Source organism: Trichoderma gamsii, assembly GCF_001481775.2.
Source record: "Trichoderma gamsii strain T6085 chromosome Unknown Scaffold_8.2, whole genome shotgun sequence".
NCBI lineage: Eukaryota > Fungi > Ascomycota > Sordariomycetes > Hypocreales > Hypocreaceae > Trichoderma > Trichoderma gamsii.
In genome coordinates, this window is record NW_020171345.1 from 297,917 (window position 1) to 522,824 (window position 224,908).

Here is a 224,908-nt window from a genome sequence, read left to right on the forward strand (position 1 = left end):
CGTCGCTCCTTATCCCTTGGTTCTAGACTCTGCCAGACTTCAGCCTGTGCATCTCGGGCATACTCTCAGCATCTAGCACGGAGCAGAACCATCCATTTTCGTACGTCTGCCACATGGCCTGAGCCATCTATCCCCTTCCCCGATGCTCAGCTCGTCCAGCCCGGGCAGGGAACGCGGATATGTATCAGGGGTCAGCGTGGGTGATAACGCGCCTTGAAAGCCTTGTAGCCAGCATCTCGGCTGTTCGTATGCATCTCATATCACGCCGTGAGACATTTTCTTCTAGATAGAGCAGCTCCCTGGCATATAATGCCTACCCGAGCCTCAGGGATTGATTGGTGTTGTACGGAGTAATACCTGCTTGCAGTTCCCATGGCTGGGGTTTGTTTCCCAGCATTCCATGCTCATGCTCATGCTGCGCGTGCGTGGTGCTTCCCTAAATCGATTGCCTAAATCTCCTTCGGTACATGTGCGTCGTACCGACTGACATGGGTCAAGCCTCATTCGTCGGCCCTTTCATTGTCCATTACTTTAACGCTATCGCCCGTAATTGTCACTGCCGTTGTACTGTAGTAACGGTCTCACCGACCGTATCAGACATTTCCAACGTGGTAACCCCCCCTACGTCTTTAGCTCAAAAATATTAATTGCTACCTCCTTGGTATGCAAGTTTGAAGCGGTGAGCACACTTTCACTATTGGCAGCGGAGATTGCTTTCTCCACAGAATTAACGGAATTGATAAACTCAGCGATAATCTCATCTCATCATACATCATGATAATGCATCTTGGGTAGCGTAGAAGCATGGCAGCATACTGTCTGATTGGAGGCAGCTGCACACGAGTCTGTTTCCTGGCTTTCTGTTGGACGCCCTTAATCGTCGCCTCATGGATAAATCATGTATATTCGTTGTACTTTTATTGAAAAGGAGGTCACCCATCAGGAGAGGGGTTGGCAATGCTCGAGTCTGGTATCTCGTAATTCCGAATTATTTTCTTGGAATATATTCATGTAGATGTCCACAATTAGATTACCTGGCCGAACAATGCCGAAGAGGGATACGCCATGTCAGGACGCTGATGAGACAACCGCTGATCTAATTTTGGCCTTTTGTCTTGTTGCTATTCTCGGACGCTTCTCTGACTCTGGACACGAGATCGGCTAATTTATTGCCTGGACGTAAAGGTAAAGGGTCTAGAAGTCGTTTGGAATTCTCCAAGGCAGCCTTGAAGGGAGGCAGTGAGACCGAAGCTTCGTCGACCATGTTCTCCAGCTTTTTGAAGTACTCTTTCTCTTTGATATGTTTCGTCAAGTACATGACAGGGTTGCTTGACTGATTCTGTTTCATTCGCTCCTTTACGGCCTCTTCATAGGCCCGGTCGTATACGTTGAAGTCGACTGCCGTAGGAGAGTCGGACACAACATCGGGTGTCTTCTCATCGGTAGTGAAGGCATCTCTCGCTCCAGTGCCGATGCCTAGGAATAGCGGCTCTTGGTCGCTAATATCGTGAGCGTGGCCCTTTGTCTTTTCTTCTTCGGGCTCTGGCGCAAGTAAGATTGTCTTTTGGTGTGCGATGAGTGACGCTATATCTTCTACTGATGCGCTGGCATCTAATAATTTGGGTGACTCGTTTTCTTGTGTGGCTTCTTGTGATTGACTCGCAGCTTTTTTGCGGCTGCGAGCCAATGAGCACCGAAATCGATGGATTGCCTTCATCACACAAAGAAGGTGGTTCATCTTCCTCGTAAAAGCTCGGCTGAGCTCTAGCTCATTCGGTGGTTCTATGGGGTCTGAACAGTTTTCTTCTGCCGATAGTAAGGGGTCAGTTCCTTCTTTGGTTACCCAAGGATGTTCCTGTAGTATTACATTAGCATGCTGAACGTATTTGTCTTGGTCAAAGTTGGCCGATACATACACGAAGCTCAGCCATGGTGATTCGGGTTTCCGGGTTCTTGTCTAGCAATCTGCTCATCAAATGAATAAATGTCGGATTCTCATCTTTCGCATACTCTGGCTCCTCCGTCTTGATAGCCTCATAAATCTCAAGTATGGCCTCCTTGTTAAATGGTATCTTTCCGTATTTAAGGCAGTACAGGGTGATGCCCATCGACCAGATGTCTGCAGCCGTTCCAGAAACTTCGTTATGCTTGCTGCACAGTTCGGGGGGTAGAAAGGCCGGAGAACCAGCGGATTTGGACGTCCTCATATTGTTCCCCTTTGAAAACATTTCTGAGACGCCAAAGTCTACAACTTTTAAAACATCATCTTCGGATAATAGGAGGTTGTCTGGCTTGATATCGCGATGAATGACTCCTTGAGCATGTACTACCATCATGTTAGAGAGAGCTACGCGGTCACTATGCAATCTCTTTTTGACTTACAGTATTCAATTCCCAAGATCAAATCTCGGAACCAGAACCTGCACTCCTCTTCAGGATAGGGATCTGCTTGCTCGCCCAGGCCGACTTTCATGATGACCCCTTTTTTGCACATCTCCATTACTATGTACAGGGAATCTTCATCTGGATCATCGAGCACCTCGATAAGTTGAGCCAAGTTGGGGTGATTGAGTTTCTTCATGATGGCAATCTCTTCTCGGATGTAGAATAAAGCATCGCTCCTCTCACGGTCTCGCAGCCCATTAAGATGAGGAGACATGGCGCCTCCTCTACCAGGCATACGTCTTTGCGGCCCCCCAGGACCTTGGCGCATGGCGATGGACTGTGCGCGCCTTCGTAGGCGAACCTTGGAGAATTCTTTGACAGCCTGTAGATCTCGCCGTAAGTGAATGCTCTGAGAAAGAGGGCAAAGGCAGACACCTTGATGAAGGTAGCATACAAACTCATTGCCGAATTGATCTGTCGCGAGATGGACAGCGCCGTAGGACCCGCGACCGATTTCATCTTGAATCACAAACTGGTTTATTCTGTGGTGAGTTCGACCATCCGTCTCATCATTGGAGAACTCGACGTGGGCGTCCAAAGTTTCCTGCTGCGAGTTAGCTCATACTTAGTCTGGGTGTAGGCTTAAGGCTGAGAAAAGCTGACCTTGATTTCGCGATGAGCGCTTGGAGTCCGTTTATGCTGTCTGATCGGGCTTGCGAAGCCTGTCAGACGAGCAGGCTCAGAGCTGAATTACAAAAAGATTGATCAGCGCCTGGTTTGACAAACGAGGCTGGGTCTCATCTTTCTCTTCTGTTCTTCAAAGAGCAGATTCCAGCACTATTACTTACACAGCAGACGCCAAGGATGGCCGAATATCGTCGGTGATATCGTCGCGACCGTTGACAGTGAGCCTAGGTGATTGGAGGCCAGGGAGAGGATCTGTTTTCGCGCCTCTAGGTGATTGGGGAGGCGTCTCCATGATGGCAGAAGACACAGCTCTCGGCGAAAGCTCGAGAAGAAGAGCAGCGATGAGAATCTGTGTCGCGTGCTGGGACGAGATATCTATACGATACTTTCAGAGGGTACCAGGCGAAATTGAACTTCAGGCAAGGTGGATGAAGGAGCTGACAGCGTGTCTAGCTTTCCAAGTCGAAGCTGCACAAGCAGAAATTCGCCAGGGCTGCGAAATGAGACGTGAGGCTGAAATCAGGACGAGCGCTCTGGGCCAACCAATGGAGGGGTTATAAGCGATAGCTGCATTGGCATCTTGCGATAAAGCGGGGCACTGGAGCTGGACGACGGCGTTTCTGACAGGCGGGCGTCTAAACGCCTGCACTTTAACTGGCACATGCTGATTGATGCATGCCTCGACCGCTATGGCCATGGCCATAAATAGTACCATATTCGCTATAGAATGCCAAAGATTCAGAGTCTGGTCTTATTGATCAAGGTAGTGGTTACTATTTACAGATTCTGCATGCTCCTTTTACGCCGGGCTATAAATGCATTTACTGGATATACCTACTAGTAGGTATCAATTCTTTAGGTCCGGTGTCAGCGTATCCTGAGCTCCGTCAAAGGACCCAGCTGTGGTGTTTTGTAACTTACTACAACCGCCTACGATTCTATTACAAAGTATGAACGCATCCCATCATTTGTTCATCACTACATACTCAAACCGTTTCAGCCGTTTCTGGTGAAGGACCACGTGCAAGCACAAGCAGACAGAAGGCTAGGTACAGTAATATGAATGAAGGCTGAAGCTCCTCTGCCCACTATTGGCAGCACTTTATAGTGGGCTCCTACAGGCCTTTATGCCCCGCCAACCCGCGGCGGGGGCGCCTGCTAGCTCCAGGTCAGCCTGTGGCTGGATTAGATAACCGAGGCGCCCCTTGATCGACAAAAACACATCTCGCAACTAACTGTATGTACCTGACGGAGCTTGCCTGTTTTGCGACGACGACAGCATCTTCTTTGCAAGCCACCCCTCATTGATCTTGTCGCGTGCAGCGTTTTGAAACCATCACTCATACCAACCAGAACCCGTGCCTGCCCGCGCGCGCAATCCATTCACAATGGCCGTCTACACGTTCTACATCTTCGACCGCCACAGTAGGTCACTCCCCTTCACAAGCTAGCTTACATCTCCTCTCCTCTCCTCTCCTCTCCGTGGTATATTCAAATTGCCCAATCTGATCTGCTTCCCTCTCAGCCGAGTGTGTCTACGTCAAATCATGGGCACCGCCCGACCAAGAAGCCCCCGCGCCCGCCATCTCCACCAGCTCAGACGACGCCAAGCTCGTCTTCGGAACCGTCTTCTCCCTCCGCAACATGGCCCGCAAGCTCGGCGGCGACGACGACGCCTTCATCAGCTACCGGACGGGCCAGTACAAGCTGCACTTTTACGAGACGCCCGCGAACCTGCGCTTTGTCATGATTACGGATACCGCGTCGGCGAGCATGCGGAATGTGCTGCATCAGATCTATATCAACCTATGGGTGGAATATGGTATATGACTTCCAGAAGAGTTGAAGCTGGGTACTTACGGAGTGGCTAATATGATGAGTGAGTAGTCGTCAAAAATCCGCTTGCACCAGTCGAACACAAGGGAGGCGCCGGTATCAGAAACGAACTCTTCGAGCGGGGTTTGGACCAGTTCATACGGGGCATGATGTGAACTTACTAAAAGCACTTTCATGATTTCACGAGTTCGAAATGAGATATATATTAAGGGCGGATGGAAACAAGGTATTACCGGCACCAACAGCAACGACGTCTGCCTGACGCTCATGAACGCTTTCACAACCCCAATTTATCACACAGCCGTCTCTCGGTCAAGGAGTCTACGGATTCTGGCTACTTGGAGTGTAACAGAGCTGCACGAAACAAGCCAAGCAAGACGACGAGGCAGTTGCGGGGATGAGCCACCCAGAAACCCCCGCTGGCAGCTCGGATATTGGCCATACGAGTTGTGAATGTGATTAAAAGATCTGTATTGTGGCCATGGGGATCTTTGAGACAAGTTTACATAAGAGGCATCGTTTAGAGAAGATCAAGCGCTGAAATGAACCTCTGAGCGCCGAGGAGAGTATAGGATATATCGTTATAAGCTGTCTGCTGTCTGCTGTCTGCTAGTCCGCCAACATCATAGTAGTATCCCAAATAGAGGGAAATAAAGAAAAAAAAAAAAAAGAAAAGAAAAGAAAAGCCATTAAATCTTTATACCAGTCCGTCCTGCCCTTCCAAAAGTGAAACAAACCTGTAGAATGCACCAGATCTTTACTCTTTACTATACATATATGCATATTGAGGATACATGCTTCTTCCGCTTCAAGACTTCTTCTCTCCCACCGTCGCCCTCTCCCATGCGCCCTCCAAGCTAGTAGTAGCTTGGGGCTCAACAATGATGACACTGCTATCAACCTGAGTTGACTGAGACTGGGTGTCTTCAGACTTGACGTAGACGGCACTCTCCATGAGTCCCTCGTCCTTCATTTCATTCTCCCAGTTGCTAGAGTATACGACGGCAGAGAAAGCCTCGAGATCGCGTACTGTCTCCATCTCCTGGAGGTACTCATTGGGCGTATTGCCGTTACCGATGACATGAGCCTGTCGTGTTAGGACAGACAAAATCTTGGGCAATAGGATAGCTCTGGTGCGCTTGAGGCTGGTTGTCGTTGCCACCGTAGTAGGAGCTTCGTCCAGGGAGAACTCGAAAGCCTCAGTGGCCAGCTTCTTGTCCACCAGCAGTGAGAAGCCCGAGTTGAGAACTAGTGTCAAGACGTGCGAAAAGGCTGGCGATTCGATTAAATCAGCAGTCTCGTCGAGCAAGCGTCTCAGAGCAGCAGGAGATGGCTGGGCACCATCCTCAGGAGATAGGCCTGCATCATCCAAGACGCCAGACTGGCGGAGAACCTCATCCTCTTTGTCTTTGGGAGGCAGGAGGAAAGACAGCCAATCTGAGCCCTTATTGTTGTTTGAGCTGGACCCTTCAATCAGCTTTCTGACCTCTGCGGTCAGCTGGGAAACCCGATCAAAGGTAACCAGATCTCGAGGGCTGAGACTGCCAAATACGGTCCGCACAGAGCTCTCTACGCGGTGCATGACGTCTACCCAACCCTTGTTCAGCAACCACCAGCTGAAGGTCAGGTACTTGCGATTTGTGTCGAAATCGCTGCCATGCGGATTGGGGCTGTCGTCGTCATTGTTCTCAAGGCTGATGGTGGCCTGCTGGCTGCCAGTGGCGAGAGCAACAACGCTAGATAAGTAACTGCGTCGGCCGAGAAGGTTCAGTTGAACTCTTGTCAGCATGGTGAGGAGGGCGAGTGTGTAGATGAGGGTGAATGATCTCGTAATGGCTGCATTTCCAAAACACTGTTAGTTTCCTCTTTCATCCTTTACTCACATATGGATGGATCATAGATTAAGGAGGCAGCGTACCGCTAATGGTCAAGTCATCCCAGAGTTGCCTCTTGGTCTTTCGCGGCCTAGGGGGGGCCAGCTCTTGCGAGGTGCCATCTGAAGTAAAGGGCATTCCGACATCTACCGGCACGCTGATGGTGCTTTTGCTATCATCCTCAGTGAGAGTAGTATCGGCAATGCTGGGCGGGCTTGTTGTCTGGATGCCCTTGAGGCTCCTGGCCGAGCTCTTGATCTGCTGGATCTCGTACGTAATCTGCTCCGTATTCAAGGCCGAAATCACATTGCCCGTGGCGGTGGGCAGGAGAGCCAGGACGGTATAAGTACAGTCTTCCTGGTTCTGCTCGAATCGACGGCGAAGGCTAGAGATTTGATAATGCCGCGTTAGCCACGCAGAGCCAGGCAATTTGTCCTGCTGCACCAGCAAGGCCGACTTACTTTTCCTTGGCGATGCGATCGCTGCTCATCCGCTCGCGCGCATCGTTGATCTTGGCCATCACGTACTGCGTCACGGCATAGCCAGCGCCAAGGACACCAACGCCGATGGCAATTGGTGTCCGGTTGCGACGCACCCAGCGCTGAGCTGAAGAGAGCATGTTGGGCAGCGCTGCACAGGTCGGGTCGTGTTAGGAGGTCATGGATTGGCAGTGCAAGCACATGTGTTCAGTCGAAGGCCGGGCAGAGAGAGAGGAGAGGGCAGAAGCCAGGCTCTTGGAGGCGGGCACGGCAGGGAATGGCACGTCGCACGAGGCTCGCAGGCACGTAGGACGGTAGAATCGGTGGTCGTCGCGATGGTGGATGTTTCGAGATGGAAACTTGGGAGCTCAGCGATTCCCGGGATGCCTCGGTAGCAGGAGCAGGGCCGCTAATTGGCCATTGTTCGGCTGCGATGTACGTCCGGGAGGGAGTACGCGGCGAGTACGGCTGCGCACGCTGCAACAGGCGCAAGGTTCAGTGTATTGGGCGAGTACTGGTTAATAAGCCTACGACTGCTAGCACCCTTTTCCGGGGGACCGCCGGTGGCCTGTACCGGATGCACGCACTAGACCGTTAATGCTGCTGCCAAAATTTCATACCCACCGTAGCGCGCTGTGGCACATGCTTGGGCGCTGTGATCTCTAATAATTCGAAGGCATCGATTTCCATCAGTAGCATATACAGTATTGACGTGTTACTTTGTACGCATATGCTGTAGACGGACAGTTGATGTCGTATGATCAGACGGACTGTGGCCAATGCTAAGAGGATTGAAAATCTATATAAAATCAATAATAGCTGCCCTTAGGTCAGAGCCTCATATATCATTACTGAGGGGAGCATCATCCTCAAAACGACCAAAAGCTACATGTACATGTATACAGGTCTGTATAGGGGAGTTAACGTGCTGACCTTCACTGCTAAAGGGAACCAACAGTTGAGACGCCCTTATCGCTTATCGTTGCCGCAACCAGCCCAGTAAATAAGCATCCCCAAGCCCCCAAGGCCGGTGACGTTACTGGTCGATCCAGCCTGTATTTTTTTGCCCCTCCCCAGCCATCCCCCACCTCGCTTCAATTCGCTTCCAGCATCCAAGCCTGCATATCTGCGGCACAATTTCATCTTCAACTCCTGTTGCATCTGACAACTATTCGCCTCCTCCCTTTTCGCACCACTCCCTGCACCAGCTGCGCACACCGAGAAGACTCTCCTTGCCTATCCGCTTCTAGGCGTTACCGTCCCCCATCAGGATCTCCAACAGAAAGAGAAAAAAAAGAAGCACCGCCTCCTTGTCGCTAAAGCCCTCGAGATCTGGTCTGGTGACTCTCGCTCCTGCTGACGACTCTGGTAACCTTGTTTTTTTGACTCAACAAAAAGAGACCCCGAGACCGTGGCTTAAAACATCAGCGATGCGCCTCTTCGCAGAACAGACTAGATAACGCTGGCCAATCCATTTCTTCTTCACCGACGCTTTCCTCTGGTGGTGACATATAATTGAACATTTCGAAATTTGAGCGAAATCGAGATCGAGGGCAGAAAAAATTTGCTATCTACTTTCCCATTTCGGCCTCGCTTTTTTTTTTATCTCGAACCAGCGACAACGTAACCCAGCAAACGGCTGCCTTTGCCTTCCTCTGGGAAAAAAGAAGAAATGGATTCACAAAAGCCCCCGGAATTCATACTGGACGTCTTTACGGATCCGCGATCTGTCCGCGACGTTGTCAAAGGTAAGCTAATTGATCACTACAAGGCGTCGCAAACAGCATCATCTCCCGGGGCTAACAAGAAGTTGCGCAAAAATAACAGGCATACTACATACAATCTTCTTCAACCGCTTCTTCCCCTCTCTCACCCCGCAAACGCACGAAGTCCTGGATGTCACTCTCCCTTACGTCAACGACGATGAGCTCCAGACCATGATTGAGCAGCGCGTCTCCGCACTCGATCGCCAGCTCGACGCAGAACGACTGTCCAACTCGGGCGCGCCAACAAACCGAGACAGAATAAACGGCGCCGGTAGCGGAGGAAGAGGCCAAATCACCGTCCAGTTCTTCGACCAGAAACGACGCAAGCCGTGGCCGTCACTCGGAGTGGAGGAGGTCTGCTGGGAGACTTGGACGATCAAAGTGACTGTTGCCGAGCCAAGGACTGAAAATGGTATGAATGCGACCTTTCTAACTTGGACTACTCAAATCTTTATATATCGGTTATTACTAACCCTTTTGAAATCGCTAGAACGAGCAAAGGTTCGCAGAGCCATGGAGCAGACCCTCTTCACAACCGCCATGAAAATCGTCACCTTCGTCAACACCCACAGAGACCACATCCCGCCCATCACCACCCAAGGCGGCAACCCGTTTCCCTATAAAATCAACGTCGAATCCAAGGAAACCGGCTGGCTATCGCGTATACGAATGTACCACTGAAAGTCTTGGCTTTTTTTTTTCTTTCTACAACAACTTCGAACTGGAGTTCACCCCACCCACTGTCCTCCTCGCTTTTCATCTTTTCATCCATAAAACGCAAAACGCCACGACATTTACGACTCTCAATTTATCACCACTACTTTATTGCAATATCTCAAATCTAAAATACAACATACTACGATGACAAATGACAGATAAAGGTTCAACCCAATAGACTTGGAGGAAGGGGGAAACCCGACGTATGCGCCCGATTGGGTAAACTGTACATAGGCGTTCTGCATGGGCGTTTTTTTGGAGCCACCTGGATGGGAGGTGAAATGGATTTTTGAATTTATTAATTTAATGCATGGACAAGGTAATAGATACCCCCTAATCACACGCGCTCGCACACACAGCACATACGGATACAGACACGTCCATGGGATTGAAAGTAAGCAGAGCAAGCTTTCAAAGGCCACCTTGCTTTCGATTAGAGGCGTTTGGCAACCTGGAACAGGTGATCCTTACCTGCACCTAAGTAGTTACCAAGGTAGCTCTACAAATCACATCACAAGACCACTAAATTCTTAAAACGATCAAACTTGAAGCAAACAGCAGAATTGAAATTGCTATCAAAAGACTATCCCCTTCTTTTATCAAAAGGGGGAAAACAAGTTCAAAGTAATTGTCAAGGCATGCCAAAGAGTAAAAAGAGTAAACGACACAGCCCATCATGTAAAGGCAGAAGAAATCCCATAAAGCTAATCATCCGATCCTGATCCTGGTCCTTAAGAAAATAAGTAAATAAGATGGACAAGCTAAAAGCGCACCACAAAAAAAAGATACAAACATGAGCTAGTCAAGGTCTCTCACAAAAAGCCTCCCTTTAATACCAAGTTTCCCTCAGGTTACATACGCGCGTACGCGACATGTTTTGTGAAATCCAGACTCCATGCTTCCAACCCATAGTCCAGTAAAAGCAAAGGAAGGAAAAAGACGCAGAAAAAGAAGAGGCGATCAAAAGAATAGAAGAAGAAAAAGAAGAAAAACAAGACCTAACCCGTGTACAATAAGCCAAGTCCCAAGTCCAAGCCATTCCAGTTAAGCCAAGCAATTCCATTCCCTGGAACCAGCCGTAATCGTATTCCAATGCCGCAAAAAGTAAGGGGGGTCAACAAGAAAAGAAAAGAAAAAGAGGTATACTATGTACTCAGAATCATCGTCACCCGTAACAAGCAAGCCGTGAAGCCCAAAGGAGAGGGGCGGGTTTTTGTACGCAGAACTGCGAACCCCATCGTATTCTAAAATTCAGCCTCGCTCTGCATCAAACCACCAGTAATCATCGTTTCAGTCGCGTGAAGGGAGCTGTGCTCATGATAAAAAGAAGCTTGACGTGTAAGAAAGAGAAGAAATGTTAGTTCGTTCTTGTTTGTGTCGCTTCTTCTTCTTCGGTCCTCATTATGTCATTATGTAAAAAAGGTATCGTAATCATTCTCTCCTGTGTAAGCGCCATTTTTTGTTGTAAGCTCTCCTTTCCTTAGAATGCTGTTGAATAGCTTCGACCGAGTGCAGGCTTTCCACTCCTGTTCACACCTTTTGATGAATGTTGTGAGCCTGAGCCAATTCGCTCGAATCCTTGAAGAATATCGAGACCAGTAAAATCTGAGCCATCACAACCAGCGCCGGTAGCAAAGTCATTGGCATCTATGTGGAGAGACGGCCAGTCGCCATCGCCTGGAAGCTCCAGTAAAGAAGCAAACTTGCTTGGTGAAGGACCCTTGATGGGTGATTGTTGAAAGAGCTTGGAGGGGGAGCTTAGGCCCTCAAAGACCTTGCTGGGTGTTTCCAGAAATTGAGATGGCGTATCAGGAGCTTTGAGCAGAGGTGCTGGTCCGAGAAGCTTCTTGGAGCCTGACAGCTCTCCAATGGCCGACGAGGAAATAGACCGATCAAGGCGAACGCGCTTGACAGAGCGTTTGACCGGTGAGCCGGTCTCTGCGGGGAGAAGGCTGTCAAATACATTCTCATCATCCACCGGCAAATCTTGGAAGATGTCAAAGTCGGGCAGATTGCTAGCATTGGGCGTATCGAAACTAAAGATATTGTCGTCCAAGCGGAAGGCGGGACTCCAGGGCAAACTATCGTCGTTGGTGAGGTTGGCGACTCTTCGCAGAGGGGACTGCAGCATGTGGCGAACTTTGGCGCGGTGAATGCGTAGGTTTGTATTGGGAGAAACTGAGGGCGGTGGTTGAATCATAGCCTTGACCTTTTTCACGACAGGGGTCAGAGGAGGGGGCATCTGATTATCGCTAGACGACGGTCGGAAAGGTGACGATGAGTTGAGTCCATAGCTGGAGAATGGCCGGCTCTTTGACGGGCTGAAAGGTGATGATCCTCTTAGTCGTGCAATCTCTTCTTCAGCGCGGCCACGCTTGATGCGGCGTCGATCAGGTTCAGACGTAAAGAAGGCTGACCTGGCCGCATTCGGTCGCATGGCGGAGGATTCTAGGGAGGAGATGTAGCCGCTGTCATCCATGGAAGCAAACTTGCGCTTATGAGTCCGAGTAGCTGATGAGGCGGGATTGCGGTTCATGGGAGGCGGTGTGCCATTCCGTCGCTCAGCCCGGGGCATGGGTGGGGTGGAATGCAAAGCAGCAGGTAGGGGTGAGAAGAAGGATGATTCCAGTAGTAGTTCGTTGTCGGGACCCTTGTCGGCCAGGTCATCAGCAGGCGCATTGTCCGATACGAGAATGGTGGCATCTGATGACGGCTCCAGAGGCATTGACAGGGTTGCCTGAGACGTCGGGAGAGGAGGAAGGCTGTTGGCGTGCTGGTGATGATGCTGGTGATGCATTGGGGCCGGCGGTGGAAGCGAAGGCTCGGGCATTAGTGCTGGCGTTGGTCGAGATGGTTCGAGGCGGGTGGACATGACAGGGAGGTTCTCTCCAGTCGGGACAGATTTCCGAGTCGGCTTTTCCTTGAGGAACTGGAATTCGGTGCCGGGTTCAATGCCCCAGTAGTTTCCCTTGCCAGGGTCGTCCTTTGGTCGTTCGATCTTGATAAAGTTCTTGTGGAGGCTCAGGTTATGTCGAATGCTATTCTGCCATCCAGCGTCATTGGGGTTGTAAAATGAGTAGTTGTCGCTGATCCACTTGTAGATCTGAGCAAGCGTGAGGCGACGTTTTGAAGATCGGAGAATGGCCATTCCAATGAGCTGAGCGTAGCTATGAGGTGGCTTCGTGCCATCGTCGGTGATGGGCGGGAATGAGTCGTGGGGTGGAAGCGACTGCTCGTCAGCCTTGGGCTTCTTGCTGACTCGAGATTCCTTGATGAGGGCGGCCTCCATGAGTCCCTTCTTCACCGGAGGGTTCTGGAAGTACTGCCCTACAGAGAGGTCGATTGTAGACGGTCCCGGGAAGCTCTGAGGATGGACGTTTTCCTTCTCGAAGAATGCATCGGGATCGATGAATTGGGGCTTCTGTAAGCCCGTCTTGAAGTTGGACAGCTGTGGTTTCTTCTGTAGTGAATCGGTCACTGGCGTCTTGTCTGAAGGAGGAGCCATGGATATGCCGTTGAACTTGTTGAGGCCGTGGGACGGCTTCAACGGCGCCCTTGGAGTCTTGGCCTTGTTGGGTGAAAATTTGGAGCTGTGAGAGACTGCTGGCTCAAGAAGGACGTTGGGAGTTGAGGTGCCCAAGGGACGACGCATGGGCTTGGAGGGATTTGGCATGGGTGCGTGGCTAGTCATGGGAGCTTCGTTTTCGAAATATGCATCGTCATTGAAAATGTCCAGTGGCCTGGGAGAGGCGTAAAAACGCGTCGGCTGGGCCATTGCGGCCGGTGCAAGTGCCTCGACGTGAGGCTCTTTAGCTGTGGAGTAAGTTGTGCGTGAATCGCGATGAAGCGTCTAGGCGCGCTAGTCAGCCGAGGCTACAAGGGAAAAAGGACGCGACGCCGTTTGCGGGAAGGGCATGACAGCATCGCAAAGCCCCGAGAGAGCTGAAGGGTAAGGTAATTAAAGAAGCCCAAGAAGGAAATGGGAAGAGGAGAGATTCAACCATGGGAGATTTTTGTGCTCACCTCGCTGAGGTCACCGTCACTCGCAGGCGCGGTGGGGCGGCAGATACAAGGCAGGCTTGGGGAGTCACGGCCCTGACGGGGGCTTTTACTGGTGCCTTTTTCGTGCTTTTTCGGCTGTCAATGGGATGCTTGACGGGAGAGCCGATTCGGACCCGCAGGCGAAATTTATGAAAATTCTAGAGATTTTCGATTCTTCAGATCGGAAGAAGCGGCGGATGAGTTGCAAAGAGTAAGAGCGAGCAGTCCGGATGGGAGTCGCGCTGGATCGGGTTCGAGTGTTTATTCTGGTGGCGCGCGGGGAACGGCTTTAGTGGTAACAAGAGCGAGCAGCTGTCACAGAGAGGCGCAATTAGAGGTGGGATGGAAGAGATGGAAAGGAAGGACGATCAGGATGAGGATGAGGGGAGACGGGCGCTGTAATAGGGAATGCATGCACTCACCAGTATCGCCGGAAGGGAGAACAGAGAGACAAGCACAAGCCCAAGGGCAGCCAGCACAGCACAAACTCTGGGAGCCTTGGAACAGCGAGTGGATCGGCGACCAGGGGGGATCCCTGGCAGCGCGTCAGGGATGTGCCGCGCAGCGGATTGGCTGCAGCGCCGTCTGGGCTGACACGAGCGACCGGGGCAGGGGGTTTGCAGTGCAGAAATCTTGCTTCTCCAGCCCGGAACTAGAGCGCGCACCAAGCCCAAAGTGGCCAGCGGCAGCCTGTACCCGGGGCGTCTGGCGCTGGGATTGGAGGTCGGTGATGGAGGTGAAGTTGAGGATGATGAGAGAGGACCTGAAGATGTCGATGAAGGTCTGCAGCTGTGTGGTGCGATGAGCTGCAGTAGGAGGTGCCTTGGGTAGTCAGCGGTACCTCGCAGTAGCGATCAATTGATAAGAATTGCAGGGAGGCGCAGGTCTCGCAGCGGGAGACACTGAGCAATGCTGCAAGGGCAGGTACAGTACAAGACAGGTACCGGCAGGTCTAAAGCACAAACGTGAGGGTGGCAGTGGTCGCTGTCTTAGTGGTTGAAGAGTCAAGAGCCCCCTCCTTCACACGGAACGGGCTGGACTCTGGAGGGGAGGGCGTGTGGCGCGTCTCGGCAAAAGGCCAAGGGAAAGCTTTTCTTGCCTTCTGTCGCAAAAGGGATTCTCCGATTGTGCGAAAAGGCGAGCCAAAAGGGGGGCGTGTCTTGGAGAATGCAATGCAGAAATGCAACGGACGGCGCTTTTCGATGCCTGGTCCAAGGTAAAATGTCAAGTCTTTTTCTACGTGCAGCAGTGCCTTTCTGCGCTCGACGATCGATCGATGGGCGCTGTCTCGAATCGACTAGGGCTGTGCCAGAGCGGAGCAGGGAGCCTGTAAGTGCGGACTGCATTACATGCGCCAGAAGCATGTAAGTAAAGTGCCGGTAGATTCGGGTGATGCAAGCCAGCATCGTCTGGCCGGGTAGGATGCCAGGCATACAGAGCAAGGCCGCAGCGGTAGTAACAGGTGGCAGCAGCAGCAGCAGCAGTGATACGTACATGGATGGGCTAGTTTGGTTTGTGCTATGTATTGATGCTAAAAGAGATCGCGTATGTATGGTATATGTGCGGGTGGGTGAGTGAGTGAGTGAGTGGATGGTTGGATGGCCAGGCAAGGTTCAATGTGAGATATGCGAGTGTGAGGGTGTGAGCAGCTTGCGTCTCGTCTCATCTAGTGCAGGTAGTAGGTATAGTGACACTGCGTGTGTATTGAGACGCTTGGAAAGGGGACTTGAGAGATGGGATGGGATGGGATGGGATGCAAGAGAGACAAGTCCCTTTTGAATGCATCCACGCCTCCAGAACTTCTTATTATTCGTCATGGCCGTCGCCATCGCCATCACGACAACACCATTACGGTTGCCATGCGACCTGCTCAGGCCCATCATCGCATCACGAATCCCACCTGCATCGATAAACAAGAGACGGAGCTCTTCTACTGGGCATTGGCCTGCATGATGCATGCAAGCATGCGCGGGCGATGAGCGCAGCAATTGGCGAGCGTCGAGCTGTCTGGTCCAGTTTTACGGAGCACTACTGCATTGATTTCCCACCCGCGGCCGAGGATGCATCCGCATGGACGTGTTGAGTGAGGCAGCAGTATGGAGTAGACATAAATACCGAGTCCATCAGAAAATGGCATATGGAGTTTACGATAATCCCACCACACACCGATCGCCAGTTCGGAGCTGGAACAAATATAGCGAGAGTTGGTGCTACTCCAAGTGTCAATGGAAATGAGTATCAGAGTGGCGTATTAGAGTGGCGTATTAGACTATCCAAACACTTACCAGAATAGTACTAATTGACTGCTCCAATAAATTCAATAACCAATACCGACCACTACCGCATGGCGATCGAGTCACACAAGACGAACTACCTCTGTGCTACTATAATACTACCTAGGTAGTAATTAGTTCATGGAGGAACGTCTATGCTCTCTCAACGCCAGGCCCGGAAGAACGAGGAGCGGACATCCCGAAGATGCTAATCATAGTTCATCCGTCGTTCCTCTTCTTTCTTCTGCTAAATACTTAGCCTCTTGCTAACTGTCAACCATCCGTCATCACCTATAGCCATGGCTAAAACATCAGCCCAGATGATCCATTTACGTACAACGCTCGAGACAGAGTTTTCTTCATCATGCCTCTAGTGCTATTGTCAATGGAATCCGTCAGATGTCTCAAAATTGCCCAAGCCACAGCGGCGAGCTTAAAGAGAGTTTGCCGAGAAGCAGGTACCGCCGGCCGTTGTCGATTCTGCAGCGTTTCAAACGCAAACTCTATCCTGCCCTGGCGCAGTTTCTCTTCATGTTTCTGCTGCCCTTTTGACTCTTGTTCCCTCTTGTTCCCTCTCTTCTCCCCCTCCAATATTGACCCCTCCATAACTCTTAGTTCTATCACCCTCTCCCCCCCCTATATCCCTTGCTCCCCCTCCATGACTATCTTCACGAAAGGTCTCCCCCACGCATGGCTCACACTCTCTCCATTTTTTATCTCGTCTTCAACCTGGCTGTTTCTATAAACAGCGTCAACCCATGTCACGTCAATGCTTTTTCTGCTGCTTCTTGTCCGTGTTATACGGATATACAGAAACTCAGATGACCACCATCTGACAGCCTACGCGACTGGAATTATGGAGTACAACAACGCGTAGCCCTCTCAGCTGATTGCCGCTCTCAAGGGCAATTGGCTCTCGAGTCCATCCACAGCACCCGCTCAGGCAGCCCGGGCGGCCCAGCACGGAGGCCGCAAATGGGGCCCGGTGATACGCAGCGATAGGCTCTCCGCGAATTCGGTCGCAACCCTGTCCCTGATTCGCCTACTTGGGACCACCCCGGCCAGCAAAGGCATGTGAAGGGCATTGTCTGAGCACAAAACGGCCCTGGAGAGGGATGCAGACGAGGGTGAGCCGGCACAGGCGCGACGCTGATTGGCCGCGGCAGGGAATCGTCAAGACATGGCGGTTCCACTGCAGCCCAACGAGAATGTATGACATCTTGGGCCGCTGCCCTCAACTCGCTGCTCTCACGCTGCCTTCTCTCACTCACTTGTTCTTAGCTGTGGTGAGTCTTACTCGGGCTTATAAGTCCAAGTGAAGTGGGATGGTCGCTAAAAAAACGCGTCATACCGAACTCAAGACGCGTCTTGCCCCCATGTTTACTCTTGTCGCGCGTCTGCCCAATCACAGCGCTCCAATTGACCACTAGTGGCGCCCGCTGCTCTTTAGCCTCCGAGAGCTCGCATCCAGAGCTTCTCTATCGCGATAGCACTGGAGAGGATTAGGACCGAAGCGGCAGCTAGAAGGCTGAAGCTGAAGAGGAAGCGCTGAAGGAGGCCACCCGCTTGGGGCAGTGGTCGACGGCGATCTGGTTTTGCATGACGCAGGCCAGGCGTCACAGCTAATTTCCCCTAGTTTACTGATATTGACACTAGCCGCTCAAGCGTTCCTTCAAGCCCAGAGACCCGTCCCGATGCCTCCAGCTTCTCGATCTCTCGTCTGTTCCCGAGTTTCGCCTTTGCGCAACCACCAAGATCGTACCACAATGCGGCTCCTAGTGTCGTGCTGAGCTGGCAGCAATCTACTTCAAACACGCTAGGCGAAGCATGATGGGCTATCGCCAGCTATTGCCTACTACTGGCTCTGCTATTTGCGTCTAGCCGTCGACTAATCCTCCGTAGCAGCCTGTCGCATTGACGCTTGGCGTTGGACGGAGCAAACTCTTAGACTCTTTACGCAATCGATAAAGACTGACGCTGGAAACGAAGAGAGAAGTGGAAGTGGAAGAGAATTTCAAGTCTCTAATCAACCACTCAACCACTCTACGCGTCAGCTGCTGGTCTGAGCGCGAATCCCGGCCCTGGTCTTTTAGTCTTTTAGCGGCCCCTCCATTCCACGGACCAGCTCTCTCTGACTTCGTATGCACTCTCTGGTCCCTTTTTAGACTCCCATGATTGTCTGAGCAGAGACGCTGTGCCACAGCTGGCACCCTTCCGACGATCCCGATCCCGTCCCTCGAAAAGAAGCACAGGAGAGAGGAATGGTGTTTCTACTAGTCTCGTTGCTCGGATTTGAAACATCAGATCAGTTGTTTGTCCCTGAAGACCGTCTCAGGCCGAGCCTCTCTCTGTCTCTCCCTATCTGTCTCCTGACGCCATTGAAGCGGCGATTTTCTAGGCTCTCTCATTCCAATGTGCTCGTGATTCTGGTCAGAAGGAGAGACAGACAGGGGAAAGGGGAGAAACCAGAGTGTCTGCCGGCAGTGCCCCTTGTCAGAGCACGAACCCATGCAGGGCATTCATTGTCATCCTTGCTTGCCACTCGCTGTAAGAAGATGGGTAGCACTTGTATGCAACTTACACGTGTACCTATCGACCAACCAACCATCAAGTTATAAAGTGCTATTACTGCATTCTCAGCAAGCCTCGACACCACCACCAGCAGTATCTAGCAGCGGTATCTAGCAGCATTTTCCACTTCCAGTAAAAGGTATTAGACTACATACACGTAGGATTGGGCTTGCTTGTGTAGTTTCACAAATACCCAAAAGATCAAAGTGCTAGTCTAGTATATTACTGTCAGCCTGCTTCTCATTCCCTTTCTTCCTGCATGAGGCTTTGAAAGTTATGTAAGAATAAGGTTAGTTCTCCGAACCCGCGCATCCTCCTCCTCGGTTCTCCGAATATCTTTAATTTCAATCCTCGTGCTTTTTCACCAATCCCTGCGTCTTCATACGGAGTACATGCAACATACATACCTAGTAGTTTATCAAAGTCCCCAACGCGTTTTCTTACCCCAGGACCCTTGTTTCTATTTCTGTAGAAAGAAGGAAATGGAAGGAATAGAAGGGTAGGTAGTAATACATACATACCAACAACAGGGATATTTTTTTTCTCTGTTTATTTCGGGCAATTGGCCCATGTACTGAGCAAACAAGCCTTATTATCTCCTGTGCACGCACGTTTAACCAATTCTCATCATCACAATCCCTGTGCGCACGTTCATCCCTTCTCTCTGTTCCTGCGACTTCCTTTGTACCTATTTGTACTATATGTCGCAGTAGCTGTCATCGGTTCTTCCCCTTGCAGCGGCCCCACGATGAGTTCATCAACCCCCAGCATATCATGATAGCACCTATTCTGGAATACTGCTCGCCTCAGCAAAAGTAACAAAATTGGCTAATCTTGCATATCTCCTTTCGCTCTCTCCGTATTATCATACACTGATTACTTACTACTTATAAGGAGAATAAGGAAAGGAGATAGTGCATGGTCCCACTCCATCACCACAAAAAAAAGGGCTGAGTTTGTCTTAGACGATCAAGACTTTCAACCGTGCGCATGGAGCTCAGACCCCAAAGTTCACTTCAGAACATGTCACTGCTGCCCAACCTTGCAATCTTTTTATGACTCCGTGCTGTATCAGGTGTTACGCTGCCCGGTCCCATCACACAGCTATCACTGAATGTAAGTGATATTGGGGGCACACTGTAGTGCAGCCATCATCCACCGTATATGCAACTGCCGTGGCTTGTGCAATGGGGTCATGAAACTCTGAAACATCTCACCACGATCCTTTAGGTTTGTCAAAATGCCCACCCTGCAATCAACTGAGGTATCGGAGGAGAAATGACAAACCAATGGCCCAAATATGGAAAGTTTGTGCCAACCAGAGAAAAGATATAGGCGTTGTAAGTCTTATAGTGAATGCCAAAGATAGGGGGTTCATTGTTCTATCTCGCGCGGAGTCTCGCACTTCTGAAAGAAAATGACAACAAATGTAAATGGAAAAGAGAAGAGAAGAGAGAGGACAAAAGGAAGACAAAAGTATTAGACAGGAAAGAGAAAGAAGGAGATAGTAAGAGGGAAAGGGGGAAAGAAAGGGAAAGATAGAGAGAGAAAGAGGCAAACAGAGAGTAGCATAACCAAACGACGGTGATGATATTAATCATGATATGTTATCAGCTTTTATTAAACAACAGTAAAAGGAATACAATTGACTAAAAAATCCCATGCGAATCAAATACATATCACAGAGCAAAGTGTTCATTTTCGTGCTAAACGTACACGCTGTCCCAACCTTCTCTCTCTCCCCTCGTCTCTCCCACACCCTTTTCTTCTGCTGTGAAATCTAACATCAAATTTCCATATAAACAGAAATAACTGGATTTTAACTCTTCCCTCCCCTCAATCCCCAGCTATCAATCTCATTCCAAAACCCGACCAGCAACGGTAGATGCGCTCTTGTCCTTGGTCGTCGTCTTCTTGAGGGCTCTTCCAGCCTGAATCTCTCCCAAAAAGCCAGCAGGGCGACCGCCAGCTGCCGGCAGTGATGGAGCATCACCAGGAGGAGGAGGGGGAGGCGGGGGAGGGATGCCACCAGGCAAAGCCGGAGGAGGAGGAGGACCTCCGATGGGAGCCATTGGCGGTGGAGGCGGCGGTGATCCAGCATCGGGCATCGGGGGTGGCGGAGGAGGAGGAGCACCAACAGGAGTTCCGTTCGGCAGAGGCGGAGCAGAGGCTACCGCATCGTTGGCCGGAGCAGGCGTGGATGGAGACGAGTCTCTGCCAGCAGCAGACAGCGGCCTGGGTGGTGCCATGGTGCCAAACAGGATAGACGCCAGTTGGGCAGCATTGCCGGCGCCAGGCCGGTCATCGTCAGAATCTTCGTCGTCAGACGACCTGCTGTCTGAGCCCCAGTCATCAGAATCAGCTCGCTTGCGAGACCAAGGCTGAGTGGGTGCAGCAGTTGGCACAGGGGCTGCCTTGATATCTTGTGTCATGCGGTGGAAAGGATTGGTGGAAACATCGGCTGCTGGCGTAGTGGCCTCCTTTGGCACGGCTGGAGAAGAAGCTTCTGATGACTGCGACATCATCTTGAAATAGGGGTTCTTGCTCTCAGGCTCGGCTGGAGGAGAGGTTACCACCGTGGGAACGGGTGGAGGAGAGGCTGCCGAAGCTGGGGCTGCGACTGGTGCAGCAGCAACCGGCGGCGAGCTTACTCTCTCAGGCTCTGGGTTGCTGACCTGGCTACCTCCAAGCGTAGGTGTCGACGCCGGCGGTGTGGCTTGCTCGCGGCTCTCCTCTTCATCGGAAGACGAGCTGTCGTCATCGATAGCTTCGAGTTGGCGCTGTAATTCAAGTTCACGCTGCTTGGCAGCCTCCATCTCTGCGCGGCGAGCAGCTAGCTTGGCCTCTTTTTCCTTGGCTTCCGCCAAAGCCGCCTTCTTCTTCTTCTTCTCTTCTTCCTTTCGTAGCTTACCCTGTCGAACCTGTTCCTCCAGAGCCTTAAGTCGTTCATCAGCCGCACGCTGCTCTGCTGCGAACTCGTCCTCTTCCTCATGGACTTGTTGCCTACAAGAGCAACTATTAGCATTCCCTATCGCCAAAACGTACATACAAAGAAAAAAAGGTTAGAGAATTAGAAACTTACTGCAGCTGTTCGTTTTCCCGCTGTTGCTGCTCGTGCTCACGGGCGAGGCGTTGCTCCTCAGCGGCCTTGGCAGCATCTTCCTCCGCCTTCTTCGCCGCAGCTGCCTCGCCACCATCACCCTTTCCTCCTTTCCTGGTAGGAGGTGGTGGTGGCTTCTTAGCAGCTGACTGTGGCTCTTCCACGGCGGGAGGGGGGATACCCTGTTCCTCGTTCAGTCGAGCCTGTCGCTCGGCCTCTCTGCGAGCGTCATCTTCCTCGGCTTGGCGCAACTTGGCAGCTCGTTCAGATCTTTCACGTTCTATGCGCTGAGCAGCGCTTTCTCCAGGCTTAGTCGGTGCCTTGATGCCCAGTGCCGCAAGGCGCTCAGCCATGCGCTGTTCAGCTTGCTGCTTGATAAAGGCAGCACGCTCTTCTGGCGTCTTGTACGAAGAGTATGAGCCACCACCAGCTGTGGAAGAAGGAGTGGCGGTGCGCGAGGTGGGAGCAGGGCTCTCCGCTGGCTGAGGGGACAGAGCAGCTCGTTCTCGTTCTCGTTCTCGAGGAGCCTCGTCCGCTGCTGAAGGTCGTGCATTGCGCTTATCCTGAGCTCGGACGCGAGCAGCGCGGCTCTCGCGCTGGAGATCAAAGATGAAGTCTCGAACCTCGTCTTCGACACCGAGGGCATCCTCCCAGCGACGTCTCTCATGCTCGCTGCTATTGTCCTTTCCAGTATCGTTGAGGCTGTCCTCAATGCTGCGCGAAAAGTCACGGACGCTGTCCTCGACATCATGGACCATGCGCTCATTGCTCTCCTTCTCATTTCTGACCTTGATGCTTTCTTCCTCAAGCCTCTTGGGGGCGTCCAGGTCTTCGGAAGCAGTCTCAATCTTCTTACCTGTCAAGGCAGCAGTTCTCTGTTGCATCATGGCCTTTGCACGAGCCTTGAGTCGGTCTGACTCAGTCACTGAGCCACCAGGACCAGTTCCCACGATGGACAACGCACTGCCAGGGTGAGCCTTAGCATCCTTGAGACGGAAGAGCTCGAGTCTGGCGTCCATGATAGCTTTCTCCGCCTTTCGCACCTGCGAAGCAAGCTCAGGGACTCTGTCTGTGAGCTTCTGGAGCTGGCGCTTCAGAGCCCTTGTCTCAGCGTCGGAGTTACCAACAGCCAGTGCGGCATCTGGATGCGAGTCAATATCGTCCTGAATGCGTCGAATGCGGCGGTAGAGTTCCTCCGCCTCACGCCGATCGCGTCGGTCCAAAATGTCGTCCTCTTCATGGTTCTTCTCATCGGCAAAATCCATAGCGTCGAGCAAGATTTGCTTCTCCTTGACCTTCTTCCTCAACTCATCGAGAGTCAGATCATCGTTGGATCCAACAGAAGACGTGCCTGGAGATTCAGGTCTGGGTGAATTAGCCCCCCCAAGCCTCCGGCGAGCACTAGACCTGTAGCCAAAGTCCTCGTCGTCGTTCCTAAACACTGTGGCATCCTTACGTCCGCCTGCAGCAGGGGCAGGGCTGCCTCTGAATGAGCGGTTCTTCATATAACTGACACCAGTCTTTTGCGGTAGCAGCGCAGCACCAGAGTTCTTACGATGGTCTGATTCTTCGTGCAGCAGGGACTTCAGAGTACCAATGGACTGGCTAAAGTTGCGAGTAGAAGGAGGTACAAGTTCCGCGGGCAAAACGTTGGGCATGGGGTATCCATTCAGCTTTCTGTAGATCAAATGCATGGCAACGGCGAATTCATCCAGGTTCAGTCGGCCTTTGTTGCCGTGGTCAGCCAGTGTCCAGACTCTCTCCAAATCAGGCTTCTCAAGACCACTCTGGCCAAAGATCTCAATGGCTTGGTCACCGCCGATATAGCCCTTGTTGAGTCCGTCCCATGCCTTGAACAAAGCATCATATCTAGTCTTCTCCTCTTTAGTAATAGCCCATGGAATAACAGCATTGCCTTGAAGACCAGCGGTGGTGTAAGAGCCGGCTTCGCGGCCGGCCTGAGGCATCATACGAGCATGCAGTGCGTCAATGTTGGGCAGTCCAGTCGCAGGAGCATTAACTAGACCCCACTGGCCGGGCCGTCCCGTGGGTTGAGCATTCAATGGTGCTGCCATGCCCCCAGGTCCACCGAATCCAGTGGGCATAGGAGGCAACGGAGGAAGAGGGCCGCCGTATCCTGTCGGTTGAGGGTTCTGTAAGTTGGCGAAACCCGTCGGCTGTGGCTGAAGGCCTTGCGATTGGCCTCCGAAGCCTTGCTGCTGCTGCGCTCCAGGAAAGCCTGTCATCTGCGCTTGCAGAATCTGGGAGTTTGACGGTGGAGGCGGCTGCGGCGTCGGCTGCTCGATGGTGGGCACGTTTGCGTGGCTCGTCACGGGGCCTTCGTCCGGAACAGCAAAGCTAATGATATCAACCATGCTGGAAACCTCGTTTTTGACGTGCTCAGGCAGAGTAGGTGGCAATGTCTTGCCTGTAAGCTTCAGATTGCAAAGATACATGGCGAGGGCGAATTCAGGAAAGTAGAGTTGTCCCGCTCGCGTGGTATCAGCCAGCGTCCTAAAATGGCCCCTTGTTAGTCGTTTGCTAGCATTGATGGTAGATTTCATGTATCTCTTACCAAATATGCGACAGCGCGTCGCCATCCAGCTTAGACCGCAGCAAAAGGTCTCTAGCCTTGTCTCCAGACATTGTCGCCGAGCCATCTCCCACAGCAGACTTGAACAGTGTCTCGAACTTTGCTTGGTCGGCGGCCGTGATGAAAGACAGTCTAATGTTGGGAATCTTGGTCTTTGACTTATCGGCTCTTCGTCCCTGGGGCTTGGCCGTGCCCCCAGTCTGGAAAGACGCAGCCACTTCCGCAAATCCAGTTGGCTGCGGCTTAATCGGAGGGGGAGAGATGGTCGAGCTCGTTGGCTGGGGCTGCTGCTGGGGCGGCTGCTGCTGCTGCTGTTGCTGCGGAGCCGGAAACCCAGTCGGCTGAGGCACCTGCTGCTGTAGTTGAGGCTGTTGTAGCTGTTGCTGCTGCTGGTACTGCTGCTGGAACTGAGGAGGCATCGACGGCATCGGCGGGGCGCTCGCCGTCTGGAACTGCTGCTGCGGCTGGCCCTGCCCCGGGAAGCCGGTATACTGCTGCTGCAGCGGCTGCGGCGACTGCTGGTAGCCCGTCGGCTGGGTTTGCAACGGATAGCCAGTGTATTGCTGCTGCAATGGCTGCTGTCCGAAGCCCGTGGGTTGCGGCGCAAAGGGGCTTGGCTGCTGCTGGCCCGGCTGCTGGCCAGGCGCGAGATTGCCAAAGGAGCCGCCATACTGCTGCTGCTGCGGCTGCGTCCCCGGGCGAGGACTGTTGCCGCTGTTCAGGAAGGCATTCGAGTTGGAATACATCGTGAGGGTGCTGCTGGAGGACGTCTCGAGCCGGTCGCTCGGATGTCGGGGCTTGTTGTCCTCAGGAGGTTCAAACGAAGTAAAGGAGGAGCGCGAGAGCTCCGCAGCTCGACGAGACGCAGACAAAGGAGAGAGCAGAGCGAGAGAACGAACGGAATGAGCTCCAAGGCAAGAAATCAGGCGTTCAACAAGGACGGGAAAAAAGAGGAATGGCTAAAAGACTCAAAGAGTGGTGATGACGAAGCTCGCGCCAACTCCCGCAGTGATGCTAACGTTGCTAGTGGTACGTGATTGTCGAGGTACAGCGAGCGAGCTGCAGAGAGACGAGACCGCTGGAAGGCCGGGGCTGGGGCTGAGGCTGGGGCTGGAGAAATTGCGTGGCTAGGCCGAAGAAATTGCCCCTCACGCCAGTACGTACCCAATTTCATATTGGCCGTATAAGCCGGGCACGAAGCTCCTTGTAAGTGTGCAAGTATAAAAATAGATGCTTCAGCAAAATATAATCTTGATTACTACAAAAAGGAAAAAAACGACGAGATTCCAATGTAATTATCAATATCATCGTAGCAGTCTCTTGGAGTATTACTATGAGCCAATCTATGTAATGCATTAACCATGGTCAAGAATATTCCGCGCTCTCTTCCCGGCCCCATTCCTCCAAGTCTGCATGGGATTAAAAATGACAAAATGCAAGGGGTATCAATCAATCAACCAGTCAATCAACCAATCCATCCGGCGATGCAAAGCGAGCAAGCCAGCTAGCAATCCAAGTAACATCCCAAAAAAACGCCGGGTTTGAGCACGCTGCTGTCTACCTGCCTCCACATCTCTTTTCACCCTGGCCATGTCCCCCCCCCTGTACCATCTCAATAAGCTGTATATCTTATAATTTATACTAATGCTGGGGTGGCCCCTTTTCATTTCATTTCTTTCCTTTCCCTTCTCTCCCCCTCTTATTACCTTGCCTCCTCTTCAATGGGATCTGTCGGATCGCCAAGGAGACTTTGATATCTCCCCATCAGTAAGCTTATCTCAGCATCATAACCCTCGGAAGGCAAAGAGCTATCCTCGGGTGCCGCGTTGCTGGCCACTCCCGCAACCGGAGTGCTGGTCCATCCCAGCTCTTTATCCGGGGGACTTTCCATCTCTGAAGGTGTTGGCATACCCGTTTCACTATTGGAGCTCGCCTGTGAGGTTGGACTACTAGCCCCGTCGCTTGAGACAATGGAATAGGGCCTGATGATTGCGTCACTGACATCTTCGCCCGAATAAGGCGCTGATACGATGACTTTCAACGTTTCCGAGCCGTGGTTCGTTGTAGAGGGTCCACGTCGAAGGGAGGAGCCCGCACCATGATGGGCCTCCAATTCTTTATTGGCAAGGCCACCAAAGTCAACTGAAAATGTGCCTTCTTCTATCTCGCAATTTTCAATTCCCTCGTCGGCCATCTTCGCAGGGCTCTGCTCGTCATGGTAGATCTTTTGATTTCTCTCGATAACGCGATTGAGCGCGCTGATCGCGGCATCCCACTCGTCACTTAGTCGTTGAACAAGTGGCTTCTCTACAATGACGGGAGGTTTTTCATGCTTCAGCTTGTTGAATATGCCCGAGGAGCGGCGTGGAGCAACGACGGGCACGTCGACTTCGGCAGATTTCTGTATTGTCCTAGAAAGTTCAGCTTCTGAGAAGGCGGAGAAGTGCCGGATCGTCGTATTGCCCTCAATACGCTTTACCAGATGCCAGAAATTGGAGAGATTGAAATCGTTGCCCTCACAATCCAGAGTGTGCAGCGTTTGATTCCTCGAAATGGCTTCTGCGAGGTCTCCGATGTTGATGTTCAGCATCTGGCTTCTGACTCGAAGGTGCTCAATTCGCTTATTGAACTTCATGCCGCTTAATGATCTCGAGAATTCTCTGCCCAGTCGGCCTTCATCAAGCTTAGAGTCGTATCCAGATATATCCAAGAAGCGGATGGTGTCGTTCTTGGCGAAGAGGTCTGAGGCTGCTTGGCAGGCCACGCTGCTGACAGCATCCGGTGTAGCGCAGCCAGCCAAGCTCAGGCACTCGATCGTCTTGTTGATAGTCAATGCCCGCATTAGCTTGACAAAGCTGTCCTCGTAGCTGAATTCAATCATCTGCATGAACAGACTCCAAGGCCCGTAGCCGGAAGAAAGTGCATCGCAGAGACTTCCAATACCATCATCTAGGCGGTTTGCATTAATATGAACCGTCATATGCCGAGCCTTGCCCATGCTGAAAAACAGCTGGGCAACTTGGCTTCCAGTGAGGCCGCAATTGTTGAGGCGCAACACTTGTAGCTCTTGTGACAATGGCGACTCCACATATCTCGCAAGAGAAACCACGGTAGTATCGTTGAGCTACAGGTGTCGATTAGCCATGAGAAATGGAAAACACGTTAATTCCGGTCCACTTACCACAATACCGGAAAGATCCAGTTCCTGGAGAGCCCAGCTTTGTAGCGCACCCTCAGCGAAGAGGGGTTCTTCTGAGACGAGCCTAGTATTGCCCGATATGTTGAGCTTCTTGATGTTGCGGAGTTGCCGAAGCGTATAAGTGAGGGTATCAAAGCCCACAGTCCCGCTGTTGCCTGATGTATCGATGTATTCGATAGTCTCAGCTTGGCCTGCAAGACCAGACCAAAGTTTGTTGAGATCAATGTCACCAAGCCCACAGTTTGATAAGTCGACTTTTCTTAGATGCACATCATCCAATCCAAAGACATTGGCTGAGCCAAAAAGAAAAAAAAAAAAATTAGCGGCTGTGCAGCCAAAAGAAGAAATATATCTCATTTCTCCTTCTCGTTTGGAGTCACATACCTAGTTCAGCTACGTCGCTTGAGCCGATGGGATTGCCAGACATGGAAATGCTGTGACAGTGGCTCAACTGCGTTTTAAGCAGCATCGACAAAGGTCGAATGATCTCGGAGCTCATTTTGCGCATGGTAGTTTGGTCGACCGATCCCCTGCCTGTCTGTGGTCTTAGCGGGCGTTTCAAGCCGGCAGTATTCGTAAAATCAATGTGTCGTATGGATTCAGATGAAAACAACAGGGCATGAATCTCTTGTTCCAATACTGTGGCCTGACTGAGAAGTTGGTAGTAATCTTCTGGTAGTTTCACGCCTAGATAGTGTGCCATCAGTACATTTGCCGGCGGATGATTAAGATTAGGAGTTTGTAAATACCGCTCAAAGATGTGTATACCACAGTGTCTCCATATTGTGAATAGTCACTTTTGTTAGCAAGCGATGTAAGTGACACATCACGAAAAGAGAGGGCTTTGAAGAAGCTATTGTATCTCAGGGCCCGGAAAACCGCAAGTAGTTGAAGGGGCGTGTATTCCCACTCGTCAGAGGCGAGCAGTCGGAAGGTTGGCTCTGACGGGGTCAGCCACTCAATCGTCCAGGCGGGGATTTGCACATTAAACGCGACGCAATATGCCTGGAGGCTCATCTCAAGGCCACCCAAATCATTGCCCGATGTTAGCTGGAGAGGTGATGGAAGACCCTTGATGTCGAAAATAGCGTGTTGGAGGTTCTGGGGCCACATGGGTTTCAAAACACGATCAATCTTTGTCAAAGCTTCGATGATCCGGCGATAATACGTGCTGGCTAGTTCAAGGCGAGATTCACGTTCGAATGGTTTGCTGTAAACGCACAATCGTTTCGTTAGACGAATCAAGTCAAGAGGATGAAATGAAGTTGTGACAAGGCTACTTACCGAAAACTCATCAAGAATCTTTGCTCATGAGATGCTACTGATGCTTGGAAACGAGTCAAGGACACCGTCCCCCAATCTGTAGTTTTCATGAGCAAGTCGCCCGGCAGAGTCGAATGGTCCGCCTTGAGGATCTCAATCAGATAACACACGTAGGGGCCAATTGCAAGATAGTAGGTCGCAGCATCTATGATGTCTTGAGACTCATCTGCGGCTGCCCCTTTCTGAGCTGCTGGCGCAAAACGCTTGGCCACTGGAAAGATCAAGCTCTGGGGGGTGCTATCGTCGGATGTCTCTGCGGGCTGCATAACATGATTGATACGAATCTTGACATTCTCTGGAACAGTCACATGGATCGGGTTTTTCCTCATCCTGGCCTTGTATGCCTGCTGAATGTCCGCCAACCAGTCGTCTCTTTCCTTTGGTAGAGCAAAATGGAAATGCGCCTTGCAAGACGCAATCTTGGGCGATCTCGAGGACCACCACACCTCGATACCACATCGAGAGCTTGAGGTTTCTTCAGTGTAGACTGCAATGATGGAACGAAGGGGAATATCGTATCGAATCTCCGCAAATGTAGACTTGCTGGTCAAAGAATGCAGATAATGGGACTGGGCGCTTTTCCCTTGGCTTCCAGTCTGAGTTAACTGCGGGAAGACACTCCTAGCGGCTTCCGCACTTCCAAATTTCACCAACGAATGATCTGTCAGGACGAGATATTCAGAGCGAGCTTTGAGTAGAGAAGAATCTGTCTTGAGCCACCCATATCGAATCATTTCCATCGCCGTATAGCTGGGTTCCAAGGGACCACCTGGAATTTCCGAAGGCGCCGTGCTGATAGAAGAATCTCTGGAAACCCTCCTCTGAAATCTTTCAATCATCGATCCTGAGCCCGATGGCGTCTTGTGCAGCTTTCGTGCCGAAGATCCAGACCTAGATGGACCACTAGACATCGAGTCCAGGGAGGAGCTACTCATGGAACGAAATGCCTTGGACAGCGAACGAGATTTTTTGCTTTCAACAACAGGCTCCGAGGATTCAGTGGCATATTGGTATGGAGATAGAGATCCCGCCGTGCTGGCAGTGGACGACCTCCATTTCCACTTCTCAGTGTTTTTTGTAGACTTCATTATGCCGGCAGGACTGATGTCCTCAACAGAAAGCTGATGAGCTGATTATCACGAGGTCTCAGCCACTCATGCCGACCGCGGAGAAAACAATGGGGCAGATGGGATCAGACGCTGATATTTATGAAGATCTGGAATACTGTGCCGTGGGCCTTGGCGGAATCGATGGCCTAGATAACGGTGTGCTGCAACTGTCCAACAGTGGACCAATGTCTCAGCCCGCTTGTGATGGTAGCTGGCAAAACGAATGGGTGAACGGGTAAGACAAATGACATGGGCCTTTTTGGATTCTTTTGTCACTCCAGGAACGCGTTCAAGCAGATGAAAGCCGAGAAAGGCTCTTTTTTGTGAATGGACCCAAATTCAAAGCGGGCTTGTGTCACAAAGCAGCGCTCAGTGTCTTTCAGAGGACAGCGCGGGATGCACTTCACCTCTTCAAAGGGACAAGGCACGAACAAAGCGGTGGGAATGCGCTATGGAGACGCGAGTCGTAATATCTCTGGGCTATGGCGGAGGGAAAGCCTGCCTGGGGCACAAGGGGGGGAGATGTCGTCGGGGGTGGTTTTCTCAAAGGAAGAGGTACCGGGCGTTGGCGACTATGTTCGAGTGTTGTCGAGTAGATGCAATGAGGTTCGAGGACGTTGCGCGCCGGAAAAGCAGCTGGTGCAGGGGATACTCGGGGTTGACAGGCCTTTAAGTTACGGGAGCATCTGGGTAGGTGAGATCGACATGAGTACCGAAATCCGCAAGCGTTTATTTTTTTTTCCGCAGCGCTTCACCTGCCAGCTCAAATCCGGCAGCTCGCCACGTAGCGCGCGCAATGGGAAAATCGCAGACGAATAATCGGCAAGCAGGTTTATATGCAGATGCAGAAGAGTCAGTCGTCAGAAGCTGAATGATTTGATTGTCGTCGTTCGCCGCGTCCGGCCCGGTGCGAGCAGATGGCGAAGCGAATCGCTCTGCTTACTGGCGTGGCCACTGTCCCGTCCAGCGGTCTAACCCGCTGTTTAAGGAGGAAGAGAGAAGAGAAGGAAGAAAAATACGGTATGCAGAAGAACAACAACCAGATGAAAGAAGGCAGAAGGGCCGTACAAAAGCTAAAAGAGGAAAATGGTAAAAGGAAAAAAAAAAAAACAGAGAAGAGGGAGAAGAGAATACGAAGGTGTGCCGCACAGGGAGACGGAACGTGTGATATTTGTCGAGCTCCTCGCATTCACTGGCGGGTTTGGGCACGGCGTTCAGGATGAGACGAGACGGGACGAGACCCAATTCAAAAAGGAAAAGGACAGCCAAGCATCCGCCTCACGGGGCCTGGAAAAGAGGAACAAAAAGGCCCCTCTGAGCTTGAAACCGCGTATTTGGGGCCATCCGGGATGCTGGACGGGGCATCCGTCAGTCCGCAACAGGCATGTTTTGGGGATTCACCATGCAGCGTCATTGCTGTGGACATCTCGATCTCGGCGCGCAAAGTCAATTCAAGTCCGGCCTCTGCAGCGCTCGTCGTTGGCAATAGAGGTGCATCCCCTGTCGCCCCGACCAATCGTGAGATGGCGCGGCGTGCGGATTTAGATTCGCGCTGCGGCTAGAACTGCAGGACCCCGTATTCCGCCTGAGCTTCGTCATGCCATGCCATTTTAGCATCACGTTTCGCTGCATTGCGACTCGAGGCCTTGCTCGAAGCAGCAGTCGCCGTTTTGCATGTGGTGGCACGTCCTGCTTGTCCGGAGAGGCATCTCAATCGCAATCTCTCTCTCTTGATTTTTCTCGCCTCTGATGACATACTTGCAGTGGTTCTCTATTGATCGCCCTCCCACCTCTGATCAGTGCCCGATCTAGCCTACACTCATGCAGGAGCTGTCTATCTCTCTGGGAGCTCTTTCATCACTGTTACACCTACCCTATCTCATTGCAGACAGCATGCGTATTGTATGCATCCACGGCGGAGCCGTAGCGCCTCGTCGACCAGGGGGGTGGCAAGCTGGGCCAGGGGCTTCGACGTTTGCCTGTCCACGCAGTGATCACCGCCGTCCCTCCAATTTCTGAAATTCCTAGCGCCCAGCGCCAGGTCAGCAATATGTGGTTAATCCAGTCAAGTGTCAATCTTCCATGCTCCTGGCTGGCTGCGAGGGCAATCTGCAACTCCAGCCGCAGATTTCAACCATCTGGAAATCGTTGAGCCCATCTCCAGCTGGGAGCGGCGCATGGGCCGGAGGATGGCAGGCTTTTTCTGGTCATTAGGGCCGTCGAATACGATTACGGGATCTCTCTAGCACAGCACTGTAGTGTTCAATTCCATGTCGGTGCTGTCTGTTGCGCCGTGCATCTCGTATGGCCGGACGTCAGCTGCCGAATGGGTGCCTCTTCGCGGCGCATAACCTCCCTGATTAGGGAGAGTCTGCGCTTCGTATAGCAACACAACTTATGCAGCAGCAATATACGAGCCTTAGTGCAAGCACAGCGACGGATAGAGCCTTTGTGATTTTTTTGTAAGCGCGCAATGCTCTGTCACGCTGTGCCTGGTGGTGGCATGACGTATCCATCAGCGACCTTCTGCCGTCGCAGCTCGTCATCCGCATCTCCTCATCCATCCAGAAGCACCATCTGCGATCGCTCTGCCGGGAGAAGGTCTGTTAAACCAGTCTTGGTATGGAGCTTCCACAAGTGCAGCAGAGTAACCTGCTACTAGAACGATAACGATGGCTGCGCGAATGAGCGCTCCGGATCATTCGTTCTACCGACGCCTATGTGGCCAATAGCCACTGCCTGGCCGCCTTTTCGTTGAGGGTGGGCCCAGCTCAACGGCAGAACCCTCGCCCTGCAATCGTCACCGCCAAAATTTCCTAATCCAGCGTGGTCTTTTCAGCGTCCAGGGAAGACGGCGACAAAACTCGCGAGAAGCGTCGGAGCATTTTTCTTCTCCAATTCGGCGCCAGCCTCATCGTCGCGTCTCCTGTCAAGGCACTCGCTGCTGTAGGCCGTCTTCAATTGCCGACCAGACTAGCCTTTTGAGCCCGCGAAGCCCGAGCTTGCGGCGCCCCTCTGTGGCTAACTTGTCCCGCTTTGTCCCACCTCCGAGTAGGTTCGATAAATATCGGAACAACAACGAGAACCTGCGTCGCGACTTGCTCTGGAAGGAAAGATCTCGCTGCTCTTCTCGACATCGTCGCCATGGCCGCAAAGATTGATCAGGACGCGTTTGAGCGTCGGTTCAGAGACTACATCTACATCCCGGCCGGTCTCCTCGTTGTCGGCACCATGATTGTCAAGATTGACTGGACGCCGTATGCTGCTCTGCTGGCCGTTGTGCTCGGCACTTGGAATTACTTCAGCTTCCGTGAGTGGCCTTTGCGCTTTACACGCTGTATCGAGACTAATTGCCCCTTTCTGCAGAGATCAAGAAGGTGCTGAAGCCAGACGTCTTCCAGGAGTTCCCTCTTCAGGAGAAGACTGTCATTTCTCACAATGTGGCCATGTAAGTGCACAGCCAGTTTTTCTCCCCCACAAACTGTAAAGCTGCGCCAGATTTAACAATAGAAACCTCTAGCTACCGATTCAAGCTCCCCTCGCAACAGCACATCCTTGGTCTTCCCATCGGCCAGCACATCTCCATTGGCGCTCACCTTCCTCAGCCTGATGGAACCGTCAAGGAAATCGTTCGATCGTATACCCCTATTTCCGGCGACCACCAGCCTGGATTCGTCGACCTCTTGATCAAGTCTTATCCTCAGGGCAACATCTCCAAGCACATGGCCTCTCTCCTGGTCGGCCAGACAATTCGCATTCGTGGCCCCAAGGGCGCTTTCGTCTACACCCCCAACATGGTCCGCCACTTTGGTATGATTGCCGGAGGCACTGGCATCACTCCTATGCTCCAGGTCATTCGCGCCATCATTCGTGGACGTGCTACCGGCGACAAGACCGAGGTGGATCTGATCTTTGCCAACGTCACTGCCCAGGATATTCTTCTCAAGGAGGACCTCGACGCCCTGGCCAAGGAGGACAGCGGCTTCCGCGTTCACTACGTGCTGGACAAGCCTCCGGAAGGCTGGACCGGTGGCGTTGGCTTTGTCACTGCCGATATGATTACTGTACGTCTTCTTCCTCGTTTAACAACATGTCAGCTGATGCTAACCCGTGTACTAGCAATACCTCCCCAAGCCCGCCAGCGATGTCAAGATTCTCCTCTGTGGTCCCCCTCCTATGATTAACGGCCTGAAGAAGGCTACCGAGGGTCTCGGCTTCTCCAAGGCTCGTCCCGTCAGTAAGCTCGAGGACCAGGTTTTCGCTTTCTAAGAATAGAGAAAAAGGGATATCCATGTGCGGCGCCGGTATATCAGTTGGCAGCAAATGCATTTTTTGCCCCAAGGCGGTGTGGCGACTTTTTTTTTTCTTTTAAACCAAAATAGGAGAGTGGCTTCATAGACTGCTTTGCTCTCAAAAGTTGTAATAGGTTCATTAACTTGAGAGTGATATCCCGGGAGCAATATCACGGATTGGCCAGTGAGGGTAGAGAAAAACAAAACACCGGATATAGGATAACTTGGATAGAATAATCTATAATGTCAATTATGCTAATGTCTCTTTAACAAAACCTCCCATCTCCACCCAAAACAAATTCGCTGCTTTTCCTTAATTTTTTTCAGTGTTGCCCCTATTATTAAAGAGGAAGCTAATATACATTGTGCAAGCTCTGGACTATGAAATCCTGTTCCCTTAAACAGAAACCAAACATGCATGATTAAAAAGAGATACTAGCAATTATTATTCTTCCTCCTCATCTGCCGCTGCAGCGCCGCTAGGCTCCGCATCTTCGTCCTCTTCGTCACTCTCTGCGATTGCTCGGCCTCTACGCGTCCTCTTGGCTTGGGAACGAGGTGCACCAACGTCTTCATCCTCGTCATCCTCGTCGTTTCTTCCATCCCGGCCTTCCTTTTCATCCACGTCCATCCGGCCAGCATCTTCGTCGGCCTCGGAGAGAGGTGTCTCCTCTCTCTCCAAGTTTCTGTCGGCACGGTCCAAAACATCGTCGTCTTCGTCGTTGGCTTCTTCATCGGAGTCGACAACAATCTCGGCAGACTTGAATTTGGAAGACTCCCTCTTGGTGAGACGTCTTCTCTTCTTGGTGTGGTTCTCTTCTTCAGAGCCTTCGTCGTCATCCGCATCGGCCTTCTTCTTCTTCGATGACCTCTTGGGCTTGCCCTCGCCGGCGCCGGCGGTGCGTGGTGCTGGCTTGCGCTTTCTTTTGACCTTTTCTCCCGTTTCTTCATCAGTAGTCATCTCTGCCTCCTGACGCGTGCGCTCCTCCTCAGCTCGTTGCTCTGCTTGTGCCCTATCGCGGGCGGCAATGGCCTCACGTTCTTTCCGAATCTTCTCCTGTCGTTCTCGTTCCTTATCTAGAACGGCCTGTCGCTCTTCTTCGCGCTTCTTGATCTCGGCTTCTCGTTGTTCTCTAGCAGCCACAATCTTCTCCTTATTCTTCTCCTCCCACTCCTTCTGCTTTCCTAGAGCTCTCTCAAGCTGTTTGCGAAGTGTATTGCGAGCCATGTTAGCACGCTGCTCAACGTCATGCTTGGGATAAGGCGTTTGGGGATGGGCAGCGATCGCATCCAGCGATTCAATCGCGGCTTCGAGACCCTCTGACGCCTCTTCCAGCTGCTCAGCTGTCCGTCTGCTTTCTGGCAGGGTTTGGATCGTCGTCACAAGCTGAATTTGAACAAAGGCAACATTGAACTTGTAGTGTATTTGATCTGGAGCCACCTCAAGCGCCTGCAAAACATGGTTAGTAAACGACATTGTACCTGGCATATCAACCATATTAACGCTTACCTTTTTAGCACACTCGAGGGCCTTGTTGTATGAGTCTACATCCCGATCTGTCCTGCCTCTGTTCAACCACGTCCGGCCAAGGCATGAGAGAATGACTGGATCATTTGATTTGCCGTCTTTCGCCAGAGCCATCTCATAGTGTTCGATGGCCTTGGTGAACTGCTTCAGTTCAGCATAAATGTGGCCCAAGTTCACATAGAGATGAGAATCTTTGACTGTATCTCGAACTTTGTTGAAAACGGTGAGAGCCGTCTTGAGATCTTTCCTGTCTTCCACTAGAGCGATGGCGATGCCTTGAGCAGCATACGCGTTCTTCGGGTCTAGTGACAAAGCTTTCTCAAAGAATTCAACAGCCTTGCAATAAATCGCGCTTCGCTTCTGCTTCTCTGCTTCTGTCTCACGACGCATTTCTCTTGCCTGCAGGAGGTACAGATTGCCCATTCCGACCAGGGCATACCTATCATGCTTATCGTAGTTTTGTAGCGTGTGCTTGTAGTGGCGGAACTCGTGGTCTTCTTGAATGTTTGCTGGGCGCTTTCTGGAGTGGACTTTTCCAAGATACCATCCATAGAGTGCTCGAACCTCCAAGTCGGCGGTGTTCTCTTGGTAGAGCTTTGCCACAGCATCAGGACCCTCCTTGTTGGGATTTTTTCTTAGTTTGATGTATGCAAGCCGTGTGCGGGCGTCGGTATAATCGTCGTGACGGTTTAGGAGGCCCTCATATACTTCCACCGCCTTGTCTGTCAGTCCTCGGGCCTCATAGCTTCGGCCGAGGTTGAAGCTAATGGTAGTCACCAAGGCGTCGGTGTCCATCGTGGGGTCCTTCTCGCCAGCTCTCATGCAAGCACTTAGCGCAGCCTCAAATAGTTCACTGGCAAGATCATGTTTCTCCGCCTGAGAATGGAAGCAGCCAATGTTGTTCAGAAGCTGAGGCGAGAGGAACTTGCGAAGAGCTGCCTGAAGTTCGGAAGCGGGAACGTCTGTTGGGTGCTCCGATTCTGGAATCTGTTCGATCTCAAGCTGCTCAACTTGTTGTAAACACTGAAGTGCTTTATCAGGGCTATCTGTTTCATATAGCCGGGCCAGGTTTAGGAGGACAGAAGGGTCCGGAGACAGGGCCTTCTTGGAATCTTTCCAAGAATTTCTGACCCCCTCTAGCAGAGCAATTGCCTTCTTCATCTCCGCAGATCTATCCTCCTTGATATCGCTGCTCTGGTTGGTAAAGATTTCCTCGGCATAGATGGTTCCCAAAAGAATCATGGCCTCATGGTTCTTAGATTGCTGGATAATCTTCTCTAGCCTCAGCTTCGCCTCTCCAAGATCGTTCTTCATAACAGACAGCTGCGCAACACCAAATTTGGCAGGAAGATAGCCGGTCTCAGTACCTCCACGAGCATCGTCAGCGCGACGATAGTAGTCACTGGCACGCTCTAAATCGCCGTTGTAGTGAGCCTTTCTCGCTAGCAGATACCATCCGTCACTCGCAACGGCGTTGACATCGGTATATTGAATGGCTTTGTGAGCCAGCTTGTCAGCTTTATCCCACATTTTCCGAGACAAGAAGTAGCTCGCAAAGGTGGAGCAGGTGATGGGAACGTCTTTATCAATTTTAAATGAGTCCTGAATGTAGTCGATCATGGCCCTCTTGTAAAGCTGGGGAAATTCTGGGCTGTTAACCGGAACATGACCGCTAGCATCAAGATAGTACAGGCCAAGAAGACTCTTGGGAACTTTGGAATCGGGGTTGATTTCCAAACATCTCTCCCACGCTACCTTGGCATCGTCTTTGAATCCAAGCTGCCAGAAGCAGCAGCCTATTCCAATGCGAGGGTCGGGGTCAACTAGATCGGGTCTTTTCTGCAGCACATCTTGATATGCAGCCAGAGCTTCGGGATACTTGTGCATGGAGAACAGAGTGCGAGCTTTGCCCATTAAAGCCAGCACGTTTTTGCCTTGAGAGACTCGTAGTGCATCATCAAAGGCCTTGGCGGCGTTCTTCAGGAGCTCGCCCTTTTCTGTCCCTAGGCTTCCCGCGGTCTTCGATGGTCCTTGTAGTGAAGCCCTGAGCAATAGCAAAACTCCACGGGCAAGAAAGATGGGCGAGAAGGACGGGTTAAGACGTGCGGCATCGTTCAGGGATGATGTTGCAAGCTGCAGATAGTACTCTTTTGTTTTGGCTTCCGACGCATTGGCACCGTCAGGCGCGACACGAGGGGCCTCTCGACTCTTCCACAAATACATCCAACAGAGGCAGCATATCATGCTGACCTTATCGCGTGGGTTGCCGCCGCTCTGTATGGCGTTGCCGCCTCGAATCAACATTTCGATAGCATGGTCAATTTTCCGCTGCTTGGCATACGCTAGCGCGACCGTCATCCAGTAAGTTTTGGCCGCATGCTCGTTTTCGAACAGGGTACACAATTCTGTCGGATCGTCAACAAGGACTTCGAGATCGATTTCGACCGCTTCGTCTTCTTGGTCGCCCTGGACGGGGATATCGATGGCAGAGGGAATGTCGGAAAATCGGGCACTCTTAGGGGCTTTTGTGGCATCTCCATTTGCCGCACCGTTCGCGGCGCCGTTCTGAAGAGCCGCCATGCCTGAGGATCTGGCTCAATGGCTGTGAGGAAATCGGGGGGTTCGTAAAGTCGGGCGAAATCGCAAGAACGCGTCAAGCCAATGTAGCGCCTCGAAGGTGACAGCCAATGGTGTTCATCAGTTTTTTGCTAGATCATGGCAAATGCCGCCAGCCAACCGCGAATGAAATTGTTGCCGTGAGCTGAGAATTGGCTGCCGAGAGGGTTGATATCGCAAGTCTTGGGAACACTCGAAGAGACGAGCCAGAAATTCCATGATGGTAGCTCAGCGAAGTGCAGGTGGCCCGTGCGCTCCGCGACTGCCTTAGCGGCTGCGGATCCAAGGAGCCTCACTTGATACTGACAGAGAACAGCAATGCCATGGCCCCTTTGAGCCAGAACTCTTGTGATATACATTTTCATTTGGCATCATTCTTATTTTAATACTTCTGATAATCCATTTTCTCTGGCTTTTTCTTCTTCCTGGAGCGATAATGCAGAATAGTTCTAATGCCCCTGAGCCAGACCAAGGCTGCTCTCTCCCAACATATGCTCCAAACTCCAATCGCAAATAGTTGATATAATTATAGGAGATACTAGTACTTTACAATACCTAAGTAGTGTTTCTAAGATTTCTGTGAAACTCTGTATATCACTCAAAGCCTTGTTAGCGATGTAGTAAAAATGCAAGCCCCCCGCAGGCTTACCTAGCTGGGATCTCCCTTTCTACAATAAACGCGTATAGTAGCTTGCAAATACAATGTTTGCAAATTATTACTTGAAATAATGGTCTTTTTCTAAACCCTTTTACACTATTATTATGGATGTTGAGGGAGATGCTTGAAAATGGTGTCCATGTCAGTTGCGCACTGAGTCACTGGCAGCTTGTTCTAGAAGAGTGTCTTATGCGCTCTGCCAACTGTCAGACAGATGGAGGCGCTCACCATCGCCTCGGCATCTATCTTGTTGAACATACTCTTCTTTTCTTACGCCAACAGGGATATTTGATTGTTTATTTTAACACTCGTACTCAGCCTCCTCGTGGATTACCCATGATCAGAAACACACGCTGTTAGCGATATCCACGATACGACTGAACGTTATCAAATCTGTCTTTGATCGCCTCAATTCTGTTCGTCGGGTTTGGTTATCGCCATGTCAAGCTTCGATGTCCAAGAAGAAACCCACCATCTTCGTCGATCCGACACTTGCCTTGGGTGGCACTGTCTCAACTCAGCTACACGGTTTGGCATCATATTCTCCCTTGTTGTTGCATTCATCATCCTGTCAATTGTCTGGATGTATTGTGCGGGCCGGGAGAGAATCTTCCGCATTAGAACCAAAACGAATCTTGCGTCTGGAGTTCAAAAAGAACGGCGTTACCAATTCACACGGAAGAGCGCAGCAACGTCAACACCACATTCAGTGCCGCAAAACTTCGTCTCCGAGAACGGAATGCCTCCACACTTCCCTGTTTATTTCTTGCCAGTGCCCTGGGTGTTGCCAGTGCAGTCATTTGGCGTCATGAATGCTCACACTGCTCAAATCCACACGATGGCTTCAACAGGTCTGCCACAGGGAACACTGTATCCTACATATCCCGGTGTAACAGCTCCTGAGCTGCCAAAACCAGAAGACCCTCGCAAAGAGTCAAGCCGAGCTTCAGATGAATGTCCATCGGGTCATCCTACATGGTGGCAACGCTTCTATAGGGCTTTTAATCTACCTGCTGGAGCGGCATCTACCATTGCGAGTTCGCCTTCCCTTTCCCCAGAGCCTGAGCAGAGAGCAATCATCAGGATCGATCATTCAGCTATTAATAGGCGCCTTGAAAACGCCACACCGCGATTCGATGGTCATATCAATAAATGCACTTTTGAAACAACAGCCACAGAGCAGGATGATGTTTCGTCGATGCTATGCAATCTTGACGCTTCCAATGATTCCAAGGAGTCGATTCGGAGTGATGCTGCCACGGTCCACAGCGACGATTTTGAAGTGAATCCTCGGTACCGATGAGCATTTGTGATGCTGGTTACATGTATATAGTGAGATGGGCGAAATGCCATGTCCTGATGTACGCAGATAACTGATCCATACGGCCGACAGGGCTACCAATAACGGGGAATTTTACAACTGCAATAATTTCTTCGGCGTAGTAGGTATGGACGCTGGATCTCGGACATGTATAATGGGATATAATAATGGAATGTATAGAGAAGAATAGCTTGGTCCAGTGTATTACATCGAGGGGTTTATGAGCTTGGAGGCACTGGTCAAGACGATGAGTTATACTAAAAATACAAAGTAAAAGAGAAAACGCAAATATTGCGGCAGTTACCTACCTACCTAAGTATGTAAGAAACGAACGCGGACCGATTTGAAGCCTGCAAGATGATGTACAGGCACAGCCTAAAGAGAGTAAAAGCGTCATTGACCCTGGGTTTTAGGTGGTAACCACCTGTACCTAAAAGGGTTGTTGACTTTTGCCCGTTAAAGTCCAAGTACCTGCGGCGAGCCTGCGTCCCAGCCATTCCTGGCGCAGTGTTTTTGGCAGGCCAAGGTACATGCACGTAAATGCAGGTGGTCCGTGCGCGCGCTGTATCGTCATCAGACCGTTAGCAGGTTCTTGTTTCGCCCTGCGCCAGAACCGCCCGAAGCTTCGCAAGCCGCCAACTCGCTCTCCGCTTCTGCCTACCATCGTCGTCTAGAGTCTCGAATTTCTCTCACCTGGCCGCAGCATCTCGTCCTTGCGTTTGCTGGATAATGGCGACAGCGCTCACAACGACTTGCATACCCTGATCTTGACCCCACGTCCGAGCGGCTTAAACGACTCCGCCCCGCCGCAGTTGCCCCAGAGCTCTTCGTCGTCTAGTCACAGCTAGAGCACATTCAGGCGATCTCGAGACACCAAAGCCACGACCACCAGCCGCGCTTCGCCTCCAGAGCCATATCCGCACATAGATAGAGCCGTACAAAAGAGCTGCCATCATGTGGAACGACGAAGACAACAACCCTTACGGAACCAGCTTCGATCGCCGGGATTCACAGACCTCGTCGTCCGCAATTCCGAGCTCGCCGACATCAAGAGACTGTAAGTCCATTGCACCTCGTCCCCCGGAGCGCCTCTGAGTCTCTTGCTCCAGAATGGGTCGCTGGTATATCTTGATGAGGATCATGTCAAAACTAACGGCAGTTGGACACTTTAGATGGCGTTTTTGAGGCTTCTCATACCCCTTCAACCGGGAGCGACGTTGGCCAGTCACCACGTCAGCCATTCAGCCATGGCATTGGCCAAGTTGACGATGATGATGTCCTGAGGGAGGACACCCCTCCGCGACGGAGACCAGGCGGATTCAACAGCCGTATCGAGCAAATCCTCTATGAGAATCCGAACATGCCAATTATGATTACGGATGCGGGTAAAAGCGTAGAAAGCGGAGGGAGATTTATCGTGTACACCATTAAAACAGGAGTGAGTCGCACTCAGTTGTCCTTCTGTATTCTTGTCTTCTGACTTCCAGAATCAGGATTTAGAGGTCCGTCGTCGTTACTCTGAGTTCGCCTCGCTCAGAGATGCTTTGACCCGTCTTCACCCGACTCTCGTTATTCCTCCTATTCCGGAAAAGCATACTATGGCCGACTACGCTGCGAATCCCACAAGTGCGAAACAAGACCAGCAAATTATTGACTTACGAAAGCGCATGTTAATGGTCTTTTTGAACCGCTGTCGCCGAATGGACGCCGTAAGAGAGGACGGAGTTTGGTGGAGATTTCTTGATCCAAACTCAAGCTGGGTAATGAGCTTTTTTCTCCTCTTTTGATGTTTTTGATTTTGCTAATATACTGCTAGAGCGAGGTTTTGCACGCTCATCCGGTTGCTTCTATACCCAAGGTCATCCTGAAAGCACCGCCATTGGACACTGCCAACCCCTCACTTGCTCACAGCTTTCTTCCGGTTCCTTCGAGCTCATCGAAGCTGAAGACTTCAGCAGGTACGGGCGCTGACTTGAATGCTTCTGTCATCCAAGGCGCAGCGCATGCGATCGAACGCTTCCCAGCAGATGCATCCAATCTCAGCGAGCAGGAGCTTGACCCGTATTTCATCTCTTATGAGGCGTCGATCAAGGAGCTGGAACAGCTTTTGACAGGCCCTATGGAGAAGGTCAATCGCCGGACGCTCAGTCATCTATCATCTTTAGCGGCAGATCTTTGCGAACTGGGATCAAGATACAACGCCTTTGCTCTCTCAGAGCAAGCCCCGTCCCTAGGACCAGCCATTGAACGAATAGGTCAAGCCGCTGATGCGTCGTATATTGCGACTGAGGAACTTTCTGGCACTTTGGGCGCCAGTTTTGCAGAACCAATGAGAGAGAATGCCCAATTTGCAGGTGTCGTCAGAAGCGTCTTGCGGTATAGAGTCCTCAAGCGTGTGCAGCAAGATATGACAACTGAGGAGCTCAACAAGAAGAGAGCCCTGTTGGACCAGCTTGAGCGCAGTGAAGCAGAAGCGAGGCGCATTGAGCAGTACCTCTCGAGCAGCCAGCAAATATCTCCCCCTCCTAAGCGGTCGGCGAGTCTTAGAGAGCCGCCGACACAGCATCGACGCGATGGAAGCCAAGAGGATACTGAATCCATAGACTCCGACTTCCCACCGACTCATGGCGATTTCCCGTCGAATCCACCGTCTGTAAACCAAGGCGTCCCTGAGAGAAGTGCGTCGACCATAACACACCGAAAGATGCCTAGTACAAACTCTATAACAAACAAGATATTTGGTCCAATCCGCCACGCAGTGCAGGGGGTCGTGGACGTGGACCCTGAGCGAACCCGCCGAGATACTATCGGAAAGACGCGTGAGTCAATAGGGCAGCTAGAACAGGCGCAAGTAGCTTCTGAAAGAGATGTCAAGGATGCCAGCGCCAGTGTGCTTAGCGACTTGAAGCGGTTCCAGAAAGACAAGGAAGATGATTTGAGGCGATACATGGTAAGTCTACAGCAGCCGAAAAGTCACCACCCAATTTTCTTCAAGCTTTATTTGCTAATAGTCTCGGCAGTTGGCATACGCGAGAAGTCAAGTCGAGTGGGCACGCAAGAGCAAGCAGCAGTGGGAAGAGGCTAGGGCAGAGGTCGACAAAATAGACGACAATTAGCGAGCTATCACTGGAACAAATTCGCATGATGATGAATTTCTAATACAAGAGGAAAGGCCAAGAAGATGGATTTCCCATCTAGAATGGTCGTCTCGTTATACCTAATTTTTATCAAGCTGCTCTTGGCGCCGTTTCAGGAGCAATCTGCTTCTTATCTGAATACCAAATAGGTGATATCATCATGCGATACTCTCTAATTAGACGGCAATTAATCTTCATTCAATCTCTGTCGATTTGCCTTGGAGTGGTATCTTTGTATCTCTGTGTACTCGGGGTTCAACTTTGCCTAGCGATGGTGTTGGTAAATTTATACTTTCTTCTTACTTTGACTGAGGTCTGTTTACCTAGTACGTTTGCAAACTTACCTAGTTTTACAGAAAGTAATAAGGTGTACTATAAGAGAAAATAATGAGATATGGCATTTTCTTTCCCTTTTTTTCTCTCTCTCTTTTTTCTCCCAGCATGCTTTGTATATGAATATGACGGCTAGCAAATGGTTCACTGCGTGGTTCTTTTAAAGATTCCCGAGCTGATTTGCCTTATATTTGCTACAGCGGTTGCGCCTTATCGATAAGCGCAAGGCAACAGCTGGTAGCCTTGATCGCAGCTCTTTCGGCCTTCGAGTTAATCCTACTACGCTACACTCCACGCTCACGAGGTGTCTTGCCTCGAGCGCGCTTGCTGCTCAATTAGGTAGCACCAAATCGTCTACAGACATCGTTCTGTTGAAGACTAGGATTCAGCTCGCTCTGTGCTTCTCTCGGCGATCTCGATCCTGCAGCGCCGCCGAGCTGCGACGCGCCGACTTGGCCAAGGCCAGCACGACGCACAATGGAGCCCAACAAAACAGACGGCCCCATTGGGTCGATTGATGAACCCGGCATCAAAGCGGAGGGCCAGCTCCTGCATACCATGCGGCGAGAGGTGGCAGAGCTGCTGGGCAGACCACAGACTAGTTTTCCGGGCGCGCAGCCCGTCAGCTTTGCCAGACAACATCTGGACGAATTGACGAAACAAGAGTAAGGCAGCCATCGACGAACATATAGTTCTCCTGGGCTATCATGGCTAACCATTTACCAGCTACTATGTATGCGAGAAATCTGACGGAATTCGCTACCTTCTCTACTTGACCGAGGACGAGAACCAGGGAGAGGCGCACTACTTGATTGATCGCAAGAATGACTATTGGTACATCACCAACAAGAGCCTGCATTTCCCACGCGAGACGGACGTCAGTGCTTTCCACACAGCAACGCTTGTTGACGGCGAACTGGTGTGGGACAAGCGACCCGATGGAGGAACGGAACCTCGATTCCTTGTTTTCGACTGTCTTGTGATGGATGGCAATAAACTCATGGATCGATCGCTTGATAAGCGGCTGGCTTACTTCAGAGAGCGGCTGTATACGCCGTATAAAAAAATGTTCAAGGATTACCCGGACGAGCTACAATATCAGCCCTTCTACATGGAAATGAAGCCGTTTCAACTCGGTTACGGCATCGAGATGATGTTTAAACAGATTCTTCCAGAACTAAAGCATGGAAATGATGGTCTTATTTTCACATGCCGGAATACACCCTACAAGCACGGCACCGACCCTCACATTCTCAAGTGGAAACCACCCGAAGAAAATACCATTGACCTACGGATGAGACTTACGTTCCCGCTTGTTGAGCCAGATGAATGGGAGCGCAAAGAAGGTATTACAGAGCCCTTTACTGATTATGATAGCGTACCAAAAGCAGAGCTATTCGTTTTCAAAGGCGATGGACCCGAAAAATATGCTCGTTTTGATGATCTTTACATTACGGAAGAGGAGTGGGAGACGCTGAAAAGCTTAAACGACCCATTGAACGACCGCATCGTGGAGTGTAACCAGGATGACCAGAGGAGATGGCGCATTCTTCGCTTCAGAGATGATAAACACGAGGCAAACCACACGAGTACAGTTTCAAGCGTCCTGGAGAGTATCAAAGACCGCGTTTCAGTGAATGACCTCTACGGCGCTGCTGGTCGGATCAGAGACAGCTGGAAGGCCAGACAAGCACGAGAAAATGCGCGTGGGCAACGATAGCGGAACATTGCTCATTTCAGTGGTTTCAAGCAGGAGGCGTTCTCTTATTTTTTGTTTTGGGGGACGGAATCACCATTTTGCTCCGACCTTATCTGAATTGAACGAAGGCGAAAGGGAAGAAACTCTAGTTTTGGAACGATGGGCATATATACCTGAGTCGTTGTTATTACTAATTGGGTATGCTGGTATTTGTAGTCCTAGGGGCAGCCTCTTGGGACAAGATGGAGGCGTTTGGACAAGAACTTTCTCTCTTCCATCAATCTTCTAATGATGGGTAAGGCGTTTATTCTTCGATGGCTTCAAGTTCAAGATATCCTATAGTTTACTGGATTTTGAATTATTTTTCTTACTAGACCCTAAATGTCCTGAAGACCAGAAACCTTGCGATTATATTATAACCTGTGATTCCCAACTGCATAAAATTGTTTTGAAATATTAAACATCATCGTCCCTTATATGATGGCCAGTCCACCGACCCTAGTTCATCCGATTCCCCGTAATTGCCCTCAATCCGAAAAGAAAGAAAATTGAAAAGTAAATCAGGTCCGAACTAGTTCCTTACATACAGTAAATTATCTGTCCAGCGAAAGAGAACCCAACTAAAAGGATACTCTTAGAGCATAGACATGACGGCCGCAGCCGCCATGATGAGGCAGAAAGCATTGCTAAGCGGCTCCATGCCCTTGCTGCTGCCAGAGACAATAACTGGAACGGAGGGCATTACCATACTCGTTGCGGTACCGGATGGATACCCACTCGCGGTGCCATTGGTGCCAGAGAATACTGATGGTATGAGGACAGCAGTAGTGGTCGTGGCAGGCTCGCCATTGGTAGCAGTGATGGTCTGGGTGAAGGCGCTCGGGCGGAACGTCTGAGCGCCGGCTTTAGAGCTGTCAGAGGAAGCCGTCGAGGTGCTCATCGCAGGCACGGAGTAAGCACTTGTGATGGTGATAATGATGGGAGATGGAGCGGCGTTGATGGTGGTGACAGTTGTCCTGATAGTAGATATGGCGGTGACTGTCACCAGATCGGGGACGGAAGAACTAGCTGAAGGACCCCAGAGGTCAGAGATGACCACCGTGACGAACGAAGTGACGGGTTCTGGATTGAGAGAGAAGCTGGTCTGGATTGCGGTGATAGTCGACGGATTGCCAGAGACAGTTGCATCTGGAAGACCACTAGTGAGAGATACATCGGTGAGGACGTTGGTTATTGTGGATGGGTTTCCAGAGATGGTCACGTCTGGCAAGCCAGTGACGGAAACGTCAACATTAGTGACAGTAGATGGATTTCCTGAGATGGTGGCATCCGGAAGTTCACTGGTATAAGAGACGTCCGTGTTGACATTGGTCATGGTTGATGCGCCAGCAGTCACGGTAACGTCGCCTAGGACAGAGCTGGAGGCCCAGGGGCTAGGCACGACGGTCACGGTGACAGTAACCGTAGTGCTAAAGGCTGAGCACACGGATGTCTCTGGAGGGGGGAGGACTGAAGTCGTCATGGTCTTGGTCTTGGTCACGATAGCTGGCCGGGATGGGGTGATGATGCTGTAGATGGTCGACGTAGCCGTTTGGGTACTGTGTCAAGGCGTGAGCAGAAGGATTTCCATTGAAGATGGACATTGTACTTACGAGATCGGGATGCTGGTGACAGAAACCACGGCTTTGGCTTCAAGAGTTTGAGTTGCGGCAGCGATAGAACCATTGTCAAGAACCAGTGTAACAACCTCATCAGCAGAGTTAGACATGATCAAGTCGGTTTCATCGCAGTCAACACCACGGCGACCAAGCTTGTGATTAGCCATTGGGAGAGCCTGCTGGCTCGCAAGAGCAAATCCCCTCTGAGCTGCAAGTAGCTTCTCAAGGCCAGCTGTATTAGGTCAGAAATCATGCCATCTTCTGTATCAGCAGAGGGGACATCATACCGCAGTGAGCTGCCAGGAGGCTAATCACCAGAATTGCAGTGAGCAGGGAGACCCCAACGGCCGCGCCCATGAGGAATCTGGCCTCGAGGAGATGCTTCTTGGCGTTTCGGAGCGTGCCCATTTTGCGCTGAGGCACGGCACCAGACTCGGAGTCTTTCATGCTCGCCACTGTGGAAGAGGTTAATCTTTTTTACTTGGGTAGAGACGGGGAGGAGAGGTGGCATACTTGGAATGGACTTTCAGAGTGCTTAAGTAGAGTGATAAGACTAGAAGAATTACGATATTAGCGAGAAATCTGCTCTGCAACGGGCTGACGATGGGAGTTACGGGAAGAGTTTGTTCGGGAAGAGCAGCTCGAGGTGATACAGGCGTGACGATGACACAACAGAAGGGAGAAAGCAGGACAAGTTTCATACCTGGTTTTAAGAAAGCTTCAGAAGATGAAGAGAAGAGAGACGTTTGAACCTAAACGAGAGAGAGAGAGAGAGAGTCGAAATGCTGTTGCAGTTGATAATGAACGAGTGTGTTGAATGCAGGTGAGGGAACAAAGGTGGGAGGGGGCAAAGGAAAAAGAGAGCTGATGAAAATGTGCGAGCTTTTTTCCTTCTTGCTCTTTTTTTCTATTGGCTCAATCTTCTGAATCACGCAGAAAAAAAAAGAGGCACGCGTCACAATTAATTCGTTTGTTTATATAGGCACGGTTGGTGAATGGATGTTGAGATGGTGCCTTGCCGGACCGGCAAACTGACGACTTGGCACTTGCAGCTGTTTGCTTTTTCAACGCCTACAAGTGTGGTGGTTTTCTTCCGGTTAGATCGTCAGCTGGAAAAATCGAAATGGGCAGTCTCCTGTACGAGTTGTGGTGAGAGAGATGTGAGGTTTGGAGTGATAAGAGCAAGCTTTCTCTGCTGATGTATTGGAGGAGGCAGTGAGGAAACAATGACTGCCCTATGTAAATGATCATATACGTTCAATAATAGAAACTAGAAGACAATCCCTCAGATCCATGAATAGCATTATAGCACAGCCATTGTAAATATTGCGACTGCTGCTATCCATCATTATGCCAGTCGACATTGTATGGAACTGTGCCTCCAGAATGTGGTAGTTGGTGGTGACACCCAGGGCTCTTTGCACAACAATCACTGCCAGAACTCGCGAGTACAGTCATGGAACTCTGGCTCTGAGTAGATACCCGAGCTGTGAAACAGTTGCGGTTGGTGATCCGTCTAGGCTTGCTTGCGGTGCGGGATCAGATGCGTATACAGCTTCGATTTGAAAGTTGCATGTCAAGACGGACTACCGCATTCTGCTAACGAATATGACCCATAGACTACAAGTTCGATGCCTCAAGTTGCTCGACGCTGTGCGTATACTTTATATTATCATCCATCTCAAAGACAAAGTTGACGTTGGCAATTGGAAAACGTAGAGGTGTAGTAAGATGCCAACTCCATTTGGGCATCGCCAGCATCGCTCACCAGCGTGCATGTTTGCTCAAGCTGTCGGGTACTATGTGCGTTGACCAGGTATATGAACACATTCCATGCTAAATGACGGACGTAGAACAAGATCTAAATTGGTACAACGTGGACTCATGTCGCACAGGACTCGTGATGCCACATCAGGTAATATTGACAACAAGTTATTCACGGTGGGAGCGGCGGTGAAAAAATAGGGGGGCTCTCAGCATCATGACACTTTCACATTGATTCTCGATATTCCCGACCAATTTCGGTGCTACAAGAAAACAGAAAAATAATGTCGACAGCAGTCAAAGACTAGAGTAGAGCCGATATCATTTGGTGACAACAAAGATAGCCCGAATGCATTGCCCGAATGCATTGCCCGAATAATGGCCTAGCGACGACGAAGAAATTATGGTGCAACGAGCGTTTGGGCGTGCATTGACAGGCTAATATAGTGTCTGCTACCAGAGTAAACAATCAATGCCTGGTGTCTGTCGTTCGCCTTCGGGCTTACCGTCTCGCAGTGGCAATTCTTAGCAGCAGCAGTGCCTGGCTAGCAATAAGCGCGGGGCCACTCCGGAACATCTCCCATCGCGTCGCGTAACTCAGCGCTGGAGCTCCCCTCTAAACTTCTGGTTCATGTGCCCTCCCGCAAACCGTTATCCTTGTGCATCATTCTCTTACGCCCAACGCCGGAGCGAGGAAAAAAACAAGCAATACCCAAGAGAGAGAAAAATTGCCGAGACCCGTCGTCGCGTCCTCGAGCTAGGCAGCTGCTCCTCTCTCTGTCAACAAACGACGTCTGACTGTGCGATGCTGTGACCCGCGCGCCGCAGCAGACGAACGACTTCGCGACCAGCCAATTAAGCGGACCTCGGGACAGCTTGTTCGCCGCCTTTCGACAACAGCACGTCGCCATCTTTGTACCCGCGCAAACATGCGCTCTCGCCAATCCGCAAGGAGACGGTCGGCGCCGGCGCCAGTGGAGGAGGAGTCTCCCGCGCCGGAGCTCCACGACTCGAACCCGGAATCTGGTGAAGGTGAAGCCGAGTCAGAAGCAGAGCCCGAGGCGGAACCGCGAGCTGCTGAAGGCGATTATGAGGGAGAGGGAGAGCATCAGAGTCTCAAATTCAACGAGGAGCTGTCGTGGCGGCCTGCAAAGCCAATCCCCAGCGGCACTCTTCTGACTCGCCTGGAGAAGTTGTCAAAAGAGCTGGCCGACTTTGAACAAGGCGAGGTCGATCTGAGCTCGCTCAAGGATGTCTCCGCCCAGCTGGCGCATCGCAACCTGCTGCAGCACAAGGACAGAGGCGTCAAGGCATACACCGCCTGTTGTTTGGTTGATATTCTGCGCCTGTTCGTCCCAGATGCCCCGTTTACGGATGATCAGCTCAAGGTAGGCTCGCCAAGCCTCGGAACCGTCTTTGGCCTTTCTTGCTAATCTCATACTGCGTAGATGATGTTCGGCCTATTCGTAAAGGATATTCTACCGAGCCTCCAAGACCCTACGAACCCATATAATAGCCAGCATAAATACGTTCTCATGTCACTAACTGATGTCAAGAGTATTCTGCTCATCTCGGAAATTCATGGAGCCGACGACCTCTTGTTGCGCCTGTTCAATTCGACTTTTGATGGAGTGTCTGCAAACGCCAAGGCACCAGCCGAAGAGCAAGTTGCAAAGGATGTTGAAATTCACCTAACAGAAATGCTGATCCAGCTGATTGACGAGTCCCCCGGCAGTGTCCCAGCCAGCGTTATTGATGCCATCATCAGCCAGTTCTTGCGAGCAGCACCCCCTGGCGGTGGCCGAAGCAAGGAGCAAAACGGTAAACAATCGACGCTCCTCCACAAGATGGAACCAGCGGCCTATGTCATGGCCAAAGCCATTTGTAATGGATGCGCAGACAAGATGGCACGTTACGTGAGCCAGTATTTCAGCGATGTGATTCTCAATGCCTCTGGATTTGCAACTGCAGGGAATGGCAACCGCCATGGAGACGACTCAGATGAGGAAGATAGCCACGCAGGGCCTTCCGAGGCTGATCTGAAGAGTCTTCGCCAGGCTCATCTCCTTATCCGAGAGTTGTGGCGAGCAGCACCTGCCGTCCTCCAAAACGTTATTCCTCAGCTAGATGCTGAGCTGTCAGCGGACAACGTTCACCTGCGTCTCATCGCTACAGAGACATTTGGTGACATGATATCCGGCATTGGAGCTGCAGGCCCGCCGCAGCCCCCCGTACTCGACCCGGCCGCATATCCTCCGATCAGACTGATGGATGACACTCCAACAATTGTAGCCGAGGCCAATGTTCTCACCAAACCATACTCTCCTCAATCATTCGCTCAGACGCATCACGCGACTTATCGCAACTTTGTAGGCCGGAAAAACGACAAGACGGGAACGATACGCACCGCCTGGGTAACCGCCGTTGGCTACATTCTTTCTACTTCTGCCGGAGGAATTGGACTTAGCAGCCAAGAGGAAAGTGAACTAGTAAGAGCCCTGGTCGACAAACTAAACGATAGCGAAGAAAAAGTGCGCTTGGCGGCTGTCAAGGCAATTGAGCTCTTCGAATTCCGAGACATTGTCCTAAAACTGGGCATCATTGGCGGCGTAGAGAAAGAGGGCTCAGTCTTTGCAAGTCTTGCAGACCGATGCCGAGACAGAAAGCCGGCTGTGCGCGTCGAGGCCATGATTCTACTTGGCAAACTCTGGGCAGTCGGTTCCGGGGAGATTGCAGACGGACAGGAAGCAGTTGCTGCCTGCCTCTCGGGTGTTCCATCGCGCATTATCAATGCCTTTTACGCCAACGATCCTGATCTCAATGTGCTTCTCGACCGCGTCATGTTCGAATACCTGATACCCTTGAAGTATCCCCTCATAAAGGGCAAGGGGGCTAAAACCGCAGCTGCATCCTCACAAGGGAAAGCCGCGGCTGGCCAGGCCGACCAGGATAAGATACGAGCCGAGAGAATCTTGCTGATGCTCAAGTCTCTCGATACTCCAGCTCAAAAGGCATTCTTTGCCATGCAGGCGCGCCAACCGCAGTTTGCCAAGGGCGTTGAGATCTTCATCCAGCAGTGCGAGGCATACAACGGCGGCATCATTGAAGCTAACGAAGATAAAGTCAAAGCTGGCCTCGCCAAAACCATGCAATGGTTTGGCGCCTACTTTCCCGATCCGCTAAAGGTTCGTAGCGATCTTCAAAAGTTTGTAAAGCTCAACGAACGGCGTAGCTACCAGCTCGTCAAGTACGCGATTGAGTCCGAAAGCGATTTTAAGACCGTGAGACGCGCAATCGCTGAGCTGATTACGAAAATTTCGGCAAGCTCTGGTGCTAGTTCTCTGGACACGTTGATTCCTTTGTTATATCGGTCAAGCTGTCTCATGTTCAACCGAAGCCATTTGGCCACAATCATGGACTATTCAAAGAGCGATAAGAACGGCTTCGCTGCCGTGGCGCATCAGGTGCTTAACGACATTTCTCAGCGAAACCCCGACATCTTCAAAGCTCATGCCGAAGAGCTGCGGAAAGAACTTATCCAGAAAGCTCCAACCGAAACTACCTACAAGTCTCAGGATGCCTCTGTTAGCGACATTCTCAAGGCCTACTCATCATATGCCAAGAGGTATCCCGAGGACGTCAAATATGACAAGACCTTTACCCAGACACTCATGAACTACGCTCTCTACGGCGTTCCTATCAAGACACCCAAATACGCTATCAACGTTCTCTTGGCGAAGAATGATGATAAGAGCAAAGTGACTGCCACAACTCTTTTGCGCAAGGTGATGGCGAACTTGAAATATGGCGCGCCTCATTTTCTCAATAAGCTGGCTACTATTAGCCAGCTAGAACGTTTGGCCCCGACTGTTACCGTAGACTCGGACGATGCAATCAACGATATAACCATCAAGAAGGTTTTGCACGAAGTCCGAACCGAGGCCGGGGACAAAGATCCGTCTTGGGTCGATGATGCCGACATGGACGAGGAGCTCCAAGCAAAGAGTCTTTCCATAAGAATTCTAGTAAATCGAGCTCTTGCTACGTCGACAGATGCTGATGCAGAGACGCGAATCAAGCCCATCTTCAAGCTCCTTAAAACCTATGTTGCTGCGGAGGGCGAGCTGTCCAAAGTAAAGGATACCCCCAAACACCACAAAAAGCGGCTTAGGCTTCTGGCAGGTCTCATGATTTTGAAGCTCTGCACTGTAAAAAAATACGATGATCAATTTGACCATGCAGGCTTCAATAAGCTTGCGGAGCTCGTTCAAGATTCCGAGCTTCAGGTACGCCGTCGTTTTATGGACAAGCTACAAAACTATCTTACTCGAGGGAAACTGCGCGCGCGTTTCCATACCATCCTCTTCCTAACCGCATTCGAACCTTTTCCAGAATTAAAAAATCGTGTTGAAACCTGGCTCCGCTCGCGAGCTCGATACTACGCCCAGAATGAACAGCAGATCATGGAAGCCCTTATGGGAAGATTTATCCCATTATTAGCTCACCATCCAGACTACAGCCCAGATGAGGCCGATTTGGTTGATTTTGCAAGCTATTTCCTTTTCTATTTGGGTGCTGTTGCTACCGAGGGAAACATTTCTTTAATTTACAAGTATGCCGAAAGGGTGAAGCAAACGCGTGACGGCGTTGACCCGGAGAAGAGCGAAAATCTTTACGTGTTGAGCGATCTGGCCCAGACATTGGTTCGTAAATACCAGGAGAGGAAGAATTGGAGCTTCCAGGCTTGGCCAGGCAAAGTTGGTCTGCCTACGGGGTTGTATACAGCTCTTCCGTCCAGCGAAGTTGCTCAACATATTGCGCAGAAGCAGTTTATTCCGGAGGAACTGGACGAAAAGTTGGATGACTTGATTCGGGTGATGGACCGAAAGAAGGTATTGCCATGACGCGGAATCTTGATTTATTAAGGGCTAAATAATGCTAACACGATTCTCTAGAAACGCAAGTCAATACATGAATCAGCGGACCATCCAGCAAAGAAACCCAAGACGCAGATGAAGACTGTTATCAGAGGAAAGCCAGGCTCAAAGCCCAAGTCGGCTAAGACCCCTGGCAAGAAGCTCACAAGGCCCAAAGCGGTTCCTAAGATCAAGAAAGCAGATTCCAATGTCCCTGAGAGTGAACGACGGCGCAGTGGCCGCTCTCACAACATCTCGACTTACGCAGAGCGTGGTGACGAAGAGGACGAAGAAGAAATGCTGGAGGGCGTTGCGGAATGGGACTATGGCAAAGAGGACGATGATAGCGTAGGCGCATCTGAGCAGGAGGAAGAAGGCAGCGACAAGGACGATTCTGATGCTTCTGAACCAAAAAATGACGAAGCGGAAGATGCCGCTGAAGAAGAAGATGAGAACCAGGCATCTGAGCCGGAGCCGGAGCCGGAGCCGGAGCCGGAGCAGCCAAAGAGCAACGGAAGGAAACTCGCCGCTCCTAGAGGAAGCAGAGGAAAGGGAGCACCGGCCGTCAAGGCCAGCGCCTTGGCATCAGCTAGGGCAAGCACGCGCTCTACTCGCGGACGAGCGACTAGGGGGGCATCGGATATGGATGTGGATGATGATGATGACGAGTGAAAAATTACGTGTATGTTAGGAATTTGAATTTTGTTATTTTCCTGCTTGGAGACGAGAATGATTTCTTTTTTCTGGGATTTTGTTTCTTTTGAGATGGAGATTGTATTCTTTTTTTAAGAAGACAAAAATTGTTTATATTGGCCTCTGGTTTGATCGTTTCTTGTTTTGTGCTCGACGTTATAGTTTTCGCCCTTTTGTTTCCATTTGTTGTTATCCTCTCTATAGTCTGAGGGTCTGATTTAAGCACTGGGGGCGGAGGAGTTTTTCCTTTTACTGCTAGTGTTACTACCTCCTGTTACTCTCTACGATTTGTATTTCAAGCCGATTTACTGTCTTGTATGATGAATAATGAGGGAAAGGGCAAAAGAGAATGATGCTTGATGAGATGGGGAGGATAAGTACTTGACGTAAGCCCGTTTGCAAAGCTATATATCCCATTATTTTCTCCGTCTTGTACGCATAGACAATACATATTGTGAAAGCTCTTTCTTTTCTGGCAACATCCAAATTTTAATTACACAATGCACAACGAGTTTGCCAAACGGCACTATCGGCCTTTGAAAAGTCATACTGTCTGCTCCGCCGTCTTAATTCCTAATTTAACAAAAAGTCTTTCCAAAAAAAAAAAAAAAGAAGAATAGTAAGAAGCCGTTTCTCTACACTAAAACAAGACTTGTAATAAATAGCATACTGTTTTTTTACTTCTCCTTTCCTCCGCCCCTCATATATCTACCAACACCAAAAAAAAGTCGTCATAGGTTTGCTCCTGGGCACTCGTGTAGCGCGTTATTCAAGATCCACGCCCCATTCTAATACGCTCATCTAATTAATACTTGTCTTCAGCCTCCAACGGGCTCTCGCTCTCATCAAGTTTGGTTATGACGCCGATGAGGATCCCCCGGCATTGCCCTGGGCTGCTAGTCTGGCCCTGACCCTTTCACGATGCCCAGAGAATTTGAGATGGGCCTCAAACTTTTGCGCTGTCATGTCTGGGCCAGGGGTATAAAGCTTTGTTGTGCAGTCCAGACAGCGGATGCGCGGAAGCCAGGCGTATTTAACGCCTTCCGGCATTGGCTGTGTTTGAATGGGCAGCTCCGTGACCGGGTCAAGGTGTGAGTATTTCATTATGGCTTCGAACCTATCACCGTTAGGATAGTGACTTTCGAGCTCTCTTAATGACTGTACAAGCCATTCCGGTGGGGGAGGCTGTTGAGAAAGCGCGATGTGAGTTAATGGCTATTTTCTATCAAGAGAATTCGAGTTATTTGATGAGACTTACTGCTGGGGGAGGAGATTGGCCGGGAATGTGTGGCGGCGCGGGCAGGCGACCTATCTGGCCGGGAGGAACGGCCCCTGAAGCGCCTGTTGACTGGGGTGCAGGGGCTGAAGAAGATGAAGTAGGAGCTGGAACAGGTGTGTTTGCACTGGGCCTTGGCGGAGCTGTGAAGGTCGGTGTTCTCGTGTTGGATGTTGAGCCAGGGGTATCGGGCGGGACTGAGGGGGTCGCCAAGTCGCGATAATCGCCACTCGTGACTCTCCTCAGCTTCTCCCTGTTGATTCTCAGCGTCACCCATAAACTCATGCGCTCTTCTGTTTCGTCGCGGACACGACGCGACGTCCTAGTCTCATGATGGTGACTAGATATATCTGGAGTTTCTGACCGACCCAAGTTGGCCATTCTCTGCTGGGCGGCAGTTGCAGCGCCGCGCATATTCCTCGTACGCGCCGTACCAGCAGCCATATTTGAGGGCGCAGGAGACTCGGGTGCTGAATCCTCGCTTTCGTCGGACTCTGATATCTCACCATCACGGGCGGGTCGCTTCCTAGGAGGGCCCGCCACCTTCTTGTACAGCCTGCTCTCTTCAATGTTTAAAGCTGCACCAGGGAGCACAGATGAGACGACGAGCGTCCGGATGGTGCGTTGCCTATCTTTGAGGTCAGGAAGCTGCGGTCCACCTCTTCGGTTAATCGATCGCTTCTGACGACGCTGATCACGAGAAAAGACGGTTTCGTTCCTCTCCAAATCGGCTTCGCTCATTTCGTACAGGTACGGGGCGTATTCCTTGGCTTGTTGTTGCGGGCGGAAAACAGTTGGTAAGGGCGTCTGGAGGAAGGCAGCCACCAGATCCGAATCTTCGACCGGCCTGCCATCGAATGGGTGGCCAATGCTGTAGAGACTCTTTGTGAAGAGCTGCGACTGCTCGCGGATACAGTGGGCAATCGCCGTCGTAAATTCTCCAGAGAGGGAAAGATCTCGAGTCATGCTGGCAGCAAATTCTTCCGGCGAGTTATGCGGATTGTTGATTTCCCATTCGAACTGATCGACCAGGGTGTGCTGTCCGATGGTGATGTTTAGCTTAACCAGGATGCGCATCTCATCGTTCTTGTATGCGGAATACGGAAGCTCTGGGTCTAGCGAGTCTTCTTCGTAATAAGCAAACGGGTAGAAGTCATTGAGCTGCTCTCGCATCTGCTGCACGACTTGCTCATAGACAGGCTGTGAGGCAGGAGGTTTCAGGCCCATGTCTTCGACTAGCTGCGCAGCGAACAGTTCGACAGCCAAGAGACGCTCGTGTAGATTCCATGTGAAGGTATCGCGCAGCTTGACTCGATCCCACTCCACATCCAGCCGCAGCGGCACCAAATCTTCATGCTGCTCTGCCTGCTTGAGCATATCCTTGCGGCTATATTTCAGGGGCGGGGTTGTTCGGTGGCCGGGGCGAGGCTTCTGTGACGGATACACGACTCGGGAGGGGCCGTGGCTCTCTGTATATCCATTGGCATACCCGTTGTAGCCTTCGCCGTATAATCTGCTGGGAGGGAACCATTGCTGGTATCCGTTGCGCACGTTTCGGTACTCGGTGATCATCTCACGCATTTCATGGGACGACTTCATGGTCTGGTTGAGTTGCTGGCTAAGGGCCGACGCGGCGATGGAGTCGCGCATCGTGTAGCGCTCAACCATCAACCGGTCGAAGGACTCCTTGGTGCGCACGGGGATCTCAGCTGCCCCCGGCTTGGACACGGCATCTTTTGTATCGTCAGACGCAGCGACCGACGTCGCGGTCGACGCCGAGCCTATCGCGGGCGCCGGCATTGATGGCTGAACCGCGGCCATGGTGGAGTGGTCCTGATGTCGTCGCGAGCGCTGGCGCTGCCGAGTCGCCGCAGCGGTGCGGCAGATGGATCGACGCTCGTGCGTTGGGCCGGAGATTGGTGTCTACCCGAATGCGTCGTGGCAGCAGTGGCGGCGGTGGTTGTGTGAGAATTGCGCTATAAGTCGACGAGACCTGGAGTTTGGGTGGTTTGAGGACAAGATTCTAATCGCTGCAGCGCGAATGAGTGCAGTTCCTGATAATTAATGCTAGTGGGAAGAACTACCTATCTGGTACTAGATGTCTGGGCGCTAGTAGAGACTAAAGCGCTGCTCTCGAGATATACGCAAATTCCTTACTAACTCAGTTGACCAATCCCATGCGGCCGGATCGATTATTAAGAGCAAAAGGGCATCTGCTGCTGCTCCAAGATTATCAGAGCGAGCCAAAAAGACGAAGCGCATTTCCCGAAGATCAACCGATGGCATCAACGCTCCATGCTTTCACATGATAATGTTACAAGTAGGGATACGATGTGTAGTATTTCCAGAAGGAATTCAAGTGTTAAAATAACATTCATTTCTGACTTATCAAGGGAGAAACTAATAGCAGTACACACGCTGTGGATGAAACACGAAGATTCAGCAGCTGTATAGGCTCTATATCATTCATCCATTTGTAGCTGATGGTGGGCATACCCTGCAATCACCTCGACAGGCGGCCAATGGAGACGCAATGATCAATTATACGCAAAATTCAAAGCCTGCGGAGTAGATGCCGAATGCTGTCCATAGTACGGATACGTACATATCAATTTATTTATCATAGGTTTTAAAAGTACCACGACAAAGATCAGTGCCTTTTATCATTTTGGGTGGTCATTGTCTTCAGGGCGCTATGAGGACCTGGTGACGTGCGTCTTATGCCCTAACATGGGCTGTCAAGTGATGCAACGCACTTTCACACCTCAGCTCCGCCCATTCGACATTGCTGTATACAAGCAAAGATTTCAAGCTACAAGTGCCTAACCATAGGAATCCCGGCTTTGACGTAGAAGAGGCGAAGTACAGGATTAGATGAGAAGCTGCTGTCTGCTTGCGGTCATGTTTGGTTGGTTGCTGGCGCATAAAATATGTACGTCAGAACCACCCCAAAGCCAAAACAAACTTGGACCGATTGAACCCACTCCCGGCACACGGCTCGCCCAATCGTCGAGCTCGGCAGCAGCAAAGTACAAAATAGCGCCCTGGCAGCCCGGACAATCGCCCTGGCCCTTCGTATTGGCGCCTTGAATAACAGCTGGAGCTGAATTCAGAGCACAGCTAGTAGTCCGTATGACTGCACTGGCATGCAAAGCCCCGTAGTGGCCCCGTCAACAGCCGGATAAACCCCTCCAAAAGCCCCAGTCGGCAGGTCCCAATTTTGCGCACACCACAGCTTTCGCTTGCTCTCTTTCTCTGCTATTTTTTGCGACGGAGCGAGTCTCAAGCTTGTTCTGACATCTGCACCAGCCAAAAACACACCAAGAATCGCTTTCGAGCTCCATCAATTGCCCACCATGTCGGAGACAAAGGAAGTCGGTATGTACTCTGCTACTCATTGTGCGCACTGTATTTATGTGCTGTGCCTTGCAATTAAGCTCCCCGCCCTCTACTTGGGTACCCCGCCAAGCCGAGCAGCAAGCTCTCACTCGCCTCATATGCTATCATCATAGCTGTCGCACACGACTACAGCCTCCAAGCCCTATCGCGGCCTGCACGGGGAACCGAGACTGACGATGTGGCATAGACTACTCCCTCAACAACCCGGATACTCTCACCAAGTACAAGACCGCGGCTCAGATCTCCGAAAAGGTCCTGGCCGCTGTGTCTGAGCTCTGCGTGCCCGGCGCAAAAATTGTCGATATCTGCCAGCAGGGTGACAAGCTGCTCGAAGAGGAGCTTGCCAAGGTCTACCGTGGAAAGAAGATCGTCAAGGGTGAGTATCATGCGTATTCTCAGCTTAGCCTCTGTTCTGCGGCACGATGGCTGATGACGTATAAAAGGTTTCTCTCACCCGACCACTGTTTCCCCTTCGTCTTACGTGACCCCCTACACTCCCCTCACCACTGATGAGAGCGAGGCCTCAATCGAGATCAAGGAGGGAGAGGCCATCAAGATCCAGCTTGGAGCTCAGATTGACGGATTTGGTTCCATTGTCTGCAACACTGTCCTCGCCACCTCCAAGGACAAGGCCGCCGAGCCTGTTACCGGACGCGACGCTGACCTGATCCTCGCCACCCACTATGCTAATGAGCTCCTCCTCCGCTTGATGATCCCTCCTGGTCTTCTCGCCCAGGGTACCGACGAAGAGAAGGCCAAGGCCGCCTCCCAGAAGGCCCCCACCCAGTCCAAGATCACCAGCCTGTTGGAGAAGGTGTGCGAAGCCTACGACACCAAGCTGGTCGAGAGCACTACTTCTTGGCTGTTTGCTCGCAACGAGATTGAAGGAGCAAAGAAGATTGTTGTTGCCCCCGCCGAAGGAACCAAGGGCGAGGGTGTCCCCGAAGTGGGCGAGGTCTGGGGCGTCGAGACCGGTGTGAGCTTGGGCTCTGGAAAAGTCAAGACCTTGGACCACCGTGCAACTCTCCACCGCCGAACCACCCAGACTTACCAGCTGAAGCGTCCCACCTCCCGAAAGATTCTTTCCGAAGTTGTCAAGAAGTTTGGCACCTTCCCCTTCAGCTTGAGACAGCTGGAAGACGAGCGTGATGCCAAGTCTGGCGTTGTCGAGTGTGTGCGAAACAACGTTTTCCGCCAGTACGAGATGGTTGGTGACAAGGACAACTCCCCCGTCGCCAGACTCCTTACAACCTTTGGTAAGTTTTGTTGTCGCTGTGGAAAAACACATGTATCTCCAGATGCAGATGAGCTAACCTGTGAGCACGCCAGCCATCACCAAGAACGGCATCACCAAGCTGGGTGGCCCCCCTGAGCTCGATCTGAGCAAGTACCAGACTGACAAGAAGATCACCGATGAGGAGATTCTGAAAATCCTCGAGCAACCCTTGGCCAGGAATACCGGAAAGAAGAAGCCCAAGAACAAGAAGAAGAAGGCTGATGGAACTGCCGAGGAGGCTGACGCCGAGTAAAGTGTCGGAAACAAAGATTCATGTAAAGAGCCGCCCGGAAGTGGGTTACAGCCTAGTTGATATTTAGGCAGTAAATCCACTCGACAAGAAAAACAAAGAAGAAGAAAAACAAATTTGCTGGCTTCGCGATTTGTGAAAGCCAAGGCGCCAATTTCTTGCAAGTGCAACCTGTCTAGTGATGAGATATGCTGTGATGGAGAGAGCTTACGAATCTAGTGAAGCGAGGCAGTATAACCCACAACTGACAAACTCATTTCGAGGCAAACTTTTGCTGCTACTGGTTTGCTACGTGTATTTCAACTTGGTCACAGATAAATGCGAGAGGACGACGATGGCGATTGTTAAGAGGCGAAGGCAGTGTAACAGGAAGTGACGTTATCTTCCCCAGAAGATAAGAAAGGAATGACGAGGGAGAAAAGAAAAGATATAGGAAGCATGCAAAGGGGCAACATGAGGATCAATCATGAAGGCAGCGCAGAGTATGGTTTCCCCATAGGCTCGCCTTGGTACGAAGCGATATGATTGGGCATGATTGCTGCTCATCATTGTTCGAGAGCCGAGCGGGGACAAAGGCCATGGCAGGACTCAACACCAGGGAAGCCAGGCAGGCTGTCATACAGAGGCAACAGGCAAGGCTGGCGGCAGTGGGTGCCTACCTAGTAAGCAGGGGGAAAATATCGCAATAAAGGCTCACACGTAGCAGATGCCCTCATGTAACTAATGCAGGTATGCCCAGGCTCGGACCTGGACCCGTGACTCGAGATGGTGTATTTGAGTGGTCCAGGGAGCCTCAACAGGGGAAAAAGGAACAGAGGGCGAAATGGAGAGGACAAGCATGGGGCGGAAAAAATAGATGGCAAATGGATGTAGACGAGAGAGCCGTAGAAGATACGAGAATAGGTAGGATAGAATGACGAGATCAAAGAGGCGTTGCTGGGAGTATCAGCCGAGCGTGAGTCTACCTGGACAAACTGAAAGGAGGCAGTTACAAGCATCAAAAGCCATTCGATGTGCCGAGGCAGCCCAGACCGCCTCTGCCTCATTGCAAATCCATCCATTGCGTGCAAGCATCCCAACTGCGAAGCGATAAAATTTTTTTACTCGAGTTTGCCTGCTGGCCTTACGGCGGAACTCTGAATCCGTGGTGGAGGGAAAGTGTTGAACCTTGGACGTGCCACTGGGTCGCCCCCCTTGTCCAACAGCCTGGCCGCCTCCTCCGAAACTCATCCAGAACCTGCACCCACAGCCAGCCCTTGCCTCATCCCAAGCCACGCGCGTCCAGCCGGCGGAAAAGAGAGAAAAAGCGAGCATCGAGCCTGGATAGTTGATGCCGCTGTTGCTGCAGTGAGAAGTACAATTTTGATTCCCGCGTGCTTTTCGTCGCCCACAGTTTGCCAGATCCCGCGGCTGACCCGTTCCTTTTCCCCTAGACTTCTCGAGAGGAGCGTTGCCCGTCCCGCGGCCAGGGCTGGGGGCAACCAGCAACTCGACCCGCCAGGCCCAACATCATGATTTCCTCCAACACGAGGGCGTCGCGGTCGCGCTTCTCCAGCCCGTCGCGGTCGCTGGAGGCCAAGAGCTCTGCCGCCAATGAGGGATCCAAAACGTTCATGCAGCGATGGCTGGAGCCGTCCGTCCAGAGCAAGGCAAGCTTCGAGGAGGCGGGATTGATGAGATACGGCGTCCTCGAGACCATGGCGCCGCTGGGGACGCTGCCCAAGCCCAAGAAGACGGGCGGCGAGGCTGGGCCGGGACATCAGCCAGTTCGCAAAATCATCCTCAGGCCATCCGGATCGTCGCATGCCGCAAACCACCAGGACGACCAAGCGGCGCATAGGGCCAAACCGAGGGCGTCGTCTCCCCCCGCTCCCTCCACGCCGCCGCCTCCCGCGTCAGCGCCATCGCACAGGAGGGGACAGGCCGCCAAGGATGCTGAAGATGAGGAATACGACCCCAAGGGAGCTGCGCGTCGGCGGCCATCGCGGCGCGTGTCGCTACCTGCCAAGCAGGCACGGCAAAACGCCAGCGCCAGCGCCAGCGAGGCCAAGAATGTTACGACTGTTGTGATTTCTCCGCCAAAGCCCAAGCCAGTGGCGACTACTCCGAAGCGCGTGCACCGGCGGGAGCCTGACGACGCAGAGTTTGCGGACAAGGTCGTCGAGGCGGCCGTTGATGAAGCGCTCATGCACTACCGTTATCCTACGGCTTGGGCTCTACGATCACTCTACGATGAACGAAGTGGCGACTCTGAGTTTGTGGCCATGATTGAGGATGTGTTCAAGCAAAGGGCTGATGCCGAGACGATGGATGAATTCGCTCGGCTAATTGAGGTCAAGAAGCGCGAAGGGAAAAAGGACGATCAAGGCTGTTACTACTTCGTGCCCCCTTCTACGAACAGCAGATTCACTCCGCACAAGCCCAAGGCTGCTCCGTATGCCCGGCTCCTGCTTCATCACGCCGACGACGACAGCGGTGAGGTGCGAGCGGCCAAGAGAAGCAAGACTTCTCATGCCAACGACACTCCGCGCAGCAAGAAGATGGCCAACGGGAGCAAGGCGCACGGCGACAGCGTGCGAACGCCGTCGCGTAGGCGTAATCGACGGGACTCGGGCTCTAGCGAGTCATCCCTGTCCTCAGCCATGAGCCTCTCGTCGCCAGAAGCAAGCGTCCACAGCCTCAGCCCCAGCCTCCAGCTCACTGCTGCAAAGGCAGCCAAATCAAACAAATCTGCGCACGATCAGTCTGCCAGTGGTGGCCGAGGCAGCGGTGGTGGTGCCACGGTCGCTGACACTGTGATTGCTGCTGCGTCGACTACGGGGGACCGGTCCCAGTCGTCCCATGATGCGCCAAAATCTCGGCCAATCACCAGCGCCCGCCGCAAATCTCTCGCCTCCGACAAGCAGCCCGTGTCCAACTCTTCGGAGCCAACTTCTCCCACACATCCGAGCCGCACCCACGCATCCGCGACCGATGCCAGTATGCCTGGCAGGGTCTCCGGTTCAGAGTTGTTGCTCAGCAAATCCACAGGCAACAACAGCAAGTCGGCTTGTCTCAAGGACGGCGGCCTCGCTGCCAAGGCTCAAATGCCTGCAGATGACGACGACTTGTTTTGGACTCGGCGTCGCGATGCTCAAAAGGCCACCAACGCCTACACTGCACGGGAAAGTTCAATACGGAATGGCGATGATGAGGAGCGCGAGGTGACTCCTGCGAGGAAGACGAGAAGATCGCGGCAGTCTTTGGTGGCTCCCGTTAGCACGCGAGCCACGCGATCAGCCAGCAAGAGGCCAAGCAGCAACAATGTCGGTGACGACGTCGATATCGCCGTTTCATCACCTTTGGCTTTTTCATTTAATGAAGGCAGTTCAACTGTTGGATCGCGTGCTGTTACGCCAACTGCGCTGCGGCCGACAAAGAAGCCGAGAACGGGTCTTCGCATCAAGTTATCGTGAGTTCAATCCTTGTTTCTCACACGTCACTTTCTCTTTTGTTTTTTTTGTTCTTTTCAATCTTTGCTTCAAGATCCCTAATACCACACTCTTTGTCTCTTATTCTGTGAGAAAATACGAAAAGAAGGCCGGATGCATTGAGTAATGCTGTCTGTTGTGAAGCCATACATACGCGTCATTCATGTTATGAGAGCTTTTTCAGCCTGCATGAATGGTAAATCACTTCTCACTTTTCACTTCTTCAACTATCATGATTCATTATGAAGTATAACTCTTCATCGCTCTCCTCATCATTTTCTCATCTTTGAGATCCTCTCTTAAACTCACTACTACCAAACCGCCTTTACTAAAAAAATTTCATCACAGGCCAATGAAGAAGAAGGGCGGTACTGCTGCCGGCGTTCCTCGCTCAACCGGCGAGACACCGTCAGCAACAACCAGCAATGGTGCACCAAGGGATCAGGTATGTGATTTTTTTTTTTTTTCCAACCTTTGTGTTTTTTTGTGGACGGGAAGAGCCCTGTTAGGTGATGCAAATCTACGCTTTTGTGCTCAACCTTGGCCGTGAGAATCAAACAGCCTCGAGAGAGGCAAGGGTTTTCATCTACTTCCGTCTGCAGCACGCATCCTTTTTTTTTTCTCGCACTGTCATTCCTTCCCTTGTTTCGGATCAAAAGCCGCTGTATGGTTATCTTGACCTGGGTGCCACAACAAGGAGGGGGGCAAGGATCTCCAACCACGCAGATTTTAGTGGCTGCGGTTTTGGCCTGCGCACGCTGTCTAGATTTGGGGGATGATGCAACGTGTAATACGACAATGGGGGGAAACTGTGCTGACAAGTGTGGGCATCCTAGGGCTCCGACAACGATGAATACTGCTCTGCATGTGGTAACACCGGCGATGTCGTCTGCTGTGATGGCTGCCCGCGCTCGTTCCACTTTGAGTGCGTGGACATGGTGCAGTCTGACCATCTTCCAGACGAATGGTACTGCAATGAATGCAGCTTCCGGCGCTATCCCTCTCGCGTGCCCGTCTATAAAGGCGTCTTCGCGAGCGCTCTCATTGCCTTGGAGAAGAGTATTCCCCGGGCCTTTAGCCTCCCCAAAAAGACACAGACTCGTTTCGAGGGTGTCAAGGCTGGGGCTGATGGTGACTACGAAGAAGTGACGACTAACAGAACAAAGTAAGTCTTTTCGCTCTGGCTCGCTGCCTAGTCTCAACTTGACTTCGGTTCTGGGCTGGGTGGCGCGACTTGAAGCCGCAGCCTCTCTTCCCTTTACCCGTATGGACGACTGACATAACCTCTCCTCTTAGGAAGCGTGCTGGCTACGATGAGCTGCCAGACTTCTTTAAACAAAGGGAGGATGGCGAGGCGGTAATCTGCCACGCGTGCCAGAAGCCAGCCACTGAGATTCGAGCAATCATCCCTTGCAACACCTGCCCCTTTCATTGGCACATTGACTGTCTCGATCCACCATTGGCTATGCCGCCCGTCTTGAAGACTTGGCGATGCCCAGCACACGTTGATGATGTGTTGGGAGACGTGCCTCCTCTGGCGCCAGCGCATCGCTTCCGCAAACTCAAAGGCGGTCAAGCCATTTCGCCTGTCTTCAGCCGCGGCAACAACAACAACGGTCACATCGAACTTGATTGGGGTGATGAGCCCGAGGAACCTGAAAAATCAGGCTGGCGCGACCCCGATTCCTTTGGCAAGACGTACAGGCTACAGGCTAAGGGGGTCGTCCTTGATTTCATCGAGCAGTACGTACAGGCTCGCTTTTCAGACTACGTAACGTATTTTTGCCTTGCTAACACCGTCTTCCTTCAAGATTAAGACACCGCGGTGCCGGATATGGCCCTCGCCACTATGAGACGCGATGGATGCCATATGCAAGCCTACCTGCGAGCGACTCAGGCGGTGTGCTTGCTGGCTCTGCTTATGACCGCAAAGTAAATGAGATGCAAGCGTCTCTGAATCTCTTGGGCCTCAAGCAGAGTCGGTCCGAGAACATCGATCAGCTTACGGCTGCACTTCTAGTAAGGAGCTACCTCCACAGAGCCCTGCCGCACAGACCTGCACTTTTGTCTGCCTATCCTGAGTACATGTCACTAACTCTGTGCAGTTCACTGCTGATGATAATGTCCTGGCCCTCATGGCGAAGGCCAATGCGGACAACATAGCATCTGGTCATCTTCTTCAGGAAGATAAGATGGGTCTTCGTGCTATGCTGGCACAAATGAACGCCATGGGCGATCGGATTCGCCATTTATTAGGCGATGAAGCCCCGCCGCCCACCTCAGTCACCTACAAGACCAACGACAGAGGTTCACCTGTCACCGACACTTCCGACGTGGACACATTTCCAGAAAAGGCGGAGCCATTGGCCCCCGTTACCGAACCCACTCCACCCTCCACCGTGGACCACGGAGAGGTTACCATGGAGCTCGATTGATTTTCGAAAGAAACAATGGCGATGCTTCCTTTCCCTTTATCCATGCAGATTTTGCTTTCAGAGAGGGTAGCCGAATTGCGGCATCGATAGACTGTTACGACTGCTTGACTACGACACAACCCCACCGCCCTTTTTATCTCCTTTTGCCATAGAAGAATTGGAATCTCCAAATTGCAGACAGCCCCAATGGGTCGGTGTTCACGGCCCCAATTGGAGGGAGCTCTTTTCACACAGTGTTTTTATATCACAATTTTCTCTTAGTTTATTTCTCTCTGTTTCTGAGGAGAAGCAAGATGAATTCAGGAGTTGGGAGGCTATAATTGATTTTTTTTTTCTTATTTGCAAAATATATCATTTTTGCTTCGTCCGATCACCTTGAGCAAATCTGGTTTTGACACTGGTATGATTCTGGCACTTGTCTTTTTTTTCCTTCTTTTTTCTCTTTTCTTTTTTCTTCTCTACGCGCGACGTTGTCTACTCTTTTGGCATTTTATGCGAGAGCTGGAAGGAAAACAAATGGAATCCGAGACTGCAATTTTATATATCCATGGCGAGCTGGCAAGGTGAATCTTTTCATCCCTAATTATTTTCTTCCTCTTCTCGGTATTTATTTATACTGTGTGACTTGGAGAGAGAGAGAGAGAGAGCAAAAACAAAGCGGATAGCATGCAATTTGTGTGCGTCTCCAGTGAGGGTTATTCGATCTGGGGGATGGATGGGCTGAGACTGAAGATCAGAGGAGAGGTGGAGACTAAAAAATACGATGGGGCTTTTGTGAGAGGAGAGCGAGAGGAACAATGAAGAAATGAGAAATAGTTGCAGACTTCTAGTAGTAATGGTATTCGAAGCTGTATCGTATATATATATCGAAGCCGTGACTGCGTTTCTATCTAGTGACATGAGTTGTTTGACGAAGAAACTGTACGGCAATCTCCTAGTTTGCCAATATTGTGCAAGATTGGGGACACTGTTAGCGATCTTGTACACCTATCAATCGCGTCATATGAAAGTGAAACCAATTCCGTTGAAAATTTCCCAGTCAGCATCAGATCGTTATCACTTCAATGTCAATATATGGATTTATTCTATAGGTGAGGGAAAAAAAAACTTTTTTATTGTTTCATAATATACAACTACTCTTCATTTCAGCCGTCAAGCAAAATTTTTTCTCATCTTTTAGCCACCGCAACCGCTGATGAGATGCAGAAAGAAAAGAAAACAAAGAAGCTACTCATATCGCAATCTTCTTTTGACAAAAACATTCAATCCCCTTTCCAAATCACATACAGTGAGTGAATGGATGGTTTTGATTCAGAAATATCCTTCTTGCTATCTCAATCTATCGCCACTTTTTTGCTCTTCGCTCTCTTCATCCAACCTTGTTCGAACAAGACATTATAAACAAGTCCTATCAAGCTAGAAAAAAAAAGGAAATAAAGCATAAAAAGTCTGAAGGTGAACAACAACCGCCAGCTTTTTGTCTTAAAAGGGGGGGTAAAGAGAAAAGAGAAAGGTTATTCGTTGAATCTCGTCACAAGTTAAAAAGACATAACCGTCGCGTGATTGCTACACCGAAAGAAACGACATGAGAAAAAAAGAGGGGGGGGGGACGAAAGAGGAGATAGGGTGAAAAAAGGCAAAGAAACGAAAAACAAAATCACATTAGACATCAGGAGAAAATCGAATAATTTGACAGCGCTTTCCGCAAATTTTGATTCCGATTTTTTCTTTTCCAGCGTAAAAAAAGTCGATTCATAACCGTGACCGTCCAAACATGATTGTTAAAAGAAAGAACACAATAATGTATATGCCTCTGTCTGTCTCTTTATACGCGGCGGCTTGAATGTGGGATACCAGCCCAGCACACGCTGCTATTAGGTCTGAACAGAGGAATGATTCATAGTGGCTGTAATGAGAAATCCTCGACGTAGAAACATTAGCCCCTGCATCCTCGGGAAACAGGTATCCTTGGCCAGTATTTTTGCCTAGACCAGAGCCCGCTGGAGGCGAGCACTATTTGCCTTGGGGCCTCTATATCAAATTTCACATTTTTACCAAACTCCGCGCGCGGCAGATGAAAAAGGAATTCTTGCCTCAGCTGACCGGCCAGCTGCAATACAAAGGCATACGCACATTGGTTGAAGACTTATAGTCATACAACGCCGCCATGAGTTTGTCAGTCAAAGAAAGTTTACTTTCTCTGGGAAGTGAGGCATGTTAGTAATTATTACGGCCTTGTCGGCTGTTGGAAGATGAGGGACGTACGCGACCGCGTCTACCGTTGGCTTGCTCTTGCGGCATATAGCCCATATTGTTGGGCACTCCTCCCATGTTTCCGCTATAGCCATATCCTCCACCAGCCATACCAAAGCCGGGGGGCGGGGCGTAGGGCTGATGGCCACCAGCTGGAGGCTGCATCGGGTTGCCATTGGGCATATTCTGCTGGCGATACTGATCCATCGGCTGACCAGCGTTGCCGTAGCCGCCAAATCCAGGTTGCATCGGAGGGTATGGGTAGTTCATCTGCGGATTTCCTCGATTCATCATGCCCTGCTGATACTGTAGCTGTGGCATATTCATTGCGGGAGGCATAGGGCCGTTTTGTCCGTTGTACATCATGCCTGTGTTGAAGGCAGGGAAAGGAGGAGCTCCAGCATCGGCATTATCACCCCTCTGCTGATTTTCAAAGTTGGGAGCCCCAGAGTTGGCGTTGTAGAAAGCCTTGTTAGACTGGCCGCCTTGCTGACCATGCTGGCCATTGGTCTGCCGCGAGGCCGGTCTCTGTCGTTGTTCTGCGTGAGTGCTAGTCTCACGATTTGGTCCAGCAGTCCGGGTTGCGAGGCCGACCTCATCCATGAGGCGCTTATAACCCTGGTTTGCTTGTGCCTTGATCCTGACGAGGACGTTTTTAACATTTTCCGTGACCTCGGTTCGCATACCTTCCTCGAAAAATGGCGTCGTAAGAACCTTGAAGATGAAAGTAGCTCCACAAGCTTGGTCGCTAAGAATAGCCTCGAGAACCTGATCGTTTGGAGAGATGAAGAGACGCTTCAAAATATTGTCGCGAGCCTCGACCTCATTCTTCTGGTTGATCACTTTAAGCACTGTGAGGTAGGCCACCTTGTGGGTGCATAGGGGCACCAGGTAGGGAATCAGTCGCGGCGAAAGAACGTGCCGGCGATTGGGGAAAGTGCAGGTATCCAACAGCCAGGTCAACAGCAACGCTCCGTTTGCATTGGTGGCAAGCTGAACGCTGTGCAGGGCAATGGCGGCAGCCAGCATCCGCTGTTGATCCTTTGTCGAATGGTGGCTCTCCAGGCAGGCCCTCATGGCTCGAGCACCATAGCGGCCTTGTGCAATCTCCCACATTTGGCTAAGCATCGTCTCAAAGATGAAGTCGTTGTAAGGTGCGCCAAACTTGAGGCATCCTTGCAAGACGTAGTTGCCATACTGATCCAGGAAGAGTGGGACAGTGTAGGGCCGAAGGTGCTCTACAATCAGGGACAATTGACTGGGTGTCTTACACACATCAATGATCTTCTGGGCGGCCCAGGTTCCGTTCTTGTGAATACCAATCTCAGCTAGATGTGGCGCAATCTCAGCAAGCATGGCATCTCTCAGCTGATCGGAGCAGTGGTCGAATAGCTTTTGGACGACGGTGTTACCAAGATAGTCAGACGCAAGCTCGGCAATCTCAGGGAGCATGTCCACAGCAATGTTTTCAATCTCCGCCTGAGAAAGCATCTGGTTGTCGATGCGCTTGCGGATGTCTCTCAGCTTGGGAGCATCGTGAACCCTTGTGTGAGTGGGTTCGCGAACTGGGGGGATATCTTCCAAGAAGGCGCTGAACTGGACTGCGGACTGCACGCTGGTGGAGATTCGAGCCTTGTCTTCGTCACTTGCGCCGAACTCTCCCACGATGTCGAGAATATCTGAAGTCATTTCGCGCAAAGGTGGCAACGTTGGCGTGGCGCTGTTGAGGGCTCCAGCAGCAACCGACGAGCTTTCGCCAGGTCTAGCGGATGAAGCTCCCTTGTTTGCCTCTTGAGCTTTGCCAAAGGGATCAGGGCTGGGAGATGGGAATGCTCCATCGTGGCCCGGAGTGTTGGAGGCAGAGGGAGGCTTGGCAAAGTTGATTCGGATAGGTCCAGCGCCAGGGAAGATTTCCTTACCATTCATGCTAGCCTTGGCAGAAACTGCACTCTCCACCCTCTCAAAATTGACAAATCCACAGTTCTTATGTGTGAGGACGCGAGCTGAGAGAATCGGTCCATGAGACTTGAACATTTCGACGAGGGTAGAGGTAGTGGTGGAGGTAGGAATGCCGCCAAGCCAAAGAGCACTGGTTGGGCCATCAAGATTTTGTTCTTCGGGGTTGAGATGGCCGGCATTGGTGCTGTTGGACCGTCCCAGATTCATGCCAGCAACTGCCTGGGAGATGTCATCATACTCTTTCTCTTCCTGCAGGCGAATCTCAGCTTGGGGGATAGAGCCAGTGGCATTGCTGTTGCCGTAAGACCCCACTAAGCGGCTTCCCGGCGTGTCCAGCACACCCGCGGTACGAGCACGCGGTCTCGTGGTCTGATTTGCGTAGGCGCGGACTGCCATGTTGTGGTTGTGGATAGCCGCCTGAGTGGCAGCGAGTTGATCCTGCAGCGCTGCATACTGACTGTCCATTGGGAGATCGGCGTCATAGTCGTCATCCTCGTCAGCGTACTTGTCCTTGTTGTTGACAGAGTAGGAACGGAAGCGACTGGCGTGCCGAGTCATGTCGAAGCTGGATATGTAGGTGGGAGTAGCAAGTTGAGCTCTTTGGGGTTGAGGAGTTTCAGCGAGTCCAAGGTAGTCCAGAGTTCTCATATGGACATCAGACTCTCCGCCCCCTTCTCTGGAAAATTGAGACTGAGCCGGTGAACTGGGACCGTTGGAGCCGACGCTTGCGATGCTGGCCAGAGTAGTAGCTCGTTCGCGGCCCATACCCGACGGGTTCCAGCTGCTGAAGATTGAGGGACCAAAAGGCGAGGCAGAAGTTGGCAGGTTAGCGTAAGGGCTACGCTGTGGCATAGACCCGGCACGAAGCCTGGACAGGAGGGTTGAGGTACCGTTGTTGGTACCGTTGTTGGTGTTGTCTGGGTGTTCAATGCTGGGAGATGGCGATTTGTTGAACGGACTCTGGGATGGCGTAACGCGAGCAGATTTGTTGGCAGGAACTCCAGGTATAGCCAGCAGACCGTTACCAATGCCACCAGGAAATCGCGAGGGCACAGTGCCAGCTCGAGCACGCCTGGTGGGAGGCAAGGTCTCAGGCGTGGGCAGCTGAGCAAAGTTTGGAAAGCCGTCGGTGGGCGACTCGGGGATATTTTCTCGGAGAGGAGTCGAATTCCCACTTGTCGGTGGCCCGCCCCATGGATTGAGAGGCAAGCCAGGAACGCCTTCTTGAGCCTGGATCTCGCGAGCCCTGAACATTAATGATTGTTAGCAGAAGACCGATGGAGAGTTGCAGTGGAAGTTTGTCTTGAGGGTTTAAATAGAGAAACCCTCTTGTGTTGCTTCTCGTGGCGTGTTTTGGGAGTGGAGGAGAGGCGGAGCTATCGTTGTGCCACGAACCTTTTCGAAAACAGCCGGCTGGAGCCCGCCATTTCGTGCGACGGAGAGCCAGTTCCGGATCGCGTGTTGCTGGATATAATGCTACTCGAATTCATACTGCCGGGGAGGCCAAAGACCGACCTTGCGGTGGTCGACAAGGGATCGATTGGAGAGTTTGTGGCGGAGGGAGAGTTGGAGCGGTTTTGGCTGGCAGAGTGCGAGGAATAGCCGAGTGCCAAATGGTCGGATCTGGAAGCTGACATTATCGATTATCCAGGTGGCCGCATGGGAATACGGCGCTACAAATTAATTTTTTTGCTGTACTTTGTTTTTTTCGCTTTTGATTCCGTCCGCTTTTCTAGAATGCACTAGGAAATATTATTTTCTCGGGGAGCAAAACGCCTCTCGTCTAGTATGGATGCGATGAACGGGGAGCAGGTGGATGCTCGTCGAAGCTTGGTCTCTAGAAAAAAAGCCAATCGGTCAAGGGAAAAAAAGAGGCCAGGATGACGTGGTGGTTCCGCTGAGCAATAGAGCCGAGGGCAATGACGATGCAGAAAGCAGAGAGAAAATGGACGAAGAAGGAGAAGAAAGAAAAAGGGAGTGCAGGCCGGGCAAATGGCAAGAGAAGAAGAGGAAAAAGAAGATCCAGTAGCCTGTATTACAAGATGATGTTGCGAGAAAAACCGGACTAACACCTCTGCTGAGCGTCGAGAAACGGGGAGTGGAGGCACACGCACACAGGCCCAGAGGATTTGGACATGGACTCCGCTGGCTGGTGTGCGGAAAGTCGGCGCCCCAGGATGACGACTTCAGCGAGGAATTGCCGCCGCAGCTGCGTTGCCCGGATGGAGCTGAGGAACAGGCTCGAACGAGAGGACTGTGAAGACGAAGTCGCGATCAATATACAGGCCTTGCACTGGCATTGGGGGTGGAAGAGGGAAAAGACGCTGAGCCAAGGGGCCTGGCAGCAAGAAGCTCAACTGCCAAAAGTCGACGTTGGCGGTTGCGCTGTCGTCGAGAGGTCCGGCGGTACCTGCTGGCCTCGTCACTGCCTGTGCCGCACAGCTGCCCGGCGATGTGGCCAGGTACTTTGCGGGGTGGTACTGAGACGACTGGGGCGCCGTCAGATACTGTACGTGAATATTTGGCGAGTTGGTGCGGCACTACCCGCTAACCAGGGTGCGGATACCGGCAACAGTCACATCAGCTAAGGTATACACCGCCTGAGCAGATTTGCCTATGCGAGCAGGTTTGATGGGAAAAAGAACCTTGGAGAAAATAGAGACCACCTTGCAAGTTTAGCTGCGGCTTGTTTTGCTTTGTGGCGTATATCAGCTGTGATTGTTCTGCACCAGCTACAACAGCCACCGTTGCCTACTACCGCTACAATAGGGATCAAGTTGCTTCGCACACACCAGTCCTCAATACTAACACATCTCCAAGCAGCTGCCCTCACTTGTGTGCGCGTGCCGTGCCCCTGAGATGTTGCCGCTTCAAGTCTAGTCCGCGGCGGCAGCGCTGCAAAGGCAAAAAAGGGCTGCTGCTGCTCTGGCTGCGACAAGAGATCGGCCCAAAGGCCGCCACTCCCAACGCCATCTTGAAACGCGGGAGCCAGCGCTGGAGCAGCCGCTGCTAATGGGCACAGCACACAACGCTGGGCTTGGGTAGGCATAGCCCTCCATGCACCATGCACGTAGGGAGCAGATGATGGCATTCCAAACAGACCAATGGCTGTGCTTTCCCCCTTTTTACCCAGCTTTTCTTTTCATTCTTGTCTTCACGGTCAATCGTCTGTCTTCCTGTCTTCTATATTTGTCCATGGACTTCGAACCTCCTCCCGGTACTTCCAGGCTAGCCTGCTTTAGCACCACTGCCTCCAGGCCTAGGGGGGGCCCAGGTCTCTCGCATCTCGGATTTCGTGGCTCGCTCGCTTCACTCCGCACTGATCAGCGTCTGACAGGCCTTCCCCGGCCTTATGTTGTTTTAAGCTCAATCCTTCGAGCACAGAGCGCTTGGATGTTTTACATACAGACGACTTTGATGAGGGTTACCTAAGCCCTAGAAATGATATCTATGGATGCCCCTTCGGTTGTTTTTGACGCTGGCTGCGCCAAATACCTCTGAAATACCAGTACGCCAACGCCTAGACTGTTGCGAGTAATGAGAGTCGCCTCCAGTCCCGTCCCTACGCCTGTGATGCGATCCGCACTTCCCGTCCCAGCAGCCATAAGTCTAGGGCAGCTTCTTTTCCTATTTTATTCCCTCTTGTTGGACTCCATATATACCGACGTGCCGTCTAAACTCACCTGCCGCTGCCCGCCGAGGGGCCACAAGTTGATCATTGGAATCGGAATCCGATAGAAAATAATACCTCAAGAAGCTGGAACTTATTAGTAAGCCACATTGGCTGATACTAAATCACCGCCAGGCGGGCAGTTGCAGTTCAGCTACTCCGTACAGCTGCCTACGAGACCCCCAATGTCTTCCGCCCTGCAGTGGCGTCCAGTAGTTTACATGTAGTTGTACGCAATCGCCAACTGTAAGGGATATACGCCACCAGAGCGCCGACTAACACGAGAGTAGTCTATAAATACCCAAGGTACCTATATGCTCTCATATCTAGAAATATCCCTATCAGGAGAGCGTAACTTTCCAAAAAGCCAACGCCACAAGTTCGTAACAAAATGCATCCTTTTCCTTCCCTCAGATAGTGTCCTGCTAAGAAATAGAAAAAATGGAAACCCTGAAAGCTACTAGTAGATAGGCTATTTTTGCCAACCATTCGGGCCATACATGCCCGGATCCCGATCAAGCCGTAAAAGTGTCCCGAACTGTTGCTTTGTATCGTAAGTTCATCGCAACCCTCCATAGCCTCATCATTGTGTTTAGAAACTTGTGCCTACAGTATATATGATGGATGGTATTGGTCGTTTTAACTCGCTCTTGCCAGAAAAAATATCAAAAAAAGGGGGTACAAAGGTGCTTCTCCATGGCTCCATTAATGGCCAATACTCTTGACTCTCTCCCTTGGTTTCCACATCTCCTGTTTCTCCATGTAACCCCATCTCTCAATTTGTCCACACTCTGCCGCCCATCTCGCCAATCAAAAATTTCTATGTGGTCACCAAGGGGTAGTCTATAAGATTGTTGAACAGAAGCACCTCTGAAGCAAGCACACTGGGATTGGTCTTCTTTCTTCGTACTAGCTGCAGCTAATAATATGCGCTTCATAGAGTACGACTATAGGTCGTTACTTGGCCATATGCTAAAGCAATTGATGTGTAAAGTACAGTCAAACCTGAATCTCATTACAACAACGGTTTATTCGTTCTATATCGTATAAATCTACATCTAAAAAGCGTGGAGCCGTGATAGCCACCCCCATCATGTAAACTCGTTCAGGAAGTAACTATTCCTCGAGACTCGTCTTTCTATCCAAGTCCCAAGAAACCCCGTAGGTCTCGTCTCTTGATTAAATCATGCAGATATCTTTGAAAAAAGGGGGAGCTGTGCTAACTCGCGCGCACGCAGGCAAGCACAAAGCAAGAAAATTGTAGAGTAAATGTCAACCAAGGAAAAACGCCAAAGCACCAGAAAAATGATTCAAAGGTCATGTGGAGTCGGCCACTGCTCTGCCAGAATGGCGCTGCAAGGGGGATAAAACAGAGGCCACCAACATATAGACTCGGACAACACTAATCTCTCTTCCTTTTTTTTTGTGTGTGTTCTCCAAGCTCGCTCAATAGACATTATCACTTTTATTTCGCATTCCTCTTGAATGCCAATAGATCTGCCAAGCTTGACAGGGGAGAGCCGTGCTGCAAGAAATCATGAGCTAGCAGCTCATCTGCGGAGGCCCTGCTCTTGACGTCGACACACAAGCAGACCGAAAGGAAGGCCTTGAGTTCTTTGCTGAGCTTCTCAGGCTTCTTGAGACGCGGCGTTCCGTTGGTGGCGATGAGATACAGAGCCTTCAGCGGCTCCTCGTTCAGGTACGGCGGCTCAGACTCAATCATCTCAATCGCCATGATACCCAGTGACCAGATATCAACCTTGGGGCCATACTCCTTCTGCTTGACAACTTCTGGTGCCATCCAGTAGGGCGTTCCCACCATGGTCGCTCTCTTGGACTTGGCCTCGGTCAACTTGGCACAGAAACCGAAATCGGCTGCGCAATTGTTAGCCAGACAATTCCTCCCTATATAGCAAAAAGCTTCAAAAAGGTGACTTACTAATCTTGACATTTCCTCGGGCATCCAACAAAACATTGTCGCTCTTAATGTCTCGGTGGATAATGCTCTGGGCGTGAAGGTGTTGCAAGCCTTGGCAGGTCTAAATCTATGGTCAATATCATCGCCGATTGCCAAAAAGCTAAAGAAAGAAAAACTTACCTCGTGGCAGATGGTGGAAATCTGTTCCTCTGTTATTGAGGGGTTGTTATCAATAACGTCAGTCAGGGCACCGCCTTCCATAAACTCCATAACCACCCAAAGCTCAGCATTGTTGTTTCGAAGGAAAGCATCGAGGAAGTTGACAATGTTCTTGTGACGGTTATCCTTCATGACCATGATCTCGTTCACAATCAGCTCCTTTCTGGGCTGGTGAGCGAGGTCCATCTGCTTAATGGCAACTTGTGCCCTGGGTCCTTGTTGGCGGAGGAAGTCGCGAGCGATTCCCACAGCAGTGTCTTTGATCTTGGCAACATATACCGAGCCAGAGGCACCCTGTCCGATCTTCTTCTGTTTCGAGTAGGAGAGGTTGGGGTCCTCCTTTGAGACAGCTTCCTTCAACTTGGCCATGACTTCATTCTCTGTCATGGTTGACATGCGTACATCTTGCTTGCGCTCAGCAGGAGTCTGCTTGGGCGGTGCTGGCTCGGCCGGCTTGGGCTCGCTCGGTGCCTGGTTCTGGTTGACCTTGGAAACGTTGAGCGGCTTGACAGGGGCAGGCATGCGAGCGGCCTGGGGCTGCTGAGCTTGAGGCTGTCTCTGCTGGGTTGCCGCGGCGGGAGCTCGCGAGTTGGGGCTCTCGTTGCGCTGCGGTGCCGGTCCTCTGGGCAGAGGAGCTGAGCCAGATTGCGGAACAACAGGAGGTCGTCCGGCACCTGCAGTCGGTGGTGAAGGTGCCGGCCGTTGGGCCTTCAGAGCACTAATCTGCTGAGGAGGCTTGGGTGCTGGCGGAGCTGCTCTGGACGGGTTGAATCGATCGGCACCGCCATAACCACCACCACCACCACCAATCTCTTGCTGGGCCATGGGAACCTTGGTCTTGGGAAGAGACGCGTTGTATTCCTCCATCTCTCGCCGCTCTCGCTCCTCCTGCTCGCGCTGCCGCCTTCTCTGCTCGTCTCTTGCGGCATCGGATGCTGACGTGTAGGTTGGCGATGAGTTTTGCATTTGCTGGCCGGGGCCGGGGCGCCTCTGGCCATTGGGGCTGTACTGGGAGTTGCTGCTGCCGGGAGGAGGCGGGCGAGGAGGTGCAACGCCATTGCCGCCGCCGCCCATGCCCATGGGCTTGTTCTGCATGGCTCCGGGGGGCGCATTTGCAAACGGATCATCAGACTTCTTGGCAAGGTCAGTAGTATAAAAGTCCAAGACTTCGAAAACGGCCTGAGGATTACGTTCATAGTCTTCCTTGGTGATAGCCGAAGAATTGAGCAGCTTGGACCATTCCGGCGGTAAGCCAACAAACTCTCCAGTCTGCGGGTCAAATCCGACGTGGACGGCGTGCGCGAAGTTGGTCGGGTTGCTCACGCCGCCCATGCCAGGGCAAGCGCCGTATATGAAGTCGATCCATTCGTACAAGTCGTCTTCAGACTTGACCTTGATGTGAAGCGCCTTGTTGTTCTGGCCATCATCGTCACCAGGGCTGTTGGATGATCCGTCTGCCCTCCGCTTAATCTCAAAGATGGTGCCTGCCGCCTCGACTCTGCCCACGTTGACGACGTCTTTCAGGTGCAGGCTATACGCCACCTTGCCGCCCTCTGTCTTGTGAAAGTCGATGGCCTCCTTGCGGAGAATCAAGTACTTGTTTTTCCAAGGCTGGAATAGGTTCTTATTTTCCTTGATCGACGCCCATCCCTCCTTTCGGACGGCGACGCCACCCATACCGTCTGTCATATTGGTCTGCTGGCGAGCAATGGGCAGAGATATCGTAGAGCCGGTGTATGTAGAGGTCGCGGTGCTGCGAATTGGGGAGATTGCCATGTTCGCCATGCTGCCTGGGAGATTCGGGTTAGGAGTCAGGTTGAGACGCGGTCTGTTGTCGGGAGGCTGGGGTGCAGGGCCAGGATTCATAAACTGGTTGGCCGAGTAAACACTAAGCGCATGTATGGATCAGCATAAAGTCCGTGGTCGACGAGAGGCAATGACATTGAGTGGTGGTGGCAGCACCACTGGAGGTTGACGAGGAGAGCGGATAGGGTCAATGGGAAAAGGGTCAAATTGTATAGTATTATACTTATGAAGGGGGGTGTTTTAACTTGAGTGACAGGGCCCTCCAGGGTGATACCGCCACTCAAGAAGCATACCCATACATAAGCACTTGGCGGTATGGACAATCTGCCGCCAATCCCAGTAATTGGGTCGTCCCAGAGGGGGTGGATGCCTTTTTGCCAACTCCCATCTCGTTGGCCAGCCCCAGGCTGTCCCAGCGCGCTTATGGAGACGTCTCGCCCATGACGATACGGAAGTGATAGGTATGCTTAGTTGACAACGTACCTATGCTGAGCCATGCTGAATTATGAAAGGAGAAGGGGGGACTCGGCTGCGGGGATGGCCTGGGTATCGTGTTTTAAGGTGTCCTCTAGTATCTTTCTGTGTAGTATCCTTCTGTGCCTCAAAACAAAGCAGTACGTAAAGTATTAAGATATGAATACGGAACAAGCCTCTACCCTGGCGAGAGAGCAGAGAAAATGATCGAAGATTGGCGAGGACTTAGGCCGCCTCTCTTTCTCGACAACGAAGGCGAACCAACTAAGCACCGCGAATGGCGAGACGGAAAAGCGCGAGAAGAGAGAGTGATGGAACCAGACGACAGACAGAGCGACAGTCGATCCAGCACAGGAGAAACGCCCAATGCGCCAACGTTGGTCAAATCCAAGCAGGTCGGTGGGCAGAGGTGGGGATTCTCACGCGCGTGCAGATGCAGCTGAAGGCTTGTCTCGTCGGCCAGGGCGTGGTCCAGCTCAGAGCACCCGGAAGGAATGCGGAGGTGCAGGCGAGGCAATTGGCGGTCCTGGGACGAGGAGCGGCGCGAATAGCCCAGCTAACGCAGACGAGGAATGATCTGAGACGCCGCGAGGCTACTTCAAAAAAAAAAAGAAAACGATAATGAAAAGGAAAAATAAAAAAAGAAGCGAGGCCGCACGGCGAGAGAAGCGAGGATGGGTGGCAGGAAGGAGATTTGAGGCGACACGAACAGCTGGGGCCGCGCCGTGACTGGCACAGCGCCCAGCCCGACCACTCAGGAACGAGGCCGCTGGTGCAGGTAACTGCCGCCGCTGCTACGCTCCAGCGCTCTGCCTGCACAAGCTCCCATCCGCTAGCTCTCAACTGGCTCTAGGTGATGCCGCGGGCGGCTGCGGCTGCTGTGCTAACGTTACGGCAGCTGCTGGAGCCTCTGCATGAAGCAAAGGGGGTCGATGCGCTGGGTCGGCGGTACCTGGCAGTACCTCTGTAGCGACGACGGGGTACGCGCTGGACCGCCCACCGTACTATGACCGGTGAGGTAGCGCGTCCTCGCTGCAGACGCCTCGCCGCCGTACCTCGCAGTCGCGGGCCATGGAGAAACAGCTGTGTGGGGAAGACCGCGACGAGGCCCAGCGCGGAAGGCCACACCCGCTACTGGCCAGCAGAGGTCGAGCCCAAAAGGTGGGCGAGGTGGGGGGCCCAGCAGCGCTGCAGGTGGATTTGCCGCCGCCAGGCGAACCCCTGAGGATGCTACCCATTAGGGGATTTCGAGGAGGCTCCAGGGGCTGCTAGTGGTGGCTGCAAGCACTAGGCCCTAACATGGCTCTGTCGTCCGGTGCTCACCTGAAATCAGTGTTACAGACAGACAGCCGGAGCGGGACACAAGGACCAGCAATTTATCGTTGATGAATCCATCGCGGCAGCTGGGCGTCGATATGCGTGCAGACTGTCGGCAGCAATCTCGCCATGCGCATTGATAGGATGCTGCGTGTAGCCCGCCGTCCATTCAAGCATTGCGCTGGCCGCGCTGCTTGCTCATTCGCTCCCCCTCTTGAGATACAAGTTGTCGAGTGGAGGGGCAGCAAATGGAGCAGATTTTCTTGATCTTCAGGAGCGTCGCAGATGGAAACACTGCAGACACTTCACACAGATAAACGCCCCTCGTCTCCTCGGATGGCTTGTGCTTGGGCATCTCAAATCACGACGTGTTTCACAGTCACGAGCCCCAAAGGGAGACAAATCCGCAACCAACGCGGGGGAGAGAGACCACCAGAAACGATTTCAGTGCTGCGTACAGATCCCGAACCCCGTGTCATACAAGAGCAAACTCCTTTTGGGAAATTTTGTTTCCTTCGGAACACGGAGATAGCACACCTCAGGCTAACAACACGGACGGATGGAGTGTAGTTCAAGCAGCAACAAAATCACCTGCAAGCCGCGGCAAACCTCATCCTCATCCCCAGATGTTTCATGCGTCCCGCAAACCTCCTTGAAGCCGGATAAATAAGCTTTTTGACAAATACACGTGTAATATTGTCATGAGCAAGGCTGGATCGGTAGCTTAGGCAAATAGCGGGAGCTTGCTGTCGTGACGCGAGGAGCGCAAAACCTCCTTCATCTTCATTCTCCCCCCCACTTGTAGCTCAGGTACTTTTCCGTGCTATGACCGCCGACGATCACATCAAAAGTTGTCACTGCTCAACCCAAGGGCGAGGGAAAAAGGGGCGGAGGAAAAAACGACACAGCGAGTCAGCCTGTTGAAATGATATTGGATCCAACCCTTTTTCCAACCAAGGCGGCCGATAAAACGCAAGGCTAATCCGCTAGGGGCAGTCCTTTTCCACGCCGTTTGATGACATTCGACTCCACGCGATAGGCTATTGGTTCGACAAGAGCTGCAATCCTGGCTTGCTACAAATAGGCAACATGAAAAGAAGGCTCATTGGGCTGCCAAGAAAAGTAAAAATAAACATAAAAACAGATCTGCAGTACGAATGTTGCATCACTTCCCAATATGCGTGAAGAGCACAATAGCACGCGCGCGAAAACGGGCCCTCCTAAGTGTGAAGGATCTACATGTATTTCAAGTTGCTTGTATGCATGTCAAGCCAATTCTGCGCCTGCAGGGTTCATCGGCTTGACGAAATGGAGCGACAAGGATTCGACGTCAAGCTATGCGGCTCTAGTGCCTACTGCTTGAACACAACTTGTCTGTGTCTCTATACAGCTTTGGCTTTGCCATTTCGTAACTGTCTTGTACCACTTCGTACAAGGTGGTAGGCGCATTGGAATGAATTGTTTACATTGCCATAGCATATCGTAAACAATTGATATTGCTAGATTCTTGACTTTCTTTTTTTCTTTGACTCTTTTTCACCTTGGACGGTTATAACAGGCCATCCATATATACATCTATGTATAACCCTACTCTTGACTTGATGTTTTCCACGACTTGCCTTCAAATGGCCACCCAATGCTTATACTCTTTGTCTCTTCTTTCTAAAACATAGGTTCTAGGTTCAAGGTATCTTCTACCATCTATCGAACGGGAACATCAACCTCCTGTCCCTGGAATTTGGGAAGCTCAGACTCAATCTGCGCCCACTGCTTGCTGCCATTGACCAGCGACTGGATGGCCTCCAGGATCTTGTCCTCCTCAGCTCGGACCTGCGTGGTCGAATCGCGATCTCTCAGCGTAATGGTGCCGTCCTGGAGGGTCTGGAAGTCAACAGTGATGCCGAGCGGCGTTCCGAGCTCGTCGTTTCGGCTGTATCGCTTTCCGATACTGGCAGACGAGTCGTCTACGCGGCTGGAGACGCCGAGGCTGCGCAGCTTCTGGGACAGCTTCTTAACGGTAGGCTTGAACTGCGGGTTGGAGGACAGAGGAACCAGGAGAACCTTTGTCGGGGCCACAGTGGGAGGGAAAGATAGGACCTGCCAAAGTGAAATCATGTTAGTTAGCATTTTGCGCCATCAATATTTCACGTAAACGCAGTAAGAAGAAAAAGACTTACACCACGAGCCTCATCACCACCATCGCTGCCACGGGTCCAGAAGTTGTGCTCAATGAGAGAGTAGAGAATACGGCCGATACCGAAAGATGGCTCGATGACATTGGGAGTGTATTCACGGGTGTTCTCCACTCTCTTGCGGAACTCGATGGCGACAGAGTCCTTGTCGATGGTAGCCTTGCCACCGGCAATGCCCTCAACGTCCAGGACAATCTTGCCAGTCTCAGTAAGCTCCTTGGCCAGCTTTTCGCGCTGCTCTTGTGAAGTAGCCTCCAGGGCAGTCTCCACAGTCTTGGCATCCTTCTTGAACAGAGGTCCAAACTTCTTCTTCTGGATATCGACCTGCCACTCCTCAATGACCTTGGGCTCATCAAGTCGCTCACGGACGACCAGAGGAGCGCCAGTCTTCTTGGCATGGACTGACAAATCGTATGCGCTACGATCCGCACAGCCAACGCACTCTACCCAGCCAGTTGAGGTCAACAGCTCGGCGTCCCAGCAGTCAGTGGCATAGTGGGCCATTTCGTTGGCCATGTGCTGTCGGAAACGCATCTTTGACAGATCAACGCCAATCTTCTCCAGGAAGAGGTGGATACGGGCAAGGAAGTATCCAAGAGTCTCGTTGTCGACAACACCGTCCTTGACGGCCTGGCCAATGGTCATCTTCTGGGTCTGAGTCTTTCCAGAAAGCTGGACGTGGCGATCCAGCAGAACCATCTCGACGTTCTCAACGTCGTGGAAGCGGCTGTGCTTCTTGCCACCCTCGGGGTCGACAAAGTGCTCAATCTCAGCCATCAGGAACTCTCGCACACGCAAGAGACCGGCGCGGGGCGAAATCTCGTTTCGGTATGACTTGCCGATAGAGGCCGAGGCAAACGGCATCTGGGACTGATTGAATTCGAGGAGCTTGGCAAAGTTGAGGAACTGTCCCTGGGCGGTCTCGGGGCGGAGGTAGCCAGCAAGGTTGCTGCTGGGTCCGATGGATGTCTGGAACATCAGGTTGAAGGCCACGGGGTCTGATGGAAGGACGCCAGTCTCGGGGTTCTTGAGGTCGTACTTCTTGATGAGCTCGCCGAGTTCAGGGCCACCATAGTTGTCGATCTTGGCAAGCACCTCCTCGTACTCTTGGACCACGGCGTCGTCAAGCTTGATAGCAGCAGCAGTCTTGGCCTTCTTCTTCTTCTTGGGGTCGACCTCCTTCTCCTCAATCTTTTGGCCGCGGGCCTCCTTGTCGCCCTTGAGACGAGCCTCGAGGATGGCCTCGACAAAGTGATCGGCTCGCAGAATCTCGCCGTTCTTGGGGTCCTTGCACATCCAGTCGGCAAACTTGTCGACGTGGCCACTGGTCTTGAGGACGTCGTGGGGAGTCAGCGCAGTGCAGTCGACCTCGAGCATGTCCTCCTCCAGGACAAAGTGTTTCCGCCACAAATCGATAATGTTGGCCTGGAGAGCGCAGCCTGGCGGGCCGTAGTCGTAGAGACCACCAACACCTCCGTAGATCTCGAAGGAGGGGGTGTAGAACATGCGCCGTCGCAGCATGGCGTCGAGCACCACCTTGTCGAGGGGCTGGCCCTTGAGGGTCGTCGCGGATGAAGACATGGCGCCGGTCTTGGGAGGGTTCTGCGGCTTGAGAGGCTGGAATGCGCAAAGCTTTCGCGAAACAGACAGGTTGCGACGACTGAAGGCGGCAGCAAACCGGGTCACACGCGGGGCAAATGTGAGGCGGGCAAGAGTTGCTGGAGAGGGGAGCGGCAGACGAATTGGCTTCATCCACCAGGGTTTTTAACTTGGTCGAGGATGAGGGCGCGAGTCGAGTCACAAAAACTCAGGCCGCACTGGTTTCCTCTGGCTATGGTGGGGTTGGGCAGAAAAGAACTTGGAGAATCATCTAGACAAAGTTGTGTGCGCCGCCTGTGACTCCAGCCGGCCAACCCCACCAGGGATCTGTAGTGGCCGATTGACTCTACAGCGCCCGGCTTCGGCCGCCCCTCAGGGCCCTGCACGACAGCCTATAGCGGCCGAGGCCCTGTGCTGCGGCGGGGCAAGCCGTTGACTGTGCAGCCTTGCGTGTAATCCGATGCATGTAATCATTGTAATGTACATATGTCGATTTGCATATGGAATCATTTGGGAGGCAAATATCAGTTCAAACAAACATGTATGGGGTTTGAAAGGCCAAGTTTTTTGTACAGTCTGCTAATATTGGTAAGTGCAAAGAAAAACAATTTGAATGAAAATTATCAATATCAAGAAAATAAGACATGTAATCTCATGTATCTCAAAACCACATTTGACCATGCCCCTCGTTGAGTTTAAGGGCCTGTATATCGCAGGTTGAAACATCAAATGCTATGCATCCACAAGCCTGTCCCTGGTTTCCAACGATTGAAGCCACTATCTAAACACTGTTTTATATCATTTATCAAACCCATATTTTCAGTCTTTGATACCTCTCATCGTAATCATTTTTGTCAACTCTACTCAGCGCAGCTCTCTCGTTGGAGTCGCAGATCTGCTCTCTGCTCTGAAAATGCTAATATGCGAACGATGAGCCACATACTCACTATCCGCATAGCCCAAAATGCCTCGAATCTCCGTGCTCTGATGGCCCAAGATTCTTGAGATTTCGGGAGCGGCATAGTTGACGAGCGCTCGCCCAATCTCCTGCCTTACGCCCTCCCAACGCTTCCCATCCGGGCCCGGATTGGATTTTCGGGTGACAACGACAAGCCTGACGACTTCTTGCTGGGCAAAGTTGCCCTCGACATCAACCACACCAACGGGCAGTAAGCCGGCCTTGGTAAGAAGAGCCTTGTGAGCACCTTCGTCGATGTACAGCGTGCCGTGGGGATTCGGAGTGTGGAGGAGCCAGAAGTGGCGGTCCCGAATTGGATCGGTAGAAGCCAAAAATCTCGTGTGCAATGGCGGAGCTGGCTTGCTCTCTTTATTCTCCGATGTAGCCAATTGACTCAACGACAAGGATGAAGCCGATCTCGATGGCTGGAGGTAACGGACAATGTTCAAGACATTGCCAGGATTCGATGACCTGGTGATGATGGTTGTCACACCCGCCGACGTTCCGAGTCGTGCGGCGATGATCTTTGTACTCATACCACCCGTGCCTAGTGCTGATCCAGCGCTCGAGACTGTATTTGTTTAGCATGTGGTGAGATACGTTTTGCGAATCATGAAAGCGCAACATACCATCTGCCTCGAGAGCTGAGATATCTTCCACGATTTCAATGGGCTTGGCATCGGGATGGCTTCTCGGGTTCTTATCGTACAAACAATCAACATCCGTCATGAGAAATAAGAGGTCTGCGTGTATCATGGCCGCTGTAATCGCTGAAAGGGTATCATTATCGCCAAATTTGATTTCGGAAACTGCCAGGGTGTCGTTTTCGTTTACAATAGGGATGACTCCCATGTCTAATAATTCGTTAAATGTGCTCTGAGCATTGAGATATCGTGTTCGCTAAGCCGGAGAAGAGCATTGGCCATGATTAGTTTGACAATACCACTCTGGTTTAGAATATCATGTAACATACATCAGCAATATCATTTCTTGTGAGTAGAATTTGGGCCACAGGTTGCGATAGATGAGCAAACAGGCTGTCCCAGAGACTAATCAACCGGCACTGACCGATTGCCGCCAATGCCTGTTGACAGTATCATTGTCAGAATGCCTAAGCTTAAGTCAAGTGTAGATTGAAGTGGTCTTGCCTGTAACTGTGCCAAATGCTTGGGACGCTTAGCTACGTCCATTCGTCGAAGACCTACGCCAATAGCTCCTGAAGAGACAATGACCACTCTATGGCCATCTTTTCGTAGCTTGACGGCCGTGTCCACAATCAGGGTCAGGATTGGCAGCAGAGGCTCGTGGGTTGTTTCGTCGACAATTGAGCTTGTGCCTTTTATTCGTGAGGATGTTAGAGAGAAATACCCTTTTCTCCGTTTTCTTTACAATGACCAGGGTACAGATTCATAATTCGCACTCACCCAGCTTAATAACCACAGTCAGTGGCTTTGACTTCCTCATAGCCAGCAGGTTCTCGTCTTTTGAGATGAAAGGCAGCATACGTTAGCCAATTAAAGCTTCACAAAAAACCGAGCATTAAAAAGTGGAAGGAAGCTGATCAAAAAGATGATTCTGCAGAGAGATCGTAAAGAAAGGGGGGCAAGCAAGCATCTTGAAATGTAAATACAAAACGCGCCCGGGTGTCTTAGACACCCACCGCTATCAAATCAATGAGATGCAAAATTCGTCATTTGGCTTACTCGGAGTAATATCGCCAGACATCTTTGCCAGCTCCCCTGTCACGATTTATGCGATAGTAGCTCTATTCGACGAAGCTGATTGGCCGCAGCAAGGTTCCCAGTCAGTTTATTGAATTGCGAATTGGCGCAATCGGTGAGATGAAAGTCGCATATGTAGGACGGATCGTCGATGAATTACAGAGGCGCACTCTTCTTAGTACATGTAGTTGTTCTAATCCAAATAGTCCTCTTGCAAGTCATGCTCCGTCCCGCTTTTCGGAGCAGCCCAAGATCCAAATTTGGAGTTTTCCCTCTTACAGCTTACGATAAGATAAGCTAGACCATCAACGGAGCAGAATAGCTTTCTTAGTGAGAAAAATCGCTCTCACCGCCCTGCATATTGTCGATTCGATGCGGCAGAATTATGTACTAGCAGCACTACAATTGACGAGAGCTTCATCTTCTCATTCAACATCCCTCATTTTCATCCAATCCGTTCGGCTACGTATTACCATTTCAATCTCAAAGAAAACGCAATTTCAAGACATCACCGCATAGACACTTCACAGCCATGGCACCAGGCGCAGCGCCAACCCCCTCAGCTCCGGCTACTGCTTCCGCACCACCGAACCCCCCCAAAGAAGTCGTCAACGACCCAGCCCGAACCGGCTTCGACCCGCAGATGAAATGGTGGATGAACTACTTCCGAATCCTCTCCGGCCAAATGACTCCCGAGGGCCTGTTCCACTACCGCGAATGGCGATACAAAGTCCACGAGGAGCGAGACTGCAAGCGGTGCGACGAATATCGCGACTGGCTATTCACATACTCGCCCGTCGTCCGCTTCCTGTCCGGCAAGATTAAAGATTTGAACGGCAACCTGGATGCCTCAAACGTGCTGTGTCGCCGGTGCCCTGCGCGGCTGGAGGAGGATGGACAGGTGCATCGACAGTCTGGAGGGTTCAGCCCGAACCACGGCATCCTGATCTGCGCAAATGAGATTCGCGATCGCAAACACCTGGAAGATACGCTGGCGCACGAAATGGTGCATGCGTGGGACCATTTGCGGTGGAAAGTAGACTGGATGGGAGACAAAGATTTAAAGCATGCTGCGTGCACAGAGGTCAGTACTATTGAACGCAAAAGATATGACTCGGGGATTGAGACTTGTAATCGACCAATTGGCCTGTGGCTAACAATAGCCAAAAAAACACAGATTCGTGCATCCATGCTCAGCGGAGAATGTCGTTGGACAAGAGAGGCCTTGACCCGAGGCAACTGGTCTTTGACCCAACAATTTCAAAACTGCGTTCGCGCAAGAGCCATCAGATCCGTCATGGCTCGGCCGAGGTGTAAAGACGACGTGCAAGCGACCAAAGTGGTCAATGAAGTCTGGGACTCATGTTTCTCAGACACCAGGCCTTTCGATGAGGTATATAGGTAAAATTCGAATGCCTTGTAAATATAGACTTTATGATGTACGATACCGTCTAGCTCTAGCGCAGTTCCGCTCATGACACTCAACTTTAACTCTCAATACTAGTAAACGATACCCCCAAAACAAAACTTCTGGCTGAGTCGCTAAACTGTTCCCGTGTGACCGTCCAAAGAAGAAATGAAAATGACAAGTATGAAAACGCCCTAGACTCCTCTTTATGCAAGACAACATACCAGTTCAAAAATTACAAAGTAGACTCCAAGGACAATAAGGTCGTCGAAAAAAAAGGCCACAAAAAAATTGCATACGTCGTATCCCCTGGAAGATCAAGAGCTCCTCTCACGATTGGCGGCTCTTTCACCCTTTACGCAGTGCTTAATGATCCAAGGGTGGTTTTGTACCTCATCAAGAGGGATTCTCTTCTCAGGGTCGAGAACCAAGAGCTATGGTTTGCTTGTTAGTTGATTCATTACTCCTCCCTTATATGGGGAACGGATCACTTACTCTCTTGATAAGGTCGGCAGCTTCGGCGCTGACGAATTTGGGAATTTGCATATCCGCACGAGCAATCCTTCGCTGCGTCATGACAGGAGTGTCCTCAAAAGGAGCCTCGCCGACAAGGAATTCGTATGTCAACACACCCAAACTCCACAAGTCGACCTTTTCATTATAGTAGTTATCCGAAGACCCAGGCTTGATCATCTCCGGGGGAAGATAGTCGAGCGTACCACACAGGGTTTTGCGTCTATTGTTAGGAGCATGCACACTCCAGCCAAAGTCCGAAATCTTGATTTCTCCATGGATACCGACAAGGATGTTCTCGGGCTTAATATCGCGGTGGATAACGTGCTTTCTGTGAAGATATTGCAGTGCAGAGGCCATCTGGGCGACGTACTGAGCCGCTTTCCATTCGGGAAATTTGGTCTCTTTCCGCAAGTGCTTGTACAACTCTCCCTTACCAGCAAACTCCAAAATTAAAAAGACTCGTTTGCTGTCGTGGAAATGGCCGTAGAGCTGCAAGATATTCGGATGTCGCAGATTGCTCTGGATCTCGATTTCTCGCCTAACTTGCTTCTCGACACCGCCGCCAGCCTGCAGCTCACTTTTGTGCAGCACTTTTAACGCGCAAATAAATCCAGTAGTCCGCTCTCTGGCGAGGTATACTCGACCAAATTTGCCCTTGCCCAGTGGTTTTCCAATCTCAAACATGCCCAAGTGGAATTGCTTGGGCATGCTCGGCTGCTCAGTAAGAGCGACTTTGGTTTCGTCGATCTCCTTCTCGGTAACGGTGACGGTGACCTTTGCCTTTGCTTTTTCCTTTTCACCTTCTCTCTCCCTTTCCCTTTCTCTCTCCCTCTCCCTCTCCCTCTCTCTATCCTCCTTCATTCGTGAAGGCAGAGGCTTTCTGACTGGGGGTGGTGAAGCGGGATTCATAGGCTTTCTCGGGACCGCTTGTGAAGGGAGGGCGGATGCAACAGCATTGTTGCTTTGCGACTGAAGCGCCACTTTGTAAAGGTTTGTTCGGTTTGTGCTTGAGGCCGTTGCAATCTAGATTCATGTTAGCCTCATTGAAATCCAAGCAGTGAGCATGATGGTCATCGTACCTTGGTCTTTGTATAGAGCCTTGAACTTTCACCGACATCGTTCTCGTCTTGAACGGTCATGTGCTCGAACCGTGACTCAAGCACGCGAGTAGACATTTTGTTCGCCATGTCGAGGTGAATCGGCTCTGTGGTAACAGTCAAGCAGACGACCGTGTTCGACGTTGGGTTATTCCTGATGTCAGAGATGAGAGTTTGTTGGATGGGGGCTGTGGCAGCAACGGGGCACTTCAGCTGCCGTTGTTGCGGTCTAATGTTGTCACGGCAACCGCACGTGCATACAATTTCGCCTGACTTAGTAAGCTCCAATATGTCTGACAGGGAGGCATGTGTGAAGATGCATGCACTAATTGTTTCTCCAGTTTTGCATTTCGGGAGAGAAAAAGGAGAGATTGGACCAGAAATTTCATAATACATTTCAAAGCAAAATGCAGCTGTTGCTTTTTATGATTTAGTCAAGCATCTTGAAGTGCAAACAATATTGACCGCCCCCGTAACATGGCCCAAGTTAGCAGCGCTATGGCTCACAAGCTTAGGTAGCTGATGATCCTAGTTGGGCCTTCAATGCAAGTCTTGAGCTGTGATCCTGGGTGATATGCAACATCGAATTAGCATGTGCTATTTAATCGTTCTCTTATACGCAGCACTGATGTAGTACAATCATTTTATATTCACGCGATATGACTAGAAATCTCATCTTGTTTATGGCATTCCCAGCATTGCACAACGTTAGTTGGCACTTACACTTGAGCTTCGCTGATTTTTATTGGGCAGAATACAGCAGAACACTTATAGGGCCATTACCTATTTACGATTTCATATTATAGCTTCCCGTTACAGTTTTGCACAAGGCTTCGTACTAAGCCACTTTTATTCTAAAATATTGTTCTTTAAACACTTCACTCTTAAAAGCCACCCCAAAAAGTACCAATGTGAAAGTACAGCGGTCTAGGCGTGAATGGCTTATTGGCTTGGTTCTCAACCACCCCGCTACCTCAGTCCACGTCCACGTCCACCCCACCATAGATATTCTAAGTAGTAGATAGCTCTCTCTCTCGCACATCTTCAACTTGCACACCATTTCTCCCTTCTCAGCTGCCCGCCAGCTTCCACTCCAAAAATGACAAATCACATCACCGCCCTCGACGAACCCTTCCCCAGCCCCGACTCCCTCGCCGCCGCCACAACCTCCCACACGCAGAACCGCTTCCGCATCTCGACCCGCAAGCTCCCCATCTCCAAATCCGCCGCCATCGATGCCCTCGAGAAGAAGCTCGGCATCCCCGTGCCGGAGATGATATTCGGCGACAACCTCGTCTCCATCACGCACATCCCCTCCAACTGGACGCTCGAGTTCAACACCGCCGATGCGCTCGACGCCGTCGACAAGACCGACAAGAAGATGCTCCGCGTGGCCTATGCGCGCGACTGGGAGAGCACGCGCGAGGGCACCACGCAGAGCATTAAAGAGGTCGTCAAGCCGTACGACTGGAGCTACTCGACGACGTACTGCGGCACGACGAGGAATGCTGAAGACGATGAGCTAAAGAGCTTTAAGCCGACGACGGAGAAGCAGATTCCCATTGAGCTGCTGAAGCGGCGCGATCCGATGCTCTTCTTCGATGAGGTCGTGCTGTATGAGAGCGAGCTGGACGATAATGGCATTTCCTTGTGCAGCGCAAAGTTGAGGGTCCATGAGAAGCGCATGTTGTTGCTGGTGAGGCTGTTTATGCGGCTGGATAATGTTCTGGTGCGGCTGAGAGACACGAGAGTCTATGTGGACTTTGAGACGGACGAGGTGATACGCGAATACACGGCGAAGGAGTCCAAATTTGATGATGTCAAAAATGTAAGCGAAACATCGGAGAATGGGCAAATATACCACACCTTGAAGAGACTTGGCTAATGCGTACAAATTATAGGCTCTACGGAGAACAGGAAGGTTGCCCGATGATGTCACAATCGCTTTGCGAGATCCTACGGCCTTGGATCCCTTGCTGGAAGTCGTCGAGCATCGGGTAGAAACTGTGTCACCAGCAGCTCCAACCCAATAATTGGGAAAGAGTGGAAGAGGAAGAAGAATACATCTAAAAATCTCAGGTATATAGAAGGACATGTGAGCAGCATCGTAATCATGAAAAGGCGTTTATGGGATTGGTAATAAAGCTTAGGGATCTTTTTGTTACAACAGTGTATTTTGAAGCATAAACCCAGAGCATTCACAAAGCTCTGTAGAGAAAATTTCTCTCATCAAGGGAAAAGGGAGGAAGCTACATGATACAGAACCATGGATATCAACAATGAAACTACAAATCCAACCAAACCTATCCAGACCAGCGCCTCTTCTTTTGATATTCCTTCATTAGACACCTAAAACGTTTGGAAGCAAAAACAACCCTAAGACGATTTCAACCAGACTCCAATCGACTTAAAACACGAGATATCCAGGCTGTATCGCAAATGTTACGAGAAAAACATCATCTTCCGTCTTGTGGTGAAGACGGCTCGGCCACTTCCTCAAAATCTAGCTCCCACCTGTCTACCTCTTTAAACTTTTTGCTCGCCTCTTTCAGTTCTGCAGCGTTTGTAAGAGCAGCGTCTGCCTCCTCTACGGCACCGTCGAATGTATTGTCCGCCAGAGGAATAAATCGGCTCACTTGTTCCTCTCCTTGCTCATCTTCATCCTCATCCTCATCACCGCCTCTGCTCCCATCTCCTGCATTTTCCTTGTCGGAGGAATGACGGCGTGATGCAGACCTAGCTTGTTTCGACGAACCACCTGCCCTACCGCCTCGAGAGGCAGAGCGGGAGCCAGCAGCTCTAGTAGGTGGCCGACCTCTTTTTCGCCTGCGGGCAGTTTCAGTGTCCAGATAAGACAATTCATCATCTCCGTTGCCCAACCCCGAGGTATCGAGCTCTTCATCACTTTCTAGACCGAGGGCGTCGCGCTGCTTCTTGTAACGCCGCTTGGGGAGCAGGCTTGTAAGATCAGCCGTAGTCATCTTAGGCGAAGTTTGCTGGCTCCGCGGTGGCCGACCACGTGTCTTGCCAGTCTTGGCTGCATCGTAGTTTGGCGAATGTGTTAAAGAAGGAGGTGAAGATATATCAGAGAGATTGTCGAGGCGTGTAGGGGTGGTAACGGCGGAAGGTCTACGGCGTTTCTTTGCCAGCGATCGAATATCCGGCCACACATCAGATGCCTCTGATCCGCTACTCGCGGGCGGCGCTGCGATTTCCGCTTGATTGACTGGTGTAACTGGACGTGGAGGGAGCCTGGAGGGAGGTCCCCGAGGTGAAGACACGTCTGATATTTCTGATTCGCTCGTCTCGTCTATCTGATCCTGCTCAAGGAATGGAGGGGCATCTGGCAGTTCTGATGAATGCCTCTCTCGACGCTGTCTAGATGAACCGGGCTCCGTACGCGACACTTTCTCTGGGCGTGTGTTGTTTTGCTGCGTTTCCAAACTCTTTCGTTTTCTTGGATTCGAGGACTCGGCCTCCTCCGGCGACTCTGGTTCTATAATCTCATCGTTTCCTTGTGTTCGGCGGCGGTTTTTCAAAGGGGTGGATTCAGCCTCAGGCTCAAAATCGTCCTCACTGTCAACACCAGAATCCTGGCCGGCAGTCGGAGGTTCTTCAAGAGGCTCCCGGCTAGTTCCCAAAATACTAGGCTCCCGTGCGCGCCGCTTGAAGAGGCCAATGTTGAATGAGGATCCGACTCTAGGGGTAGTACCACTCCGGCTGCTTGGTCGAATCGGGGGGTCGTTTCTTCCTATGAAACTAGACCTACGTGACTGAGTCCGGAGAGCGCTATATGACATATTTGAAATGTCTGCCGAGCGCGCTGACCCAGGGCCGTCCGCAAAGCTGTCATCCAAATCGCCAAAGACACTGTCGCCAAGATCCAATCCGCTGTTATCCCGTTCATTAAAATTAGGTGTCGACGCCGTGAATCGGCCAAGCTCTACTGAGCTTCTTGAGCTTGCACGGGTTGCTCTCCTTTCGCTTGTTGTAGTCGCATCGTCGTTGACGAGTCCGTTGAGCGCTGTGTCACGACTCTGGTTTGCCGTGTCGATGGAATCGTCATCGTCAATGTTGAGTTGCGCGACAGATCGTATCTTCCTAGGGCGGCCTCGAGGGCGGCGAGTTGTTTCTGTCTTGTTTTCGAGAACGACACTGGAGCTGCTGGCTGGCTCTGCGGTCGAGGGTATCACGACAGCATCGTTGCCCGCGCGAGGTCCGGGAGGTCGTCCTCTCTTGGGCCGCGGCATTGCAGCGAGCAGTGAAATGCAGATGAGGATTAATGAGCAGTGTTGAAGCAGGTGGAAGAAAAAGATATGCGCGCTTCTCGTGAATCCAGCTCAAAGTACAAACAAAAAATCCTGGGTCGTCGTTACTGTAGCAGTACCATGAAGTGGGCTGAGCAACAAAATGATCGCGAGGGTTAATTTAGCTTGAATTGTTGACGCGTTCCGACGCGAGTGGGAGTGGAGGGATCGCGAGGCTGTCACTTTTTGGCGGGGCCACTTAAGAAAAATAGAGCTTACTGCCTAAAAAGGTGGTACCTTAAGTGGCGGCATACCAGCCTTGTGACAGGCATGGATCAGCTCATAACGATAAAGTTTGATACCTACTGAAGGCTGTCTGTCTAGGTTTGATGAAACAAATAGAGTGGCCATTAGTAGATGCATCTCAGTTCTCCTGCTTTTTTCTATCCTCTCACTATATATTGGAGATGATCTATACACATCAAATCTTACACGCCAAAAACTTTCCAAGCTCACCCATCTCTGATTTCGCCGATATACGTAGTTCTAATTGTACAGGGTCTTTCCAGCCAAAAATGTTTATTTTCCTCCGTTGTCGTAGTGAAATGCTAAACCGTATACCAAAAGAGATTGATCATATGTAATTCGTCATTAGTGCTTAGATGAGCGCCTGGCCCATGAACATGCTGTTCTTCACTTCCGCAACGACATCCCTCCTGTCATCGTTTCCTACGAGGACAATGCCTCTTCCACGTCTTCCCATCCTACCAGCTCGGCCTAAGCGGTGGATAAAATCAATCGTGGTATGAGGCACATCATATAAGATGACGTGTCGAACTGCAAGCGTGTCAATACCTCTAGAGGCCAGATCAGTCACAACCAAAGCCTTGACGTTTGTCAACGCTCGATGGCGTGATGGAGAGGGAGAAACAACGGTTCGTAGCGGTTCAGATGTTGTAAAGGTCTCTAGTATTTCTCCGTGTCGCTTCTCAGGAGTGTCTCTGTGCAGTGCTTCGGCGTCAATGCCCTTTGAACGCAGATATTTGGCGACTTCGTCGGTTTTCTCTCGCTCGTTAACAAAGACCATGACTCGGCGAACGTCAATCTCATCTTTTTGCAGGTTCTCATGCTGCGAAGCCTCTCTTCCAATTGTATAGATGACATCAGCGCACGCAAGATCCTTGTTATTGCGGTACGGCTCTTTGGAAACGTCGATGACACCAAGCTGAACACGTCGAGGGATGGCGTGCAGGTTGGGTGTGGTCAATCGAATCATCTTGGGATAATTGGTCGCTAAATAGTTGTTCAGCTTCCTGGGAATTGTTGCTGAACAGCATACAAGCTGCTTCATAGAAGGGGATGAGCGCTCGACGATGCTAGATGTGACGGAGGAGAAGCTTCTATCAAAAAGTGAATCCGCTTCGTCGATGATCAAGTGCGATACTCGTGAGAGGATGTTGGGATCAGACTCTGCAATCGAGGCCAGGAGGTGCGGCGTCGAGATTACAACATCGAGGCCCTTTGGCCCGTATAGGTTCCGCTGAATCTGCTGAGGCTTCAGGTTGGACGACAGCACTTCTGTCTTGAACTTGACAGCGTGCGACAACTTTTTGGCAACGAGACCGACTTGGTGAGCAAGCTCAGCTGTAGGAACCAAAATAACGACCTTTGGCCTCGCCATGGTGGGGTGAGGCTCTTCAAACGCCTTTCCCTTGAAGTCTGAAGTCATTTGGCGCTGCTTCTCTATTTCTGCTCGCTCTTTATACGCTTGGATCTCTGTGTCCTCCGCCTCCGCAATCTTCAGCGCATCGATGGCCGGCAGCAGATACGCAAGGGTTTTGCCCGATCCAGTCTCTGCCGCCAAAAGAAACGAGGACTGCTCTTTGAATTGACTCTTTTGCTCTCCCGGCTCTCTCTGTCCCAGCAAAGCAGGAATAGCCAATCGTTGCACTGGCGTCGGCCGAATGTCAACCATGCCGGCAAATACTTCGTCGGCAACAGCTGTCTTTAGCGCGGAAGAAAGATCAAACTGATCGAATGACTCGTATCTCTGCAGCCGCTCCTTGACCGACATTCGTTTGTTATATGACACCGACGTCAAGGCACGCTGCATCTTGAGCGCCTTTCTATCATCCTGCGATCGTCGTCTGTCATCGCCAGGAGCCGATTTCCGATCGCTAGGCTGCGCAGAACGAGCTCGTGGTGGCGAACGGCTGAGATCGATGTTGGCTACTCTCCGGTTCATGCCAGTAAAGGGGCCTGCAACCCTCTCGCGGTTGGGTTTGCGGTCATCTCGAGACAGGCGTGGTGCTCGGTGGACTTGCTCAGCTAGAACCATGCGCGAGGGCCTCGGCTTGGCTCGCTGCGATAAGAAGCGCTGACTGAGACATGACTGCTGTATGGAGGATTGTATGAGCGGACGGCTGCCGATTGTGCGGGTGCAGCTCTGGCAAACTGAGCTTGCAGCAGCGCGGCGCATTATGAAATTCCTTTTATAGTGGGTTGGTGGGATGAAGATGCGATACTAGAGGTTTCGTAACTTTTTTTTCCTTATCTTGGTGTACGGAGCATATGCGCCGTTGCTAGTGCTAGCTCCGGCTCTGGGGTGGGCTCCCGGCCCCCATTTTTTATTGCCGGCGTCAACCATGATGTAACGAGATCAATTGAAACGCATCCATTCTCTTTGTCTGCATAGATCGTTCTAGAAGTCCCAACACGAAGTCCATTGTCCAAATGTCCCACCAGCTTATAGAGATGATTTCTTTCAGTCAGGGCAGCAGTTATGCTGCAACATTCACTAACAGCGGATGGGAGCAGTTCACTAGACACCCACCAACTTCACATGTATATGAGAGCCGTGCAAAGGCAACATCAACCTGATATTTGAGTCATAAGAAAGAGAAAATAGCAGAATTTGACGTCTGGGAAAGTAGCTGCCATAAAAAAAAACACAAAGAAAGAAAGCCACACTTTTGTGAAACCTTGGCAGAGCTATACATAAAGATTGACGTCATGCTATGCCGTGCACCTATGCCGCTTGTATCGACGCGACCCCCGATCAATAACCAGAAATTTCATCGCGTTTCATTAATGCACAGATCGTCTCATCATAAGGTGTTCACCTTGTTCGATTGTGGGGCCTTTGGCATGATTGAGTTGTGTATCTTTCTTCGAGAAGCCGGCTGTAGACAGTGGATGAGACGGTTTGGTTGGACCTGGGGTTTTTGGCTCTTCGGCGATGGAGCCAAGTGATACCAGCGATCTATTGCGGCCACTGCTTGTCGACATACGATTCTCCCGTTTTCTAGCTGTGACTGGGCTCAGAGATCCGGCCGATAAGAGACTATCATCCGAGTCCACGCTGGTTCTTCTTCCGTCAAGACGAGGTGAGTGTTGTGAATCATCAAGACTAACTTGATCTTCACCCAAGCTGGATTGGATTTTGCGCAGTGTGCTGAATATCTCTAACTTATCGCAAGGAAATTGTTCAATCGTTGGATCGTTAATGTCTGCATCCTCTATCGCATATTCATCAAGCTTCGGCTTCGAAGCACGCCTCAGCTTGGCATCATCAAGAGCTTCATGGTCCAAAGCATCGTCGACAAACTCGTAGGCACCAAAGCACTCATGAGCAAACAAGGGAGTTTTGAGGTCTTCGTCAATCTCGCTCTCGCCGCCAGACCCGCTGATTTGAGGCGACGACGAGTCATTCTAATTAGCCTGTTAGAGTGTTACCGCGTTGAAAGGACGCCAAAAAGTCGCGACACCTAGTCTTACCTCGTCAAGCTTTGCGGCTACATCCGCGACTTCGGCGGCGACAGAAGCAACTTGTCCAACGGGGGTTGAAGTCCTTCTTCCCTCGTCTTTGGTCTTGGATATGTAGCTCTTGGGAACTTTCAAGATGTTGTTGCGGTTGCCTGCCTCGTCCGTGGCTAGATGAGGCATTCGTTAGTCAGGAATACGATCCAAGAGAACAATAATAGAGAAGATGTTGATATGCCGATAGGACATTGGTTAAAAGTAACTCACCGATAGTCTTTTCTTCATCCAAGATCCAGGGGCCATCTTGTCCAGCTTTGAACTTGAACTGGTATTCTCTGCCAGGCTCGACGAAGACGCGAGACTCAAAGACATATTCGCCACTCTCATCGCGAGAGCAGCCCATCTCCTGGAGGCCCCACTGTACGGTTGTAAAAGTTCCGGCCAGGAACAGAGGAGGTTCTCTCTCCGGACGGCGATATGTCACGGTATAGGGAACGGTGGACGCCATGATGGATGTTGAAGCAAACTGCAGAGCGACTCACAGTGGGATCTGCAGAGATGTTGCTTCGGAGTCCAGTCGACGGTGAACAGGGGGTGCGAGATGATAAATAAGGAACGGCGCCGCCAGAGTCAATGAACGCCTGTGCATATGGGCAAAACAAGCGCTGGTGGGCTGATCCCCAACGGCCAAGCAGACGGGGGCGTCCTCCTGCGGGGCTCTGCACGAGTTGCAACTAAGCTCTGAGATGGGCCAAGATCCGGGCCGTGATGATACTGGCTGGTGGAAAGGCTAATTCCCTGCTAGATGCGACGGTGCTGGAGGGTGGCTTTTGATTCCGAAGGGCTCATTGAGTCGTCATGGCTGGCGAGTGGCCCCTCGAGGTGACGTGGGAGTCGCGTAAGGCCCAAAGCACGAGCTATCAATGCCTCGACGACGGGAAAGGGGGAGATTCCTGGGCAAAAGGAGCAGCATTGGGGAGGCATTTACTGATGTGGTCATGATTAGCCGGCCAACGAAGCAGCGCCGCAGATGCTGCTTTTCTGTGAGGTAACAAGCTCGGCTAGGCCAGGCGAAGAATGGACGTCGATGCAACGTCTGCAAGGTCTCCGGTACTGCAGCAACACCCGCTTGTCTGCCGCGACGCAGGCAATTGAGCCACGGCCAAAGGTTACAGGGACCTCCCGCAACGATGCAGCAGACAGGTACTGCCCAGTAGAGCCTAGGTCGTGATATCATGAACTTGGGGATTTGGAGGCCCCAGGCCAATCACATTACATCTTCAACGGCTGCGTAGTGCAAGTTGCAGTGCGGAGAAACTGGTACCAGGGCTAGTCTCCATGGTCGAGGGTACCGCCCGCAATGGGGCCTCCGCTACGGCGTCCAGCCGGCGCCTCGCCGTACATGTACTTGGGCTTGGCCGCGAAATACTCCGTAGCGCATTGCTCTACTCGGTTTACGCGGTACTTTCTGCGAATGCTCAAGTTTCAGGATTCTCGGGATTCACAAGGCTAAATGCTTGTATACTCGAATGTCAGGTGTCAAGAACAGACACAATCCTCTAGCCAGGGGGCCCGGCCTCTGTGCAACGGGATGCGACGTCATTTGTCATGCAGCGCTCACGGGTACCTACGCTTGTCTGGGGCCCTGCGCCTATTAGCTCGTATCTGTACTTGATGCTAGTCGCTGCGAGATGGCAGCCTCCGAAAAAACACCCTAAACTTTTTTTCCTCGTCGCAGCAAGTTTATTTGATTGCATTCGCTTCACCCAGCCAGCGTCCAGCTTCTTCTTCCGGCTTACGATAACTCAGCCGGCGCCCATCCATCTCGAGAAGCACGTGGTCTGGTCATTCCTCCGCCATGTCGATCCCGCCGCAGCTTATCCGGGTCAAGCGCAAACGGGACGATGATGCCCCCGTCACTTATCTTCGTTAGTCTGCTCGTTGGTGATATGTCACGGCATCAACCCTTTTCTAACACGGCGCAGAGCTCGATGAAGGGGCCAAGCGGCACCGCAGCGAGGCAAACTATGTGTATCAGCGGCGGGAATCCAAGGCCACGGCAACAGGCCCTGTGGTTAGCCGCAGTGATGGCGAGCCGGTGATTCATGTCTCGCGGCCAGAGGATGTCACCTCGCTGGCCAGAACACGCAGCGATGAACAAAGACCTGCGAAGTGGCATGCCGATGGAAAACCTACAGAGCAGCGCAAATTCCATGTATCGCGAGCGATGCTGGCGCAAGCTTCTGCCACTCCTGGCCCGACCAGCACTGGATACTCGAAGCAAGTGCGGTTCGGGCCAACCATCTTTGTCGAGCGTACTGGGCGCAAGAAAATCATACCAAAGTCTTCGCGCCAGAGTCTTGTCATAAAAGACGCTCAGTCTATCATCACACAAGACCCCGAACAGGATACTTTGATGAGCCACGACCAGCCCATCGAACGGAGACATCTGAAGAAACCTGGTGTTGCGAGGCGGCGTGACCCTTCACAAGAGCCCCCGGCTCGTGTCCCTCTTCCGCAGTCCCTAACTCATCGTCATACCGAAGATATGGATAAAATAACTGCCGATATGAATCAGTGGGTGCTCAACGAGATTGGCGCAAACTTGCACGCCATGGATGTGGAAAAGAAACAAGCTGAGAAGCCAAAGTTCAGGCCTAAAGCCCCTGAAAAGAGATACCAAGAGCGCCACCCTGAAACTGCGGCACCACGGCCAACCCTTACCGAGGATACAGTAGATACCCCCATGGCAGATGCAAGCGAGGAAGAAGGAGACGACGAAGAATGGGTTATCGAAGAGTATGTTCGCGTCCCAGCTCATTCTATGGGCCTCGACGTACTTCCGTCCGATGTCGGCATCTTGGTCTTGAACGGAGAACAAGAGAGCCAGCTGTTCTATGGATCCTTGGAAGATGAAGACGAGGAAAATGACGAGGACGATGAAGATGAGAATGGTAAGCCACCTTCATGCAAGACATTGATTCACGTGAAACAAAGCCTTACCTTATTTTTTTCTTGTACGCAGCGGAAAACTATTACACGGCAGACTATCCAGAGGACGAAGTCGATACCGAGGACGAATACGATCGTCACGCTTACATGTACCGCAATGCCAATGCCTCGGATGAGGAAGAGTTTGATGACAACGAATATGACAGCGATGAGCTTGTCATGGAGGGCCAAGACAACGATGACGATGACGCAAGAATGGACCGCATCCGAGAATTCATGAAACGCAACGCCGGCTTTCGATAGGTTCGACAAAGAAGATCGTCTGGCTCTCTGTGTGTTTGGCAAATTACAGGGAGCTTTCACGCATACTTCCCTTCCCCTCTCATTCCATCCATTTCACCCACCGCCATTCGAACAAGAGACTAATATGGCATCTGCCTGATATCGCCTATTTCATCTGCAGTTTGCTACCTCCGACAATGGCCCCTCTTGTCTGAGATTCACACAAACCCGGCCGTGCAACAATGGACCTGTCTGGCCCAGACTCTCCCATCTCCCCACGTGGCGGCTATTTTTACAGCCCATTTTCATGTCTTCTCGTCCTTCACAGGCATTTCATGCGACACAACACGCATATACGCATACACGCACACACCAAAACTGACATTGTTGTTGTACACGTACACCTACTACTATACAGGTACGTATCAACACATGTACGTATATATGTATGTATGTATGTGTTGGGCGACGCATTCCTTCCACCCCCCCTCACCCCCTGGACAACTTCGACAAGGCCGATGCCTCACCGCTTTCCCCTCAAGCCACACAAGATACCAGAGTACTTGGAGTTTGTGTTGGAAGATGCAGGCGCTAGGCCCTCGCTTTGGCCCTCTTTTTTCAACGATGGATAATAATAAACCAGCGTTTATGCCTTTTCCCTATCTTGGCCAATTGCCACATCTCACCCACTGAGCTGGCCTTTGCCACTTGGCAGAGAGGGTCACTTGACTACAGCAAAGCAAACATTTGAGCTGTCCCGTCTACAGATCTTACTGCTCGTGCCGCAGATGGGGCAGCGGGAGTGGCTTGTCGAGTGAGCGGGAGAGGAAAGAAACTGGCGGGGAGAAGTCACATGCTACTCTCTATTCCAAGGACTGTGGCATTGTTGTATTACATGTTCAATGCTCATGCGTTCAAGAGAGGGAAAACTGGGAACGTGAAATCAACGGGCGCCGAAGGCCCAAGATGCCGTGAGACGCAAAGGGATGGGCTCGAAGACGCCTACTTCTAGGGGTACCACGACACACTACCAATGCAGGGCGACCCGAAACGCCCAGATGGTGGGTAGGGAGGAAGAGCCCTGAAGAGAAGGGAGGAGGAAGAGGAACAGAGGAAGAGCGAGAAGGAGGAGAGGAGAAGAGCAGGAATAATGAAGCCAATGCCAATGATGATAGTTATATGATAATCATAGAGACTGTATTGCCCAATTCTTTTGTAGACACTGTTTCCCGTCCCGTTGCCAAGCGATTTATTACCTTTTAGCCATATCTGTCCAACCGTAACCATCAAGTCCTCCTTATTAAAGCCCTAATATATGCAAGAGAAGGCGAGAGGCTCGTCGCCTCTGGCCACCAAAAAAAAAACTGGAAGAAAGCAATCCAAAAAAAATCCAACCGCGTCAGCAAAGCGTACTAGTACATGAGATATCTTGTGAACATAAAAGAAATGAAACAAAGAAAAATAGCTGTGCAAAGTGTCCAAAATCGCTCCTCCCCCTAATGCTTCGCTTGACGCTTGATCCTGTTATCTCATTTGATTCCATGTACATCTTTTGACCTCGAGGGCTATGCTTTTGGTATCGTAAAATATGTTCTGGCCCAACCCAAATGAAAAAAAGAGATTATGCATAGTAGCAGTCGTCCACTTAAAGAAAGTGGAATGTATTAGTAGTACATAGCTCGTACCATGCTCAAGAGAGTTTTCGGAGGGCAGTATGAACATGGATATCATAACTGCTCTCTCCCCATCTGTTGAACGTAATTTCTTTTTTTTTTTTTTTTGTAAAGTTTTTGTTTTGTTGATTGTGGTGTTGTATTCTGGTCGCAAGGAGCGGTCGATTTACATCTTTAGGCGCCTCTGCTCCTTTCTCTTCCGTCGCTCTCTGCGTTCACGGAATTGTAGAGCGCGTTTGGCAGCTACAAAAGAAGGGAGAATAGTTAGCGCCTCGGACAATTTTCATAGTAAAGGATGTATCAATTGTGAATCAGACTCACCCCAGTCTCGACACTTGCGTTTTGTTTCGGGATCAACCCAAGAATAGTGCATGGCTCGCTCAGGGTAGCGTTGGGCAAGCCCCAAGGGCTCCATTGGCCGATCCTGCGTGTCTCTCTCTCGACACTTGATGCTAATGTGTTTCGGCTCCATGTCTTCGTCATTGTCAAAGATCAGCCATCCATCCTCGTCCCAGAGGGGGATACGCTGGTTCATGCGGTAGTACCACGCCTGAAGACCTTGGACAGTCCGTTCAGGTGTGCGGCCAAACATGCTCGCAAAATCTTGCTTGATACGCTGCCACTTGAGTTTCCTGTCGTGCCAAGCGTAGATGATGAAATCCCCCTCTTCTGTAGTGTATTTTTGATTAATGTGCCTCCCTTCATTGTCAGGTGGCGGGCTTGGGTAACCATCCATCCTTGAAGGGCAGAACTCGCTGCTGATGGCGTAGTTTGGATAAGCGGGCTCGTGGATGGAAAAGGCTAGCATTGAAGGCAGAGGTTGAGGCAGAATAGAGCCACGTCGGAGTGTGGGGAGAGGAGAAGGAGGGGTCCAAGATCGCGTTGATCCATAGGATCGTGCGATGGCTTCTACACCTTGATCGAACTCCTCGAGGCTAGGCAATTTGACGGAAGGATTGGTGTATGAGTTGAGGCGAGTCAAACGAGGGATCGGAGAGCACTCTCGAGACACAGTACTTGAAGCAGATGAGAAGGATCCTACCAGACGTGTTAGCCGCCTCGAGGACTTGTTTTTGCCTAGTTTTCACGGGAATTCGTAGCTGAGAAAGATACATACCTTCAAGTTTGACAACTGGACTGCCTGAGGTTGAGTCAGGAGGGGTTTGTGGGTGGAGTAGAGATCGTGGGATTGAAGATAGGAATTCAGCAGACGCCTTCCTAGGGAGGAAAGTTTCTCTGCTCATGACGGCGCCGACGCCCAGCATGTTGGGCTTGGACGGAGGAGAGCCACGGACTTCGTGAGCCTCTTGTGCAGAGAACATGATCCAGAGCGATTTGGGTTGGCTTTTGGCAAAAATGTATATATAGTACAGAACACACAATGATGAGCTCTTGAACAATCGAGGCTCCGAGGTTGAGAACAATGGCTGAATCGATAGAGACTGCAATTAAGACACACTGGCCCAGGCCCGAGGAGAGGGAGAAGTACGCTGGCAGACGGCGGTAGTAACGAGGGATATAGGCTGTGACAAAAGGGTCGACGAACAAGAGACTTGCGTTTGAAGGGAAAGAGAGTGGATAGGTTTGAGGATTAAATCTGGGTGAGTGAGAGTCAACACGAGGGGCACGGTCTTCTTGTACTTGTCGCTCTCCGGCGTGGAGTGTCCATCGAGACCCTGCGGGCTTGGGCTTGGGCAATGGCCTGCTCGTGCTAACGCACAACTCTGCTTCTGCCATGGCCAATAGCCAGATCCGCCATGATAGGCTCGACAGAGGGCGGTGCCAGCTACCACAGCTGTCTCGATTCTGGGAGGGGAGGGTCTGTGTGCCCGCCCTCGCTCGAGCAACCCTGCACCGCAAGACAAGACCCAACAGACAGATACATATGGGACGCCCATGAGAGTGCCCCCGGGGTGTCTGGTGGATCACCGCAGAATCGGTAGAAACGGTACCTGCGGCTGTCTGGGAGGGCAGGGATGAAATTGGCACCACCGGGGGTCCCCATCAGATACTGTTTAGTCCCCGCCTGTGCCCTGCAGGGCGAGCCGCTTTTTGCAAGGCCACATGAGACTCGGGTAGTATTCACTGGTTAAGACAGACCCGGCGTGGCAACATGAACCAATGCATCTTGGAGGCAGAGCTAGTGCCAAAGGGCTGAACTGGGGACGGCAGCCGGAGCAGTGGTGACAATGGGCTGCAGAAGAACAGACAGACGGCGTATAACAGCAAGATTGCGAGACAGCAATTAACCAATTTGAGCGTCTAAAATAGAACAGTTATGCAGGCCAACAGTCTGGAAGAGGTGCAAGAATCTGATCGTCGACAGGCATGTATCATCAGCTGAGGCGTGTAAGCCGCCCAATTTCGATGAAGACGACGCGGGTGTTTTCTTCCTCCTTGTCCTCATCAGACCAGGACTAACTGGCAGATGGTGGATATTGCTGGGGGTCGGCAAGGAACCCGGTAGCATTGAAGAGATCTCCTAAATGGCAACGCTGCGTTGGTTAGGTGGACATTTGCGTGTTAGCAGCCATCATCACACTTAGGTCCGAGACGGACCCTTGCCACGAGGCGCCACCCGCGAAATGCGTGTGCCAGGATTGAGCACAACAATACAATACTGTAGGTAGCAGGACGACGGGGAGGCATCGTAGGAGGCAATACTCGTAGACCTGGGACTTGTACACGAGGCCCTGCGCGCCGTACCAGTACCTCGACTTGTACAGGCGGCTGACATCTCTTCCGGAGAGGCTGCATCCAGATACCGGGGGGCCTGCTACCAAACCGGGGGACTCGCATCATTGACAGCAGTTGTCTTCTGCGTTGGACTCTTTAGTCATGCCCACATGTTCACACAGTGCCGGGAAGCTGAAGTGTCCACGGCTTACATGCTTCACTTGACTTGATGCGTCACTTGATGCAGCGGCATGCACAAAATGTGTCGAGCTCAGTCTCCAAGAACTGATCCCGGGAAGTTGGAGATGCCATGTAGTGTGTAGCCGCAAAGGGCATTTCATCGACGGCGATGAGGCCACTTCCATCCACAGGCACACTAAGCTGCGTTCTGTGATGGTACATTGCATGCGCGGATGTAGCTACCTGCATGAGGATTGCGGTCCAGAGACCAGTCTAGACGGTAGCGGCCAGCTCACGAAGGAAATAAGCAGATTCGAGGCCCTTATGTGAGCAAATCTCATTGGGCCAAGGCCGACCGAGTCTCGCGAGAGGCGACTTGCGGCTGCCGAGAGTTGGGCTTGCATAAGTGCTTGGGTGATGGGTGCGAGAGCAATGGGAATAGCTTGGATTATACGTGGCTCGCATGAGGCCGGCAGAGAAGGGACCAAGATCTGAGTAACCGCTGCCTACTGAGCTGCCGGCTTGTCGAGCCGGGTCAATGGTATAGTAGATTGGCAGCTGAGCCAATCTGCGCACTTATCTTGCCCAGCCCGGGGGTGCTAGGTTGTTTTGCCCGTCCAGATTAGCGTACAGAGGCGTCTGGTGTCGTTTCTTTTTGCTGCAGGACGATGCGACGGTCGGCTCCTGTGTGTCTGAGAGCACTGAAGCAGTCATAGGGCAAATCCCAGACATCAAAGAGCAGAGAGACCTCCTTGCCTCGCGGCTGAGCCCGCCGTGCAGTGCCGGATGGACTCCGCGAAGCACTTGGCCCAAGCTCTCATCCAAGGCGTGCCCTCGAGATGGCGTCCAGCCCTCGCCATGCCGGTGAGATTCGCCAATGCTAGTGCTAACCAGAACTATCAGTTTTCACTCTTATCCCATCCTCATCAGAATCATCAGAATCATCATCGGCTACGTTGGGCCGAGACGTGGCAGCAGCGTTAGTGCCAGTTGCTGTGGACAAAAAGTGGTGACATTGTCAGGCCGCCGTCACTTCCACAGGCCATGATGGGCACTGTGCTCCCCTCTTTCGCAGGCGCTAAATACAACCGCGGAACAGAGGATAATGAAAAGAAAGGAAAGCTAGCGTTAGCATCAGTAAAGGAAAAAAAAAAAAAAAAAAAGATTGATAGTGGCGCGGCTCCTAATCGCCGCGAGACCTTTTGATGGCGCAGAAAACGTTTCTTTTTTTCGGACGCCGTCGCAGCTTGTTGACGAGAGGAGGAGGTTGCGTTAGAGCCGGTTAGCGCAAGGGAGGAAAAGCAGCCAATCAGATCAGCTGTGGGCGCTAGGCTGGATGCGGCATCGAGCCTCGCTAAGATCTGATTGGGTGGGCTGCAGCAACCCGGCAGATTGATGCGAAAATGAAGGCCAGCAGATCCGCTACGGTGCCGCGTGGGGAGCCCTCGGAGGGCTGGGGGCCTGCTGAAAATCATCGCGCGGGTGCTGGAGAGGTAGTAGTGGTAGAAGTGCGTACTGTATACCTCTTGCGGCATGGGTAGCACCTATAATCCTACGGGTCCCAAAACCTGTTAATGACCAGGTACCAAGCGCCAGTCCGCTAACATCGTGCATCCAAGTATCTCACTCTAATCGTCATCTTTCGTTTCTTTTTCTCTTTACTTTTTCTCAGCTCTCACTCCTTGGCCCGCATCCGCGGGCGCATGATGCACAGAAACCGATGCCAAACAACCTGCTCGAACCCAGCATCCAGGTAGCAGTATTGGCAGCATCGGCAGCATTAGCAGCATTAGCAGCATTAGCAGCAGCAGCAGCAGCGACAGCTGGCTGGTCCGGTCCATCTCATCCCGTGCAAGCCCTCATTACTCCATGCGAGAGTGCCTTGACAACTCTTGGCCACCCGGTCTCTGTCCCGGATTGCCGCCAATGTCTCAGCACACTGCGTCGACCGGTGAACATGCAATCGCCCTCTTCAGGCCTATCGGGGCCGCGCTGCATGGGAGATGGGCTCCGCTTGTGCTGCAGCAGGGTTTGAGCTGCTGCTGAGGCGTTCCTCGTACATTGCGCTAATGCAATCCGTCCAAGGCCTCCTCGTCTTGCTGGTAGCACCTATTACATACAAGTACTAGAACTCGTATGCGACGAGTCACAGTCCCGAGCAAAGGGGCCTGATCATTAGCCGGAGCAGGCTTATCCTCCAGATGGTTATCCACTTCTTGTCTCCCTTCTGCTTGTTGTCTCTTTAAATTCGCACCTATACGGCATCCTTCCCCGAGATGCTAGAAGAGATTTAGGTACTTACCCGACCCAGAAAATCCCCGGGGTGTCGGTTTATCAGTTCAGTCTTTACTTAGTAGTAAGATACCGGCGGCAGCAGGTATACCCAAGATAGGTTGTGCTGCCACTTACATGCCACTTCAGAACTCGGTAGTACTAATACCAGCTTCTCCTCCTGCGAAGCACTAGTAGGTACCGTAGGTAAGCAAGTCAACGGGTATCTAATAGTTCATATCCAGCATGTCGTGCAACCGCAGGACCAGGCACCTTGTCGTTGCGAGGCACATGCCAATCGATTCGCCAAGAATGGCGCAAACAACCTGACGAACTGCCTCTTCTGCGTCGTCGGCGTCGTCGTCGTGTCATGGACGCATAGACGTCTTCTTTTGGTATGCATGATGCATGTGTTGGTTGCCCACCGGAGCCGAGACACTGCATGATTGGAACAGCTACCAAATCCCAAGTTTGTTTGTCTGTTTCTTGGGGAACCCGGATCACACTATGGCTGGATTGATGTGCCTTGCTCGTGCTTGTTCGCAGCATGCGCTGTCCTTGGCAGAGCTATGGCTGCCCTTCTGCCAATAGTGATATGTGAGTTGGCGGCGTGGCGTCTTTCTCCCTGACTAGGAGTCAATAAAAGATTTTGCAGAGGGAGAAACCAGATGAAGAAAAGAAAAGAAAAATATGACAGGTTCCTTTTGGGCGCAGTAGGGAGCGATATTGGATGGAGCAGAAGAAAAATAAAAAGAAATGAGCAACCGGTGGCAAAGCTACGGATGACTAGCGGAGACAGATCTCAGCCATAGCTCTGCGCGCTGACAGGGACCAGCCGAGTGTCTGTAAAGCTCAGCTCGTGACTTGGTGCACCCTACATGAAGATGTCTCCTTGCCAAGGGAGCTGTTATCAAATCTGATTAAATCCTTTTCTTTCCCTTCTTCCTGTAAATGAAGATTTTCTCAATTTCCACAGTGATGTGCTTCAGCGGAATACAAGACCGCCGCTTCTTGCGGAGGCTCGTGTAGCCGTGCAATTTGCTACCCTGTCAATGCTCTCTCCTTACGCAGCTATGTACGGTGAAGGCGCGTGCTGCCTTGGCATCAGTACTTGGGATACATCATCCTCCACACAATAGATACCGGTTGTAACACGCAATCAGCGCATTAGTCAATCCACGATGAAGCTCTTCCTCCTGGCGCGCTTATCGGTGCTGGATCTCTGGTAACGGGAGCGCGGGTAAAGTGGCCATTGCACGGGTTGGCAAACCTGTAAAAATACCAGAGACATCACTTTATTTTCTTTTTCTGGGCCGTTGTTGCCGTAGACCTTTAATCAAAGGTCCTAAAACAGCTGCTAGCAGCGCTATTAGTGCTTTGGACGCAAGGGAGAACGTTCCGGTTCCCAAGAGTGGTGTCTCGCCATAGCTGCCCTTACATGCGGAACTTGATGCCCCGCGATGAGTGTCAGGCACATCGGTGTAAGTGGCCATTGTCTTGACTGGCCTATCCAAGGTACGAAGAAGACCAAAGAACAATGATTACATCTGGATTAGACTAGTTTGAATCATAGAAGTAAGTGAAATAGAAGCTTAATTGTCAGAAAATTTATCCATTTCTACCTGAGCTGATGCCTATTGATCTTGTTAATGCCACGCAAAGTCCATGATCAGATATCATTTCGTGGCGCCGCCGCTTTGCACCTCCCTACTCCAACTCGCGGCGGACATGGAAGATATTGGCCACCAAAAGCAAAAAGATGGCTTTTCCAATGAACTTTTCCAAACCTAGGTACCATAGCAAGACACATACTAGGTAATTTGAAACAACTTGAATAAGAATGGCCAATTAAGCAAATGTCTGCCCACAGACTCGTGACTGTAAATATACCTCCCATGAATTACTAGTAGTAGGTAGGTACCTTACCGGCATACATTGAAATAGAGGCATCTGCGTTGTCAAACCGCCGCGCAAGGACCCGTAGAAGGTCCTTCTTGTTGTACTTGGACCACCAGCAAGACGTCTACCCGACTCGGCTGCGGTCCGAGGGGGAGGGGCGCTTGGCCGGACGAACGCTGTGTGAATTGGGGAAAAAGCTGTTTGCCCAGACGTCCAAAAGCAGATCAAGTCCAACACCAGTTTGGCCCAACAAGGCAATCGAGAAAGGGAAGTCGCGGGTGACACCAAGCACGGTCAGGTTGATGATCATGCTGTCACGCTGCTTGTCTTCGGAGCAGTTTGCCACGCGAGTTCCTGATGACGAAATCTAATTATACTTTGTCGACAGCTACACTCCGCCGTTGGTCTACTCTGTCTTGTGTATTGGTCTATTCGTAGTACTCTACCTGGTAGTATACATGGTGTTGCTTGCCTCGCAAATGAAATGCAATTACATCATCTTCCATCTACCCTGCTGGTAGGTTTAGGCGCCCCGAAGACGTCGTGCCATCTATAGCTTGGGCTCAGATGCATCATTGGACATGGAGCCCGTGTCTGGAAACTCCTCGTCTCCCACAAACTTCCTAATGCCGGGGATTGCATTGTCAGTGCTGGTCTCAAACGGTCTTTGCTTTGCTTGGGGGATTGCACATACCAGCCTCGTTCTTCGCCACCTGACAGGAAGCTGCAGTCGCTGTTGGCCTCGCATGTCCAACTTCCAACAACAGCATCAGGGCCAGGCTTCTTCTCAGTCGAATTCCTCGTTGCTTGCGGCCCATGGCCATCCTGATTGACAAGTTTCCGGCGGTAGACACTCACTCCGCACGTAAAGGCACGGAAGTCGTCCGTGTCGACTGTTTCAGGGAAGCATCCAGTGAGGATACGGCCCAACATGATGACCACGGCGGCGTGAGTACACAGAACAACGGCTCGCCTATCTTCAGCGTCGCAGCGATCAATGATACTCTGCATCGTGGCCGTAAGCCGGGCCTGCAGCTGAGCCAGCGTCTCGCCCCTCTTTGGAGGATGCTGGGCCGACACGTAGCTCTCGTCAAAGGCAGGGAACAAGGATTTCAAGACCGCGGGTGAGGCTGGGCCGGGATGCTCGAAAGGAGCCGACCCGAACCACTCGCAGAGTCCGTGCTCAGGACGTATTATCGCGGTGGCAGAGGTGGCAGAGGTGGCAGAGGGGACATGACTGCCCAGAGCGTCGCCATTGGCCTGTTTCTGCTGCTCAAGCTCAACAAACGGGGTAATGGTCTGAAGGCACCGATAGTACGGGCTTGAATATACAGCCTCTACAGGAGGATCCAGCGTCGTGAGGTGACGCCCAAGCTCTCTTGACTGATCGACTCCGTGAGCGGTGAGGGCCGGGTCCACAGCAATTCCTGTTGGTGATGGGATGGAAGCTGAGTACACTCCCGTGGTGTGGTCGACAGACCAACTAGACCGGAACTGGCGTTGACAATAACAAAGGTCAATACAAGAGCATTCAGCCTCGTGACGCCACTACGTGCGGTGCAAGGGGGGTGAGGGGATCAAGGACAAACTTTACCCCATGGCGAACGACGTATATTGTCTCGAGAGGCATGACTCTGGCTTCTGGAGAAGTCAGTCCGGACTGGAGGGGGGGAGAGAAGACGAAGCAGCAAGCCAAAGAGACCGGGGAGCAAGGACGCTCGAACCAGAAATGCGCTGTGATGCAACCCAAGGCGGAATCTAATCTCGGATCCGGGGTTGCTCAAGCCAGACAGGACTATTAGCTTCTATATGTAAGCATGTATGGTGAGGTATGGAACAGGTTCTGATCAGAGCACAAGCACACGGCCCTTTCCTCTCTCTGTATCTTTGCTTCCTGCGCACAGAGCCAACCCCTGCCGTACCTCGGGATATTCACCTACGGCCAGACAGAGATCCGTGGGGCTGGGGCTACCGTGGCTGGTGGGATAGCCGGAATTGAACCTGTGCTTCTTTGAAAGGCCTCAACTGATGTTAGCGTCTTTCTGCAGGCCCGCTAGAAAGGGAAATCTTGCCAGCAAAAGAGGAGGTGCTGTCGTGCCAGGTGCCAAATTTGCGTTACCAACAAGACCAGATTGGACGACGGATTAAAAAGCCGGCCAGTCTTGGTTAGGCACCGGGTAGGTACTGTGTGTGCTGTCACGACTGTGTAAATACGCAAGCACTAACACAATCCATGACCATTACAAGCAAACTCTTAGCGTGCGCCAGGTATTTCAACTACACTCGACGTACTGGGCGATTAGTCTCCCACGCAGCTCGTTCCCTGTGAAACAAAGTGCACCCCCTCTGTTCAGAACCGACGGAGAGAACAGAGAACAAGAACATGCTCCAAACTCCTCCGCGGAAGCACGGGAGAACTAAGAGCGCCTGGCCTTCTCACCAACACAGCGAGGCTGGCCACTATAGACGGAGCAGCGCTAAGCAGCATATCTTCAGCTGCGGGTCAGAAATTTCCGCTTCTGGCAGAGTTAGCCGACTGGAGCCAAAAAGCAACAAGCGCAGCAGCTGTTCTCCGCCATCGTCTCAGGTATAAGGCAGGACTTGTCATGATGCCCGAGCTGGACACAACACCAGACGTCTTGGGAACTGTAGGGTTTGCTTTTGCAGCGACTTCTTGAGGCTGGAGTTGCTCAGTGCCAACTGTGGGTGAAATACAGGGGCCCTGTGCCCAATGACTAGTGGCCAGTGTCCGTGACTCTGTGCGTGCTCCATGCGTTGCTCCACGGCGTGGTTCCCCCACAGGCCCAGGTGGGAAATGGTAGCATTTGGCTGATGCCTCAACACGAAAATCCAAGGACCAAAGAGATGAATCAAAATCGAAAAGCCGGTAGGATGAACCCATGGCCAGAAACGAGCAAACAATGGCTCGCTTACTTCACCGGTCGCAGGGATTGCACGCCACATATGCACGGCGACCTGCAATGCGAGGCGCGCCGCCGAGATAATCTTCGGCGCCCATCGAATCATCTACCCGGAAGAGCTGTCAATGACATACAAAGAAATACGAACCAGAAGCAATCTGCATCTGCATCTGCATTCTTTCGTCGCACACACGTGCCTAGCCTCGAGCCATTGCACCGTCATTGGCGTGCCATAACAAGGTCCATCCATGCCTGCGTCTGCGCTGCGTACTTGGTACATACATCAAGCTACCGCATGCATACAATGCGAGCCTGGGGGTCTCCACGCCGGTGAGAGGCCAAGTTTTTGCTCTCGCCGCAGCTGCGAGTACCGATACATGCCCGCTTGACCTGCTGCTTGACCTGCTGCTTGATTGACTTGTGACCTGCTTGCCAGTCGCTGCACACGATGCTGATCCTGGGCAGGGACAGCAAAGCAATGCAGCCAATATACCTGCATCTCTATGCTCGAGGGAGGGCCTTCCAAGGTGCTTAAGCGAAGTGCGTTTCGACTTGCAAAGCCTGAGAGACATGGAAGGCCGCCCAACAAGACGCCGACTCCTCATCAATTGCTAGCACAGTCTCCGATGACATTCAACTCGTGGCGTATGTATGTTTTCCGACCCAACCCAACAACGCCATATCACTCTTGTTTCGTGATTGCTCCACACATACCCATCCTTTGTAGATAGAGATTCGTTGTACAGTGCGACCTCTTCTCCTCCATGTATCTTTTTGGTCGAGATTCTGTACCCAAAACCACTATGGCAGCTAACTATCCGTACTTACAAACTAACCAACAAGGTACTGTAGGTATGAATGATCAAACAAAGCCTTCTTGACAAACTGAATGTGATCGGCCCAACATCAAAGATACTATAGAAGTTTAGTTTGCCCCTCCTTTTGAATTCGACAGCGCAAGCCTCCTTCAGCGGCAAGTCTCACTAAATCAGAACCGGTCATTGAACTAGACACTTCTTTCCACGTGGATCTAGGTCTACTAGTGATTATTCAACGCGCTGGAGAGGCCGAATAGCTAGTTTGTTATTCAACTGATAATCCATAATCTAGCAAGTACGCCGTTGCTCTTAACAGTACTCACCCACACACCAATGGCCTCACTGCAGGGATGGAGGCAGTACCACGACACCACCTACACCAAACTAGTACCTCTTACGCAGAGGGAATAAAGTCTTCTCGAACGAAGCACATGTATCGAAAGGATTTGCCTTGTACCATTGACACATGGTAGTACGCAAGCAGAAGAGTTGCGGTCAAGCTGCGTAAAAACCAAGATACGACACCGGCATGTATGTATCCCCCTTTCCTCCTCAAGACATGCAAGTACACCAGAAACAACGCCCCATCGCTTGCTGAGAGAAGCAGGCCACACCGAGTTTTCATCTTCTGCCGGGCCTGCATAATCCAGGCCTCGCTTTCATGCTTCTCTAGACGAAGGACCCCTTCTCTCCATACCCCCTCTTCCTGTTTTCTCTCCCCCTGCATCCCCTTATCCTGTAAATAGTACGGGTAGCTGCCCACCAGGAGGGCCTGCATAGACGTCCAGAGGCGAAGTGACACATGGCAAGATATCAAGAGGACAAGTAGGCATGCATGAGAGGAAATCATTCTATTTGCATCAAACTAGAGAGTAAGCTTGCAGCACGGCAGTCACAGACTGGGCGCTAAGCAGTTCCAGAATTCAACCGTCTTTGAGACAAAAATAACCACACTCGGAGCAAAATCATTGCTGCGTCCCTCAGTAAGTTAGGCAAATAGTAAAACGTTTGGTCAGCCCAAAATGCCCAGCATCTTTGCTTCCAAGGGCGCCTGATCTTTGATCTTTGCCGGCAGTCAAGTGAGGTGTTAGAGAAAAAAGAAGAGTAAAGGATAAGAGACGAAGGCCAGATCAACTCCCTCCCTGTTCTACTACCGTGCCATATGGCTTTCAGAAAACGCCTTTGCCATATGCAGTCAACCAAAATTGTGTAATCCAGTTCGAAAAAAAAAAAAAGCCAAAAAAAAATGAGAGCCCTAATCCACCTTTTTCTTTCTCTTCGCTCACATAACTGAGCGGAATGTGGTGATTGTGTGCATCCGTGCCATGGGGGGAAACAATGAGAAACCCTAACATGTCCCCCCTTCTTGTGGCCTACACCGCTGAGGGCGGGTGTGTCGCAGTTCACATTACAGAGCAGGAACCCAATGTCCTTGCTCTGCGCCGACCGACCACGCCGCCGTCCTCTTCATCCGCGTGGAGGGCTTGCGCATGTCTCGCCCGACGTCGGCGCCTTCGGTATCCCGCCCCCCCTGCGCCGGCCTCTTCATTCGCCTGCATGTAGTCTGCCCACTTCCTTTCCAGCCGTCCGGCAGAGACGAGATCGCCCCGGAGGACTCTCTTCTGGTGCTCGTCAACGGTCATCTGGAAGCCGTAGAAGCATTTCAGGCCGATGCTCTCGGTTGGATACGTGATCCCCATCGGCTGCCCTACCACGTGCCTGATTTGGGCGTTTCTGAACAGGACTTCTCGGATACCGGTCCAAGTTACATTTTGGCAGTCGTATACTGCCAGTCGCAGTGTTACCTTGGGCCGAGTGTTGGCTTCGAAGGATGGTTTGGAACGCTTGATGACCATTGAAGCGGCTTCTGCAAGCACCAAGTCGCTTATTCTCGTATTATCAAGCTCGGCACTCTTCAGCCGCACACACTTTTGCATAACGGGAAGCATCCCAAGATCACCAACATTTTCACAGTAGCTCAGAGCGAGGTGCTCCAAGATGCTGATGCACGGCGCCTTGGCAAGATGCTCAGAGAGAAGAGTGTTGGTAATCTCCTCGAGATCTTCCAACTCGAGATGTGTGAGCCTCGGTGTTGATGCCAGGATAGGCTCGAGTGCTGCGTCGGTCAAAGACTTGCACCCTGAGAGCTGCAACCCTTCCAGTTCCGGGACCAAATGGCCAATCGCTTTCACGCCTGTGCTGGTAAGTCTTATACAGCGGCTCAGGTCGAGATGGCGAAGCCGCCGGGGTGGAACTTCAGGGATGCCCGTCAGAATGTCGATTTCAGGATCTACCCCGTGCATCATAATCTTCAACGCTTCATCATTTAGCTCGGAGCATCCGCTGAGAACCAGCCTCTCCAGATTATTAGTGTGGAAAATAGACTCGGCAGTTGCAACATTGTCAAATCCCTTGACTTCGCCGGCGCGGAGATCTTTTAGCCTTGCGCACGCCTCGATGATTATTTTAATCCCGCGAGCGTCAACTTTTTGACACCAAGAGACGTTAAAGCTCTCTAGTTGAGGACATGATTCGGCAATTATACTGCATGATGTGTTTGTCACTGCCGAAAGCCCCGTCAAATTCAAATTGACTAGCTTCTCGTTACTCCTTAGGAGACTATGGAGCGTGTTCTTCTGAAAGTTCCGGCAGCCTTCGAGTGTCGCGTTCATGAGATTCTTGCAGGACTTGACTATTATTTCAGTCCGTTTGTAATGCTCAACCTGAACGCATCCTCTTAGGTTCAGGTCCTTGATAAAAGGACCAGCAGCAGCGATGATGCGCGCCAAGGATGCTGCAGGAATATCTTGATAAAACTCGGATGCGTCGATTGACGTCCATAGTTGGCCGTCAAAGCAAAAGCCGTAGAAAGATTTGCTTACTCTGGATAATCGAACCAGCTCCTTGGGCCGGAAGAAGGAAAAGATGTGGATTCGGACTTCATGAGGCATGTTATCCCAAAAGTAGAAATCCTTCTTTTCTACGGGTTTAGTTCGCCCCTTGAGTTCAGACGGCAAGGATGATGTGGCGGACGAGGTGTGGGAAGAGCCATGCTGGATTTTTCGGATGGCCAAACACTCCTCCGTGTCATCAAGTTCCGTTACTTCGAGCGTCGCCTCTCTTTTGCCAGTTGGAGAATCTAGGCCTGCGACGCTCTTCAAATTCAGATGTGATAGTTGCGGAGTGGCGGATCTAGCGCTGGACGATGTCTGTGAGGGTCCAGCGGTGGACAGACTGACGCAGGATATAGAGCCACGACGGATACTATAGGGGTTGCTGACAGCTCTGGGCCGTCCAAGGCCAGGAAGGGACGGTGATGAGGAAATGCGCTGTAGGCCACGCAGAAGCCGCTGGCGATTTCTGCCTTTGAAAGGCACGTCAGGCGGGGTCGGGACAATGCCCGTATCAGGGGACGCCGGAGCTTCTACCGTGAGATCGAGTAGTTCGGCCATCGTTGCGAGTCGGGTTCGGTTCGGATGCTTCCGTAGGGGGTGGTTCGTGGGCGCTACCGGTTTTCTCTCTTTCCAGATACCCACAGATCAGATCAGTCGTCTTGGGTCAGGAGACTCCAGTGTTTGCAAGAGAAAAGAGTCAAATCTTTCGCAAGTCTATTCGAATGGAATTTAAGCTTCGATGATGGAAAAGAGAATGGCGACGTTGCGGGGCCTGGGTCCGCCGAGGAGAGAGTTTAAAGGCCGTTGAGATGCCTATCAACGCATCACAATCAGGCTCTCGCAGCGTATAAACAGCTCTTTCGTCTCTTCGTAGAGGGCCGCGTTTTCAGACGAGTCGATTCGGTAGTTGTAGGCTAGGCTCGCGGCCCAAATAAAAGCTTGTTCGATGCTGTCGACAAGGGCACGAGGCGATGTCGACAAGAGGTCAGCCGGCTACTAAAAGTGGCCGCGGGGTGGTCAGCGTGACCGCACCACGCTTTGGCAGTCAAGATAACGGACAGCGGCTGAGGACAATTTGGACGGCTGCAGGGCCCATGACACCCAGGCACGGCGGGCTGATGATCACAGGAGCCACGATGCGAGGTCGAGAAGAATTCCGGCGGCGGCGAGGAGAAGGAAAAGCTTAAATCTGGTCGGTGGCGTGTTGGAGGACGCTTCCACAAACAAGAGGCCCAGCCCGGGCTGGTTCGTTTTCGGTCGAGGGTCCCCCCACCTCGGTCGCCAGCCACTGGCCAAGCAGGGCCCGTCACCAGCCAGCCAATCCAGCGCCATGGCTCTGCACCGCTCGACTCGTGCGAACGCCGTTTGCTGCCGTGCGCATTCTACATTACTCGCGGTGCGGGCTGCCTGAAGCAGAGTGCCTTGCAGCGCGTGCTTGCTGACGCCTGGGCCTGGGTAGCCAAACCGGGCGATCGAACAGGCCTGTTTAGCGCTTCTACAGGCCGACAAACTGGGGTATATCGATAAGATACGGAGCATCCGCGCCAGCGCTAGCACTAAGCGGTGCCTAGCGCTGCAGGAGGACCCTGCGGCAGCGCGCAACCCCGCCAAAAACCGTCTAGTCAGGTTATTGCCAGAGTACCGCTCCCGCGCGGCGAGAATCTGAGGATACTTGGGCTCTACCATGCCGTGATACTGGGTTGGCGCTGCCGGCATGCACCGCTTGCTGTGCCATCTAGATGCCTCAAGCTGCTAGTCCTGCCATGTGACGATCGTTGTTGCATTCGGAGATCCCTTGTGCAATTCATATATCGCTCATCTTTTGTCATGGCATTTTGGGAGTGAGGGGTCCTCATACGGAATGACTTGTTAGGGCGAATGCAGAGTGTTGAGTGGCAAAATAAGGGGCGCTGGGGCCAGATAGTTTTTCGGGCCGTAGAAAAAACCACTCTAGCATGGAAGGGATACGCCTGCAGTTGATTCATGCTTGGGAAGTATTATATAAGACAGATAAGCCGTGAGCATCGCTCTGTATACGCGAGGTACGAGAGATTTCCCTGTACACGCCGTATTTGAGGCAGCGATTAACGCCAACCCAAAAGCATAGGTACCTATGGCTCTTAAATATCGCATGCCCCCGCCAACGCCAAGTACAGGTAGGTAACCACCAAGCAGCATGGCTAATGGGGAGACATTCGGGCACCATCTATGGCGCGACTTGCGAGGCAAAATATTGGGCATGAACAATATCGACTGCGTTCGGGATAAATCCATGTCATGCCGTGGTGTTGGGCTCGTTGGGCTCATTCCGGGGCAGCACTATTCTCCATGTTACCTACCTACCTCTGGAGTAGGGCAGACAAGCGCCAGTCTATAAGTTAGATCGTAGAATTAAGAAACTAGAATGACGGGAGATCACAGGGTAAGAAGCAGTTTGAGAGCAATTCCCTTTCCTTTTTGGCCCTAACACGCTGCTCCATACACGTATCTCAGATGTTCCAGATAGCTCAAGATCGGCAAGCCATTTAGCCATGCGTGTAGTATGTCCATATGTCGGCTGACCAAGAGCCATGTCTCGGGCCACTGCAATGAATGGGCATCTTAAAAATAATGGACAACCGTTGGAAATTGCCCGCCTACAGTGTCTCTGCTTAGCAGCTGATCACTGAAACACATCTCATCATTCGAACCAGGGCCTTCTTTCTTGATTTTACCAATGTCAGTTCATACCAGCTGAAAGTATAATGAACGTGGAACGTTCACGCTTTTTTAACGGCTCACTCTACGCAAAAGGCAGCGGCGGCATCTCGCTAGAACGGGAATAGCGGTCGAATCTAGCACATCATTCTTCAGCGTCTGGGAACGCACATATGCTCTTACTCTAGCTGTAGATACGGATTTGCCCGCAGATGGAGACGTGTGGCTGTTTTACCACTTCATAGTAGTAGCAGATTAGCTGGGGACTAGCAGCTATAGCAGCATTCACATGTCGACTCAATTGGCGCCTCCATTGCGACTCTAAAAGACCGCGAGATTCGGATGTGGCTTCGGTGCTCTTCCGCTCGAGCTGGCCCCAGCCAGCCCCAGCAATTATTACGTTTTGCCGGTAGGGCAAGGGTCTCGATCCAATTGCTTTCTGCGTCTGACGTATGCCTACAAGTGCGGTGCTCTCCTTGCAGAATAAACCGCTTACTGTCGATGCGGAGCTCGACACAAGGTTAGCGCTACGTTCTGCTAAGAGCTCGATGGTGTATGAGAGAACCGGCACCGCAATTTGTAATGTCTCGTATTATCAAACAAGTACAGGGTCGATAATCAAGAGGCAGGAATTAGCCTGCGTGCTGGATCGCAGAAATGCCCGTGTTATAAAGCAGCTGAGAGGAAGAGAATTCTTCGTAGGGCCCTTAGTTCGTACCTAACCTTATTTGTTGTAGCCATCAATGACAGTGGTAATTGCCGTCACGCTGCCGATGCGCTACCTGTAAAAGAAAAAAAAAAGGAGCCCGGAGAGCTTGACGTGCAGACTCATATAGCCAGCACGGAAAATCCGCTCCCAGTAAAAGCAACAGTGCCTGAGATACCGGCACGAGAGGTCGCACTTTCGGGTCTGCATGCATGCGATTGGCATATTCATGCTTTCTTTGCAGATATTTTGATTTGTGGGCAGCAGTGGCTCCTCCAGCGCCTTCACCCCTCTCGCGCCTCTGGAACCCCTCGCCCCAAACAAGGCGCCCAACCACAGATCTGCCAACTCTCCAAGCCGACCTCATTCTCTCCCTGGATCCCAGACCCGAGCAAGTCCTCTGCTCCAGCCCAGAACGCCCGGACTTTGTCCTCTGAGCTGCCTCCGACTGCCCGCCACAGCCGCCCGTGAATATCCTGCGCTTCCCACGCCATCCGCGCTCCCGCACCGAAGACAGCGATTCTCCGCAAGGGTCCCCCCAGCTCTATAGAATAGCCTGTTGCTTGTTGCTCCGTCAATCAGCCTGCAGACGACCTCAACGTCGGCAAGCCAGGCTGAGCCGGTCAATCCTTTGTGAGAGCAAGGCTCAACTCGCGTCGCCTCGCCGCTCCCCCCATCCTTGGGCCCTGCTTGCGTTGTACACCACTCCACTAGAGAGGCGCGCGAACAGAGGTCTACAAGTATGCTTCAGACACATGGCGGCCCCCAAGACAACCGTATGTTTGGAGTGTGATGCCAATCTGCAGACGCCATGACTGATGCCCGTCCGATTTTCCAGGCACCGATAGTAGCTCGCGAGACGATGATAGAGGACATGACAGAGCCATGCCCACTCTGTCGTTGCCCAAGAACCGCAGCACGGGAAACCTGCATCTGTCGGCTGACCCGCCAGACCGCAGTCGATACCGAATGTCCTTTGAGGCTTCGCCGGCCGGCATCATGGACCACGACCCAATCACCAGGTTCGTCCCTCACCGGCAGCGTGTTTTGCCCCAAGACTTGTGCCACAGTAGCTCGCTTTTGTTTGCTGACCGCGCGCTCTGATCAGACCATCTCCTATCAGCGACCACGAGCACGGCCTGGGGCTCTCTGGCCTGCGCCGCATACGACAGCAGCACCCTCCGTCTCGAGCGCCGACCCTGCCCAGCTCAAATGCCTCTTCACGCAGCCCTTCAGTCGTTACGCTTACCCGGTCTACCTCCATGACCGCCATGTTGAGCAGCTACGGTACTACGGCGTTTGCGGGACCGCCCACGTCTCCCAGCTTTTCCGAAGACTTGTCGCGGTTTCCCTCCGAGTCTTTGCACTCCTTCTCCTTCGCCCATCAGTCGGAAGACTTTTTACACAACCGCCAGAATGTCCTGAAACGGTCCCTGGAGTTTATGAAAGACCGCATGGGTCTGTCCATGACCTCGACGCAAGCCGGCCTCGCTAGCGCCCAGGCCAGAGTTTCGGGCGACGTTGATGCGCAGCATATGCTGGAACTGCTCGCGCGAGCCCAAGTCATAGGCGCTGGAAACCTGCCAAATCCCAATCCTTCAGCCATCGCTGCTCCGCCACTGACTGGCCCGGCCGACCTACCTGCTGAGAATGTGTTTGAGAAGCAATTTAGCCCGAGAGCGTCTATATCGGAATCGGTAGCATCTGATCTCGGACCTGCAAGTTTACAAAGAGTGCCTACTCGCGACGACGAGTTGGTATCCGCCGACAAGAGTGCAGCTATTGAAGCAAGACTGAAATTAGAACATTCAAATAGAACTCACCCTGATGACAGCGGACTCACTTTGAAGACGTCATCGTCTACGACAAGGCCTACAAGCTTAAAACGAACAATGACCGATACTCTAGGCATGGCTTTACAAGATAAGCTGATGGATACAATGTCTCAACCTTTTCTTCCTGGCGAGCCGCTTTACGAAGAGCCTCTTTCTTCCCCGGTATCGACCCAGCCGGCCATGCCACTCAAAATGAGCTTCCCTGCCGCCGTCGGCCCGGCAGTGCACGGCCATACAAACAGATGGGTGCCGGCCGCGCAAGCCATTTTCACAACAGAGGCTAAGCCACCATGGACCATCTTGGCGGCCAATGATCTGGCTTGTCTGGTATTTGGAGTCACAAAAGCAGAAGTACGAAAGATGGGCATTCTGGAGGTGGTACAAGAAGAGAGAAGGGCGTGGCTCGAGAAGAGGCTTTTGCAGTTAAACGACGCAGAAATGGATGAGGACAGCGAGAGCGGCCACAAAGCCACCCCGGCTGCTTCAGCTGCGTCTGCGTTGCTGGGTGGCAGATCGGGAATCACTGCCCAGCTCCTTAGCAAGCCCAGCTCGAGGTCACAACCGCCGCAATCCCAGAGACGCGCCCAGACAGTTCACAGCGGAGACCCAAACCCTCCTGCTACGCGTACCAGCGGTCACCATCGCAACAACCTCTCACGTGGTGTCTTACTGTGCGGTGACGTGGTTCCGATTCAGAAACGCAATGGCGCCACTGGATCGGCGAGTCTATGGGTCAAGGAAAAACGCGTGGGGCTGATCTGGGTACTTGAGGAAATTCACGAGGACGTGGCTAATATTGTGTTGGATGAAGAGGGTATCGTGCAATCCGTTACGGGAGCAACCGAGCCAATTTGGGGCTCCAAGTCAATAAAACCGGGCTTTGATGTCGCGAAGCTTATTCCGCGTATCCCACGACAAGGCATTGACCCGAACGAGGGCGAAATTGACTTTGCTCAGACCTCTCGAAGACGCTACTTTACGTGCCCAAATTCACACAAGTCGAATGTCCCATGCGCCATTGAGCAAATTCGCGGCAAGCTAGAGTTGCGCGTCTCAACTTTCCCTCACATGGCCGGTATAGTTGTGGTGGAACCAGAAACACTAAAGATTCGAAGCTCAAACTCTGTCTTCTCTGGCGCACTGTTTGGTTACGAAAAGCCCGACGGAATGCCTATATATTTCCTCATCCCCGACTTCGACAAGATTCTTGCCACATTAACTGAGGAAGACGGTCTACAACTCATGGACGGCATGGTAGTACCTGAGCACAGATTCCGCAGAGCAGCAGCCTTTTTCGCACTGAAAGAACAACGCCCCAACGCCGCCGCAGCATTTCTTCAACCCGACGGTATACCAGCAAGACACCGAGACGGCTCAGAACTGAAAATTGATGTGCAGATGCGCGTTGTTGAAAGCGAAAAACATACCGACACCATCGAAGAAAGCATCGAAGAAGGCGAATCAGAGACGGCAGAAACAAGCGATCGAGTGGGCTCTGTGTCACAAACAGAGATGGTCTTCGCCCTTTGGATTACATACTCACGACATATCCACACTTCGCCTATGAATTTGAATTTGGAATCCGCCGACCATCCAGTCGTTTTGACCCCTCCTCATCAGCCCTCACCAGGCCAGACTCCTGCACATACTCCGATGGAGATATTTTCCGACTCTGACTCACCCAAAACCGAGGCTGCCCAACAGCCAATATTATCGATGGCCTCTGCAATCCCAAAACAGCTCAAGGAAGCCGCCCTTGATGCGGCTGCGAAGTTGACTGGTGGACTCGCCAAGCCAGAGCCACCCAAGGCAGCCGAAAAGCCAGAACCTGCCAAGGCAGATGAGCCTGACCGCAAAACCACCATAGACGATTACACCATCCTTGAAGATATGGGCCAGGGAGCCTACGGCCAAGTGAAACTTGCTCGGCACAAGACGACAGGCAATAAAGTTGTCTTGAAATATGTGACTAAGCGTCGTATTCTCGTCGATACCTGGACTCGAGACAGGAAGCTCGGAACAGTCCCTTTGGAAATCCACGTCTTGAACTACCTGCGAAATCCTGAATTTCGACACCCTAACATTGTGGAAATGGAGGGGTTCTTTGAGGATGATATCAACTACTACATTGAGATGGCTCCGCATGGTCTTCCTGGCATGGACCTATTCGATTACATTGAGCTCCGCGCCAACATGGACGAGGCTGAATGCCGAAGCATTTTCGTCCAAGTTGCAAATGCCGTCCACTTCTTGCACACCAAAGCCTTGGTTGTCCATCGAGACATCAAGGACGAAAACGTCATTCTCGATGGCGAGGGAAACATTAAACTCATTGATTTCGGCAGTGCGGCATATATCAAGAGCGGGCCCTTTGATGTGTTTGTGGGCACAATTGGTAAGTCTTTTTCCATCCGCATTGATAATCCCAATGAGATGCTAATCAAGTTTCTAGACTATGCTGCTCCCGAAGTCTTAGCCGGAAAACCTTATGGCGGAAAAGAGCAAGATGTTTGGGCTCTAGGCATTCTATTATACACCATTGTCTACAAAGAAAACCCCTTCTACAGCATTGATGAGATTATGGATCGAGACCTTCGCATCCCGTTTATACTTAGCGAGGACAGCATCGACTTGATCCGCTGTATGTTGAACCGAGATGTCAGCCAGCGATACACAATAGAACAGGTGCTGGAACACCCGTGGTGCAAGGCACACCAACCGAAATAGAAATGGCAATGGACGAGGAAGAGGAGCAGAGAGACTTGTGTCTGGGTAGGGAAGACGGAATGAGAAAGGTGAATGCATATAGACCGTGGAAGGTCACGATAAGCACGGCGGCAATTTTTTTTTTGGCCATGATACCCATGAAAGTGAAATTACACATATATACTACATACGAGAACTGAGAGACGGGACAGGAAGGAAGAGTTGGCCATTGGGGCCGAAAGAGAATTCGAAGACGAATAAATACATAACATGTTTCCACATTGGAATGGTTATATACGACAAAAAGACTACAAACACTTCTGATCACAATCGACACATACTGGAAGTTGGCGAGAGAGACTCACGTCTCTGGCTGGAATATGGAGGGGCCACGGCTACACGATGGGGGAGTTGGAATTCTTAAAGCGATCTATGAAGCGTGGAGAGGACTGGGGGTTACTCCCCCGTTATTCTCTTCCCCTGTTCTTCTTCTTCTGTCATACTCTTGTCCTATCTTTTCCATCTTCATTTTTTGTTAAGAAAAAGTGGCCAGTTTCAAGTTCTATGGCATTACAAACTAGCGCGAATTCTTTTTTAGCATTGAGACTCATAAACCAAATAAACAAACAAATAAACAAATACTGAACTATACAACCTTGAAAGCACAACACAAAACGCCATCCCATTACGAATATCCCCCTATCTTGATCCCCTCATACTTTACTAAGGGGTTCTCCTCTTTACAAAGTTTACTTGATTAGCCTTTAATGATAGTTCAGCTCTGGGTTTGCCCGAAAATTGCACCGGCAGCGACACTCCGGTACAGGACACTCGACGTGCCTCGCAAACCACTCCCTCGCGTGATCCAAATGCAGTACGTGCTCGCACCGGAGACAAAACGTAGGGAACCGGCTCGCCATGCGAGTCTCCTCCTTTTCTTCGGGCCGATCCGAGCGCGGCACGCCAACGACTTCGTAGCAGAGAATACACCGAGGGAGGTGTCTTCCGCAGTTGGGACAGCTCACGCCGGAGTTGATGCTCGTTGCGAGCATGGGGTTGCGCGTCTCCATGGTAGATGAGGGCACCATGGGAGCCGCACCATGGTGGTTGGCGAGAGACGTGCTGGCATCGCAGTAGACGCAGCGGAGAGCGACCTGGCGAGACGGGGGCTTCAGCGCGGGGATTCCATCGCGCTTAGAGCGCTTCGTGGACTCGACCTCGAACTTTGTTCGCTGGAAGAAGAAGCGGTGGCGTTGGAGATAGGCGCGGTAAGCGTTGCGCCATGCTCGGCAGCGAATATCATCAATGTATCGCGGAGCGCAGATGGACATGACCAGCGTGGCAGTCTGGAAGTCGTTGAACTTTTCGACGTAGCGTGCAAAGATGTCAACCATGGTATCTGTGATGCCAGTAAGGCAGATGGCCTCGATATCTCCCTCTTTCACAGCGCGGGAGACTTGTTCGCGGAGCCATGTGGTGAGTTGGTCGTCTGTGAAGTTGCGGAACGCAACGTAGGCTCTGTCTGCGAGAGGTAGGGACGCCTGATTAGCGATAATGGTCCAATCCCCCGTAGCTATCAGGGATGATATCGCCCGGAGGTACGGGTCTGTCTTTGATGCAACTGCTTCATCGATATCTAGCTTCTCTTTGGGAACTTGATTGCCTTCTCGGCTTATGAGCTGCAAAGCTAATGAAACGAAGAGCAGCTCTGGATGCAACGGGCTGGCATCTTTCAATATGTCAACGGCTAGCTGTGTGTCGCCTCTAAATAGAGCCCGGGATGCTGCCATTGTATGATTGCCAGCTGGGTACTCCGGGTCTGCCTCTCGATCTAAGCCGCCAGGCTCATGATTCTGGGAATCTCCCCAGCTGCATATTTCAAGGCATAGCTGGCGGTGGTGAGGCTTCTTTGTCACAACACCATCGAACCTAGGTAGCTGGTTCTTCTTACAGTACGAGCCAATGTAACGTTCCCACTGATTCGCATCGGGAACAGGGGCGCCAGCAGACAGGCGAGTGCTTGGAGTTCGGCCTATTGAGATAAAAAGCATTAGATTCGTCGCTTGTTCAAAGCCAAATAGACGTGCTCACCCAAGTTGTTAGTCCATATTGCATGCACGCCCAAGTAGCTTAGATCCATGTGAGAGAACACCATGCCGCCATCATCCGCAGCTCGCTCCGCGTCTGGAACCTAGTTAGCAATCATAGAGAGAGAAATCATGCGATTGTTTCGCAAGGCTCACCACCAATCCAATCCCAAACAAACCGTTTCCAGGGGTCATCAGATGTCACATTTCTGTTGGTGACGGCGTCGAACAAGTATTTCTCTTTAGCACGCAATAATTTGACATGGTCGACTACACATTGTGCCTCTCTTGGAAGCCCCGATGAGGACGCGAGAGTACCAAGAAGTGCCTCGTGAATTTCACTACAAGAACCAATTCCATTGGAACTGATATTGGCGGAGCCGGGTTTGCTATTCATTAGCCGCTTCACGTCTTTGGCATGCGGTCTGCCTTCGTCAGGCGAGCCAGGAATGGCGGTTTCCTCGCGCACATAGTTGCGTAAAATGCGAAGCTTCTCTGCAATCGTCTCAGCTTTATGGAAAGACTCCGGCAAAGGCGAAGTGATCTCATCAATGACTTCAACGGTAACCGATATCGGCGTTTTCGGATCGAGAGCTTTGTCAATGCTTGCCTCGATACTCACTTTATCCGACCCAAAGACCGAAACATCAGATAAGCTGTCTTCAATGATAATTGGAGCAAGCATTTTTGGAGCCTGCGCAGTCTCGAAATGCATTAGATCTTGATATGGAGTGTTTTCTGGTCAAGTGTTAGTGCATCAGCAGTCCAAGCTTACAGAACCCAGTGAATAATTACCTTCGAGGCCACGATGAGGAGATTGCCAAGGCACAAGTTTGAAGATGTGATCTGCTGTATTAGACGGCTGTTCTAGGATATCAAATCCGCCGTTTGCGCGTAGCACCAAAAGTCTAGGTCGCAGAGCAGTTGAGCCCAACGTCACCCAGTCGAATGAGACAATCCGATCATTCTTTCTAGAGTTGTCGCGGTAAGAGACATCCATCTCGTGCGATTTCTGTACCTTGAGAAGTTCAGGGCCCTCATGTGATACAGTATCTGACGATGGAAGTTCCTTGTTCGTTTCAAGGATCTTGAGCTGTCCGTTACGGGATAACACGGCCAATAAGCCACGACGGTCTCGGCAGTAACGCAGAGAGCGGATGAGTGAGTGCTTCTCTTCAGCCGCTGAGTCCGAGTCTGTATCAACAACTGTATCAAGGCGCAACGCTCCGCCCCAAGGTAATTCATCCTCCTCAACAGCCTGCGCATATACATGAGAAGCGACAGGCCGAGAGGTTGCCCTTCGATCCCATATCATGACTCCGGGATGATCAAGAGCTGATGATGCAAAATAATTTTGATCGGCATAATCAATTGCTAAATTGTTATTGCATTTTGTGTGAAAAGTGAGAGTGGCATTTGGATCTTGATGGTTAAAGTAAGAATTTGGCTCATACGATAGTGTATAGGTTGATCTCTAGGTGAGAGAAATAGTAGCTGCACTTACCACGAAGGTCATGTATCCTGACACCTTGACCCTTAATACCAACTACCAGCACATTGGGGCTATCCTCAAAGAACTTGATGCTGGAAACAGATACGCTAGGCTCAGCTCTCTTGGGGTCTGAAAGGCTGCCCCAATTACTAGGAAATCCCTTGCTGCCAGGAGATACCACAGATGATAGGCGATTGACATCCCACACTTGTAAACTCTGGTCCATCCGAACGCGATCCAAGCCTACTGCCAGCAGCCCAGTCGTGTTGAATGAGACAGCTTGGCAAGTACGTGACATTTTAAGACCGAGCTCGATGTAGGCATTGGAGCTGTCGTCGATTCTCAAGAGATTTATTATACCAGCTTGCGTACCAACAGCTAGCAGACTGGGATTCTCCGGAGACCAGTCATACGTCGTGAGGGGAGGGAAATCATCGTGCCTGCTGACCTTGGCATAATCAAACCTTCCCGCGCGCGCGTGGCCAGTGGGTTCGTAGAGCTGGACAACCCGATGCTGCAGATTAATGTGCACGAAGCTGTCTACAGAGGCCTTGGGAGACCACTTGACAAGCCCCGGCTCAGGGCGATCCATCTTGGATAGGGCGTCGATAGGGATACTATGTCATCAAAAGTCGAAATGGCCGATGCTGCTGTCCTCATGAAGCGGCTGTGGAACATGAAAGACCAGAACCCTTTCGGGCAAGGGCAGAAATGCTGAATAGGCGATGGCTATCAACGTAGAAATAACTCAAGCCGCCAAAGAAGTCCTAATACGGTGATGTGTTGTGGCGCTGCGGATTGACCTAATCGCATATCAGAGACGAGGTTCCGCTGCTAGCCATAGCAAGAGACGAGCTCAAGCTTGCCTGAGAGTTGGATGCCACGACGCAGCAGTTTTGAGATGGCGTTTTCGAGAATTCAAATATTATCAAAATGTCATAGAAAAGATAAGGCGATAAAGAGAAGCGGCCGTGTTGATTTATGAGCTCCGGTAGATTCGTCTTCTAAGAAGCTGGCGACGAGACAGAGAGCAATAGGCGTCATCTGATTGGCCGCAGCTAGCGCTATGACGCTAAGCCAAATTAGACTTTCGCACCGATAAGATAAGCAAAAGTATTCCATGCGGATGCTTTCATTTGATTTTCCTCTACTTCTTGCGCAAACCAGGCGTAAAAAGCTGGTTGTGACCGCAAGCATCCAAACTCGAGACGAACAGCATCATCTTGGCATTCAGCGAGCCAATTAACTACGAAGTTACTCGATTTGAAGGAATTTTACACATAATCTGCCCCAGCAATACCGACAAAATCGATCCACGATGGGAACCAAGCGCGAGTACGACGAAGTCGAGTCGCAAGGCGCAGATGGCAGCCATGGAGCGTCTGAAAAGAGGCACAAGTCTTACATCGGACGAAAACGCCAGGCAAAGGAAGACTCCGGGGCTAAGAAGCGAATTCGAGCGATCGAAAGAAGTCTAAGGCGAAACCAAGACATGCCAGTCAATGTGCGAATTGATTTGGAGCGCGAACTGGCGTCGCAGAAGCAACTTGTTGCAGATCAGGAATACAAGAGGAAGCGAAGCACAATGATATCCAAATACCATATGGTGCGATTTTTCGGTGCGTCGTGTCCCTGACCTTGATCTCATACTGCCGACTTTATGGCCCTACCACATCTACTAACGTCTTGGTAGAACGAAAGAAGGCTTCAAGATTAGTGAAGCAATTGAAACGAAAGCTTGAGCAGGAATCGGACTCAGGCGAGGCGGATAAGATACGGCACGACCTTCATATAGCTGAAGTTGACGAAGCATATACTCTTTACTTTCCCCATCTCGAAACATATGTCGGCCTATATAGCTCTCACGCCAAGAAAACGGCCGAAGAGGAGACCGAGGAGGGGAAAGCTGCGGCTGCGAAGGCGGCTCTGGAGGCAGAGAGACCGCCAATGTGGTCAGTAATTGAGAAGGCCTTGGCCGACGGGATTCCTGCGTTAGAAAGCCTGCGGGACCGCCGGTCGCCAGATGATAACGGGGAGGTTGATGATACACAGCCGCCCATCAGGCCGCGGGCCACTCCCAAGGCGCCTTCGAACACCCCCGCATCACGAAACAACAATGCCTCCCGGGCCAAGAACGGCGCCTCTGGAAAGAACCAAGAACAGCCGCAGCGATCGGGTAAGGCCCCGGAGCCAGCATCCAGCCATGGCGACAAGGAACAACACCCGGAACTCAACCGCAGAGAGAGGAGAAAGCTAATGCGGGAGGCCCTCGCGGCGGCCACCAATGACGAGGAGGACGAGAATGGAGACGGCGGCTTTTTCGAGGGCCTCTAAGGCATGCAGCTGCAGGAGTCTCTCCATGCACACCTGGGCTACCAAGTACTTGTAGATAGATGAATACCCCCTCATATTGGGCCTGGGCAGTAGTGACCATTTCGCATACGAAATTGGCACGGCGCAGTATCGCGCTTCGATAGATACAAGCATTTAGCGTTGCTCTTGTTTTACATTGGCTCGCCTCGCCTCCCTGCGGAGGGAATCCTGCATTTTGACTTGTTTGTAGAGATGACAATGTATGCACCGCTGCCTATTGACATAGTATTTAGGCCGCCCAAGACGGCCCCCCACCAGCTCGCAGGCGCCCAAACGGCGCATCGGGCCAATCAAGTGGTGCTGCGCCCAGAATTTAAGCCCAGCCAACTAACAACACTTACGCAAGGCTTCATTGCTTGAGAGTAGCCTAGGCCGAGAGGTTCATTCATCCCGTCTTGCATAAACACGGCTGCTTCTGATTGCTGTGTTGCTGGGCATGTGCTGGCAGCCCTGCTCTCTTATATATATTGCTGTTCGTCCGTTTGCGTCTACATCAGGCCTCCACCCGTTTGGATACTGCGGCAACATCTACAGAGCTCCAAGTTCCAGCCACATACGCGCCCACTTACATAATTGCTTTTTACTTCCAGCTACATCTCATCGTCCTCTCTTGCTATCCCAATTTTCATCTTGCTCGCATCTCGCTTCATCTTCCTTCACCCAGCAGTCCGCAAACGATACGGACCCCGCCATGGACAACCACGATGGTGTCATGCCAGTACCGTGGGGTCGGCTCAAAGCCTGGATCGAGGCTCAAGAACAGGCAGAAAAGAGCGGCTTCAACCCCAATCCGCCAACAAAGCTGCAGATCGCGGCGCTCTCTCAGGTTGTCGACTTCTTGGACGGGCCGGAGCCGACTGCCGAGACTATCGGCAAGCTCGACTATGTGAGCGAGCTAATGCGTGAGTAATATCCACCTTTTCATTTCAGCTGAAGCCAGCAAAAAAAGAAGAAAGGGAAAAAAAATATCATGAACCAGGGGAGCAAACCAAAATAAATAAGGAACATGAAATTCATTAGCTAATCCATCTTTTTGTGAGAAAATTGCAGAGTTCGCCCAGATAAAACAGCTTGCTCCTCCAAGGTTTGAAGACTTGGCACCCATAGAAGTTCCCTTGAATGGCGTTCTCTCGCAACGATGGAGAACAGTCTGCTACCTCCCCTTTGTTAATAACAAGCAATTTCCTTGTTTGGGCCACGGACTCTACGAAGGCAAACAACCTCCGCTGTGGAAGTCGAAAAAGGTAGGCCATAGTTCCCCCTTGTATATGTCCTATATAATTGAGTAAAAAACAATAAAAATTAACGACAGTTGTTTTTCACAGCTATCCAAACAGTACGCGGCCAAATACGCATATCTGTATATTAAAGCTCATGCTCGAGCTTCTACTTCCAGCAATGGTGGTGTCCGTCTAGTAAGTAACAGCGATGGCTATAACAATGCCAGTGTCGCTTCCAGTTCGTCTGCAAAAGCTCAGGCGCCCTCTGGCGGCGCCGCCCCTATTACATCGCCGTCCTCAATGCTGCCATCGCCATCATCAAGCGCCGGCGACCTCACGACTGTCGAAGACACAGACTTCTACGACAGTAAAATACTTCCCTCTCTTCTGGACCAAGTCAAAAGAGAGACCGCATATTTGAAAATCGGCTATCCCAACTTTGAGATTTGGGCTGACGAGGAGAACCCGGGAATGTTTGCTGGGAGGCCAGTTTTTAAGAATATCGGCCGCATACCGCCGGACATGGGCCATATCAAAGGTATTCTCACAAGGGCCCTGGCGAAGGAGCTCATGGCTGAAGAGGTACTCAGTTATTGTAAAACTGAGCGGAAGCGAAGGGAGGGTGTTTTCAATACTTTCAATGATCCAATGGGAGAGTAGGGCTCTGTGTTTTCGGCGGTTTGGATAGAGATGCTGCGTTGCTCCTTTGGGTAGTTGGACTCGAGCATTAGTCTTGATATTATGCGATTGAATAGCATAGGAAATTGATAATAGAAATTGCTTCTTCATAATCGCAGTGCATTCTTCGTTATATCTTGTGATCTTGAAACGTATTATTTCTTTCGTCATCCACTATCGCCCTCTTCCCCTACCTCCCCTTCCCCTTCCACCCCCTCTAGGTCCCTTTCCAGGAGGAACTCTTCCCTTAATTCCTTCAGGAAGACCTGCAAGTCTCTCACCCTCCTCCCAAAGTACCCCAACGTCGATATTCCTCCCAGTAACCTTTTTGAAGTATGCAGTGCTCAACACTCCATCCTCTCCACCCTCCGTCAGCAAAACTCCATTATCACTCCTCCACCACTGAATGCCGTCCTGCAGACTCTTCTCCACGTCAATCTCAATCACAAGCTCCGCATCCTTTCTCATACCACTCATGACACCCTCCTCCGGCGTCCCCGTCGAGCAATGAATGTGATTCCGCCCCATGACTTTCAAACCTCCAGACTCTTCAATAGCCGGCCAAAAGGCAAAGTACGTCCCGTGGATGACTCTAGGCGGCACATTGGCTGCCTCGAGAGTGATGGCTTCGAGGAGGGCCGCTGATTCGATCTTCACAGAGTGTCCCTGGTTGGCGCGGATGACGTAGTGAGCAGGCGTGGATGCCTCTTCCGAGGGCTCGGCGACAACGGTCGTTTTCAGCTTCATTGTGAAGCGCTGTTTTTCGTTGGAGGCAACGACTTCTTGTATCTCAGCCAACGTGACTTTCAGAGACCGGATTGGACCCCAGTTCAGCTGTATATATATATCCACCAGTTAAAAAAGCGTCCCTCTCTCTCAAATGGATATATCATCATAAACAAAAACTCACCACCTCGTCAAGAGCCGCATATCCCTCCGCATCAAGCTTGATGCCAGCATTCTCAGCCTGGTGCCTCAACAGCCTCGAAAGCGCCTTTGACACAAGCACTTCTCTATTCTGGCCACCACCTCCTCTGCCTCCACGGCCACCGCCGCCGCCGCTTCGTGACTTCTTGCCGCCAGAGTATTTCTCTTCCAGTGCGAGAGGAGCAGTGGTGCTCGACCCGTCTTCTTCCAAAGCACTCATTTCGCTCGTAAACTGGAAAAGCTTGCTCTCTGTTGCTGCTTGATGAGACGTCCTGAAACTGATTTGACGGTGCTGGTTTGCCGTAAAATCCTGCCGCCTTGGATGATGGTGCTTGGCGATCAGATTACGGAAAGAGAGTTTAGGTTGCTTCTGTATAAAATAGTAGCCGCTGGCCAGCTCTATTGATGAATATCTGGAGAAGATGATCATTCGTTTTTTAAGTTCAAATCCAGGTACAAGAAGCTGCCTTAGTCTGTGCCTGCCTCACAGGTCCTAGTAGCTATTGCTCATAAAATCGGCGTGACTCAGCAGGCTCACTGGCTGCGCCTCTACTTAAAAGCCAACCACAATAAATCCATACGCCACATTTCCTGACATTATCAGCACAAATCGAAGAAAACATCATCCATCCACCCACTCAAAGTCAAGAAAAAAAGGTAATTGTTATTATAAAACTTTACACACGCGCATCGATGCTATCTTTCGTTTCGCTCCTTAGAAAACAAGAAACACCAATCACAAAAAATCCGCAAGAAAAAAGAAAAAAAAGAGGTATCGTATCTCTACGCCCCTGTCCCCCGTCCCAATATGACTTCACGGCCTGCCCTTTCAACCAAAATCCACTCCCTTGAAAAAGAAAAAGAAAACGAAGTTAAACTCTTCTAAAATAATAAAAAAACAATCAAAACTCCTCTCTTCGCCCCCTAAAGAAACAAAACATAGAAAGGTGTGGTCTAGGCCACAACGCACCAACCATCTCCAGAAAAAGATAAATGCTTTTTAATGCTCGCAAGCAAAACCAGATAATACACGCTTTATGAATGATAAAAAAAAAATCAAAATGAACAAGAATGAAATGAAGAACAAAGAGAAGTTGGCTCCGTGAAGGAAGTCGAAGCAGGCCGTCTGTCGTTAGGTCATCAAGCCAGTGGTTCTCAGAATGAAAATAGGCGGCATGTGATGTTTGATAATTGAACAAAGGAAAATAATGAGAGACAATATGAGAGAGTGATAGTGAGACAGTGTCAAAATATGACAGCAGTATTAGACTTAGACATAGTGAAAAGGTTAATGAGAGATCAAAGAAATGATTAGAAAAAGAAAACGCTCGCAGATGGATTATGTATGGTACAGATCATGAAATCTAAACATGTTGTTTTATTGTCGTTGACGGTCATCTCAAGCCGTTGGAGGCGGTTGTCGAGGAGGCCGGGATAGCCAGGTTGTCCCGATTCGTCCGACGGATTTGCAGGCTGCTGGTTCGATTCTGCAAGGATTGATAGGTGGAGGGATGGTTAGAGGAACCATGTTGAACTGATAGATGTCTTGAGAGACGATTTTCACTAGGCCTCTCAGAGCCACTCTCGACGCCTTCAGGCAGGGATCTCTCCAAGAACCTCCTGGAAGTAGGCGTGGTAGCACTAGACGGAACAGTCAAGCGAGAAGGCTGCAGGCCTGAAGTCAATAATCGTCGTCGGCTGAGGGCTGATGGGGCCTGTGGAGTGTTGACCTCGGGCAGCGGAGTTTGGGCTTCGGAAACATAGGGATATTCCCTGGTGCTTCCTCGAGTCCCAGTCACCTCGGTGATGGCGCGGGAAGGAGCTCTGAATCTAGCCCCTTCATCTTCCTCACCAACAGTACCCCGGCGGTTACGGACGAGAAATGAGGTTCGTCGACCGCCCTCATCGGATTCATCACCCGCAAGTCGTCGGCTCCGCAAGAGAGCAGTTGATTTCCTGCCGTCTTCCGCCTCCTCTGTCACCGCTCGACGGGCGCGCGATATAACAAGGGAGGCTCTACGAGCAGCCGACAATGAATCGTTAGGAGTCGCAGGAGTAGACGCAGAGGCCCGAGGACTAGTCAGAGGATTGCCGTTCAACATCATGCTTCGTCGCTCTTCATATTTAGATGTAGCTCTAGGGCTGCTGATGATTTGCGTAGCTTGTTCAGGCACAACGCTGGAGCGACGAGAAACCGAATAAGTCTTGCTGTTCATCATGGTTGGAGTCTTTGGTGGCTCTGGGTGCGAACTAGGGCTTCGGGTTGAGTTCAGCTGTGTAGTTACTACCTGCGGAACAGTCACTGCAGGCCGTGCCGAATCCTCGCCGAGGGCGATGCAAAGTTCCGTCAAGCTACGACAGACACTGTCCGTCCTGCGGCGAAGCTGACGATCTGTAACTGCAGGTCCGCCGCCGCCGCTGACTACGCTGGCAGAGCCTGATATGGGGCCAGGCTGGCCAGGCGTACCCATCATGGAGGATAAGGCGAGAGCATCGTTGGCAGCTGTTTCAAGCGCGCGGTACACGTCTGGACTAAGAATTGTCTTGATTTTGCCGAGTGCTGAATGCAAATTCGAGTGCGGCTCTCGTCCATGCGACGAAGTAGAGCTGCCAGCATCTGTCTGGTGGCCAGCTACCGATTTTCTGGGAGAGACCGACATGGTAGTGACCGTCGTTGTAGCTGTTGGGGGCCTGTCTTCTGAAGATTTGATCAGCGCGGCTGCAGAGGTAGGTGGCAGCTTTCCAGTCAGTTCGAGACGATGGATTCGCGATTTCAGATCGTCCAGCTCGTCCCAGACTGTAGACGGTGCGTTAGTTGACGTGGTTGACTCGGTTCCGTCAGCAAAATTACCAGCATCGGGCTCATCATCCTCATCCTGCATCTCAAAAGACCGGTTCAAAGGTGATGGGTTATAGGCCTTGGCGTGGCTTTGAACAAGCACGGTGGCTTTATGTGTCGGTGAGCGTGCCGAGCTGGAGGAAGCAGAATCAACAACAGAAGACTTCCTTCTGTTATATAAAGAGTTCTCCGCAGCCTGATCTTGATAACCTGCAGACCGGGGCGTCATGAGCGAGGGACGTAGGCCCGAACTGCTGGCTCTGGAGGAGCTGTCTTCGGAGGGACGAGAGGATGTGGCCTTATCTCTCAGCTGGCTGCTGCGATAAGCGCTGCTCCGTGCCACTTCGCTTGTCAATTCATCTTCGTATCTGACAGATCGACGACGTTCCCGGTCCTGTTGATCAGAGAGCCTGCGGCTCACTGTCACTGAAGGCGGGGAAATGGGGTAGTAAGAGGTGGCGGCATGTGAAAGTGGGCGCTGACTTGGTGTGCGGCTAATTTTGTACTGTAGAAAGCATTCCGTTAGAATCTGAGCCGTGTATAAAAAATAGATGGTGCAGATGTTGCATATTTCATGTTGTGATAGCGGGTAACAGTGGGCTTATATCCTGAGTTCTAACAACCACGGTCATATCAAAGAAAATAACATAGATGAGATAACAGCAAGAAAAGGCGATGCGTCACTAAATCAAACACATTTACACTAAGGTATCGTAGGATAACAAAAAAAAAAAAAAGAGAGTTGGTTTTCTTTTGCTTTTGCTTTTGCTCTTTTCCTTTTACTTACCGTAATAGGTCTGTCGCTGGCGTAGTTGGGTTCTGAATTTCGGGCTGCCTCTTCAGAAGCAATTTTAAGAAAGACATCGCCCGTATCATCGCCGCCGTTGGCACCGTGCCTAGAACCGGGAGGGCTCCTTTGTTCAAAGAAATCCCCGTCCGAGGCGCGAAGGGTGTGGTCGTCGGTTGAGTCGATGTATCGGTCTTCCGCATCGTAGCCGCGAGAGTTGTAGCTCATGTCGTCGTCGGTGGAGCTCTTGCGAGAGCCCGACGATCGGATGCCCCGAGTGGGCGGTAACCGAGAAGCGATCGAAGGCGTTGGCTGTCCGGCGGTGGCGTTGTTTACCAGGGGCTTATAAGAAACAGGTGGGCGCTGCTGCGACTGGTCTTGGTTTTCATCTGAAAGACCCGCGGAGGGCAGCGGTTTGGAGGCTGGCAGATCCCGCTGTGTTTGCGTTCGCTCCCTGGCGGTCGGCTTGGGATCCGATGGTCGCGTGGTGGGAGAGATGGCCTCGTCGATGGTTGGGTAGCGTGCGCTGAGTGAAGTGCGCGGGCCCTCGGGCGTCACTGCGCGGTTGGCGTTGGAGCTGCGAGATGATGCTGGCAGCCGGCGAGTGGTCTGCCGCAGGGAAGACGAGCGCGCGACGCTGGTGGTTGTTTTCGCAGACTGCGCAGCCTCGTTGGCCAGGGAATCGGGATACGACAAGGGGCGCCTGACTCTGCGGATCTGTTCGACGGCCGCGGGCTTGATGGTGGTTTGGTACGATGCTCGAGGGCGCAGGTTTGGACGCGGCGGCGATGCCAGCTTTTCGGACGCGGGCGGCGCCTGGCGATTGCGCGCAGCTGCGGACGAGGCCAAGATCTTTGTCGAAACCGGATCCGATCGCGTCTTCAGCCGGTCTCGGGGGGCGACGTCTGACTGCGAGGCGGCTGAGACGTTGGAGGCCACAGGGGGCGCGAGCTGTCGAGAGGAGAGGCCCAGCGACGATTTCGCGACGGGCGGCAGGGGCTGCGAATGCGACGAGGCGGCCGATCCGTTCTTGATGTCGGCAAAGCGGAAGGACGGCAGCTTGGAGGAATTGTGGCTCTGGCGATGCGAGTGCAGGTTCGACGAGGGGCCGGTGATGCTCGCTGCGGATGAAGCTGCGAGTGATTTGCCTGGGAGGCTGGCGGCAGTGGAAGCCGCCTGGCCGTAGCGAGCCGTAGTGAAACTAGCAGTCTCTGTCATGTTTGCGCCGGGCAGCTGTACGGCGTACCGGTACTGGGCGGTGCAGCGACGGGTGGTCCTAGCAGCGTGTACTCGTACAAGCGACAGCGGGAGATCGCGTCTCTCTCATCAGCCACAGCGCAAGCCTAAACACAAAAAAAAACAAGTAAAAAGCAAGAAAAGAAGGCCGAGGCAAGGGCAAAGTCCCTCTGCGCCAGATAGATTTCGAAAGTTTCAAGTTTCGAGCGTGGAATCTGCAACGATCTATCGGACACGCTTCGACTTCTCTTCCAGCGCCTGGCCGCGGGAATTGCTCGAAAATTGGGGATCTCTTTTGGGGGGGCCCTGCTTGGGTGTCCCACGGTGCCGAGGACGGTTCGAATTTGCACACTTGGAATACCTAGACGCCCCTTGCTTTCATAGCATGGCAGCTGGGCAGGGGTCCGTCTCAATAGCGAGACAGGAAAAAAGAGCAAAAAAGAGAAGCGAGCTGAGCAAGCGCCCTGTAGGCGAAGCAGAGCGTAAGAGTGGCTGTTCGGAAGGGTTATACGGCAAACTCGTTCCGCCAACAGCGCAAAAGCCCCAGCTGGGTGTTCGAAGGAGGGTATGAAGGAGGTTATGAAAGGTATGAAGTAAGGAGGGAGACAAGCTGGGAGTCGAGCTTTTTCTTGGCTGGGCGAAATGCAAGCAGGAGACTGGAGTTGGAATCACGGTGAGCAGCGCGCAACGCCTGAAGGGAGGGGAACGCGAGGGGGGCAGCGGCCCTGGACGTTGAACAGCATGCAGCATAAACCAGGCTAGACAAGCATCGGCGGTCCCCTGCGCTGGACATTGGAGGAGGGCGAATGGCCTGTTGTGCGGATGCAGGGCGAGCGAGATACAAACAACACGAAGTCAGATATCACTGCTGTAATGTAGTCAGTCTATGGGCTGCGAGCGAGACGCTGGCCCCAGGCAAACGGCCGTTGGAGGATCCGGATCTAACCAACGGCTCTGGGCCCGGGCAAACGCGACATGATGCAATGGAAGCCCTTTGCGGTGGAGGCGATTTCCCGTCGCCCTTCTCCATCCTGTACAGTACTTGCAGTGCCTACGGAGCTTGCCATGCATGTCGAGGGAGCTGAATGATTCGGCTGCGTCGTTAGGGCCGTGGGGCAGGTCTTGCTGTGCTGGCTTCGATGAGCATCCCAACCTCTTAGACGACGTCGAGAAGGCCGGCAATATGCACGCGGATGGGGTCTGCCGACGCAGCAAATCTGGTTCCACGGCGGTGATCATGGGAACATGCCACTGAGTGAGATTTGCATCCCCATCCACCCACCCTCTGGGCCTACAGTAGGCGCCTGCAGCTGCTTAAACGCTCGCCAGACGCAAGGCAGGCAAAGAGCTTGCATTCGGGATGACGGGCGGTTCGCGAATCAATCGCCGGCCGGGATCATATTGGATGGGATGGATGGCCCAAGTTAGCGCTCCGTCGTGCCGCGTTGGCCCTAGGGAGGCAGATCAGCCTATGTGCATACTGTAGGCCTACATACAGCACGCAAATCGTATCTACTTGACTACTAACCAACCTGCCAACATTGAAGGCTTGGTACCTAACAAGGCTCAAACTCGCTTACTTCTGTTAGTTATATTAGATGTGAGGCACGGCTGCCTCATACATGGCGCTTGGGAGGGCTAATCTTGCGCAGGTTCGCCCAAATGCTTCTCCTCACGAGGCAGCGATGCTTTAGTCCGTCCCGTGTCTTATACGGCGTCTCTGTGTTAGCTTTCCCTTCTGTGTGCTTCTCTAAACTTCCGTCCATCTATGCCTGCGATTTTCAAAGCTCAGCCATCTCACTCGTCATTCATGTCTATTGCCATTTGGACTACAATAATTTGGCGGCCGCTCAAATCTCGCAGCAAACCTGCATGGGGTTGTTTTATTGCTGTGGACTGTTGTTCCCAAGTGAGAGGAGCGCTAGCCCCTCTTTGGGATATTGAAATTCCAACGTCGAAGCTAGTAGCTCCAAGCTCCATGCGTTGGTAAATAGCCTCATCTTATCGGCAACGTCAAAAGCAGAGATACGGGCTTGCGGATATGACTTTTCTCCATTGGGTATATTGCGCTGGGTTTCAGTTCCGGAAAAGCAAGTATACTACCTCTTACAAAGCAGTCTTGTTATGAGATTGACAGCTTGACCCTGGATGCCTCGCATATGAAGAGCTAGACCAGCCGTTTCTGAATCAGGCGTTGCGAGGGTCCTCAGTCAGGCTAAACCACTCTCGTCGACTTTTCATTTACATTCACGGGGAAACATTCTATCTAGAAGGCCTAGAAGTGATGTTATATCGGCGATGCTGCTACTAATTGCAATGCGCCGAGATAACCGTACGTATATTCCAGATTGGGAGGAGCGGTTGTAGACGAGATTATCGAATCTGAGAACCCATCAAAGGGTTTTCTAGCTTGTCTATTGCTCGCCGCAACAGGCTAAAATGGAATTTTCTTTGCAGGGAAAGGCCAGGTTGCAGCACAGAGTTGCTTCTTTTCGATGCGAGCCTGGACCGATCCGATCGCCTGTGCGCTCTCTACCTTATCTGTGACGCGAACGGAGTAACCTTCTAGCTGGAATCGCGGATGTGCCATCCAGTTTGACTTCTCAGCTTTTTTGATATGGGCCAGCAAGATTGTAGGTCAGCCATGGATATTCTTAGCCTACAAGGGGATCGTTATTAGGGCCTGTCTACTCCATGGTGAAGCTTGTTTTCGTTGGAGGCTTCTATAGATGTAGTAGAAGCAATTTTCCCATCTGGATGGTATACACTTCGTACTGCCACTCGAAGAGCCCTCAGACCATTCTAGTACAGGTGTGCTTTATCCAATCGCAGTACACTATGGCACGGGGCGACAATGGAGACAAATCGGGTCCTGACTAGGTAGAGTTCTTAGCCATTTCAGGTTGCCTTCAGGGGTAAGGTTCTTATAAAACACGATATTGGGGCCCTTTGCGGAGACTTTAACCGAACGCACATGGCGGGACGCTTTAGTTAATAACTGCCATGGCCGATTGCTTTCGTGTTTTGTGTTTTTGCTGAGAATCATCTTGACAGACTTGACAAGTAGCGCGATGGGACCGGAGAGCGTAAGGAAGGTAGCAATTGGAGATGCTCGGTGAGGGATGAAAAATTTTCATGATAGCCTCGGAAATATAGAGTATGGCTCCGTTTCATGGCATTGCGTACTAGCTAAAAGATGCTTGACAGCGTTTTAGCGCCTTTGTGCATTATATTGGAGTTTTCGTGCCTGTATGATGGACAGACGTCAGTACGTTATGCGTCCCCTTGAGCTGTCAACTGCTATTTCGATCAAAGAGCTCTACACACCATCACCACCTCGCTCTTTTTTTTTTTTCTGTTTTCCTTTATCACCCAAGCTGTTGTTGTCCATACCCTGATATGGAACTTCCCCGGAAAAAAGTTTTTTACCATCGGTTACAGCAAGACGGCAGCCCCTCCAACCCCTTCTCGTTTCAAATGCTTCATGGCGAGTGTCAGGTTTGGCCCGCTTTGGGGCATGTCCTTTGTTACACTCCTCAAACATCGCAACTCCTTTGGATTCCTCGTACGATCGGCGTCTTTGTGTTGAAAACCATGTGTTTCTGCCCTTTACTCGCTTTGAAACCAAGACTCTGGGAGCTAGCCACGCGGACCTTTTTCGTTCTGGACACTCATTGACTGTCGAGGCTTGGTTTCACGTCGTCGCCCATTCGCCTGGGGAATGTTTCTCCCCTTCATATTGGGTAATTAAAGAGTTCCCGCGACTACCAGTAGCTCTCGGTAGCTTAATTGCACCCTTGAAATGGCCGCATTCTACTCCGTGTATGCGTCTCAGGGTTCCCTTTCCCACGTGTACATTAGATTCCCATCGGAAATGAAATTGGGATGGCTGTAAGGGTATCGAGACGGTACCTGCGGGAACTTGCATCGATAGTATCGATTGCACCACATGGTCCTCAAAACTTGGGACAATACCACAGTATCAGTCGATGGCAGCACTGTATGAGCAGGTTCCTGTACAAGTAACTTCAATCTGCAAATTGCCATAAACACTAATTTGGCGTGTAGAGATCGACACGGTGAAATTACGATGAGCCCTTTTGTGCGCGCCAGTCCTTGACCAGCCCTGCTCCGGTACTCTCCATGTATCACAATGAACAGGCTGCTTATTATTGTAAATAAATACCCCGTACAAGTAAATGTCCAGAGTAGTATTAGAGGGCAGCAGCATTTCTTCAGTAGTTTAGGGTTGATGACTAGATGCTATATTTACTTGAACAAGGTAGGTGCCTGTATTGTTGGTAAAAGCACGGATATAGGATCAAATTCTCTCTGTACACGAGCACACAAGACCCTGCTAGCATGTGCATTCTCCACAGTTTGCTGATACTACAGCAAGGTACATCCGAATTCGCTGCCTATTGGAGGCAGGATTGCGATGTAGACAGTCTCCAGCAGGCGATGGATTTCTCCTGTGGCGCTGAGCCACCGATCATGTGAGATCCAATCAATGTCTGATATGTAATGGACACTGACTCAAACCCGATGAAGGCAGCTGGCGACATGCCGCTGGATACCAATGATGAATCTATTTATAGGCTGTATAGTCCCGTCAGCGCGGGCTGCTAGTCTTGGACTGGCTTCGTCTGGATGCTGAGTGAGAAAACAAACGAGAAGAAGGAAAGAAGAAGTAAAAAAAGAAGTGTACCATTCATCATGACACAGAGCAACGACTAATCTGTGCCACGGAATACGGAGTGATACAGACTGGAGGGCCGTATTAAACTCCGCTTTCGTGAGGGGAGCAAGATCTCACACCTGCCAAGGCGAGACATATTCTGGCCTTGGATGCATGCCACAGTACCTAATCTGAGCAATATTTGTATACTTTACCTTGTATACTTGCAGCTGGCTTATCACAGCCGGATACTGCACTCAGATGCCGCCACCCTTGATCCATGTGCATGTCTCGACGGTCAGAGTTTCGAGTTTGTCGATAGCGACGACATGAGGTCATGATCCGTACAGACGGTCGGGACTCATGACATGATGCTCTTGCCACCTTGGTAGCACTTGCTGAAACTATTGGTGCTCCGTGCCCGCAGCCGTTTGCCATACGGAGTCACCGTGTCAGCGGTACCGCCATCGAAGCAGCTGCCTGGATCATGGTGTACTTATACATGAGACGGAAGAAACGAAGCTTGTACTGTAGTTGTCACAAAAGCAGGACAGACCGATGGACAGAGACTGCAGAGAAAGATATCGAAAGAAAAAGAAGAGGCTGCAAATGCTAATAGCTGCAGGAGCTGCTGCAGCATGCACCAACAACAAGAACTGAGCGCAAACAAGACACTGTGCAGCAGGCATGGCGCCTCTAATAGGTCCTACCACAGGCTACCAGTAATCTCTCGAAATTTTCTGGCTGCGGACGGACACGACGGGACCCACCGAGGGCTAAATTTAAGCAGTCGTCCTGCACGACAATCTGGACCGCGGCGCGTGATTGGCTGGGGCTTGGCGCCTGGCCGGCTGGGCAGGGCTATATTTAGCCTAGACGCTGTTTCGCACGCATCGATTGAATCCCTGTTCTCCGCTCAACCACTTCGAAACGAGGAGGTGGGGGGCTCTTTTTTTTTTCTTGCCCTGCCGCCCCTGCTCGCCGGGCCTGCTTGCGGCTCTGTGACTGGCTGGAGCCACACGGCAGCGCGCTGCTGGCATGCGCTCGAGCGCTCTGTCGCTCTGCTGGGACCGCGAAATTTCTCGCCGGAGGGGGAGACGGGCGGCTGCTGCGTGGGGATTTGCGCAATTGCGGATGGCGGAGAACAAGAGCAGCAGCCAGGCGCTGGCAGCGTGGTGTGGCGCGCATTTCTACTTTTAGCACTGGCCTGCGGGTGAGAACTGGAAAGTACTTGTAGACGCCAGAGAACAAACCAGCAGGTCATCGCCAATCGGTAATTAATCAGGACCCTGCGAGCAGGAATAGGTGCTTCAATGCTACAGGCTCGCTGTAATCGCATCGGATGCCAAGTAGCCTCTACTTAGGTCTCACCTCGTTGCCGTGGTGGCTGAGCTGCCCGGGAACCCTGCCCTGGACGCCGGACAAGGTCACCGTGACCTGGGGCCGTCTAGCGTCCATCGCAGGCGCACTTAGCACTTGGTAGCGCTGCTTCGCCTGCAGCTGGCCCCCCTTCCAGGTAGCCCGTCCTTGCCCCCAGCCGCCGTTTGTCGCTGTCGAGCCTCTCAAACACCGTCACGCCAGCTCCATCCAATTCTTGCTCTGTCCTGTATCTGCTTTTTCTTTTCCTTTGCAACATCCAGCACCAAGCAGCCAAGCCCTCCCTTTTTCGTTCGCCCTCGCGCAGGATCCGGCATCTGCACCCTCGGCGCTGCCTTGTTCCTCGTTTTCTCGCTTCTTCCTCTTTCTTCGTCCTGCTCCAGCGGCTATCCTGCATGTGGCCGTCCGCTTAATTAGGCGCCGTTCTTGTTTCACCTCCATTTTTTGGTACCATTCCTTCCATCTCCCTTCCCGGATCACGCTTCATTGTCCTGCGTCGACGATCCGCGGCAGCTTCTTCTTCGCCTCTTTTCTCTTCTTCTCTCTTTTTCCCCGTTTTGTGTTTTGTCTGTTCTGGCCCGCACAAGCAGCGCTGCAACCGCCTCTCGCCTCGTCAGCTGTTTGCGCAATCCTTGATACGAACGCCACCTGGGCCAATACGCCGACCACTTGGTCGTGTTTTGTACCCGCGAACTGCCCACCCACCGGATTCAGCTGTGCTGTCCATTGATTCCCTTCTTGCCTTTAATTACAGTTCGCCAATTCGTTCTTTCGAAGCCCCTGTTCAACATTCATTCTCTTGTCCACTCTTTGTTCTGTTCTAGTTCATTTCCTCTTCAACTCATAATTTGAGCGAATCGCATCGTTTCTTTAATAATCCAACTCTCGCATTCGTCGATATAAGCAAGCAGCAGCGCACGCACTTTACCAGAAAGAAAGGCAGCGATTTGTTTTACGAGAAACATCCCCAAGCCTCGGAAATACCACTGTACAGTTTGTTCGAAATCATGCCCTCAGCTGCGGCGCGCCAGGTGTACGAAGACCAGATACCGACGTTCATGTCCGTTTTCGATCTTGAAGCCGAGGCAATGGCGGACCAGGAAACCTTCACAGTAGTTGGTTCCAAGTTTCTGGACGTGGCGCCCAAAACCTCTACTCGGCAAACCAGTCTTCAAGCCTGTCTTGCCCCAGACCAGAGCCACAAGCACCGCGACAGCACTTCGACTCACACTTCGGAGTCCGACGATTCGTCTCCCACCACTACGCTATCCACCACAGACTCCTCACCTCTTTCAGATCCATCGCCATCATCGTCACCAGACTCCCCGCTTAACCTGATTCCTCTCGGCAACTTTCACTCGGCAAGCTTCAGTGGCCCATCAAATCCGGTTTCACTGCTCAGCATTTCCGAGGCGAGCTCGTTGGAGCGCCCCATGACATCTCCAGCGCCAAGGAAGCCAAGGAATATGAAGGGTCTATCCATTCAGCCACCGACCGTAGTAAACGCTACATCCAAAATGGTTTCGGAACCTTGTTCTCCCTCTTTTATCAAACCGGCAATCCCTGCCATGAAGAGGAAGCCTAGCCTCCTCAGCCTCAAGACCAATGCAACCGATTTAATCAACAAGACGTCGCTGGAAGTGCCAGCGTCGCCCGGCATGCCGCCAATCCTTCAGCGCCGTGCCCTCAAGCACTCAACGTCGTCGCCCTCTATCCAATCGTCCTCCTTGAAAACATCCACATTTGGGCCACCCGGTGGAATGACTTTCCCCAAGGTCCTTGAGCGCAACGAGTCGGGGCTGTCAGAGTTCTTGCGACCCATGAAGTCCAGCATGAATCTGACTTTCGATGCTGCCATCATGGAAGAAGACACCCCGATCAAGACACAACTTGCGTCTCGAAACGAGTTTGATGACCCTAACCGCGAGATCGAGAACAATGAAGACCAGAAGACGCCAGGATACCCCGATGGGCCAATCGCCATTTACGGCGACAACGTCTTCTTATATCTAGAACCCACAGCCGAAGAAGCTTCCCGGTTTGATGTGGTCATCAATGTCGCACACGAGGTTCGGAATCCTTTCGAGGCTAGACAAGCCCAGGCCAAGCCTTCTTTGCACGGTCCCTCTTCTCGAGGCAAAGGATTGTCGTCCAATCTAAGCCCTATCCCAGACACAGCTGGGTCAAACACCAGCTTCTCCACCGCTTGGGAATTCCAAGTTTCCGAGGACAGCTCAATGGACACGCCAACGACACCCAAGGCAAGCGCTCTCAACGTCCCAGAGTATATCCATATGCCGTGGGATCACAACACCGATATCGCGCCTGATCTCATGCATCTCTGTGAGACGATTGAAAAACGCACAAGGGAAGGAAAGAAGGTGCTTATCCATTGTCAACAAGGGGCTAGTCGATCGGCTAGTCTTATTATCGCCTATGGCATGTACCAGAACCCCAAGTATAATGTCAACGATGCGTATCACGCTGCGCAAGCCAAGAGCCGTTGGATCAGCCCGAACATGAAGCTCATGTATTCACTACAAGACTTCCAAAAGGATCTCTCCATGAGGCGCACTTCACCAGGCTCTGGTCCCTATCGACCTCGAAACGGACGAAGCCCATCAAAACATAGATTGACTCTTTCCGCAGACGCAATCGAAATCACCCCCAAAGAGCCGCACACTGCACCTCTACCGGCCGAGAACGGCGGAAACAGGCAGGGAAGTGATCATAAAGCTCGCCCAAGCCTCCTCCCCGGACACTCGGATGAGCTTCAGACTGTTTCGCCCGGGCCTGCTTCGGCACCACTCACATTTTCGTGGAGGGACAGCTACAGCTTTGAGCGGTCCGACACCGAGCAGATGGGGCCGGAACAGAAAAAGGCTAAGCAGATGGAACCTACAATTATGGAACCGGAGCCCAGTCCTCGACAGTCAAGGCTAGATCTTATGCCACCGCCGTCTCCTTCCCCTTTCAAGCTTCAGGCTCCTCCTCTGCGACCAAAGTCAGCCCAGGGAAGAATGAAGTCAAGCTTGGGCTTACCCAGACTGAAGCCAGCCGCATCTTACTCAACTCTGGGCGTTCGTGGCTATTCATCTTCTCTTCCGCTTCAGACTTCTAGCGAAAAAGCCGTTCACTTTTCGGCCATTTTTCCAGACGAGGATGTCGTAATGTCGTCTCCTAGAGATGAAGAAATGACTAGCAATCCTGTACGAGACTTGACATCTATCGCTGGAATGAGATTCATCGAGCGATCAGAGTTCACTGAAAACCTATTTTCTCCAAGGCGGACAACCTTTAACCGAGACTCACTTTTCGCATTCGGCAGGCCGACCCAGATGGCAGACCCGCGGAGCCCAGCCACAAAAGGCGAAGCACCCATTATCCGCTCCATTGATGACATCTTGTGATGGGCCGGCGCCACCTCTCTCGCTGTCGAGATATTCTCCCCATAGCATTTACAGGCGTTCAATCGTGTACAACAGAACTATTGATTACTCTCATACGAGAACAGAAGCATTGATGAGCATTCTCGCTGGTGTGCGCTTCAAGGCCAAGCTGATTCCTTGTCAATGTGTGGATCTCTTTACTCTCACCTTCCTTTGCCGATAACAGAATTAAAGCTCAAAGGGGGTTACAATTTGAGAGATCCGCTTCCTGGCGTTTCTGGCTGGTATTCAAAAAACCACCGAGGACAGGAAAGGAAAGCCAAAAAATCATTTATCACCTTGCACATATAACCATACATGGCTTTTGCCTTTCTCTTTTCCTTCCGTGTACTTATCAAGTTTGTTTTTCCTTGTGTTTATATGCTCGCTCGTTTTGCGCATCTTTTTTTTTTTTATTAAAGGCTTGGTTGTTTGGATAACATCAAAAACCTGGGTAACTGTGGAGGAAATTAATTTCTTTGCTCTTTTGTTTGGAATTGCTTACAGCTCTCGGGATCTATTTTTCTTCGGTATACAAATAGGGAAAGTTTAAGGAGGAGGGACAAACTCCAGAAGGCGGGTTGGGCTGTCGGAAGCAGGTCTTCAGCGAGACAAATGGGATGGGTCATAAGAGCCACAACCCCGAATGAAGAGATGAGAAGGGAAAGAAAGATACCACGGTTGAGAGGCAACGGGGGGAAGGGAAGCATGGGTAGAAATAACAGAAGAAAAAATGCAAACGCAAATTTAAATCAACATATTTATATACCCTTAATACTCTAATCCTCTTTTTTATGTCTTTTGGTCCATGTATTTTCTGTATCAAATAGCAGCTTACAGGACTGAAGCTGCTCTATTTTAACTCCAATAGAACGCCGTACAACTTTAAAAAACAACATAATCCAAATGTGATGAGCTACCTATATGTGTATGTACTTGGTCCCTGCCACTGAACGGCCTCTTTCCTGCGTGTATGTATATATGTACTTTTATAAAGCGTCAAAAATCTGGTTCTGTCATCACCCCTTTATGAAGTTTTCTTAGCCTTGGCAGCTTCCTTGGCAATCTTCTCCTTCCTAGCAATAGCAGCCTCAACACCGATGCCGCCAAAGACGAGGCCGACTCCGAGCAACTGCATCTGCGTAAGGCGGTGGCCAAAGGCAACAACCGAGAGAATCATGGTGAACATCTTGCGGGTCACGGTCACGGTGACTAGCAGGACGGATGAGAATGTAGAAAGGGTATAGACTGCAAAAAAAAGTTTTTCGTTAGCTCCATTCGTTGATGAGAAGAAGAAGAAACTTACAGATAAAGACTTGGCCCAGGGCACCGCAAGCTGCGAATCCCAACACATCTTTCCACACAGCAGGGTACTTTGTCATGAAGTCAATGGCGGCGTTCATCTCGCCAGCGCTGCCGGCGACGTCCATGCCGAGCCACTCGCCAATTCCAAGGGAGACGAGCGCAGGGCTAGCAACGAGATACAAGGACGTCACAGCAGTGCTCATGATGTTGTTGGCGCACATCATCTGCGGGCCACTAAACGGGCGGAAAGTCTGAAAGATGTAATCCTGGGTGCTGTTGGTGAGGCCATCGAACAGGAGGTTGATGCTCAGCAGCAGCAGTCCCCAGGGCAGATTCGCCTCCTCCGACAGCTTCGACTTCTTGTGTTTTTTATCAGAGTGGAGCGTAAAGACGGCCACGCCAGCAGTGACGGCGGCCACGACGGTGTACTTGTAAATCGGATAACGCTTCCGGAAGATGGTGATGTGGAGGAACATGACGGGCAGAAGCTTGCAGCTCTTGGCCAGCAGGAATGTGATGTAGTCGATGTGCGCGAGACTGGCGTAGCCAAAGGGGCTGGCCAGGCTGTTTGTGATGGCGACGAGCATGAGGGGCCCGAGGATGCGGCGCGAGGGGAAAATCGACGGCACGGGGGCGCCTTTGGGGGTCGAGAGTAAGAGGTAGACGAAGCCAACGGCCGCGGCGAAGAGCGACTGAATGGTGTTGAGGAAGACGGGGAAGCGCCAGACTTCTGGTGCGCTGGCCGGGCCGTAAGTCTTTGTTGTCAACTTTTCTTGGAGATATGCCCAAGTCAAGCTTATCCATCAAAAGCAATTAGTCAAAGACGATCAGAGAGAGTAAAAAAGAAGATGTCATAAATCAAGCTGGAAAGACAGATCAAATAGAAAAAAACCTACAACGAAGCGTAGATGCCAGAAACAGCAATCACAAGCTGAACGATACCCGCCTCGCCCTTTGCAGCCTCTTCCGCCGCCGCCTTTGCAGCCGCGGCGTGCCCAGTCGTGGCCTTGACCTCTTTGCCATTGCTATCTTCCCATGTCGCCGACTGCCTGTTGAAGAATTCCGACGACGATTCGCGTTTAACGGCCGTTTGCTTTGTGCGCGCCATTGGGTGACAAAGAGAGTCAAGCGCGTCGTCAATATGCGCTGTCGCAAAGAGAAACCCTATTTGCGGGCTTGAGGGTTGGAACTAATGTTTGTAATGGCGTATAATAGAGCAAAGGAGGATAAAAAAAAAGAATGGAATAGAGGAAGAAATGAAGTGTCAAAGGTAAAAGGAGCGAATGGTCAGGCCGTGCCTAATATATGCGCGTGTTCCACGAAAGCGAGAGTTTCGATGGAATTTGAAAGTGACAAGTTGGCATCATCTCAACCTTGCCGCGCTGTGACGTCTGGGGAAGGACCCTGAGACTGGTGGGGTGCGCCTGCCGCTTACCGGGCAAGAACTTTCCGATTTGGGCAAAGCCGCCGTACGAGGCGCATCACTAAATCTCGATGACTTGAAATAGAGTCAATGGGTACTTTTACAGCGTTATTGATTTTAAGAAATCCCTGTTTCGCACAATATGTTTAGCACGCACACAGTCAGGGCAGAGCGCACCAAGTCACAGTTCAAAACCAGTTTGCGTCCAAATATATTTCAGTCTCTTGCACAACGACTGACTAGATGCACTATTATCTAGACATCCCCAATCCCAGATTCCGTTTCATGCGCATAGCATGCACAAAAGGTGCATACTAGAGGGTATTGCCTGATTCCTACTCGGGGAAAAAAAAAGAGAAAGGAGAAAAGAGAGTCATCATCCACCGCCAGAGACACCAGTAACGAGGAGGAGGCATTGGTGGGAGGTGATATGTGGGGGTTAAGTCGTGTTTACATTTCCGTTGTCGTGCATCGATTGTTAAAGTAAGAGGATTGGTGTAATTTTGTGAGTGTAATAGTCTTCTTTTCGCGGAGTAAAGATGGTAAAAGGGATCGCGGGACAAGAGTTGAGAAGTGAGTGATCATGACAAAGCGGCCGCCGAGAAGTAAAGTTGAGATTATTATGACACAATGCATGCAAGCAGCACTCGCCATATACAATCTGCAACTTCAACTCGGGTGTGTCCTTGTCGTTATTCCATTAGTCCCAGGAGGAAGAGTGGGATCAGAGTTGATGTCAAGTGATTTAGGCCAAGGGCGGCCACGATTTCATGTCCGATAAAGGGGAGCAAAACGGTTGGCGAGTCGAGTGATAGAAATAATAACAAAATCCGATGAAACTGTATCGTGTCGTATTGCAGACATCATATGAGCCCTGCTCATGTAGTTATCATCTTCGGGGGAAGCTGAACCACTGTAGCAAAAGCGTGGTGGCATCATTATCGGCGCGAGAATCAACCCACGCAATAGGGATAAAATCGTTCTGAAGGTGAGGTAGTCGGGGTACAAACAACACGTGAGAAAGCATAACTTGAGGTAAAGAAGGAGAAAAAAAAATGATAAAGAGGAAATTGAAACGGAAACGAAGAGGGGAAGAAAAATCGAAATAAAAACAGGACGATGGCTGCGTTGAATGCTTTTGGTGATGAACCACAATCATCAAAAATCCTGTCCCAGTTCCAGCGGGGGAAAGAGGAGCCTTGCGGCAAACCAGATCTGGACGCCCTAAATCCGCCAAATCCGGCTTAAATACAGCTCATTCACAAGTGGTACGAGAAACATGAAGCAACAGCCAGTGTGCTTGTCATTAGAGAGTCTTTGTTTTTACTCTTGATCCTGCATCTGACTGCGACGCATCTTCTCAGCCTCTAGGTTCTCGTAGAGCAAGAAGAGCGCAGACTCGTTGGCCTTGGCGGTGCCCATGATGGTAAACATGCGTTCGCCGGTTTCGTCGTGGGGGGCCTATCGAGCGGTTGGTTAGACAGGTCCAGAACAGTATCAAGACTGACGTCGTTGGGTGAGGCTTACCTTTGCAATGGAGATGCGAGCTCCGGAAGTCTTGCGAATGTCGCTAATCTTGCTGCCGCCACGGCCAATGATGCACCCAACCATGTCGGCGGGGATGCTAATGTTTTGAGTCTGGATTTCCTCTCCATTCTCGTCGTGGGTAGGAGGGCCGCGAGTGGCAGCGTCGGAATCCGAGCGACGGCTAAACGGTCTTGAGCCTCCGTTGCTAAAATCAGCTCCATTTCCGGTGCGCATCACGCGAGGGCTTCCGTAGTCGCCTCGGCTACCGCCGTTTCCATAGCCGGTGCTGCTCATACTTCCAGAGCCGGAGGTCTGAGTTCGGACGACAGGGTTGTAGAGCACGGTGCCGGTGCCCCGCTGCCAATCGTCGACCAAGCACTTGGAAATCTCCCAAATGGCTCGCTGGATACCTTCGGGGGTGCCCTGCACTTCGACAACACGCTCGGTTGATTGTGGCAGCATTTCCTTTTGCGCAACCATGCGGACGCCAGAAACATCTTGGATATGCTTGATCTTGAGACCCTGTCGACCGATAATAGTGCCCATTTGGTTGTGGGAGATGAGAAGCTTGATGGCTGTATTTCGTTTTCATTTTTGTTAGTTGGGCCCTCTTTCACATACTACAGAGACGAAGAAAGGCAAAGGAAAACCACGTACGATGAGTGCCGTTGCCCTGGACGATACCACCCATTCCGACGGCGGGCGCACCTTCAAGGAGAGCTCGAGCAACGATGGCATAAGCGCGAGAGATGGCATCACAGCCACCAGTGATGGTGAGAACTCGATCATGAACGCCTTGAACGACCTTGCTGACGCCGGCTTTCACACCAGTCTCGTCACGCAGGTCAGCAACGTTCTTGCCACCCTTTCCAATAATGACACCCGCTTCCTTGGAAGAAACAATGGCGCGCAAGGTCAGTTGAGCCTGAGCATATTCCTCGTCCGTCTTAGGGGCAAGCTCTCCGTCGGGGCCAAGTCGTTCGTCCATTTTCAGCTGATCCAGAGAGTCGACGATATCGCCGCCATTGGGCGAAAGAAGATCTTGAGAAGACATGATTGTTTGTTAAGTGGTAGCGTGAGAGGTGAGGGGTGAAGAAGAGATTGTGGAGAGATGAGGTGGATGCGACGGAAGGTTTGGTATCAAGGTAGGAAAATCAGAAGCCGTCCTGAGCTATCTATTAAATACGTCAGTTTCAGTCCCTCTTGTAAGACAGCTTCCAGATGGAGAGACAGCTGTTCGTGTCTCAACACAGGTCGCGCATCAGACCGCGCGCACGGTAGAGACGGCTAGTGACGAAACGAAGCCGCTGTCTGACGCCGTCGTCTGTTCTGATGAAAAGTAGTACGCCAGCCTGTGTCCACGCCGGATTTGAAATGCGACCATGGTCCAACATGAAACAGGGCTATCAGGCTATCAGAAAAGTAGTGGGCTTACCGTGTATTATTCGAGAAGCTGGAAGCTACGCGAATGTTGACAAGACTATGAGGACGAGAGCCGATGGTGGGAGGTAGGAAGGTCGAATGCGTCGCCAGACTCTTTTTTTTGTGTGTGGTGCTGGCAGGGATTTGGCGGGGTCGAGAGGCGAGTGGGCAGACGTAGCAGCGAAAAGCGTGTCAGCGACCGAACTCGAGGGGCAGGTGGTGCGCAAGGAGATCCGGAAGTTGGAGGTCGAGAGAGAGAAAAGCTTGGGGAGAGGCGAAGAGTGTGAGAGAAAAGGTAGAGGCGGGAAGAGGTGAAGAGAGGAGACGAAGAAAGCGGGTTTGTGAGAGAAGAGAGAAGAAGAAGCTCTGGGGAGGGGGGGGGGGAAACTGAGCACTTGGGCAGGCAGAGCGCTGGAGCTGCAGCTGTCACTGCTGTGGCCACCCGAATGTCCAGCGCGCTGCAGCGGTTGGACCTGCTAAAGCTCAAAGCAGCAAAGGGTCGATGGGAAGAGCGAAAAAGGCGAAAAAATCGGAGACTGCAGGGCGGCGACAGGCCAGGAACGGCCACGCTCTCCGGTGGCAACCATGTACCGACGCAAGCGTTTGCGCAGACGAGGTACTTGTGTGAGCTCCCCTCTCGCCTGCTCTGTACCACATAAACTTGGACGCGCGCCACCTGCGGGCTTCAGCTTCAATCTACAGCGCGGTGGAGCTATGCCTACCTTACAGTGTCTGTAAGAGGAAGTACCTGGCACTACTTGCTCGGTACCTGGGAATCTGCCGGCCTGCATGCCGCTGGGAGGTACGTCAGGGTGCTTTTTCGGTATCGCAACCACCCGATCCAATTTTTCTCAGCGAGCTGCTCCAGCTATGCTTGCCTAAAGCGGAAATGCGAGAGATCCTGGCATATGTCTAGAAGAGCTTTCTATAGAAATTCTCATGTCTTACTTCCTTTCAAGACGGTATCTAATCGTTAGCATAGTAGTGTTAACTAATGGCTTTATGGTTTTCGAGTGCATTGAAGGGGTAACACAGACCATAACTAACATGTAGCTACTCCGAGAAATGACTTACGATTGCTTAAGGTAGCTGGGGCAAAAACAAACCACATGTGTTCAAATGTCATATTCATCAACATAGGCGGCACGACATGCTTTAGATTCAAGAGTAATTTATCGATAGTATCGACGTGCCTGTGGAATCACTGATACCCATGTCAATGAGAGTGGAGGAATTCCATCATACCATATGTGGGCTTCAGAAGCGAAAAGATGCCATCGTCAGCCCATCGATGAGGTTTGGGAACAAACAGCCATTTAACAAAATTCCTTGCCTTATAGGATCAAGTTCATGCAGCTTACTGCGGAGTTGCTCAAACCAGCGCTCTCTCCTTTTCTTTGTGCAGCCATTTGGGTCAATCAGCATCGAGATCCATCCAGCTACTGCACCTTTGAGCCGGTTGAATAGTGGAAGCTCTGTGAGCAACCAGTAACATCTGCAGAAGCTACACCAAACGATTCGTTGGAGACCACCCGCTGTATCACCATAACGCCTACTATCGGGAAAGAACGTGAACATAAGTGACGATGACCTTGCCCAGAGCCCTAGTGCAGCCACGAGTGTGGTGGAAGTTGGGGTAGCTGATCCCTTCAATGGATACTGTCTATATGAGGATGTCATATTACTTGTTGAATATACTTGTTGAATACATGTCTCGACTGGTGTGGTTGACTAGGCATCTCTCTGATTCCAAATAGGCAGCGCTATGTTGCACTGCATTTGATTTTTTAGCTTCCGTTCCCCTCACATCTATCACCATGTGACAAAGGCCGATAGATGCAGTGAATCTGTAGTCCCAAAGCTTGGCTTGATGTAAAGCCATCTAGAGAATGGATGGTTCATATAGTAGACACCATATACGTATTAAATCTCAAACTCGGCATATTCCTAGTCGCGAGTAATCGCTACATTCCTCGGGTGCATCGATGTCGTTCTCCTTATTATCCTTTCCTACCTAGTATACGTTTTCGTTACAGCGATGGTGGATAGCAAGTTTGGTCTTTATCGCTAACAGCTGCATATCATGCGAGACACGTGGATCGATGGCTCGAATCTTCTTCGGTATCATCTACGCACTATATGGGTGGAATATGAATTTGAATATTGTACTAGCAATATCTTCTAGCCCAACGGAGGCTGTGCTTTAGTGAGCACGAGTTATGGATCTACTACATGTATATAAACTACGCATCCAAAATATAGATTGCTGCTCTACTCGCTCGTATCAGCGCTGCCGCAATGTCTGCTCATGTTCTACCCAAAAGTTCTTGCAGGCCCTGTGGCCCCAGTGCTCGACCCACCATTCACCAAAACTGTCTTCAATGTCATAGTCAACCTTGGCCACTCTCTCTTCCCTTTTCAAGCCGCATATGATACATGGCTTGGGCCCTGTTGGCACCATCTTGGCTGTCTGAACCTGCATGTTCTCGTTGAGCTCAGGGACCTTGAGGTTTAGCTTGCCCTCCGTATTAGCAGCTGCAACGGCAGATCGCAGGCGTCCTACAAGTTCACGCCATACAGCAACCACGTCCGCTGCCTCTCTGTCTTCTCGTGCTGACTGAGTCTTGTCTATGCCCGCGAGCTTCATGCCCTTGCTACCAGCAGCCGATATGGACATGCTTTTGGCCAAGATCTTGTCTCGGTGCCACCTGTGTTTGCGGCCGGCGATTACTCGGGCAGCAGTGGTAGCCAGAAGGATATATGCCTGAAGGAAGTGTATTGCTTTGGGATTTGATAGGACTTGCTGCTTTATGGAGGCACTGTGGCCAGAGATTGGTTTGAAGAAGACGCTCGCTGAACTAAGAAGATTGGGAAAAGCGGACAGGATGACCGATGGGGGCGGCACATTGGTCGGCGGAGGGTCATCGTCACTCCCTTTCATAGCAGAAGATTCCGCGCCATCACCAGCGTCCCAATCCCAGTTCTCTGCCTGGTTAGACTTGGCATTTTTATCTTTTTCTATGTTCGTGTTGCTGGGGGTGTCGTCCCAGGCATCCCAGTCGTCGTCAAAATTCTTAGCGATTGATGGCTTTTTCCCATGGCTAGCCGGCGGCCAAGCAGTAACTGGCGTTGCTGATTTGGGCGCCTCGCTTTTCTTCTTTGCCGCGGCAGCAGCTGACACGTTTGTCTTGACTTCAAGATCTGGGAAAGGATTTCGCTCTTGGAATGATGGCGATTTTGGTGGATTTGGAACTGTTGACGGGACAGTCCCAAAGCTCAGTGCCCCTAGGAGCTGGGGAGGTGGCTGCTTCTTAGTTACCTGCGCAATCGGCTGTTGCTCTGGGGGATCATCGAGAGAGAGCAGATCTAGCAACGCTGAAGGATTGGAAGAAGATACTGGTGGGGAAGCAACAGCATTGTGTTTGGGCTGCATTTGTTGTGGCGGTGGTGGCACCGTTTCGAAGTCTCCAAAGTCATCTTCGTCTTCCTCTGGCACCTGAAGCTCAAAATCGTCCACGTCGAAGAGCACGTTGGGGTCTTTTGGGGCGGAATTCATAGAGAATCTTGAAGTGCCTTGCGTCTCATTCCACGAAGAATAGTCTTCGCTGGGCTTTGACTTGGGAGGCTCAGGCTTCGCTTGGAAGTCAACCAATGTATTGGTCATGATGTCGATGGTAGGGGCTCGGACCAGTCTGTTTCTCACATCAGGCTCTTTGGGAGGTGCGGAAAACTCCCCAAACGCGCCCCCAAGTGAAACAAAAGGCTTGTTTATCGTGGATGCTGCCGGAGTAGGCTCCGCAGTCTCAAAATCTCCCCAGCCATCATCATCGGCATCATTCAGCGCATGAGAAGCTGGTGTCGTCTGTGATAAGGCTGGAGGCGTTGTCCACCTGCCAGCTCCGCTTGGCTGAGACGGAATGGAGGGCCAGCTCTCAATTGGCGAGGCTGTTGCCGCTGTAAAGTCGTTGAAGCCAAAGCCGAAGTGGTTCTTTGCCGCAGGCGGATTCCCCTGGACGCCCGAAATGGGTGGCTGTTGTTGTTGTGGAGGTGGCGGATTGCTGTTGGCAAACTCGGCAAACAAATCAGCCGACATATTGGGGAATTTCAAGATGCATGCTACAGGCTACTGGTGAGAAGAGATGAAAGAAAGCGATAGCACAATGGTAGAAGACTTGCTTCTCGTTCGCCCTGCAGAAATGCGCGAGACTTTATACAAAAGTACGTAAGCAATGATGTCTTTCGAAAGCATGGAGAGGACGGTTCGGACGGAACTAAGCGGTGGACACGGTGGACGCGGTGGACGGTGCCTCAAGCCCGAAGACCCGAGTACTGGGACATATGCACCAAAGCACCTAGCCTCGCTGCTGCAGGTGCCATTAGGCATGCGGCATCCAGTGCCGAGCCGGAGATCTAGCGCTAGCCATCCGCCTACAGCGATTTGAAGCTGCTGAACATGCATGTACCAGTACACGTAAATCCGCGTGGTGATGCGGGGCTGTTGCAGCCCACCTTCATCTCTATCTTCGCACTCTCAACTGGATGAGTGAGTTATCCAAGACCGTCGGCCTCGCTGTAATCATCACTAATTTGGTGTTCCCAATGCGGCGATAGACTCATATTAGAGCCGGCATCGAGTGTAACATGACGATAAGATTGGTCGCTTAGCTCAGCCCGTCAGAACCTCCCACCCAGGATGAAGTCACTTGCAGAGACGCAGTGAGTAGCGAGTCTTACTCATATGAGAGTTGAGCGCTGAACGCTGACGGCTGCTTCATCTTGAAGAGCAAGATGGCAGGCAACTCAAACGCACTGCAACAGTGTCGAAGACTTGCAGAATGCAGTGCGCCATAACGGCCCTTCGAGTCCTTGCCTGTCGGGCAACCGCTCTGTCTGCTGGAAGGTGAGTTTTGTTGTCAGGTCTCAGAAATGGTGGCATGATGTTGACGCCTTCCGCAAAGGTCTTTCTTTTATCCAAAGGTGGAGATGCCACTGAGTTGAGTTGGCCTCAGCTACTTCGCGAGAAGCGAGAGCTGTATAGTGAACGCCGTGATCACTTTCTCAGGTTCATTAAGCATCCCGAGAGTCTGGCTGAGCTGACCGTTGATCCTTTGGCCGATGACCCCAAGGTGAGCAGAAGCCTCCAGACTTAAACATTGAGTCATAAACCGCTAATTCGGTCAAGTCGCCCTGGAATACCGTTCGCGAGGACGAAACTATCAGGGTAGAAATCCAGCAAGACGTACAGAGACTTCCAGATGAAGCAACTTATCATGAAGATTACATGCAGCGCATGATCTTGGATATTCTGTTCGTCTACTGCAAGGTAAACCCAGATAGAGGCGGCTATCGCCAGGGCATGCACGAGCTCTTAGCCCCGATCCTGCATGTCGTCGAACAGGATGCTCTAGATCGCGCATTGATATCTGGCAGCGATGACGAGAATGACCTCGAGGAGCTGATGCTCGAAACCATTGACTCTTCTTTCATTGAGCACGATGCGTTCATCTTATTCTCCCAGCTAATGGAGCACGCTCAATCCTTTTATGAGGTCAAAGATGCGCCGGCCCCTGCTCAAACACCCGACGGTCCATTTCAGTCTCGGTTTCCAGAGCAAAGCTCTGCCATTGTCGAGCGCAGCAAATTCATTCACGAGGTCTGTTTACAGCAGGTTGATCCCGAATTAGCAGCGCACCTTACAAGCGTCGAGATACTGCCTCAGATATTCTTAATGTAAGTGTTATAATCTGGCTTTACTTGGGTAGCTATCCTTTTACTCACATTCATGGATGCTAATTTGATGAAAGTCGCTGGATTCGGCTTCTCTTCAGCAGAGAATTTCCATTTAATCAATTTCTTGTACTTTGGGACACGATTTTTGCCGTCGATCCCTCCTTAGACCTGGTAGACCTGATTTGCTGTTCTATGCTGCTGCGTGTGCGTTGGCAATGTGAGTTCCTGCTTCCTTCTCAAAGTCTCTTAAGTCGCTCTAACATCCAAATTAGTAATAGAATCTGATTACTCTGTTTGTTTGCAACTGCTTCTCAAGTATCCACCTCCTGATCAACAACATGGACCTCATACGTTTGTCGACGATGCACTCTATCTCCGAGATCACATGAATACACTCGGCGGAGCAACCTTGATTAAAAAGTATTCAGGAAAGCTTCCCAAAGTTTCGAAGAGCCCTGAGATTCCTGAACCCACGGGCTCACCGTTTGCCGGATTTGATTCCTTCCGCAGAAGGGGCTTTGGGGTGAGGTCACCGATTCGCTCGCCAAAATTTCTCCAGCAACAGGGTGGAGTAGAAAACATTTTCCAGGGCATGCTGGAAAAGAGCGAAAAGCTAGGGATCAACCAAGCAGTACGGGATGCCGTGGGTGAATTCAAGCGAAATATGCAAGGCCTTAATGAAGGACTATCTTCGCCGCATCAAAGAGGCTCCTTAGCCGATGACGTTGCAGCAAAGGCTTTAGCTGCCATGGAGAAGCGAAATCAACAACTAGCGAGCCTTCTTGACGAGACGGTTCTTAGTCTCAAGGCGCTGTCTCTGTCCAATCTTGAAGATAAGGCCAGAAGCTTGGATCTAATCGAAGTTGCCGCAGCCAAAGTGCAATTTGTGCAAATATACCTACAGGACGCCTCTCTATCCATCCCAGCTATGGACGCAGCTGTTAATGAAGAGCCTCAAGCCGTCCCTGAAAAGAAAGAGGAGAGCAAAGTCAAGAAACCTTCCTCAGCCGAAAAAGAAAACCAGCCATTGTCGCCGAGGTCATCTACTACAAACGTGTCCACACCAAACTTAGCTAAAGCGCCATCGATTTTGCGCGAGTCAAAGAAACCTTCAAAAAATAGCGACTCGCTTTCTGCATCAACAAGCATTACAAAACATGAGACAAAGTCAGACACTGTATTGAGCGAAGTCCGTCCCAACGTTCAACCACTTGTCTCAATACCTACTAGATCAACAATAGCACAGTCTTCATTCTCGTGGATGCTGGAGCCGGACGAGTCCGGACCGCCACAAACCCCTGTGGCCAGCAAATCACCGACAATTCAACAAAAGAAGCGCATGAACAATGCGAGCCGCGAGAAGAATGCATTCTTATTTGGGGAGGGATTGTCAGAATCAAGCGAAAGGGATCCCCTGGGATCTGGTGACATCTTCGGGCTGGAGCCGATGCAGAGCCCAAAGGGGAAGTAAGTCATAAGATGCAGCACGAGCTACCTTTTTATGACTTTTGTTGAACATAAGGATATAAGCGACTGATTTCTAAACAAATTGATCCTTTTCCTGCATTTGCCGAAACACATCTTGGTTGTATTTGAATGGGAATCATGAAGTAATGAATCATAGACTGTCTTTGACTGGGTGAGCAAACTATCGTTTTCTGCACGCCAAGAACACATCTTAGAGAAATTAGGCGGCTATTTTTTTACTCAATAATCGTATATGCAACTTTTTTTTTATTCAACTCCAAATCCTATATACTCCAACTAGTTGGCCAAGGGGTTTTTTCGCTATGAAATCAGATCCGCCCATCGCCCCAGCTTTATAACTACCCATGTAGGTAGTCCAAAGAGAGACCAGGTTCCCTGCACCGCCCATTGAAAATAAAGATTTTTTTCAAGTCACCATTTACAGGTGCTGGTTGACGAAGGTCAAGAGGGATCCGAGTCTGGTGTAGACACCGGCGAAACCGGCCTCAGCACAGCCCTGGCCCCAAGAAACGAGACCCTGAAGAACGCCGTTGGAGTCGACGATGGGGCCGCCGGAGTCTCCAGAGCAGGAGTCCTTGCCACCCTGTGACAGGCCGGCGCAGAACATGTTGGTGGAGATGATGTTGCCGTACTCGCTGTTGCAAGAAGAGCGGGAGATGACGGGGACGGAGACCTTGTTCAGTCTTGAGGGGAGCGAGTTGGAGTTCTCGCTGGTGGTGCCCCTATTACACGATTAGTATCAAATTCAAATAAAGGACAGCCGATGAATTGCTTACCAGCCAGCGGTGGTCAAGGTAGTTCCGGCAGCAGGGTCAGAGCCAGAGGCGGGCAGGGTGGCGTAGCCAATGGTAGAGCTGGTCTGGATGGGAGAAGACAGCTTCCAGACGGCAACGTCGAAGTCGGGAACACCGTTCCTGGTGGTGTATGAGGGGTTCACGGTGATACTTGAAACACCAACCTGGGTGCCGCCAGAAGACCAAGTCTATAACACCAAAGAACGGTCAGCAATCATGGCTACGCGTTATGTTGTTCCAAAAAGAGATGGACTTGACTTACGAGAGATCCAGCGCGGACCTTGACCTGAGAGGCACTGAAGTCGACGGAGCAGTGGCCAGCAGTGACGACGGTGTTGGCGTTGACCAAAACACCACCGCAGAAGTGAGAGCCCTGAGAAGACAGACTGACGATGTAGGGGAACTCGCCGGCAGCAGCGGTGGTTCCTCCAACAATCTCAGTGCCACGGGGCTCGATGGCAGCTCCCAGAGCGAGAGCGGGCAGCATAAGAGCTGAAACAACTGCGGAAGCGGGAGCCATTGCGAGGGAAGAGGATCTGAAGTCTTCTTAGGATGAGATGAAGTTGGTTGAGAGCGGTGATGAATATCCAAAACCCAACGAGAGGGATTCATCCCATATTTATATATAATTCGACACGGGGTGAATGAGGCTCCGTGCTCCATGCTCCATGCTCCATGCTCCATGTTATCTGGCCTAGGAAGTATTCCGTCTATTGCCACGGTATAGACTCTTGACTGATACCCCAAAGAGCATACCGACGTCCAAGTAGCCAATCCGGTTGTACAAAACATCTCCTTCCTAAATCGAAGACCGCAGCAAAAGCATAACTGCATGGGCTTGCAAAAGATCCAAGGTTGGAGAAGAAGAGGCCGAAATTAGAAGGCAATGGGCAATGGCATATCATGGAGGACGCGCTGCTACTGGTTAGCATACCTTGCAAGGCTATGCAGATGGAGACGTACGAAAGAGAGACACAGCCCAGGGGGCCCCCGTCGCCCATTGATACTGAACACGGCCAGGCAGAGAGAGAGACCAGGGAACGATCAATACTAATACTAGTGCTAGCAAACATCAACACCAAGATAAGCGCCCATATTTGCTATACAAGATGCAACGCGGGTCCCCAGCTACGCGTTGGAACAACATCAGCACAGGTCATTCGGCCGGCTCCGGCAGTTTCGAAATAGCCAAATCAGCCTGCCGTATCTGTAAGTTGCTTCCGAGCTCGATCTCTGGGCTTGAAGCATCTCGTTCGTTGTGCGACCTTCTGGATTAAGCTGCCAAGACCGCCTAAGCTTGATAAAAAGCATAGAGGCCCCCCCTCCTCCATTAAGGCATTCAACTTTCAATACAATGAAAAAAAGTGGCGTCGCGATAAAGAAACCAACCCCCGGTTGCGCGGGGTAAATGAGCCCGAACTGTCAAGCTGGGATAAAGTAGAAACCGACGGTTTGAAAAACATGGGTATCCCGTTCTATCAATGCATGTGTTGCTTGCCTCTGTATGTACTCAATGTTGGTTCCTTATACGAAGTGATCAGCAGGAGTCATACCGTTAGTTGTCGAAGTTTCTACCAACGCCAACAGGCATTCACGTAGTATTAGGCACCTAAGGAACAACTAGCTGATTCCTTCTTGATGGCTGAGCACAAAGATTGTAGCATCGGCGGCCTGTTATTTCTGGACCTCAGCAAACAGTATCATAAAGGCACATGCATTATCGAAACTAGAAACTAGACGGGAACAAAGGCGCCACGGTAGTTGGCACCTAATTAGGCAACTCGATATCGGCCGCCGGCTAGATTGGCTTCGGAACAGCGCTCGATTGTGACGGGCGCCAGCTTCGAAAAATGATGGGACACGCAGATGGCGCGAGATTTCAGAAGTGCCTTTGCCCTTTACCGTACTTGTTCAAGTCAAGTTTTTTTCGCTGATGAATCCTACTTCGCTTAGCTTGGGCATGCGGCACATTTTAGCCTACATTGTCGCAGTAAGGTTAACTAACTATGGCACTTGCAGTTGAAGCATATAATTAAGATTTTAAGGTACGGTAACCTTTTTTTTTTTTACTGTGGCGCCGGTAGTGGTTTAGTATGGAGCAAAATCCCCCCAGGTCCAAACAGGCCGAATATCGGAGACAAGTTCAGAGTAGCATTGCGCAATCGCTCAAGAGAGAAATAGAATAGGAAAGACAGAAAGCTAGCAGCGACAAGCTTCTTCTCCCATCGCCAAGGTTGCAATGCAAGATGGGCGGACCAAAAAAAAGGTCCCGCCAAGACTTTCGTCATTGCCTTATGCGAGCGACCGGGAGAAAAGGAACCTTGAAGCCTTGGCGAGGGCCCGTTGCTGCCGCTGGCTTGGCGATACTATATATGCGATACTATTGCAAAAGGTTGGGTGAGACGGGCCTCTTGATTGGTGGCTTTGCGGTAAATGGGCGAGATTGCATCGAGGACGGCGTTTAATGACCTTCTCCGAATGACCTGCTCCGAACTTGCCTCCCGCGTATAAGTCGGCCTGGCTTGTGATTATCTGAACGTGAATTGAGGCCGGGGCAGTAATGCTGCGAGTCCTTGGTTCTTGATTCGTGAACAGCATGGAATTTGCCATGGTGGCGCAGTTGGAGTTGATAACGGTGAACCGAAACGGACGGGACGATGTGACCATAACTACTAATAGTTTCTTGTGTTCTCCCCCGTGTCTACGTAAGTGCTAAAGTCTCACCGTTATTCGTATCCTACCAAGCTCGTGTTTATATCTCGTGTTTATATACATGCATATCTGACTACTACATATGTGGAACGGCAACATATAGCTATAAGCAAGAGAATGCGATAGAGGTCTTTGACTTGCGCTCCTTTGCTGTACTCACGCTTACATATAGAACTTGTAGTAGTTCTTACCGCTTCAGAGACTTCTCTTTCACCCAAAATGTAGCAGCGAAGCATCCAAGACCAAAGAGTAGTGAGGGGATGAATGCCGCAACTGTAGCAACTTGATAACTCGCCCGCACCTGTTCAGCCAGCAGTGGCGGCAGCTCTTTGATGACGTCCAGACTCTGGCGCACCTTTTCCTCAATCTGGCCGGCATCTTCACCGATACGAGAGGCGAGTTGTGTTCTGAGGACTTGCTGCAGTACAGCTGAGCTGGTTCCAACGCCGATGCTAGCACCGAGAGATCGGAAGAGGTAGGAGCAAGCAATGGCGACTGCGCTGTCTTCCACCGCGGCGTTGGCCAGGAGGCCTACGAGAATAGTTGTGATACCTAAGAAGGAGGAAGAAAATAAAAAGTATTCATGTCAGCAGAGAGTGTGCAAAGGGCGGCAAATGATGAAACTTACCACTCCCATTGCCCACGGATGACATCGTAAACGACGCTGTCACTCCAACAAGCGAACCGTACCAGGTTGTAACAATCAAAGGTGTCATTGCGAGGAATAGCAGCCCGTAGCTGATAGTGGTGGGCCACCAGAATTTCCCTGTTCTCTTGATAATCCAGCCGCCGGTAAGGGAGCCGCACACCCCCATGGTTGTTGCCGGGATGAGCATTGTGCCACTCGTCGTAGCGCTGAGGCCCTTGACAGCTTGGAAGAATAGTGGTACGAAGAATATGGCGCTCAGCTGAGATGCCATGCCGAACATGTTGACCAGAAAACAAGGGAACAAGTCTCGGCTCAGTATGAGGTGGCCCGGAGCGAATGGGTGCTTGGCTATCTTCATCTCGATGAAGAGGAACAAGGCGGAGAAGACGGGCGTCAGACTTAGTGAGACGATGGTGATGCGATTGGACCATCCGAGATTGGGGCCAGAGTCAAGTCCCGTCAAGAGACAAATGACGGCGAGGACAAGAGTAAAGGCACCGAGGAAATCGACTTGACGAACTTTGGAGACCCAGTGATCATTGAAAGGAGGCTCGAGATCGAGGATGAAGTATACTGCAATCCAGGCTATCAAGCATAAGGGTGCCTGAATCATGAATGACCTATTTTTTGTGTTGTACTCCTATTAGCCTAGGTCCCGCCTTGGAAGGTTTTCCTGTTCACAAATCTTACCATCGCCATCCTAGAGAGTCAGCGAAGATTCCTCCAAGCGGCGCACCTGAACTGCTTCCAATCGCATAAATGATGTTGATGTAGCCCTGCCAGACGCCGCGCTCTTGTAGCGAGACAATATCAGAAAACAGAATCGTCACCACCGAGCTCATGCCTCCTCCGCCAATGCCCGCGAATGCTCGTGCGATGCAAAGCTGAGTCATGCTCTGGGCCAGGCCGCATCCCAAGCAGCCGAGGCCGAAGACGGCGTACGCGAAGAGGAGGCATGCCTTTCGACCAAATATGTCACTGAGCTTGCCGTAGAGAGGCTGGAAGCTTGTGAGCGTGAGAAAGTATCTTTGAATGCGTGTTAGTAGATTGTCCCTTATATCATCATTATGAAGGGTATTGGTAGCGAGATTCAATTGAGAATTACGCTTACGATGTCGCAATCCAGCTGGTGTTGTTCAAAGCCTTGAGCTCGCTGCCAATTCTGGCATAAGTTGCCACCGCAAGGAGCTGGTCAACGGCCACGAGAAAGACCTATGTGGAGTGGAGATGTACTGTCAGCAAAAGGTATAACGTATTCTGGATGAGGCGGTTATATACCCCAACACCAACAGCAGGAAGCAAGACGTGCATCTTGTCCGCCATGGGATGCTTCTGCTGCCTCTCCCCTTCGCCCAGGCTGCCATTTTCGGCATCACAGCGACTGTTGAGGACGCCATCTTGAGGACGAGGCTCGGGAAGAAGCGGTGTCTGCTCTGTTGGGGGCACCGCTGCCAAAGGCCCATCTGCGTTGGAGTCAGGCGATCTCATCTTGGCGAGAGCTACGAGTCAAACCTGACTGCTAGTTGATTCGACAGCAGTTGCTCTTCTATCGGCAGATCGCAAGCTCAATGTGCCGGTCAAGGAAGCATGAACCTCTCCCCATGAGACGCGTTGTCAAACTGTCGCACAAATGAATCGGTGAGATGTGTTGCGACGTAAATTGCCAATTGCCGGAATCAGCAAAACCCCCACCTCGGCTTTTATTCAGCAGGGGGCCTTAATCATCAGCATAATCGCCATGTCTTTCACAAGGCGTTTCCTCATTAAATAAAAACCACGCAAGGAAAAACGAAAAACGCAATCTTGAGCAGATATGGTAAAATACACCGAATGCAAGGGGATTGGTCGCTATCGATACGCCAATTGGCAGCCTGTTGGGGAGAGAAGGTAGGATAACGATTGCTGAATAATGTCCCAAATGCTCGGATTTAAAGGAAGAGGCTATCCAGCATCCCAATTCTGTTATCCAGCCCTCCAGTTTAAGCGTGGGCTGCCAGTATTATCTTGCTATTGCTGCTATTGCTGCTGCTACTACTGCTGCTGCCTACATGTACTACTGGTGCTACTGCTGCCACTGGTGCTATTTCTAAATATACAGTAATTTAGCAGTTGTGTACATGTATCTTGATATGTGGAATGGCCGCCTTGCTGCGCTACAGCTGGGGTGTTGAATAATGAGATTGGGGTGCGGAATTACGTCTCCCGATGTAAAGCGTGCTCTCTGAAATCTTAGACTTCATGTGAATGATGATTACATGAAGTCTGCCTCGGACATTATCTGCATTGTGTTCAATAGTTTTTTCGACTTTAGAGAAATGCGCGCCTTGTGTTGTAGACGTTCCCAATTGATGATGCTCTTTCGCTCGATGTAGACGTGGTAGCCAGCATTGTTCTTTCCACGCCGTGTATCACTCCAACGTCAATCATTATCTGGGTATCAAAGTACTCGGTATGGTTCATACTACCTATGTATGTAACTAGGAAGTTGAATGGTTTGCGATACTAGTAGAGAACAATGCAAGCAGCAGTACGATGCAACAGGCAACAATGATACAGCATAAGATGCCAGCAGACTATAGACTTCTACTCGTGTTCAGGAAAGCTCCACAGTGTTTCCTTGTCAGAATCTGGGGGAGGCCGATTGCCGTGCAGCTGAACGAATAGACATTACGAGTACGTACGACTGAGCAAGCGATTGGTCCTGAACTTGCGGCTCTAATACGCGGCGCAATCCCAAAACAAGTTCTAAAACATCAAGTTTTATTAACCTTGCAATCTGTACATAGTACTGCTGCGCTACGGGTAATTGTGGCCCGGCCACAGATAAAACATGACAGGATGGTGCCAAGAAACAAAGAGAGCGATAACGGTTATTCGTGATATCTGCCCCTTGCTCGTCACAACACTTTCCTAACCAGCTCAGGACTCTCTCTCTTTTTCTTCTTTTTACTGGTAACACTGCACTTCACACATTTTAGGCTAAATACAATTAGATGTTGTTTACAGCACCCTTGTTGTAGCTGTACTGTAGCTCGACTGTTTGGAGTACTTGCATAGCTATAAGAATTGAGTTTTAGTAGAGAAAAACATGTTTTAATTGTTAAATCATCCACCTCATTCCGTCTCACAGGGGAAAATAAAAATAGTAATAGGGAGAGTAAAGCGAATATCAGAGCGCATTTCTCATTTTCAGTCATTAAAAAGAGAGTGCGTGAAAGATACCTACTCTTGCATAAGGCCGCCGAGCGAGAGAGGCAAGAAACAGCTGCAGTTTTCTCTACCCGGCAGCAGACCACGTTTTGGACCCCTGCGCGGCACAGATGAGCCCGTGCGCTGCGCATATGCAGCTCTGCTTGTCCAAATGCGGGGAGCCCATTAACGTTAATTGCTGGCGCTGACATTCATTCCTACGTATCACTTCCTGCGGCCTCGATGTGAAACAGGCATGGTTGTGACGACGCTGCCGACTACTTCCCTGGAAGTTTGATTCCCATTTCTTTGTTGAGTCGTTGTCGCGATTCTCAGCCTGCTCATGCCTTCATGCTATCTTAAGCAGTGCAGTTCCGCAATAGAGTACGGCTACTGCTGCCGACAGTGCCGCATATAATCACTATCGAATCAAATGCTGAATACATGTAGGCGGCTAAGCATGGGCCCTCCGTCTTCAGCGCCGTAATGGAATTCTTCCAGCCAACGACTTCAAGACATCGGTCTCAGTGCCACCTCGTCGAATGTTGTTCAGCTGCCGTCGCCATCTGCATTGTTCCTCTTGCGCTTGATTCTGACATGGCGAGAAAACCGGTCGGTTCATGCGCTAACCTGCTGTAGTGACGTGGTGGCGCCTCTAAGGAGCGTCATTAAGGCGAATTTGGGCCGTCATCAGAGGTCGATCTTGAACAAGTCTACCGAGTAGACGTCTTTATTCGTGCCACGTATGTGTCTCGTGGACGCAATTCGATGCAGCGGTTGATGCAATTCAAGCAAGCAAGGCCGTCTGGTCAAGATGCAGCGTGCAGATTGACTTCATGTTCGCGTCGAGTACGAGCATCGCCTGCGAACAAACGACGCGATGGATGGATCTAAGCAGGCAAAAGCAACCCACATGCACCCATTGACCGACCCCTGGCTAAGACGCCACATGCCCGTTTCATCGGCCTGGCTCCCGCCTTTGGCTGGCGCCGTCAGGCCCAAGTGGTATTAGCCAGGGACGCCCACGGAATCTAAAACAACCTAGGACCGGCTCCTCGTCTCAGCATTTCTTCCCATGAAGTGCCAAATTCTTCTCAATGCGCACTCACGCTCACAATCCACCGGAACTGCGCTGTACCGGCTGCGAAGAGGACTCCAACTGCCAGTCGTCGAGCCACGCAGGGACAAGCTAGCGCAGGTACCGGCAGCTGAGCTGGGGCATCTGGGCAATCTCGACAATCCCCCACGGTCTCGACCGTTTTGCGTCTTTGCGTTTCTCGATTTCGCCGGCCACCATGTCGAATCCGTCCGGTCTTTCAGTCCCTAAAAGCGGCGTATCGCGCTTCTCCAAGGCGCTGCCGACGGTGCCTGGATTGGACGATTATTACACAGACGACGACGGCGAGAGTTATATTGGCAGCGATAACAATAACAACAATACCAGCAACAACATCAATAGTAATACTAGCTACAGTCGAAAGAACAGCGAGTACAGTCTCCCGGCAAGAACCTCTTCGCTGGCATCGCCGCAGTCGACAAAAAACATCCCCCTTCCTCCGTTACCTCCTCCGCCGACCAAGACGCTGCCGCCGACTCCCCAGACCCAGACGAAACCCGGCAGCAAAGTGAACAGCTACAGCAGTACAGCCAGCGCAAACATCGTCGCGGGGTCTTCAATTGCGCCCAGCACGCCTTCGTCGGCGCTGAGCCCTGGAGTTCTAAGCCTCCAGTCGCCCCCTCTGAGTGCCGGATCCAAAATGTCCATCCCGCGAAAGCCCGTCGCGAACCTGAAGCTGCCGGCGCCCTCTCCGCAGTATCTGGCGCAGCCATCTCCCACCTTTTCTCTGTCGAGTCTTCTCTCGGCGTATATGGGAGATGGCGACGAATCGCGCAGCCCGTCTTTATACGAGACCACGACGAGTGTTAGCGAGGTCGATAGGCAGGAAGTCGCAGCGCCGGGTAGCGAGAAGTCGGTTGCGGCTGCGGAGGCTATCAGTGCCATCGCCGCAGCTACAGCTGCCTTTCCCGCTGTTCCCAGCAAGCCCAAGGCCGCAACAGGCGGCAGTGGCTCACTGCCTGCGCGCCCCAATGCCGGCACAGGCACGGGTACAGGAATAGGCGCTGGTGCTGGTGCTGCTGCTACCACCCAGTATCAGCGCTCTGCTGAGCGAGATCTCCCTCCGCCACCACCCAAAGACGACACAGCCGCAGAGCTATCCACGCCATCCTCTCCTCGCCCCGAGATCTGGAAACGCCGTCCACACATGAACCAAGCCAGCAGAGAGCTTCCCGGCCTGACGCTCGACTACAGCCACGGGTCGACTGCAGATACGCAGCTGCCGGCAGACCAGGACAACGCCCAAGCCCCAGCCGAGACGGTCAAGGCCGCAGTGCCTCGAGCACCTCCGTTCGCCGGCGGCTTGCCTGGCCGCAACATTCGCCCTTCGTTAGGGGCCAAGGACCAGCCGCCCCCTGCCGCGCAAACCATGGGAAGCGAAACATCCAAGCTGAAGCAGATTAAAGACAGGCTTGGCTCCCAGCGCTCCGAGTCGGTATCCAGCAATTCTAGTGCAAAGGCTGGCTTTCCGGGGGCTCCAGCTGCTCAGCGGCCGCCAACGCCAGAATATCGCAAAGAAGATGCTAAGCAACCGACCGTCGAGCCTTTTGTTTCTCCCGTTTCTCCAGCAGCGTCTCCTGAAGCTCCCAGAGGTGCCTCTCCAGACTTTGCAAAGAATCTTCCCCCCAAGCCTCCCCAGGGTAACCAGGTTGTCGTTGCAAGCACTCAGCCTATATCTCGAAAAGCGATTACAGTGTACCCCAGCCAGGATCTAACAGCCGCCAAGGATTCATTTCGCCCGCCATCTGATGCAAATAGCACGACTACTTCCAGCCAAGCAACCGTATCACCAGTACTACGCAAAGGTGATATTGCTCCAGCACCAGCGGCTGCACCCGTGCCTGCACCTGTGGCGGCTTCTCTTCCCAACGACCCAGGATCTGCCCGCCCACGTGTTTCGGGGGGCACAAGCACGGCTGCTGTGCAGCCACAGCCGACTGTCATACAAACAGATGTCTCTCAGATAGCGAACCCTAAGCAGAGCACTCCCCAGCCAACGTCGGATCCACGACTGCTCAAGTCGGAAACACAAGGGCTTCTCTATCGGGGCCGTGACGGCACTTTATATCCTGAGATGAAGGTCGAAGGCGAGCCTCATCCCAAGGCCACATATTTCCCGACACAGACGTATTCAAGCTTGCCCAAAGACGGAATAATCAAAGCGAAGCCACTCACCAACACGCATTTTAGTTGCTTCCAACAACACAAGACCATGAACCGCCGAAGCAACAGGAATTGCCCGCTTACCTGCCAAGCTTGCGATAGGGCAGATCTTGAAGATCGCTGGGTGTGCGCGTTCTGCCATGTTCGAATATGCGACGCTTGCCATCGCAAGTTGGGCAACTACCAATGGGATCTTCGCCGGTTGGTAGATAGCCTCGCCAACGCTGGTCCCCTTTCCCAATCCCGGCCAGACACCGCCTCAGGGCTACAGGCAACGTTATAACACCGCGCATCTCCCTAATTCTGCCCGCCACATACTACTACTACCACGATACCCCTATTCCGCCCACGCCCCCTTTTCTTGTCTTTCTCCAGTATTTCTTTTTTTGTTATGGCATGCAATGTTACTGTCGTGGGATCTGGTGTACGAATATCATCATTTACTGTCTTCTTTTCTTCCTTTCTTCTTCTTTTTACCTTAACAAGGATCTGTATCATCAAAGCACCATAAGAAGGAGGCTCTAGTTGGCTCCTCAGTTTTCACTTTCGATACCATTTTCACAGCTTACCCACAAGACTTGAGGAGAAATGTCACATGTATAGTATTAGAGGATTGGTTCAGTCGCTCATTGGTTTCAAAGAGATTGGGACACAAAAAGGATAATTCCGAATTTTAGGGAAATCGACATGCTGGAAACCATGGTTTGTACAAGGTTGAATTTGTTTATATGAGTCAAGGCATCTTTGGTTTTGTTCTCGACAAGAGGCTGATTGAAATAGACTAAGCATTGGCGTAATACTACTCGTGGATAATAAAGCTGCCTTTTGAACAGGATTGAAATATGGAAGAGCTATCTTATTTGACGACATTTTCGTGATATCTGGGGCGCCGTTAAAGGAGGCGAGATGACATGAAGTTGTAAGTCGACAATTGGTGGAGCTGGGACCACTCACCAGCCACTTAGCCCAGCCGAAAGGGGAGTAGCCAGGCACGGCGATTGGGCTTATAGCGCCCCAAGCTCCCTGACATCACCCCAGGTAGGGCACTGATCGGTACATCAAATGTCACCGTCGGGCTGGCCAGCTTCAGACTTCAACATCCCGCCCAATCTTCAGCATCGGCACCATGTCCGCAATACCTCGGGCCCGCCCTCCGCAGCGCTCTAACACCACCATTCCCTCTTCGATACCGACGAGATCGTCTAGTACACGAGAGCCGTCAGTAACTCGAAACGCCTCACCGACCCGTCTGCCCAGCTTCAAATATGGTGCCCGAGCCGCCTCGATTGCGTCTAGCTCTAGCAGCTCGACGAACAGCTTGAAGAACACCTCTGCCACCACCACCAATGCCAGCAGTGGTATTCCCAAGGCACCTACGGCAACGGGCATACCTGGACGGCTGACGAGATCAATGACCCTGGCAACGAAAGAAGTCACTGCAAGAAAAGAACGGGCTGCGTCAACCACCAAGTATCCGCCCTCGACTACCATGACTAGGCCATCTCTTCAAGCGAGAGGGAGGTCTACGAGCATATCAATGCCGGGGAAGCCAAAGGAGCTTGAGAGAAGGCCAACGGGGATTGCATTTGCCAGAATCTCGGCCACCAATCTTGCTGGGCCGGTGGTATCGAAGCCGCCTAACCCTTCGAGGTCGAGAGATGCAATTCGACGGCCTGCAACGCCTACAGCCCCGGTAGGTGCACCATCAACATCTCGGAGGTCAGCTACGCCAACTGCGTTGACTCGGGCCAATACATTCTCGGCTCCTGGGAGACCAGTCACACCTACAGCGGCACCGAAGGCGAGGACGCCGCCTTCTTCTTCGAGTAGAGCGAGGACACCTCCCATGGGACTGACCCGAGCGGCCACATTCTCGGCCTCTACTCGATCTACCAGCACTTCTGCGACCTCTGCAACTCGACCCGGGCCTCGGTCTATTGCTCGATCTGTGACCCCGACCCCTACCCCGATCAATGCCAGAGGGGGAAACTCAGCGGCTAGTAGCCGAGCTGTGAGTCCTACGGGACAACAAAGAACGTTGCAACGCAGAGCTCCTTCGACAGAAAAGTTACCAGCTCGTAAGCCGTCATTGACAACAATCACTGCCCGAGGGGGTAATTCCGCAGCTAGTAGCCGAGCTGTGACTCCTACGGGACAACCAAGGACACTGGAACGCAGAGCCCCTTCGGCAGAAAAGTTACCGGCTCGCAAAGTATCATTGGCAACGATCAGCAGAGTGGTATCTAGACTTTCTAAGCCCTCCTCTGCCGGCACGCTGCTATCACAAGCCGAAGCATCGCTGAAGCCTCGGACTTCAGCTTCTTCTCTGCAGAGAGCAGGCTCACCAGGCAAATCATTGGCACCTAAACCATCTACATCACATTTGGCTCCACCGTCGCCCTCCAAGCTGCCGTCAAACATCGCTGCATCGGCCGAAGTCAGCAAGCTCCAGGCAGAGCTGCTGCAGCTGTATCTACTGCACCGGGAGGCGCCAGTCGTAGAAGCCGAATGGAGAGCGAGTGCCAAGCAAAAGCTGGGAGACCGATTCACAAAGCTGAGTGAGGAGAGCAGAGATGTCTCCGAACAGGAGAGCGCGGCTCAAGAGAAGAAGAATGTGCTGGCACTTAGAAGATGGGGCAGTGGTGGCAGACTGGATGAAAAGATTCAGTCTCTGGAATTCATCATCACCAATGTGTGGTCTCTGAGTGACCCAAGCGGTCGGTATGCCCAGCTGGTGCGGCACTTTGAAAGATGGATCGGCGGAGTGAGTGACATGGAGGAGGCGAGGAGAAATGGCGCCATGCTTGCCCAGGGAAACAATGATTTATTTATCGAAGATTTGGATTCCCAATGGAAGGAGGAGCGCGAAGAACTCATCGGCCAACTCGATGGGTGGAAGCAGCAGCTCAGCGACATTAACGACCTAACCTTGGACGAATTCTACGCTGAACCACCAGACGAAGGCGAAAAGTCTAGCTTGGAGAAGATGCTGGACGGATCACGCGCCTTGATTGACAATATGCTGGCGGAGCTGAAAATCATGGAGGTAGTTGAGCATGAGGCGCTTTTAAGAGAAGATGAGTGGATTGGGAGGATGAATAAGATTGATGCGGATAATGACTTTGAGATTCCGCGTACGGTAGGTGCTTGGAAAGAATTGTAAGGAAAATTTGGTCCAGGCGTTTGTTTCGCTTTCTTTTCATCTTCAACATTGACGGCCTTGCTATAATAACAGGATATACGACATTGGTTTTCTATAAATTACGATGGATATGGGCAACGGAACTATCATTATCATCACCCTCATGAGCAATAGCATTAGCATCAGCATCACTACCACCAGGTTCACTGGAATAAATTTCAAATCTGCTTTCAATTTCGAGAACAGAAAACTAGGCTGCTTCCTTTCTCTACCCGTGAAAGCATCATATATTCTAAGTTGACAAAAATGAAAATGAAAATAGTGTGTCATGGGGGCCCAGCGAACTCCTTGGAAGTCGGGGCATTAAAATAAAAAAACAATGATTCCACCTCAGTGCGCATAAAGCTTTTTTTCTTTTCTTTTTTCTCTTGTTTTCTTTCTTAAAAGACCGAAAAAATAGTAAAAATAGAAAAACACCTCCCGGGGAATAAAAAACAAATCACCGTCACTCATCACATGCTGTTTACCCATCCGCCCTCATCATGGCTGTTGCGCATCATACTCGTCGTTTGCTAATATTCATGCATCGTCATCAGGTCTGTGATCTTTTTTTTGTTCTCTCTTCTTTTCTTTTCTCCTCCTTTACAAAAATGCCCTCCGGGGGAAGCCAACTCCTTCGATGGCAGGCTCATCGACGAACCAGCTGCATCGGTCTCCCGTAGCTTCGTTGACGAGGGTGCACGGCAGTCCAGAGCTCGTGTCAAAGATCTCCTTCATGATTGAGGCCTTGCCGGCACCGGTGGCGACAAAAGCAACACGGACGGCGTGTGTGACAACGGGCAGAGTCAAGGTGATTCGCTTGGGGGGCGGCTTGGGCGAGTCCTCGATGGGGGCGACCCAGGCGTCGACCTCGCGCAGCAGCTCGTGGTTGGGGAACAGCGAGCAAGTGTGGCCGTCGGGCCCGCAGCCGAGCAGCAGGAGGTCGAAGATGGGCAGGCGCACCGAGTCGCGCGAGGCGAAGCTGCCGACGAGCGTCTGCTCGTACTGGTCGGCGAGCTCCTGGATGTCGTTGAGATGCTCGGTGTTGATTGCGTGCACGGCGGCGGGCTGCTGGTCGGCGGGCAGCTTGTCGAGCAGCTCGGCCTTGAGCAGGGCGTAGTTTGAGTCCTCGTGGTCCAGGGGCACGGCGCGCTCGTCGGCGAAGAAGATTTCCCACTTGGTGAAGTCGACGACGTCTGCGGGACCGGATGACGGGGCCAGGAGAGCCGCGGCGAGGGTTTTGGGCAGCGAGCCGCCGGAGACGGCGACCTTGAAGGCGCCGTGGCGCTCAATGCCGGCGTTTTGGCTCTGGATCACGTAGGCTCGCAGGGCTTGCGCGAGGGCGTCGACGCCCGGGAAAGCGTATAGATTGGGCTGTGTCTTGGGCATGATGGATGAGCTGAGCGAGGCGAGGCGAGGAGCGGGTTAGCTGTTTTGCGTATTATAGGCTAGAGGCCGGGCGAGAAGAGATGAGATATAAGGGTGTTTATTGTTGTTGATCGAGCCGTGGTATCGGAAAGTCCCGTCTATCGATTTATTATTTTCTTTATCCGCGGTCCCAAGTTTGCCTCTCTCTTCTTTTTTTCCTCGGTTGGTGTGTGTGGTTGGAGTTTTTGGAGCTATGGTAGGTAATGAGCTATGAAGGAGGTCCCGATAGTCTGGACGGCGGGGTTGCTCTATTTTTCCGCCTTGAAGGCTGCGGCTTGTCAAAAAAAAAAAAAAGAGGCTGCGTGCTATGCGCGCGGGGTTATGTCAGAGGCGCGTGGGAAGATAAGATAAGGCTGCGCTTGAGTTCAGGTAGCCGTTGCCAGGTGGAATGGAGGTTAAAAGATGAGCTGAGGCTGTGTCTTTGCTGTTTCTGGTAGTTGTTTATTAACTAACACACTTTGTTGCTATAGATTTTTTTATTTTTCATCACAGGAAAAAGTAACTGACGATGTGTACCCGGTGGTCAGATTCCGCGCAAGAGGCGGGAGAAGATTCGAGAAGGACTAAGGAAATTTCGGGTGGTGATGTGCAGTGCAGCGCACACACTCGGAACGGATCTGCAGGGATGCCGCTGGTCTGCATGCCCAAGCCGCTTGAGGCGCCCGAGTTGGAGAAGCATCACGTTGACGTTAATGCGCTAGTCATGTCAAAAATGGTGGTTCAATATTTTTTGAATTCTGATGCTGGGCTTGGAGAAGCATACTATTGAGAAGCATACATAGTATGCCAGCAGCACGGCAATCGCGGGTATTGGCATAACGGTGCTGTGTATATATCGTCTGGTAATTTGGCAATTGCCAGGAAAGCCGGGACCAGTGGGTAAAAGAGGTGAGCAAGTATAAGAAATTGGATCTAAAAATCAATGTATGAATCAATGTGATTATACGTACATCTACCTCTCTACCTTTGTATAATACCTTTACCTGTACCTCCTACGGGTATTTGCCTACCTATATGTATGCTTATGCTTGGCTTCCATCTATCGAAATCGCTACAGAGTGTTCATCCAACGGTTTAGCCGATTTCCATTCAAGTTTAAAAGGGTGCAAGCAATACAAACCTCTCTCACATTTAGGTTGTAAACTCAGCTGACAACCTACTGATCATTTTGGGCATAAACAGCTACAGGGGAAAAGGGTCTTCTTGGGTAGCAACTGGGCGATTGGAGGGATTATCGGATCGACTACCGTGCAACGTCCTGCATCTAGTAGGTCTTCATTGGTCTAGCAATACTGCCAACCATGGCCCAATTTCCGACCACCGAAACTAATGCGCTTGATACTGGGCAGCGGGCAGATAATGAAGGGATTCCAAATGTAACCAATCCAGAATTTATTTCCTCGTGCGTATAGTCGCCCAGCTTTGCAAGAGGTAGTTGAAGGGTGCGCCATTGGTGCTTTATATCCAGTCTTTGCATATAGCTGGGCATGTGTGTGTGCAAATAGCTTGCTGGGCAACTGTAGCGTATGCATGCTCGATGTTAGCTGCGCATGCTTACCACTTGCGCTGTGAAGCTACCCACCCATAACACCTTGCTTTCTCCCATATCGATAGCACCTACTGCCAAATCAAGACGACAACTTGAATGCTCATTTTTGATTGCTCATAAGACCCTGAGACGGACATAACGTCATGTCCTTTGTGGCGATATTCTGGCTTGTTTGGCGTTGCGGCTGGGGATTTACAAGGGCGTTAATGACGTAATGATGAAGCCTCAGTGAAGCCGCCTCTTTATGCGTCTTATCTTCCTGCATCTATAAATATTGCAGTTTAGCCTCGGCCTCATAGAAATGGCTGATTTCGTAATCATTTTTGTCAACTAAGCAGGCATTGAGATGCGACTACGCCAGTGCATCGTGTAGCCCATAATGCTATTCATTACCCGCAGCCGGAGCTACAGTAGACCATGTAATGGCTTACACGAATTAACGAAGCACGCAGACGGTAGGTAGTAGTTAACCTCTTGGTACCTCGCACTGCGGGCGCTGTAAATTGTAGTTGCCACTGGGGCAGCTCCGCTGTCAAAGAACTTGCTGCGCCTGCTGCGGCAGTGCGGGTCTTGCTCAACCAGCCACACGTTGCAAGGCACAAGGCACCCCACATAGAAGTAAGAGCATTGAGGCGAATATTGGGTAGCATCTCTGGACTGAGCCTTGCGAGACTATTGAACAGGTAGATTTGACTGGACTCGCCGTGTTGCCGGGCGAGTGATTTGATTTGTTCGGGCTTCTTTCCACAGCCTCATATGCCGGTCAGAGTAGTATCGTCGAGCATATGGCCGGCCTCTCGTGGTGGCAGCTTGGCTCGGTTATCTCTCCACTGTATTTTCTCTCCTCGTTTGTGCAAGTAGCTTCAGTAAGTAATGATAGCGGGCGCTGTAGACTTCCTTGTTCAATTTCTGTGGCAGGGCTATCCATGGCAACCTCCAGCTTGCCCGCGCGATACCATCTGTGCGACCATGGAGTTTTCGTCTGTATTACTGACGGCCTGGAGCCTTCAGCCCAGAATGCGACTCTAGCCCCGGTCTAGCCCATCGCTGCCACAAAGTCCCACCGAGTTGCTCGCTCGGGATTTCAGGGTCCAGCGGGACGCACACTCCGAGGGGTGCTAAAGCAACGCCAATCAACCGCCAAATCCCACACGCTTGCGCGACTGCTAGCCCATTTGGCGTATCGTCTAGGGCCTCATGAGAATTTTCAGTTTATTGATTTTTCTCCTGTGCCTCCTTACCTACCTTCACTCGCGAATCTGTCTTTGGTAACCTCCCCTCTTTTGGCTTAGCAGCCCTTGCCAGCTTCGGTGTTCGTTATTAATAATCCACCGAAGCCCTCTTGGAAGCTCGCGGTCTTGGACTGCGCTGGACAAACGGCAAACGGCCATTGGCTCTGGGTTATCGGCAGGTGCCAAGCTGGGCGTCAGGCTGCAAAGAGGTTGTGCCGCTATTGGAATCTGGCTGGGCCTGGTTGCTTCCTTCCATTCCTGAGTTGACGTTGCAAGGAAGGTGCCACGTTGTGCTGCCCCTCCTCCTGGTTTCAAGAAGCCGCTCCCGGGACTTACTGCCTCGAAGTAGGTACCTTTAGGTAGTATATATCGCGGGCCTGGAAGAATCTGGAACCTTTTCATCCTCCCTAGCTTTGTTGTATCGTCTTACAGTGTCAAGCCACCAGAGTCGTTCGACACCGGCGAGAACAGCTCCTTGCAACTGCCAACAGCAGCATCGGCGCCAACAACTGCAAAAACAAACAGCCGCCATCAGCAGCTAACGGCAAGCAAATAGCATTGAGTGGCAACATTGGCCTCGCAACAGCGGCATACAATCTGAACTCGAGCCCACCATAGCTGTAGTAACTGCACGGCACAAAGTGCGTCACGAAACGGCCTCACTTCAGTGTTACGACCTTGGGCCGGCTTACTGGTTCGCTCCCTTTCCTGAGCCATTCTGCGTCTCGTCACCACGCAGTCTTGCTGGCTACTCTTCTCTCGTCTGCTTCGCTGGTTTTCCCCCTTCGTTCTTCTCGTCTTCCCGGCCTTAGGACATTACCGCCACTAGCTTTGCGGGGATATTATCGACTGCGGCCTCGATCTGTGCCCTCGGCTTCTTTCATAACCCTGGCGGCCGTTGATTTGCTCTTGGCCAGGCCTATCCTGCAAGTTGACCAACGGCGCTACTCCATACGGCATATATCCGCAACACGTCTTCTCACACCCGCCAATCCAGGGTCTTTCCGGTCTTGCGCCGTCCTGAAAGTTTCCGTTGCCCACCTGCTATCAGCAACCCCTCCAGCTCGGCCCAACTCTTTTGTCCAACGTTTCCGCAGAGAAGAAATATCTTGGCTTTTAACGAAGCGGTAGCTTGACCGGCTGCTACAGGCTCGATACTCGCGTGGAATTTTTTGATTCTCCACTCTCTCTTCATCGATTGCTTTTAGTAGAAGGGGGTTCTCGATCTTGTAGCCCCGATAAGCGATCGCCAATCAAATTTGTTCTCTACCCTAGCACAACTCAAACGCGCTGGGCACTGACAAACAACTGCTGCTACCGGCTTCTTCTTTCTTTCTTTCTTTTCTTCTTTTTGTTCTTTTTTAATATATTTCTGCTTGTCGATTGACACACTATCATTTCTAGCTGTCGTACAGTAGCCCCTTCTGATTACTGCCTGACGACAACTGGTGCCAATGTCGTCTCCAGACTCAGATCATATTGCCCTTAGCGAGAAACTTCTCGAGCGCCGTCACCGACTGACCGAGGGACTCAAAAGCTTACCGTATGATTTGATTCTTTATCTCGAGCGGGCGGCCGTGTACGCGGATCTTGGTTACCCCGATCTCGCCGCTGGCGACGCATATCGAGCACTTCTCCTTACTGATGAAGTAACGAACGACGGATTCGAATACCATGAGCAATCCTTGGAATGCTTAAGCAAATATGTCGGCGTACCCCTTCCAGAGGTACTGGCCCATAGCCAGATTGCCAACGAATATCCTGATCTGGTCAATGGCGGCCCCAAGGATGAGGATGATGCATTTAACCAGCTAGCAAGCGTTGCATCGGTACGGGCGTATCAGATACTGTCACTGAGTCTCTTGCTGTGCGGTTGCTTGAAAAGTGCCTCTCAGTTTTGTGATCGAGGCCTGGCAGTTGCTCCGCAAAATGCGAAGCTGCTTCACACCAGGGGGCATATCGACAACGTGGCTAGACAGAGGCTAGGCCGCCAAGATTTCGATGCCAGTGATTTACCCGACTTTGGTCTAGTCCGCCGGGAAGTCTATCCATGGAATGACCATGAACCGGATCGCTTCTCGCCCGATTCCTTGCAGTCCTTGAATGCCGCGCTGAAAGAGATGGCCCCAAAGTGTGCCGTTCAAGTAGCGACTTTGCCAATCTTGTTAGAAGGAGAGAGCGACACTGACAATTATGAAATAATCCCGACCTGCAAACAGCTTGGTGTCTTTGCCCAAGAGGATATCGAGGCTGGCGAGGTTGTGCTTAGAGAATACACCCTCCTTACAGCCAACAACCGACACAAAGATTCGGTTTGCGACGCCTGCAGCTCTGAGCTTGCCCCGCTCGGCAGCGATAACCAACCCATTCGGTGCGAAGAATGTTACGATACCGTCTTCTGCAGCCAAGAGTGCCACGATCTAGCCCAAGAGCGCTATCATCCTGCTGTCTGCGATAAAGACGTGGACTCTATTGCCAAAGACCCTAGCGCGTTCGAAGCTGATGAGACTCTGCACCTGCTTCTTCTTGCCAGAGTCTTGGCGATAGCGGCCAATGAGGAGATTCACCCGTTGGATGTGAGCGAGGTGAAGTTCATCTGGGGTGACTTTGTTCCCTCTCGATCCAACGAGATCAACGTATCGCCCAACGCTGGCCCTCCACCGGAATGGACCCTCCCATTCTCTTTCAAATATAACATCGAGACACCGCTGCACATCCTAGAGAAGATGGATGTAGATATCTACACCGGTGTGGAGGAATATGACCTGTGGGTTCTCAACACGCTGTATGCCAAATTCCGAGGAACGGCTTCAGCTCGCAAAAACCCTCGAGACGGGAAGCCAGACGTTGCCGCGGTTCATCCTTATTGGTGCCTAGCCAACCACGATTGCGATCCAAACGTCACTTGGGACTGGAGCGGCCGAATGGTTCTCTCAGCAAGAAAAGAACGCGTCGTAGGCGGCAGACCCGGTGGCATCAAGAAAGGAGAAGAGATTCTGAACCATTACTGTGACGTAACACTACCGGTGCAGCAACGACGCGAGTGGGCTCAGGGAAGTCTGGGAGGCTGGTGTATGTGCGAGAGATGTCGCACAGAGGCCGCAGAGAATAGAACGACTGGAAATGAAACATCGGCGTAAAGGTTGGCATTTCCTTGAGGCCTTTTCTCTCCGAACAAGCAGCAACGATACTTGCGGCTGGGATGCTTGGTCATCAACATGTGTCTATCCTTACAGCAAAGACGGGCGACGGCGCAGTTGAAATCTAGCAGGGGCCGCGAAGCTTTCTGCCCCCTGATAATTTCAAGTGCAATATCGATGACGCACTTCAATACGGTTGCTTAATCATGCGTGATGAAGAAAAACAATTGCTAGTAGAACAAAAAGAGCAAATGAGGCAAGAGAGCTGGTTCTATGGTAAAAGTTTACAAGCCTTACAAGAGTCAGGGACCCCGCTCAGCTATGACTCGCCCATAGGAGAAACGAAGAGACATATTCTTGCTACTGTAGCATCTGCCCCTGTGTTTACTTTCCCCATGCCCATCTTAATAGCGTGCATGGCTTTTCTAACGAAGGGACCTTTTAACGGTCAGCAGTTCCCCATGTTCCGACCCAAATAACCCGTCGAGGGACTTCTGTCTCTAAGATGAGGACCCTCTAGCTTTTTTTCCATGGGGCCGAGGCGGCAGGGCCTAACATACTTTCCACCTAATGCATGTATTGACTAGGATATTAACGGCTTGACGGTTTCAATCTCGTATAGTATGCCGCATATAGGTCCCAGGGCTCATTGCAGCTGCTGTTATATGACGCAAATGTTTCTTGCCTATGGTCGACGAAGCTTGCAGGATGACCGGCAAGGATGGCAACGGTGAGACTTGAGAGCATATGATGCTGATAGGCCAACTGCACACGATATGTGTAATCTGTGAGTTTTCTGCACAAGAGAGGGCCAGCCTAACCAGAGTCTGGCCTGGTACCCTGGTATACGTAACCCAAGGAAGGTTTATAAACAAGCGAAAACTCTGGATAAATACGGAATCACGAATACGGTCTTTTATTCTTCACACGCTCAGCGCTATAAAACACATATCAGCAAAGGAGGAAAGAGAACAGACATGAGGACTCAAAAAAATCGGGTTCGTCCATCGCTAAACATAGAATTGGCAATAGGAGTACAGGAGAAGAGGAAGAGGAAGAAGAGAAGAAGTGAAGAAAGGTATGAAAAAGAGATGAAATAAAATAAAAAAGACAACGTAAGGGAAGCCAAAAAGAAGATAAAAGATGAAAAACAAGTCCAAATCTAACATGCGCCACCCTTTCCCGCCAGAACCGCCGCCGCCGCCAGTTTGTTTTTTGTGTATAGATCCTCTTTAGCCGGAAACACCGTCCCAACAGCGTAATTCTGTCTTGTCTGCCAATGATTGTGTGTGTGCCCTTCATGTCCGTTATCCCTCCCCTCCTCCTCTTTTTAATCTCCATTCTCTTCTCATGACTATCGCCCGCCGTTTGGTGGAGGTCGTGGTCCTACAATCTGCCTCCGCCCGGCGCCAATGCCCTGCGCCCCTTTGTTCTGGCTGTCTCCGCCGGTGTAGCCGCTCCATTGGCCGACATCCCACCGGCCGTCGATGCCTCCCCCGATGCCGTCGACGCCGTTCTCGCCCCGGGTCATGGCGGCGGTTTCTTTCTGGGCTTCTTCCCACTCCTTCTGGCGCTGCCTCTCCATTTCCTTTTCGCGCTCGAGCAGGGACTTGGACGCCCAGCCGGCCGCCTTGGTCTTGTCTTGGCTCTGGAAGCGGCGCCGGTCTTCGGCATCGCGTTCCTCGGTTGCGCCGAGTTCTCGGGCATATGTCTGCTGGGCTGCGGAAGGCGCGGGGGCCGAGTTGGTTGCCAGGAAGCGGTCTGTGCGATTCTGGGGTGCCTCTCTTGGAGGCGATGAGTACTTGGCGGGATCAGGCAAGGGACGTCCGCCTGCTGCCGGCGCGGCAGCGTTATTGGGATTAGGAAGAGGGCGGGGAGACCTGGGCAGCGGCGACGAGGCCAGTCCTTCTCTCTCGTCCTCCTTCAAGAAGTCTTGATGCTGCTTCCACTTCGTCTGAAGGACCTCACGCTCTCCTTGGGAATAAGACTCGTGGCGGTTCAGCTGCGAGGCATTGCCTCCTCTGGGGCTGCGCGACTCATCTGGCCGACCTCTGGATATAGGCCTTCGTTGACCGGGTGAAGTAGGTACTCTGCCGTCAGCGGCCCGTTCTTGTCTGTCACGCTCATACTCGACCTCACGCTGTTGTGCCTCGTGAAGCTGTTCTCTCTTTACTGTCCCATGGGCCTCGGCCTTCTCAGCGTTGGCCTGCTCGGCTTGATACTGGCTGAGGAATTGCCCATGTAGTTTGGCAGGGCTCCTGACAGCGCGGCGTTCTTCCTCACTGCGGGCTTCGGCCTGGGCTTCTTCTTTGCGGCGCTTGTCCTCGGTCAGCTTCCACTGCCGCTCTTGTTCTTCCCATTCCATCTTCTCTCTTTGGACTTTTTGGCGTTCCTCCTCTCTCTGGCGCTCTGTCTCCTTCTCCCACCGCTTCTCCTCCTCAGCACGAGCGCGGTTTTCATCCTCGAGCTGGGCTTGGCGCCGGGCCTGGGCCTCTTGCCTCTGACGCTCTTCTTCCGCAATCTTCTCCTTCCTGATGCGCTCCTTTTCAGCTAAGCTCGGCACCTGAGGCGCAGCGGAAGTGATTTGCCTGCGGGCTCCGAAAGCAACCCCCATGCTGCCCTGGCTGGCGCCGCCCATGTAGCCGTACTGCGCAATATTCCAAGCCGGAGCGGTTGAGCCCTCGTGTTCCTTCTTGCTCCAGGTACTAACGGACTTGGGGGAACCAGGGCCCTTCCCAGTGCTCTTCGCAGGGCTCACCTTGGCTGCAGAGTCTCCAGTAAAGGATGCGCCCCGGCCGCGCGAAGCTGTAGCTCCAGCTCCGGTGCCTTGAGGCGTTACAGCTCCAGGCTTCCCAGATTTGGGGCCAATCACGTGGGGAAAGTTTGCCGGGTTGGCAGCGTGTGCGGCTCTGCTGAATGCGCCAATGCATTGTAGCACCTGGGCCGGATCCTTGCGCTCAAACAGATCGACCGTGAGAAAGGTGTCGTGCTGGTGCAGGTTCAGGGGCGGGGCCTGGCATGCCTTTAGGAAGTGCGATATATTTTCCATCTGGACAAAGGGCATGGCCGACTTCTTGAACTTGATTCCGGGGGCTGGAACAGCAAGGTTGATGAGCCTGAAAGAGAGAAGAGAGCAAACGTTAGCGCGTGCGACAAAGAGCAAAGGCTAGCCATAGGCAGTTGCTGCGACGGAGGCAGGGTGTATTTCGCATACTTGCAGAGGGCGACGCCATCTTTGAGGCCGTCGAGGAGATCTTTTGACGGTAGCGATTCTCCCAGCGTCTCTTCGATCCATGCGCGGGCTTCGTCAGCGGCAGCCGGAGTGTATTTCTCGAGGCGCAATCTGCGCAAGTCGCCGTCCAAGGACGTCACGGAAGCCATGTTTGGATGGCCAGAGGTGGTTTGGTATAAGATATAATCTGTCGCTTTTGTTCGTCTTTTTCGCTTTTCCTTCTCGAGTCAAAAGACTTAGATGTTACAAATCCAGCAATGTACCTATGTATTGTTTTGTTTCGAGGAGGATGTCGTCACCAGGTCAGCGTGGGATGTCGTAAGCGGCAGGTTCGGAATGTAGTCGCAACAAATAGAAAGGCTGGGCGCAACTGGAATTCAGCGCCTGACAACCGCACGTTGTTGCGTGGGCTTTAGGATGTTTCTTTTTTGCCAAATAATGTGTCTGCGCAAGAAATAGCGAAGACAAACAAGTACAAGTTAGGGGTATAAGTAAAAAGGTATATGGGTAGAAAGCAAAAGTCCAAAGGGGGCGCCAAAAGAAAATGGACAATAAAGGGTTCAAGTAGCTTTTGCGTGGCCCCTTGCGCGTAAAGGCGAATGACGCACGTCAGCTCCAGCTATGCTGTGCAGGAGCAGGCGGGGGGGATTTTCTTCGGGGGCCTGGTAAGGCACCGCTAATATTGGGCCTGCTGCTGCTATTATTACCACGCAGTCAAGGGACCAGACCCAAATTACAGTTATTACACGGCGACTGGGGGGGGCTTGGCTTGCGACAAAATGGGGGGGGGAAGAAGCAGAGATGGCGCCACGCACGCGGTTGCTCAGGTACAGCTTTGCGGGAGACGTAGCATGCAAGGTACCTGATCTGCTTTGGACCCTTTATTCCATGGCTGATGATCTATAGGTATGTAATGAAGAGACCCCCCACCGCTGAAGACAGCAGCAATAGCAGGTGTGACGATTTTCACTGGCTCCCTCCGTAGGTGATTGAGGGGCGCCTCATCTTCGTTTCGCTAAGCCGTCGCAGCAATATCCTTCCTGCAGGCATGTAACGAAATGCGCATTGCTAGCTACCCTTAGAAAGTTGTCCCCCCGTTCTTCATGCAAAGAGGGGCCCGGCGAGGGGCATTGAAGAAAAAGAAAGTCTAGAGCATGGCAGTAGCTGTGGCTGGTGTCATGGCCAATTGCGGTCGCACAGCCACACGCGTGATGGCTCCATGCACATGCATAGCAATGACAGCATCCTGTATCATCTCCAGCAAAGAAAAAAAAACCCCCCTTCGTCCATTTAGCTCTCCCATTCCCAGGACAAAAACTTTTTTTGTCTCACCACCAACATCCTTCATGTCAGCAACGCCGAAGCGAATAGGCCCTTTTACGCAGGCATGGTATAAATGGAAGGCCCTGCGCCTTCCCTGGCGGAAGCGCTTCCTCATTGGTAAGTTGTAAAACCTACAAGCACTTTTGCCACAAAGACGTTATACAACCCCAATTCCTATTCTTTCAAATTTACTCACTCCAAATTCTTCTTGTCCAGGCTTCGATCTCCACGGCAATACCTTTTGGGAATTCCGCCTCACCCGCGGCGCCCAAGACTCCTCCGAGCGCTGGCGCCGCATCGTCTCCTACCCGCGGTCGACGCACTACTCGCAGGTCAAGGTCAGCCCCCAATGGCACCAGTGGCTGCGGCACACACGGCGCGAGGCCCCGACGATGGAGGAGCAGCGCGCCGAGCTCGTGCGCCAGGAGAGGATGAAGCTGCTTGCCGCTGAGGCTGATGCGCGCTGGGAGGCGAAGCCGAGGGTCATGGAGGCGCCAAAGGAAGAAGAGGCGGCGAGGAGGCTGCCTTTGGCTGAAGAGAGGGCACAGCAGCCGGTAGAGGGAGAGGATCAGAAGGCGACGGCGACGAGGAAAGAGAAGCCTTCTCAGGCGACGAAATTGGACGAGGAGAAGGCTAATGCAAAGGATCCTTGGGCGAGGGCCAGGGCGCAAGGCCCGGGCGAAAGTTGGCAGCCCACGGCATGGAACCCCACGGCTACGGCCAAGAAGCGATGAGATTTGACAAAGCGAACACGAAAAAGAAGACGAAACAGGAAGAAAAAGGCCCAACGACACATAGTAAGAGCAACATTAACGAACCGACGCCATCAGTTTTATGACCATGTCCAGGATGTACGCATATGGGTTGGTGGATGGATAGACATGTATTATATGTATCATTACCTAGAATGTATTACCCCAAAAGCCCGAGATATATCTCGCCCAGTGGCCTAAAAAACGCCTTGCTCCCAATTCTGCTCCCATGAGAACTTTAGTTTCTGCAAATCATGATAAAACACACGCTCTTCGTTACAATTCGTTCATGTCAAGTCACATAATTCTTCCAGATAAAAATAAGAAGAAAAAAAGAAGACAACGCCCATTCAAAGCAAAAAAAAAAAAAAAATTTGCACGCTGTACAGCATGATCCAATCAAGTCGATGCATTCAAAACGTCCAAGAGAATTCGTATACGATCAGCAGATGCCTCCATCACGTTAAAAGCATGCGAATCGCTCGCATCGGCCTTTGTACGGCCCGTCCTTTTCCTCTGTGCCTTCTTCGCCCTCGCCTCTATGCCCTTGTCGACTGCGACGGCGAAGCTGTCCGTATACTCGATCATATCGCAGAGCCAGAGCAGCTGCATCGCGCTCTCCACCAGCAGCGACAATTTGGCATTGTCTTCCAGGCCGATCGTATTAGCGGGATAGCAGACGTAACAGTGTTCCAGCATAGGCATCGTCAGGCTGCCCAACGAATCACCTTCCGGGTCGACCTTCCGGGGATCTTTGTAAGATGATGGGAGAAGCAGGTGGAAAAGCTCTCTGGTGAGGGTGATTTGCGACGGTCGTAGCAGCACGTCCGGCCGATGAGAGACAAAGAGAGCGAATATATCCAGAGGGAGAACTTTGATGCTGGCTGCAAAATCCTCGTAGAGCCTGTTAAGCTCCGTGTGCTTACCCAAGTCATCTGTGGCTACGGAAAGCAGCCTAAATAGCCGCAGCCGCAGCTGAATAGATTCTACCATGCCAGCACCGACCCCCGATGCTTCACTTTTAGTGCGTTGCTTCTGAGGGGTTGGAGGCTCGGAGACGCCGGAGGAGATAGACTCGTCTTCGTCGAAATAGTCGCCAAACTTATCGTTTGCCAGGTCAAGGACTGCTTCACGCTTTCGCTTCTTCCCTCGCTGCCTTGGCCCTTTGTGCTCTTTATCGAAAACCTCCTGGAAAGATGAAGAAGACACACTTCCGTTGTAAGCAAACAGCGCCTTCATGATGGCCTTTGGCCCAGAGTGGCGACCGTCCTTCTGGTCCATGTACATGACCAACATGGACTCGGCTCGCCATATCGTGGGCACTTCCCCAATGCGTCCTTTTATCTCATAGTCCTCCAGATCGCGACGTTTCCGCTCCTCCCAGTCGGCATCCAGCACATCCAGCATAAACTCCAGCCAGGCCTTCCAATACCGCCATCGGTGCGGCATCAGCGTGCAGCAGTGAAATGCCCACCCGACCGTAGACCAGAAATCCTGGCCTTTGGCCCACACGCTGCCCTCGTTCGCAATCCTTCCTCGTAGTGCATCGCGGTTGCTCTCCGACTCGCCATCAGACATGTCGCTGTCGCTATCATGGCCGGTATGTCCTGTTGCACGACGGTTCCATCGCGGCGTGGAGCGGAACTGGAAGGCGGTTCGGAAATCGGCGTGAAGTGGTCCCACCACTTTGAGGACGTTTCGGAGGTAGCTCAGGGCGAGAGAAGAGACGTCGAGATGCTCTGGTTTATCGACACGCGTTGTGTGCAGCGGATGAACGGCGATGGTGCTCAGCAGCGCGAGGTGGCTCGGCGGCGGCACGGGCACAGGCTTGCCGCTCGGTGATGATCTCGATATGCCGGAACCGAGGATGCTGCTGAGAAGGTTGATGGCACAGGTGTCTAACCATCGCCAGAAAGATCAGTACTGCCGTCAACATAGATTGCATCAATGGGAAGCGGCTTGGTAGCAGAGGAGGGGTGACGTAGGTATGCATACACAATTGTTCTTCGAGGAATATCTGGCAGTGCTCTTTCAGCTCGTGAGGCAGCTCCCGTGCCGTTCTGTACTGGCATGGCGAGCCAGTGGTCGGAGTGCTCGCAGTTGTCGACTTTGACGTGAGCTCTGAGTCCTCCTCCTTGCTTGAGTAGAATGATGTCGGTGACGAGTCGGTGCTCGGCTGTGATCGCCTCGCCATAGTCGTGGAGCCCTCTCGCCAAGAAGGCAATGTTGCAAAATGTCGTCCTTTGCCTTTGTATTTCTTTTCAAAGGTAGTAGAAAAAGAACAAATTAGAGGCCTGCAAAGAAGGTCAAATGAGGAAGGCGGTGCGGCTGAAAATGAGGGGATGAGGAAAACGCGGGTTTCAAGTCTTGGAAGCTGCTGGTTGGCGGTTTATTTTTCTTTGTTGGCGACGCGGGCCTTCTGGCACCAACTTTCGCGGGGCCCCTCCCAGTGCCGACAGTGTCGGCTCTTTCCCGATCGCACACGGTGCAGTCGTTGCCTGTTTGGGACCAGCCCAGCGGCTTAGCGCCGAGACCAGCGCGGTACCTACCGAGCCCAGTCGGCCAGTGCGCGGTAACTGGCGCCAGGTACCAAATTACGCAATACGTGTATTTGTGCAGTGCGAGCAGTGTTAAGGACTTGAATATTGTCAAGGACGCCTCAAGTGGTTTTCTGCAGAAGAAGTATCGTGATGAAATGTCAAAGTGGCGTTGAGTACTTCGATGATAAGTCAATGCAGAATGTATCATGATGTCATGTACATGCACTCTACGTCGCTTTTCGCTTTGCTTATTACCAAGGTACTATGGCTGGCTGTGAGGTGCAACGCAAAATGAGCCGCAATGTTGCGCAGTAATGTGTCAAGACATCGAAAGAACTAAGTAGGAACGTCGGTACATGTAGAGGCTAGAAGAAGCTATTAAACCTATGGATACTTGGCAATGAGACCTTGGTTGAAGTCTTGACTAAAAGGATCGTATATCGATCGTTAAAGAGCAATGGTGTCTTTACAACTTCAAGGATAACTTGGGCTCAGCCATCGTCTAACATACCATTTTATTTACACTATATTTAGAAGTCAGGCTAGGTTTTGAGTATTCAATTTTTTGTTTCTCTCATTCTATCTATGTACATGCTATATTGGTATCCCGAATAAGTAAAACAAACGCTAAGAGTAAGCTGCCAATACGTCAAACGCATTAAGCCCAGCTCTCCATTACCGCGGGAAGCAATATTCATCTGCTCTCGCATCCCATTATCTCCTTTTTTGCTTTCGCCTTCGTCATGATAAAAAAAAAAAGGACGCCTCTATATATTAACCAATGCATATATCCGTTCCACGTGGCCGTATTTCAAAACCGGAAAAAGAAAACTCTGAACCGATGGTATTCTATCGCTTCAATATGACTATAATTGTTTCATAAAAAGAACAAAAAATTGGAGAAGGAGAAGTGTTAAAAGAAGCGGAAAAGGGGGTTGTGGCGATTAATCCAGTCGAATATAAAGGTTGAGGGGGGTTGGGATTCATTATATCAAATGAACCAGGATTATGTTGGATTTAAGCGTGGCTGGCACGGCTAGCACGGCTGGCTGCTCTCTCCAGTGCCTGGCTCTCTCGTCTTTCCTTCTCCTGCTCTTGAATCTCCTCGATAGCCTGGTCCTCGGTGACTTGGACGTGCTTGGCTCGCATTTTCGCAAGAACAGCCGCGGCTTCGGAGGCATACTTGCACTTGGCACGGATCCTGTCACCGTACTTGTAGAAGAGAGCGGGGAAGGGAACGCAAGCCAGAGCCAAGAAGGCAGGGATGGAGCTCGCCCAGTGGACACCCAAGTTCTGGTACATGTAGGTGGTGAACAGTGGGAAAGCGGCACCAAAGAGAGATCGAAGGACGGAGCTGGCAGCCAAGGCTGAGGCGGCGAAAACAACATCTAACTCGAGTATTAGTCTTCACTGCACAAATATCCACACACAAAGGCCAAGGGGGAATGAAAACTTACAAGAGTCAACAAGGTAGTTCATCAGTGAGAGGAACACCAAGACAATACCGGACGCGAACCAGATGGAACCAATGATGGAGACAATCCAGTGAACGCTGGGGCCGTTGGTCCAGGCGAACCAGAAAAGGCCAATGGGAATCAGGATGGATCCGAGAATGGCGGGTGGCAGACGGGCTTCGGGGGGTGCGTTGCCATCGGGAGCCTTGGCAGCAGCCCTCAGATATCGCTTGTTGTCGAGCATGGATCCAACAGTAGACAGAGACATACCAATGGCAATGCCGATGAATGCCAGACCGCCAATGCCCGGGCTCCAGCCACGACCTTCTTGGTAGACAATGGGGAACGCAGCAAAGCACATGTAGAGTGTACCATAGATGATGGCCATGTAGAGGGAGATGAGAAGGACGATGGGCTCCCTGATGAGAAGCTGCCAAGGTCTCAGCAGGGAAACCTTGAGTTGGTCGCTAATGCTCTTGGCTGGCTGTCCCGCCTCGAGCCTGGAAATGTAAACCTTGCCAGTCTTCTTGCTCAGGGCACCGGCACGTTGGCGGAGCAGGACTGGGGCGTATGTCTCGGGGTAGACGACAGAGCTGAGAATCCAAACAACACCAGTGAAGATGGCGATGAGTCCCTCAACCCATCGCCAGCCCTTGGACTCACCAAGGAAGCCACCTGCAATCGGACCCAGAGCCGGGCCCAAGAAAGGAGCCATGGCAAAGATGCTAAAAGCAACTCCTCGTTGGTCGGCCTTGAACATGTCGGCAATGACACCACCGGCATTCGTCAGGGGAGAAGAGCCGAAAGCGCCCGCAAAGAATCGAAGGATAATGAGGGTAGCCATGTTCTGGGAACCAGCGGCTCCGGCACTGAAAGCGGACAGAGCCATGTAGCTGACGAAAAACGTTCTCTGGCGGCCGTACAGCTCAGACAACGGGGCCCAAAGGAGAGGACCAATAGCAAAGCCCATGACAAACAGAGATACACCCAGAATGGCGACTTCAGCGGAGATGTCAAACTGCATGATGATCTCACTTATACCGCCCGAATAAGCAGAACTAGCAAAGGAGACGGAAAGAGCTGCGCTGGCCTGGATGAGAGTGATGGCCCATTTGAATGAGTCTTTGAAGGTCATGGGATTCCATGGATCGTTGGGGATGAACTCGACGAGGTAAGGAGACTCGGCAGTGCCGTGGCCGGTGTAGTCGAAATCCAGCACTTCCTGGGTAACGCCGGTCTGGTCAAGGAGAACTCTCCAGTGTGAGACCTTTTCGGACGGGGTAGCTTGTAGCTGAGACTCAACATCGTGATCGGGCGTTGTGACGGTGGCGGATGAGGCAGAGACCGAAGAAGAGGTAGAAGGAGGAACCCCCTCTGGCGCAACAGGTTTCTCTTCAGCCATGATGACAGCTATGACGCGCAGTCGTTGATCGCTAAGAAGCCGGATCTTGCGCTACTTTGATTAAGTTTGGGGCGAGACGAGATGAGATGAGAAGCCTGGGCCAGAGTCAGATCGTCAAGATTCGGGGGCACGGGGCTTGTATGTCTATTATACTGATAATCGCCCACCAACAGGGATTACCAATGCATTGAATTACACGTACCTCCCTAAAACCCAACCTAATCTCTGTGGAACTCCGCTGGCGGGTAACGGTGGATGATGTCCGGTCGAGTTGTCTTATCCCCCAGTAAAGTGACAAAACAAAGCACCCTTGAAGAAACGAGATAGGCCTAGACCGCCGCTGAGCCTCGGCAGATGAACAGTGGTACGAGGCTGCGGTGGAGAGGCGAGAAGCGAAGGAAGGAAAAAAAGAGGAGATGAGATAGAAAAAGGCGAGTCAGGAGACAAGGCTGTCTTGAGATGTAAGTTGCTGTAGATCTGGAAAGCCACAAGAACTCGATCAGAGAAGCAGGTTATGTAGGTAGTTTAAAAAGATAGCCGTGCGAACAAGGAGGAGGCGCCGTTTTGGTATAAATAAAGACGAGTAGGTGTGAGCTGGTTGAGGGTTGAGCTCTGGTTGACCGGGTTGTTGACTACCAGGTACCGGGCCTGGCCCGCGCACAGCTGGGATGGAGGCTGCAAAACCAGCTGCATGATCAGAAAACAAGCAGCTGGTGGAACTGGGCAAGGGATTCGGGTTTGAGCAGGACTGCGACCTGCAAAATTGGTGGAGTTAACAAGTTATTTGCGAGGGGGGAAGAGTCGAAAGATGGTGATGAGTGCAAGTTACTGTCCGGAGGGGATTAGCGCGTTGTGCGGCTGGAAGACACGTTAGTCCCAATGGGGACGAAGACGGACAAGCCCTGGCTATATCGACTAGGCAGTTCTCCGGCGGGCCTAAAAAGTCCATGGACATTTCGCCGGTTGGTGAGGATTGCGCCACGGGCGGCCGCAAACAGACCCAGAGAATGAGGAACGGACAGAAGCTGGGCCGTTCTGGGACACTCCGGAGCCAAGCTTTTGGCCCGACGCATTTGTGCATGCGTGCATGAGAGGTCGGCATGACGTATCTGGCCGTAGCCACAGCTTTGGGCTGTCTGCTGTTACAAGGACATGTCCATGAGGTATCTATTACAGCTACTTGGCTCATGCATGGCGATTGTTGGTGATTCTCGCGGTTTGTTGGTTTGCTGCTTGAAACGTAATTCGTACAACCACTGATCAGCAGCCGTGCCCAAAAGCTTTGACAAAAATTCAAGAATCAAGCAGCAAGCAAAGCAGCCCACCCACTCCGCCAAGGCGCTATTTAGACAACTTGATGGGCAGACAAAAAGACCCCTCGCTTTCGCGCTCTGCCCTACGAATTACTACTCGCGGTCACAGCTACCGGGGGAGGGATGAGTGGGGAAACATACAAGTAATTCCATGTTTTACTGTATTCCGTCCTGCTTTCTGTATTCCTTGCTCCGCCTCTCACCGTGAATAGCGCTGAGAAGTACTGCTATATATCCCAAGGTACGACTTGATGCTTCTATATTAGGGACAAGTCACCTCGCAGCTGCTCCAAGCTGCCTGATACCACGCCGCCTTTGGATCATTCAACACAAGCAGCATTTCCCCTCGTGGCCCGCACGTCCATCACGCATCGGCGAGTGGTGGGTGCGAGCTCTCGTCCGTGCCAATCATGTAGCTTGGCCCCCTCACAAACATGCCGTCCGAGCATGCAACAAAATCCACTGAAGGAAGCCGATCACCTGTAGTAGCGTACTTGTAGCTGCTAGAATATTCCGCGCAGACGGGACAATCCCCTGGTCACGGTTATCGCTCCTGCTCCTTCGTGTGACACTCGGTACACGTATTGCAGGATGGCTGCAGTGAAATACATGTAAACGGAAATCATGTTGGCTTGGTGCGTCGGAAGTGACACCTACACACACGGGCACCCAATATCCGTTGACATATTTTCGGGCTTTACGGCTATTAGCAGTAGTATATCCATTATCCCGTGGCATCTACAGAGTGCTATTCACACAAGGCTCGTATAGATACAGTTTCAGCTCCCAAACGCAATCAAAGATTGATTAACAATTCGAAATTCTGAGGCAAGCTTGGCACGGGGCGGCAAGCCAGACTCAATCTCCGGGAACGTGGCCCCACTATCCCGGCGCCGCCCCTCCGAAGTCCGTCTTTCATTCTGTCACGCCTCAACGTCTGGCCTTTGTGCGATGTTTCATTTCAATAGATTTCGGCGCCATTTGTAATCTGTCGCACAGAAGCTATTTCAGTATTCCACAAAGTCGGAAGCAAGCACGTGCGAACGGGCGGGGACTGCCAATCGCTTCCGTCTCTTGTAATCATTTAGATCTGTTCGGATGAAGAAACCAGATAGCCGCCATGTGAGCGCCCGTCTTACAGCTGCTTGTCATGCGGCTGTGGCATGCCCGCGTACTCAAAAGCTTATATGTAGGCATTTGACCAACCGGAAGAGCGTAATCAAATTACTCTATTCAAGCTTGCTGTAAAAAGAGCTGTGTGATACTCTCAGCTACCCCGTTCTTTAACGCCAACGGCTGTTGCCATTGCATTGAACCTAGGTATTGCGTAGCGTAGTTTTTCAACGCTCTCATTACGTGGGCTTCCAATATATGAATTAGTCATATAAAAGCTTGTTTGATCTCTTTATGTTCTCACGGGGTGCCGGAGCCCCCCATCGCCGTCCCTCCGCCTCCATCAACGGGCACATTCACCCAACCCACCGCACGCGCCGCAAACATGACGGAAAACGGGCTGTAAGCCAAATATCCAGTGTTACAGAATCTATCAATATTCTCCGTCAAGCAGATGATAGGCGCCCTAGGCAATTCGTCATCATTGTCCCTGGCCCTAATGCAGCGGAATTCCGAGGATAAAGAAGCATACAAAAGATGCACAGCACAGACGGTAGAGCGCTTGTAAGCCATACCTCGGAAAGTCCATGGAGGTTTGCACCTCTGAAGAAGAGTGACCCGCTTCGTTGGTGGCGCTAGTACGAGTGGAGGAGCTCAGACGCTGCAAAGCACGTGGAGACCTGGGTAAAACCGTAATTCGTTGTGGGGCCGTCTCCTTTTATTTTTCCAAGCTCACTTTATTTTTTTTATTTTATCCTTATTTGTCTTATTTGTCTGATTTGTCTGCTTTTTAGTGTTTTTGTCTTCTTCTCTATTTCCGCCCGCCTTCTTTTCGACGGTCTGCCTGCCCACCGATTTATAACCCGCTGCACAGCTACGGAGTTTTTATTTTGGAGCTTGGCGGCCGTTCGCCCGTTTAGGCAATAGCATCCATTCACACGATGGGCGGTGTTCAGCTTTTCTTGGCTGATGGCTCACCAAGAGAAAAATAGAAAAACAAGAAAGACAAAACATATATAGCAGCGATATTAATAGCTCTACCTGTAAGAAGCCTTGGCCTTAATCCCCCTTATCAGACCACCTGGTTTTTTTTGTGTTTTGTTTTTGGTAACACATTGGCAAATAGAAAGGACGCTATTATCATGCACGCGGACGGCAGTTGTAGAGTGGCTGCCGCTTTCTTTGCAAATTAAGGCTGAAACCGCAAGCCACGTGTTGGTGATTCAGCAGTCTTTGAGCCTCAATAAAATGCTTACACCAATGCATCCCACTATAGCCAAAGTATTATTTACGGTGCAAGTCCGCCAAGACTATTATAAATGCCAAATACATCGGAATTCGAAAAATAATCAAACAAAATCAACAGTCACAACCAAATTAGTCATGCCACGATTATATTTGATGTTTGATAAGGGGGGCCACCGCACTTGTGGGCTGATGCAACCTTGTATGGTATCCCGGGACCCGTATTGCCATACTGTAGCAATATGGATACGGGATCCATAGAATAAAGGGAACAAGCACAGACAAGTATATAAAGCGGCCCACATCCGACTAAATGCCCAATGCCAATTCTAGTACGGTCATGTCCGTGCTTAGATAGTCTGACAGCCAAACGTGCCGAGGCACAGATCGGCCAACCGCGAGAGAGAGAAAAGGCAGACAGACGCATTGCTGCCTTTCAAGAGATTAAAGAATTTTTTAAAAAAAATGATTTTCTTAGCAACTGCCCACTTTTTGGCTGCCGCCGCCAGATCTGTCTACTAGGCAGGCCAAACACAGAAAAGCCGGCCCGACGCCAATTTGCTTGGCTTTACTCTTGATTTCTCGGCTTCTACCGAGAAGAGAAATTTTCTATCTGTTTCCCATGTGAAATACCCAATACATTCTAAAACCAAGCTTGTGATTTTTTTTTTTCTCGGCCGAGTCTCGCCTCACTGTGGAACTGCCAAACGTCAGTTTCACCGAGTTCTTATCCACAACGGCATCGTTTTGCTCGCATTCGCCTCGCTGAGGTGGTCCAATTAAACACGCCACCCCGTCCCATGAGCTTAAAAAATCCAACGCCGGACCAGAAACGTGACTTGTTCTAGAAGATATAATCACAGGCTGTGCCGAGGCTTGTCTTTTGCAGGAGGTGATGACATTCAACAGTTTTGTTATCTATGTTGAGAGAGTCTTGCGACTAGAAAGCGGCTTCTGAACGCCGCGCCAGTTAGAATGCCGCCAAGTGTAGAATTTTCTCTCAGTTATGGCTCGTGATTCTGACTCTGTTGGCTTACGTCTTTATATGCCATGCAGATCAGAAGACCAACTGACGAAATATCGCTTGAGAAAGAGTCGAAGCGAGGTATCAGCAGCCTCTACGGAGTACATTCAAATGTCACGGAGTCGGTGAGCCTAGGTAAGATGGCATAGTCATATGTAAGTATCATTGTAGCAAAACGGCCGGGATTCACCTCACTTTCGCCCGAGTCCGTTCGATGCAGAAACCAAGATCTTTTGCCTTGATCATATTTCTGTTGGACTATCGAAATGGCATCATTCATACCAAGTAATATGGCTGCCTCTAAACGACGACTGTATTACCACAATACGCTAGCGCATAACATTCCTGCTTGACATGGATATAGACGAAGTGAACCTCACTTCTGATAACAGTTCGCAAATCTCAGTAGTACAGATAATAGTCAATTAGCATGCCTGTCCCCAAGAACATTCTATTCTCGCAATAGCTTCGTCACTCTCCAGAGGCAGCTAAACAAGGCTTCAAGTGTACCACCAACGCACAGCCAACTTCCACTGTCCGTAATACAAAAAGCCCAACGCCATTTTCGTCTCTAGTAAACTGAAAGAATGCAACGTAGGCAGTATAGAGTCCATCCGGGTATTATCAACCTCTATGAGCAGAAATTTATGCATCGCTAATGCCTCCCCATTCGTCCTCGCTGCCAGTCCCAGAATCCTCCTCCTCCTCCTCCTCCTCCTCCTCGTCTTCATCTTCATCTCCCTTCCCTTCATCCACCCCACGGAGCGAAACAGCCACCCCCGTGGACTTCAGCACCGGCATCCCAACAACATCCCGCAAAATCCGCCCATCATCGTCGCGGAGATATGGACCCTCCCCTTCATTATCCCCGTCGGCATCAATAGCAGCTGTAGCCCCTAATGCATCGCTATCGTCAATCGAATCCCGCACGAACCCAGCAACAAAGAACCCCATCACCCCTCTGCCATCCCCCTTATACGACCGTATGCATGCGTCGGCAACAATCTCGTCACCCTCCGCGGCCTCGACCAATCCCCGGACGGGCCAGTCTCTCATGCCGCTTACCTGATCTTCTCTCCGTAGGATACGCCACCCTTTCGCTTTGGCAATGTCCGATGCCAGGGCTCGAATGACGACTCTTTCATTCTCTTGTGAGTGAACTGAGCATGTAGAGTAGGTAATCTTCTTAGCTCGAGGAAAGCGAAACGCATGTTGCAGCAGTGTTAGTTGGAATGCCGAGAGTGCCTCAAGTCGAGCTTCCAGGTCCTTTTCCGACTTCACCACCGTCTCGTTTCCGTCGTCATCCACCAAGACGTTCTGCGCACGCTCCTCAATTTCATCGTGGCTCCTCTTTTTCTTGTTCGCATTGGCTGCGCTCGGCTTTCCCTTGCCACCGCCACGGCCATCTGCCGGCGAATCGGGGAGGTGTAACTCGGGCATCGAATCGCGACCTACGATGCCACTACCCGAACAACTCGGATCCAGCAGTAGAGCTCCCACATCCTTGTAGTTTTCAGCCATGGGGTCAACCTGTAGAAAATCCTGCCCGAACCCTATGCGCGTTACATCCTTTGATCCCGCAATCTTGACCATCTTCTCCAGCGTCTGAGCTCTTCTCGAATCCTTCTCAAAGGCATAAATCGTCTGAGGCGCATCTTCAAAGCCAGGCCGATGTTCGTGAATAATGGCAGCCAGATGCGTAGTCTTATTTCCCGGCGCCGCACAGGCATCGATAACATCCCCATCCTCAGACCGCGGATCCAGCAGATAGGCCGGAAAACAAGACGCCTTGTCTTGTAGAATGATCTTTCCCGACGTGTACGCCTCTACCTTGGCAAACTCCATCCCTGGAGAAATAGCAAGCAGATTCGGCACATGAGGGTCAATGTAAATATGCCTGCCTGACTTTGTAACAATGTCTTGTATGCTCTCGGCTCTAGTGTGCTTTGAAAAGGTCGTCTCCAGCTGCTCTTCCACGCTGCTCTTGAGGGCGTTGACACGCACCCACCGCGGGTAATTGGCTTCTTCTCCAGCAGCCGCTCTTTCAACCTGTTCTCTCAAAGCGTCTATTGTCGGGGCCTTTCTCCTTAGCCTCGCCAGCGTCAGTTCTGAACTCAGCCGTCCCTTGTGACGCTCAATTGATGCCCTCAGTCCATGGCTCTGCGGCAGCGCAATCCCTTTCTTCGCGAGCAGTAAATCATGTACCAGCAGTAAAGCTAATGTAGGCGTGAGCTGCATAATGAAAAAGTAACAACAAAAAAAGTCAGCACTCACACGCTCACTACGCGGCTGTTGCAACACATATATATGAAAAAGGGCGGTATGTTATACGGAAACTCATATTACCTTTCGCTCCAATTTCAGTAGCTCAGTCTTTTCAATAACCTCCTTCAACACTGGACTCCATTTTGCACTCTCCAGCACGAGAGCATACAGCTGGCCCGGTGGCGCTTTGCCGTTCTTTTTGCCAAACACTCGCGATTTCAAGCTCCCACTCGAATTCGATGACGAGGACAGGATTTCTGCTGCCTCATGGTAAAGAGACATTATCTCAGAGAAGATATTTATAAGAAAATGGGATGATTGAATTGAAAAATAAAAAAAGGTTAAAAGGAGAGTATAAAGTGAAAAATAAGATATTGCTGAGATGGGCGAGCTCGTTGCGAGCAACAGAAAATATAAAATTAGCCGAAATTCAGCCGCCGTCCGATAACTTCAACGACCGTTGACCTACGTGCACTAGCTCCATTTACACACTTACACGCTCGCAGATGTTAATTTTCATCACAAAGGACACAACTTGATACAACAGATCGCGAATAAATCATGCCATGTTTACTTCTTTTGAGTCGCTCGTATACTTTTTATTCAGACTCTATAAGACCCAGTCATTCATAGACCTCCATTGATAAATGCTTGAAAATTCCCTTGCGGGAGGCCCCTTGACTGATCTGACAGATAAAAGGAACCAAGAAACGTAAAATATGTTACCAAAAATACACACGTGAGAATCGAAGTATCCAACAATCGCTCCAAGTTCAACAGATATCATTCCCGCTGCTGACTTGGTACCTTTACCCAAAGATCCCGCTACCATATATCCCTGGAATTTCACCCATGCAATGCTCAAAATACTCCAGAGCACTCAGCTCATATAAATCCTAAAATGCTAAATGTGCCAAGACAGCCCAAAACACCTTAGACGCGGCGGGCGCGGTGACGGTGGGCGTGCTGCTCAGAGCGGCGAGACTTGGCAGCGGTCAAGCTGACGGAGCCGGTCTTGCTGTAGACGCTGATGGCCCAGCTTCCACCGCAAACCTCGCTGGCGGCACCCTCGCAAGCGGTGGCGCACTGAGACTCGGCGAGCTTGGAAGAGCCGACGAGCTCGTTTCCACAGTAGCACTGGCCACCGTACTCGGTAGCGGCAACAGAGAAGCCCTTGGCAACGCAGTTGGCAACGCACTTCTCGTTGGTCATGGGGCCAAGGTTAGGCAGGATGTCACCGGTCAGAACACGGCCAATGTTGTCCTCGTAGCATCCAGCATAGGTGTATCCACCGACAGCAGAGTTGCCCTTGGTAGCAACAGAAGTGGAAGCAGGGGCACCGGCAGTGGCTGTAACGGTCTCAGTAACGGTGTGGACAGTGGCGGCACTGCACTGGTCGTCACCGCCGGCGGCGGCACCGCCAGCAACAGGCAGGGAAGTAGCAGGAGGGTTGGACTCACTGGTCTTGGAGCCAGCACCAGCAGCAGCCTTGGAGGAAGAGACAGGCTGGGCGGCTTTGCTGGTAGCAGCAGGCTTGGAAGAGCTTGCAGGCTTGGAACCGGCAGCGCCAGAAGAGCCAGAAGAGCCAGAAGAGGAGCCAGAGGAAGCGTTGTTAGTGGAGCTGGAGCTGGAAGAACCAGAGCTCATGGCAGGAGCCTCGTTACCGTAGGTGAAGCCGCTGAGAGGGTTGTTACCAGGGAGAGCAGTGAGGTTACCGGTGATCTGCTCGTTGACCAGGGGAGGAATGGTGCAGGAGCCGCTGTTCAGGCCGTAGGGCAGACCAGGGCACTGGTCCATACCAGAATCACCGGCGTTGCAGGTGTCGATGATGTGCTGGAGGACATCCTCATCCCAAGCAGCCATGAAATCGGCGTGGCCACTGTAGCCAGTAACGTCACCGTTGGAGAAGACAAAAGGCTGGGTGCCCTGGTTGGGGGTCCAGCGGCTGGCGAAGGGCTGGGTGTCCATGTAGGCCTCGTAGAAGATGTGAGGAGTGTGGATCCAGCCAGCAGGGCAGTCAGCCTTGCCATTGCCAGCATCGGTGGGGAAGGCAGTGTTGTTCTTGTAGTTGGTCAGGCCGGCGGCGGGGTTGTAGCAGGAGGGGAAGTGGATGTCCAGACGGAGAGGAGAGTACAGGCCGTCGCAGTTGACATCGGGGAAACCAGCTCCAGCGCCCTGGTTGTTGGGATCGACCATGCCAGCCTTGGAACCGTCAGATCCGACGGGATAGGAGGGAGGGTTGTAGGAGGAACGAGGGCAGGTGAACTGGATAGGCTGGACAGGGCCCTGGGAGGGGTCCAGCTTGGAGCCGCCACCAGCAGCCGGGGCGACACGGGTCATGGCATTGCCAGAGACCATCTGAAGGCCAGTGGGGAAGGCCTTGATGTCGTCGTTGGTGGCCTCGAAGAAGTAGTAGACGTTGGTGTAGTAGACGTCGACAGACTCTAGGAGCCCGGTCTTGGGGTCGTGGAAGTACAGAGTCGGGTACCAGTAGTTGGAGAAGTCACCCTTGACCAGAGCGGTACTGCAGTTGGACTTGAGCAGGTCCTGGCCGGTGGAGGAGAAGCCAAAGTTGCTGCCTCCGAGGACGTTGTGGACGTGTCCAGAGGGACCGCCGGGCTGGACAATGGGATCAGCACGAGTGGTGACCAAGCCCTTGTTGGTGAATCGCAGAACAGCAAAGGTTCGGCTGTCCTTGGCAGCCATGGCAGCGCCAGTCAGGGCGGCAGCGCCCGCGAGAGTAGAGAACTTCATGTTGTAAGAGAAGACGAAATGTAGTATATGCAGAATCGAGAGATGCTTTCGACGAGCGTGAGATGGTCGCTAGGACGGTTGTAAATAAATGCAACGGTGATACCTGAGCACCTTTGAAAAGAATGTGTATGTTATATGTGAGCCACGAAGGAATGTCGAATGTCGTTCGTGGTGAAAGAATGGATGATACAAAGAACGTAAAATAATGAAAAAGAATGCTATGTATCGGAAATGTTTAAAGGAGAGGAAGTGCCCAGCAACTTGGAAGATGAAGCGGCCTGGAGAAGGAAAAAAGAAGAAGAGACTCGAAAGGAACCCGGCGGCCTTGGAGATATATAAGAAAAAGTAAGCGACAGGGAGAGAAGGTGAGGCATCTTGGATATGGACGATTGAGGGTATACGGGTGGGGTCGAAGGAGTTCGTGCCTGTGCCTGTGCCTGTCCAGGTACCTGAACAGGCAGGGACAGGGGACACCCTGCTAATGCCGCTTGTGGCCAGCGCTTGTGGTGGGTGGATGCACAGAATGCGGCCTCGCCCATGTCGCTGAGAGCCCCTGGCGCCAGCGAGCCGGGCTTCCCACCAGCACACGCAGGTACCGGTACCTGGAGAGGCACCAGAGCGCTGCCAACAGCAGAGGAAGCTGTCCAGGAGGCAGAGAGCCAGGTTAAGCCCTGTGCTGGGATCCATGCGTAAATGAGAGATAGATTAAAAACAATAAAACAGGATTGGTGCAATTATATCGTCCCCAAATAGGCACTGCCCAAGTCAGTAATCTTGCCACGACCAGCTAGAAGAAGAGAGGATGGAGAACAACTGTGAATACCTCAGGCAACTCGCAGGATGCAGGCATGCGGCAAATGAATCGTGCATTTACAAGTCAATACTTGAGTGAATAAATGCTAACAAACAGCCCAGACACTAATGTATCAGTACACGAATACGCTCTTTTCTACCCCTCAACTCTCTTTCAGACACGCTGAGGTGAATGTGAGCGCACAAGCAAAAAGCCCTGCAAAGTTACACTTGGGAGACGCATCAATCCACTCAGTTCTGTTCAGCCAAGTAACTGCCTATCTCGTAGAACACAAAAGCACACACCAAGTGACAGCTAGGTAGGCATTCGTAAGCACAGCAAAAGTCAAAATATCAATAGCAGCAGGTAGCAACACCCAGAGAAACAAAACCCCCATCCCCCATCCCCCATCCCTTGCTCCTTTCTCATCGACTAGCACGCGGCTCTGGCTTCAAGTTTCTGTTCCTGCATTGGCGTCAGGCCCGTTTCAACCATTTCCAGGCCCTAGGCCGCGACGGGGCATAACCAGCCGGCGCGTGGCGGCGGGGAGGGCCCGTGGCTTGTTTCAACGGCTGCAAAGTGGCCTGCAAGTACCTGCTACGGCGTCCACCAGGCATTGCCGCCACCAGAACTGCCGCTGGCCCTGGGACTGCCTGCCTTGGCCACGCCGGTTACTGGTACTTGTACATGCAACTTCGCAGCTTTTCGTCCCAAAGCGCATATCCATCTCCCTGGGTTCCAAGCCTCTTGTCCCACTTCTTGGCTTGTCATCTGTCATCTACTCCAGACTCCCGTTCCGACCGAGCCCACCGTGCGCCTGTTAGTTTAGAGTACAAGTACTATAGTAGCACCGAAAATGTTAAAATTAGGCATCAAAAGCCGTTTGCCAGCCAGGCTGCGGGAGCGCCCTTTTACTCTGAACTACTACTTGTCCCTGTATGCTCCAATCCCCTTTTGCCTTCTTTGCCTTGTCGCCCATATATTACTTCGTGCATAAGGGCTGTATACATACTTTTTCGGAATTCCAGCCCATGTATCTCAACTCCCGCACAGATTGTATGGCGGCCGGCCACGTTTCTTGCGTGGCTGGCGCTAAATCCGTAGATCTGAAACAAAGTGTTTGCTTGGCCGCCTGACCGGGATCCGAAGTTGCATCGCGTCAATCTTACTGGACGTCTGCTGGGCTGAAGGGGCCATTTCACTGCAGCAAATGCACGCATCCCACCACTTTGTGCATGCAGTAGTACAAGCAGCGTCTTCCCTTCTTATCAACGACTTGTTGTTGGTTATGATTTGTTTCTGTTTGTTTGCTGCAGCCGACTATTAGAGTGGCTGCAGAAAAAGCAAAAACTTTACTCAGCTGTGTTGGCCCCTTGCATGCATCAGAAAACTTGAAAGCTTAGTATAGTAGTATACACCTCTTTCTTTCTTTTTTTCTTTCAGCTGCTATCCGTTCCTGTGTGCCGTGTTCCGTGCTTCCACCCCCTTTTCTTGTTCTTCTCCAAAAAAGAAAAAAACTCTTCTTCGGTGTCGGCCATGTTCACGACATACTGTATGGTATATGTGATACATACTTTCGATCGATGGGGGAAAGAATGGAGTCGTTCCATCAGTCTCCCTGCCAGTAATCACGCATCGGTCCACAGCTTCCAGAAGTCGTGGTGACATGGCCAATCAATTTCGCTGGGTGTCAACTGATTCTGCTGAAATTACGGATCGATGGAATCGAGCAGAGCAACGAGCCATCGGTCGTGATAGCCGAATCCATCTCCCTGGCCCTGAGCGACATTCTGTGGCCTAGACCGAGCATGGCATGGGGGCCCACCATCGTCCATCACCCATCACCCATCAGCCTGTTTTTTTTGCATAGTCTGCCCCGTACGACGTTTGTTCCGAGGCTACACCGCGTAGCCCTTCTTCTTTCAACTTTGATAGGGGCGCGGCTAAGGCAGACACTAACAGGAGTCTCGGGCATGCTTCCGGCCTAGTACGGTCAGTGTGGGTGTAGTCGTACCTGAAAACGCATTCCTGTAACTGTAAGTACCTAGATGTCAATACGAATATGTGATATTAGATACTGAGCGCTTGCGGGTATTGCAAAGGCGAGATACCCCGAATCCGACTCTCTGCCAGGATGGATTCCTTCACACGCCACCCGGTGGACAAGGGGCTTCTGTCGGAAACGCGGAGACGTGGGCACTTGAGGCTTACTGCTGGCATTACTCACATGCTGTATTGGTAATGATACGATGAGCCTCCGATTAATCGTATAGTAAGTACGGGCAGTCCTGCGTATTCATGTATTCTGTTGGCAGGCCAAGTTTATTCCCCTATTGAGTGCTCCTCGCCATCCTCTTTCAAACACATTTCCAAAGCCTCCAGTCCTCAGCATAGACAATGAACACGGATTCGGAGCAACGCACTCCCCGTATGGTACTAACGCGCGTTTACTCGCCTCTCGCCTTTAACTTCTCCATTTTGTTCTTCTAGTCTTCCTATCTTTCTGTACTGTACTCCCCATAATACTCCTATTCAAGAAGAGAAAAAGAGAGAGAAAAAAAATGCCGTGCCCCCAGAACTTACATGACAAGGGGTGGGAACGGCATGCCTTTGAAACGCACTAGCGCTGAGTGGCCTCGACGCCCTAGCCGATTGGCCACCTTGGCCGAGTAGAGAGACTTCAAGGTTGGCTTGAGGCTTACGACTTATGGTTGGTTTTGTCAGATACTGACTTGTGCTGCCCAAGTAGTAATAGGCCGAAGCTTGTGTGAGAGTAATGGCAAGATCTGGACCAGGGGCTGCGGGCCGGCAAACTCTTTCCCTTTTTTTTTCATATTCCACTATTATGCTGCTTAGAACTGCCATTAACACTAGCTAAACTACATGTGTTAAGCATACGAGCGTATTAGCAAGCGTATCAGCAAGAGTACGTGTAATAAGCCGCAGCTGAGCAAATGGGCTAATTTAGAAATAGTACAGGGTAACCGGTAAATAGGTCAAAGAGCTGATCTCACTCATACTCTTGCTACTGCATGCACATGGAAAGAGAGATACAAGTGACTTCATAGTAACTTGTTTTTAGACACGCAACCAAGAAATACATATGTTGAATTGGAAACATCAAAATGGAGATGTTAATACTAGTACGTAATCGTCTGTCAGTATGCCTCCAAACTCAAATTCAAGGAAAGACAATCAGCTCCAAATATGCACCCATCCATCAAGCTTCTCGCCAAGATCACTTTGCCAAGCAGTATTTGAAATATGCTCATGACACCAAAGTGCGGAGTAGTGCATCTGATGTTCCGCAGTCGTACAAAATGGCCATGGTCCCATACAATCCCTTCTGGGCTATTCGAGGTTTCAGTGCGGCACCACCCATCGTATATCAGACGATAGTCTCGGGCAGATTGCCGTTCTCTTTTCCCCTCTTCTCACATCTAGAACTTTGGATGGAGTCGAATCAGACAGGGGAATAGCCGAGCGAAGCGGTGTACGTACTAGCACCGCCTACTTCATATAACACCATCAAACTCGAAAATGATAAGGGGGCCAAGGTAAATGAGGCCCTCCATTCAAGGCCATGACTGTCGTACAACGGGCGAACCTTGTGTTCTACTCATTTTCGTATACGTAGATGGCTAATAGTACTACTAATCAGCGTTGGGCCATGCATGCGATAGTAATATTGAGCCCCCGCAATTACTTGCATTCATTTTCCTCCCCTCTTCCCCTGGTCTTGGAATCCGGTGAGAGAATGTCATTGCTCATAGCAGACACTTGATATGGCCCCACGCCTGAGCTTTCCCCTTTATATTAGGCGCCGGAGAGAGCGCCTAGAGTCCGCACGTGCGCGCTGGGCTGTTATTTCTGGTAATTGATAGCCAGGGTATTCACATATGATATACCGTCGCGGAGTATAGAGTAACGGCGGGTCGCGCGCGTCTATAAGAGAGATGTTCCCTACAAGCTATATATGCCAAGAGCTACTATAGTGAGTCCGTGTACTCGGTGCGCAGACGATAGACTTGGACATATTGACGGGAGCGGAACACACTATGCAGAACCCAGATGCCATCTTATGCCCGTCTCTATGCTGTCAAAGGTACACGGGCACAATGGCCGGAGAAAATAAGCACCTGTTTTGCCTCTTATGGAATACGCAAGTAGCAGCTTCACAATAGAAGCATGCTCTCCCATTTAGACAAAATATGCCCATAAACAGATACGCCCATAAATCCCATGCATACATGTTAGTAATAACTGGACGCACATATCTATGGCAGAGAGAGAAAACGTTGGGCATATTCGGAGTAAAATGCCCGTGAGATAATGCTGTCTATCAGATAAGTAACATCTAATAATAGCCCTGGCTTTAGTAATCAGCCCAGTCTAGGCGTGAAGATCATAAAGAGGCCGAATTAGGAAGTTTGGAATTGATCAGCGCCGTTCATTTTCGTTGATCCTAGTTTTAGCGTCACGATGCCTGCCACGCTTCCTTTTAGTCTAAAATGCCCAAGGCAAGCACTTCGCTTCCATGCTTACCACCTGCCTGCCTAGCCTGGCCAAACGCTTATTCGTACCAATGATTACTTGGGGCTTTTTTGTTTTACAGTTTTTCAACTTCTACTGCAGCTTACGTTGAGTGTTAAGCCAAAGATACCGGAGGCTATCTATGTAAATTATTATCAGACGATCATCTTTGTCAGGCAAAAGGGAAGTAGGCTAACCTTCCTAACTGGTATCGCTTGTCTTGGAAATTTCCGCGATACCTTTTCGGTTTTGTCAAATCCATACTATTGTTCATGGTAAATAATCTGGGTAGACAGTTATGGACCAACTAATACTCGAGCATCTTCCCGTTCCCTCAAGCACACACCAACAGATCAAAAAAGTGATAGAGATGAAGCATGATTTTGCTGGCAGTATGATCATTCTGTAGACTAGGTGTCACAGTCAATTCAAGACCAAGTTCCTGGCAAGCTACTGAAAGACGGCAAACTTCACTTATCTAAAGGAGAACAGGGCTACTTGCAACTATTGGCTTGGATAAGCAGCCAAATGCCATACCTAAGCACTCTAATTCTCTGTGCTTAAGTACGTGTGTTTGATATCGCACTATCAATACTACCTACCATCTATAGATTCATTCTTCAACGCTTGAGCCACCAAAACGGGCCGAATCTTCTTTAATTCCACCAATCTAACGACGAACGAAAGAGATAACTCATGTGTAGGTACTGGTACAAACATTTACAGTGGGGTTGGCAGAGCAGGGAAGCTTCAAGAAAAAAATAAATGCTCAGAATAGATGCCGTTGAATCTCACTTTCTTCTAGAGAAAAAAATATCTCGCGCTCTACGTGGCTACTAAAGGGTAGCATATGCTACGGCTACTACTGCTACCCACTTTCTTCTAAACGTACCTGGGTATAATAATTCAATTTTTTTATCTGCCTAAGGTAGGTATAGACCAACTCTACTGTATGTACTTTGTTAAGCTACATATGGGGGATAGTAGAAGGGGTGTTGAATAATCTGCCCTTTCTATGGTACAGCGAATATTTATCTAGCTTGAGGTTCCTCCAATGGATCAGCTCTCTGTCGGTAGCATTTACTTGGAGGCTTATGGCATGGAGATAGACCTTGCCTTCCGGCTTCAATGCCATGGAGCTGCGTCGTTTGTTGTATGTAAACTTGGACCGTCGCCGCTCATCCCGTAAGGTGCTCGGCATCTGGAATTTGTCAATAAATGACTAGAGACTGGCTTGATAACCTTGACAGCTTGGATGAGTTTGAATCCTACGCAATGCCAGACAACCAAGATATGGATGGATATTTTCTTTGGGAAGATTATCCAGACCAAGATCATGAACAAGATAGAGAAAGAGTAAAATTGTAAGAACTACGAAATATCTGAACATGAAAGCTATCTCTATATTCTACCAGCGCCAAGCCATGTCACAGCAGTAATAGTAAAACAACCCAGAAGCGTACAGACCAAGGGCAATGATGACGTCTCCATCCGTTTGGGTCATCTGGCATCTGACGACACAATCTCTGGCATAAAGTATGGATTTGCGAAACCACCTTTGGTGTTCGCATACATTTTCCTTTTTTTATACGTCCAGATTGAGTGTGATAAAGAGATGGGGGCAATAGGGCAGGATTGGTGTAACATTTTCCATGAATAAGAGTTACAATACTTTCATAACAGGCCATTGAAAAATATAAGCCTTGTGTAGCTCACTGGAAAGGTGCTTTTTGCGCCTGGTCATCTTCAAATAATCCCTTCTATAACATGGCGCTCCTTTCACTCGGCACCTGCTCACGCCCCCTAGATCCCGGTCAATCTCGCCGATTATATGCTCAAAATATGGTCACAGCACTTCTATTCTTAGATCTCGGATCGTGAGTTTTTTTCTTCTTCTCTCATGTTGCTGGGCCTGTGACTCCTGCCAAGTAATGGAGGGTAGCGTTTCTAGCGGTGTTGAGGCTGCTGCGGCTAGGTAAGCTGCCCTAAGTTAAATATCACTTCATGTTTGTCTAACCTTTTAATTTTTAGACGGTATATGTCCCAGTCTCGATCGGATATAAAGCCGGCCTGTCGACACTGCACACTCTGAGTACCAAGGGCTTTCAAAAGTTGTATTTACACTGTCATTCAATAACATCCTTACTGGGGCCGGCTCCGATGAAGCAAAATGAAGTTTTCCGAACAATACCATTTCCACCAACATGGCAACGTCTTCAGTCCCCGAAGAAGCATCTTGATTCTTGGAGAATGCAGCAGCTTGCTAGAGGCGCCATCTTGCTACCCGTTGTTCTACGCTGTTGGCTTAGGCTGCGTGTCTGGCGTTTCTGGCGATCCCGACTCTGCTGGCCAAATGGTAATTGTTGGATTGAGTAGTTTGCTACTATCGAAAAGAGTAGAAATGGAGGTGTGATCGACATTTTCTAATTTTTTTCCCCACATCTTTAGTGGAGGCGAGAGTGAGTTGCAAAAATAGTCACTATATGTATTTGCAAAGTAATTCTAAACGGCAGCATTGCTTGATATGCAGCCGGACAATGTCGAAACGAAAACCAATCATACTCCATTACGCCGTAAAACCAGAGAGTAATGACTCTGGTCAGTCCGTATCTTCCCTCATCATATTAAAAAGTGCGTGCAGCTTCCTATCCATAATGTTACAACTTCGCCCACGTAAAGGGTTTTCATATCTACATCCTAACTCCCTTCCCCCATAACCTTGACAGTCCATCCAAACATCAGCGGTCCCATCTAGACCTTGCCGAAGATGGAGGTCATCAGGACCTTGGTGATACGGTACGGGTCAGCGTTGGAGGATTTAAATTACCTGCATCCACGTGAGTTGTGATTCTTTGCTCCGTTTGGCCTCGTTGATGAGTAAGAGAAGGGCACTTACAAGTAGTAGTAGCAGAGATAGCAGAGGTAAGTATGGCAGGATCTAAAAGAAAGTCAATGTCAGGGTCAATACTCAGGAAGCGAGCTCTGTTGGGTATCTCCAATAAGCTGTGTCTGTTGATGCCTGGCACAAGCTGTGTCTCTGCTTCGCTTTGCGTTGTATCTTGTGAAGAGATCTGCGCGGTGCGGCTCACTTGCGCCATTTGATCACGCTTCTAGAGGGCACTTTGAGTTTTGAAATGGCAATCGTTCAAGCTGGGGTCTTAAAGGAATCTGCTTGTAGAGATGCTGGAAGAGTGAAAAGCGAGTAATGATAACGAAAGGTGAAAAGTGGGAGATGTTGGAAGGTAAGAGATAGGTACTTACCTACCTACCTAAGTAGAACTAGTAAGTAGCAGTAAGTGATAGCAGCCACTGTCCTGGGTAGCACAACTGGGGTGCTGGGTACATGGTTCGGGGGGTGTGTTGGAAGCAACATACTATATAACGGGTCATCGCCTAGGTGGCATAATTTCACAAACATATGTATCGTATTCTAGCCCACAACAGACCTTAGTTAGTTCTTTACGTCTATATAGTGTCTCTCAACAGAGAACTGTTGACAAAACAACTATACTTCTCTTTCGCGTTCCCCTTTACGCTCAACATGGCCGCAATTAGGTGTATATAATAGTTGAGCAATTTAAACCTAGACTAACTGACTTATTAAGCTACAGCTAGAGTGCTGGATAATAGTCTTGAACACTAAAACTTTTCCCGACAATTATCGGACCACCACAGTCTAGACATTACGCCTACCCGGCTCCGTCCTCCCTGATAGGCAGTATGCATGTACCAAAACATCATTAATAATCACATAGCTTTGGCAAAAACAGCATCTTTATTTAGACAGTCCTTTATATACTACTAATCAATAGAATCGAAATGTCCCCTTACTACAAGCTGCTTCCGTGCTCATCTTCCCTAGGAAAACAAGTAGCAACCTCAAGCTTACCAGTCTCCCCATCAGCATGAAACGAAAGAACAACAGACGCTCCGTAATTGAGCGGATTGCCCTCAAACACAACCAGATCCTTACTCTTATCAAGCCCCAGAATCGACTCGACATTAGAGGTAACAAGTCGAACGCTGTCTTCCTGGCTGATATGAGCGTACTTGGCTGCCCAGCCGGCTTCCGGGCCGAGGTCGTGAATGCGATAATCTACTGGCATTGCTAGATATACAAGTAAGCATCATGAGACATTTTTAATGGGATGAATTGGGTGGGTGCTTACCAGTTTCGAAAATCGCCAAGGCGAATGTAACACCAGCTTCCTTGAGGTAGCTAGCGACGCTTCTAGTGAGAGGCGGTCCAACCACCGCATCACTGTCGCGGAAAACGTCAGGAGCAGGCCTATTCTCCGATAGAATCACGCTGATGTTGGCAGCAGCAAGATCATCGGCCACCTAATTAACCATGTCAGCACCTGAGTCTCTTGTTGCTGCTGCAAGGTTTCAAGGATATACTTACGTATGGTGCTTCCTTGCCGCCCAATATCACAAGATTGGTGTTGGGATAGTCCTTTTTGAGAAGAATCAACTGAGACATGTCATACTGCGGGATCAAGCCTTGTCAGCTCATTCAGAAGCACATGTGGCTCGGCTTCGTCATACCTTGTTGTTACAATGTACAACGAGTGGCAATTCACCAGCCGCCACTCGCCCATACACCGTTCCATTATGCTTGCCCTTGCCATCCTCCAGCATCTTACGCAGATGTTGAACTCCACTGCTGACCGTGCCCTCCGACTGCTTAGTGATGTCACCAAGGGCCAAATGAAGAGCCACGTCTCCTCGAACAATAGCCCCGTTCGTAAGACTCTTCTTCCCGCTCGTGAGAAACTCCACGCTTACGCCCTGGACAAAGCCAGACGCATCTGCTGTCGGGAGCGAAATAGCTCTGGTTACTCCTCCGAGACGCGCCCTCGCAAACTCCTTTCCGTCAAGCCAAAGCCCATATTTAGCATAGACTAAGCTCTCTGGATCTCCAATCTTCTGGCCTGAGGCTTGCCCGTCGCCTGTGCTTTCGTCCGTGGCAATTTCGGTCATACCTAAAGCCCTGGTGACGGCTGTTAATCCTGGCAAGACATGGCCATTTTGCAAAGACAGGTGGAGGACCTTCTTTCCATTTGCCCTGAACTTGTTTTCTGCTTCTGTGCATGAAGCTGCCGCGCCGAAACATGAAATCTCACCATCTTCGACGACGAGCTTGAGAGGCTCATTGTCAGCCTGTGCCGCTGAAGCCGCCAGCTCCGGATAGTTGTCAACAAAGGCCTTCTGAATGCCATCAATAATGAAGCTCTGGCCTGCCTCATACGCTTGCGAGCACGTCTGTTTTCTCTGCTTATCCGAGACATCATACCGCACCTGTGGCTCAAAAGAGATGTTTGAATCTCCGGCAAGAGCTGCAGTAAAAGTCGTGTCCATGCTTTCTTTAACCTTTGATTCATCTAATTGGGCTCGTCCATCAATGAAAACCTGTAGAGGTGTTGCGCCAATTGACAGAGGGTGAGAATCCCACACAACAATGTCTGCATCGAAGCCAGGCCTGCAGTATCCAACGCGGAAATCAAGATCGATTGCCTTTGCGGGCACGGAAGTGATCGACTGAAGAGCCTTCTCCTCTGGAAGCTTGAAGGCATGTCCGATGGCTGCCTGAGAAGCCAGATACTTGGCATTGGTCAAGCCAATAGCATGATCAGACTTGTACGCCACGGGAATGCCGTTTTTATCCAAGATATGTCCTGCATATAAGCTTGGAGAGTACGCCTCTGATTTGTATAGACTGAATTCTGCAAAAATTGCAATAGTAACGTTGTCGCCCTGCTCCTTGAGCAAATTGGGTACTTGCCAGGCCTCGGTCGCATGATGAAACCCCGAGACTCTATATCCAAACTCATGGCTGATCCGCAACATGGTTTCCAGATCTTCCGGCTCATAGTTGTGATTCTGCACAATGACCTGTCCTCGAAGAATAGCCACCGTTGATTCGAGGTCCAGTTGAAATGGAAACTTGCCATGATGATGGACGAAGCCAGCCTTGCGGCTTTCACGCCAGCTATGAGCCTCGAGGATAGCAGAGCAGTAATCATCCTGCTTTCCCTTCAATTCCTTGGCTTTTTGCAAATGTTCTCGCAAGTGCCAGGCATTGCCCAACCGAGTATACCCATAAGTACGCTTTGGGTTTTCGCCAAATGCAAACTTCATATACCGACGGCGTTCGTCTGTAGGGATTCCTCTCTCAAGGAGGATGTCTTCAACGACGGGCTCGGAGTGCTCTCCAGAGTAGAGTGAATTCTTGACGGGCACTCCCTCGCCAGCAATGAGGTTTGCCGAACCTGGAATGAGGAGCGAAGACGTGACACCGCCTGATAGAATCAGCGTGGCGGCTTCGTCATAGGCTTTTAGAGCATCAATCGCGCGCACACTTGGGGTGAATGCTTTGGTATCGGGGTTGACCTCATTTGTGTCATCAGTCATCTCGGCAGCAGGCCAGGTCATGAGGAAATGATGAGAATGCATATCCACCAGCCCAGGGGTGACATAACGACCTTGAACATCGTACTCCACGACGTCGTCATCCGAAACGACTTTGACATTGTCCGCAGTCTTGTGAATAGCTTCAATGATACCCTTGGAAAAGACAATATCCACAGCGTGAGGGATGAAAGCCTCGCCGTCAAAAAGCGTCGCATTCTTCAGAACAACAACTCCGGCCTGGCCATTGGTGTGCGACCACCGCGGATTGCTCTTTCTGGAGCCAGGCTCAGGTCGACCGGGCACCCTATTCAGTCCCCGGCACTGGGCCAACGACTCTTCAAACTGCTGCAGCAGCCTTGGCGAGGCTTTGCCATCTTCTCGCGACTGAGCCCGATACTGGCGATCAACCGCAAAGCACAACCAGAGCACGGATGCGGCCACCACAAAGCTCAGCCCCGTCCTGATGGACAAGACGCTCCGCATGAACAGTCGCCGTCGCCGGCGTGATTGCCTGGGATACGCCGGGACCTGATATGGCGGCGGCTCTAGCGAGCATGAATCTCCGCTCTGGAGCAGCCTCTTTTCAGCCCCCTCGTCCATGCGGTGTGATGTGATACGGCACGGTGCGATACGGGAGGAACACGGGCGCGTCGCAGTGCCAGGGACCTGTATTCACGCCTAATGCGAACGCGAAGCGCCTGCTTGTTTTCTGTGGTAGTGCAGCAACACTGGGTGTTCTAAGCAAAGCGATTCCTACCAAAGGGCAGGGCGGATGTAGCACTATTTGCTACTCAGGAAGCAAGAAGACGCTGAGCAAGACCCGTTTCGAGACAAAGGCAAGCTCTTTCTTGCTGCTCTCCTTTGAGACCTTTGCTGACGTTGAGACGCTTCGTTGTAAGTTGCGTAAGACAAATAAAGTAAGTAAACAACACCAGCAGAAGCACCAGCACCAGCACCAGCACCAGCATAGAGCGATCGGAAAGCTCCTTCAGCACGCATGGGCCTGACTAACCCGCAAAGCGGCAACGCCCTAGAACTTTTGTTACCGTCCATGTCCACTTCCGGCATAGGCGGCAAGCTCGCCGCAAAAGCTATTCCGCTTCAGTGGCGTTTTGCGGGGGACCTGAAGAGAAGCGAGCCGTTTGCCTTGTAACCGCCCCTGAGTCGCCCGAGGCGATGAGCGTGATCGCAACGCCTACTTTTCTCTCTTGAGCGCATTTCCCTACAATAGATTCCTCGCCTAAAGATGCGTAGAGGGAGAGGCGATTGTAGCGAAAAGCAACTATCACAATTGCTTGCAGATTCAATGCCCTCCAAGGAGCGATTCCAAGCCGTGCCACGTGCGAACTGTCGGCTCTGGCACATGGTACTCCTGCTAATCGGTATGGGTGAAAGGTACCTCGCCTAGCATTACTGGCCGGGCCGTGCCGACGCTTGGCCGCGCTCCACGCCGATTTGAACGTGCGATATGCTTCGTACCACCACTACCCATTTAGTGAACCAGTGAGACACAACACAAGTCATACATATGCATGTACAAGGCGGTGCTTACTGCATACCTAGATTGCGCCATTGGAGATACGAAGAACAAGAAGGTTCACGTTCAGGGGTGCCAGGAACATGCATCCAAAGCTCAACGTAAACGTCCTTTTCGTTACACTCTTATCCCTTTAAGATGGCCGGCCAGGGGCTAGAATTTGGAGATCGCCGTCTTGAAAATTAGACGATGGTGTTTCCCCTCATTGGTGCGTAATCAAAGGGCTGAAACGGTCGATGGCAGCCGATCCTCCTTTTCGCGCCCGGTTAGCATGCGGTACGTTAAAGCGGCCCATTGCTGTCTCTGGCTTAAGAGGGACAGCATTTTCAAGCCCTGAACTTGCCTGTAATTGACAAAGACCCAACCACAGGAGAGAAAAGTGGCTCAGGCAGGCAGGCGGTGTTGAATAAAAAAGGGGAATAAATATAATGGAATATTGTCTATCTCGATAACATCGCTGAGATGCCTGGTTTGTTTGCATCTCGGGAGAACATTTTTAGCCTGTTTCTGCTATCCTCCGTGCCAAAAGCTTGTTTACCTTGCCAGTAGCTGTAACCATTGAAACTCCAACAGCCAATCATCAAGACAGCGCCGTATCCAAATACCAAGCTTAATAACCCAATCGCTCGGCCGTCCAGTAATGTTTTATCGACGTACTTTTCTCACCGTTGTCCCGTCTAAATCTTTCTTTTTATGACGGTAGGCGCATATTTCCGATACCCAGATGTATTTTCAGACTGTGGTGCTCGTTATTGTCCGTTCGCGCATGATTATGCTGAAATGTCATTTTCTAATTCCGCATCTGACGCCTCCTTCTCTGACTTTGTGACGCCTCTCCATCTTCATCGTCATCGTTTTCTGAAAGTTCATCTGGATTCCTGAGGCCTCTTCCTCTATCATTTCCTTTCTTGATTGAAATGATACAGCCTTGCTCTTTTAGTTTTTTAGCCAAACTGCTGCTGGCTACCATGCCAGGAAATTCCTTGGCGCTGAAAACCTTGAAAGGTTCACTCTTGATCTCTGCTAGAATGGGAAAATGTCGAACAGATCCAGCTCGGCCAGGATCTATCATCATCAGGGTAAATTTTAATCGGAACGAGCCCGGAGTACGGCATGAAAGATCGGAAAAGCAAAAGAAGCAGCCTTCCTTTCCATTCTCGTCCTGTCCCACAAACGGCGTCGAAACAAGAGAACCCATCAACCGTCGTTGGTGTTGGTATTCTTCTGGCATGTAAGAAGAGTCGCGTTCTCCTGATTCGTCGAATATGGCGCAGCTCATGACATAGCTCTCGTATCGTAGGTAGACCCTGACATCCTCTTGCGTGAGATTCGGGTTTGTAACAATGAGTTCCACAATCGGAGGCGGGTCAATGACTCTTCGATCTCTGTCGCCGAATCCGCAAGCTCGGGCGGCATTCGGCTGCTGGCGCATTATCAGCTCGAAGCTGATGTCGCCCAAGAATTGGGCCTTATTTGATTGCAGTAGATTGGGTACTTTGACCGGAGTGGCCTCTGCGCTGTCTTGATTGTAAAACGACGGTTGAGCTATTGGCCTCGAAGGCTCTGGCTGAAGCGTTGATTCCATCATGGGAGTGTCTTGGTCGTATCTTGTACCATAAGATGGCGCGCTGCTACCCTCTGGTTCTCGGTATGATTGTGGCGGAGGCGGAGGCAGCGAATGGTTCATATGGTTCATATGGTTCATATTAGGGGGGTATTGAGAAAATCGAGGGTCAGCGGAACTGTCGAGCCTCCCCGACACTACTGACGGCAACATCTGAGGCGGTGGAACCGTATCTGCCATCTGATGGCCCGGATAGCTATGATGGGCGACAGGTCCGGTATATTGACCATGTGAAGGAGAAGTTAGGGGAGCTGAAATGCCAGGGCCGGTATTATTGTGAGGATAAGACGGCGGTCGATAGTATTGAGGGTGTTCTTGAGAGGGAGGTCGAAAAGTATCTGGCGTGTAAGGAACTCCTGCAAGCAGATTCTGTGGAGGAGGCAATCGCTGTCCTCCCAAGGCGGGGTTTGCAGAATAATGGCCTATGCCGACATGATCTGGCATGCGAGGCATATTCTCCAGTCCGTTGGGATTTCGAACGTCCATTTCACTGCCGAAGCTAGAAAGCCTTGGTGCTGGATTGTAATGCCCTGGTAAGCTGTCTTGGGCGCGCCCTGGAGCCGAAGACATAATCAGTTCTGTACCAGGACAAGCAGCAGAAAGAGAGAAGAGGCGCAATAGTCGAAGGCAGGTGTAGACGGATGGTAATGACAATGCAATGGCGGCAGCTAAAAAGTAGTGGTGCTGGTAGTAGTAGTAGTAATAGGATATTAAGGCCAGTCAGCGCACCCTAGCTCAAGAGCGGACACCCAAACGAGCCAATGCGGTTCTGGTTAGAGATCTCCTAGACCCTCATTCCAGGGCTCAATCGGGATGAGTTCTTGAACCAGGTAGAGGGAACTGCAAGCTGCATGCCTGCAACCAAGATCGTTGCTGGCGTGGGTGGAGGCGGATGGATATGTACGTGTGTGGATGCGGGGCACAAGGAGGAGTGTGTGTATACAGCAGCTAACACTCAGATTCCGCGACCGGGACAAGCGCGATGTTCGACTGGGCTGCCCTCGTGAGATTTGAGCGCGGTGCTGGCGTTGGGCGGCAGCAAGATATACCTAATTGACAGCCGCCGTGTGGTGATGCAAGTTTCTCCGCTCCACGCCAAACACAGCAGAGGAGAAGCGCATGCAGGGAGGGGGAACGTACATGTGCATGCGTACGATCCGGGCTGTCGATGCGCCTGCTGCTTGTTGGTCCGTACCTACGTCCCTTGTGAGACAAAAGACGCGCCGCCCCGATGACTACAAGGGAAAAAGAGGCTGATGCCAACCGTATGGGCCAACCTCGAGGATAAAGGGTGCCCTAGTATACTTGAACAGTGCTGCCAAAGGGGCTAGAGATAACAAGGGAACGCTGTTGCTCAACTCGACAAGAGTCTTGAGCGGCGTTGGTATCAAAAAGATTGTGCTCGTGGGAGAGGAACCGCGGCCTTTAGCTTTGTTGACCAAGAAAGCGGTGAATAGGAGAGGACGGGATACCGTAACGACTACCACTACGTACAGTAGTAGTAGTTGTCGATATCTCCGGCTTGTTGTAGCTTTGAACAGCCCTAGGGATGCAACTGCAAGGGTAGATGAGGAGAAGACGGAGTGGAGTTATGGAAAAGCAAGCAGTAGGACCTAAAATGCTGGCGTCTCAAGGACCACGGCAGGCAGGATCAGTGCCAGCTGTCTAGAGGGCCAGCGAAGCCCAGGGCCTTGTCAGTGGGACGAGAGATGCTCGCTGGCGAGTCCGTAGTTGGGACATTCGGCCAACGCCATATATCGAGCTCGACCACGCGAAGAGTGTTAGCCTCTCTCTGTTTGCACATGTACGCATGTTCCAAAAGGGCCAATGTAGAGCCCCGTACGGTGCTCCACAGACACGCCGCAGAAAGAATAATGAGACCACCTGCGCGAGCGGTCCAGCCGGGGTAGCCAATTGGCGTTGACCAGGGGGGAGTGGGCACAAGTCACAACTGACAGATCTTATTCCCACAGGGCGGAGACGCATCCTCCCATGCCACAGCATGGTCGATGTGGCGGTGGGTGAATCCGAATCGCTGGGGCCGCTGCGGCTTATTGCGCGTTGATTCCGCTAGGCGAGCTCTGATGATGCCGAGCTGTGTTTGTTCATTTGTGACGTATGGAGTAGGCATTGGTATCACAGGCAAAGGTGCCCTAAATAGCGCACCCGTACGACTAGTACCGCTAGCTCTGGGCCTCTCATATTCAACGAGGGCTTCTCCTCCTTTGAAGCAACGGAGATGTAGCGCCAAGTATTTCAGCGGCCGTGCAAGCTGGGTTTGAGGATGTGGCACTCAGAACGGGGCAAGCAACTGCTCTCTCTAGGCTGCAGCGCTGCTCTAACATTAGCACTTTCAAGGTCCAGCTCGAGATGGAATGCAGGGATTGTTGGCTAGCTGTTGGGGGCTTCGAGTGCAAAATATCGGCTAGTGGTGCTAACCGCCAGGCCAATTCCAAGGGAGACCGGGTTACTCAAATTGCCCTGATAGTACTACTATAGGTATACTTGTTCGGTGATGCCGGCTTGATGCCACTGAATGCTCGACATCGGTTCGGCGTACTTGATTCGCAGTATTTGGCTGCAATACTCGGCATTGGAGATGAAAATCGAGGCATCAGGACGTACCTTGGGCTGCTGCGGTCCGAGAGCACGGGTTGATGGTCTTCGATCCGTTCGAGATCCGGTCCTCAGGACTGCAGAGAGGGGGCTTTTTAAATTGGCGGACCTCCTGTTCCCTTGCTGCCATGTACCTGTGCAGGCAGGACGGTCTTGGGGTGGGTAGCACGGCCTGAGAACAGCCCTTTCCCCTTGGTCACAATCCGAGCATGAGTCCTGTACTCGATATGGAGTGCTCTGCGGTTGGACCACCTCTCGGTGTGATGAGATGTGATGCCCTCTTTTCAGCGTGGAAAAAGTGGTCTGTGCTGCTCTTGGCCAGCTTCAACTCGGAAAAGCTCAGCTGCGCAGGATTTGGCGCCACCAGTTCGCGATATCGAAGCAGCGAGAAGACAAGCGAGAGCCGTTTGTCAATATGGCCAACCAAGGCAAGCGTTCCTCTTCCATGGCCCCGGCCAGCCTCGCCGACAACCAGTGACAAGACACCCGACGCCATGTGCAAGCCTTTTGCACAGAGCAGGAGAGCTGCAGCGTCGCATCCAGAACGCATGGATGAGCACACCGCGTATCGTGTCCGAGCCGTGGATGTCGTTAATGCCGCCGCTCACATGGCACTGGCATCCCGACGGGGGTCGTTTCGCAGGCGGCTGCACATGGCAATTCGCCGTGGTGCAAGTCACTCTCGTTAAGGAACAGCAAGCGAAGGCGAGGGGGCTGGCCATCCATGAAGTTGCAGAGGGAGATCCTTGCACCTGTTGGATTCTGCTCTCAGCTTTTCGCTGCCTCCTGTTCCTTGGCCCCTTTGGTCTGTCTGGGAGGATGGATCGTCCGTCCTTGCAGGGTCTGGCCCAACCGAAGCGCAAGTGCCTGTGACAGCCGTACTGTAGGTACGTAAAAGAAAGGCCTGCTCCTGGACGGTCCTTGGCAACACTTGCCTCGTCCAAATGAGTACCTATGCAGGTGCAGGTGCAGGTGCAGTGCAGATGCAGCTTCGATGGAAGGAAGGGGAGAAGAGGACAACCCAAAGATTGAAAGCAGGTTCCATGTCTCTTGGGGCCTCTCGCCAGCTGCTGCCAGATTACAGGTAGTACCTTAGTAGGTAGTACCTGGAACCGGGTACTAGGTACTAGCGGTGCTGAGTGAGTAGCGCATGTGGGAAGGTACCCACTACCTAGCGCTGGCCAATTTGGTTCCCGTGTGTAGTCAGGTACGTACGTAGAATTCAAGCTCGCTCCTGCGATGGATCCACGAGTCTGGCATGTCGCTACGAGTGCTGGGCATATAACATCACCGAAATGATTGGCAGACACCCAGCAGGTTCGAGAACCTGTTTCAACTATAAGTACTTGTAGACTCCAGGAAGCTGCTCGCATGAAGGCTACTCGCAGCCTTTTTACACTACAGTACTACTAGTATGATACGCGACCTGCACCCGTGCTGTACAAGCCAGGGGCAGGCTTGGATTGCGCATCTGCGAGGAGCATCGGATATCGTCCGTCGAGCTGAACCTGTTTCCATGTCGCGACAGACCAGATTAGTACCGTGCATATGCCGTCGCAGCACTACTACCTAAATATAGAGCCACCTCTACCGAGTCTCTCAATGGACATGATATGATGCCATGGAGTAGGTTCCATGCCTAGGGGACTCGCAGATGCTACGTTTGAGAGCCGGAGCTGCTTCCTTCTGCATGATGCTGAAGCAGCAGCTGCATCTTGATCCTCCTCACGACGGCATCGCACCACGACGCCCTTGCGAGAACCACCCACAGCAAAACCACCGGCACCTCTGACACCATTCCAAACTACGGCCCAGACAGTGAGATCCCTTCTGATCGCCTCTGCTTCACTGACAGCCTCCTCCATTGGCGAGAGCGGGCCTCATTAGTGCCCAGATGTGCAGATTCGTGCTACTGCCAGGCTCTAGCCGTCCCCACCTGGTGTGCATTTTGCTGCCACGCCAGATTGCCTGGCCATCCACCGGCACTTGCGTCTCGTCATCGGACTCTATTCCGGCCTCTCACCGCCAATCCAGCCCTTTGCTTTTGATCGCAGTCCTGTCCAAATAAGGTACTGAGCAAGGTGCCGGCGCTGGTGGATTCGGCCGCGGAGCATTTGCCTGTCTTAAAGAGGCCTGGCTGCTTATCTAATGGCCCCGGCAATCGCCCAGGAACCGCTATTATACGAAGCATCCAGTAACGGCGAGCCGATGGCATCGACGAGCTCCGCCACTGGCCTTTCCCACAGCACGCAGGTGTATCGGGCATCGCAGCTCGGCGCAGATTGGGACTGGATCGATTCGGTAGGCACTGATATACAGGACCTACCTGCAGGCCAGAGAGCTGCTGACCACGTCCAGCCATGACTTGCCGCCGAATGGTGATGTTCGCTTGACTCGCCGGGACTCCGCACCGCCTGGACGCGGCGCTTGTTGCTTCTGCAGGCTCCGGCCAGCCTCTGTATTTGCAGATGAGCAGTCAACTGATCTCTCTTTGCTCCGGGGAACTGCGCGAGCTCTGCATGACGGCTCGTTGTGTCTATGCGAGGAGCGGCCAAGTGGCAGCGCTCTAGTTTCCGGCAATGGCCGAGACACCCTCTTGCAGCTTGGACAAGGCTGAAAGACAGTGTCTTAGAACTGGGCCTTGGCCCAACAGAGACGGCATGAGTCACTGACCTTGTGGCAGCTCGACAGCGGGAGCTATCAATACGAGCCTTGCTTTCGTTGCAAAAGCTGCTCATGCTCCTACTCCCCGCTCCTGCTCATGCTCCTGTTCCTCCTCGCGGGCATCCCTTCTGGCTGCTCCCCGTTAGCGCTCGCGTCTTCACTCTAGTTGCCAAGAACCGGGCCCGTGGATTTGTTCTGCCCGGGCTGGCTCATCATCCCCGTCATCACAGGTAGACAAAAGACAGGCATGGAGCAGTGCTCCATCCCAGTGCAGCCTGCAAGTGGAAAAGTATGTCCGAGGGCGCATAATGTGGCCCCTGGCTGGCCTCTTCGAGGTTTGCTGGGTAGCCTTGTCCAGAATACTTCGTTGCATCGTCCCGTCCTCCGCTTCCCGCCTCCCGTCTTCCCCGGCGTGAAAAGAGACCCTTTCGAGCAGGCTACGGGCCAGGGACTGTTTAGCTGTGGAGTTCTAGGCGGAGAAGCGTGCCATGACAGCCAACCCGTAAAGTCAAGTTGCTTGTCTTTATACCAAAGACGGCATGAAGAGATATCGACATGTCTCACACGCCCTTTTCCCATGTGGAAGGTTATGTGAAATGGCCGCACGCTGTCTTTCCCCCTTTCCATGCATTCCACGAAAATTTTCCTGGTGCATCCGCATGTCTCACCCATAAAACCACACGCACACGTGTGTATGTGGTAGTAATACTACTAGGTACTACTGGTGATATCAGCCCACCGCTCAAGACAAGATGGCACTTGTTAAACTTGGAATACTGCCTCGGTGACCAATGACCATGCCTACTGGCTCACCGCAGATCAGCCAAGACTTCACATTGAAGATTATGAGTTTTTTTTACCAAGTCGACATGACTCGAGGGGTCATGAAGGCAAAGCATTGCGTACATTACGCACACTATAACTGGCATGATATTTCTGTGTATACATGTGTGCTCCACGCAATGGCAAGGTCATCTGCCAATGGCTAGCTATAAACCACTGGCAGCGCCCTTTTCCAAATGGCGTGGTTGTCTCCCTTGCATGCGAGCATTATTTGAGTGGCTTAATAAAGCAGCCGCCAACCAGCCAACGAACCGCGCGGCGAGTTGGCCCTAATAAACCCTGAATCGAAGCGTCGAGAAGTTTCTTCATGGGGCTGCCAGTGGCGCTGACCAGCCACGAAAACGACGACTTGGTAACCCAAGACAATACTGAGGTGTGTGAGATGCTTGCTTACAGCGCCCGCAAGTGCAGTCTGCTCCTATTCTCTCAGCTTCTTGGGGTCCAAAAAAGCCCCTATTCCGCTGCCTGTATGAAAAGTCCGCTGGACTACCTACGGCGTATACATTATGGGAAATTATTCCAGCTTTTCGTTCTCCCTTAAAGTCGCATCATCATATTCAACAAGTCTATAGTTGAATTGTATACAGAATGGCCTTTCTAAACGACCAGCGTTGATTGCTCTCAATCTAACGTTTATACACGAACGTGCCAAAAAAGATAAGAGCCCGTCAAGTAGATCTGCTGATCCCGGATAGATGCCGTGGCACACATCAGGCGTGCTGTTATCCACTTGAATCCGCTCGCTTCTCGGTGCTCGCTTTCTCAAGTCCACATTTGAATTACGGACGGCTGGGAGATGGTTAGTTGCCATGTATCAAATTCACATTCACCACCAACAGGTGGTCTGGAAGCCGGAACCTCTGACAGCAGACTATTATCTCACCATGAAGAGGGGGGGCGCTTCACTTCAGCCAGGTCTAGCAGGCTGGGCTCTGTTTTCCCTTGCATGATATAGCGGCTTGAGACGAGACATTTGCCCTGCGCCCAGCTGCACTCGCGCGCGCCATGCCTCGTGCTTGACTCGGCAATGATGACCTGTCAACTTGACGGCAGCCCTTTGGCTGTGCTGGACCAAAAGTATATTAGCCGATGAGGAGGGGGGGGACAATTATGGTGCGGCCGGTGCGGCTGGTTGGCAGGACAAAAGACATTCATTCGTCGACCAGAGAACAGTGTCGTCGTGACTACCCGCCCCAACGTAACGTTAACGAAAAAGCGATGGCTTTTGTCTTACGGAGCATTGTTTCCTAGCATCAGCCCTTCTGCATTAGTGCTCAAGAAGACGGCAGTTTCACTTGACAGGCCCATATATCGCTGCATGTTGGGCCGTCAAGCCGACTGCCGTGCCGGCGCGTGAAGCTTCTTGCGTGGCCGCGGCTAGTAGTACGTTTGTCTGTCGGTAAAGGAGGGATGTAGTAGCCTGCTCGCTCCTTATTTCTCTGGGACCAGTGTCACATGGACTATCACGATGACGAAAAAATACTCTTAGCCCCTGTTACAGTAATAGGTGTTAATGATTGGTTGGACACTCCCTTTTGTGTCCCGTGTCTCTCAAGAGCCAAAACAGTGAAGGACTAGCCCGGAGTTGGCAACGAGACAGTGGAAGCTGTTTTATGAAATCCTTTGCCGTATTGTCTCAGCTCTCAACAATGGTGCTAAATGGCAGTATTCTTTATCATACAGTATGGTCATTTTCTATGTTGAGCAATCTACCTACCTAAACATATGTATTATGGTGACATGGGCGTGGCTCTTGATATCACTTCTTCGAGAGGATGGCAAGTGATGAAATGAGTGTCTACGTACATGTGATAGATGCGATTTAACACAAAGTCGTCTTCGCAGAATATCTATTTACTTACGCGATAACATGTGTAGTTTAATTAACATAGATTCGTCGTCGTAGTCTATCCATCCACATGTATAGCTAAAGAGATAATGTATCACAACATTGTCTTCGCGGCCCATCCTTTCATCCAAAGTTCAACACAGTATG

At 51.4% G+C, this 224,908-nt stretch overlaps 53 protein-coding genes across 53 annotated transcripts; 21 read left to right on the plus strand and 32 right to left on the minus strand.

The window, feature by feature from the left end:
* Positions 1-1,096: 1,096 nt before the first annotated feature.
* On the minus strand, positions 1,097-3,364 carry TGAM01_v203069 (calcium/calmodulin-dependent protein kinase kinase; the record flags this gene model as incomplete). Its single annotated transcript, XM_018802423.1, has 4 exons — positions 1,097-1,855; positions 2,504-2,989; positions 3,049-3,130; positions 3,234-3,364. 4 exons carry the CDS (start codon positions 3,362-3,364, stop codon positions 1,097-1,099), a joined length of 1,458 nt encoding a protein of 485 aa, XP_018664341.1.
* A 1,096-nt stretch (positions 3,365-4,460) lies between these two features.
* TGAM01_v203070 (hypothetical protein) lies at positions 4,461-4,902 on the plus strand (the record flags this gene model as incomplete). The annotated part of the gene is made up of 2 exons (XM_018802424.1): positions 4,461-4,497; positions 4,598-4,902. The coding sequence occupies 2 exons, from the start codon at positions 4,461-4,463 to the stop codon at positions 4,900-4,902; spliced, it is 342 nt and encodes a 113-aa protein (XP_018664342.1).
* Positions 4,903-5,716: 814 nt separating this feature from the next.
* TGAM01_v203071 (hypothetical protein) lies at positions 5,717-7,401 on the minus strand (the record flags this gene model as incomplete). The annotated part of the gene is made up of 3 exons (XM_024549126.1): positions 5,717-6,744; positions 6,827-7,167; positions 7,244-7,401. 3 exons carry the CDS (start codon positions 7,399-7,401, stop codon positions 5,717-5,719), a joined length of 1,527 nt encoding a protein of 508 aa, XP_024406104.1.
* Positions 7,402-8,933: 1,532 nt separating this feature from the next.
* Positions 8,934-9,708, plus strand: TGAM01_v203072 (hypothetical protein; the record flags this gene model as incomplete). The annotated part of the gene is made up of 3 exons (XM_018802426.1): positions 8,934-9,009; positions 9,089-9,439; positions 9,518-9,708. 3 exons carry the CDS (start codon positions 8,934-8,936, stop codon positions 9,706-9,708), a joined length of 618 nt encoding a protein of 205 aa, XP_018664344.1.
* A 1,516-nt stretch (positions 9,709-11,224) lies between these two features.
* TGAM01_v203073 (hypothetical protein) lies at positions 11,225-13,519 on the minus strand (the record flags this gene model as incomplete). The annotated part of the gene is made up of 1 exon (XM_018802427.2): positions 11,225-13,519. One exon carries the CDS (start codon positions 13,517-13,519, stop codon positions 11,225-11,227), a length of 2,295 nt encoding a protein of 764 aa, XP_018664345.1.
* A 6,966-nt stretch (positions 13,520-20,485) lies between these two features.
* TGAM01_v203074 (hypothetical protein) lies at positions 20,486-24,750 on the minus strand (the record flags this gene model as incomplete). The annotated part of the gene is made up of 3 exons (XM_024549127.1): positions 20,486-21,632; positions 21,712-24,255; positions 24,305-24,750. 3 exons carry the CDS (start codon positions 24,748-24,750, stop codon positions 20,486-20,488), a joined length of 4,137 nt encoding a protein of 1,378 aa, XP_024406105.1.
* Positions 24,751-26,024: 1,274 nt separating this feature from the next.
* TGAM01_v203075 (hypothetical protein) lies at positions 26,025-29,932 on the minus strand (the record flags this gene model as incomplete). Its single annotated transcript, XM_024549128.1, has 5 exons — positions 26,025-27,446; positions 27,504-27,814; positions 27,906-28,208; positions 28,271-28,731; positions 28,806-29,932. 5 exons carry the CDS (start codon positions 29,930-29,932, stop codon positions 26,025-26,027), a joined length of 3,624 nt encoding a protein of 1,207 aa, XP_024406106.1.
* A 3,165-nt stretch (positions 29,933-33,097) lies between these two features.
* On the plus strand, positions 33,098-34,222 carry TGAM01_v203076 (hypothetical protein; the record flags this gene model as incomplete). The annotated part of the gene is made up of 4 exons (XM_018802429.1): positions 33,098-33,263; positions 33,320-33,401; positions 33,474-34,017; positions 34,073-34,222. 4 exons carry the CDS (start codon positions 33,098-33,100, stop codon positions 34,220-34,222), a joined length of 942 nt encoding a protein of 313 aa, XP_018664347.1.
* A 468-nt stretch (positions 34,223-34,690) lies between these two features.
* Positions 34,691-38,353, minus strand: TGAM01_v203077 (hypothetical protein; the record flags this gene model as incomplete). The annotated part of the gene is made up of 2 exons (XM_018802430.1): positions 34,691-35,695; positions 35,756-38,353. The coding sequence occupies 2 exons, from the start codon at positions 38,351-38,353 to the stop codon at positions 34,691-34,693; spliced, it is 3,603 nt and encodes a 1,200-aa protein (XP_018664348.1).
* A 1,133-nt stretch (positions 38,354-39,486) lies between these two features.
* TGAM01_v203078 (hypothetical protein) lies at positions 39,487-40,350 on the plus strand (the record flags this gene model as incomplete). The annotated part of the gene is made up of 1 exon (XM_018802431.2): positions 39,487-40,350. One exon carries the CDS (start codon positions 39,487-39,489, stop codon positions 40,348-40,350), a length of 864 nt encoding a protein of 287 aa, XP_018664349.1.
* A 972-nt stretch (positions 40,351-41,322) lies between these two features.
* Positions 41,323-43,484, plus strand: TGAM01_v203079 (sorting nexin-41; the record flags this gene model as incomplete). The annotated part of the gene is made up of 5 exons (XM_018802432.1): positions 41,323-41,425; positions 41,541-41,806; positions 41,862-42,128; positions 42,185-43,318; positions 43,389-43,484. 5 exons carry the CDS (start codon positions 41,323-41,325, stop codon positions 43,482-43,484), a joined length of 1,866 nt encoding a protein of 621 aa, XP_018664350.1.
* An 831-nt stretch (positions 43,485-44,315) lies between these two features.
* TGAM01_v203080 (mRNA capping enzyme subunit alpha) lies at positions 44,316-45,558 on the plus strand (the record flags this gene model as incomplete). Its single annotated transcript, XM_018802433.1, has 2 exons — positions 44,316-44,503; positions 44,565-45,558. 2 exons carry the CDS (start codon positions 44,316-44,318, stop codon positions 45,556-45,558), a joined length of 1,182 nt encoding a protein of 393 aa, XP_018664351.1.
* A 613-nt stretch (positions 45,559-46,171) lies between these two features.
* Positions 46,172-47,642, minus strand: TGAM01_v203081 (hypothetical protein; the record flags this gene model as incomplete). The annotated part of the gene is made up of 3 exons (XM_018802434.1): positions 46,172-47,135; positions 47,190-47,427; positions 47,483-47,642. The coding sequence occupies 3 exons, from the start codon at positions 47,640-47,642 to the stop codon at positions 46,172-46,174; spliced, it is 1,362 nt and encodes a 453-aa protein (XP_018664352.1).
* A 2,246-nt stretch (positions 47,643-49,888) lies between these two features.
* On the plus strand, positions 49,889-54,547 carry TGAM01_v203082 (hypothetical protein; the record flags this gene model as incomplete). The annotated part of the gene is made up of 3 exons (XM_018802435.1): positions 49,889-50,347; positions 50,408-53,851; positions 53,915-54,547. The coding sequence occupies 3 exons, from the start codon at positions 49,889-49,891 to the stop codon at positions 54,545-54,547; spliced, it is 4,536 nt and encodes a 1,511-aa protein (XP_018664353.1).
* An 876-nt stretch (positions 54,548-55,423) lies between these two features.
* TGAM01_v203083 (hypothetical protein) lies at positions 55,424-57,665 on the minus strand (the record flags this gene model as incomplete). Its single annotated transcript, XM_024549129.1, has 2 exons — positions 55,424-55,783; positions 55,827-57,665. 2 exons carry the CDS (start codon positions 57,663-57,665, stop codon positions 55,424-55,426), a joined length of 2,199 nt encoding a protein of 732 aa, XP_024406107.1.
* A 1,535-nt stretch (positions 57,666-59,200) lies between these two features.
* TGAM01_v203084 (methionyl aminopeptidase) lies at positions 59,201-59,753 on the plus strand (the record flags this gene model as incomplete). The annotated part of the gene is made up of 2 exons (XM_024549130.1): positions 59,201-59,222; positions 59,431-59,753. 2 exons carry the CDS (start codon positions 59,201-59,203, stop codon positions 59,751-59,753), a joined length of 345 nt encoding a protein of 114 aa, XP_024406108.1.
* A 2,527-nt stretch (positions 59,754-62,280) lies between these two features.
* TGAM01_v203085 (hypothetical protein) lies at positions 62,281-66,674 on the plus strand (the record flags this gene model as incomplete). The annotated part of the gene is made up of 6 exons (XM_018802438.2): positions 62,281-64,220; positions 64,588-64,684; positions 65,076-65,404; positions 65,536-65,982; positions 66,051-66,258; positions 66,345-66,674. The coding sequence occupies 6 exons, from the start codon at positions 62,281-62,283 to the stop codon at positions 66,672-66,674; spliced, it is 3,351 nt and encodes a 1,116-aa protein (XP_018664356.1).
* Positions 66,675-68,865: 2,191 nt separating this feature from the next.
* Positions 68,866-72,523, minus strand: TGAM01_v203086 (hypothetical protein; the record flags this gene model as incomplete). The annotated part of the gene is made up of 3 exons (XM_018802439.1): positions 68,866-68,874; positions 68,940-72,132; positions 72,282-72,523. The coding sequence occupies 3 exons, from the start codon at positions 72,521-72,523 to the stop codon at positions 68,866-68,868; spliced, it is 3,444 nt and encodes a 1,147-aa protein (XP_018664357.1).
* A 2,990-nt stretch (positions 72,524-75,513) lies between these two features.
* On the minus strand, positions 75,514-78,996 carry TGAM01_v203087 (hypothetical protein; the record flags this gene model as incomplete). Its single annotated transcript, XM_018802441.1, has 3 exons — positions 75,514-75,528; positions 76,655-78,581; positions 78,983-78,996. 3 exons carry the CDS (start codon positions 78,994-78,996, stop codon positions 75,514-75,516), a joined length of 1,956 nt encoding a protein of 651 aa, XP_018664359.1.
* An 816-nt stretch (positions 78,997-79,812) lies between these two features.
* Positions 79,813-80,211, minus strand: TGAM01_v203088 (hypothetical protein; the record flags this gene model as incomplete). The annotated part of the gene is made up of 2 exons (XM_018802442.1): positions 79,813-79,977; positions 80,029-80,211. The coding sequence occupies 2 exons, from the start codon at positions 80,209-80,211 to the stop codon at positions 79,813-79,815; spliced, it is 348 nt and encodes a 115-aa protein (XP_018664360.1).
* A 1,780-nt stretch (positions 80,212-81,991) lies between these two features.
* On the minus strand, positions 81,992-86,764 carry TGAM01_v203089 (glycyl-tRNA synthetase; the record flags this gene model as incomplete). The annotated part of the gene is made up of 8 exons (XM_024549131.1): positions 81,992-82,387; positions 82,468-84,200; positions 85,029-85,610; positions 85,669-85,939; positions 86,013-86,123; positions 86,188-86,375; positions 86,464-86,520; positions 86,743-86,764. The coding sequence occupies 8 exons, from the start codon at positions 86,762-86,764 to the stop codon at positions 81,992-81,994; spliced, it is 3,360 nt and encodes a 1,119-aa protein (XP_024406109.1).
* A 528-nt stretch (positions 86,765-87,292) lies between these two features.
* On the plus strand, positions 87,293-88,165 carry TGAM01_v203090 (peptidase M76 family protein; the record flags this gene model as incomplete). Its single annotated transcript, XM_018802445.1, has 2 exons — positions 87,293-87,844; positions 87,938-88,165. 2 exons carry the CDS (start codon positions 87,293-87,295, stop codon positions 88,163-88,165), a joined length of 780 nt encoding a protein of 259 aa, XP_018664363.1.
* Positions 88,166-90,880: 2,715 nt separating this feature from the next.
* TGAM01_v203091 (hypothetical protein) lies at positions 90,881-91,814 on the plus strand (the record flags this gene model as incomplete). Its single annotated transcript, XM_024549132.1, has 2 exons — positions 90,881-91,609; positions 91,683-91,814. 2 exons carry the CDS (start codon positions 90,881-90,883, stop codon positions 91,812-91,814), a joined length of 861 nt encoding a protein of 286 aa, XP_024406110.1.
* Positions 91,815-92,237: 423 nt separating this feature from the next.
* TGAM01_v203092 (hypothetical protein) lies at positions 92,238-94,031 on the minus strand (the record flags this gene model as incomplete). The annotated part of the gene is made up of 1 exon (XM_018802447.2): positions 92,238-94,031. One exon carries the CDS (start codon positions 94,029-94,031, stop codon positions 92,238-92,240), a length of 1,794 nt encoding a protein of 597 aa, XP_018664365.1.
* Positions 94,032-94,686: 655 nt separating this feature from the next.
* On the minus strand, positions 94,687-96,507 carry TGAM01_v203093 (hypothetical protein; the record flags this gene model as incomplete). The annotated part of the gene is made up of 1 exon (XM_018802448.1): positions 94,687-96,507. The coding sequence occupies one exon, from the start codon at positions 96,505-96,507 to the stop codon at positions 94,687-94,689; it is 1,821 nt and encodes a 606-aa protein (XP_018664366.1).
* Positions 96,508-97,115: 608 nt separating this feature from the next.
* On the minus strand, positions 97,116-98,298 carry TGAM01_v203094 (hypothetical protein; the record flags this gene model as incomplete). The annotated part of the gene is made up of 3 exons (XM_018802449.1): positions 97,116-97,739; positions 97,806-97,960; positions 98,058-98,298. The coding sequence occupies 3 exons, from the start codon at positions 98,296-98,298 to the stop codon at positions 97,116-97,118; spliced, it is 1,020 nt and encodes a 339-aa protein (XP_018664367.1).
* Positions 98,299-99,648: 1,350 nt separating this feature from the next.
* Positions 99,649-101,045, plus strand: TGAM01_v203095 (hypothetical protein; the record flags this gene model as incomplete). The annotated part of the gene is made up of 3 exons (XM_024549133.1): positions 99,649-99,718; positions 99,776-100,626; positions 100,848-101,045. The coding sequence occupies 3 exons, from the start codon at positions 99,649-99,651 to the stop codon at positions 101,043-101,045; spliced, it is 1,119 nt and encodes a 372-aa protein (XP_024406111.1).
* A 1,818-nt stretch (positions 101,046-102,863) lies between these two features.
* TGAM01_v203096 (hypothetical protein) lies at positions 102,864-104,019 on the minus strand (the record flags this gene model as incomplete). Its single annotated transcript, XM_024549134.1, has 3 exons — positions 102,864-102,940; positions 103,019-103,735; positions 103,815-104,019. The coding sequence occupies 3 exons, from the start codon at positions 104,017-104,019 to the stop codon at positions 102,864-102,866; spliced, it is 999 nt and encodes a 332-aa protein (XP_024406112.1).
* A 6,254-nt stretch (positions 104,020-110,273) lies between these two features.
* TGAM01_v203097 (hypothetical protein) lies at positions 110,274-111,353 on the minus strand (the record flags this gene model as incomplete). The annotated part of the gene is made up of 3 exons (XM_024549135.1): positions 110,274-110,346; positions 110,418-111,217; positions 111,276-111,353. 3 exons carry the CDS (start codon positions 111,351-111,353, stop codon positions 110,274-110,276), a joined length of 951 nt encoding a protein of 316 aa, XP_024406113.1.
* A 3,512-nt stretch (positions 111,354-114,865) lies between these two features.
* On the minus strand, positions 114,866-116,914 carry TGAM01_v203098 (hypothetical protein; the record flags this gene model as incomplete). The annotated part of the gene is made up of 1 exon (XM_018802453.1): positions 114,866-116,914. The coding sequence occupies one exon, from the start codon at positions 116,912-116,914 to the stop codon at positions 114,866-114,868; it is 2,049 nt and encodes a 682-aa protein (XP_018664371.1).
* Positions 116,915-120,644: 3,730 nt separating this feature from the next.
* Positions 120,645-124,370, plus strand: TGAM01_v203099 (CAMK/CAMKL/PASK protein kinase; the record flags this gene model as incomplete). Its single annotated transcript, XM_024549136.1, has 3 exons — positions 120,645-120,781; positions 120,868-123,366; positions 124,322-124,370. 3 exons carry the CDS (start codon positions 120,645-120,647, stop codon positions 124,368-124,370), a joined length of 2,685 nt encoding a protein of 894 aa, XP_024406114.1.
* A 694-nt stretch (positions 124,371-125,064) lies between these two features.
* Positions 125,065-128,471, minus strand: TGAM01_v203100 (hypothetical protein; the record flags this gene model as incomplete). The annotated part of the gene is made up of 5 exons (XM_018802455.1): positions 125,065-126,332; positions 126,392-126,484; positions 126,544-127,125; positions 127,183-127,761; positions 127,892-128,471. The coding sequence occupies 5 exons, from the start codon at positions 128,469-128,471 to the stop codon at positions 125,065-125,067; spliced, it is 3,102 nt and encodes a 1,033-aa protein (XP_018664373.1).
* A 726-nt stretch (positions 128,472-129,197) lies between these two features.
* On the plus strand, positions 129,198-130,213 carry TGAM01_v203101 (rRNA-processing protein efg-1; the record flags this gene model as incomplete). Its single annotated transcript, XM_018802456.1, has 2 exons — positions 129,198-129,498; positions 129,573-130,213. The coding sequence occupies 2 exons, from the start codon at positions 129,198-129,200 to the stop codon at positions 130,211-130,213; spliced, it is 942 nt and encodes a 313-aa protein (XP_018664374.1).
* Positions 130,214-130,688: 475 nt separating this feature from the next.
* Positions 130,689-132,132, plus strand: TGAM01_v203102 (hypothetical protein; the record flags this gene model as incomplete). Its single annotated transcript, XM_024549137.1, has 3 exons — positions 130,689-131,154; positions 131,303-131,496; positions 131,578-132,132. 3 exons carry the CDS (start codon positions 130,689-130,691, stop codon positions 132,130-132,132), a joined length of 1,215 nt encoding a protein of 404 aa, XP_024406115.1.
* Positions 132,133-134,471: 2,339 nt separating this feature from the next.
* On the minus strand, positions 134,472-137,921 carry TGAM01_v203103 (hypothetical protein; the record flags this gene model as incomplete). The annotated part of the gene is made up of 2 exons (XM_024549138.1): positions 134,472-136,421; positions 136,704-137,921. 2 exons carry the CDS (start codon positions 137,919-137,921, stop codon positions 134,472-134,474), a joined length of 3,168 nt encoding a protein of 1,055 aa, XP_024406116.1.
* A 7,080-nt stretch (positions 137,922-145,001) lies between these two features.
* On the plus strand, positions 145,002-147,404 carry TGAM01_v203105 (tyrosine-protein phosphatase; the record flags this gene model as incomplete). Its single annotated transcript, XM_018802460.1, has 1 exon — positions 145,002-147,404. One exon carries the CDS (start codon positions 145,002-145,004, stop codon positions 147,402-147,404), a length of 2,403 nt encoding a protein of 800 aa, XP_018664378.1.
* A 1,045-nt stretch (positions 147,405-148,449) lies between these two features.
* TGAM01_v203104 (hypothetical protein) lies at positions 148,450-149,835 on the minus strand (the record flags this gene model as incomplete). The annotated part of the gene is made up of 3 exons (XM_024549139.1): positions 148,450-148,670; positions 148,729-149,522; positions 149,624-149,835. The coding sequence occupies 3 exons, from the start codon at positions 149,833-149,835 to the stop codon at positions 148,450-148,452; spliced, it is 1,227 nt and encodes a 408-aa protein (XP_024406117.1).
* A 1,638-nt stretch (positions 149,836-151,473) lies between these two features.
* On the minus strand, positions 151,474-152,731 carry TGAM01_v203106 (hypothetical protein; the record flags this gene model as incomplete). Its single annotated transcript, XM_018802463.1, has 3 exons — positions 151,474-151,611; positions 151,678-152,252; positions 152,335-152,731. 3 exons carry the CDS (start codon positions 152,729-152,731, stop codon positions 151,474-151,476), a joined length of 1,110 nt encoding a protein of 369 aa, XP_018664381.1.
* Positions 152,732-155,383: 2,652 nt separating this feature from the next.
* TGAM01_v203107 (hypothetical protein) lies at positions 155,384-157,192 on the minus strand (the record flags this gene model as incomplete). Its single annotated transcript, XM_018802464.1, has 1 exon — positions 155,384-157,192. The coding sequence occupies one exon, from the start codon at positions 157,190-157,192 to the stop codon at positions 155,384-155,386; it is 1,809 nt and encodes a 602-aa protein (XP_018664382.1).
* Positions 157,193-158,036: 844 nt separating this feature from the next.
* TGAM01_v203108 (hypothetical protein) lies at positions 158,037-160,300 on the plus strand (the record flags this gene model as incomplete). Its single annotated transcript, XM_018802465.2, has 4 exons — positions 158,037-158,225; positions 158,282-158,829; positions 158,904-159,046; positions 159,102-160,300. The coding sequence occupies 4 exons, from the start codon at positions 158,037-158,039 to the stop codon at positions 160,298-160,300; spliced, it is 2,079 nt and encodes a 692-aa protein (XP_018664383.2).
* Positions 160,301-160,735: 435 nt separating this feature from the next.
* TGAM01_v203109 (trypsin) lies at positions 160,736-161,631 on the minus strand (the record flags this gene model as incomplete). Its single annotated transcript, XM_018802466.1, has 3 exons — positions 160,736-161,039; positions 161,094-161,299; positions 161,374-161,631. The coding sequence occupies 3 exons, from the start codon at positions 161,629-161,631 to the stop codon at positions 160,736-160,738; spliced, it is 768 nt and encodes a 255-aa protein (XP_018664384.1).
* A 2,379-nt stretch (positions 161,632-164,010) lies between these two features.
* TGAM01_v203110 (hypothetical protein) lies at positions 164,011-165,960 on the minus strand (the record flags this gene model as incomplete). The annotated part of the gene is made up of 5 exons (XM_018802467.1): positions 164,011-164,375; positions 164,452-165,092; positions 165,163-165,498; positions 165,584-165,684; positions 165,751-165,960. The coding sequence occupies 5 exons, from the start codon at positions 165,958-165,960 to the stop codon at positions 164,011-164,013; spliced, it is 1,653 nt and encodes a 550-aa protein (XP_018664385.1).
* Positions 165,961-168,956: 2,996 nt separating this feature from the next.
* TGAM01_v203111 (hypothetical protein) lies at positions 168,957-171,224 on the plus strand (the record flags this gene model as incomplete). Its single annotated transcript, XM_018802468.1, has 1 exon — positions 168,957-171,224. The coding sequence occupies one exon, from the start codon at positions 168,957-168,959 to the stop codon at positions 171,222-171,224; it is 2,268 nt and encodes a 755-aa protein (XP_018664386.1).
* Positions 171,225-172,067: 843 nt separating this feature from the next.
* TGAM01_v203112 (hypothetical protein) lies at positions 172,068-174,104 on the plus strand (the record flags this gene model as incomplete). The annotated part of the gene is made up of 1 exon (XM_018802469.2): positions 172,068-174,104. The coding sequence occupies one exon, from the start codon at positions 172,068-172,070 to the stop codon at positions 174,102-174,104; it is 2,037 nt and encodes a 678-aa protein (XP_018664387.2).
* A 621-nt stretch (positions 174,105-174,725) lies between these two features.
* TGAM01_v203113 (6-phosphogluconolactonase) lies at positions 174,726-175,511 on the minus strand (the record flags this gene model as incomplete). Its single annotated transcript, XM_018802470.1, has 1 exon — positions 174,726-175,511. One exon carries the CDS (start codon positions 175,509-175,511, stop codon positions 174,726-174,728), a length of 786 nt encoding a protein of 261 aa, XP_018664388.1.
* A 4,274-nt stretch (positions 175,512-179,785) lies between these two features.
* On the plus strand, positions 179,786-181,471 carry TGAM01_v203114 (hypothetical protein; the record flags this gene model as incomplete). Its single annotated transcript, XM_018802471.1, has 1 exon — positions 179,786-181,471. The coding sequence occupies one exon, from the start codon at positions 179,786-179,788 to the stop codon at positions 181,469-181,471; it is 1,686 nt and encodes a 561-aa protein (XP_018664389.1).
* A 1,354-nt stretch (positions 181,472-182,825) lies between these two features.
* TGAM01_v203115 (hypothetical protein) lies at positions 182,826-184,852 on the minus strand (the record flags this gene model as incomplete). The annotated part of the gene is made up of 2 exons (XM_018802472.1): positions 182,826-184,587; positions 184,686-184,852. The coding sequence occupies 2 exons, from the start codon at positions 184,850-184,852 to the stop codon at positions 182,826-182,828; spliced, it is 1,929 nt and encodes a 642-aa protein (XP_018664390.1).
* Positions 184,853-186,049: 1,197 nt separating this feature from the next.
* TGAM01_v203116 (hypothetical protein) lies at positions 186,050-186,760 on the plus strand (the record flags this gene model as incomplete). Its single annotated transcript, XM_018802473.1, has 2 exons — positions 186,050-186,143; positions 186,243-186,760. 2 exons carry the CDS (start codon positions 186,050-186,052, stop codon positions 186,758-186,760), a joined length of 612 nt encoding a protein of 203 aa, XP_018664391.1.
* Positions 186,761-187,177: 417 nt separating this feature from the next.
* Positions 187,178-188,972, minus strand: TGAM01_v203117 (hypothetical protein; the record flags this gene model as incomplete). Its single annotated transcript, XM_018802474.1, has 2 exons — positions 187,178-188,676; positions 188,774-188,972. 2 exons carry the CDS (start codon positions 188,970-188,972, stop codon positions 187,178-187,180), a joined length of 1,698 nt encoding a protein of 565 aa, XP_018664392.1.
* A 1,363-nt stretch (positions 188,973-190,335) lies between these two features.
* TGAM01_v203118 (hypothetical protein) lies at positions 190,336-192,174 on the minus strand (the record flags this gene model as incomplete). The annotated part of the gene is made up of 2 exons (XM_018802475.1): positions 190,336-190,706; positions 190,776-192,174. The coding sequence occupies 2 exons, from the start codon at positions 192,172-192,174 to the stop codon at positions 190,336-190,338; spliced, it is 1,770 nt and encodes a 589-aa protein (XP_018664393.1).
* A 5,340-nt stretch (positions 192,175-197,514) lies between these two features.
* Positions 197,515-199,416, minus strand: TGAM01_v203119 (hypothetical protein; the record flags this gene model as incomplete). Its single annotated transcript, XM_024549140.1, has 2 exons — positions 197,515-199,101; positions 199,216-199,416. 2 exons carry the CDS (start codon positions 199,414-199,416, stop codon positions 197,515-197,517), a joined length of 1,788 nt encoding a protein of 595 aa, XP_024406118.1.
* Positions 199,417-200,067: 651 nt separating this feature from the next.
* Positions 200,068-201,888, minus strand: TGAM01_v203120 (WSC domain-containing protein; the record flags this gene model as incomplete). The annotated part of the gene is made up of 2 exons (XM_024549141.1): positions 200,068-200,483; positions 200,595-201,888. 2 exons carry the CDS (start codon positions 201,886-201,888, stop codon positions 200,068-200,070), a joined length of 1,710 nt encoding a protein of 569 aa, XP_024406119.1.
* A 9,156-nt stretch (positions 201,889-211,044) lies between these two features.
* TGAM01_v203121 (hypothetical protein) lies at positions 211,045-214,228 on the minus strand (the record flags this gene model as incomplete). Its single annotated transcript, XM_018802478.2, has 4 exons — positions 211,045-211,322; positions 211,384-211,555; positions 211,620-211,703; positions 211,763-214,228. 4 exons carry the CDS (start codon positions 214,226-214,228, stop codon positions 211,045-211,047), a joined length of 3,000 nt encoding a protein of 999 aa, XP_018664396.2.
* Between the last annotated feature and the right edge of the window lie 10,680 nt (positions 214,229-224,908).